Here is a 288,358-nt window from a genome sequence, read left to right on the forward strand (position 1 = left end):
GTTGCACACACATTATGTGAATGAATCAGTCTCATTCACTAACAACAAAGTGGACACCCAATCACGTCCACTCAGCTTGCCTCTGATATTATCACCCTATTTAGACTTCAAGCAATAGGTGTGGGCTAATCTTGCACTGCAGTTTCTCTTCAAACATTTTCAAGCTTATCCACTTTCTGAAGCTCTCTTCAAAACTATGTTGTAAATCATTTAACAGTGCCCTGAGGTAAAAACATGGGGCTTTACAAACATAATTTATTACTTTCTGGTCACACATCATTTTGAGAATAATTGTAGGTTTCAGAAATCTATGCTAATGTCCTTTTTAATGTTATCATATGAATTAATTGTATTGAGTGGTTGACTGCAGAATGGAATGGAGATGTGAGACATGAATTTCTATCTTAGTTTTCAGCAGATTCCCAGAGGCAGCTCTTTGCTAGACTGTTAAGCTCTCTAAGGCCAGATTTGAGACTGCAGGTCATTAATGGAACCTCACACAGTGAGCAATTAACCATCCCAAGCGTGCTGTGGTGACGTTGTTCCAGCATAGCCATATCATTCGCCATGCAAGGAATATCCGAGCGAGGCTTTAACTTCCGATGGACATTAACACTGCGCAGAAAATCAGAGAGAAAAAAATAGAGGGAGTACTTGGACGTGGTGAGCCTTCTGACTAAAAGATGAAATGGCATGTTAAGTTGACGTTTGCTTTCTTGTGGAAGTTGCCAGCTTTGTTGAACTGATTTACATTTTGCCAGAGGAGCAGTTTCTTTGTAAGCTATTTAAACAATTAAGAACACCAAACTCTCAAGCTGGCAACAAACTAAAGTGGCATATATGTACATCTTTGTGTGCACGTGTGTGCATCTGTGTATGCATCTGCATGCATGACTCAGTGTGTGCTTTTGTGCATGAATCTATGCATATATTTATATGTGTATGTGCATGAGCATATGTTTGTATGTGCACCTGTGCATATAAAATGGAGTGGAACAAGTCATCCTTGATCCCAAGGAATTGCATAAGGAGTGTGTGTGTGTGTGTGTGTGTGTGTGTGCGCTCGCGCACATGCGCGAGGCGTGTACGCGCGTGTATGAGCATATTGACACAAAATATTGCATTTCATAGAATATAAAACAGTGCAGCACAGGAACAGGCCCTTTGGCCCACAATATCTGCGCCAAACACAATGCCAAATTAAACAAAATATCTTCTTTCTGCACATGTCCCTCCATTTCCTGCATATTCATGTGTCTGTCTATAAGCCTCGTAAATGCCACTATAGAGTCTGCTTCCACACGTCCCCTGGCAGCCCCTTCCAGGTACCTACCACTCTCTGTGTAAAAAACTTTCCCAGCTCATCTCCTTTAAACTTTTCCTCTCTAACTTTAAATGTATGTCCTCTGACATTTGACATTTTTATCCTGGGGGAAAAAAAACCTGTCTTTCCTATCTATGCCTCTCATAATTTTATAAACTTCTATCAGGTCTCCCCTCAGCCTCTGACACTCCAGAGAAAACAACCCAAGTTTGTCCACCTGTCATAGTTCCTACCCTCCAGGCAGCATCCTGGTAAAATTCTTCTGCGCCCTTTCCAAAGCCTTTCACATCCTTGCTGTAATTGTGTAATGTACAAAATACTCCAAGTGCAGTCTAACCTAAGTTTCAGTAGGAAATAGATATGTATAAAAAAAATGGGTAAAGAGAGATTGTGGGTACATGTGCATAAATGAGTGAGAATAGTGGATTAAAGTCAAAATCAATACTGAGTTTATTGCCACATGCACAAGTACATGTATACACAGGTGCAATGGAAAACTTATTTGCAGCAACATCACAGACACATAGCATTAGAGACACAACATTCACAAGAAAAACAAGTTAAATATAAGTTATACAAAATTGTACAAGAAAGAACACAATTAGAACAAAAAAAATCAAAGTCCATTTTAGTGCAAAGTGATCAAAATTGTTATAGTGTTGTTAAACTGCAGTGATTAGGGTTGTGCCGGTTGGTTCAAAAACTGAATGGTTGAAGGGAAGTAACTGTTCTTGAACCTGGTGGTGTGGGACTTCAGGCTTCTGTACCTCCTGCCCGATGGTAGCTGTGAGAAGATGGCACGGCCCGGATGGTGGGGATCTTTGATGATGGATGTTACCTTTTCAAGGCAGTGCCTCATGTAGGTACTACTGATGATGGGAAGGGATGTGCCTGTGATGTATTAGGCAGAGTCCACTACTCTCTGCAGCTTCTTACATTCCGGATCAGGCTGAGAAAGAGGTTGGAATGAGTTAGTTGGAATCTTACATTCGGATCCCAGGCTTTAGAGACATGGAGTTGAGAGCAATGCAGTCATGGTGAACCTTTATATAACATTGGTTCAACTATAATTATAGTTCTGTGTCCATTTCTGGCAACGTACTTTAGGAAGGCTTTAGAGAATGCACAAGAGACTTACTCAGTTTGGTCTACATGTGACTGCAGGTCTACCCATGGGGTTGATCCTTATCTGCCTTGTCAGTTCATGGATAGGTGGATAGGGTAGTTAAGAAAGCTTATGGGATGTTAGCTTTCATAAGTCAAGGGATTGAGTTTAAGAGCCACGAGTTAATGATGCACCTCTACAAAACTCTGGTTAGACCACACTTGGAGTACTGTGTCCAGTTCTAGTCGCCTCATTATAGGAAGGATGTGGAAGCGTTGGAAAGGGTGCAGGGGAGATTTACCAGGATGCTGCCTGGTTTAGAGAGTATGCATTATGAGGAGAGACTAAGAGAGCTAGGACTTTACACTTTGGAGAGAAGGAGGATGAGAGGAGACATGATAGAGGTGTACAAAATATTAAGAGGAATAGATAGAGTGGACAGCCAGCTGCATAGTAATGTAGCAGTTAACGTAATGCTTTACAACGCCAGCGACCCAGGTTCAATTCCAGCTGCTGTCTGTGTGTTATTATGTGCTATTATATAGTTATAATAAAGAACTACAGTTCCCAGTAGGCAATGTAAGGAGTCACATGGGAAACAGGAAGTGGCTAGAAAGAGCGGAAAAAGCCAGCCAGCCTGGTGTTGTAAGTCTGTGAAGTCTGTTGTTGTTTTGTTGTTTTTCAATAAATGTTCAGATGCTAAACCCATGCAGTTTGTCTCGTGATGAGGAACAAACATAACAGTCTGTGAGGAGTCTGTACGTTCTCCCTGCGTCTGCGTGGGGTTCCTCTGGGTGCTCCGGTTTCCTCCCACATTCCAAAGACGTACAGGTTAGGAAGTTGTGGGTGTGCTATGTTGGTGCCGGAAGTGTGGCGACACTTGCGGGCTGCCCCCAGAACACTCTACGCAAAAGATGCATTTCACTGTGTGTTTCGATGTACATGTGACTAATAAAGATATCTTATCTTATCTTATCTTCCCCAGGGCACCAATGTTCAATACAAGAGGGAATGGCTTTAAGGTAATGGGTGGGAAGTTCAAGGGAGATATCAGAGGGAGGTTTTTTACCCAGAGAGTAGTTGGTGCGTGGAATGTGCTGCCTGGGGTGGTGGTGGAGGCAGGTACATTGGTCAAATTCAAGAGATTACTAGATAAGCATATGGAGGAATTTAAAACAGAGGGGTATGCGGGAGGAAGGGTTTAGATAGTCTTAGGCAAGGTTTAAAGGTCGGCACAACATTGTGGGCCGAAGGGCCTGTATTGTGCTGTACTGTTCTATGTTCTATAATTAGGGATGGATAATAAATGGCAGCAGTGCCAGTGACATCCACCTCCCATGAACTAATAAACAAAAACATAATTGCAGGGTTGAGGAACTTTGGTTGCATGGAGAGGCTGGAGATGTTAGGGTTATTCTCCCTGGAGCAGAGGAAAAGGTGTGGACAGAGTAGATAGAGAGGAACTGTTGGTATTGGAGGAGCGGACAAGAACTCAGGAATGCACAATGAAGGTGATTGGCAAAAATACCAAAGTGTTGTGAAAAAAAACCTTTTAGTATGATCAAAGTGGAGAATTCAGTGCCAGGGGTAATGGTGGATGGAGGTTCAATGGTAGAGTTCAGCTGCAAGCTGGCTAATTATCTGAAAGAATTTTAAAAAATCAGCAGGACATTGAGGGACGAGGAAGTGAAACTAACTGGAATGTTTTTGCGTACAGCTGATCAGTCTCGATCTACAGAATGGCCTCCTTCCCTTGAGTAACCTTTCTGTTATTTTGTGTGCTATGTGTTTGTAGCCATGTACAGTAAAACTCCAAAACCCTGCTGTCTGATTATCCGGAAATCCCAATGACTCTGACTCACCAGATGATGTTTCCCATGCTCCATTTAAACTGACCAGTGCCCAAATTCCTGTAATCTCTTTAGATTAACCAGGGTCCCAGTCGCTGTGATCCTTCTAAATTGATCAGAAATTTTACTGGGTATGTTCATACTTACAAAATCTTATGATAGGAGGTATTAAAAGCAGCCCAATTGTTCCAAACAATCTGGGGGCAACAGGGAGGGAGGAACTTCCAAACAATCTCCAGTGCTCCGGTTTCCTCCCACATCCCAGAGATTTGGGGTTGATAGATTAACTAGCCGCTGTAACTTGTTCCCAGTGTGTAGATGAGTGGTAGAATCTGGGTGGAGTTGATGAGAATGTGAGGAGAATGGGTGGTTGATGGTCAGCACAGACTCAGTGGGCTGTAGGGCCTGTGTCTGTGCTGTATGACTCGATGAAAGGTTGATTGGGTTAGTCAAATTATTGAAATTAAGAACAATGAACCATGATCCTATTGAAACATAAAGTAAAATCTTGATTATCCAGATGACAAGCTACGGTAAATCATTTGTGCTAGCTAAGCAAGTGGCCAACAACTCCCTTGGTGCTGCCTCATTGTTAACCCCCCCTCAGCCCTTCCCTCTGAAATCCTGGTTAGTGAAACGTATCACTTTGTAAAGGGCCGGATAACCAAGCTTTCGTTGTACTAAATTCTGACTGGCTTGACTGGGTAGTTACCCTTGGGTGTGGGAGGTGAGTAATCTAGAGCCAGGGGCAATAGTTTCACAATAAAGGGACACCTATTTAAGAACCACTTACAGTCGTCATTAAACTGGAAAGAGCACAATGAAGAGTTAAACGTTGCCAGGACTCGAGGGCCTGAGTTATAGGGAGAGGCTGTGCAGGCTAGAACTTTATTCCTTGCAGCACAGGAGACTGAGTGGTGACCTTAAAGAGGTGTATAAAATCATGAGGGACATAGATACGGTGAATGCGCACAGTCTTTCTCCGAGGGTTGGGGAATCAAGAACAAGAGGGCATAGGTATAATGTGAGAGGGCAGAGGTTGAACAGGAAACTGAGGGGCAACTTCTTCATGCAGAGGGTGGTGAGTATATGGAACGAGCTGCCAGAGGAAGTGGTTGAGGCAGGTATAATAACATTTAAAAGATATTTGGAAAAGTACAGGGATAGGAAATGTTTAGAGGGGTATGGGCCAAATATGGGGAATGGGACTAGCTTAGGTGGGCATCTTGGTCAGAATGAACAATTTACCAAAGCCAATTAACCTACTAAGCTCCACCTCTTTGGGAAGTGGGAGGAAACCAGAGCACCCAGGGAAAACCCATGCAGTCACAGGGATAACGTGCAAACTCCACACAGACAGCAAAGGGCCTGTTTCCGTACTGTATCACTCTATGACTGTTTGTTGATCCCCCGGTACAATTCTGAAGATAAATAATTGAAGTTACCCTGCGTATCTGTCCAACATTTATTCCTCAATCTCACCCCACAGGAAGGTTTATGAATTGATCTCATTGTTTATTGTTGAATCTTCCTGTGCACAAATTGACCGTTGTGTTTCCCATACTACAACAGTGGTGATACATCAATGGTATAATGCACCTTCGCTCTTCCAGTGTTCCTGACCATTGGGATTGATAGGTGATTTCTTTTTCTCTGTAAAACACAGGGATAATTTACCCTGACCTGTGCAGTCAGACACTCTGTCTGATTGGAGTCAGATTAATATTAGCCAGGATATAAAATGAGCACATATCCTTAATCCAACCCTTTTACTCATTGGGCCGGCGAGGTTAAAATTTCCCACATTCCCACATAAATCTTGGCACAATAAGGGTAATGGACCATTGGTGAAGGAAACTGAAGTTGTTTTCACCATGGTGAAGAAGGCAGGGTCCAAAATAGGCATGGTAAACCTTTGGTAGAAACATAGAGTGCACCAAGCTGGGAACAAGCTGCAAAGACAACAAAAGAAGAGGGTTGCTCATCTTGTCAGCTGCACTGTAACTTCAAGTTGCACTGACAGAGACAGGCCAGTGAGTTGTGCTCTGTGCACATATTTAACCAGGCCTGTAACACAACTCTCATCCTTCTTCACAACAGTACAACTGTTAAACCCTAAAGTTAAACTCTTCAGCACCACAAGCTATTGCATGGAACATACAAATGTATAAGCTAGGAACAGGAGTAGTCCCTCAAGCCTGCTCCGTCATTTAATAACGTTGTGGCTGATCTGGTTATAACTTCAGCTCTGCATTCCCATTTAACCAGTAAACTTCAACCCCTTGTTTATCAGGAATCTCCCTCTGCTGTCAAAATTTTCAAGGACTTTGCTTCCACCACCCTTTGAGGAAGAGGGTCCCAACACTCATCACCCTCTGAGAGAAAACTCAGATGCACCTTGTAAACTTCCTTGTAAGAATGTCAACACCATGGAGGTGATTCAAAGCAGATCCATAAGCATGAGATTTTTGTAAGAAAGCAGGTTACAGGGATGAGAGAGGCACTTTACTAGACCAGAGAAGGGTGGGGGAGATTTAATGGAGGCACTCAAAGTGACAAGGAACATTGGTAGAGGAAATAAAGGAAACTATTGAAGCTGACAGAGGGGTTACTGACCAGAAAGAAGCAGAGGTCTTAAAAGGGACTAATGTAGGATTAATGCAAATGGGTGCAGACTTGATGGGCAGAAGGGCCTGTATCTGTGCTGTAATTGGTAATTGGTTTATTATTATCACATGTACTGAGATACAGTGAAAAGCTTTGTTTTGCGTGCCATCAAGACAGATCATTCCAAACATAAGTACATTGAGGTAGTACAAAAGGAAAAACAATAACAGAATGTAGAATATAGTGTTACAGTTACAGAGAAAGTGCAGTGCATATGGATAAATAAGGTGCAAGGGCCTTTACTAGGTAGATCAAGAGTTCGTCTTTATCAGATAAGAGGTCTGTTCAAGAGTCTTATAACAGCGGGATAGAAGCTGTCCTTGAGCCTGGTGGGATATGTTCTCAAACCTTTGTATCTTCTGCCCGATAGAAGGGAGGAGAAGAGAGAATGACCAGGGTGGGAGGGGTCCTTGATTATGTTGGCTGCTTCTCTGTCTTACAAGGGTAACCTGTCATTTTTAAATGGTGACCCCCTGACTCTAGATTTTTCCATGTGGAAACATCACCTCCACATCCACACTGTGAAGACCCCTAAGGATCTTATATATTTAATGAAGCCCCCTCTCACTCCTACAGATATAAACTGAGCCTGTCCAACCTTTCCTCATAAGGCAGCTAGCTCATTCCTGACATTAGTCCAGCAAACCTTCGATAATCTACTTCCAATATGCTTACAATCCTTCCATAAATAAGGAGATCAATACTGTGCACAGTCCACGAGATGTGGTCTCATCAGTAACTTATATAACCAAGGCATAACCTCCCTACTTTTGTATTCAATTCTCCCAGCAATAAGAAATAACTTTTTGTGAGCCTTCCTAATTATTTGTTGTACTTGCATACCAGCCTTTTGAGAGCCCTGCACTAGGGCAGTCAAAGTCCTCAGTCCAAAAATCGATTGGTCCCTAACTTGAAAATACTCAATGGCTGTTCACCTACATGATAGAGAATTCTGAAGATTTATCGCACTCTAAAGAAATTTCACCTCTCCTCAGTCATAACTCTTTATACTGAATTTATGTCCCCTATTGCTAAACACTCCAGCCCAAAGGAGCAACCTCCGCATCTACCCAATATCTTGCATCTTTCAGGGAAATCCCTCATTATTCTTCTAGGCTCCGGAGATTAACTTTGTTTATTGGTTATTTAAAAAAAAATCAGAGATGGATACAGAAAAGGCTATTGGTCTTTCAATACATCCACCTTGCTTATCCTGGCTCACAGAGGGAGCAGAGAGCTGTGACAGGGGTGTCGGGGAACCAATGGCAGAAGCTCGGGGGTAATTCCACTTCCCGGAACTGTCCAAAACTCAAATGGCTTTTTCCTGCCAAGTTCTGAGAATTCCTGACCTCAGCATATAGTCCCGGGAAACTTCTCCACTTGGAAACCAAATCTCGCAATAATAATGGGGCAGTACAGTGATCCAACAGGAAGACGCACCACCTCACAGATCCAGAGACCCAGGTTCAATCCTGACTTCGGGTTCTGTCTGTGTGGAGCTTGCACTTTCTCCCTGTGGCTGCGCGGGTTTCTTCCAGGTGCTCCGGTTTCCTCCCACATCCCAAAGGTGTGCGGCTTGGTCGGCTAATTGGCTACTGTGAGCTGCTCACAGTGCAGGTGAGTGGTAGAATCGAGGGGAGAGTGGATGGTAATGTGGGGAGAATAAGATGGGATTGGTGTAAAAGTGTAAAAGGCTGCCTGAGGGTTGACACAGACTCAATGGATTAAAGGGCCTTTTCATGTGCTGTATGACTCTACGACACTATAACTCTTGTTAACCTTCCCATAATTACAATGATGATATGTTACTCACCAATTTAACTTCACAAACAATTTAACTTAACTTCTTAAACAGACTTAATTTGTTGATTTTAAATGGCACTTCTGTTTACATTTGAGATGCACTGTAAATACTACCTTGGAAAACAATGAGATGATTTACCTGCACTACAGGGGTGGTAGTGTAACGGTTAACACAATGATTTACAGCACCAGCGACCGGGGTCCAATTCCAGCCGCTGTCTGTAAGGAATTTGTACGTTCTCCCCGTGTCTGCGTGGGTTTCCTCCAGGTGCTCCGTTTCCTCCCACACTCCAAAGATGTACGGGTTAGGAAGTTGTGGGCATGCTATGTTGGCGCCGGAAGTGTGGCGACACTTGCAGGCTGCCCCCAGAATATTCCACGCAAAAAAGATGCATCTCACTGTGTGTGTTTCGATGTACATGTGACTAATAAAGACATCCTATCTTATCTAAAGTAATTGGAATATAAATCTCAGCAGTGAGGTTACGAAGTACAATTAGAGGAATGTGAGGACTTGTCTGTCAAATAGCAACTCCATTGCCATGACAGTGGTCTTGGGTTTGCTGCTAGACTGTATAAATAAAAACATAAACTTAAAAAATGGTTGTAATAATTAGTGTTCATTCTCACTGCTTTACATCTGAAGATATTGTTAAAGAGATTGTGGTCCAGGGAACATTGCAAAATGTTCCTTGAGCTCTTCCTGTGGTTGATTGGGGATTGGGAATGCAGGTTATTAAAGCCCTGTGCTGGGATCAAACTGTGCAATTGGCAGAAAGAAAGCGTCACCTATGAAACTATCCACCCACTGTCTCCATCAGCTGTAGAAGACTACATTCCCCATATTCGCCTCATTAGTCATTTCAGAAGCCACAGACTGGAATGGGAGTAAATTGCCGTCAAACACGCCTGACTGCCTGAGTGAAAGAATTTAGGGGTCTGCGGAAAATTTGTGGGTGGTTGCACTGGCTAAGAAGACAGTGGGGGCAGAGACACTCACAACAGTCAAAAAGGTACCAAGATGAGAACTTGACTCTCCAAGGCATAGAAGAACATGGACCAAATGTTGGTCAATGAGATTAGTATAGAGGGGTACCTGATGGTCAGCATGGACATGGTGAGCCGAAGGGCCTGTTTCTGTGCTGTATGCTGCTGTCTGCTAGACACATGAATGATAGAGAAATGGAGGGCTATGTGGGAGGGAAAGGTTAGATAGATTTTAGAGCAGGATAAAATGTCGGTACAACATTGTGGGCTGAAGGGCCTGTACAGTGCTGTAATGTTCTATGTTCTATGTTCTATGTTCTATGACTGAATAACAATCATATCCAGGCTACCCCAGTTGACAGATTATCCCAACATTGACAAAGGAAGGGTTCCGGACCCACCATGTGGTTGACTCCCAGCTGCTCCCCAGTCCAGGGATAATTAGGGATGGACAATAAATGCAGGCATTTCCAGCAGTGACACATCCCATGAAATAATGAATATAATGAAAATGGGTCACACAAGCAGCCTGACATTTTGGCTAGAATGCACGGTTAACCAGAGATTGGTGAACAAGCACTGGCAGTCAGTTTCGGTGGGTATGACAGGTCAATAAGACCTTGGATCTACCATTGACTGCTTCTATAATGTGCTGGGCTACGGGAATGGATGGACTTCATATCCGGCCCCTCAGCTCTACAGAAGAAGGGAGCTGACCGTCATAAAAAAGTCAGAGGATGCGTTTTATATTTAACTATTTAATATTTATGCCCTCAATTAAGTTGAATGCAGTCACATTAATTAATTGATTTTAATTTCCAGTTCCATAGAACAACCAAGGCAGTGAAGCTGAGAATCACCAGCCAATCTGATCACAGGCATCCCCTGAGGAGAGAGTATGTTGTGTGGGTCAGTCACAGAGTCATACAGCATGGAAATAAGATTTCCACAATACCTATCTGTATTAATCCCATCTCCCAGCACTTGGCCTGCAGGCTTCTGTGCCTAAGTGATGTAAGTGCTCATCTAGACACTTCTTAAATGCTGTCAGTGACTCTGCTTCCACCACTCTCTCAGGCCGTGTGTTCCAGGTACTCACGACTTTCTGTGTGAAAAAGGTCCCCCTCAGATCCCCTCTCAATCTCTTCCCCCTTCTCCTAAATCTATGCCCTCCAGTTTTATTCACCTCCGACTGGGACCAGCCCTAATATTGTCATCGCCTTCCACCACTTTCCCTTACTTGGCTGAAACTCTATGTCCTCCAAGTGCTGTAGTTTCCTCCCACAGCCCAAAGACATGCTGGTTACTGGTTAATTTGTGACTGTAAGTTGCCTCTGGTGTTGGTTCATGGTAGGAGACTGAGGGAGCATGTGAGAGAGAATAGTTACAGAGAAATACATGGGGGAGTGGGATTGTCGTGGGACTTGGCATGGACTTTCTAGCCCCTTCCAGCTCAAGTGAGGGGTCTCGACCCAGAACATTGACTGTTCACTTCCCTCCATAGATGCTGCCTGACCCACTGAGCTCCTCCAGATTCCAGCTTCTGCAGTCTCTTGTATCTCCAACCCCTTTCTGTGTTGTATGAAAATCTGTTCGGTACAGAAGCACACTGCTGCTGTACTCTGTTCCTGAAAATCTTCACCAAAGTAGTTCTTCTTCTCTCTCCTTATTATTGATTCTCCCTTTTTGAATCCATTCCAAAACCGACAACAAAGTAAGCACATCCCGTTTATTTTGTTTCCTCCTCCTAGTTGGCAAGCCAATAGATGGTGCTACATGGTAAGATTTCCAACACAAGACTCCAGCTTTTACCACCGCTCGCATCCCCCATCTTCAGGGAGCCCTGGGCTGAATCCAAATCTCCAAGTTCAAAATGTTCACTTTGAAGGAAATTAGTTTTCATTAATTGTTTTCAGGAAACGAGCAATGTTGGAAAGGTTGGAACTCATTCTCTGTCCCCGATTGCTGTGAGAGAGAGATCTTATCCTTTATTCTGAAAGATTTTTTTTTGTGGTTCTACTTCATTATTTGTCAGACTTAATAAATTTAATATCCCAATTAGCTTTGCTGAGGCTTGAATTCACAACCTTTCAGATTTTAATTTCAGCTACAGCTCTATTGTGCCCAAATATGGGTAGCTTCTATGATTTAAAAGCACCTTAGGTGCAGTACTGAGAGAAGCAGACTAAAATCACAGGCAGTATGCAACAAAGAAGGAGATCACTTGGTCCCTTGTGTCCATGCTGATTGTAAACAATCTCCTCAGTCTAATCTCTCCTTCCAATACTGATCTGCAGACCTACGAGTCATGTTTTCACATGCTACAAGACCTGGACATCATTCAGGCATGAGCTGATCAGTGACAGGTAACATTCCCACATAAAAGTACCAAGCAGTGATGAACCAGAGATAGTATCCTTGACATTCAATGACATTTCCGTCATCGAGCTCTGCCCCATCAACTTTCTAGAGGTCACCAATGACAGAAGCTCAACTGGACAACTGCGTAAATAGCATGGCTACAACAGTAGGTCAGCGAACAGGTACCCTGTGACGAATGACTCACCTCCTGACACTCTGTACTGTTTCTACCATCTACAAGCATAGTGGAACACACAGTCCACTTGCCCGGTCAAGTGGGGACACAAGAGATTGCAGAGAATGGAATCTGGAGCAAAACAGCTGGAGGAACTCAGAGCCAAAACAAACAGCTGGAGGAACTTGGAGCCAAAACCATCTGGATGAGCACGCTGCCAACAATCTTTGAGCAGCACAACATCATCCAGGGCAAAAACTTCCTTGATTGGCATCCAACTCACCACACTAAGCATTCATTCCCTCTACTAAGAGCTGCAGTGTATATCATCTACAAATATACTGCCTCAATCACCAGGAAGAACAAGAGCAGCAGGTCCATGAGAAGACCACCCCCTGAACATTTCCCTCCGACTCCTACACCATCCTGACTTGGTAACAGATTGCCTGCCCTACATTGTCACCGGGTCTAATTCCTGGAACTCCCGCCCCAATAGGATCATGGGAATACCTCCCCCAGAAGGACTGCAGCAGTTCAAAAAGGTGACTCACCATTACGTTCTTGAGCAACTAGAGATCAATAGCAAATGCTTGCCTTGTTGGCACCTCCAGGTCCCAAGATTGAAAACAAAACAAGTACTGCTTACACTTCTTGTCTGACTGACTCACCATCCCAGGAACCAGTCTGGTGAATCTTTGGTATTGGTATTGGTTTATTATTGTCACTTGTACTGAGGTACAGTGAAAAACTTGTCTTGCATACTGATCGTACAGATCAATTCATTATACAGTGCAATTTCATTGAGTTAGTACAGAGTGCATTGAGGTTGTACAGGTAAAAACAATAACAGTACAAAATATGTCACAGCTACAGAGAAAGTGCAGTGCAGGTAGACAATAAGGTGCAAGGCCACAAGGTGGACATTGAGGTCAGAGTCCATCTCACTGTATAAGGGAATCGTTCAATAGTCCTATCACAGTGGGATAGAAGCTGTCCTTGAGCCTGGTGGTACGTGCCCTCAGGCTCCTGTATCTTCTGCCTGATGGGAGAGGAGAGAGAATGACCTGGGTGGCTGCACTCCCCCTGCAGTAGGTCTATCTTTATGGAGACACAAGAGACTGCAGGTGCTGGAATCTGGAGCAACAAACAATCTGCTGGAGGAACTCAGCGGGTCGAGCAGCATCTGTGGGGGGGAAAGGAATTGTCGACATTTTGGGTTGAAACTCTGCATCAGGACTGAGAGTGGAGAGGCGAGATGGCTGGTAAAAAGAGAAGGGGAGTGGCGAGAAGGGATTCCTACGTAATTGGTGCACTGAGGAGGGGTGTGAGGTGACGGCCAGGTGGTGCTAGATAGGGGACGGGAGGGGATGGAGTTGGGAGACAGTGCCAGGTGGATGATAGATGCAGGCAGACAAAGAGAGAGAGGAAAGAGGGAAAAGAAAACCAATGAAGTGGGGTAGGGAGAGGGGTGGTGTGAAGATAGGACACAGCTGCTGGAGGGAGATAAGCAGGAACACAAGGGCTCCCAGTGCTGGACTCTGATGAGTAAAGGAGGTGAGAACGGGAACCATTAGGGGAAATCATTTTGCTGAGACCAAAACTGTCCACAGTACACTAGGTGGTGTCTCCAAGGCCCTATCTAAATGCAGTAGGATATCTTTATTCTTGAACACAAACGCTCTAACGGTAATGACCAATGTACTGCTTGCCTTTATAATTACCTGCTGCATCTGCATGTTGTGTACAAGGACTCTCAGGTCCCTTTGAACATCCACATTTCCCAATTCCTCACCATTTAAAAAATATTCAATGTATCTGGGTTTTTTTCTACGGAAGTGGGCAACCTCACAGTTTTCCAAATTGCTCTCCATCTGTTATGTTGGTACCTGCTCACATTGTCGACTCCGTTTTGCTAAACAGAAACATGGAAATGTTGGTAACCTTATGAGGCCAATCCACTGATCCCTGTCTTACTTATTTATTCTTACTCATTGTCTATCCCGCTGTTATAAGACTATTGAACAGTTCCTTAGTACGATAAGATGGACTCTTGACCTCACAATCTACCTCTTTGACCTTGCACCTTATTGCCTGCCTGCACTGCACTTTCTCTGTAACTGTAACATTTCATTCTGCATTCTGTTATTGTATTAACTTGTACTACCTCGATGCACTGTGTAATGAATTGATCTGTACGAATGGTATGCAAGACAATTCTTTCACTGTATCTCGGTACATGTGACAATAATAAACCAATTCCATAAACCAATTTATTGATTTCTGATTGTTAACCAACTCTGAATCCATGCCAGTATATTGCCCCCAATTCCATGTACTTTAACCTTGTTCAACCTCCTACATGGGGCCTTATCGAAAGCCTTTCCAAATACACCATATCCGCTGGCTCTCCCTCACCTATTTGATGAGGTACATCTTCAAAGGAATCCAACAGATCAGTCAAACATTTTGGACTCGTAGATTCACATAACATGGAACCAGGCCCTTGGTACAAGTGACAATAATAAATCAATTCCAATTCCAGTTCATCCCATTGAATCCACACCCACCATCACCCCTAGCCCCATTATCTCCCCATATCCTATCAACTCCCCCTAGATTCCACCACTCACCTACACAAGAGGGGCAATTTACAGAGGCCATTTAACTGTCCAACCTGCACATCTTTGGGATGTGGGAGGAAACTGGATCACCCGGAGGAAATCCACATTGTCACAGAGAGAAGGTGCAAACTCCACACAGACAGCTCCAAAAGACAGGATTGAGCCAGGGTCACTGGAGCCGTGAGTTAGCAGCTCAGTTACCTAGCCGCTGAGCCGCACTTAAATTCCGACACCACCCAAGTAGTCCTGATGTTACATCCTTTATTCTAAAATCCAGCCATTTCCCAACCACCGATGTGACATGTTTTCTTTCTCACCACCCTTTTTCAAGTAGTAGACTCATTCTTATTCACTTCATCTTGGCTCTTCAAAATGTTAGGAATCCACATCCAAAGAAAATAACCACTTCTTGTCAAAAGTTTCATCGCAGTTGCAATTCTCCAGCCCTGACAACATTCCAGTGAACTGTTATCTTCCATCCATGCTCTCTGCTTGGTTTCATTTTCCCAACTGAAATTGCTCCCCCATCTGCAGGATTGCCTTCAGCTATGAAGGACCTAAGATCAGGAGTTCCCTGCCCATAGCTCACCACCTCTCCACCTCTCCTCCCTCTCATTATATTGGGCGAGCAGAGACCTTAATGTTAAGCCTCAAACAAATACACCTTCAGTCATGCCCTGACACACTGCTAACCTCTTGCCTGGGACTTGAAGCCACAATCTCTGATTCAGAAGCAAGAATGCAATCCCCTGAAGTAATACTCCAGCACACTGTTATTGATGTAGGGTCAAGATCCTGGGACTCTGCGTCACAGCATATTGGTAGTACTTACACTATACAGTCAGAGATAAATTGGTAAATTGGTTTATTATTGTCACATGTAACAAGGTACAGCGAAAAACTTTGTTTTGCATGCCATCCATACAGACCATTTCACTACAACAGTGCATTATGGTAGAAGATAAGATACAATCTTTATCAGTCACATGTACATCGAAACACACAGTGAATTGCATCTTTTACTTAGAGTGTTCTGGGGGCAGCCCACAAGTGTCGCCACATTTCCGGCGCCAACATAGCATGCCCACAATTTCCTAACCCATACCATAGAACCATAGGAAAATACAGCACAATACAGGACCTTCAGCCCACAATGTTGTGCCGACATTTAAACCATGCCTAAGACTATCTCACCCCTTCTTCCCACATATCCCCCTATTTTAAATTCCTCCATATGCTTATCTAACAATCTCTTGAACTTGACCATCGTATCTACCTCCACCACTACCCCAGGCAGCGCATTCCATGCAGCAACCACTCTCTGGGTGAAAAACCTCCCTCTGATTTCTCCTTTGAACTTTCCACCCATTACTTTAAAGCCACGCCCTTTTGTATTTAGCATTCGTGCCCTGGGAAAGAGGCGCTGGCTGTCCACTCTATCTATTCCTCTTAATATTTTGTACACCTCTATCACATCTCCCCTCATCCTCCTTCTCTCCAAAGAGTAAAGCCCTAGCTCCCTGAGTCTCTCCTCATAATCCATACTCTCCAATCCAAGCAGCATCCTGGCAAATCTCCTCTGCACCCTTTCCAACGCTTCCACATCCTTCCTATAATACGTCTTTGGAATGTGGGAGGAAACCGGAGCACCCGGAGGAAACCCACGCAGACAGGGGGAGAATGTACAAACTCCTTACAGACAGCGACTGGGAATTGAGCCCGGGTCACTGGTGCTGTAAAGCATTATGCTAACCGCTATGCTACCATGCCTGCCCCAGAACAAGGGACAACAATAACAGAACACAGAATAAAGTGTTACAGTTACAGAGAAAAGTACAGTGCCAGCAGATAATAAGTTGCAAGGCCATAACGAGGTAGATTGTGAAGTCAAGAGTCCATCTGTTATACAATGTCCATTCAATAGTCTTATAACTGGCATAGAAGCTGTCCTTGAGCCTGGTGGTACGTGCTTTCAGGCTTTTGTATCTTATGCTTGATGAGAGAGGGGAGAAGAGAGAATGTCCGAGGTGGGTGAGGTCTTTGATTACGCTGGCTGCTTGACCAAGGCAGCGAGAAGTGTAGACAAAGTCCATGGAGGGGAGAGTGAATTTCGTGATGTGCTGAGCTGTGTCCACAGAGCTCAAGAGTCATACAGCATGGATTCTTCAGCCATTGAATGCATGTCAATCATCAAGCACCCAAGAACACTAATCCTGCATTAATCCCATTTTTATTCTCCCCATATTCCCATCAGTTTCCCATGGGTTCCACAACCCATCTGCACACTATGGGCAATTTACAGTGGCCAATTAACTACCAAGCCGTATGTCTTTGGGATGCGGGAGAAAACTGGAGTGCCCAAGGGAAACCCACACTGCCACAGGGAGAACCATGGATCGAGAAACAGTTAACATTTCAGGTCTGAGACAGATGCTGTCCGACCTGCTGAATATTTCCAGCATCTTCTGTTTTTCTTTCAGGTTTCCAATCTCTTTTTTTTCTTGAACTGCAGTCATGGAAGAACGTGCAAACTTCAACAGACAACACCAGAGGTTAGGGTCCAACCGAGGTTGTTGGAGCTGTGAGGCAGCAGCTCTGCCATCTGCACCACTGAGCCACCCAGACTGCAGATCTTCCTTAAAAGGTTCGTGTAAATACTACCTCTCTGACTAACCTCTTGGTCACCGTTCTCCTGTTTTTCCGGTGGGGCCCAGTATCAAATTTCATTTGGTAACGTTTCAGTGTTTTGCTGTGTTACAAGGACTGAATCAGAAAATATCAGAAGAGATGCCATAATTAATCCCAAGATTAATGGGCATGGTGTAACAGTTCTGATATAACTTTTCTTTTGTATCTTCTGCCTGACGGGAGAGGGGAGAAGAGAGAATGACTGAGGTGAGAGGGGTCCTTGACTATGTTGGCTGCTTTCCCGAGGCAGTGGGAAGTGTAGACGGAGTCAATGGAGGGGAGGCTGGTTACCATGATTGTCTGGGCTGTGTTCACAACTGTCTGCAATTTCTTGTGGTCTTGGGCAGAGCAGTTGCCATACCAAGTTGTAATACATCTAGGTAGGTTGCTTTCTGTGATGCATGTATAGAACGAGGTAAGGCTCATGAGGAACATGTCAAATTTGCTTCGATGGTGAAAGCAGTGGTTGAAAGTGAACAGCAAGGTTCACCACTGACAAATTTACCATGTTTTTTTTATCTATTTTTCTTTGCTACCCAACCTTTCCAGTTTACTGTAGAATATCTCCAGGCTGAGAACAGTGTCAGGGACAATATTAACCATTGTGATCTGACAGAAAATCTGTTGCCTGACATTCCTAATTCTACCTCAACCCCAGTTTAAATGAGATACTTATTTAAGCATTTTTTTTCAAAAAGAAATAAGTGACAGGAAGTACATGAAATTAAAACAAAATGCTGGAAATGTTCAACAGGTCAGGCAGCATCTGAAGAGAAAGGAACAGGGTTAATGATTCTGGCTGAAGACCCTTCAGGCCATTGAATGTCGTACAAGCTCACAAGCAGCAATTTCGCACCCACCTTGATGAACCAGAATTAATATGGAACATAGAACATAGAACTTAGAACAGTACAACACAGGAACAGGCCCTTCAGCCCATAAGGCTGTGCTAAACTAATTAAGCTTGTGCCACCCAATTAAACTAATCCCTTCTGCCTGCACATGGTCCATATTCCTCCAGGAACGCAAGGTATGGTAGTGTAGTGGTTGGTGTAACGCTATTACAGCGCCAGCAACCTGGGTTCAATTCCAGCCGCTGTCTGTAAGGAGTTTGTACGTTCTCCCCGTGTCTGCGTGGGTTTCCTCCGGGTGCGCCGGTTTCCTCCCACATTCCAAACACGTACTGGTTAGGAAGCTGTGAGCATGCTACGTTGGTGCCGGAAGCGCGGCGACACTTGTGGGCTGCCCCCAGAACACTCTACGCAAAAGGTGCATTTCACTCTGTGTTTCGATATACATGTGACCAATAAAGATATATCATCATATCATATCATATACAGAATCATCATTCCATTGTGAACTAAAACAAGATAACCTTAACCAATTTGCACTTCAGTTTGCACTGTAGGCTGGGTGGAACATCAGCTTCATACTGTGCCCAATGTACATCTCACTGACATTCATGATAACAGAAAGACTTGGGCATCTCTGGTGCTATCTATGTCCTTACCACCCATTCTGTATTTTCCAATTGTAGTCACCATTGCAGTGTATGACAAGCAACAACCCACTGGTACAAACCGAGCTCCCGCAAAGAGAGCTAAATAATGTTCAGGAGTGTGACATCAAGCAGGAGTGCACCTGGTCCTGTCCACTTCCATATGGCCAAATTTGGTTAAAATTGCAAATGTTGGAAAGCCATTCTAATTTAAGGGGCCTCATCATCATCATAACCAACTCAAAACCTGAATTGGCCTTTCATAGAAGGTTATAGACCAAGTACTGGCAAATGGGATTGGTCGAGATATTAGGTTATCATGCATGTGATGGGCTGAAAGACCTATTTCTTCACTGCATGAGTCTACGACTGACCTAACGGGCAAGTTCAGAACCAAGGGCCACAGCCAAAGGATTCAGGATAGACCATTCAGGACTGAGATGAGGAGAAATTTCTTTGCCCAGATGATGGTGAAGCTGTGGAATTCTCTGCATCAGTAGTTGAGATGAAGTCATTTGGTATCTTCAAGGAGGGTTCATATGTGGTTCTGAAGGCAAGAGAGATCAAATGATATGTGAAGAAAGCAGAAACAGAGTACTTTACCGCCAAAATCATGGACAGCTTCTATCCCGCTGTTATCAGACTCTTAAGTGGACTTCTCATACGCTAAAAGATGAACTCTTGAACTCTGATCTCTCGATCTACCTTGTCAAGGCCCTTGCACTTTATTTGTCTCCCTGCACTGCACTTTCTCTGTAACTGCACCTCTATATCCTGCATTTTGTTCTTCTTTTTCCTACCTCGATGTACTAATAGATGGAATGATCTGTATGGATGGCATGCAAAACAAACACTTTTGACTGTACCTTGGTACAAGCGACAATAATAAACAAATACCAATACCAATGAATTTTGATGATGAGTCATGATTACATTAAATGGTGGGGCTGGCTTGAAGAAGCTACTCCTGCTCCTATATTCTTCATTTCCATGTTTCTACTTCACACAACCTGGAGTCACCGGAGGAGCTGTTAACTATTCTCTTTGTCTAATCCGGACTGGAGGAGGACAGCGGTAAAAGCACACTGCTAATTGAGCAAAATTGATTGAAGCTCCTTGGTTCAGCTCTGCCCATTAAAGGGTCACTGTTACATCTCAGCATGATGTCCATCCACTTCCAGATCCATGCCTTCTCATTACTCCCGCAGAGCCAATCGTGCCTGCAGGACATACTTTAAACTGTATTGACTCATGTCTGTTTGGAGATGAATCTGCATTTGTAAACCATGTAGGAACACTTTTAAACCGGCTGCTGAATGAAGATTTGCTCATGAAGCAGCATGCCCTCTCTGATAGATTTCGGATGACTGTTGATTGTCTCTGAGTATTCCATACAAATCAGCTCACTCACCTCTTCTCCATCTCTCCATCTGCCACCACACTCAGGAGGCTAAAGGAATTTGGCATGTCCACTTTAATCCTCACCAATTTTTATCAATACACTATAGCAAGTATCTTATCCTTTGTATCACAGCTTGGTATGGCATCTACTCAGCCTGAGACTGCGAGAAATTGCAGAGAGTTGTGGACACAGCTCAGCACATCATGGAAACCAGCCTCCCCTCCATGGACTCTGTCCACACTTCTTGCTGCCTTGGGAAAGCAGCCAACATAATCAAAGACCCCACCCACCCCAGACATTCTCTCTTCTCCCCCCTCCCATTGGGATGAAGATACAAAAGCCTGAAAGCATGTACCACCAGGCTCAAGGACAGCTTCTATCCCGTTGTTATAAGACAGGTTCCCAAGTACGATAAGGTGGACTCTTGACCTCACCATCTACCTCATTATGACCTTGCACCTTTTTGTCTGCCTGCACTTTCTCTGTAGCTGTTACACTTTATTCTACATTCTGTTATTGTTTTACTTTGTACTACTTCGATGCATGGATAAGAATCTTTCTATGGTGCATTTATAAAAATTGGTGAGGGTCAAAATGGAGATGATAAATTTCTTTATCCTCCTCAGGAAGTTGCGGTGTCGGAGCACTTTCTCGGCTGTGGCATCTGTGTGGTTGGACCAGAACAAGCTATTGGTGATGTTCACTGCTAGGAACTCGAATCTCTCTATCTTCTCAACCTCAGCACTGTTGATGTAAACAGGAGCATGTGCACCGCCCCCTTCCTGAAACTAATTTTCAGGAGTTGAAGCTCTTTCATTTTGATGACATTGAGGGAAAGGTTGAGGAGGGGAGGAGAGTGGGAAGATTTAATGCAAATTGGCATCTTACACCTTGTTGACAGTTTATCTTCGTTGTGTTACTTTCAATAATTTACATAAAGTGGTACCAATTTCTCAGATAATTATGACTGGAATCTGGTGGACAAGTCATTTAACAAGCAGAACACCGAAGAATCCATCAAAACAACAGAAGCCTGTCCTGTTTACATTTCCTTCTTCTTCTGATTGCCCAACAGGAACACAAATGAATCTTTTGATGGACCTGGCTCCAAATTCACAGCTTAATTTGCAAAATAATGTGTAGATTTTGTTTGTAAGCAGATGGTTGAGAGAGTTGACTAAAACCTCAAACGATGTGATTGCAACTGTCAGCAGTGGAATTGGATTCGCTAAGTTGTCAGTGAGCCTAATTCACAAAGTTTTAAATCACAAATCTATTTTTTTCTCTCTTTCAGAAGGTTATTTTACATCTTCAGAAAGGCAAGAAAAGGAGAAGCTCATCTTACTCCAACACCAGCCAGTTTACCCTGTAGTGGCTAGCTATACACCACAAAATGAAGACACAGAGTCGCTGGTTTTGAAATCAGAGGTCGAATGCCAACCCGGGGCGCCTTTAATAGCCGACAACTTCCCGCACTACAGTTCCCGAGCTGACGTCACGCGCGGGTCACCTGACCTTCCCGCGTATGGGCTTTCCAAGCCCAACGCTGGGGAAGAAGGAGGGCCCCACGCCATCTTGGATTGGGGCCTCCGACGACGTTGCGATGTCGGGAGCCGGTTCGATGCCAGTGTGGTGAGTCGCTACAACCCCACCTTTAGATTAGATCACAGCTGATTGCTACCTCGCTCCATCTACCTACCTTGTTCCATTGCCTTTAACTTCAGTGGTGAGAATAACTTATTAATTTCAGTTTTCAATGCTTTGGTTAGGCCACACTTGGCTTATTGTGTGCAATTCGAGTTGCCCCATTACAGGGAAGACGTGGAGCCTTTGGAAAAGGTGCAGAAGAGGTTTACCAGGATGCCGCCTGGATTAGGTCTGAGCTATAAGGAGAGGTTGGACAAACTTGGGTTGTTTTCTCTGGAGCGTCAGAGGTGGAGGGGAGACCTGATAGTAGTTTATAAACTCATGAGTGGCATAAATAGGGTAAGCAGTCAGAATATCTTTCCCAGAGTCAAGTTCTAGAGGACATGCAGTTAAAGTGAGAGGAGAGAAAGTTTAACGGAGATGTATGGGGGAGGTTGCTTGCACAGAGGATGGTAGGTGCCTGGAACAGGCTGCCAGGGGTACTGGTGGAAGCAGATGCAATAGTGGCATTTAAGAGTCTTTTAGACAGACAGATGAATATGCAGAGAATGGAGGGATACGGATCATGTGCAGGCAGAGGAGATTTAGTTTAATTCAGCATCATGTTTGGTGCAGACATCGTGCACTGAAGGGCCTGCTCCTGTGGTGCACTGTTCTATGTTCCATGTTGCATATTCAATTGACCTTCCAATATTGTCAAGTTTTTTGAGTGGAAGTTAGAGTTTGAGATTTGTTCGGGGTTTAATTTTACGTCCCATTGCTCCAGTCTCCATCACCAGGAGAACTAGTTTGTCTTATTTATTGATTTGTCAGGATCTGACCATGATCAAGGCCAACATGTATTACTTATCCATAATTGCCTTTCAGTTGCATGTTTCGTTAGGCTATTTCAGAGGGCATTTGACAGTCAACCACACTGGTGAGGTTGGAGTTACTCATTGGCCAGGCTGGACTAGCACAGCAGAGCTGCTCCCCGAAGTGCATCATTGAACCAGGTGTGTTTTGTTATTATCACAACTAATTTGTTTTTAAATCCAGATTTTGAACTGAATTCAAGGTCCACACCTGCCACAGAGGGATTTGAACTTTGGACTTTGAATTGTTTGCCCAGTTCTCTGAAGTTAGCAGCAAAATACAAGCTGTTGGAGGAACTCACAAAATGCTGGAGGAACTCAGCAGGTTGAGAAGCGTCTGTGGGAGGGGAAAGGAATTGTTGACATTTGGGGTCAAACCCCTGCATCAGGACTGAGAATGGAGAGGGGAGACAGCCGGTATAAAGAGGAGAGGGGGAGTGGTGATACAGGAGACCGAGGTGATTGGTGGACTGAGGGAGGGTGTAAGTTGATGGCAGGTAGGGGAAGGGAGGGGGGTGGATTTGGGAGACAGTGGCAAGTGGATGATAGATAGAAGCAGACAAAAAGAAAGAAGAAAAAGGGGAAAAAAAACAGACAGAGCAGGGTGGAGGGAGGGGAGGGTGAAGGTTGGAGATGGCTGCTGGAGGGAGATAAGCAGGAACATGAAGGCCTGTCTGTGCTGGACTCTGATAAGTAAACGAGGTGAGAATGGGAACTGTCTGATTTGTTTGTTGCTCCAGATTACAACATATGTGGTCTCCTGTGTCTCTGCTGGAGGAACTCAATGGGTTAGATATCATCTGTGGAGGTAAATGGACAGTTGACGTTTCAGATTGATGCCCTTCATCGGCACAGGTCTCAGTCCAGCTGAAGAGTGTTGCCCTGAAATGTTGACTGCCCATTTATAGAACCATAGAACCATAGAACAATACAGCACACTACAGGACCTTCGGCCCACCATGTTGTGCCAACCTTTAAACCTCGTTTAAAACTATCTAATCTCTTCCTCCCACATATCCCCCTATGTTAAATTCCTCCATATGCTTATCTAACAGTCTCTTGAACTTGACCAATGTACCTACCTCCACCATTACCCCAGGCAGCGCATTCCATGCCCCAACCACTCTCTAGGTGAAAAACCTCCCTCTGATATCGGGATATCAGATACCCTCTTATCTGATACCTGATACCCTCTTATCTCCACAGATACTGCCTGACCCACTGAGTTCCTCCAACAATTTATTTTTTGCTGATTCCAGTGTCTTCAGTCTTTTCTGTCCCCTCTGAAGTTACCAGTTCATTAGCCATTGCATCCTGTCTACCCTATCAACAGCTTTAATTATCTTACACAATTAAGTCATCCCTTCAATGCTTGAGGGAATGAAAGATCAGCCAATCCAACCCAGCTTCATGATTTAACTCTTATTTGCAAGAATCTATGCAGCACCTTCGCCAAGGCCAATATATCCTCCCTTGGGGTGATGTACCCAAAACTGAACACATTTACACTTGATGCAGATCTAACCAGACCTCACATAACACAGTTATTTGTGCTTCAACGTAATTGAATTGGAAGCCAATATTGCACTTCATTTATTTTGTGTAACTCTCTGGCTTTCTGGTGATTTATGCTCTTGCTCCAAAATCTCTCTATTCCCCACAATTTCTATTTTATTTTCTAAACTTTAAACCTTATTTATACAACATGGTAATAGGCCCTTCCGGACCAACAAGCCTGCACCTCCCAATTACACCCATGTCAACCTACTAACCTGTATGTCTTTGGAACGTGGGAGGAAACCGGAGCACCTTAGAGGAAATCCATTCCATCACTGGGAGAATGAACAAATTCCTTACAGACAGCAGCGGGAATCAAACCCTGATTGCTGGCACTGTAATAGTGTTACACTTACCGCTATGCTATCGTACTGCCCATTCAGAAAACACTCCAATCTATCTTTCTAAAGCAGATGACCTTGCGCTTCATTGAATTCTACGTGCCATAGTTGTGCCCACAAACAGCACAGTAGTATAGCGGTTTGTGTAACGTTATTATAACGCCGGCGACCCAGGTTCAATTCCACCACTGTCTGCAAGGAGTTTGTACGTTCTCCCTGTGTCTGCGTGGGTTTCCTCCGAGTGCTCCGGTTTCCTCCCACATTCCAAAGACGTACAGGTTAGTTGCTATGGGCATGCTATGTTGGCGCTGGAAGAGTGGAAGAGCACTTGCGAGCTGCCCCCAGCAAATTCTTAATGCAAAAAGATGCATTTAACTGCATGTTTCGATGTACATGTGACTAATAAAGAAACCTTATTTTATCAATGTCCCCCCTTAACCCCTTAAGCCAATAGGACAAATTCTACAAAACAATGGGGCAGATTAAGAGGAACAGATAGAGTAGACAGCCAGCGCCTCTTTCCCAGGGCACCAATGCTCAATACAAGGGGGCATGGCTTTAAATAATGGGTGGGAAGTTCAAGGGATATATCAGAGGAAGATTTTTACCCAGAGAGTGGTTGGGGCATGGAATGCGCTGCCTGGGGTGGTGGTGGAGGCAGGTACATTGGTCAAATTCAAGAGATTGCTAGGTAAGCATATGGAGGAATTTAAAACAGATGGATATGTGGGAGGAAGGGGTTGGATAGTCTTAGGCGAGGTTTAAAGGTTGGCACAACATTGTGGACCAATTGTGCTGCATTGTTCTATGTTATTACCCTTAAATAATGGAGTGGATTCCTCTGAAGCAATGGGTGGGATATCCTCAAGTCAAGTCGAGTTTATTGTCATGTGCACAAGTACAGTGTGGTACACATACAATGAGAAACTTGCTTGCAGCAGCATCACTGGCATGGTACAGACAATGCACAGAATATAAATTATACATAAAATTATCCCATACAGTGAAATAAAAGGACTGTGCAAAAGCAAGACCTTTGCGCAAAAAATAGGCACAATCACAGACAAGTCCAGGGCAGTGCAAGGGGTGGTCTTTAGTTTTCCATTGCTGAGGTGGGGTTAGGGTTGTGCAGGTCGGTTCAAGAACCTGATGGTTGTAGGAAAGTAGCTGTTCCTGAACCTGGCGGTGTGGGACTTCAGACACCTCAGGCAACAAAACAATGGGTCAGGTTCCCCACATAAAGGGGCTTAGATTTTCACAAACTGTAAAATAGATGTAGCTCTAAACGGTGGAATTGATTTGCAGTTTAAAGCTAAAATCTCACAGTGTAGAAGGTCACGTATTGGCATTGATGGATGATTAGCTGGGTAACAGGAAACAGAGAGTAGACATAAATGTTTACTCTCTGGTTGGCAAGCTGTGAATGGTGGTGTGCCACATGGATTGGTGCTGGGTTCTCAAGTTTTTACAAATTATATAAAGGACTTGAGTGAGGCCACAGAAGCTGTGATTGCTAAATTTTCTGAACAGCAAAGATTAGGAGGAAAGTAAAATAATAACAGCAAACGCTAGAAACACTCAGCAGGTCAGGCTGCATCAGTGGGAAGAGAAACACGGTCAGCGTTTCAGATTGAAGACCGTTCATCACAATGAGGAGAATGGGAAGCTCGTTAAGCTGCAGGGAGGGTGGAGGAAGGGGAGAATGTCTCTGACGGGATAAGACCAGGAGGTAACAATGGGGATAGGCTGTAAACAAGGTTATCTGGTCAATGAGGGAATGGAAGCAGTTAGAGAGTGAGAACACAGACAATAAAATGTGAGAGCTACTAAAGACAAGAGAATGTAGGAGCAGAAAAGTAACTTGTGAAGAAGCTATAAGGAGGTTACAAGGAATATAGAACTTACAACATTCTACACCAACACTCCTAAGAGTCCAGCCATTTACTGTATCAGAACCGGCCATTTCTGTCTGTCATCATTTTGGTTCAGTTCTTCTCTTTCTATCAGTATAGTCTGACTTGCTGGACATGTCCCTCATCCTTGCTATTAGCAACACACAACAAATACAAGGAAGCATTACGTGCTTCTAGCTGCCACATTAAGTCACTTGGTAAATGAAAAACACTATGATGCCGAGGAACTCACAGATATGGTAGTGTAGCAGTTAGCACAACGCTATTACAGCACCAGCGACCCAGGTTCAATTCCGGCCGCTGTCTGTAAGGAGTTTGTACGTTCTCCCCGTGACTGCTTGGGTTTCCTCTGGGTGCTCCAGTTTCCTCCCACATTCCAAAGATGTACAGGTTAGGAAGCTGTGGGCATGCTACATTGGTGCCGGAAGCGTGGCGACACTTGCGGGCTGCCCCCAGAACATTCTACGCAAAAGATGCATTTCACTGTGTGTTTCGATGTACATGTGACTAGTAAAGAAATCTTACCTTTTTCATCTAGATTCCAGCATCTGCAGTCCTTTGTTTCTCTACGTCACTTGGTAAATTGCTTTATTATTGTCACATGTATCGAGGTACAGTGAAAATCTTTATTTTGCATGCCATTCATACAGATCATTTCATCACATCAGTACATTGAGGTAGTACAAGGGAAAACAATAACAGAGTGCAGAATAAAGTGTTACAGTTACAGAGAAAGTGCAGTGCAGGCAGACAATAAGATGCAAGGGTATAACAAGGTAGATTGTGACATCAACAGTCCACCTTATCGTAGTAGGGGACCGTTCAATAATCTTATGACTGCGGAATAGAACCTTGAGCCTGGTGGTACATGCTTTCAGGCTTTTGTATCTTCTGCCCAATAGGAGGTGGGAGAAGAGAGAATGTCCGGGATATATTCCCTTTGTTCTACTCATTCCTCCCCACCTTCTTTGCTACTAAATATGTTAAGATCTTTATTAGTCACATGTACATCGAAACACACAGTGAAATACATCTTTTTGCATAGTGTTCTGGGGGCAGCCACAAGTGTCACCACGCTTCCGGCGCCAACATAGCATGCCCACAACTTCCTACTCTGTACATCTTTGGAATGTGGGAGGAAACCGGAGCACCCGGAGGAAACCCACGCATTCATGGGGAGAAGGTACAAACTCCTTACAGACAGTGAACGGATTTGAACACGGGTCGCTGGCACTGTAAAGCGTTACGCTAACCGCTACACTACCATGCCTGCCCACTTGTCTCTCTCTTTCCCTGTTCTGAAGAAGGGTCTCAGACTTGTTTCTCTCTCCACAGATGCTGCCTGACCTGCTGAGTGTTTCCAACATTCCCTGTCTTTGTTTCGGATTTCTGTTGATCCTTTTTCGTCCACTGTCTGGTCGAATATGTCCTACTGGTTAGTAAGGGGTTAAGAGGAGAATTCAGTTTTACCCTGTCAATTGAAGAGGGTTAATTGGAAGAATTAGCTTTTAAAGATCTTTGAATTCTGTGCCACAAGTGGCGGTTGAGGTGGAAATATTAACATAATTTCTAAGGGATCTGAGTAAGTACTTGCAAAGAACAGTTATGAAAATAGAGGCAAAGGTAGGAAACTGAGATTAGGCTGGTCACTGAAAAAGTTATTCTCCCCACAGCTGTAAGAAGCCAAGCAGCCTTCATTGTCCTGTAATTTCTATGATTCGAACTGGTGAATTCCGCAGAGCTATATCAATCTCAAATAAGCCAATATTTCCCCTTTGTGGACTTTTTGATTTGAGTCCTGGTCTGACTTCTAATACTTCAAATCATAGCAGGATTCTGCAATTCTCTGCACTGCTGTTTAATTTTATCTTCTTGCTTCTTATTTCTGTTGAATAATTTTCAGGCTTCTTTGGACTCATTGCTTGACTCCTTGAGGCAAAAGCTGACATAAGGCTGGTTTTCAATAGTGGTAGAATTGCTTTTAACGTGACCTTTCTGTGAGTTTAAGCAAAGCAGATATACTTGTATGATGAGAGAAAAAATGCTCTCTCAAGCGTCATTCAATGAAAGGCAGAAGAGATGTCCCTGATGTCCTATTTTTATTCAAAGCTAGGAACCAGGGTGACATTGGTAAAGCCAATGTTTAACTGTCCATCCCTAATTTCTCTTCAAAAGGCAGTGGTGAGCTGTCATCTTGAGTCCTTCTAGTGAAGGTGCCCACACGGTGCTGTTGGGAATGGATATTCTGCGGCAAGTGGCTCTCCTCCTGACAGCCTTTCTACCTTTCTACAAGGCACAAATTGGAATGTGGAGAATTTCCAAGATTTAGATTCAGTGATGCTGAAGGACTGGTGATTTCTGTTCAAGTTCAGGTGATGTGTGATGGTGTTCTAATGCACACCAGTTCCTCTACTTCCTCAGAAGGCCAAGGAAGGTTGGTATGTTGGGCAGGCACAGTAGCGTAGCGGTTAACGTAACGCTATTACAGCACCAGCGACCCAGGTTCAATTCTGGCTGCTGTCTGTAAGGAGTTTGTACGTTCTCCCTGTGTCTGCGTGGGTTTCCTCCGGGTGCTCCGGTTTCCTCCCACATTCCAAAGACGTACGGGTTAGGAAGTTGTGGGCATGCTGTGTTGGCGCCGGAAGCGTGGTGACACTTGCGGGCTGCCCCCCAGAACACTCTATGCAAAAGATGCATTTCACTGTGTGTTTCGATGTACATGTGACTAATAAAGATATCTTATCTTATCTTATATGTTGTCAATGACCCTCACCGATTTTTACAGATGCACCATATGAAGCATCCTATCCGGATGCATCACGGCTTGGTATGGCAACTGCTCTGCCCAAGACCTCAAAAGATTGCAGACAGTTGTGAACACAGCTCAATCATCACAAAAACCAGCCTCCCCTCCATTGACTCTGCCTATACTTCCCGCTGCCCCGAGAAAGCAGCCGACATAATCAAGGACCCCTCCCACCCCGGTCATTCTCTCTTCTGCACCCTTCAATCGGGCAGAAGATACAAAAGTTTGAGAACACGTACCACCAGGCTTGAGGACAGCTTCTAACCCACTACTATAAGAGTCTTGAACGGACCTCGTGTACGATAAAGGTAAATTCTTGATCTCTCAATCCACCTCATCATGACTCTTGCACATTTCTTTTCTACCTGCACTGCACTTTCTTTGTAACTGTAACAGTATATTCTGCATTCTGCTGTTGTTTTCCTTTTATACCAACTCAATGTACTTATGCACGGAATGACCTGTCTGGATGACATGCTAACAAAAGCTTTCACTGTATCTCAGTACATGTAACAATAGTAAATCAATTACCGGTTACCACTTGCTGCCCTTGGTTTTAGAGATTGTGGGTTTGGAAAGTGCTGTTGGAATAGCCAAGGAGAGCAAATGTAATGCATTTAGTCAGTGATACACAGAGCAGTCCTGGTGCACCAATGGAATGGCACATAAATGTATGGGGTGGTGGATGGGGGTCATTCAAGCTTTTCCCTGGATGACGTTGAGTGTTATTGGCACTGCAATCATCCACGCAAGTTGAGGCTATTCCATCATATTCCTGACTTGCTGATGATGGAAAGGCCTTGGGGAGGCAGGAGGTGAGTCACTCGATGCACCATACCTTGCTTCCGTCTTGCATTTGCAACTGCAGTATTTCTACGGATGTCCAGTGGAGTTTCTGGTCAAAAGTGGCTTCCAGGGTGCAGATGGTGGGAGATTCAGTGATGACAATGTCATTGATGTCAAGGGTAAGGGCTTGGACTCTCTCTTGCTGGAAGTGCTCATTGATGGCAAATTTTGAGCAAGGCAATGTCAAATACTGGAGGACATGGCTTTAAGGTGAGAGGGGGTAAGTTTAAAGGATACTTACTTGGCAAGATTTATACACAGAGAGTGCTGGGTGCTTGGAACAGGCTGCTTGGAGAACAATATTTAGGAGGTATTTATACATGAACAAGCAGAGAATTGAGGGATAGAGACCATGTACAGTCAGAGGTGCAGTTTAAATTGGTATCATTGTCGACGCAGACATTGTGGGCCAGAGGGCTTGTTCCTGTTCTGTGCTGTTCTCTGTCCTATTTAATGTTTTAATGTTGTCCGGGTCTTGCCACATGCAGGCATGAGATGCTTCAGTTGCTGAGGAGTTGTGAACGTAACTGCATATTGTGCAATTATCAGCGAACATCCTCAGTACTGGATGTATGATGAAAGGAAGGTGATTGGTGAAGCAGCTGAAGATGGTTGGGCCTAGATCACTGCCTTGAGAGACTCCTGAAGTAATGTCTGGAGTGGGGAAGATTGACCTCCAACACCCCCGCTGATGATCCTGCCCGATACTTACCCCTTCACCCAATTTTCACATTGCTAATTATAGAGGAGGATGGTACTTGAATTAGTCGCCAAATATTCAATCTTACAGCAGTATTCTGAACTATTTCACTAACCATAATGAAGTTTGTGATAGCCTACAGACTTGAAGGGTGTTTCTTTAGGTTTACATAGGATCTATGATCTAGTTAAACATCACACTGTGATTCAAAGGAGAGAAGCCATGCAATAAAATATTGATATCATGACAAGTGAAGGGACATTACGATGGGTAACCGGAAGTTCAGGCAAAGAAATGTCTGGATCTTCCTGGATCTTGCGTTTTACAAATTTCTGTAGATGTACGGTGTAGAGTATTTTGACTGGTTCCATCACAGCCTGGTATGGAGGCTCCAATGCACAGGATTACAAGAGGTTGCGGAGGTTTGTGGACTCAGCCAGCTCCATCATGGGCACAACCCTCCACACTATCGAGGACATCTTCAAGAGGCGGTGCCTCAAGAAGGTGGCATCCATCACTAAGGACCATCACCACCCAGGACATGCTATTACCATCGGGAAGGAGGTACAAAAGCCTGAAGACCCACACTCAATAATTTAGGAACAGCTTCTTCCCCCCCACCATCAGATTTCTGAATAGTCCATGAACCCATGAGTACCACCTTGTTATTCCTTTTTTTGTTGCAATATTTATTTATTTTTGTAATTTATAGAAATGTTTACGTCTTTGCACTGTACTGCTGCAAAACAACAAATCTCACGTCATATAAGTCAGCGATGATAAACCTGATTCTGATTCTGATTCTGAAACCCTGTCTTGTCGCTCGTGTTTTTTCCCAGATACATTAAGCTGTTACACATCCAGAATGTGAGGTCTAGTCACAGCTCCCAGTTCAGTCCACCCTCCAGACCAGCAACGTGGAGTGAGCTGGGATCTGCGACTGTACCTGACATAGCGGAACTTGAGGTCTTGCCTCCTGTATGCTCTGATGGCCTTCTGACAAGCTCACTGTTTACAGACGCCTTTGAACAATTTTGAAATGATAATTAGAGACTTTTAAAAATTGCATAAATATTAACAAAAAACTATTAAAAATGTGTGAGTAGTATTCAAGTATGAGAAATTTATTAACAATGTTCAGACTGATAAAATAAAGTGAAAATTGAAAAGTCTACTTGAGCTCACCTTCTCATTCAGGATTAGTTACACCTCTTATGTCAATTCTTATGTGATAATGCTGAGGTGTTGGGCATGAAATGTATCTGATTCTTTAGTCTATGAAGTTCATACTCCACCCTAGACTCTGGATACTGGAAAAGCAGGAACTCAAATGCACCAGGACCTGACTCCCAGCTTGTGTCTGATTTCCCCGCTTCAAAACACAAGCGTAGAAATTGGAGCCAAGCTGTACAGGGAGTGGAGGATGGCTGGGAAATTTGTATGGAGTTTTGGCCAAAGGAAGGTATGAACTGTGCCAATGGGTCTTGAAGGATGGCAGGAAAACAAGAAAAGCACAGCAGCAATGTTCAGTACACTGGATAATTCTGGACACAGCCCAGTGCATCACGGAAACCAGCCTCCCCTCCATGGACTCTGTCTATACCTCTCGCTGTCTTTGTGAAGCAGCCAGCATAATCAAAGACCCCACCCACCTGGGTCATTCTCTCTTCTCTCCTCTTCCATCAGGCAGAAGATACAGGAGCCTGAGGGCACGTACCACCAGGCTCAAGGACAGCTTCTATCCCACTGTTATAAGACTATTGAAAGGTTCCCTTAGACGATGAGACGGTCTCTTGACCTCACAATCTACCTTGTAATGACCTTGCACCTTATTGTCTACCTGCAATGCACTCCCCTCTAGCTGTGACACTTTACTTTGTATTCTGTTATTGTTTTTATCCTCTACTACCTCAATGCACTCTGTACTAACTCAATGTATCTTCACTGTGTAATGAATTGATCTGTACAAATGGTATGCAAGACAAGTTTTTCACTGTACCTTGGAACAAGTGACAGTAAAAAAAACAATACCAATACCAATCCCAGTTCCTTTGACAGTGGGTCCCAGACTTGGAGGTCTGCCTACCAAGTGAGAACGATTTAGATAACATGCAATGTCTGCCATTTACAGCAACTGGTCCAGCACAATGCCAGAATCAGTGCAGAGAGCTCTCACCCACTGCACAGTTGGAAATTCATTCCAGATGCTAACATCTCTCTGGAAAGAGAGTTGTCTCTTTGAAGAAGAGAATGCTTGATAGAGCAATCCCAATGGAAATATTTTCCAGGTGCCATCATTTGAAGAAAAGGGTAATATTTTGAGCTTAGTGATGGGGCAGAGGTGAGGTTGAAACTACATGCTATGACATTGCATTAATCAAGACCAGACATTCTGAAAAACTCTATAGTGAATTCAATGTGCCTAATTCCCTCTGGGGAAGATCTCCTTGGGACCAAGCAGTGTTCCGATTACAAATGGTTGTCACACTATAGGAAGGACATGATTAAGCTAGGGAGGGTGCAGAAAAGATTCAGGAATATTGCCAGGACAGGAGGACTGAGTTGTAAGGAGAGAATCGATAGGCTGGGACTGTTTTCTCTGGAGAGAAGGAGGCTGAGGAGTGACCTTAAAGGGGTTTATAAAATCTCTATAAGGTGAATGATCACACTCTTTTTCCAGATGTATAAAACTAGACGGCATAGATTTAAGATGAGAGGGAAAAAGTTTGAAGGGGACATGAGGGTCAAGTTTTTCACACAGGTAGATTGTGAGATCAAGAGTCCATCTCATTGTATAAGGGAACAGTTCAATAGTCTTATAACAGTGGGATAGAAGCTGTCCTTGAGCCTGGTGGTATGTGCCCTCAGGTTCCTGTATCTTCTGCCTGATGGGAGAGGAGAGAATGTCTGGGGTGGGTGGGGTCTTTGATTATGTTGGCTGCTTCACCAAGGCAGCGCGAGGTATAGACAGAGTCCATAGAGGGGAGGCTGGTTTCTGTGACGCGCTGGGCTGCGTCCACAACTCTCTGCAGTTTCTTGCGGTCCTGGACAGAGCAGTTGCCATACCAAGCCGTGATGCATCCAAATAGGATGCTTTCTATGGTCATCGATAAAGTTGGTGAGTGTCAAAGGGGACATGCCAAGTTTCTTTAACCTCCTGAGGAAGTAGAGGTGCAGGTGGGCTTTCTTGGCCATCGCATCTACGTGGTTGAACCAGGACACGCTATTGGTGATGTTCACTCCTAGGAACTTGAAGCTCTCAACCCTCGCAACCTCAGCACCATTGATGTAAACAGGTGCATGTACACCACCCCCTCTCCTGAAGTCGATGACCAGCTCTTTTGTTTTGCTGACATTGAGGGAAAGGTTGTTGTCATGACACCATGTCACTGAGCTCTCTGTCTCCTTCCTGTACTCCGACTCATCGTTATTTGAGATATGACTTACTACATGGTATCATCTGCAAACTTGTAGATGGAGTTAGAGCGGAATCTGGCCACACAGTCGTGAGTATATAGGGAGTAGAGTAGAGTGCTGAGGATGCAGCCTTGTGGGGCACCAGTGTTGAGAATAATTTTGGTGGAGGTATTGCTGCCTGTCCTCACTGATTGCGATCTGTTGGTCAGAAAGTCAAGGATCCAGTCACAGAGGGAGGTGTTGAGTCTTAGGACTCGGAGTTTGGTGATGAGTTTGCTTGGAATTATAGTATTGAAGGCAGAGCTGTAGTCAATAAACAATAGTCTCACGTAGGTGTCTTTACTCTCCAGATGCTCCAGAGCTGAGTGTAGGGCCAGGGAGATGGCGTCCACTGTAGACCTGTTATGGCATTTTCATGTATTTTGTGTTTTACAAGTAAAGAAAATTATATAAAACCATTTATGGCAAATATGTTTTATTTTATTCGTTGACATTTATCAATATTTCTTGATGGATTGCTTATGCCAGATGTTTATGGATCATTAATATTTGGATTGGGGTCCTCCTGCTGTAAAATACAATTCTCCTCTTTGATGTATGGATTTTGCAAATGTTGTTTAAAGAGCTGAGCATTTATATAGCACCTTTCACACTCCCATTATGTCCCAATGTGTTTTGCAGCTAAAGAAATCGAGCGAATGAAGGAAATGCTACAGTCAATGTGTGGCAGCCCAGTGAGTTCCCACAAACAACAGTGTAATACCCCTGGATAATCTGTTTTAGTGAACAGATTCAGGCTGAGAGGGAGAATTCAGAATCAGATTTATTATCACTGACATATGAGGTGAAATTTGTGGCAGCAGTACAGTGCTAACAGAAAATGACTAAATTATAAATTAAATCAAAAGTGCAAAGAAAGGACTAATGAGGTAGTGTTCATGGGTTCATGGACAACCCTGGTCCAATCCTGACCTAGAGTGCTGTTTGTGTGGAGTTTGTATGTTTTCTCTGTGACCTCTGGGTGATCCAAGTTTCCTCCCACATCCCAAAGACGTGCAGAGTTGGTGGATTAATTGGCCACTGTAAATTACTCCTAGACATAGAGTCGTACAGCACGGAAACAGGCCCTTCAGGGCAACTGGTCCGTGCTGACCAGGATGCCCCATTTGCCGGCGTTGGCCAAACCTTTCCTATCCATGTGCCTGCCCAAGTGTCTTTTAAATATTGTGACTGTACCTGCCTCAGCCACTTCCTCTGGCAGCTCGTTCCATGTACTGACTACTCTCTGGGTGAAAAAGTTGCCCCTCGGGTTCCTACTAAATCTCTCCGCTCTCAGCTTAGTGAGTAAGTGGTAGAATCCGAAGGAAGTTGATGGGGATGAGAGGAGAATAAAATGGGATTAGCATACATTGGTGCTTGATGGTCAGCATGGAGTTGGTGGATTGAATGGCCTGTCTCCCTGCTGTATGACTCTACAACATTTAAATTGTACCCGGTAAGCAACGAAACAGCTGTAGCCTTAAAAATTTGGGCCAAGATCTGGGAACTGAAATTAGCCTAAACAGCTTAGTTTTACCTTAAAGAGCTTCATTTTTGGCCCACTCATGGACATGATGTCCCATGAAATTTTATTGACTCAATATGCTGATTTCCTTCTCCACAGGACATCCCAAGCTCTTTGCTGTCAATACATATGTAGAGGACAAGCAAAACGAACATAGAACATAGAACAGTACAGCACAGAACAGGTCCTTCGGTCCACAATGTCTGTGCCAAGCACAATGCCAAATTAAACTAAGTCTCCCCTGCCTGTACATGAACCAGATCCCTCCATTCCCTATGTATTCATGTGTCTATCTGAAAGCCTCTTAAAAGCCACCATTGTATCAGCTGCCACCATTACTTCTGGCAGCCTGTTCCAGGCACCCACCACTCTCTGTGTAAGAAACCTCCCCCACACGTCTCCTTCAAACTTTCCCCCTCTCACCTAAACGCACGTACTATAGCATTTGACATTTCTACCCTGGGAAAACGATTCTGACTGTCTTACCCTATCTCTGCCTCTGATAATTTTATAGACTTCTGTCAGGTCTTCCCTCAGCCTCCGATGCTCCAGAGGAAACAACCAAATTATGTTCAACCTCTCCTTATAGCCAATACTCTCTAATCCAGGCAGCATCCTGGTGAAACTCTTCTAGACCCTCTCCAAAGCTTCCACATCCTTCAAGTAATGGGGTGACCAGAATTACACACTATACACTGTGTTGCTTAACCAAAGTTTTAGTTGCCACCAACAGCCACATCTTCTCCTCCCTATGCCTTTCCACCTTCCACAGGAACTACTCCCTCCGTGGCACCACTCATCCCTCCTCACCCACCCCTTCCTGACCCCTGGCACTTTCCCCTGCAATCGCAAGAGATGTAACACTTGTCCTTACACCTCCTCCCTTCCCATCATCCAAGAATCTAAACAGTCCTTCCAAGTGAAGCAAAGATTCACTGTAACCATGGTTGCAGCAAGAACACGGTTAACTCAAAATAAACCCAAATTTAAAGGATCAGGGAGCTGCAGTATAAATGCAGCTTTGTGACCATCATGCATAACATTGACAATGTTCCTTATCTCTGCATGTTGAGAGGAACCATTACGACCTTAAGTGAACTCTTAAAGCAAAATGTGAGATGAAAGAGGAAGACTTACAGAAAAAAAAGACACCATTGATTAGTCTTATGAATACATCGACCAAGGAAGTGGTTTAGATAATGTAAGTGTAGTTCAATCTAACTGACCTGTCCATCGAACCTCTGTGGACAGCTTGTTTATTGGATTTATATTTTTAACATGATAGATAGCAACTGTGTTTTCAATGATTCTAGGTGTTATCATTAGAGCCTATGAAAGTGTTATTGTCAGTGTTGTCACTGGAGTAAAACCATGCTAAAAGCTTTCAAAATGCTGATAAATGTGGAATTTTTCTCAATCCAAACATTTTTTTTCCTGATGATCAAACAGAAAGAGTTTCTTGAAATGATCGTGGACAAATTCAGCAATATCAATCAACTTATGAAGATGTAACAACAGGCAGAATTAAGATGGTGCAATCAAAAGTGAGTGTGGTGAGGCTTGTCAGTCAGTTGCCATGGATTATGAAAAGTATGCTTTTGTGGGTAAATCTCAGCAGTTTGCAGGGTAGCCAAGGACAAATTGAATCAGAATCAGAATTAGATTTATTATCACTGATTTAGATGATGTGGACTTTGTTGTTTTGCGGCAGCAGTGCAGTGCAAAGACATAAAATTACTATAAATTACAAAAATAAATAAATAGTGCAAAAAAAAGGAATAATGAGGGAGTGTTCATGGGTTCATGGACCATTCAGAAATCTGATGGTAGAGGGGAAGAAGCTGTTCCTGAATTATTGAGTGTGGGTCTTCAGGCTCCTGTTCCTCCACGTGAAGAGGGATGTCCCAGATGGTGAGGGTCCTTAGTGATGGATGCCGCTTCATGAGGCACCACCTCTTGAAGATGTCCTCGATGGTGAGGAGGGTTGTGCCCATGATGGAGCTGACTGATTCTCCAACCCTCTGCAGCCTCTTGCGATCCTTTGCATTGGAGCCTCCATACCAGTGGGTGATCCAACCAGTCAAAATGCTCTACACCGTACATCTATAGAAATTTGTAAGAGGCAAGATCCAGGAAGATCCAGACATTTCTTTGCCTGAACTTCCAGTTACCCATCGTAATATCCCCTCACTTGTCATGGTATCAATATTTTATTGCATACATTCTCTCCTTTGAATCACAGTGTGATGTTTAACTAGATCATAGATCCTATGTAAACATAAAGAAACACCCTTCAAGTCTGTAAGCTATCACAAACTTCATTATGGTTAGTGAAATAGTTCAGAATACTGCTGTAAGATTGAATATTTGGCAACTGATTCAAGAACCATCCTCCTCTATAATTAGCAATGTGAAAATTGGGTGAAGGGGTAAGTATCGGGCAGGATCATCAGCGGGGGTGTTGGAGGTCAATCTTCCCCACTCCAGACATCACTGCAGGAGTCTCTCAAGGCAGTGATCTAGGCCCAACCATCTTCAGCTGCTTCACCAATCACCTTCCTTTCATCATACATCCAGTACTGAGGATGTTCACTGATAATTGCACAATATGCAGTTACGTTCACAACTCCTCAGCAACTGAAGCATCTCATGCCTGCATGTGGCAAGACCCGGACAACATTAAAACATTAAATAGGACAGAGAACAGCACAGAACAGGAACAAGCCCTTTGGCCCACAATGTCTGCGTCGACAATGATACCAATTTAAACTGCACCTCTGACTGTACATGGTCTCTATCCCTCAATTCTCTGCTTGTTCATGTATAAATACCTCCTAAATATTGTTCTCCAAGCAGCCTGTTCCAAGCACCCAGCACTCTCTGTGTATAAATCTTGCCAAGTAAATATCCTTTAAACTTACCCCCTCTCACCTTAAAGCCATGTCCTCCAGTATTTGACATTTCCTTGCTCAAAATTTGCCATCAATGAGCACTTCCAGCAAGAGAGAGTCCAAGCCCTTACCCTTGACATTCAACGATGTTGTCATCACTGAATCTCCCACCATCTGCACCCTGGAAGCCACTTTTGACCAGAAACTCCACTGGACATCCGTAGAAATACTGCAGTTGCAAATGCAAGACGGAAGCAAGGTATGGTGCATCGAGTGACTCACCTCCTGCCTCCCCAAGGCCTTTCCATCATCAGCAAGTCAGGAATATGATGGAATAGCCTCAACTTGCGTGGATGATTGCAGTGCCAATAACACTCAACGTCATCCAGGGAGTGGACAGCCAGCGCTTTATGTCGAGACCCTTCCATCTAGAGGGGAGACCCTTCATCTATCCCAGTCCAGGTGAAAGGTCTCAACCCAAAACATCAACTGTCCATTTCCCTCCATAGATGCTGCCTGACACGTTGAGTTCCTCCAGCAGTTTATTCTTCTTTTGCTGCAGATTCCAGCATCTCCAGTCTCTTGTGTCTCTGTTTTGGTTGACTTTGTCTGTAAGTCGGAACATATAACAAAAAAAAATCACTCGATGTGTTAACCTCAGCTCCACGGTGTTGTAATGAATGACACCAGAAGCACGTAAGACTGATAAGAAAGAACAATGTCTAAAAATGTGTGTGTGTGTGTGTGTGTGTGTGTGTGTGTGTGTGTGGGGTGGGGGGAGGATGGAATAGAGAGAGAGGGGGGGGGGAACTAGTTCTGCCATTCTTTGGAATGAATGTATCACGTATGTTAGATTCTTAAACTTAATAATTTTATGTGAGCTCATTTGTATGTAGGGGTGACTGTAAGCCAGGTGTTTGTAACCCAGAGACAACCTGTGATTCAATGGTAGGGCAAGAGAAGAAGTGAGGTCACCTCTTTTCAGCCTCAGCTCTCGCCCTTCTTGGGACTCTGCTTCTCTCTCTTCCCTTCCGTGTCAGTTGACATTTATCTTGCCACCCCAATTGTCTTTCCCTTCATTGTACATGCTGTTATCTCTCAAAACGGGCAGTGGACCAGAGACAAACGGAGACAAGGGGTGGAAGAGGGATGGGTATTGGTGTTCACCATGTTCATTCCCAGGGGAGCTGAAGCAGAAGACAGGAGGTTCTGCCTCAGTCGTGCAGAGTCTTGTTCAGGTCCCACAGATGCTGCTCAACCCACTGAGTTCCTCCAGCAGATCGTCCAGACCTCATCCGGGTTCTGTGCTCAGTTGTGTCAATGACTCATAGGAAGCATACACTGGCCTTGTGTTTGGGAAGTGGAGGAGGGTGGTGATGAGTTAGCAGGGGTGTGGAATGCAAAACAGGTTCACTACTCAGGCCTAAGTAACCAATCTCTGAGAACAAGTTGTACAAACCTAACACTTTCCCTTGTGTGAAGTTTGAGCAGCAAACCGATCAAAGTGCCTAAAACGTGCAAAGTATCAGGTAAACATGGTTGCTGGGAAACCAATGGTGAAATCAAGGGGACATTATCTCAAAACCCTGTCAACACCCCTCGAGATCTTTTTGCTTCAATTAAGACCCCTCACACTCTTCACGACTCCAGCAGACATCAGCCTGGCTTGTCCACAAAAGACAAACTAATCATTCCAGGCTCTAGTCTGGTAAACCTTATCTGAACTGCTTCCAGAGAAACAAAGGACTGCAGATGCTGGAACTTAGATGAAAAACTCTATGATGCTGGAGGAACTCAGCAGTGAACTGCTTCCAACACATTTAAAAAGGAGACCAATATTATGCCAGATGTGGTCTCACCCGTACCCTATACAATAGAAACATAATCTCCTTACTTATGTATTCTATTCCCCTAGTAATAAATGATAATACCTTCTGTACTAATTCATATATATATTCACCGTTGTGGTTGGATGAATCACAGGTGGTGATGAGTCAGCAAGCAGGAGCGAGATAGGACATCTGGTTAAGTGGTGCTGCAACAACAACCTTTCGCTCAGTTTCAGTGAAACTAAAGAGCTGATTGTTGACCTCAGGAAGGGGAAGGAGGGCGAACATGCGCCGGTCTACATTGGGGGATCGGCGGTGGAGAGAGTCAGAAGCTTTAAATTCCTGGGTGTTAACATATCGGATGACCTGTCCTGGGCTCAGCACATAGATGCAATCACAAGGAAGGTGTCTTTACTTTCTTGGAAGGTTAAGGAGGTTTAGCTTGTCACCGGACACTCTAACAAACTTCTACAGATCTACTGTTGAAAGTATCCTGACTGGTTGCATTACGGTCAGGTACAGGAATTCGAATGAGCAGGAACATAAGAAGCTGCAGAGAGTAGTGGATTCAGCCCAATACATCATGGGCACATCCCTCCCCACCATCGGTAGCATCTACATGAGACACTGCCTCTAGAAAACAGCATCTATCATCAAAGATCCCCACTGTCCGGGCCGTGCCATCTTCTTGCAGCTACCATCGGGCAAGAGGTTCAGAAGCCTGAAGTCCCACACCACCAGGTTCAAGAACAGCTACTTCCCTTCAACCATTCAGTTCTTGAACCAACCGGCACAACCTTAATCACTGCCCACTTTGACCACTTTGCACTACAATGGATTTTGTGTTTTTTTGATCTAATTATTTTCTTTCTTGTATAATTTTGTATAATTTAAGTTTACTTCATATTTTTCCTGTGAATGCTGCTTATCTGATGCTATGTGCCTGAGATGCTGCTGCAAGTAAGTTTTTCATTGCACCTGTGCACACATGTACTTGTGCATGTGGCAATAAACTTGACTTTGACAAAGAACTGTACATCTGAAATTCCGCCCTTCCAAGTAGTCTTGGTTTCTGGGACCAATTGGACCAAGCGACCAAACATAGGAATAAAGAGCAGGAGTAGTCCATGAGTCTGCCTTATTAAGGTGATTGTAACCTCAATTCTGCATTCCCTTTAGCCTCAGTAACATTTCACCCTCTTATTTATCAAAAATGTATCAAGCTCTGCCATAAAAATATTCAAAGACTCTCCTCCCATCACATTTTGAAGAGAATTCCAAAAACTCGCAACATCATGAGAGATAAAAGCAATTACCTCATTTATGTCTCAAATAGGTGACACTTAATTTTTGAAAAGTGACCCTTAGTTCTAGATTCTTCCTCAAGAAAAAATATAACCATAGAACCATAGAACCATAGACTATACAGCACAATACAGGCCCTTTGGCCCACCATGTTGTGCCAACCTTTAAACCACGCCTGACTATCTAACCCCTTCCTCCCACATATCCCTCTATTTTAAATTCCTCCATATGCTTATCTAACAATCTCTTGAACTTGACCAACGTATCTGCCTCCACCACTACCCCAGGCAGCGCATTCCATGCACCAACCACTCTCTGGGTGAAAAACCTCCCTCTGATATCTCCCTTGAACTTCCTACCCATTACTTTAAAGACATGCCCTCTTGTATTGAGCATTGGTGCTCTGGGAAAGAGGTGCTGGCTGTCTACTCAAACTATTCCTCTTAATATTTTGTATACCTCTATCATGTCTCCCCTCATCCTCCTTCTCTCCAATGAGTAAAGCCCTAGCTCCTTTAGTCTCTCCTCATAATCCATTCTCTCTAATCCAGGCAGCATCCTGGTAAATCTCCTCTGCACTTTCTCCAATGCCTCCACATCCTTCCTATAATGAGGCGACCAGAACTGGACACAGTACTCTAAGTGTGGCCTAACTAGAGTTTTGTAAAGCTGCATCATTACTTCGTGGCTCATAAACTCAATCCCATGATTTATGAAAGCTAACACCACATAAGCCTTCTTAACTACCCTATCCATCTGTGAGGCAACTTTCAGTGATCTGTGGATATGAACCCCCAGATCCCTCTGCTCCTCCACACTGCCTAGAATCCTGCCATTTACATAGTATTCCGCCTTGGAGTTTGTCCTTCCAAAGTGTACCACCTCACACTTCTCCGGATTGAACTCCATCTGCCACTTGTCAGCCCAGCTCTGCATCCTATCAATATCACTCTGCAAGCTTTGACAGCCCTCCACACTATCCACAACACCACCGACCTTTGTGTCATCTGCAAACTTGCTAACCCACCCTTCCACCCCCTCATCCAAGTCATTAATAAATATCACGAAAAGTAGAGGTCCCAGAATCGATCCCTGTGGGACACCACTAGTCACAGCCCTCCAATCTGAATGCACCCCCTCCACCACAACCCTCTGCTTTCTACAGGCAAGGCAATTCTGAATCCACACGACCAAGCCTCCCTGGATCCCATGCCCTCTGACCTTCTGAAGAAGCCTACCATGTGGAACCTTGTCAAACGCCTTACTAAAATCCATGTAGACCACATCTACTGCACTGCACTCATCAATCTTCCTGGTCACCTCCTCAAAGAACCCTGTCAGGCTTGTGAGACATGATCTTCCCTTCACAAAGCCATGCTGGCTGTCCCTAATCAGTCCATGATTCTCTAAATGCTCATAGATCCTATCTCTTAGAATCCTTTCCAACAGCTTGTCCTCACATCCATCCTGTCATCTCAGGATCTTTTAAGTTTCAAATAGGTCTCCTTTCGCTTTTCTTAAATCCAGTGTTAACCTGTCCAACCTTCCTTATAAGATAACCTGTCCATTCCAGGTATCAGTCAAGTAAACTTTCCTTGAGTGGTTTCCTTAAACTAGGAGTTCAATACAGTGCACCGTGTTCCAGATACAGTCTCACTAACATCCTGTATAATAGAACCAAAAATTGCCTACTTTTGTATTCAATTGCCCTAGCTATTAACAATAACATTCTGTCAGTTTTCCTGACTACCTGCGGTTCCCACAGACAAACCTCTTGTGAATCATGCACTAAGACTTCCAGATCCCTCTGCATCTCAGATCCCTTCAAATTTTCACTGATACGCTTCCTTTTTATTTTTCTGGCCAAAATGGACAATTTCACACCTTCTCATATTGTGCTCCGTTCAGCAGATCTTTGCTCATCACTTATCCTCTCCACATCTGTAAAGACTGACATCGATCTTTCAGTTCTAACAGTAGGTCTTCACCCAGAAACGTCAAGTATCTTACTCTCTACATAGATGCTACTTTATTTTGCTGTTTTTGATCCATATTTTCACTCTCTATAGAATTTTGCCTTTATCCAATAAATTTAAGTATCAAGGGACACAGAGCAATTTGAATTCAAGGTAAGCCAACTTGAGTTTTTTTTGTAGTGCACTAGTACGGTGAGGTACAGGAACAATGAAAAACTTGCTTCCAACAGCATCACAGGCACGTAGGTACAGATAACATACAGAATATAAATTATACATAAATTATACAAGACAATGAAGAGAAAAAAAGACTGTGCAAAACAAGACATTAGTGCAAAAAAACACAATCAGAGATAAGTCCATGGGAGTGCAAGAGGTGGTCCATAGTGTCCCATTGCTGAGGTAGGGTTAGGGTTGTGCAGGTCGGTTCAAGAACCTGATGGTTGTAGGAAAGTAGCTGTTTCTGAACCTGGTGGTGTGGGACTTCAGGCTTCTGTACCTCCTGCCCGATGTTAGCAGCGAGAAGAAGGCAAGGCCTGGATGGTGGGAATCCTTGATGATAAATTTGAGGTAAAGACCAGAGTTTAAGGAGGATGTCTTCTATACCTGTGCATTTACCTTGCAGCCAAATCTCACTTCAGGTCAATTTAGATAAAACAACAATTACGTTAGGATGTGATAAGCAACGCTGTGAGAATTTCAGCAGAACTCTAAGCCATGTCTTACAATGCACAATCTGTGCTGAAGTGAAATTTGTGTTTGAAGCTTGCCTCACTGCCCATCATTCTCACACAATGAAGAAAGTTTGCTTGGCTGAAATCCCAGACTCATTTACAAAGGAGTAAAATAAAAAGCTCTCAGACTTCAGGCCAGATATTCAAAGAAAATTTTGATCCCATTCAAGTGAAATTAATTCAATTACTGTGGGGAGACCACTACAGCTTTTTAGATTGATAGGATTGCAAAGTGGAATTAAAGAGTGAAAAAAAATAAAAGAAAGGCACATTCCTTTTTTGGTTTCTCGTGGTCCCAAAACATAATGAAGTCCGGGCCCTTTCAATCAGAGACATGGAGTCATCCAGCAGAAAGACATGCCCTTCAGCTCTCTAAATCCATGCTGACCATTAGCACCCAATTACACCAACCCCACCCTAACCCATTTTATTGTCTCCACATTCAAGAAGGTGGCATCCTCACATCCTAAGGACCCTCACTATCTGGGACACGGCCTCTTCTTGTTACTACCATCGGGGAGGAGGGACAGGAGCCTGAAGACCCACACTCAATGATTCAGGAACAGCTTCTTCCCCTCTGCCATCAGATTGCTGAACAGTCCATGAACCCATGAACACTACCTCGTTATTCCCTTTTTTTGGACTATTTATTTATTTTGTAATTTAAAGTAATTTTTATGACTTTGCACTGTACTGCTGCCACAAAACAACAAATCTCACATCATATATGTCAGTGATAATAAATCTGATTCTGATTCCCATCAATTCTCCCACTACCCCAGATTCCAAAATTCATCTATGCTGGGGGCAATTTACAATTAATTCCTACTCACACATCTCTGAGATGTGACAGAAAACTAGAGCATCTGGAGGAAACCTACGTGGTCACAGGGAGAATGTGAAAACTCCACACAGACAGCACAAGAGGTCAGGATTGAACCCAAACCTCTGTGAACTGTTGAGGCTCCAGCTCTATTAGCTACACCACTGTGCTGTCCTTGGCAAACATTTAGAATGTGCTCAAAAGGCCCAAAACATTAGTGGCTGCATCATCTGTTTAGGTGACGGTAATCAGAACTAAATATTGGCTTGGACACTCGGGAGATCTCACTGGCTCTTCATCAGGGAGAGTTTCATGGGCTATTTACAGTCAGTTAAGAGGCAAATGGAAACGTCTGTTTAATGTTGCATTTGAAAGATGTTATCTACAACAGAGCTGGGCTCCTTCAGTGTTAGCCCAGATAAGGAGTTCTTTTAATTCATCCACCAGATGTGAATGCTACTTGGCTATCTCTAACTGGCTTTGAACTGAGTGGTTTGCTCAGCCATTTCAGTGAGTGATTAAGAGTCAATCTCATTGTATTGAGGCCAGAATATGTAATAAGTGACCAAATAGGATGTGGGGTCTTCAAGCTGAGACATTAGCTAGTGCACCTTTTCCGTTGAGTGCTCTGGGGCAGCCCGCAAGTGTTGCCCCGCTTCCGGCGCCAACATAGCATGCCCACAACTTCCTAACCTGTATGTCTTTGGAATTTGGGAGGAAACCAGAGCAGCATGCTATGGAGGGAAAGGAATTGTCTATGTTTTGGTTCGAAAACCTACATCATAATTCCTTTCACCACACAGATGCTGCTCGACCCATTGAGTTCCTCCAGCTGATTGTTGGTTGCTCTAGACTCCAGCATCTGCAGTTTCCTGTGTCTCTCCTTCCACAAGCATTGCCTGAATTGTTGAGTGTTTCCAGCATTTTCTGTTTTTATTCAGGATGTGCTGAAGTTTCATAACCACAATTACCGATGCTATCTTTTTATTCCCAGTGCAGGCACAGTAGTGTAGTGGTTAGCATCGTCGTCATGGTGGCTATCCCTCGAGGTCAAGGATGATGGTCTTCATTCCATTGATCTATTTAAGTAGCCCACAGAGCAAAGACGCCTGTGCGTGTATTTGTTTAACATGTACTTGATGTTGCACTACAAAAAGCACACGATACTTCACAAATCAACCAACTGATTCCAATGGCATGGAAACCATGACGATTGGAGCTGATGGATTTGTTGCAGCCTTCATCCGCCTTCACAGCCGTTGAGTTTGAAGTAATTTCGTCCGGCTGTTCCACCGTTGAGGTCTTGGTTGGATTGTTCTTTGTCAGGGACCTCACCATCGACCTTACCACCATGGGTGACCCTGCCAGGAGCATGGCTCCAGACGGCATCAGTCTCGGGATATCAGGACCAAACAAGCTTCTCCACCACGACAAGGAGACAATCCACGGAGCGGTTAGCATAACACTATTACAGCACAAGTGACCCGGGTTCAATTCCGGCTGCTGTCTTTAAGGAGTTTGTATGTTCTCCCTGTGTTTGCGTGGGTTTCCTCCGGGTGCTCTGGTTTCCTCCCACATTCCAAAGGTGTATGGGTTAGGAAGTTGTGGGCATGTTATGTTGGCGCTGGAAGCGTGGCGACACTTGTGGGCTGCCCCCAGAACACTCTACGCAAAAGATACATGTAAAGATATCTTATCTTATCTTATCTTATCTTATCTTATCTTATCTTATCTTATCTTATCTTATCTTATCTTATCTTATCTTATCTATGTGTTCCCATTTCCCAATTGACTGAATTTAAATTTCTCCATTATCTTAATGGGATTTGAACTCATGTCTCCAGATGATTTAATATCTGAATTATAAATTTCATCATGTTTCCTTCTGAACTTCCTTGAAATAGTGGCTTTGGTATTTGCAAACCCCAGGTCTCTCTGTAAGATTCACAAATAATCATAAGTCTGACAATGCAGCACCCATTCATCACTGCTCTGCAATCAGTCTAACTTCTTAATTTTGGAGTGGGACTGTATCCCATAAACTTCTGTCCCAGAGATAAGAGCTCTTGCTAAAAGTTTCCTGCAGTCTACCCTATCTATATCCCTCACAATTTTATGTACCTCAGTCATGTCCCCTTTTAACCTTTACTGCCTAGGGAAAACAGACCCAGCCTATGCAGCCCACTGCAGGATCGTCACTTCCTTCCATCCAGTCCACCTTCATTGTGCGTTGCTATAGGAAGGCGAACAGTATCGTCCAGGATGCCTGCCACCCTGGCCATTCCCTTTTTTCTCTTCTACCTTCTGGGAGAAGATACAGGAGCTTGAAAGCCCGGACATCCAGACTCAAGAACAGCTTCTTCCCCACTGCTGTCAGACCCTTGAACCAACCACCTCTTTCACATCCCCTTCCTGATGGTACGTTCTCTGACTCGTAATTCTACTCCTCTCGGTTATTCCATTATTGTCACTTCAGCATTTCTTTTTGCACTACTTCAGAATGCACTGCAATCTTTGCACCATTCTGCTGTTTTGCGCATGTCGCTGTATCTATTGTTGTATTTATTATTACCATGTATACTACTCACTCTATTGTGAGCTTCATGCAAACAAGGAATTTCAGTGCACCTTGGTGTGCAACAAACTAATTTAATCTGATCAGTTTCTCCCATAACTGAAATGCGCCATCCGAGGCAACATCCAGGTAAGCCTTCTCTGTGCCCTCTCCGGCACTATCACATCTTTTATGTGGTATTTAGATAGAGGATTAACTGCGATCCTTTCAAATGGTTGAGCAGGATCAAGTAGTTGAATGGCCTGCTCTTGTTTCCAACCTTTCTGAGGTCCTTAACCAATAAGTGTGAGGTGATGCATTTTGGAGGGTCGAATGAGGCTGGAATGCGGCATGCCACTAGAGAGTATTGAAGAACAAAGAGACTTTGGTTCACAAGTCCAAAGATCCCTGAAGGTGACACCACAGGTAGATAGCATGGCGAAGAAGGTACATGGAATGCTGGCCTTCATTACCAGGGCATAGAATATAAAAACAGGAAAATTACTGTATATTCTTAGAAAACTTTAGATTGGGTGGCAGTTGGAATTGTGAGTGCATTTCTGATTGCCACACTATAGGAAGGAAGTGATTACACTGGGTGCTCAGAAGATTCACCAGGATGTTGCCTGGGATGGAACGTTTCAGTTATGAGGAGAGACGGGAGAGGCTGGGTCTGTTTTCCTTGGAGTGGAAGAGGCAGATGGGAGACCTGACAGGTGTACAAAATTATGAGAGGCATAGATAAGGTAGATGGTAATAAATATCTCCCCATGGCAGAGGTATCTAAGACCAGAGGGTTAAGGTGAGGAGTAAGAGGTCTGGAGAGGTTCTGAGAAAAAACTACTTTACCCAGAGGATGGTTATGATCTGGAACACGCTGCATGAGAATGTGGTGAAGGCAGAGACGCTCACAACATTTAAGAAGCATCTGGACAACCACTGTACAAGGCATATCTGGACAACCAAGGCACAGTAGGCTATTGGCCAAGTGCTGGTAAATGGGATTAGTGTAGGTGGTTCATCACGGACACATCCTTCCCCACCATTGGTGGTATCTACAGGAGGTGCTGCCTCAAGAAAGCAACATCCATCATCAAAGATCCCCACCATCCAGGTCATGCCATCTTCTCGCAGCTACCATCAGGCAGGAGGTGCAGAAGCCTAAAGTCCCACACCACCAGGTTCAGGAACAACAACTACCATTTGGTTCTTGAAACAACCGGCACAACCCTCATCACTGTCTCAGTATAGCAACACTATTACCACTGGTCACTTTGCACTAAAATGGACCTTGTTTATTTTTTGTTCTAATTGTGTTCTTTCTTGTAAATATTGTGTGTAATTTATGCTTGATTTATGTTTATCTCATGAATGCTGCTTATCTGATGCTATGTGCCTGTGATGCCGCTGCAAGTAAAGTTTTCATTGCACCTGTGCATACGTTAGACCACACTTGGAGTATTGTGTTCAGTTCTGGTCGCCTCATTACAGGAAGGATGTGGAAGCTTTAGAGATGGTGCAAAGGAGATTTACCAAGATGTTGCCTGGATTGGAGACCATGTCTTATGAGGATAGGTTGAGTGAGCTAGGGCTTTTCTCTTTGGAGAGGAGGATGAGATGTGACTTGATAGAGGTGTACAAGATGATAAGAGACATAGATCGAGTGGACATTCAGACACTTTTTCCCAGGATGACAATGGCTACCATGAGGGGGCACCATTTTAAGGTGATTGGAGGAAGGTGTAAGGGAGATGTCAGAGGTTAGTTTTTTACACAGAGAGTGGTGGGTGCATGGAACACACTGCCTGCAGAGGTTGTGGGGGCAGATACATTAAGAACATTTAAGGGACTCTTAGATAGCCACATGAATGATAGAGAAATGAAGGGCAGTGTGGGAGGGAAGGATTAGATAGATCTTAGAGCAGGATAAAATGTCGGCACAACATTGTGGGCTGAAGGACCTGTACTGTACTGTAAAGTTCTCCGTTCTATGTCCCATGTACTTGTACATATGACAATAAACTCCACTTGGTTGGAATAGATATGGTGGGGCGGAGCACCTGTTTCTATGCTGTCTGACTTTCTGACTCTGTCACACAAGCTCGTGTCATACACACCAACAACCATGTAAGAACACTGTCTCTGTAATCAGCTTTCAACATTGTTCAGTTGAGTTAAATTTCAGAAGTGAAGTACAACCTACTGACAAGCCTGCCCCATGTTCAGTACTGCCAATCCAAGGTCAAATTTCTCTGCTTTACTACATTTGTTAAGGAAGCTACAATTCAAGAGGTTTAAAATAGCAAAATTAACCTGACAGTGCAAGAAGAGAGACGCAATCTGTCAGCGTGTACAAGTGATTGATCCTGATATGTCTTGTGGTAATGTGTAAGTACTTCAGTTCTGCTCTGATAATATTCAAATATTCCCCTTATAATGATTAAGTCAATCAGAATATTAAGGGAAATTAAGTTCAATTCTCTTCTGTACAACCATAGACTTCGACATTTCTTCAAGCATTGCTCATTCCTATAGTATCCTTGTTTTCCATGTTCTGATCCTTTCACCACACAATAACCACACCAGGCAGTATATCCTCTGAGACAGGACTACAAAGGAAGCTACATAAAGGGCTGACCATTATTTGTTTGAATCTAAAGGGCTCCCGGAAAAGGTTGTGAGACAAACATTACCACACAAAACCAAACTTAATTGTTTAATCACAAGGACACAGCAAACTATACAGTGTATCACAATCAGAGAGAGATGTCCTGGGCAATTTTTTTTACCTCATTAGCAAAGGGCAAAGGTATTTTAAAGGTCCATTACACTCTGTAAAACTACAGGTCCTCCCCCTGTTACAGCAGGGTTCCGTTCCTGAGAAATGTTCGTAACCCAAGCAGTTAATAAGAACTGTGCATACAGTAAGTCAGGCATTAGTAATCTGGTGACGACCTGTATTACTAAGTTTTGGTCCTTCAAATTGACTTTGCGTCTGTGATTAAATTCACATATAAATTGTCATCGATGACGATGTTGGGAATGATTGGTATTGGTATTGATATTGGATTATTATTGTCACTTGTACCGAGGTACAGTGAAAAACTAGTCTGACGTACCGATCGTACAGATCAATTCATTACACAGTGCATTGAGGTAGTACAGGGTAAAAACAATAACAGAATATACAGTAAAGTGTCACAGCTACAGGGAAGTGCATTACAGGCAGACAATAAGGTGCAAGGTCAAACAAGGTAGATCGTGAGGTCAAGAGTCCATCTCATCGTATAAGGGAACCGTTCAATAGTCTTATCACTGTGGGGTAGAAGCTGTCCTTGAGCCTGGTGGTACATGCCCTTAGGCTCCTGTATCTGCTGCCTGATCGAGAGGAGAGAAGAGAGAATGACCTGGGTGGGTGGGGTCTTTGATTATGCTGGCTGCTTCACCAAGGCAGCGAGAGTTATAGACAGAGTCTATGGAGGGGAGGCTGGTTTCCATGACGTGCTGCGCTGTGTCCAAAATTTTGAGCAATTTCTGAGTTGCTCAAAGGTAACCGTAAAATGTAGATTCCTCTGGTAGGCAGTGAGTTACCACAGGATATAGAATTGAGATAAATGGCAAAGATAACGAAGATTGGAGACGGGGGGACTTACACAACCTGTTCTTCTGATTGCAAATCATGGTTCATTAGGTGGAGGGAGAGATTTGATAGTATATCCCAAAAGGAAACTGGATAAAATTATATATTGAGCAACTTGCTGGGAAAAATCAGAAGAATGGAACTAATTGGATCACACTTTCAAAGCTGCTGCAGTTGGAACAATTAGCCAAAAGTTTACTTCAGTTGATAAGAAATAGAAGCAAGAGGCGGCCACAGGTCCCTCAAACTTACTCAGCCATTCAATAGGATCATGACACATCTGATCTTGGCCACAGTTCCACCAGCCTTCAATCCAAATGTTTAGCTGTCTCTTCCGTAAATATATTCATTAAATCCACCTCTACATCTCCCTGAGGTAGAGAATTCCATCACAAGAGAATCTTTGGAATTCTCCCCTGTAAACATCATCAGTAGTTTGTCCTGGTCCAACCACATAGACGCCACAGCCAAGAAAGCTCACCAGCACCTCTACTTCCTCAGGAGGCTAAAGAAATTCCGCACGTCCCCTTTGACCATCACCAGTTTTTATTGATGCACCATAGAAAGCATCCTATCTGGATGCATCACGGCTTGGTACGGCAACTGCTCTGCCCGGGGCTGCAAGAAACTACAGAGAGGCGGTGAATATGTGTAGGTCAGCAGAAACCACATGAGCACAAGCTAAGGAGCTGTACGGAGCAGACACAACAGTACATGCTGTGAAAACAGAGAAGCAGCTCCCAAAGCGTTTCCAAAAGCAACAGCAAATCAAAGAGGAAGGCTCAAACAGCAAATGCAGCAGATGTGGAGATAAACACCTTCCAAAGATGTGCCCTGCTTATGGGAAGTCCTGCAATAGCTGTGGGAAGAAGAATCACTTTACAAGGTGCTGCAAAGCTGGGGTTAACAAGAGAAAGGTGCACACAGTTGATGAGAAAATGGAGGAATTCTTTGTGGATTCTGTACAGACTGTGGCTGCTGGTAAAACAGAATGGATTGTTCCAGTAACTGTGAATGAGACAGTAATTCCATTTAAGCTTGACACCAGAGCTCAGGTGAATCTTATCCATGGATGATTATAAGACTCTCACGGTAAAGAGTAAGATTTACCCTGTGAAGTTAAAAGTGACAGGCTACACTGGAGAGAAAGTTCCAGTAAAAGGGGGCTGTATGGTGACCTTTAAGCACAAAGGGCAGCATTTAAAATCACAGCTACTGATTGTAGAAAAGAGAATACAGCCAATATTAAGTCTGAGTGCATGTGAAGAGCTCAACCTAGTGCAAAGAGTTTTCATAGTAGCTTCACATACCAAAGATGACCACACACACTCATGGAAGAGTATGCAGATGTCTTTGAGGGGCTCAAATGCTTACCTGGCATACACAAAATTCACATAGATGAGGCAGTGGCTCCTGTTGTCCATGCATGCAGGAAAGTTCCATTTCAACTTAGAGATAAACTTAAACAAGAACTAGCACGCATGGAACGAATGAACATCATACAGAAAATTGAAGAACCAACAGATTGGGTGAGTTCACTGGTCATTGTGCAAAAGAAAAATGGAGCATTGCAGATATGTCTAGACCCAAGAGATCTCAATAAAGCCATCAAGAGAGAGCATTTTAAATTGCCAACACAGGAGGAGATCATATCCCGGTTTTCAGGTGCCAAATGGTTTAGCAGACTCAACGCATCATCTGGGTTTTGGCAGATGAAGCTTGATGAGGCAAGTTCGAGACTGCACTTTTAACACACCACGTGGAAGATATCGCTAACTTCGGCTGACATATGGGATCCTGTCCGCACCAGAATCCTACCATAAAACCATCCACATGATTTTCGAGGGCACACCTGGTGCCGAAACCATGATGGATGACATCATCGTCTGGGGGTCCACCAAGGAGGAACACGATACTCAACTGAGACAAGTGCTTGACGTGACAGGGAATGTCAATCTGAAATTAAATAAAGAGAAATGTGAGTTTGGTGTGAAGACACTGACCTTCATAGGAGGTGTCATATCTGAAGAGGGAGTGAAGCCTGACCTAAGACAGATATCAGCTATTAAAAACATGGAGAGGCCTCAAAACAAAGAGGAGGTGAGACTTTTCTTAGGGATGGTGACTTACCTGGCCAAGTTCATCCCTCGACTGTCAACAGTGTCAGCACCACTTAGGTCACTCCTTGAGCAACAAAATGAATGGATGTGGTCTCATGAGCAAGAAGAGTGTTTCCAGATGTTGAAAAGGGTCCTAACTGAAGAGCTCGTGCTGAAGTTTTATGATCCGGAAAGGTGTATCAGGATATCAGCTGATGTGTCCCAGCACAGCCTTGGATCAGTACTACTGCAGCAGCATGATGGCAAATGGCAACTTGTGGCCTATGCATCAAGGGCTTTAACAAGTACGGAAGCCAACTATGCACAAATAGAGAAAGAGCTTCTCGCCATTACATATGCATGTGAAAGGTTCCATCAGTACATCCATGGGCAAGCTATTGAAGTGGAGACAGACCATAAACCATTGGTCTCAATTATGTCCATACCACTGAATGACTGTCCCATGAGGATACAGCGCATGCTGATAAGGCTGCAGAAATACGATGTGAAGATGATCTACACACCAGGAGAATATACGTTTGCTGCTGATGCTCTGTCTCGAGCAGTCGACAAGACAGAAAAAAGTGACCAACAGGTTAATGCAGATATATGGGCCTATGTTGACATGATAGTCACCTCTCTTCCAGTATCTCCGGATAGAACAGAACAGATTAGGAAAGCAGCAGAGGCAGATGAGACAATGAAAGTACTCAAGGATACAATATGGAAAGGATGGCCAGAAGCAAAGGATGGCTGTCCAATGTGTATTCAGGATTATTGGGCATGCAGAGCTGAACTGTCAGTAGTGAACCATATGGTTTTCAAAGGGAACAGGTTTGTGATTCCAGTGTCACTACGCAAGGAGATGCTCCAGAAGATACACGAAGGGCATCTTGGGGAGGAAAAATGTCAACGTAGAGCACGTGAAGTGATGTACCGGCCAAGAATGAACCAGGACATCAGCCGGACTACTGCTTCATGTGAAATATGCCTTACTTACAGACCAAAGCAGCAAGCAGAACCACTTACACCATACCCTGTAGCAGACAGGCCGTATTTGGATGAACTAGATTTGTTTGACTGTAATGGGAAGAGCCATACTGTTGTAACAGACTACTTTTCCAATTAACCAGAGGTTGCGACACTGCAATCAACGCCCAACAAAGCAGTTATCACGTTTCTGAAAGCTGTGTTTGCGAGGCATGGGGTTCCATGTGAAGTAGTACCAGACAATGGTCCACAATTTTCGAGCAGTGAATTTGAATCCTTTGTCAATGTTTGGGGGTTTCAACAAATAACCTCAAGCCCACATCACCTAAAATCTAATGGCCTAGCAGAGAGTTCAGTTAAGGTGGTGAAGGGCCTCATGAAGAAAGCACAAGATGGACGAGAGGATTTCCATAGAAGTCTAATGATTTACAGAAGTGCGCCACTGCAGAATGGCCTTTCACCCGCCCAAATGCTGATGGGTTGACGCATACGCACTAACCTTCCAATACATGAAAACCTGTTGACACCTGAAGGAGCACACAAGGTCAAACAGGCTAAAGAGGAAGGGAAAGAAAAACAGAAACGGAATCACGACAAGACAGTGAAAAGCCGACCAGTCCTGAAGCCTGGGGATCAAGTGCGAATCCGAGATCATGATTCTGGCACATGGTCCATGCAGGGAGTTGTGCAAGAGGAAGTAAATCCACATTCATACCAGATCCAGACAGACCGAGGGACACCTCTGAGGAGGAACTGCGTGGATCTACGACCAGAAGCTCCAACCCATGGCTGTGACCCGTCTCCTGTCAGTACACCAAAGGGGCCAGCATATGGAGAAAATAAACATGTGGGCCAGAGTTCCCAGGAAAACACCAATGCAGCAAACGAAAGCAACACACCTGCGGAAACAAGTACCAGACCAAAAAGGACCATAAAACCACCTCAGAGACTGAATGAAAGCTGCTGAGTGGACAAGGATTCTTGGCAGGTTTATAAGGACAAAGTATTGTGTTCGTTTTTTCTTTAAAGGGGAAAGATGTGTTATTATGTGTTGTTATGTAGTTATAATAAAGAACTACAGTTTCCAGCAGCCAATGCAAGAGGTCACATGGGGGAAACAATAAGTGGCTGGAAAGAGCGGGAAAAGCCAGCCAGCCTGGTGTTGTAAGTCTGTGCAGTCTGTTGTTCTGTTGTTTTTAATAAATGTTCCGATGTTGAACCCACGCCAAGTTTGTCTCGTGATGATGAACAAACATAATATCCTCCATGGACTCTGTCTACACTTCCAGCTGCCTCAGGAAAGCAGCCAACATAATCAAAACCCCTCTCGCCCCAGTCATTCTCTCTTCTGCTCCCTCCCATCGGGAAAAAGATACAAGAGCTTGAAAACATGCACCACCAGTCTCAAGGACAGCTTCCACCTCATTTTTATAAGACTCTTGAATGGACTTCTCATACACAAAAGGATGAACTCTTGATCTTCCAATCTACCTCGTTGTGGCCCTTGCACCTTATTGTCTGCCTGCACTGCACTTGCTCTGTAACTGCAACAAAATATTCTGCATTCTGTTTTCCTTTTACTACCTCAATGTATGGAATGATCTGTCTGGATGGCATGCAAGCAAACCTTTTTCACTGTATCTTGGTACATGTGACAATAATAAACCAATTACTAATTACCAATTCCTCCCCAGTGCCATCTTATTTGGGTGACTTCTGAAACAATCCTCACTAGTTCTAGTCTGCAGGAGGAGGAACATCCTCCCTGGATCAAGCATCTCAGAATCTTGAAAGTTTTGATAAGATCACAGATCATTCTTCTAAACACTGGTGAGTGTTGCAGAAAACAAACTCCTGGAGGAACACAGCAGGTCAGGCAGCATCTGTGGACGGAAATGAATTGTCCATGTTTTGGGTCAACACCCTGCACTAGTCCTGTCATCAGTCAGTGTTGGCCTATTTTACTCATGAGACGATGCCTAGATCCCACATCTTAATTTGGTGAATTTTCTCTGCACTGTTTCCAAAGCAAATATATTATTTGACCACTTTATGAACCATCTCAGCAGAAAACAGGTTTTGATGTCAGACTTCCCTGGTTTGTGAAACAGCTGGTATACGTCCTCAATAAGCAATCTCATTAGATATTGTTTCTGGAGTCTAGTTCCCTATCATTCTTCCTGAACTCCCTGTTCTCCTTTATGCCATAACCATGGCTGATTCTCCTTTCTGTCATGATATGAATTATTTGTTTTCTATTGACCATCTGTGACTTATCTATCAGTTTGAACAAGTATCTATTTTTGGAATAGAATCTATTTCGTCTCTTAAAATGTATCAGACCATTTTGCGTATACAATGGGAAAGTGCCTCTGGTTGCATAACACCAAAAGGCTCTAAAAAGAGACATTTATAGATTTATCACTGTCAGCTTTCCGTTGTAATACTGTTCCAAACATTTCAACATCTGTTTTTTGGCAGGTTAGCAGCAGATGTTGTTGTACATATTAACCCCGCTGTTTTCATCCAGCATGTTTCAAGGAGGGAATTCCATGTCCCCATAAACTAAACATCTGAAAGCTGCTTTTCCCAAGTCCTGGATGAGATGGAAAATCGTAGAGTCATTGAGTAATACAGCACAGAATAAGCTCTTCGGCCCAACTCATCCAAGCTGACCGAGGTGCCCACCCACGCTGGTCCCATTTGCCTGCATTTGGCTTGTATCTCTCAACCAGTCCAACCACAAAACTACTGTGGCTACTGTGTACAGTTCTGGTCACCCTTATACAGGGAAGATGTGGAGACTTTGGAGAGACTGTCTGGCACTTGTATGGTGTGATGGTCCCTTTCTACATCAGCCCATGTCTAAGAGTTGACTAAGTCTTGTGAAATACACTGCTTCACTTGCCAAGGCATTGCAAATGGAATCAAACATTGTGCAATCATCAGTGAACATCTTTACTTCTCACTTTACAATGGAAGGAAGCTCACACGAGGTCAAAATAGGCAAAGTGAGTTTAGAAGGAAGGGAGAGAGAATGTCACTTAAACATACAATATTATTATGGGGAACTCAGCAGGTCAGGCAGCATCTGTGGAGGGACAGTCGACGTTTCAGGTTGAGACCTTTCATCGGGACTGGAAGAATAGAGTGGAGATAGCCAGTATAAAGAGGCGAGGGGGAAGGTTGGGGCAAGAGCAAGCATGCAAAAGATGGATCCAAGCGAGAAGGGGTTGACGTATTATTTGACATTATTTTCTGTACCTGCATGTTAACTTTCTGTGTTTCTTGTACAAGGACAAGGATGAGGGCATTCAGTTATAAGGAAAGTTGGCAAAATAAGAGCTATTCATCTTGGAGCAGAGGAGGGTAAGAGTTGATCAAATTGAAGTCTAAAAGCTGATGAGAGTTCTAATATTGGTATTGGTATTGGTTTATTATTGTCACTTGTACTGAGGTACAGTGAAAAGCTTGTCTTGCATGCTGATTGTACAGGTCAATTCATTACACAGTGCAGATACATTGAGTTAGCACAGAGTGCATAGATGTAGTACAGGTAAAAACAATAACAGTACAGAGTAAAGTGTCACAGCTACAGAGGAAGTGCAGTGCAGGTAGACAATAAGATGCAAGGTCATAACAAGGTAGATTGTGAGGTCAGGAGTCCATGGAGAGATCAAAATAATTCCCTCTGGCAAGAGGAGCAATAGTCAAATATTTCAAATCTTTGGCAACAGTTTTACAGGGGAGTCCCTCATCCTGACACCCCAAAGTCTTTCCATATTTACAAGACACAACTCATGAGGGTGATGAAACACTCTCAGTTGCCTGGGTGGAGTTAGTCCATGTACTCAATATCTGCCACATTACCTTTCCACCATCTACAAGGCGCAAGTCAAGAGTGTGACGGAACACTCTCCACTTGCCTGCATGAGGGAAGTTCTAACAACACAAGTACCTGCAGGTCTCTTCCAAATTACACACCATCCTGATATGGAAATGTATCAACATTTGTTCATTGTAGCTGAAGGGACCGGTACAATAGCACAGCTGGTAGAGCCATTGTCTCACAACACCAGAGACCTCAGTTCAATCTTGACCCACAGTGCTGTCTATGTAGAGCTTCCCTGTGCTCTCTTTGACTGCATGGGTTTCCTTTGTGTTTTCCAGTATCCTCCTACAACCTAATGATGTGTGGACACTGTAAATTTCCTCTGGTGTGTAGGTGAGTAATATTGATATTGGTTTTGGTTTATTATTGTCACATGAACCGAGACACAGTAAAAAGCATTTGTTTGCATATCATCCAGACAGATCATTCCATATATAAGTACATCAAGGTATTAAAAAGAAAACAGAATAGAAAACTTTAAAAACTTTAACATTTTATTTATACAGCACGATAACAGGCCCTTCCGGCCCAACGAGCCCACGCTGCCCAATTACACCCATGTTAACCTACTAATCCCTATGTCTTTGGAATGTGGGAGGAAACCGGAGCACCTGGAGGAAACCCACGCAGTCACGGGGAGAACGTACAAACTCCTTACAGACAGCTGCGGGAATTGAACCCCGATCACTGGCGCTGTAATAGTGTTACGACAACCACTACACTACTGTGCCACCCGTGTGACAGTTTATATAGAGTGTGACAGTTCCAGAGAAAGTGCAGTGCAGGTAGATAAATAAAGTGCAAGGGCCACAACGAGGTAGATATGAAGATCAAGAGTTCATCTTTTAGTGTATGAGAGGGCCGCTTAAGAGTCTGATAACAGTGGGGTAGAAGCAGTCCTTGAATCTGCTGGTTCATGCTCTCAAACTTTTGTATCTTCTGCCCAACAGGAGAGAGAAGAGAGAATGACTGGGGTGGGAGGGGTCCTTGATTGTGTTGGCTGCTTTCCAGAGGCAGCAGAAACTGGGGAAAGTTGATGAGAATGTGGGGAGAATGAAATAAATGTGATTATTGTGCAGAGGAGATTTACCAGGATGCTGCCTGGATTGGAGAGCATGTCTTATGAGGATAGGTTGAGTGAGCTCGAGCTTTTCTCTTTGGAGAGAAGGAGGATGAGAGGTGACTTGATAGAGGGGTACAAGATGATAAGAGGCATAGATCGAGCGGACAGTCAGAGACTTTCTCGCAGGCCAAAAATGGCTAACACGAGGGGACATAATTTTGTGATTGGTGGAAGGTATAAGGGGATGTCAGGGGTAAGTTTTTACACAGAGAGTGGTGGGTGCGTGGAACGCACTGCCGGCAGAGGTTGTGAGGGCAGATACATTGGGGACATTTAAGAGACTCTTAGATAGACACATGAATGATAGAGAAATGGAGGGCTATGTGGGAGGGAAGGGTTAGATAGATCTTAGAGCAGGATAAAATGTTGGCACAACATTGTGGGCTGAAGGGCCTGTACTGTGCTGTAATGTTCTATGTTCTATGTAATGTTGGATTAGTGATGGTCCGTGTGGACTCGGTGATGACGCAGTGACTCTACACCCTGGAGCTCCCTAACTTACGGCACTATGGGAACACTTTCACTAGAAGTCCTGCTGCAGTTCAAGAAGGCAGCTCCCCACCACATTCTCGCGGACAATTAGAGATAGTCACTAAATGCTGCACTTACCAGTGCTGTCCTCATAACAAAAAAAAAGAATATTTTCTCTAAACTTACCGAGAGCAGTTATAGACCCTGTAGTCAGTGAGATATTTTAACATGGATTTCTATGTGTCTCACTCTCTGCACAACTCACAAGGATTACAAAGCCTAGTTTACTCTCAACTTTACTGTCAGTGTGAGAACAGAGAATGTGAGAAACAGGATTGTTAACCTAAATTTAATTTGTCACGACTGTTTAAAACAATCACCTTATTTGTCATTTCTCTAAATCAGCACTAACATTAGCACACTCTCCAAAAGGAAACAGTAAATAATTCATCAGCTGCATTGAAAGCCCAATGAGGACCCTTCTACGGAACAAACATGACATCTTTCACATTTACCTATGAGTGCTCTGTCTTGCCTCCCCTCCACTCCCCTCCGCTCACCTCCCCTTCCCACTCAAGATAAACATACAGCTTGACTGTGGTTGAGTCAAATGCAAACCAATTACTGTGTCAAGATGAAAATCTATTAGTTTTGCTGCTGTTTGATTTTTAATGCAAGTCGTGAAACTTCCTTCTGCTTGCAGGAGTTTTTGACAAGGTAGTCAAAGCGAAGATGAAGTTGTTCTAAATTTGCTGTCATAGGACGGGACACGTGAATATTAAACGTGGAGCTTCTCTGGTTCCTCACAGCAGACAAGACGCAGCTAACTTCACATAAGTGATGGTCTCCCTTCTACTCACTTCACCTCTGCATTTATATTCATTTTGGTATTGGTATTGGTTTATTATTGTCACTTGTACTGAGGGACAGTGAAAAATTTGTCTTGCAGACCATTCATATAGATCAATCCATTACACAGTGCATTGAGTTAGTATAGAGTGCATTGAGTTAGTACAGGGTAAAAACAATAACAGTACAGAGTAAAGTGTCATAGCTACAGAGAAAGTGCAGTGCAATAAGGTGCAAGGTCACAACAAGGTAGATCGTGAGGTCAGAGTCCATCTCATCGTAAAAGGGATTCATTCAATAGTCTTATCACAGTGGGGTAGAAGCTGTCCTTAAGTCTGGTGGTATGTGCCCTCAGGTTCCTGTATCTTCTACCCGATGGAAGAGGAGAGAAGAGAGAATGACCCAGGTGGGTGGGGTCTTTGATTATGCTGGCTGCTTCACCAAGACAGCAAGAGGTAAAGAGAGAGTCCAAGGAGGGGAGGCTGGTGTCATGGGCTGTGTCCATAACTCTCTGCAGTTTCTTGCGGTCCTGGGCAGAGCAGTTGCCGTACCAAGCCGTGATACATCCAGATAGGATGCTTTCTATGGTGCATCGGTAAAGGTTGGTGAGAGTCAAAGGGGATAAACCAAATTTCTTTAGCCTCCTGAGGAAGTAGAGGTACTGGTGAGCTTTCTTGGCCGTGGCATCTATGTGATTTCTCAGGATCTGGGCATTTATCTAGGCGACCATAATAGCACACAATACTCCAGGTGCAGTCTCACCAATGTCTTGTACAGCTGTAATTCGACTACCCAAATCATTTCCTCTTGCCTGATCAACGCCTTTTCCCAAACCGCTCCGAAGCTGCAGTTTTGGTCTATGGAATCTGCTCCTTATGTAATTCACAAGGCTGAAGTCAAGATTCATCATGTCTTAACTGAGTCATTGCCAGGACCTTCACTTGCCGAGCACTTTTCCCTCCTTCACTCTTCTTGCTCCTATAAAATTAGAAGCAGCACATTTCACTTATAAGCAGCCTTAAAGCCGCAAAGTCTCCTTCAGTGCATCACTGGATTGTATTTAGATCAAAAAATTGTTAGATAGTCGAAACCTTTCCTCAAAGTGGAGGTGTCCAGCTCATGAGGTCTTAGGTTTAAGTTATAGGGTTTAGAGGGGATCTGAGGAAGAACTTTTTCACCCAGAGGGTCCCAGCAATCTGGGGACACAAGATACCTCCCTCCACTGTCCCCATCTGCCCTCCCCACCTCTCTTATTTGGTTCCATGCTCCACCTTCCTCTCCTATCAGATCCCACCATCTGCAGCCCTCTGTCGCCTCCACCCATCACCTCCCAGCCTCTGTCGCTATTTCTGCTCACCCTTCCTTCATCTGCCCATCACCCCTCCTCACCTGGATCCACCTATCACCCGCCAGCTCTTGCTCCAACCCTTCCCCTCACCTCTTTATACTAGCTATCTCCCCTCTATCTTTCAGTCCAGATGAAGGGTCTCGACCTGAAACATGGGCTGTCCATTTCACTCCACGGATCTTTCCTGACCTGTTGAGTACCTCTAGCTTCTCGTTTGTTGCTCCAGATTCCAGCATCGACAGCCTCTTGTGTCTCCACTTGGATTACCAAGGCATAGAAGGCTGCAGACCAAGTGCTGGTAAATAAGATTAGAATGGTCAGCATGGACAGGGTGGGCTGAAGGGCCTGTTTTCTGTGCTGTGTGACTCTGTGACTCCATGAAAATTTAACCTAGAAGGAGATATGAGGACAACTGACAGACTCTTAGTTAAACAGATGGGTTTTAAAACTCAAAGAAATAGAGAGTTCTTAACTAGTAATTGGTAGTTGTTTTTTTATTTAAACATGTGACTAATAAAGATATCTTAGACTGAGTGAGGTTTTGACTCCGTCTATAAGATAAGATAGGATAAGATATCTTTATTAGTCACATGTACATTGAAACACACAGTGAAATGCATCTTTTGCGTAGAGTGTTCTGGGGGCAGCCCGCAGGTGTCGCCATGCTTCCGGCGCCAACATAGCATGCCCACAACTTCCTAACCCGTACGTCTTTGGAATGTGGGAGGAAACCAGAGCACCCAGAGGAAACCCAAGCAGACACAGGGAGAACGTACAAACTCCTTACAGACAGCGGCCGGAATTGAACCCGGGTCACTGACGCTGTAATAACGTCACACTAACTGTTACACTACCGTGCCTGCCCATTTCAGTCCTTTCAGTCTTTTCCGAGCCCTTTCAGTCACCTAATTGTTGTTTCTTAATTTATTTAATTGCTTTGCTTCCCCCAGTTTTATTTGGGTTATTGGAATTTTACAAGATTCTGAGTTCTTTATTACATTGCATCACAATGGTATCAAACCAGAAACATAAAAACTAATTCTCTCTCTGCAGATGATGCTTGACCTGCTGAGTGTTTCCAGCATTGTGTGTTTTTGGTCAAATTCTTGGTGGATCTCTGAACCCTAGACAGTGAAAGGTCATGGATGAGATAGATCGAGAGATCAAGGGTTCATCTTTATCATCTAAAGTGTCTTAGAACAGCGGGATAGAAAGAGTCCTTGAGCCTGGTAGTACGTACTTTCAAGCTTTTGCATCTTCTGCCCAGTGGGAAGGGGGAGAAGAGAGAATGACCGGGGTAGGAGAGTCTTTGATTACGTTGGCTGCTTTCCCGAGGTAGTGGGAAGTGTAGATAGAGTCCATGAAGGGGAGGTTAGCTTTCGTGATGCACTGAGCTGTGTCCACAACTCTCTGCAATTTCTTACAATATTTGCAGAGGATCCTGAGAACGTAACCTGATCTCCCGCTCTCCAGTGACACTGCCTCTTCTTCTGTTTGTTCCCTGCATGCTTCTGTTTTTATTTCAGATCTGAAGTACATTGCTTTTATCTTACGGAGCAGTGTATGACCTTCATGCCTGAGGGAGTTGTGAATTGGTTCATGCAGAGCGAAAGGCTTGACTGGGATCACAAATACAAGAGGACTTGAATAGAAAAGTCATCGACAGCACTTCCTAAGCACGGGTCTCCTAAACACATGGTCTCCTGAACACACGGTCTCATATAAGCACGGTTTGCGAATCAGTCTCTTAAACACACAGTCTCCTAAATACAGAGTCTCATATGAATACGGTCATCATCAAAGGACCCCACCATCCAGGCCATGCCATTGTCTCTCAGCTACCATCGGGCAGGAGGTACAGAAGCCTGAAGTCCCACACCACCAGGCTCAAGAACAGCTACTTCCCTTCAGCCATTCGGTTCTTGAACCAACCTGCGCAACCCTGATCACTACCTCAGTATAGCAACGCTATGGCCAATTTGACACTTTGCACTTCAATGGATTTCATTTTTTTTGTTCTAATTGTGTTCTTACTTGTATAATTTTGTATAATTTATGTTTGTTATGATTTTCTTGTGAATGTTGTACCTCTAATGTTATGTGCCTGTGATGCTGCTGCATGTAGGTTTTTCATTGCACCTGTGCATGGGACAATAAACTCGATTTTGACTTTCCTAAACACACAGTCTCCCAAACACATGGCTTCTGAAACACAGTGTCCTCAACACACATCCTTCTAAGCATACAGACTCTCATCTGTCATCATCTCTCAGATTAATATTGCAATATGTAGCTTTGCTTCCTTTTTAAGCAGCTAACAGATATCTGTGTGATAAATTTCCTTTCACTGGAGGGTGTTGTCATTGGGGAATGGGCAGGTTGTTGGTGTATTCCCAATGATCCATTGGCAAGGCCATGTGTAGAGATATCTTGGGGCTGTGGGGAGAGGATTGGAGTGCGGAGTTACAATCCATGATTGTGGAAGTATTCATCCTAATTTTGTCTGCTTTCAATGAGAGGAAAACAGGCCAGGAGGACTTAAGCCAATAACTCACACATTGTCAGCTCTCTGCCTTCCTGCCAACTACTGGTTGTCACCTGCTTTATTTGAACAAGCAAGCGGGACATCTCTCGGGAAGAAGTGGGGTCCTAATTTAAATCTGGTCCTTCAGTCGCACCTCCCAAACTCAGGAGCCTCCCCAGTTGGAGGGGCAAGTACAGCAGACACATGGACTATTCACCCACTCCACATTCCCTTCCGTGGGACTCACACTCCTGAGTGGGTTACACATCGTCATGGCAATGTCAAAATGGGAGGACTTCAAGAGATAGGGCTGTGGTGATTCCAGAATGAAGTCTAGTGCCAACTTCCCCAGGGGCAACTAACTACCAGTCACTGGACACCGTTTAGCTGAGAAACCTACATCCTGTGAGGGAATAAATTAAACTAAAAGCAATGGATGTTGTGCAGGCACGGTAGTGTAGTGGTTAGCATAACACTATTACAGCGCCAGCGACCCGGGTTCAATTCCGGCTGCTGTCTGTAAGGAGTTTGTACGTTCTACCAGTGTCTGCTGGGTTTCCTCCCAGTGCTCTGGTTTCCTCCCACATTCCAAAGATGTATGGGTTAGGAAGTTGTGGGCGTGCTATGTTGGCGCCGGAAGCGTGGCGACACTTGTGGGCTGCCCCCAGAGCACTCTATGCAAAGATGCATTTCACTGTCTGTTTCGATGTACATGCGACTAATAAAGATCATTAATGTTTAATTTATGTTTTTCTTAATAATGCAGCTTATCTGATGCTATGTGCCTGTGATGCTGCTGCAGGTAAGTTTTTCATTGCACCTGTGCACACATGGACTTGTGCATATGACAATAGACTCGACTTTGACTTTGACTCATGGCTTTAAGTTTGAATCGAAGACCTGAGGACAGGGTAAATATCAGTTTCCCCGTCTGGCAAAACCTGCTGGGAGTTGGAGAGTGGGCCAGAAAAGACACCTTCCTTGAGGTTCACACTCTGACAGATATATAGCTCATCTGACCATGAGTTGGCTGGGCCCAGCTGAGATCTATGCTGTTAAGGACAATTGGACAATGCTGAGGTCATCCCAGGAACACCCATACATTCTTGACAATCAATAGTCTTGTCACCTTTGTCTACAGAAGGAGACCCATCATATCTAAAAAAAAAGGAACTCTCTCTTCCTTCTTTCAGGTGGCACAGTAGCACAGCTGGTAGACCTGCTGCTTCACAGTGCCAGAGACCCAGGTTCAATCCTGACCTTGGTTCCTGTCTGTGTGGAGTTCGTACACTCTCCCTGTGATGCCTCTGTTTCCCCCAGATGCTCTATCTACCCACATCCCAAAGACAGGCTGATCGGTAAATTAATTGGCCACTGTAAATTGCTCCTTGTGTGCAGGTGGTTGGTAGAATCTGGGGGGAGTCGAGAATGTGGGGAGAATAAAAAAAACATGAACTTAATGTCGGATTAGTGTGAAATGAGTGGTTGGATGTCAGCATGTACCTGGTTGGCTGAAGGGCCTGTTTCTACATCTGAGTCCCTGTGACACCGATCTTTCCTATAGTCAGAAAAGTTCCGCAGGAATCTTTGGGCTGAAAACATGTAATTTTCCAATGCACTGTCTTATAGGTGAGGAGATCAATTCTGGCAGGATTGTGGTGGAGAGTGGAGCCACAAGTAACTTCAACAACCCTTCATCAAAATTGGGAAAACTCATTAACATGAAACCTTAACTCTGTTTCTTTCTCCACAGATGCTGCCCAACCTGTTGAGTATCTCCAGCATTTTTGGACAACTGGTCGGCTGCAAAAAGATTTGGGATGTCCTCACAATAGAAAGGACGTGACAAAAATGAAAATCTTTTGTTTTCGTTTGTTCCTGTCTTGGAAGAATTGAATGCTGGCAGCTGATAGGGGAAGTGCTTCTCCCACTGACCTGTAACAAGGAACAAAAGGCATGATCCATCTCTTCACTGAAGGAGATCTGTACTTCGATGGCAAGCAGTGAGAAGTTTGCTGAACTGCGGGAAGACCTCATGGATAATTCAGCACCTTGCACAGAACATGTAATTAGAAGTAATTATTTACATTCTTTGTATAAATAATGCTGTGTGCTAATTAATCTTTCATTATACAGTAATTTTCTCATAAGAAAGAACTCAGCAGGAATACCATTGCAAATATCCCAACAGCAGGAACAAGTCATGATTAATTTTGCATGAAATTTAACTTCTATTACTACTGTAGGTCTCAACATTTCACAACTATTACAGCTTTTATCGTGTTATTCCTTTTTATCCCCCATTTCTTCTTCATTTTTGGTTGATTGTATTTTCAACGTTGTATGGGCATGAGAGAGTAGGGGATGGTGAGGGTGAAGTGGGGGTAAGAAATTGGACAGGGAAGGGCTTTAATAAGATTATCATCTGTCCAGGTGAATTTTAGTCTTCAGATATGTAAGTTGGTTAAAAACCCATGAATGCGTCCAGGAACTTTCAACAGTAGGGATCTCTTGTGGTCTATCTCTCAAGTTTGCTCTCCAACCTGAACCTGGATTTCCTCAGTTTAATGGTCCCCTTGGGTATAAAATTAAAACCCAACGAACCCGATCCAACAATGGTCAGTCCAGAACCTACCCAACCGTGTCCAATCTAATGCTGATCCAACCTGAGATCAACTCAACCTCAACCGGTCTGACCTGAGCACAACCAATCTGAAACTGGTCTGGCCTCAGTTTGACCCAACTACCGATAATCTGAGCTCAAACTGACCATGGGTAAACCCAACCCAACTATAGCCAATCCCAAATTGACTCAACCAAGGCAAATTCAAACCTAACCTAACCATGGTCAACCCCAATCCAATCTGACCATAGCTACTCCTAAACTGATTTGACCATGGCCAATCCCAAAATGATCCAATCCCAACCTGGCCAGCTTTATGTCTGGGCTAAATATACAAACCCAACACATAGAGTTGTGTCCCTTGGGGCTGGAGTTGTGTTATCAGACTCTAATAATTTGGATATCTTCCAATATAGGTTGAGTATGTTCCAATATCTCTACAATGTGGCTACAAGGGAAGGACAGAGGCCAGGAATCCTGTGGCAAGTAACTCGCCTCCTCACTCCCCAAAGCCTGTCCACCATCTACAAGGCTCAAGTCAGGAGTGATTTGAAATAATCTCCATTTACCAAGTGAAGCTTCAACAACACGGTAGCGTAGCAGTTAGCACGACGCTATTACAGCGCCAGCGATCGGGGTTCAATTCCCGTCGCTGTCTGTAAGGAGTTTGTACGTTCTCCCGTGTCTGCGTGGGTTTCCTCTGGGTGCTCCGGTTTCCTCCCACATTGCAAAGGTGTACGAGTAGGTTAATTTGGGTTTAAAATGGGCGGCGCGGACTCGTTGGGCCGGAAGGGCCTGTTACCACGCTGTAAATAAAATTTAAAAAATTAAAATTAAAAATTAATTAAATTAACACTCAAGATGCTTGATGCCATGTAGGACATAGCAGCTCACTTGATAGACACCCCATCCACAACCATTAACTCACTGCACCACTGACACACAGTAGCAGCAGTTTGTACCATCTACAGGATGCACTGCAGCAACTTACCAAGACTCCTTAGACACCACCTTCTAAACCCACCACGTCTATCAGCTAGGACAAGGGCAGCAAAAGCATGGGGAACACTACCCTCTGGAAGTTGCCCTCCAAACCACACACCTTACTGACTCGAAAATATATCGCCGTTCCTTCACCATCGTTGGGTCAAAATCCTGGAACTCCCTCCCTCACAGTATCGTGGGAACACCCACACCTCAAGGGTTCAAGAAGGCAGCTCACCACCACCTTCTCAAGGGCAACTGAGGATGGGCAATTAAAGGCTGGGTCAGCCTGCGAAGCCCACATCTCTTGAATGAATACAAAGGAAACAAAGGCATTAAGGCAAAGCTTGTGAAAAAAGATAAAGATTTATCTCTGACATGTTGAGTGTTTGTGTTGTTGGTCAGAACTGGAGTGACCAGACTGTCTGTGACAATGTCACATTGTTAAGGAACAGCCACCCCACATGAATCTCCTGTCCAATAGGATTAAAACACCAAATCCCACATGGATACAGAGAGTACTGCATATCTGTGCATAAAAATAAAAGCTTCAAGATACATGACAACAGTCTGCAAAATGTGATGTAAATAAATTTACTGTAGACATATTCCCAGGACAAAACAATACAGAGAATAACTTGCACATAAATATGACCAATGAGTCATGCAGCATGGAGATAGGCACTACAATGTGCATCCATCTACATTAATCCTACACTAGTCCCATTTTATTCTCCCCACATTCCCATCAACTCGCCACAGGTTCTACCCCTCACCTACACACTAGGGGCAATTTACAGGGGCCAATTAACCCACCAACCCACAAGGTCTTTGGGATGAAGGAAGAAACCGGAGCACCCCTAGAAAACCCACATAGTCACAGAAAGAACGTGCAAACTCTACACAGACAGCACCCGAAGTCAGGATTGAACCTGGGTCTCTGGAGCTGTGAGGCAGCGGTTCTACAAGCTGCTCCACTGTGCCACCATAAAGACATATTTCAAAGCATTCTTCAAACAGTTAACGCCAGAGAAGGAAAGGAGGGAGCAGAAAGGTAGGCCTGAACAAAAGAAAGAACGAGAAAAAAATATATCATTGTTGTTCAGAATCAGGGAACTGGTACCGCACAGAAAGATCCATTTCAGCCCAGCTGGTCCAGTTTTCTGAGAGAACAAATTGAGTTTGCCCCTATCCCTGGCTCTTTTCCTGTAAGTGTGCAAGTGTCCTGGGCCTAGCAGATAGATGCAATTATAAGGAAAGCATACCAGCGTCTTTACTTTCTTAGGAGGTTGAGGAGGTTTCGCTTGTCACCGGACACTCTAACAAACTTCTACAGCGGTTCTGTTGAAAGTATCCTGATTGGTTTCATCATGGTCTGGTACGGCAGTTCAAATGTGCAGGAACGTAAGAACCTGCAGAGAGTAGTGGACTCAGCTCAATATATCACAGGCAGAAACTCCCCAGCATCGGTAGTCTCTACAGGAGGTGCTGCCTCAAGAAGGCAACATCTATTATCAAGGATTCCCACCATCTGGGCCATGCCATCTTCTCACAGCTACCATCGGGCAGGAGGTACAGAAGCCTGAAATCCCACACCACCAGGTTCAGGAACAGCTAGTTCCCTTCAACCATTTGGTTCTTGAACCAACCGGCGCAACCCTAATCATTACCTCAGTATAGCAACACTATGACCACTTCAATCACTTTGCACTAAAATGGACTGTTTCTTTTGTTCTAATTGTGTTCTTTCTTGTAAAAATTGTGTATAATTTACGTGCCTCTTGTGCATGCTGTTTATCTGATGCTGTGTGCCTGTGATGCTGCTGCAGGTAAGTTTTTCATTGCACTGTGCACACATGGATTTGCGCATCTGACAATAAACTCCACTTTGACTTTTTGAAAACTTTAAGTTATTTGAGTGGATTAACAGCAGGAGAAGTGGACTGGAAAGGAATTCAGAAGGAGTGGTCAGATTAAATGGAGACTGCGGTCTGGGACTTGGACAAAGGTGGAGTAAGAAAGGGGGGTGGGAAGATAAAGAATGGAGGAGAAAGAAGAAGTAAAAGAAAGGAAGTAAAGAGAAAGGCCAAGAAAGAAAGGAAAAGAAGCAGAAAAGCAAGAAAGAGGGTCTCGGATGGGGAAGAGGTGACACAGTTAATCTTTTCATTAACTTCCCTTGTCTTGCCTGATGGTATAAATCTAGGTGGTGGTATGGGCATTTATAGGATCCAAAGAGAGTTCAGGAAGATATAGGCAGGCTAAGTGAAGGATGAATACATTGCAGATGGAATATAATGTGAAAAACGTGAAGTGTTAAAAAAAATGAAAAACAGTATTTTTTAAATAGAGATTGAAAGACGTCAGTGTTCAGATGGGGCTGGATATTCTTGTATGTAAATCATCAGAAGTTAACGTGTAGGTACAGTGACCAACAAAGAGGACAAATGGTACGTCAGCCTTCATTGCAGGAGGATTTAAATACAAGAGTAGAGTTTTACAGCTCCAGTTATAAAGAGGCCTGGATTATTGCGTGCAGGTCTGGTCTCCTTAGTTAAGGATGGATATACTCTAGATAGAGGGAATGTAGCAAAGGTTCACAGATTGAATCCTGGTATGGATGGATTCGTCCTCTGATGAGATATTCAACAGACTGGTCTTACTCTCACTGGGATTTAGAAGAGTGGGGGTCAATCTCCTTGAAACATCCATACAGGCCTTGATAAGGTATAAAAAATAGGAGCAAGAGTAGCCATTCAGCACCTTAAGCCTGCCCCTCCATTCAACAATATCATGGATGATCTTATACCACAAACGTCCACCATTTCCTGCCACTTCCATGTTCCTTCTTCCCCTGAATGAGGTTTTAAGAACCAGGAGTTACAGTCTCAAAGTAAATCTTGGCTTTTCTCCACGAATGCTTCCTGTCCTGCTGAGTTCCTCCAGCAGCATCGTGTTTTTCTTCCAGATTCCAGCATCTGCAGTCCTTTGTTTCTCTTGGCCATTCAAGATTAGGATGAGCAGGGATATCTTCACCCAGAAGGTAGTGAATGATTAGAATTTTCTACCAAAAAGGGCTGTGGTGACTGAGAATATTCAGGACAGAGATATAGCAGAACGTGCTAATTACAACACAGTAGGTCTTCAAACCATTGTCTCCAATAAAGCAATCCTATCAACTCATTCCCCCTTGTTCTTACTCCCCTGTAGTCCTGGAACTTCTTCTCTCTCACATGCCCATCAACATTTTTTTTCCTTTATTGATCCTTTTGTCACTTATTTCCACTAAGGGACAATTTGCAGTGGCCAATTAACCTACCAGCGAAGCCTTTGGTATGTGGGAGGATGTGCTGCACAGACAGCACCGGGGGTCAGGGTTGAACTTGGGTCCTTGGAGGCGTGAGGCAGCGGTGCTTATTGAATGGCAGTGTCAGCGAGAGTAGCCGAGTGCCCTACTCCTGCTCACTTTTCATGGCTCCACAATATGGTGAGTTCAGGGAAACCACGTTTTTGGTCCTCCTAGAAACATAGAAACGTAGAAAAACCTACAACACAATTCAGGCCCTTAGGCCCACAAAGCTGTGCCGAACATGTCCCTACCTTAGAAATTACTAGGCTTACACATAGCTCTCTATTTTTCTCATTTCCTTATACCTATCCAACAGTCTCTTAAAAGACCCTATTGTATCTGCCTCCACCATCGTTGTCGGCAGCCCATTCCACGCACTCACCACTCCCTGAGTAAAAAACTTACCCCTGACATCTCCTCTACACCTACTCCCCAGCACCTTAAACCTATATCCTCTTGTGGTAACCATTTCAGCCCTGGGAAAAAGCCTCTGACTATCCACACGATTATTGCCTCTCATCATCTTATACACCTCTATCAGGCCACCTCTCATCCTCCGTCGCTCCAAGGAGAAATAACTTAAACCACATTGAGAGTGATTGCCAGTGTTCAGAGGAACATCAGCCCCAGTTGGGTGAATTGGATGCTGACTGCTTGCAGGGACTATCTAAAGTGTGCGTGATGCAGCCAGTGTTGGTTTGAGCAGGTTTCTCAAGTTCATGTTTATTGTTGTCAAAGGCATACATACACAGGGTATCAGTGCCATGGAAGTTAGTCTTTCACGGCAGCAGCACAGTACATTACAAAACGAGGGCAAACTTGTTAACAATAACTTAGATTAACATAAACTGTACATAACTTACAAATGTGCAAAATAAAAAACAAAATAAACCTAACGACACTAGTGCAGGATTGAGAGGGAAAGAAATATAGTCTGTGGTAGTATTAAGGTTTTTCAGGTCGGTTCAAGAACCTGGTGTCAGTGGGGAAGAAGCTGTTGTTGAACCTTGAGGTGTGGGTCTCAGGCTCCTGTACCTCCTGCCTGATGGCAGCTTCTGGAAGAGGGCATGGTCCGGATGGTGGGGGTCCCTGATGATGGATGTTGCCTTCCTGAGACATTGCTTCCTGTTGATGGTGTGGAGATCTGTACCCGTGATGGAACTGGCTGAGTCTCATCACTCTCTGCAGCCTTTTGTGTTCCTGTGTATTGGAGTTTCCATACCAGGCCATGATGCAACCAGTCAGGATGCTTTTCACTGTACGTCTGTAGAAGTTTGTCAGAGTCTTCGATGACATGCCGAATATCCTTAAACTTCTAACAAAGTAGAGACGCTGGCACACCATCTTTGTGGTTACATCAATGTGTTGGGCCTGCAATAGGTCCTCTGAGATGTTGACATCCAGGAACTCGAAGCTGCTCACTCTTTCCACTGCTGACTCCTCAATGACCCTTCTGGAAATCTACCTCACAGCCCTAACCACTAGGACCTTTAAGCTCTGATACCAGATCATTGACCTAAAATGTAAACTCGCTCCACATACAACCTGATCTGCCGACTATTTCCAAGAGTGTAATGCTATTTTAACAAGGACCATGAAACCCTTCTTCACTTAAAGAAATCTTACACCAATTGAAAATGAAGAGAGAGGCAGAGAGAACAAATAACAGATGTTTGCATATTAACGATGAGTCACGTTAGCTGATATCACATAATGATCTGATATAAATGGTACTTGGCTAAAGTGAATTTGGAAGAATAATGAGGGCAACCATCAATAAAAAGTAGGTAATTTAAACAGTGGTTTTAAATATTACATTTTTGCCATTCATTAAAATAATTGGAGGCTTTGAACTTTCTCATCATTTGGTATGAATTAACATTTAATACACAATGCATGCTTTTACTTATTGCTTTTGATCCCAAACATTAGGCTTTTATGAAACATAATTGTTTCTAACATGATTTAGATTATTTTCATGCTGCATCTGACATACAGTTTGTCTTTGTAAGTATTCCAAGAGCTGTGCTTCGCCACACAGTCATGAGTGTAGAGAAAGTAGAGTGGTGGGCTAAGCACGCATCCTCGAGGTACTCCTGTGTTGATTGTCAACGAGGAGGAGATGTTATTACCGATCCGCACTGACTGTGTTTTCCCGATAAGGAAGTTGAGGATCCGGCTGCAGAGGGAGGTACAGAGGCTCAGGTTTTGTAGCTTGTTCATTAAGACTGAGGGGATGATGGTGTTGAGCACCGGGCTGTAATTGATAAACAGCAGCCTGACATATGTTTTGCTGTTATCTAGGTGCTCCAAAGCAGAGTGGAGAGCCAGTAAGATTGCGTCCTCTGTAGACCTGTCGTGGAGGTAGACACATTCCTTTCCTATCCATGTACCTATCCAAGTGTCTTTTTAATGTCACTATTATACCTAACTCAACACTTCATCTGGCAGCTCGTTCCATACACTCACCACCTTCTGCATGAAGAAGTTGCCCCTCAGTTCCCTTTTAAATCTTTCCGCTTTAGTTTTTGATTCTCTTTCCCATTTACACCATCTATATGCCTCATGATTTTATATGCCTCTATATAGTCTCCTACATTCCAGTGAATAAAGTCCTAGCCTATCCAAGCTCTTCCTATAACTCAGGCCTTCGAGTTCTGGCAACATGCTTATATATGTTGGTGAGGCCACATTTAGAATAATGTAGAGAAACAAAGGACTGCAGATGCTGGAATCTAGATGAAAAACACAATGATGCTGGAGGAACTCAGCAGGCCAGGCAGCATCCGTGGGGAAAAGCAGGTGGTCAACGTTTTGGGTCAGGACCCTTCTTCAGGACTGAAGATATGAGAAGGGGAAGCCCAATATATGGGTGGGAAAAGCAGAGCAGTGATAGGTGGACAAAAGAGGGGAGGCGGGGTGGGCACAAGGTGGTGATAGGTAGATGCAGGTAAGAGATAGTGATAGGCAGGTGCGGGGGAGGAGGGGAGGGCAGGTCCACTGGGGGATAGGTCAAAGGTAAGGCGAGAAAAGGAATAAAACAGAGAGTGATAGGCTAGGAAAGGGAAGAAGAGAAGAAGCACGGTGAAAGGACACCTATCACTGCTCTGCTTTTCCCTCCTATATATTGGGCTTCCCCTTTTCCTATTTTCAGTCCTGAAGAAGAGTCCTGACCCGAAACGTTGACCACCTGCTTTTCTCCATGGATGCTACCTGGCCTGCTGAGTTCCTCCAGCATCATACTGTTTATCATCTGGAATATTGTGTTCAGTTTTGGTCACCCTGCTACAGGAAAGATGCCATTAAGCTGGAAAGAGTGCAGAGGAGATTTACGAGGATGTTGCTGGACCTGAGGGACTAAGTTATGGAGAGAGGTCGAGCAGGTTGGGACTTTTTTCATTGGAGTGTAGGAGAATGAGGGGTGATCTTTTGAGGCATATAAAATTATGAGAGGTTAGTGCGCACTGTCTGTTTCCCAGGGTTAGGGAGTCAAGAACTAGAGGGCATAGCTTTAAGGTGAGAGGTGAGATATTTAATAAGAACCTGAGGGGCAACTTTTATGTATGGATATGAGTCAAACAGAGGCAAATGGGACCAGCTTAGATGGGAATCTTGGTCAGCATAGACCAGTTGGGCCGAAAGGCCTGTTTCCATGCTGTATGACTCTGTGACTCTTTGCACTCTTTCCAGTTTAATGAAATCTTTCCTAAAATAGGATAACTAAGACCTTACACAATATTCCATGTGTGGCCTCGCCAACGTCTTGTACAACTGCATTCTTGATCTTTTTTTGCCTTGTCTTTTGTACCTAGAATCTCATTCATTGTTGGACAGAGCTAAAGCTGATGATCAAAATAAACCTTGTTTTGTGTCGATATTCCTTAGACATCCCCAGGAGTGTGCTAGTTTTTGCAAAGGATCCCCAGAACTGAGAAAATATTTGCAAAGGATTCCCAACAGTGTGTCAGTATTTTTAAAGGGACCCTGGAAAATGTCATTTTCTCAGAAGGTCCCAGGGGATGTTGTGGAACATTCAGGGAGGTGACCGATATTTGCTCAAGATTCCTTGGAGTATATCAGCACTTCTGGAGAGTTCTGGGAATATGTCCATACTTGTAAAACCTCCCAGGGAGGTTATAAATATTTCTGGAACATTCCAATAGAGTGTGAGTATTCACAGAGAATCTCAGGAAGGCGTCAATATTTGCAGAGAGTTGTGGGAATGTATCAATATTGGTATCGGTTTATTGTTGTCACATGTACCGGGATACAGTGAAAAACTTTGTTTTGCATGCCATCCATACAGATCATTTCAAAATATAAATACTTTGAGGCAGTACAAGGGATACAAGCAATAACAGAATGCAGAATATAGTGTTACAGTTACAGAAAAAGTGCAGTGTAGGTAAACAGTAGGATGCTAGGGTCATGATGAGGTAGATTGTAAGGTCAAGAGTTTGCTTTTATTGTACAAGTGGTCCACTCAAGAGTCTTATAACAGCGGGATAGAAGCTGTCCTTGAGCCTGGTGGTATGTGCTTTTAGGCTTTTGTATCTTCTGCCCGATGGGAAGGGGGAGAAGAGAGAATGATCGGGGTGGGAGGGGTCTTTGATTATGTTGGCTGCTTTCCTGAGGCAGAGGGAAGTGTAGACAGAGTCCATGAAGGGGAGGCTGGTTTTCTTGATGGACTGAGCTGTGTCCACAACTCTCTGCAGAGGACCCCGGGAATGTCTCAATACTGACAGTTTGGATATTAAACCAAAAGTTTCTATTGCCACAGACATGACAGTAATCTGTGGAGCATCTTTCTGAATTCATGTCCGCAGGGGAGCATGAGGTGGGGGTGGGGGGGAGAGTGAAAAATAAAACCAACCTTAAATTATCTTCTGGCACAGCTGTAGCCAATGTATGAAAAACGTAATATTAATTCTGGTTCTTCTCTCAAAGAAGGAAATAATGATAAATGACATGGAAACAATACTACATCAAATCAATTTACAGCAAAGCAGCTATCTGTAAAAAGTTAAATGTTCACTATTTAAAACCTAGGAAGCTCATTAAACTAAAATCTTGATCATGAACCTGAAAATCCCTATTGACATTAAGATATTTTAAAATACTCACACATCAATACTAATGAATATATTTCCAAGTGCTCATCTAGTATTAATTATTTCCGATCTTTAAACTAACTTTGAAGATTCAAGACACATAAAATAATTTACAATTCAGCATGCAGAAGGCTTTTGTCTACATTAACTGATGAGAATGCCCCTTAAATATAAACTAGGCAGTTTTCTTGTAATTTAGTAAGCTGACAATTTTCTTTGTAAAGTTCACCACGTGAACTTTCACTATCCAGTTTCATCTCAGGTTAAGGGATTCCTTTGAATGCACACCTCATCTTACTCATGGTGAGTTCTGAGGGGTCTGTTGTAACAGAAGGATTAATGGCAAGCATTTTTAGATCACATGATCCTGCAAAATATTCACCAGACGATTGACGATATGACACAAATTTCTGGTGAAGTTGATTTGAAAAGTTGTTTAACACAGTAAAGAGAAAAAAAGATGTGGAAAAAAGATCTTTAACTTTTGGTTATCTCAAAGAATGTTACAGCTAATGGAGTATTGTAAAAGCTGGCATATAATTCAATTTTGTGGGTGGGATGAACAAGTTTTATATGCTACTGTGACTGGTAAGTTTGTCTAATAAAATTAGGCTTGGTTGAATTTAACATTTATTTTACAAGACTTTACCTGTTGCCATCACAGATAAGATAGAGGCAGGAAGGTTGTTTCCACTGGTAGGTGAGACTAGAACTAGGAGCATGGCCTAATGATTCAGGAGAATCAATTTTGGTTGGAGATGAGGAGAAACGGCTTTTCTCAGAGAGTAGCGAATCTGTGGAATTCTCTGCCCAGGGAATCAGTGGAGGCTACCTCATTAAATATGTTTAAAACACAGTTAGATAGATTTTTGCATAGCAGGGGAATTAAGGGTTATGGGGAAAAGGCAGGTAGGTGGATCTGAGTCCACAGCCAGATCAGCCATGATCTTATTGAGTGGTGGAACAGGCTCGACGGGCCAGATGGCCTCCTCCTGCTCCTATTTCTTATGTCCTTATCTGTACTTGATGTTTATACTTTAACAGACTTTACTTGAAGCAATGGAATTGTAAAACACAACACAATACATTATTACTGAGCTGGATCAGGCTGCCAACTCCATAAAGAGCCAACGGCAAGGTTTGTTTGTGCTCCCTGATCTCCGTGCCTGCGATCGGTCGAACCAGACTTGAATTCAGGACCTCAGTTCACCAAATGTGCCAGGTCTGACCCTTGAACTTCCTGCTTTCTTCAATGAACCTGATAAATTTGTATAATTCCCTTGCAACCCAATCTGCTGCAACTTTGTGATTCGACTTTCTGAAAGCCTGATTATTAATTTGGACTTGCTGTGATTTTTCAAATAGCGCAAGTATGTATTTTAACTAGATCAGCTTGATTAGTTTTTTTGAAGATTATATAAAATTAAAATAGTCAGTGAATGCTGCAATTAAATTATTCAGAGCGCTCATTTGTTAGTCATATTTTGCTTTTATACTCTACTTATGGCACAAATCAGTAATCATCAAAAGATAAATTTATTTTATTGCAATCAATTAATTCAGAGCATAAAAGTTAAAGCAACGTTGCCTTTAATCATCAGTGATTTAGACAGTGTTGAAGCCATTGCAATTATTACAAACACTTTTGGCAGTCCAATGAGTGCATAAAATTATTCATACAACCTGACCATGACAACAATCCATTGTGTGATATTGCATTTATTAAATTAACCTCCTTCCTCATCCTTTGAAGGAACTTGGGGGGGGGTGGTGGGAAAACATAACTTTAGCGATATGCAATCACCTTGGACAGTGCACAATCCAAGTACTGTCGGAATAAGTTCGCAAGAGACTGAGGTAGGTTATCCTTAATCTACGAACATTTGATTTGTGAATTTTTGTCAGAACTCCATTGATTCTTTGGGGTACATGTCCTGAGGCCACACCCAATTATACCCTGGCGATCAAGAAAGTTAGTTGCTGTCAAAGCTTTCTAACATAGTCATAGAGATATAGCATGAAAACAGGCCCTTCGGCCCACTGAGTCCATGCCGACCATCAACCACCCTACATACCAACCCTACATTAATGTATACCAATGTATACCAATCCTACATTCATTCCATTTTTACCTATTCTTCCCCATACCCCCCTGAACTCCCCCCCACCACTGGATTCTACCCTTCACCCACACACTAGGTGCAGATTACTGCGGCCAATTAACCCACCGACCTGCATGTCTTTGGGATGTGGGAGGAAACCGGAACACCCGGGGGAAACCCATGGGGTCACTGGGAGAACGTGCAAACTCCACACGGGCAGCACGTGACGTCGGGATCAAACCTGGTTCTCTGGTGCTATGAGGCAGCGGCTCCACCAGCTGTGTCACTGTGCTGCCCAATTTTCAATTTTCAAATTTCTCTGATAGCTGGAGACTTAGGGCAGCACGGTGGCCCAGCTGGTAGAGCTGCTGCCTCAAAGTTCTGCTATCCTGGTTCAATCCTGACCTTGGGTGCTGTCTGTGTGGAGTTTGCACGTTCTCCCTGGGACCTTGTGGGTTTCCATTGGGTGCTCCAGTTTCTTCCTGCATCCCAAAGACGTGCGGGTTGGTGGGTTAATTGGCTACCATAAATTGCCCCCAGTGTGTAGATGATGTTGGATTAGGATCTACATTGTTATTTAAATTGTCATTTTCTTGTAGTTTAACTTCCTTAATGCTTGCTTAGGTGTTTGTATAATCAGTTGTTTGTAAATTTTTAGTATATTTTTGTTTCTTTGTCCATAAGCCTGCGATGTCATGGCAGGCTAAATCAAGATAAGATAAGATATCAGTCACATGTACATCAAAACACACAGTGAACTGCATCTTTTGTGTAGAGTGTTCTGGGTGTAGGTGGGAAGGGTCTGGAAAAGGGGAAATAGAGGCAAAATGAGAAGGGATGAAGGAACCTCCAAATGGAAGTCGATACTTTTTTCCATGATGAAGGTAGTTAAAACTAGAGGGCATAGGTTTAAGGTGACAGGTAGGAGGTTTGGCGGGATCAGGAGATTTTGGGGTTTAGAGTGAGAATTTTTTCAAGAGAGTAACTAGAATTTGGTATGCACTGCTTAAAGAGGTGGTGGAGATGGATACTCTCACCACATTTAAGAAGCACTTGAGTAACCAACTGATAAATAAAATGAGTGTAGATAGGTACAATGGGCAGCATGGACAAAATGGGCCAAAGGGCCAGTTTCTAAACTGTACGACTCATTGACTCAATGATGAGAATCATACAGTCATAGAGCATGGAAACAGACCCCTCGGCCCAATTCCTCCATGCCAACTGTGTTACGAGCTGGTCCCATCTGCCCGCGTTTGGCCCATAGCCCTCTAAACTTCTCCTATCCATGGACTTATCTAAATGATTTTAAACATTGCTAATGTGCCCACCTCATCCACCACTTATGGCAGCTCATTCCAAATACGCACCACCCTTTGCGTGAAGAAGCTGCCCCTGATGTCCCTTTTAAATCTCTCACTTCTGATCTTAAACCTATGCCCTCTTGTTTTTAGCACCCCCTCCCTGGGAAAAAGACTATGCGTCTTCACCGTGTCTATGCCCCTCATGATCTTATATGTCTCCATCAGGTAGAGAAGCAAGTTCCAAAGTTGTAGAGGGAAGGAACAGGGAGTGGAATTTAATTAGTCAGTCCTCTCAAAAAACTGATTGGCCAAATGCCTTCCTACTCCACTGTAAGATTCTTTGATAAGATTTAATAAGATGTCTTTATTAGTCACATGTACATCGAAACACACAGTGAAATACACCTTTTGCCTAGAGTGTTCTGGGGGCAGCCCACAAGTGTCACCACACTTCCAGCGCCAATGTAGCATGCACACAACTGCCTAACCCATACGTCTTTGGAATGTGGGAGGAATTTTGGACAGTCAGAGACTTTTTCCCAGGGTGAAAAGGGCTCACGTGAGGGGGCATAATTTTAAGGTGATTGGAGGAAGATATAAGGGGGATGTCAGAGGTAAGTTTTTTACACAGAGGGTGGTGGGTGCGTGGAACGCACTGCCGGCAGAGGTTGTGGGGGCAGAAACATTAGGGACATTTAAGACACTCTTAGATAGACACATGAACAATAGAAAAGTGGAGGGCTATGTGGGAGGCAAGGGTTAGATAGATCTTAGAGCAGGATAAAATGTCGGGATAACATTGTGGGCTGAAGGGCCTGTACTGTGCTGTAGTGTTCTACGTTCTATGAAACCGGAGCACCCGGAGGAAACCCACACAGACACAGGGAGAATGTACAAACTCCTTACAAACAGTAGCCGGAATTGAACCTGGGTCACTGGTGCTGTAATAGTGTTACGCTAACCACTACACTACCGGGCGTGAGTTTACCCTTTCTTTAATTTGTGGCTGGATTTCTTCAGAAAGGCAGTGCAGTAGCTGATTCTGTAAGGCATTCCCTTGCCTTCGCTTGGATATACCAACACAAGACAGACATCTTTGCCTGGAAGCACTGCACGTTAGTAGAAAATCACTCGCCTTCCATTAGAAGCATTTGAAAGTGAAGCAATTGGATTCTGAATAATGAGGTGAATGCAAAACCAGTCTGAGGTCTGATATAACCAGGTTTATATCTTGTTTAGCATTTGATGAAATTGTCTATATTTCAATTTCATTTGCCTGTTGCCTATCACAGTAAATCATTTAAAGTGGGACAGTTTTGATTTATGTTGATTTATTGTGAAGGAAACCAGCCTTTCTATTTTCTGTTGTGCTGACATTGTGCATGGAAGTTACAAGTGAAAGGAGGCTGAGGACAGCACAGTGGGGCAGCTAACAGAGCCCCTGCCTCACAGCGTCAGAGACCCAGGTTCAATCCTGACCTCGGGGGCTGCCTGTGTGGTGTTTGCAGGTTCTCCCTGCGGCCGCGAGGGTTTCCTCCTCATGTTCCAGTTCCTTCCCACATCACAAAGTCATGTGGGTAGGTTGGTTGATTGGCCACTGTAAATTGTTCCCTCTGTGTGTGTGTGTGTGTGTGTGTGTGTGTGTGTGTGTGTGTGGTAGAGTTGATGAGAATGTGGAGATGATCAAAGGAGGGAGATTAATGTAGGATTGGTGTAACTGGATGCTTGATGGTTGGCACAGACTCAGTGGGCCGAAGGGCCTGTTTCTCCATAACCCTGACTCTGAGACTGCATTCTCCAAAGTACCTGATTCACTTGCCTCTCCTCTCGCTATTTCTGTAACTTCCTCTCACTTCACTCCCTCCCCAATATCTCCCAATTCCCTTAAACATTCTGACCTTTTTTTATTCATCTTGGCTTCATCAGCAGAGCCAGCATTTAATTGCCTGTCGCTAGTTGCCCTTGAGAAGGTGGCGGTGAGCTGCCTTCTTGAACCACTGCAGTCCTTGATGTGTGGGTGTACCCACAGTGCCGTTAGGGAGGGAGTTCCAGGACTTTGTCCCAGTGACGGTGAAGGAGCAACGATGTATTTCCAAGTCAGGATGGTATGTGGCTTGGAGGGCAACTTCCAGGGGGTGATGTTCCCCAGGCTTTTGTCACCCTTGCCCTTCTAGCTGGTAGAGGTGGTGGATTTGGAAGGTGCTGTCTGAGGAGTCTCGGTGAGTTGCTGCAGTGCCTCCTGTAGATGGTACAAACTGTTGCTACTGTGTGTCTGTGGTGGAGTGAGTGAGTGGGTGTGGATGGGGTTCCTATCAAGCAGGCTGCTGTGTTCTGTATGGTGTCGAGCTTCTTGAGTGCTGTTGAAGCTGCACTCACCCAGGTCAGTGGAGAGTCTTCCATCACAATCCTGACTTGAGCCTTGTAGATGGGGGACAGGTTTTGGGAAGTTAGTAGGTGAGTTACCCAATGCAGGATTCCCAGCCTCATTGTGTTTAAGGCTACACTATAGAAACATAGAAACATAGAAAACCTACAGCACAATTCGGGCCCTTCGGCCCACAAAGCTGAGCCGAACCCGTCCCTACCTTAGAAATTACCAGGCTTACCCATAGCCCTCTATTTTTCTCAGCTCCATGTACCTATCCAAAAGTCTCTTAAAAGACCCCATCATATCCACCTCCACCACCGCTGCCGGCAGCCCATTCCACACACTCACCACTCTGAGTAAAGAACTTGGCCCTGACATCTCCTCTGTACCACCTACCCAGCACCTTAAACCTGTGTCCTCTTGTGGCAACCATTTCAGCCCTGGGAAAAAGCCTCTGACTATCTACGCGATCAATGCCTCTCATCATCTTATATACCAGTTCAGTTTCAGGTCAATGGTAACCCCCAGGATATTGATAGTGGGGGATTCAGTGATGGTGATGCCATTGAATGTCAGGGGGTGATGGCTGGATCTTCTCTTGCTAGATAACATCATTGTCTGGCACTTACGCAGTGCAAATAAGATATAAGATTTCTTTATTAGTCACATGTACATCAAAACACACAGGGAAATGCATCTTTGCATAAAGTGTTCTGGGGGCAGCCCGCAAGTGTCGCCACGCTTCCAGCGCCAACATAGCACGCCCACAACTTCTTAACCCGTAAGTCTTTGGAATGTGGGAGGAAACCGGAGCACTCGGAGGAAACCTGTGCAGGCACACGGGGAGAACGTACAAACTCCTTACAGATGTCATAAGGTCAGAAGTATGGATGTGTGCTGACATTGCACAGTGTTCAGCACCATTCGCGACTCCTCAGATAATGAAGCTGTCCACATTCAAGTGCAGCAAGAGGTCCATAAGATGATGAGAGGCATAGATAGAATAGACAGCCAGTATTTTTTTCCCGGGGTTGAAATGTCTAATACCAGAGAGCATGCATTCAAGGTGAGATGGGGAAAGTTCAAAGGAGATGTGTGGGGCAAGTTTTTTACACAGAGAGTGGTGGGTGCCTGGAATGTGCTGCCAGGGGTGGTAGTGGAGGCAGGTATGATAGAGGCGTTTAAGAGACTCTTAGACAGGCACATGGATGTGCAGGGAATGGAGGGATATGGACAGTTTGTAGGCAGAAGGGATTGTTTAGTTAGGCGTTTAGTTACTAGTTGAATTAGTTTGGAACAACATTGTGGACTGAAGGGTCTGTTCCTGTGCTGTACTGTTCTATGTTCTATGTTAGAGTGGAGAATTCCAGAGATTCAATACCCTTGATGAGAAGAGATTCCTAAAGACCTCAGTTTTAAATGACCGCCCACTAATTTTGTAACTATGATACTTTGTGTTTCTTCCACCAATGAAGCATCTCAACATCTAGACTGTCATGGCCCATCAGGATCTTATATCTTATATAGGGAGTAAAAGATCCCTTGGTATGGTTTAAAGATAATGCATTCTTCTTGGTCAAACACACCCAAAATGCTGGAGGAACTCAGCAGAATCTGTTGCTCCAGATGCCAGCATCTGCAGAATCTCCTGTGTCTGCATTCTTCTTGGTGCTCTGGTCAAGCTCACATTCAAGTTTATTGTTGTCAAGGGCATACATACACAAGGTATAAATGCCATGAAAATGAGCTTTTTGCAGCAGCAACACAGTGCAATACAAAGGCAAATGTAAATTTACATAAACTTAAATTAGAATAAATTATACATAACTTACACATGTCTGTGATGCTGCTGCAAGTGAGTTTTTCATTGCAGCTGGGCACACATGGACTAGTGGTGCTTATTTAAAACTGAGGTTTGCAGGAATCTCTTCTCATAGAGGGTGTTGAATCTCTGGAATTCTTTACTTGTGCCTGTGACAATAAACTCAACTTGACTAAGCAACAAAATAAACATAAGGACACTAGTGCAAGATACTCCGGTCCATAACTATCTAGTGGAAAACATCTCAGGAGCACTGTGGGGTAGGTGATGTTGTTGGAGCAGGATAAACTGTTTCTCTCCTGACAGCTGCTGCCTGACCTGCTAAGTATTTCCTATTTTTATTTCGGATTTCCAGCATGTGCCAGAGTTTATGGTTGCTTTTAGGTTGCTCTTTGTAGGAGCTTAACACACATTGCCTGCTGTATGCATCCCATGGCCACACTTCAAATGCCCTTCATGGGCATTAAAGCACTTAAAAGTATCCTAAGATTGCAAGATGCGCTATGGAAATGTAGAGGGAGTTGCCAAATTATATAGTTCATCCTAAATTTATGGTAAATTTAAAACCATGCAGCTGCTTTAAAAAATAAATTACTGCATAACTGTTAACAGTATGGTATTTAACTTTATACCATCTGTTTCAAAAGCATAAACATTTTACACATTTTTTCCAGGAACGTTCTGAGTATGGGGTTTTGACGAACAGCTTAATTTCTGAAATATTGCTTATAATCTTCTGCTGAGGATGATCACAAAAGTCATTTGCTTTTATATTATGCATTTAATGCAGTGAAATGTCCTAACCAGCTTCACAAGATTGTGAGCAAACACAGAATCACTGAAGGAGGAATTAGAATGGAAGTTAATCAAGGAGGTGAAAACCAGGATGTCCTGGAAATACTCAGCCAATTCGGCTTTATCTTGGTGTCCCACCTTAGATACAGGAAATTCAAATTAACAAGAGCAAATCTCACATCAGTGGAGAAGATCCTGTTAGATTAGGATCCAGATTGTTGTTTCTCTTGTGTTTTATTTGTAGTTTTAGCTTTCTTTATGCTTGCTTATACTGTATGTTTGTGTATAAGCACCTGTTTGTCTGTAAACTATATTCGGCTCTGTACTTTTGTCGTTTTTTCATCTGTAAAACTGAAGTGTATCTCAGACCGTACCTTTTCTCAGGCTGTAATCAGAAAATTCCCTTATCTAACTGGTTTAGACCTGTTTGCAGTATAAAGGGTGAGCATTAGGACAAGTTCTTTGTCACTTCGTTTTACTTGCCTTGCTTGCTGGCACTGGTTGACCAATACTTTGATGAACATATAATAAAGTGGCTGTAGCCATAAGATTTGCTCCTCAGTCTTGACTTCCAAAAAACCTTCTGGAAAACAGCATCTCCAGATCTAACAATTCTTAGAGCCATAGAGTTATACTGCATGGAAATATGCCCTTCAGCTCATTTTGTCCATGCACTTATCTATACTAATCCCATTCACCAGCACTTAATCAGTAGCCTTCTATGCCTTGGCAATTCAAGTACTCGTCTTGATGTGATTTACCTCCAGACAGCCAAACATGTTCTGACCAGTTCTGCACCAAAGCATTTGCACAAACAACTTGTTTAGTATTTTGTTAACTTTGTGTCTTTCTCCACAGATGCAGCCTGCTCTGCTGAGTATTTCCTGTTTTATTTCAGACTTCCAGGGTCTGCAGTATTTTAGTTTTCCCTTGGTCAGAGAAGTAATTTTTAGGAAGGCTCTTATAGGGGAAAAATATGTTGGACAGGTGGAGGAGGGACTGAAGACATGGCTACCGATGATAGAACAACATAAAGATAGCAAAGGCTATGGGCCTGACAGTATTCGTCAAAGTAAAAGTCAAGTTTATTGTCATCTGCACAAGTACAGGTGTGTACAGGTGAAATGAAAAACTTACTTGCAGCAGCATCACAGGCTCATAGCATTCACAAGAAAAACATAAATTAAATAAAAATTAAACACAATTTTTACAAGAAAGAACACAATGAGAACAAAAAAAATGTCCATTTTAGTGCAAAGTGATCCAAGTGGTCATAGTGTTGCTAAATGGAGTGATTAGGGTTGTGCCAGTAGGTTCAAGAAACACATGGTTGAAGGGAAGTAACTGTTCCTGAACCTGGTGGTGTGGGACTTCAGACTTCTGTACCTCCTGCCCAGTGGTAGCTGTGAAAAGATGGCATGGCTCTGATGGTGGGGATCTTTGACGAAGGATGTTGCCTTCTTGAGGCAGCGCCTCCTGTAGACACTACCGATGGTGGAGGGGTTTCTGCCTGTGATGTATTGGGCTGAGTCCACTACTTTCTGTAACTTCTTACATTCGTGTGGCAGTACAATAGTGTAGCGGTAACCGTACCGCTATTACAGCACCAGCGACCCAGTTCAATTCCCTCCGCTGTCTGTATGGAGTTTGTACGTTCTTCCCGTGTCTGCGTGGCTTTCCTCCGTGTTCTCCTGTTTCCTCCCAAACTGGGTTAGGAAGTTGTGGGCATGATATGTTGGCACCGGAAGGGTGGCGACACTTGCGGGCTGCCCACCGAACATTCTTAGTAACGCAAAAAGACGCATTTCACTGTGTGTTTCGATGTACTTGTGACTAATAAATAAATATCTCATCTTATCTTATATCTTGTCTTATCTGAATTGCCGTACCAGACCATGATGAAACCAGTCAGGATACTTTCAACAGTAAATCTGTGGAAGTTTGTTAGAGTGTTTGGTGACAAACTGAACCTCCGTACCTCCTAAGAAAGTAAAGATGTTGGCGCACTTTCCTTGTGATTGCATCTGTGTGCTTGTCCAGGACAGGTGATCTGACATGTTAAATCCCAGGAATTTAAAGCTGCTGACTCTCTCTGCCTCCAATCCCCCAATGTAGACTGGTGCATGTTTGCCCTCCTTCCCCTTCCTGAAGTATTACTGGCAATACTGTTGAAGACTTATGCTCCAGAACTTGCTGCTCCCTTGGCTACATCTACAACAGCTACAACACTGGCATCTACCCAGCAGTGTGGAAAATTGCCCAGGTGTGTCCTGTTCATAAGAAGCAGGACAAATCCAACCCAGCCAATTACTGCCTCATTAGTGTGCTCTCTGTCAGTGTAAGGGAAGAGATAATCAATACTGCAATCAAATGGCAGTTGCTCAGCAACAACCTGCTCGAAGCAGCTCAGTCTGGGTTCCACTGAAGTCACTCAGCTCCTGACCTCAGTCCAGACATGGACAAATGAGCTGAACTCCGGAGGTGAAGAGAGAAACTGCCCTCGACATTAAGGCAGCATTTGATCAAGTATGGCATCAAGGAGCCCTGGCTAAAGTGCAGTCAATAAGTATCAGGGGGGTTGGTGGGAAACATTCCCCTGGTTGGAATCATACCTAACACAGAGGAAGATGGTTGTGGGCATTGGAAGTCAATCAGCTCAGCCATGGGACATCTCTTCAGGGGTTCCTCAGGGAAGTGCCCTCAGCCCAGCCATCTTCAGCTGCTTCATTATTGACCTTCCTTCAAGACAAGACAAGGTATCCAGAGAGTTGTGGAGGGTAGGTCATTGAGTTATACAGCACAAAAACTGGTTCTTCAGTTCATCATGTCCATACCGATCGTCTGCATCCATCCACATTTTCCATTCCCTCAGGAACACAACCAAGATAATCAAGGACCTGTCCCATCCTGGTCATCCCCTCTTCTCCCCTCTCCCATCAGGCAAAAGCTTGAGAACACGTACCACCAGACTCAAGGACAGCTTCTATCCTGGTGTTATCAGATTCTTGAACAGACCTCTATTACAGCACCAGAGACCCGGGTTCAATTCTGGCCACTGTCTGTAAGGGGTTTGTACATTCTCCCTGTGTCTGCGTGGGTTTCCTCCGGGTGCTCTGGTTTTCTCCCACATTCCAAAGACGTACGGGTTAAGAAATTGTGGGCATGCTATGTTGGCACCAGGAGCGTGGTGACACTTGCGGGCTGCCCCCAGCACATTCACAGTAACGCAAAAAGAGGCATTTCACTGTGTGTTTCAATGTACATGTGACAAAATAAATATATCTTATAAAGATGAACACTTGATCTCTTGATCTACCTCGTCGTGGACCTTGCACCTTATTGTCTACCTGCAATGCACTTTCTCAGTAACTGTAACATTATATTCTGCATTCTGTTTTTATTTATTCTGTACCACCTTGATGTACTTATGTATGGAATGATCTGTCTGAATGGTGCGCAAACAAAAGCTTTTTACTGTATCTTGATACCTGTGACAATGATAACCCAATTACCAATTACCACTTGTTCCGGGGCCTTCTGAAGTGCAAATAGATAGACATTAAAATATTGGGGAATTGAGGGCTCTGGGGAACTGACAAAGAGGAAGAGATGAGTCCTGGGACAGATATGATCAGATTAGGTAACAGAGCAGGTCTGGGGAGGAGAGATAAACTACTCTTGCTCGAGACCTGATAGAGGTATACAAGATATTGAGAGGAATATATAGAGTGGACAGCCGGCGCCTCTTTCCCAGGGCGCCATCGCTCAAAACAGGAGGACATGGCTTTAAGGTAATGGGTGGGATGTTTTTCATCCAGAGAGTGGTTGGTGCATGGAATGCGCTGCCTGGGGTGGTGGTGGAGGCTGATACATTGGACAAGTTCAAGACTTTGTTAGATAAGCATATGGAGGAATTTAAGTTAGAGGGATATGTGGGAGGAAGGGGTTAGATAGACATAGGTGTGGTTTGAAGGTCGGCACAACATGGTGGACTGAAGGGCCTGTATTGTGCTGTATTGTTTTATGGTTCTATGGTATTTTCTTGTGTTCTTACTCCCACTACACAGGGCAGATAAATGTTTGATGTGAAAGGCAACTTAGCTGAAGAAACCAAACAACTGACCACTCTACATTTATATAGCCATTTCCATAACCTCACCTCCTCCAAGAAAATTATTGACACAACAAACAATCTGCTGGAGGGACACAACGGGTCGAGCAGCATCTGTGGGAGGAATGGAATTGTCAACGTTTCGGGTTGAAACACCTTCATCAGGACTCAGTGAGCCTGCACCAGTCCTGATGCAAGGTTTTGGCCCGAAACATCAACAATTCCTTTCCCCCCCGAGAGATGCTGCTCGACCCTTTGAGTCCCTCCAGCAGATTGTTTGTTACTCTACATCCCAGCATCTGCAGTCTCGTGTATCACCAAGAAAAGTACTGCCTGTTGTAACAAGTTTAGTTATGTTCACGCTGATTGAGCCCAGGTTAACGCAGCACCACACACAGCATTACAAAGATGGTTACTTAAAAATGAATCAAATTGCCCAATGCATTGTACAAGATTAAAAAACAAGATGCTGGAGAATCTCAGCAGGTCAGGCAGCATCTGTGGAGGGAAATGGACAGTCGACATTTCGGGTCACGATCCCTGATAGAGGGGAGATAGCCAGTGTGAAGAGGTAAGAGGAAGGGGTGGAGCAAGAGCTGGCTGGTGATAGGTGGATCCAGGTTTGAAGGGGGTGATAGGCAGATGGAGGAAGGGAGAGTGACAGAGGCTGGAAGGTGATAGGTGGAGAAGGGGTCCCGCTGAAGGGTCCATTTCCCTCCGCAGATGCTGCCTGACCCACTGAGTTCCTCCTTCCAGCAGTTTGTTTTCTACTCCGTATTCCAACATCTGCAGTCTCTTGTGTCTCTATTGCACAAGATTAAAGTTTAACCAGGTCTTTGAAACATGGAAACATCATCTAGGAGCAGGAGTGGACCATTTGACCCTTGCAATCTGTGCTGCCATTCAATATGACCACGGCTAAGCACTCAGATTCAGTCCCCTATTCCCTGCTTTCTCCTCATATCCCTTAGTCTCTTCAGACACTAGTGCTGTATTTAACTCCTTCTTGAATAGATTTAATGATTTGACCTGCACTGCCTTCTGTAGTTGAGAATTCCATGGGTTAACCACAGTCTGTCATCGAAAGATATGGAATTAAAAGCGGCCCTTGGCCCATTGAGTTCATGCCAACCATCAACCACCCATTTACACTAATCCTACATTAAACCCATAGTTTGTTCTTCCCTCCTCCATCTGCCTATCACCTCTCCTCACCTGAATCCACCCATCACCTGCCAGCTCTTAAACATAGAGTATAGAACAGTACAGCACAATACAGGCCCTTTGGCCCGCTATGTTGGGCCGACCATAAATCCTCGCCTAAGACTATCTAACCCCTTCCTCCCACATATCCCTCTATTTTAAATTCCTCCATATGCTTATCTAACAATCTCTTGAATTTGACCAATGTACCTGCCTCCACCACTACCCCAGACAGTGCATTTCATGCTTCAACCACTCTCTGGGTAAAAACACCTTCCTCTGATATCTCCCTTGAACTTCCCACCCATTACTTTAAAGCCATTCCCTCTTGTATTAAGCATCGGTGCCCTGGGAAAGAGGCGCTGGCTGCCCACTCTATCTATTTCTCTTAATATTTTGTACACCTCTATCATGTCTCCTCATCCTCCTTCTCTCCAAAGAGTAAAGCCCTAGCTCCCTTAGTCTCTCCTCATAATCCATACTTTCTAAACCGGGCAATATCCTGGTTAATCTCCTCTGCACCCTTTCCAACGCTTCCACATCCTTCCTATAATGAGGCGACTGGAACTGGACACAGTACTCAAAGTGTGCTCTAATCAAAGTTTTATAGAGCTGCATCATTACCTCACGGCTCTTAAACTCGATCCCTCGACTTATGAAAGCTAACACCCTATAAGCTTTCTTAACTACCCTATCCACCTGTGAGGCAACTTTCAGGGATCTGTGGATGTGGACCCCCAGATCCCTCTGCTCCTCCACACTACCCAGAATCCTGCCATTAACTTTGTACTCTGCCTTGGAGTTTGTCCTTCCAAATTGTACCACCTCACATTTCTCCGGATTGAACTCCATCCGCCACTTGTCAGCCCAGCTCTGCATCCTATCAATATCCCTCTGCAACCTTCGACAATCCTCCACACTATCCACAATACCACTGACCTTTGTGTCTGCAAACTTGCCAACCCACCCTTCTACCCCTTCATCCAAGTCATTAATAAAAATCACAAGATCTTGCTCCAACCCTTCCCTCCACCAGTTTTACCCTGGCAGTCTCCCCTGCACTCTTCTGGGTTTTCAACTCTCCCCAGATTCTACCACTCACCTACACACCTTACAGTGGCCAACTAACCTATCCACCCGCACATCTTTGGGGTGTGGGAGGAAACTGGAGCACCCAGAGGAAACCCACGCTGTCACAGAGAGAACATGCAAACTCCATACAGACAGAACCCGAGGTCAGGGTTGAATTCAGGTCTCTGGCGCTGTGAGGCACCGGCTCTACTGGCTGCACCACTGTATCACCCAAGGGTGAAGAGGTTTCTCCTCATCTACTAAATAGCCAATGCCGTATCTTTAGTTGTTACCCCTGGGTAACTTTTCCCACCATTGGGAACATCTTCGCTGCATCTATCCTGTCCGGTCCCATCAGGGGTGCCTCAGTGGTGCAGCTAGGAGAGCTGCTATCTCTCAGTCCAGTGACCCAGGTTCAATCCCAACCTCAGGTGCTGTCTCAGAGGAGCTTGCACGTTCTCCCTGTGAGCATGCGAGTTTCCTCTGGGTGCTCCAGTTTCGTCCCATGTTCCAATAACATGCAGGTTATTAAGTTAATTGGCTCCTGTAAATTGCCCCTAGTATGTAGGTGAGTGGTAGAATTTGGTGTAGTTGATGGGGATTTGGGGAATATAAAATGGGATCAGTGTAGAATTAGTGTAACTGGTTCTGATTTCATACCATGTGATTCAATGGGTTTATAAGTTGCATTGATATCCCAAGTGCAAGTTCAAGTTTATTGTCACAGGCATACATACACAGGGTACAGAACATATAACACTACAGCACCGTGCAGGCCCTTAGGCCCACAATGTTGTGCTGACATCTTATCCTGCTCTAAGATCTATCTAACCCTTCTCTCCCACATAGCCTCCCATTTCTCTATCATTCATGTGGCTACCTAAGAGTCTCTTAAATGTCCCTAATGTATCTGCCCCCACAACCTCTGCCGGCATTACGTTTCACGCACCCACCACTCTGTGTGTAAAAAACTTACCCGTGACATCCCCCTTATACCTTCCTTCAATCACCTTAAAATTATGTCCCCTCGTGTTAGCCATTGTCGTCCTGGGAAAAAGTCTCTGACTGTCCACTCAATCTATGCCTCTTATCATCTTGTACACCTCTATCAAGTCACCTCTCATCCTCCTTCTCTCTAAAGAGGAAAGCCCTAGCTCGCTCCACCTATCCTCATAAGACATGCTCTCCAATCCAGGGAACATCCTGGTAAATCTCCTCTGCACCCTCTCTAAAGCTTCCACACCTTTTCTATAATGAGGCAACCAGAACTGAACACAATACTCCAAGTGTGGTCTGACCAGAGTTCTATAGAGCTGCAACATCACCTTGCAGCTCTTGAACTCAATACCCCAACTAATGACCAACACTCCATAGGCCTTCTTAATAATCCTATCGACCTGTGTGGCAACCTTGAGGGATCTATGGACGTGGACCCCAAGATCCCTCTGTTCCTCCACACTGCTAAGAGTCTTGTCATTAACCTTGTATTCTGCCTTCAAATTTGATCTCCTGAAGTGTATCGCTACACACTTATCCAGGTTGAACTCCATCTGCCACTTCTCAGCCCAGCTCTGCATTCTATCAATATCCTGTTGTAATCTACAGCAATCTTCTGCACTATCCACAACACCACCAACCTTTGTATCATCAGCAAACTTACTAACCCACCTTTCCACATCCTCATCCAAGTCATTTATAAAAATCACAAAAAGCAGGGGTCGCAGAACAGATCCCTGTAGAACACCACTGGTCACCGACCTCCAGGCAGAATACACTCCATTTACCACCACCCTCTGTCTTCTATGGGTGAGCCAATTCTGAATCCACAATAAATGCCATGGAAACTAGCTTTTTCCAGCAGCAGCACAGTACATTACAAACATGTTAATAAAACTTAAATTAACATAAATTATACATCACTTGCACGACAAAAGTAACACAATGACACGAGTGCAAGTTGAAAGAGAGAAAAAGAAATATAAACCCCTCTTATTCTCCTAAACTCGAAAGGATATTGGCATAATTATTCCAATTTCTCTTTATATGTCAGTCCCGCCACACAAGAATTTTACAGATACGTGACTAACAACAGTTTTTTAAATAAACAAAGAGGCTGAAAAAAGAAATGGTGAGAAAGCACTGATGAGATATGCTGTCAGTTTGACTGAAGTCAGGTTCTGAGAAATGTCAATTTCTCTGGTCTCAGCAATGTACTTTGCTTACACTGAAATCAATGCCAAAGTTATGGTAACTATTTTTAAATTGCTTTGGGGATGTGGTCAACAAGGAAAGAATCGGTTTTAAACCTTTCCTCCCTTTAGTGGAGGTTTGCATTCTGGGAAAATCTTTCATGAAGTGAAATATTGTTAAGCAGAAAGCCTGGCTCAAAGGCATTATGGCTATTTCAGTACAGTGTGTTCCCATGTGCAGAGAGTTTGGCTCAGTTTGTTATAAATTGAAGACTCACACAAGAGCACAAGAGAAAAGGAGCAGGAGGAGGTCACCTGGCCCCTCAAGCCTGCCCCGTCATTCAGTATCATCTGTTCTGGCTTCAAGTCCTCTTCCATGCCAGTTCCCCATAACCCACAACTCCTTCAAATGTTTATCTACCTCCACCTTAAGTACATCCATAATCATAGACCCCACCCACCCGGGTCATTCTCTCTTCTCTCCTCTTCCATCAGGCAGAAGATACAGGATCCTGAGGGCACGTACCACCAGGCTCAAGGACAGCTTCTATCCCATGGTGATAAGAATATTGAATAGTTCCCTTATATGATGAGATGGACTCCGACCTCATGATCTACCTTGTGACCTTGCACCTTATTGTCTACCTGCACTGCACTTTCTCTGTAGCTGTGACACTCTACTCTGTACTGTTATTGTTTTTACCTGTACTACCTCAATGTATTCTGTACTAACACAACGTAACTGCACTGTGTAATGAATTGACCTGTACGATCAGTATGCAAGAAAAGTTTTTCACTCTACCTCGGTACAAGTGACAATAATAAACCAATACCAATGATCTGGTCTCCACCATCCTCAGAGGCAGAGTGTTCCAGAGATTCACTACCTTCTGAGAGAAAAAGAATTCTATGCACCTCAGTGACTGACCCCTCACTTTACAGCTATGTCCCCTAGTTTGTCACTGTTCCATTAATGAAAACATCCCAACATCTCCCCTGTCAAGCCCCCTTAGTATCTTATATACCTCACTCATACCCCAAAAGAGTCAATGGCATCACAGTGAAAATATGTAAGTGAAGGAATACTTCAATATAGCATTCAGAAATCTCAGAGTATATCATAAATAATTAATTGCTTTTGAATTGTTATGAAGAAAAGCTGATGTTCCAGAAGAGACCCTGGGGAAAAATAAAACACTCTTTAACATAGAACATTACAGCACAGTACAATACAGGCCCTTCGGCCCACGATGTTGTGCCAACATTTTACCCTGCTCTAAGATCTACCTAACCTTTCCCTCCCACATAGCCCTCCATTTAGGTGAGGTTTAAATGAGATTTTAGGTGTGGATGAGGTTTGGAGATGTGAATGCGCTGCATGGATGAGAAGCTACTGTGGGCACATACATAAAGCATAGTGAAATATGGAGATGCTATCTGAATGTGTGTTCTATGTCAGGCCACACGTGGAGTACAGTGTACAGTTTAGGTCATCATAGTACAGGACAGATGTGAAGGATTTAGAGACAGTGCAGAAGCAGTTTACCAGGATGTTACCTGGAACGGAGGGCATTACTTTTAAGGAGAGGTTGCATGGTCTGTGCTTATTCTCACTGAAACATAGGAGGCTGAAGGAAGAGGTTTATGAGAGACATAGATCAGGTAGATAGAGCCTTTTTGCTCAGGTGGGAGAGTGTAAAACTAGAGAGCACAGGCTTATGATGAGAGGGGAGACATTTAAAGGAAATCTGAGGGAGAAGTTTTTCATACAGAAGGTGGTGGTTATCTGGAATGAGCTGCCAGGGGAAAAGGTAGAGGCAGGTATAATTATAGCATTTAATTTGGTTTATTATTATTATTGTCACTTGTACGGAGGTACAGTGAAAAACCTGTCTTGCGTATTATTCATACAGATCAATTCATTACACAGTGCATTGAGGTAGTACAAGAGAAAACAATAACAGAATGCAGAATAAAGTTACAGAGAAAGTGCAGTACAGGTAGACAATAAGGTGCAAGGACACGATGAGGTAGATTGAGGTCAAGAGTCCATCTTATCATACTAGGGGACTGTTCAATAGTCTTATAACAGCAGGATAGAAGCTGTCCTTGAGCCTTGTGGTACATGCTTTCAGGATTTTGTATCTTCTGCCCGATGGGAGGGGGTAGAAGAGAGAATGTCCAGAGTGGGTGGGGTCTTTGATTATGTTTGGTGCTTTACCGAGGCAGCAAGAAGTGTAGACAGAGTCCATGGAGGGGAGGCTGGTTTCCATGATGTGCTGAGCTGTGTCCACAACTCTCCGCAGTTTCTGGCGGTTACAGGCAGAACAGTTGCTGTACCAAGCCGTAATGCATTTGGGCCCCATGTCTAAGGAAGGATGTGCCGGCATTGAAGACAGTCCAGAGCAGGTTTATAAGAATGATCATGGGAACAAAAGGGCTAATGTATGAGGAGCATTTGATGGCTCTGGGCCTGTACTCACTGGAGTTTAGAAGGATGAGGGGGGATCTCATTGAAACATACTGAACACTGAAAGGCCTGGATAGAGTGGACATGAACAGGATGTTTCCAGTAGTGGGAGAGCCTGGGACCAGAAGGCACAGCCTCAGAATGGAAGGACGTCCCTTTAGAACAGCGATAAGGAGGAATTTCTTTAGGTAGAGGGTGGTGAATCCGTGGAATTCATTGCTACAGATGGCTGTACAGGGCAAGTCATTGGGTATACTTAAAACAGAGGTTGATAGGTTCTTGATTAATAAGGGCGTCAAAGGTTACGGGGAAAAGGCAGGAGGATGGAGTTGAGAGGGGAAAATAAATCAACCACGATTGAGTGGCAGAGCAGAGTCGATGGGCCGAATGGCCTAATTCTGCTCCTATGTCTTATGGTCTTAAAAGGTGTTTGTACAGATACATGGATAGGAAAGGAATAGAGGAATCCTGGCCAAATGCAAACAAATGGGATTACCGTCGATAGACATCAAAGTCAGCATGGACAAGTTGGGCCAAAGGGCCCATATCTGTGCTGCACAACTCCCTGACTCTGTGACTATGATGACTGGCTGTCACCTTGGTCCTTATTTCATTAGTGGGTCAAAGGCACAGAGGACTTGTCATGTAAGTAATATACAATCCATGATCTTTAATAATGCTTTCTTTTCAGTTTGTGGTTTACGCAGCACACAAAGGCAAAGTCGTGATCCTGCATATTTCTGCCTTCAAGTCTGATGCTGACAGAGGGAGCAGCACAATCACATGAAGTTGAAGGGGACAGACTTTCCCACGCACACCAGTCTGACATTTCCAGCTGACAATCACCTTTCTGCTCCGGTAAAAACATTTACAGAATAAAATATACTTTTCCCCCATAGTCACTGTTGTGGTGGATGAAGCACAACAAGTGTGATCAGACAATAGTGAAACACCAAGCAAAAGACCATGGGTGCTGGAAATCCAAAGTAAAAATAACAGGAAACGTTGGAAGTATTCAGGAGGTTGGAGAGCACTGCAGTGAGAGAGGTGGAGATAATGGGCTGGATTGTGTTCTGCTTTGGTTGGCCAGTCCACAGAAAACCTCTGGCTAGTTGCAGTTCAGTTGTCTGCAGTTTCCAGACTTCCAGGACTGTGTACTGCAAAATAGAGATGTGAAAAATGGTCAAATGCCTGGTCTCACACTCCATGCTGCCCCCCCCCCCCCCCACCAGCATGTTTCCTACATGGATGTATCACGGCTTGGTATGGCATCTGCTGGACTCAGGGAGGTGTCATGACACAGCGAGATAGAAGGCCACTTACACTTCACATCCGGCCCCTCAACTTCACACCAGACACAGATGGTGCATTGAGACAGTCCCATTCATTTCATTTATATATGCTGGCTTTATTAAGAAGGTAAGTTTTTTGTTATTCAGTGCTAAATCTTACAGTTAATTTAAATATTGATAGCAGTTAATTTTTTTAATTATTTAATTTTAAAATATTTAAACAGTTAAAATTTTAAAATAAATATATTAGAGTCATGGAGTTATACAGCACGGAAGCAGGCCCTTCGGCCCAACTTGTCCGTGCCGACCAAAATGCCCCTCTAAGCTAATTCCATTTGCCTGTGTTTGGCCCATATCCCTCCAAACCTTTCCTATCCATGTACCTATGCAAATGTCTTTTAAGTGTTGTTATTGTGCCTGCCTCAACCAGTTCCTCTAGCAGTTTGTTCCATACACGCACCACCCTCTGCGTTAGGAAGTTGCCCCGGTTCCCTTTTAAATCTTTCCCTTCTCACTTTAAACATCTGCCCTCTAGTTTTTGATTCCCTTTCTGTGGGCATAGATAGGGTGTGCATTCTCCCTATCTTTATCCCTCCTGATTTTATACGCCTCTATAATGTCAATAATATTTATTTATTAATATTTTAATCATTTAAATATTGATTCTAAATATTCCTGATTATCAGAGGCATTTAAGAGCTGTGGGAGTAGGAGCTCTCAGAAGGCCATCAGAGCAGTCTGGGCCAGGACTTTAGTTTCTTCTTCTTGTGTTCTTGCTGCCATTTGCAATTGCAGGCCCAACGAGACCAATCCCAGGTCAATAACCTCCCATCAGACACAATGATCATATTGATTGTGTAACAATTGTTGTCTCAGGCACTTTTTCTCATCATTGAATTGGTACCTAGAGCGTAAAGATTCAATCCTGGTCAGTACCATACCTTCATGTAGTGGTTGCACATGTTAATCTGCCTTTGAATTTACACTCTCTTTGGAACCAGATTTGGAAGTCAGGGTAGACGAAGATGTTGCAATTACCAAAAAGGTGCTGGAGGAACTCAATGGGTCAGGTAGCATCTGAGGAGGGAAATGGATAGTTGGTGTTTTGGGTCAAGATCCCTACAGGTCCCAGGGATGAGGGAGGTTAGCTCCAAGGTTAAAGAGGAGAGGAAAAGGCTGTTGTCCTTAGAGCAAGGATGGTTGAGAGAGGAGATTTAACAGAGGTGTATGTGACATTGCTGGTTTGCATAGGCCAGATAGACATTTTTTTTCCCATTGTATTCAGTTTTGGTCACCCTGTTGTAGGAAGGATATGATTAAACTGGAAAAAGTGCAAAAAAGATTTACAAGGATGTTGTTAGGACTCGAGGGACTGAGTTATAGGGAGAGGTTAGACAAGCTAGGTCTTTACTCCTTGGAACATAAGAGACAGACATGTGATCTCATAGAGGTATATAAAATCATGAGGGGCACAGAAAGGGTGAGTGGTCTTTTTTCCAGGGTTGGGGAATCGAAAACTAGAGGACGTAGTTTTAAGATTAGAGGTGAAAGCTTCAATAAGAACCTGAGAGGAAACTTTTTTACACAGCAGATTGTAGATATATAGAATGAGCTGCCAGAGGAAATGGTTGAGGCAGTTACATCAGATACATTGAAGAAGTATGTGGACAGGTATATGGATGACAAGAGTTTAGAGGGATATGGACCAAGTGCTAGGAGATGGGATTGACTTAAATATACATCTTGGCCGGCATGGACACTTATGTGCTGAAGCGCCTTTTTCTGAATTGGACAATTCTAGGACTTTGTTAGCAATTGTTTGAAGGACCAGGGGACACATGCCTAAAATTTTGGAAGAAAGAAACTGGGGAGATGTGAGGGAAAAATGGAACTGGAATCCACCACAAGGAGAGTGGTGGAAAAACAGAAACAAGCTGGGTATATAATGGAGAATGAGGCAGGCACTTGAGAGAAAGCAATTTACTGGGATATTCTAAGATCAGACATTTAAGGAAACAACCCCAGCTTGTCTCATGGAAGCAGGTTGGGCAATGCTTTACATCCCAGAGTGCTTCAGTGGAGTGTTACCTGATGAAAACTGACACATGGAGGTAAAAATTAACCAAAGGTTGGTCAGTTCTACCAAGAGCCTGAAGGTCGAGAGACAGAGAGGTTTAGAAAATGCAGAATTGGAACTCCTTTTTCCTCCCTAGCATGAAACTAATTATCAAAAAATGATTAAAATTGTGCTCCAAGAAAGCTGACTATCAGCTTTAGAAAGAACAGAATATATTGACCTTGAGTCCATTAGTACTCGAGCTGTGTTATCAGCACATCATGGAGAAGGTTTGCATTTCTATTTTTCATTTTGAACATGTCTGAATAACACGAAGTAGATCTGTCTCTGACTGTCCATTTCTCTTCCTTTGAATGTCACTCATCACACTAGCCATCAATTTTACACTTCACTTCCCATCACTGCAGCTTTCCTGTACCACCTCTTGGGCTTCACTTGCACAGATGTCAACTAAATTACATGGCTGCTTTCCAGAGAGCCTTTAACTTGTTGGGTTTTTAATCACTGCTCCAAGTAAAAATCACAGAGTTTATCCTGATCAATGATACTTCAGTTATTTCTGTATAGTACAGAAATGCATGTAAATGTATAATGTGCAGGCACAATGTCTGTGTGGTGTCATTGAATTAACGTGATGCATGAGCTGCCCCTTCCCTTCATGTGTTCCCATATTCCTCGATACTGCCTTTATTTAGAACAAAGCATGCACACACTTTACAAAGTAGTGACGAGGATGGGAAGCAAGAAAGACTTTGTGAAAAACGAGAAGACAAAATGGACACTGAACGAAGCAAGAGACCAATTTGACAAGCACCTGTGCTCTGTCCTCAAAGGCCATCTTGAGCTCCCAGTTGCATGGTATTTCAATTCCCACACTGACCTGTCACTCCTCAGCCTTCTCCACTGCTATCGTGAGGGCAGACATAAGCTAAAAGAACAGGACTCATATTCCACTGAGATAGTATACAATCCAACGGCATGAGCATTGAATTTTAGAACTTCGGGTAACCCACACCCCTGTGTCCTTTCTCTCTTCTTCTGATCCACAGATTCTCTCACCTTCTACACCACCCCCCCCTCACCAACATCTTTCCGACATGGATGCATCACGACTTGGTATGTCATCTGCTCTGCCCATGACCACAAGAAACTGCAGAGAGTTGTGGACACAGCTCAGCACATCACGGAAAATAGCCTCCCCTCCATGGACTCTGTCTGCACTTCTTACTGCCTTGGTAAAGCAGCCAACATAATCAAAGACCCCACCCACCCCGGACATTCTCTCTTCTCCCCCCTCCCATCAGGCAGAAGATACAAAAACCTGAAAGCACGTACCACCAGGCTCAAGAACAGCTTCTATCCCACTGTTATAAAATGACTGAACGGTTCCCTCATACGAGAAGATGGACTCTTGACCTCACAATCTACCTCGTTATAACCTTGCACCTTATTATCTGGCTGCACTGCACTTTCTCTGCAGCTGTGACAATTGTTTATTGTTTAATCTTGTACTAGGGCAGGGGCAGGCATGGTAGTGTAGCGATTAGCGTAACGATTTAGAATGCCACCGACCTGGGTTCAATTCCGGCCGCTCTCTGTAAGGAGTTTGTACGTTTTCTCTGTGTCTGTGTGAGTTTCCTCTGGGTGCTCCAGTTTCTTCCCACATTCCAAAGACATACGGGTTAGGAAGTTGTGGGCATGCTATGTTGGTGCCGGAAACGTGGTGATACTTGGGGGCTGCCCCCAGAACATTCTACGCAAAAGATGCATTTCATTGTGTGTTTCGATGCACATGTGACTAATAAAGATATCTTATCTTAAGTGTGAACTGTTGCACTTTGGGGGGTCAAATGTAAGGGGAAAGTATACAGTTAATGGCAGGACCCTTAATAGCACTGATGTACAAGGTATCTTGGGGTCCAAGTCCATAGCCTTGTGAAAGTGGCCACGCAAGTCAATAGGGTGGTAAAGCAGGCGTACGGCATGCTTGCCTTCATTGGTTGGGTAACTGAGTATAAGAGTCAGGAAGTCATGTTGCACTATATGAAACTTTGGTTCAGCTGTACTTGGAGTACTGTGTGCAGTTCTGGTCACCCCATTATAGGAAGGATGTAAAGGCTTTGGAGGAGGTGCAGAAGAGGTTTACCAGGATGCTCTGGATTAGAAAGTACGAGCTATAAGGAGAGGCTGGACAGACTTGGGTCATTTTCTCTGGAGCTGAGGAGAGACCTGGTAGAAGGTTATAAAGTTATGAGAGGCATAGATAGGGTACACAGTCAGAATCTTTTTCCCAGGGTAGAAATGTCAAGTACTAGAAGACATGGATTTAAGTTGAGAAGGGGAAAGTTTAAAGGGGATGCGGGGTGAAAATATTTGACAGAGAGAGTGATATGTACCTGAAACAGGTTGCCAGGGATAGTGGTGGAAGCAGATACCATAGTGGTGTTGAAGAAGCTTTTAGATAGACACATGAATATGCAGGGAAAGGTGGGATATAGGTCATATTTAGGCAGAAGAGATTAGGTTTAACTTGGCATTGTGTTTGGCACAGGCCTTGTGGGCTGAAGGGCCTGTTCCTGTGCTGTACTGTTCTATCTTCTATGTTCTGTGCTCCATTACAAGGTGACAATGAAGTAGAATGTAGAGAGGAGTAATAACCATTACCAACCTCACAGGATCTATATGCAGAACTAAGAGATCCAACGCTTTCACAAACAAGATCTGTCAAATGCATATATTCAATTGATTATAGACAGGGAAGGTTAGTAACATTTGACAATTAATATGCGGGAGTCTTTATTTCGACATAAAACTACTTTATTGCATGGAATAGTCTCCAAAGATTTTTCAGTCTACAGTGGATGGACACTATAAGATTGAGATCACTGTCAAGATTATGGATTACCATGTTCAGAACAAGAGAATCTTCAAATATTGGAAGTCTTCAGGAGGCTAAACAAATGCAATATAAAGCTTAAAATGTCTGCATTTTTACAGAAAGGAGGAGTTTAACTTGGGCTGGAAGTAGATGCAAGCAGATTGTACTTGTCAAAGAATAAGTGGAAGTAATTCTGAAGGAAAGAAATCTTGAAAACTTGCAGAACTTGGATCATTACCAGGTATGGAATAGTACTATGCTAGATTTTTGCAACAGTATAGATGTCATTATATCAGTTACTGGAGAGAGACACAAAGTGGAATTGAGGCAAAGAATATCAAATAGAAAACAACATATATGAAGAAGAGTCTGGGAATAAGTCATTGTTAGTTCATTATGACACAACACATGCATTAAGACTTGCATTCAAAACTTTGAATTATGGATTTGGAGCTCTGATTGGTCACGTTATGGAAAGAAGAAATAATTGTGATTGTATCACATACATTGGCAAAGTGAGAGAAACTATGCCCAAGATAAGACAGAGGCATTAGGAGATACGTTCGTCCCCTTTAATTAAGGAAGGATTTAAATGTGATGCAAGCTCTTCAGAGAAAATTTACCTGGCTGTTGCTTGGAATGGACTAGTTATCTTATAAGAAAAGTTGGAGCAGACTAAGCTTGTATCCACCAGAGTTTAGAACACTGAGGGAGGACTTGATTGAAATGTGTAAGATCACGACAGACCTTGACAGGGTGGATGAGGAGAGGATGTTTTTGTCGGACAATCCAAAATCAGGGATCATTGTTTAAAAAATAAGGGATCTCTCATTTAAGACAAATATGAGGTGATTTCTTTTCTCTCAAGGGTGTTGAGTCTTTGAAACTCTTCCTCAGGGCCAATGAACATTTTTAAGGCACGGGTAGATAGATTTTTGAAAGGTAACCATGCTAAGCGGGAGTGTAGAATTAAGGTTACAATCAGATCAACTATGATGTTATTGAATAGCAAGTGTTACTGAGGTGCCAAGTGACCTTTTTAATTCATATGTTTTCATATGTTCATAAAGTCATAGAGTCATACCAACTGGTCCATGCCAACCAAGATTCCCATCTAAGCTCGTCCCATTTGCTTGTGTTTGCCCCATATCCCTCTAAACCTTTCCTATCCGCATACTGTACTTCTCCAAGTGTCTTTTAAATGTTGTTAATGTACTTGCCTCAAGCACTTCCTCTGGCAGCTCATTTCATGTACTGGCCACTTTCTGGGTGAACAAGTTGCCCCTCAGGTTCCTGTTAGATCTCTCCCCTCTCACCCTAAACCTAGGTCCTCTAGTTCTTGATTCCCCAACCCTGGGGATAATACTGTGTGCATTCACCCTATCTATGCCCCTCATGATTTTATTCACCTTTGTAAGATCACCTCTCATTCTTCTACCCTCCAATGAATAGAGTCCCAACCTGCTCAACCTCTCTCCATAACTCTGTCCCTCAAGTCCTGGCAACATCCTCGTAAATCTCCTCTGCACTCTTTTCAGCTTAATGGCATCTTTCCTATAGCAGGGCGACCAAAACTGAACACAATGTTCTAAATGCAGCCTCACCAATGTCTTGTACAACACGTTGTTCATATTTGTAAAATATGAGACCCCACAACAATTCAGGATGTCGGGTGGATGACTGAAGAAGATGGTGTAAATGGGGACACAGTTATTATGCCAAATGCACTGGGACAACAAGTTTTTTAATAAGAACTTCTCACATTGTGAGCATGAAAGCAGTAGCCAAAGGTTTTGGTTATTGGCCGGGATTAGATAACGATCATGAAGAGTGAGTACAGAGCATGCTATCTGATGAGACAAGCCAGCAAAGGCACTTTTAAGGATTGAGGAATGGCTTATGAGATCTTTCCAAAGAGTACGCGTTAATTATTGTGAGGAGGGAATTGATACCTTTTTAGTGTTCGGAGATAGTCACTTGAAATGAATCAAGGTGAAGCATGTTGGATCCTGTAGAACAACAAAGAATACTATTGGAGAATCAAAACCCATTTTCTCATGTCATGTCTCACATTTTGTTCCCTTCGACTTGAGTGTTTTATTAAACAGAATGGTATTAAGAACACACTTATTTCAGCATATCATCCAATGTCAGATGGTGTGGCTGAAAGAACAGTGAGAACTGTCAAGGAAGCATTGAAGAAACAAGCACTACACGGGTGCTGGATTTAACAACGAGACATCGATTAGCAAATTTTTTGCTAAGCCGTAGAATGAAGCTACATTCTACCATAGGTTATACACCTGCTGAGTTATTACTGCATCGAAGACTCAGAACACAGATGATGTTAATTTAGCCAGATCCTGACAGGTGAGGGGAAGAGAAACACTTGAGACAGAACTGCAATTATGACTCAGGTTATGAAGAGAAACAATAGAGGCACTGATCAAATCTGACACTTGGAAATATTGGAATGGGGGTTGGACCAGGCAGGATAAAGAGACATCTTTTACATAGAGAAGATGAAATTGGAAGTCTGCTTGTAAATCACTTAATTCTCTTGCATTTCTTGTAGAAGATAATCAAGAAAGTATTGAAAAGGTTATGCGATTATAAATGTATTCCAGAACTGATAACACTCAGGAAGAAACAGCAGAAGATCCTCATGGTTGTGGAGTTATAATGACAGAAACAGGCCCTTCAGCCCATAATATCTATACCAACCAAGGAGCCTTGCTGAGCTGATCCCATTTACCTACATTGGGCACAGATCCCTCGAAACATTTCCTATCCGTGTACCTGTTTAAATGTCTTTTACCAGTTGCATGGCAGCTTCTCTTACCTGATTTCACTTATCACCTTCCTTACCTATCAGAGTCCAGCATTTGACATGCTTGTGCTTCCACATCATCCTCTTGCCTCCATCTCGACCTTCACCTTCCCTCCACCACCTGGCTCCTCCTGCCCTTCTTTTCCCCTTCCTTGTCTGTTTCTACCTATCACCCCTGGCCTCCATCTCCCAGCTTCCCCCCCGCCCCCAACCCCCGCCTCCCCCTCCCCCATTTGGCTCCAACTGCCCATCATCCGTCACCTCACCTGCCAGCCCCTGCCTCACCCCTCCCCTCTCCCCTCTCCCCTCTGCCCTCTGCCCTTAAACTAGCTATCCTCCCTCTACACTCTCAGTCCTGATGCAGAGCCTTGATCCCAAACGTTAACTATCCCTCTGCCTCCACAGATGCTGCCTGACCCACTGAGTTCCTCCAGCTGTTTGCTTTCGTCGCTACAGATTCCAGCATCTACAGTGTCCTGTGTCTCCACAGAGTAGTTGGACAAGTGAATGAACAAAGGGTGTATATTCTATCATGTGCCTTTGTCCGTACGTTAGAACTAGCTAAGTTAGAACAAGGAATATGTACATAAATACGGATACTACAGGTGTCAGTCATGGCTCATTGGAAGACTATCTTATATATAGAACATAGAACAATTACAGCACAATTCAGGCCCTTCGGCCCACAAAGCTGTGCCGAACATGTCCTTACCCTAGAGATTACTAGGCTTACCCATAGCCCTCTATTTTACTCAGCTCCATATACCGATCCAACAGTCTCTTGAAAGACCCTATCGTATCAGGCTCCACCACCATTTCCGGCAGCCCATTCTGCGCCTCGTATTCAGGATGTTTGTGGGGTCCAATTCGATTTTATTGTCATATGTACACGTACGTGTGTGCACAGGTGCAATGAAAAGCTTACTTGCAACAGTATCACAGGCACATAGCATCATATAGGCAGCATTCACAAGAAAAACATAAATTAAACATAAATTATACACAATTTTTACAAGAAAGCACAATAAAAAAAAAACAAAGTCCATTTTAGTGCAAAGTGGTCATACCATTGTGATACTGTCGTGATTAGGGTTTTACTGGTTGGTTCAGGAATTGAAACTTCTATAAAAAAATCTACATCAAAAATCCCAGGAGTGTTGAACTGTCAGAGATGCCTTCCTTTGTTAAACCAGGAACAGCCCACACATGGCAAAATGTGGTCTGACTTTCATTATTACTGGGTTCGAATCCTAGAATTCCCTCTGCAAAAGTATTGCAGGAGCACAATCGCTACACTGTCTGCAGTGATTCAAGAAGGTCGCTCGCCACCACCAGGGCAATTAGGGATGGGCAATAATTACTAGTGTTTCCAGTGACATCCCATGAAAATCTGTGAAATGGGATTTAAATACTGAGTCAGGGGAGGCTTAGAGTATTATTCAAGAGGGATCAATGATTGAAAACTTGCAATATATTTTAAGATCATCATTTTGTAACTAGTGCTTTCTGCTACCAATGACAACATTTACATAGCAGCTTTAATAAACAAAACAGTTTGAAAGCATTTCTCAAGGGCTTTATCAAACAAAATATGACAACAAGCCACACATAATTCAAACAAGAATTTCCAAAAGGGAGTGTTTCAAAGAAAGAAAAAGTTCAGTGTTTGCGATGTCAGGGAGAAGGGTCGAAGGCACGGCATTGGTATTGGTATTGGTATTTAGTTTATTATTGTCATTTGTACCGAGGTACAGTGAAAAACTTATCTTGCATACCGATCACACAGGTCAATTCATTACGCAGCAATTAATTCTCAGGATCAAAATAACAAAATGTGGGAGATCTGTTTCTTTTTGCACAGATGCAGCCTGACCTGCTTGAGGATAAGGAGAGGTTGGACAAACTTGGGTTGTTTTCTCTGGAGCATCAGGGACTGAGGGGAGACTTGATAGAAGTTTATAAAATTATGAGAGGCACAGGTAGGGTAGACAGTCAGAATCTTTTTTTCCCAGGGTAGAAATGACAAATAAGAGAGGAGTGCATTTAAGGTGAAAGGAGGAAAGTTTACAGGAGATGTGTGGGGTAAGATTTTTACCCAGAGAGAGGTAATTGCCTGGAACGGTAGTGGTAGAAGCAGATACGATAGTGATGTTTTAAAGGTTTTTAGATAGACACATGAACAGGCAGGGAATGGAAGGATATGGATCATATGCAGGCAGAAGAGAATTAGTTTAATTTGGCATTGTGTTTGGCACAGACATGGTGGGCTGAAGGGCCTGTTCCTGTGCTGTACTATTCTATGTTTTACATTCTATTTTCTATGTCCTATGTTTTATTTCCAGCATTTTCAGTCTTTTTAATTATTCTGAGAACGATCAGGTTTGGAGGAGTGCAGAGATCTCAGAGGAGCTTAGATAGGTAGGGAGGGAGATGATCACGGAAGAAATTGAACACAAGGATGATAATTTTGAAATATGATTGTTCATTGCAGTTAATAAAACATGCAACATGACTTCTTACCACAACCCATTTCGATGTAAGTGCATCCCTCTAGAAAATATGTACGTGACTGTAGTTAATGGTATATATCTGGCAAACTTTGATAAGGATTCACTCGGGAGTAGGGATGTGACTAAGTCTCAGCTATGTTGTCAGATTTTGATCCTCTCCATAAATATTTTGATGCAAGCTACAAGAAATGAGTGAACAGTTATGTGATTCATTTGTGTCCTTTATTTGTAGATTTGGAATTTCAGAGATGGAGATATCTTGAGGGAATAACCTGAGGGGAAAACAAAGAAAAAGCTCACATTTATGTATCTTTCTCGGACTCGGTCATTCTGAATTGCTTTGCAACCATTGTGATGTTTCAGAAGTGTAGTTTCTGTGCCATACAGGGTGGTATGACAGACATTTGACATCAAAAGATATAACTGGCTAAGTTAATTAATCTCTGTGACTCCGTAAGTGCAGAGTATGTGTTGGTCACAACACATCTGGTGACTGAACACGCTGGCCAACTGAACTGTGTTCAGCTTTGGTCACCCTCCTATAGGAAAGATACCATTACACTGGAAAGAGTGCAGAGGAGATTTACAAGGATGTTGCCAGGACTCAAAGGACTGAGTTATGGAGAGAGGTTGAGCAGGTTGGGACTTTATTCACTGGAGCGTAGGAGAATGAGGGGTGATCTTATAGAGGTGTATAACATCATGAAGGGCATAGATTGGGTGAATGTGCACAGTCTTCTTCCCAGGGTTGAGGAATCAAGAACTAGAGAACATAGATTTAGGGTGAGAGGGGAGAGATTTAATAAGAACTTGAAGGGTAACTTTTTCACCCAGAGGGTGGTCAGTATATGGAATAAGCTGCCAGAAGAAGTGGTTGAGGCAAGTACATTAACAACATTTAACAGGCACTTGGACAGGTACATGGAGAGGAAAGGTTGAGAGGGATATGGACTAAACATGTGCAAATGGAACAAACTTAGATGAGTCTCTTGGTCAGTATGGATGAATTGGGCCAAACGGCCTGTTTCTGTCCCAGATGACTCTATGACTCTTTGACTTTGGAATAAATGGAAGAAGTAGGTCACATGAGCATCTGGTATTCGGTGGATGGTACAGAGTACAGCTAGTAGAGCCACAGTCCCATAGCACCAGTGAGTCAGGTTTAACCCTTGGGTGCTGTCTATGTGGCGTTTGCACGTTCTACCTGAGACTGCAGGGATTTCCCCCAGATGCTCCAGTTTCCTTTCACATCCCAAAGACATGCTGACTGGCAGGAAAATTCACCATTGTAATTTGTCAGTGGAGTTAATGGAAATAAGGAGGGACAACTAACGGGAGATGGGATTGCTTTGTGAGCCAACATGAGCTAGAAAGGTCTCTGTTGTAAGGAATTATGGAACTATTATCTTACTGCAGAATAGCTGAAGTCATAATGGGGTGTTCAATTCAATTCTCTCTTCTCTCCTCTTCCACTTGGTAGAAGATGCAGGATCCTGAGGGCACGTACCGCCAGGCTTAAGGACAGCTTCTACCCCACTGTGATAAGACTATTGAACGGTTCCCTTATATGATGAGATGGACTCTGACCTGACGATCTACCTTGTTGTGACCTTGCACCTTATTGCACTGCACTTTCTCTGTTGCTGTGACACTTTATTCTGTACTGTTTTTGTTGTTACCTGTACTACCTCAATGCACTCTGTACTAACCCAATGTAACTGCACTGTGTAATGTATTGACCTGTATGAACGGTATGCAAGACAAGTTTTTCACTGTACCTCGGTCCAAGTGACAATAATAAACCAATATCAATGCCAAATACCAATACCAAGAATAGAGCGACAAGTTTTGTGTCATTGTGACCAAGGGAGATTAATGCTGCAGACGGCATTGATGACATGGGAGACAATGAATGTTTCTCGAGTAAAGGGATGTAGAATCTCCCAGGAAGTCAAACAGTGTGATGCATCGTGCTGGATCTAACTTGGTATACACGAACGCCACTCATCACTCCCCCCCACCCCGCAGCCATACTAACCTTTGATGGCGGCATGGCTTCCAATGACTCTGAGGACTTGCTTCTGTGACTGCATTGTGGCCATCAAATGTGACCAGGCCTCCAGACCACAGCCTCAGCACCTGATCCTCAGCACCTACCCCTGGCACACACTGTCGGCCCTTGGCCTAGAAACATGCCTTGCTTGTTGGGTCATGCACGCTTCTCCTGTTGTTCAACTCAGGAATGTAAGAAGCTGTAGAGACTATTGGACAGCCCAATACATCACGGGCACATCCCTCCCCACCATTGTTAGTATCTAGAGGAGGAACTGCCTCAAGAAGGCAACATCCATCATCAGAGATCCCCACCATCCAGGCCATGCCATCTTCTCACAGGTACCATCGGGGAGGAGGTACAGAAGCCTGAAGTCCCACACCACCAGGTTCAAGAACAGCTACTTCCCTTCAACCATTCGGTTCTTGAACCAACCTGTACAACCCTTGTCACTACCTCAGTACAGCAACACTATGACCACCTTGACTACTTTGTGCTACAATGGACTTTGTCTTTTATGTTCTAATTGTGTTCTTTCTTGTATAATTCTGTATAATTTATGTTTAATTTATGTTTCTCTTGTGAATGCTGCTTCTCTGACGCTATGTGCCTGTGATGCTGCTGCAAGTAAGTTTTTCATTGCATCTGTGCACACATGGACTTGTGCAGATGACAATAAACTCGACTTTGACTGTAAATGTGTTCTTAACTCGATCGGATTAGAACTGCCTGCACAGAACATGCTCTGAGCTCACTGCCTGTTCAGGTGGAATGCAGGAGTGAAGACCTTTACCCTTCCTTTTGAGACTTGGACCACCCTAGTTCCAGATATCTCAGCCAGAGAGAGAGACATCAATATTGCACCTGTATATGACCCACATTACTCTCCAGCCACTCTATTCTCTCTATTTCATAGAGTCATACAGGCCTTTCAGCTCAAACAACCACCTGCATAATCTTGCACTATCCCATTTTATTCTCCCCACATTCCCATCAACTACCCCCAGATTCTACTCTCTCAATAGACACTAATTTACAGCAGCCCATTAACACACGTGTGAGATAAGGCATAGAACATTACAGTACAGTACAGGCCCTTCAGCCCATGATGTTGTGCCGACATTTTATCCTGCTCTAAGATCTATCTAACCCTTCCCTCCCACATAGCCCTCCATTTCTCTATCATTCATGTGTCTATCTAAGAGTCTCTTAAATGTCCCTAACGTATCTGCCCCCACAACCTCTGCTGGCAGTGCGTTCCGCGCACCCACCGCTCTCTATGTAAAAAACTTACCTGTGACATCCCCCTTATACCTTCCTCCAACCACAATGGATGTGGGAGGAAGCCAGAGCACCTGGAAGAAACCCCGCACAGTCACAATGTGCAAACTCCACACAGACAGTGTCCGAGGTGGGGTTTGAACCCTGGTCTCTGGAGCTGTGAAGCAGTGGCTCTACCAGCTGTCCCAACGTGCCGCCCACATTTCCCTCCACGTACTCTGGATGAACAGCTGCTCAGCGGCTCCACTCTCCTCACCTCAATCTTTTCTTTAAGCCTGAAGGAAGCAACAGGATTCCATTGTTATTATCCTGTCAGACTATTTGTCAGTACCAAAGATTGAATTAATTTATTCTGGGTGCGCGCCCTCTGCAAGAACAGAGTAAAGCCAAATGTGACACACACAACCTGATTTCCTTAATTAATGCCCTAGGCTGAAGCCAATTATAATTTAAAGAAAACACTGGCTGATGTGAACATCCTAATTATGTTAACGTTGATTGAGCCCATGTCAAAACAATACCTTGTGTAACGCAATAAAAATAGTTACTTAAAAAAAAAGCATGTTTAATGAAATTAAATTGCAGAATGAATTGTGTAAGGTCAAAGTTTAATGAGATCTTACAATTGCATGGCTAACAACTGGTATTTAAGTAAACAAACAGACTTAAAAAACTGCAGAAATATATTGAAGAGAAATGTTGATGATTTGACTATAGTTAGCTTGTGAGAGATGTCGATCTTAAATGTCTACACTGCTCAGCAGGGGAATGTGATAGGGAAAGGGTGCAGAAGAGGCTTTACAAGTTTATAGGAATCGAAACCGATAGTCACAAGACAGCATTTTCTTTGGAACATCGAGGGTTACGGGAGCTATTCGAAGGGTGTCCAAATATGAGGGAGCTGAGCAGGATAAAAAGCAATGATTTCTTTCTCTTAGCAGAGACGTCATTGATGGAGTCGGGCGAGGTTGGAGGGAGGCATAGATCTAAGTTCATTGGTAGAGTGATGAGAAAGAAAGTTGAGGAAAAAAACCTACTTCATCCAACCAGCAGTGAGGGTCTGGAACTCACTGCCTGATAGGGTGGTGGAGACAAAAACCCTCACAAGTTTAACAAGGATAAATGATCGATCTGCTGAGCTCCAAAATAAGAGCTGGTGGATGTCCAGCTTTCTCCTGCATGGACTTGATGCACTGGATTTTTTTCAATGTATATCATTCAAGGGATGGGGGCTTTGCAGGCTGAGCCAGCATTTAATTACCCATCCCTAGTTGCCCCTTGAGAAGGTGGCGGTGAACTGCCTTCTTGAACCACTGCAGTCCTTGAGGTGCGGGTGTACCCACAGTGCCGTTAGGGAGGGAGATCCAGGATGTTGACCCAGCGACGGTGAAGGAGCAGCGATATATTTCCAAGTCAGGATGGTGTGTGGCTTGGAGGGCAACTTCCAGGGGGTGGTGTTTCCCAGGCTTTTGCTGCCCTTCTAGCTGGTAGAGATGGTGGGTTTGGAAGGTGCTGTCTAAATGAGAAACTTGGTGAGTTTCTGCAGTGCACCCTGTAGGTGGTACTAACTGCTGCTGCTGTGTGTCAACGGTGGAGTGAATAAATGGTTGTGGATGGGGTGCCTATCAAACAGGCTGCTATGTCCTGTATGGTGTTGAGCTGATTGAGGTCTCATTCTAGGCCATTCTTGTTGCTTACTTGTTGACCATATCTGATCTCAATGGTTGTTTAATTTAGCTTGCTCGATGGAAACAGAAAATAAAGTGCTTGTGTTCATTTTTAGTTTGTGTTGTGGATGTAAGATAAGATCAGATAAAATAAGATATCTTTATTAGTCACATGTACATCGAAAAACAGTGAGATACATCTTTTGCGTAGAGTGTTCTGGGGGCAGCCCGCAAGTGTCGCCACGCTTCCGGCACCAACATAGCACGCCCACAACTCCCTAACCTGTACGTCTTTGGAATGTGGGAGGAAACCAGAGCACCCAGAGGAAACCCACGCAGTCACGGGGAGAACGTACAAATTCCTTACAGACAGTGGTCAGAATTGAACCTGGGTCGCTGGCGCTGTAAAGTGTTATGCTAACTGCTACACTACCGTGCCTGCCCATAATAATGACAAGAAAGATCAAACTTGCATTTATGTAGCACTGATCTAGACCACAGGCTCGGTTAAAGTGTTTCACAGCTAACTTCGAACAGATAGGGTAAAAAACAAAGGCTCAGGATACAGATTCCTGAGTGACATGATGCATCTCACTAAACAAAATGTTTTTCTGTTTTTGCTATTCCCTATATTCTACATCCTAACAATCATAAGGGCTCCAAGAATCTTCTCCTGGCGTCCTCTGCATATTGCCCTGGGATGTTTTACATTGAATCTAACAGAATGATCCTCAGTTTAATGATTCATCCAAAGAATGATTCCTCGAACTGTTGGCGTTCCCTTGGTACCACAGTGGTATGCAAGCCTGGATTGTGTGCTCAGGTCTCTTGATCGGGATCTGAAGACAAAATCTTCTCAGACCAAACAGTGCTGCTCATAGAGTTGTGCTCAATGCCCATCACTAATTCCCATGAAAGCATTAAAAGCAAAACAGAAAGAGAATGGCTGGAGTCTCAAAATAAGGCACCAATCAGGGTTCAGGTGAGAACTTCTGAAGTGGCATAATGCAGCTGTAGGTGGTGCAGTTGTCTCACACTCACAGAGTTACATGGAGTGAGAGGTCGGGTAATGCTGATTTTCAAAGGGACCTGGTTGGACCTTCAACCCATCACGTCCATGCCGACCTTTATGCCATTCTACACTAATACCATTTGCTAGAATTGGGTTGGCATCTTTCTATGTTTTGCCTATTCATGTGCCTGCCTAAATGTCTCTTTAACATAGAGATCGTATCTGACTCCACAACCTCCTCTGGCTGCTTGTTCTAAATATCAACGATTCCAGTGACTCTGGCTTGATTCTTCCAGACATTCTCTCTTCTCCCCCCTCCCATCGGGCAGAAGATACAAAAGCCTGAAAGCACATACCACCAGGCTAAAGGACAGCTTCTATCCCGCTGTTATAAGACTATTGAATTGTCCCCAAGTACGATCAGATGGATTCTTGACCTCACAATCTACCTCAGAGAGTCAGAGAGTCATGCAGCACAGAAACAGGCCCTTCAGCCCAATTGGTCCATGCTGACCAAGATTCCCATCTAAGCTAGTCCCATTCGCCCACCTTCCTTCTCAACCTTTCTTATCCATGTACCTGTCCAAGTACTTTTCAAATGTTGTTATTGTACCTGCCTCAACCACTTCCTCTGGCAGCTCGTTCCACATACTGACCACCCTCTGGGTGAAAAAGTTGCCCCTCAGGTTCCTATTAAATCTCTCCCCTCTCACCTTAAACCTATGTCCTCTGGTCCTTGATTCCCCAACTCTGGGAAAAAGACAGTGTGCATTCACCCTCTCTATGCCCCTCATGATTTTATACACCTCTATAAAGTCACCCCTCATTCTCCTACATTCCAATGAAAACATCTCAACCTGCTCAATCTTTCTCCATAACTCAGTCCCTCGAGTCCCGGCAATATCCTAAATCTCCTCTGCACCTCTTTCTGGAGATGTTATCTGCACGGACTTTAGAATTCTCACCAAGATACTGTACAATTGCAATAAAACTGTTTTGTGCTGTATGGTTCTATGGTTCTATGGTTCTATGGTTCATTACTCCTGTAATTAAACACTTTCATGATAAAAGTGAACATACAATTTTCCCTCTTAATTACTTATTGGCCTTCAGTGACTTATGTACAAGTACATCAACACTACCCAACCTCTTAGCACTTAACAAATATTCTTATTTTTTGTTCTGTGCACCAAAGTGGATGACCTCGCATCTTTCCACTCTATTTCATCTGCTGCATTCTCATCCACTCATTCAGCTTTTTCCTGTGCTCTTTACATCCTCCTCTGTGCTCACGGACCCACCTGGTTTGGTTCAGTATCATCAGCATCTTGATTAACATTGAGAGCTGTTGTGATAGTCCATTGGTGGTAGCAAAAATTATTGCACCTTTTAAAAGTCAGGCATTGGTGAGAAAGATAAAGTTTGTATCGCCAATCTCTGATACTGAATGATGAACCAGTATAGCAAAAGTATAAACTGCAAATAGAGTTAAATTAAAATCTTTACAATGCAGCATGGTACTTTTAATATTGCAAGTTATGAAAAGCAGAATTAAACTGAAACTGTCTCATAAAATGGCTTTAATATTACCATTGACAGTTTGTTGTTTACAAACTAAAATGTAGTCATTGTGCAAGGTGGTGCATTTTGAGAAGTCAAACCAAGGTAGGACTTTCATAGTGAACAGTGGGGCCCTGGAGAGTGTTGTGGAACCGAGGGACCTTGGAGTACAAGTACATAGTTCCCTGAAAGTGGCATCAGAGGTAGACAGGGTGGTGAACTCGACTTCTGGCACACTGGCCTTCATCAGTCACAGCAGTGAGTACAGAAGTTGGGATGTTATGTTGCAGTTGTACAGGGTGTTGGTGAAGCCACACTTTGAGTATTGTGTTTAGTTTTGCTCACCGTACTGTTGGAAAGATCCCATTAGCTGGAAAAAGTGCAGAGGAGATTTATGAGGATGTTGCCTAGACGCAAGAGATTGGGTTATAGAACATAGAATATAGAACAGTACAGCACAGAACAGGCCCTTCAGCCCACAATGTTGTGCCAACATAGCTAATCCCCTCTACCTACAGAATGCCCATAGCCCTCCATTTTCTTCTCATTCATGTGCCCATCCAACCCCCTTTTAAAAGCCCCCAACGAATTTGCCTCCACCACCATATCAGGCAATGCATTCCAGGCATCCACCACTCTCTGAGTAAAAAACATACCCCTCACTTCTGAGCCTACCCCCTCTCACTTTTAATGCATGCCCTCTGGTACTGGATCGGGAGAGGTTGGGCAGGCTAGGACTTTATTCCCTGGAACATAGGAGGGCTAATAGAGGTGTATAAAATCATGAGGGGCATGAATAGGGTGAATGCATTCAATCTTTTTCCCAGGGTTGGGGAATCAAGAACTAGAGGGGATGCATTTAAGTTGAGAGGGGAAAAGTTTGATAGAAACCTGAGGGACAAATTTTTCACATAGTGGATGAACGAGTTGCCAGAGGAAGTGGTTGAGACAGGTGCAATAACAACATTTAAAAGGCACTTGAACAGGTACATGGATAGGAAGAGTTTGCAGGGATATGGGCCAAACATGGGCATCTTGGTCGGGATGGACGAGTTGGGCCGGAGGGCCTGTTTCCAGGCCGTATTACTCTATGACTCTATGATTCTGTAACTGAAATAAATTTTGCTTTATTCAGTTAAGTTGTATATCCATAGCAGATTTCGCCAGACCATAGCTAACACAAGGGGACATAATTTTAAGGTGATTGGAGGAAGGTATGAGGGGGATGTCAGAGGTAAGTTTTTTACACAGAGAGTGGTGGGTGCGTGGAACGCACTGCTGGCAGAGGTTGTGGGGGCAGATACATTAGGGACATTTAAGAGACTCTTAGATAGACACATGAATGATAGAAAAATAGGGAGCTATGTGGGAGGGAAGAGTTAGAAAGATTTTAGAGCAGGATAAAATGTTGGCACAACATTGTGGGCTGAAAGGCATGTACTGTGCTGTGGTGTTCTATCTTCTGTATACTATGTTATATGTAGAATCATAATACAGTGGAGGGTCTTTTGGCCCATCTTGCCTGTGCTGGCCCTTTCTGTGGATCTGTTTGACCAGTCCCACCCTCTGCTTTTCCCTGAAGACTAGTGCAGATTTTGCTTCAAATATTTACCCATTTCCTTTTTGGAATGTACCGTTGAATTTGCTTCACCACCCTTTCAAACATTGCGTTCCTGATGTCTGAAAGTCTTTCCTTATGTTGTCTCGGGGGGTTCTGCCAATTAGCTTAAGTCTGTGTCCTCTGGTTTAGATCCTCTGCAGCTTTGGCAGAAGATCAACAGAGATGATGGAGAAACAAACATTGCAAATGACATATTCAGGCCAATCTCCTGTTGTGATCATACTAAAGCTACCCAACCTTGTAGGATGCTTAGATTGGTAGCCTGCTACAGTAGGTACAAACAGTAGTTAAATTGGGACTAAGCTCTTTTGCAAATGTAATTGTTCACTCGTATTTGCTGAAATAACTAAATGTAAATGGTAAGGACCAGGTTTATTCTCAGTGTTTGCTTCTGTTTACTTCCCTGTCTTCTGACTGATAGTGACTTTTAAGGTGAGACGGGAAAGATTTAAACAGGATCTGAGGGACAACTTCTTCACACAACAGGGTGGTGGGTATATGGAACAAGCTGCCAGAGGAAGTAGTTGAGGCAGTTTCAATAATAACATTGAATAGACACTTGGACAGTTAGATGGATAGGAAAGATTTAAAGGGATATGGGTAAATGGGACTAGCTTAAGGGGGCATCTTGGTCGGCATGGATGAGTTGGGCCGAACGTCCTGTTTCCATGCTGTATGACTCTATGACTCAAGGTCAAAGTTGAGTTTATGGTCATATGCACAAGTATATGTGTGCACAGGTACAATGAAAAACTTACTTGCAGCAGCATCACAGGCACACAGCATCAGCTAAGCAGCATTCACAAGAAAAACATAAATTAAACATAAATTATACACAATATTTACAAAAAAACACAATTAGAACTAAAAAAAGGTCCATTTTAGTGCAAAGTAGTTAAGAAATCATAGTGTTGCTATATTGAGGTAGTGATTAGGGTTGTGCCGGTTGGTTCAAGAATCGAATGGTTGAAGGGAAGTAGCTGTTCTTGAACTTGGTGGTGTGGGACTTCAGGCTTCTGTATCTCCTGCCCGATGGTAGCTTGTGAGAAGATGGCATGGCCCGGATGGTGGGGATCTTTGATGGTTGGAACTCTATGACTCTGGAATCTAACACTACATTGTGCTCCAGTATCCCACCCAAGTAACCAATCATTCTGCCTGAACCCAAGTAAAGGGAGTGACAAAACACCATTCAACTACGAAAGGAAGTGTGAGCTAAGCCTTCTACATGATGCATGCAGGATGAGAGTGAGTCAGGAATCTTAGCTGATCTCTCCTCTTCACAGCCTCTTGGGATCAATAGTTACTAATAAAAACAGAAAATGCCAGAAACACTCAGCAAGTCAGGCAGCATCTGTGGTGAGAGAAAATGAGTGAACGTTTCAGGTTGATGACATCTCATCAGAATTGGAAAACATTCACAACGTAACAAGTTTTAATCTGTTGTTGACTCTTATGTTCATAGGCATTCTCATGTATCAAGTGGGCGGCATGGTAGTGTAGCGGTTAACGTAATGCTATTACAGCGCCAGCGACCCCGGTTCAATTCCCGCCGCTGTCTGTAAGGAGTTTGTATGTTCTCCCCGTGTCTGCGTGGGTTTCCTCCGGGTGCTCCGGTTTCCTCCCATATTCCAAAGACATACGGGTTAGGAACTTGTGGGCATGCTATGTTGGCGCCTGAAGCGTAACATTTGTGGGCTGCCCCCAGAACACTCTACACAAAAGATTCATTTCATTGTGTGTTTAGGTGTACATGTGACTAATAAAGAAATCTTATCTTATCTTGAAATAGTCTCTTACCATGCAGGTGGCCATTTAGGTCATTGGCTGTGCCACCTCTCAGAGCAATACCATCAATTCCATTCCCTCACATGTCCTTCCTGTTCTGATAGTAAACATTACACAGCATTGTCTCCATTATATCCTCAGCCAAGGATTCTGCTCCGCTATAGCTGGCAGTGCCCTTGACTGTGTCTCTTCCTTTTCGAATGCTCTTGTTTCTGCAATCCCTGCTGGGAAGTACAGCAGAATTCCCCTTGTCCACACCCTTAACCCTACTAGATTCAATGGATCCACCTCTAGCCTGAGGGAACTACCAATGACATATTCCCCTCCCCTTTCAGCATTCCAAAGGGTCTCTTCCCTTCAGGACACTGGTTCTCTCCTCCCTCACTGCCAACAGACTTCTCTCGTTGTGCAATCACAGGAGATGTAACACATGCTCTTTTGTCTTCTCCCCCAGGACTGTCCAGCACCCCAGATACTTAATTATGTTTTCAGTTACTATGTTGCATTCACAGCTACTAATGTGGTCTTGTCTACATTAGGAAGACCAAACGTGTGTTGGACAGCAATCACCCTAAGCTTCCAGTCATTTGTCACTTCAAGCCCATATCACATTCTCCTGCTCTCCCCTCTGCCCTCAATTCCTTTACCCTGCTCCAACAAAGCTCAACACAAGCTTGTGAAACAACTCGTCTTTCACTGAAGTACATTGCATAACAGTGACACCAACGACATCAGACCATGACCATCACTTCCATTCTTTCAACTGTGCCTCTTGGCCCATAGGCAAAGATTCAACTCTCCTTGACTCACCTTTTATTCCATACCTGCATACTCCTTGTATTTGCCTTCCCCTTGTTTCAACTCCCCTTCCCATCACAGAACTTTTCTTTCGTTATTTTGTCAACCCTGTCCTCATCCACCTCAAGTCTTATCTTTAACTTTATTCACTTCCGTAGGTCATTGAACCGGAATGTTAACTGTCTTTCTGTGACCGCAGAGGTTGCCTGACCTGCTGAACCACTGAATACACAAGCACATAAGAAAGTAGGAGCAGGAATAGGCCACTCGGCCCCTCAATCCTGCCCCTCCGTTCAATATGATCCAGGCTTCCTCTGTGCCAGATCCCCACAGCCCGCAATGCCCCAATCTTTCAAAAAAAAAATATATACCTCCATTTTAAATACTACCAGTGATCCATCTTCCACAACTCCAGAATTCCAGAGATCCACCACTTCCTGTGAGAAGAATTTTCTATGTCCCTCAAGTTTAAATAACTGGCCCTTTTGCTACCCCCTCATTTTAGATTCTCCCACTTGAGAAAACATCTCGATAACTACTTTGTCATGCTCCCTTAGATGTTACAGTAAGATCACGCCTCATTCTTTTGAACTCCAAAGAAAATAGATCCAATTTCTTTTGCTGCTTATGATGGGATTCAGAGCTGAGATTCCTGGATTACAGCCAGGGGTGTTATTTTAGAATAAAGGATTGCCTATTTACGATGAGGGTTAGGATTTCTCCTTTCAGAAGTTTGTAAATCTTTGGAATTCTGTACAGCAGAGAGTTGCAGAGGCCAAATCATTGGATATAAGGTTGAGAAAGATAGATTTTTGGACAGTGGGGATCAAGGCTTATGGGAACAGGGAGTAAAGTAGAGAGGAGGTCACAATCAGATTAGTCATGATCTTGCTGTAAACCATCCTTCTGTGATGTTAGCTCAGTTTTGTCCCTCTCCTTTAGCCCATACAATCTGTTATTTGCAATATGTTACACTTTCTCCCCTCCGTGGACTCTGTCTATACTTCTCACTGTCTAAGTAAAGCAGCCAACATAATCAAAGACCCCACCCACCTCGGACATTCTCTCTTCTCCCCTCTCCCATCGGGCAGAAGATACATAAGCCCAAAAGCATGTACCACCAGGCTCAAGGACAGTTTCTACCCCACTGTTGTAAGAGTATTGAATGGTTCCCTAGTACGATAAAATGGACTCTTCACCTCATAATCCACCTCGTTATGACCTTGCACCCTATTGTCTACTTGCACTGCACTTTCTCTGAAACTGTAGCACTTTTTTCTGCACTATGTTATTGTTTTCTCTTGTACTACCTCAATGCACTGGGTAATGAATTGATCTGTATGAATGGTGTACAAAACAAGTCTTTTACTGTAGCTTGGTACATGTGACAATAATAAACCAAATCCAATTCCAATTCCAACTTTCTGTCACACCCCCCCCCCCAGATCTCCCATTGACAACAACTCCCCATGTCGTCCTCACCCCAACCTATCAGCTTTATCATATCCATTCCTTCCCCCGCCTTCTCTGCAACTTGATTCTATTGTTTTCCCTCTTTTGCAGCTCTCACAAATGCTCTTCAGCCTGAAACATTAACTGTTTCTCTCTCCACAGATGCTGCCTGACCTGCTGAGTGTTTTGTTTCGACCATGATCTTATCAAACAGCACAGCATAACCAACCCCATTACAGGAAGGGTGTGGAGGTTTTGGAAAGGGTTTACCAGGATGCTGTCTGGATTAGAAAGTATGAGCTGGGGAGTCTCTGCTGGCAGTTGGTTGAGTAACAGCTATTTGCTGCTGCTCTCACTGTATCTAACCTTTTCAACCCGACTTGAAATCCTTCCTTTTCACCCTTGGTAGTAAATTTAAACGTGATTTTATTTTACCATGAATACAAAGGGTGCTAAGGCTGTGAAAACCACTAAGGAAGATGTTCCTCCTGTAACTTTAGAAGCTATTTTCGAGCAGCTTCAACAAATTAATGCCAAACTTGATTCTTTTCAAAGAAGACTGGAAGATCATGAAGGACGAATTGAAGTGAACGAAGCCCCTCTTTCGGTTTTGGATGGGAAAATCGATGATTTACTGAACCTTTATAAAAACAAGCCAAAGAAAACGAAAGATTAAAGCTGAAGATTATTGACTTAGAAAACAGGAGCAGAAGATCCAATCTTCATATTCTAGGATTACCAGAGAAGACTGATGGTAATCAACCTATGGAATTCTTTGCAAAGTTTTTGGCTCAATTATTCCCTGGTATTCTAGAATCTTTGCCTAAGATTGATTGAGAAAGTATGAGCTATAAAGAGAGTTTGGACAGACTTGGATTGTTTTCTCCAGAGCTGCAGAGGCTGAGGGGAAATTGGATAAAAGTTTATAAAATTATGGAAGTATAAAAATATAAAAATTATAATTTTTATAAAATTAAAAAAAATAGGGTAGATAGTCAGAGTCCCTTTCCTAAGGTAGAAGTGTCAAATACTAGAAGGCATAACTTTAAGGTGAGAGGGGGAAAGTTTAAAGGAGATGCTCGGGGTAATTTTTTTTACACAGAGTGTGGTAGGTGCCTGGAATGCACTGTTGGGGTGGTGGTGGAAGCAGATAAAGGATACGATAGTTGCATTTAAGAGGTATTTAGACAGACATGTGAATATTAAGGGATACAGATCATGTGCAGGAAGATGGAATTAGTTTCATTTGACATTATGGTTGGCACAGACATCGTGGGCCGAAGGGCCTGTTCCTGTGCTGTACTGTTCTATGTTCTATGTTAACTCCTGGAAACACAAGAGACTGCAGAAGCTGAGATCTGGAGCAATAAAAAACTACTGGAGGAACAAGAGGACAGGCAGCATCTGTGGTGACAAAGGGATCATCTATGTTTTGGATCCAGACCCTGACCAACTCCTGCTTCTGTTTCTTCTGCTCTTTTATGAGTTTATTGAATTCTCAGCAGCATATCTTATACTTAATTATTCTATTGATTTCTTGCCGTCCAGACATAATATTGCATCTTTAAAAAGCCTACTCAATATAAGTCATCTCCCTCTTTACAACTCTTTGCAGTCCTCCAGTTCAGGACTCCAGGAATCTACACATGTTTCAATCATCCAGTGTCTAATTTCAGGATTTCCCTCCTTAAACCTGACCAGTCTCTCTTTTCTCCTTTAAGATGCTCATTCCAACATTCCTCTGGTAAAGTTTATGCTCATCTCTTCCTGATAGCTCCTCACATGCTTCAACCCAATTGTTTGTCTCTCTGATGACATTCCCATGAAACAGCTTGAGACATTTCACTGCTCTAACGCAAGGTGTTGCCGAATTCAAAACTGTCAGTTTTCCACAGCAGGAGTTTAAGGATTTTTTTCAGAAGGTTTGATTGGTGGTGAGGATCATCCCTTTGCATGTAAATTTTAGCACTGTGTGATTGTGCTGGAGAGATTGTCCGGCGATTATATTTTTTCTCAGTCGACAGAGAAGCTCATTATCCTGCACTTTCTGACACTGCAGAACTGAAAGTGTCGCCAACAGTGGCAGATTGCAGGAGAAACCGCCACCGTCAGCGATCTGCAGATCAATACGTACAGCTTCCCTGTCTCACCAGCCACGGCACATACAGGTATCAGAGAGTGATAATGGCTCAATCTGTCACTCTGATGAGAAGCTGCATTGACTCCTGTTGATGAGAGCTGACAGACTAAGACAAATGAGACTGGTTGGTGAGACTTCAAAGACTTACTAGTTCAGCATTACAGTTCATTTGTAAGTCATCATGGTGAAAATGTTGAAGCAAGATTTATTAGATTTAAAAAAATTGGAAAGAAGTACCTCTCATTTTTTCAGGCCCCTTCTCCAATTTAGTACTTGAAAACCTACTGTTTGACATTCATAACAAATGCACACACATGGTAGCTTAAGAGTTATAGAGTCATACAGCTCAGAAGCAGGCCCTTTGGCCCAACTGGTCCATGTCGACCAAGATGTCCCATCCAAACTAGTTTAATTTGCCCACATTTGGCCCATATCCCTTTAAACTTTTCCTATCCATGTACCCATCCAACTGTCTTTTAAATGTTATTATTGTACCTGCTGCAACCACTTCCTCATTGGGTTGAACCTCCGAGGGAAGGTTCGCAGGAATGATCCCAGGAACATATGAAGAGCGTTTGATGTCTCTGAGCCTGTGCTGAATGGAGTTCAGAAGGATGAGGGGGGTTCTCATTGAAACCTACCGGATACTAAGAGGCCTGGATAGAGTGGACGTGAAGAGGATATTTCCATTAGTAGGAGAGTCTAGGATCCAAGGGCACAACCTCAGAATAAGGGGATGCCCCTTTAAAACTGAGATGAGGAAGAATTTCTTCAGCCAGAGGGTGGTGAATCTGTAGAATTCATTGCCACAGAGGGCTGTGGAGGCCAAGTTATTGGGTGTATTTAAGGCAGAGATTGATTGGTAAGGTATTTAAGGGTTGCAGTTAGAAAGTGGGAGAATGAGGTTGAAAAAAATCAGCCATGATTGCTGATTCGATGGGCCGAATGGCCTAATTTGGCTCCTATATCTTATGGTCTTATGGATTTGACTGGTATTCCAAAGAAGAACCAACCAATTATAGATCAGTTTTGAAATTCTTACAAGCAGAGATTGCCAGATAGTTAGAATTCTCTTCAATGTGGCAATTAGTAGTTTTAATTCTGAGATTATTAGTCATAGGTAAGCAGGTAAGTGAGCCAAAAGGTGACTATATAGAGTTACGGATCACTCATAACACTGGATGGTATAACTTGCTTGGGAACTGAACGTCCTCCCCCTGGTCCCAGGATCCTGCATTTGTAGTTTGGTTGAGATGGGGTAGCTTCAACATTAATGAAGCTCCACTACCATCCAAGCTGAAAGAGCCAGCTAACTGGTATCCCCCCTCTTGATCTCACAATCTACCTTGCAGCTTATTGTCTGCCTGCACTGCACTTTCTCTGTAACTGTAACACTTTATTCTGCTTTCTGTTCTTTTTTTTCCCCTTTTGTACTTCCTCAGTGTACTTATGTATGGAATGATCTGTCTGGATGGCAGACAGCAAAAGCTTTTCACTGTATCTTGGTACATGAGACAATAATAAACCAATTATCAATTACCACTGCTCTAAACATTAATTCCCTCCACCGCTGGTAGCCGTGACTGCAGTGTGCACCATCTACAAAATGTACTCCAACTGCACCTCTCAAACCTTTCAACCTCCATCCCTAAGGCAGCAGGTTCTTGGGAACACAACTGCTTGCCTGTGGGTGGGCAGTTTACGAGGTGGTGCACACCCTTCACTGCTTACTCAGGTCTTCTGTGTGTCCCCAGTGCGCTTCTCTGTGCCATTCTGAATTACTCTTCTCCACTTTTACTGATCACGGTCCAAGGATTCGCAAGAGTCCCGTTGGCTTGTTCCAATGATATCATTCCGGCTATTGGTAGAGTGGAAGAGAAATTGGATTCCCCATTAACTTCATCCAATACAGACTGACAACTCATTCTCCAGTCACAAGTTTTGGGTCAGAGATGTAGAATGCATAATGGTGAGGATACACCTCTTTTCTTGTTGAGATTGTAGTTACCGGGCTTCCTAAAATACTACCACTGTACTACCACTTCCAAAAAATAATTGGTTCACTGCAAGAGACTTTAGGACATTTAAGTCATTTTATAACTACAAGTTTCCTTATTTCAGGGCAGGAGAAGTATTATTCCCAACCTAAATCCGACCACTAACAAATGATTGACACCAAAGTAAAGAGGAGGTTGTCTGACCAGCTGGAGACTTTCAGTCACAAAGACAACTGGGAAATGGAGCATAAACTTTCTGACACCGAGAGGCAAGGTGAAGCTGCTAGCATCCTGAGATTAATCCGAAAACAAGCTCTCTGTCAAAGTCAACGGGAAGCATCCGCAGCCTCTTGATGGAGCACTGAGGCATTGAGAACCTGACACCATGAACTGATTGACCACATGGGACCATTTGGAAAGAAGCTGAAAAAAAACATTCTGTTTTTTTGTTAAATCTCCAGGATATGCCTGTCCATTTCCTGACACGTGTCAAAGGAACAAGTAAAATGATTTGGTAGGTGTGTCTAAAAAGTAAATGCCAAGAAATGGCATTTCACCCTTTAAGAAAAAGTGAAATTGGCCCAAGAAACACTTGAAACAAGACTAAAACAGTAAGGTTGCACTGGGTTCCCTACAGGACTTGACCTAATTAGGCACTGTTGCCAATACATTGTTGAATACCAATGTGTGCGTCAGTGGCACAGCTAGTAGAGATACTGCCTCACATTGCCAGAGACCCTGGTTCGATCCTGACCTTGGGTGCTGTTCTGTGTGGAGTTTGCACGTTCTCCTTGTGACTGCATGGGTTTCCTCCTGATGCTCCAGTTTCCTCCCACATTCCAAAGACGTGCAGCTTGGTAAGATAATTGACAACTGTAAGTTGCCCCTAGTGTGTAGTTGAATGGTGGAACCTGGGAGGAATTGATGGCAACGTGAGGAGAATAAAATTGGATAAGTGTAATTGAGCGAAAAAACAACAAGATGCTGGAGGAGACACAAGAGATTCTGCAGATGCTGGAATCTGGACCAACACACAAAATGCGCTGGAGGAACTCAGCAGGTCAGGCAGCATCCATGGAGGGAAATAAACAGTCGATGTTTTGAGCCGACACCCTTCATCAGGACTGGAAAGGAAGAGGGCAGAAACCAGAATAAGAAGGTGGGGAGAGGGAGAGGAGCTCACACAGGCAGGTGATAGGTGAGTTCAGGTGATCGGCGAGTCCAGGTGTGAGAGGGAAGGTTGGTGGGTGGGGGAGGAGGGGAAGATGTAATAAGCTGAGAGGCGATAGGTAGAAGAAGCAAAGGGCTGAAGAAGGAGGAATCTTGTAGGAGGGGGCAGTGGACAATGGAATAAAGGATGGGGGATGGGAGGAAAGGAAATGGGCAGGTCATCAAGGAGGGGGAAGGGAACCACAGGAATAAGGTTGCGAGTTGGGGGGAAGAGAAAGAAGGGGAGGGGTTACTGGAAGTTAGAGAAATCGATGTTGAGGCCATCAGGTTGGAGACTTCCAATACAGAATATGAGGTGTTGTTCCTCCAACCTCCATCTGGCCTCAACGTGGCAGTAGAGGAGGCCGTGGATAGACGTGTCAGTGTGGGAGTGGGATGTGGAATTGAAGTGGGTGGCCACCGGGAGGTCCTGGCTGTTGCGGCGGACGAAGCGAAGGTGCTCGACCCTTCTTCAGGACCTGACCCGAAACGTTGACTGTCTGCTTTTCTCCACGGATGCTGCCTGGACTGCTGAGTTCCTCCAGCATCTCGTTGTTTCTTCATCTAGATTCCAGCATCTGCAGTCCTTTGTTTCTCTACCTTTTCTTACGTGTGACTGAGTGCTTGACGGTCAGCACAGACTCGGGGTGCGAATGGACTGTTCCCGTGCCGAATGACTGTGACTCATAAAGGATGGATTATGGCACCAATTCCAAAGGACCAGATAAACATACGATAAGGAGAAGGGAAAGGAAATGGAAACCAACAGCTGTCTGTGAAAGATGAACACAAGCCTCAACAAATCTGGCTTGTGGTATGTATTGGGTGTCTATCACTGGTCGTGTTCTGTAAGTATTGGCTGAGAGTCCTATTGATGGGAGTCACAAGGAACATGACTCATCTCCTTGCTATTGCTGAGTTTTCCACAAGCACGGACACCTCATTCTACGACAGCTGAAGTGCCTCTGTACAGACCCAAATCGGAATCTCACCTGTGAGCTCTTCATTGACCTATGGTCTGGACAAAATTTCTCCCCACTTAACACCATTAAGAAGCATTTGATTGTCCAATAGTTAACTCATTTCCGTGGTAGACCTTGTGTGAAAGGTAACTGCCCCGTTTTGTATATTACAATAGAGACTACACTTGAAAGCATAACTTCATTGGAATTAAAGCATGATTTAGACATCTGGAGGTCTTGAAAGGTGCCCAAGGATTCAAGTTTAACGTTTAATGGATAAGTGAAAGGCCTGATAGAATGGACATGGAGAGGATGTTTCCATCAGTAGGAGAGTCCAGGATCCGAGGGCACAGCCTCAGAATAAAGGAATGTCCCTTTAGAACTGAGATGAGGAGGAATTTCTTCAGCCAGAGGGTGGTGAATCTGTGGAGTTTGTTACCACAGAGGGCAACAGAGGCCAAGCCATTAGGTGTAGTTAAGACAGAGATTGATAGGTTCTTGATTGGTAAAGAGAGTTAAGAGGAGGTTTACTAGGATGCTGCCTGGATTAGAGGCCATGTGCTATCAGGAGAGGCTGGACAAATTTGGGCTCTTTCCTCTGGAGCAGCGGAGGCTGAGGGGTGATCTGTTGGAAGTGTATATAATTATAAGGGGCATAGATAGGGTGGACAAGCAATATCTTTTTCCCATTATTGAGTGATCCAATACCAGAGAGCATGCATTTAAGGTGAGAGGAGGTAGGTTCAGAACAGACATCGGGGGCACGTTTTTTACTGAGAGAGTGGTGGATGCCTGGAATGCGTTACCTGATAGGGTGGTGGAGGCAAATTCATTGGGGGCTTTTAAGAGGGGCTTGGATGGGCACATGAATGAGAGGAAAATGGAGGGCTATGGGCATTCTGTAGGTAGGAGGGATTATCTATGCAGGCACAACATTGTGGGCCGAAGGGCCTGTTCTGTGCTGTACTGTTCTATGTTCTATGTTTTATGTTAAGGGTTACAGGGAGAAGATAGGAGAATGGGGTTGCTAAAAATAATCATCTATGTTTGAATGGCAATGGGCTGAATGGTGTAAGTCTGCTCCAATATCCTATTGTCTCATGGTCTTAAATCATACTGAGTTATGAGGCAATACAGGAACATAAGAAATAGAAATATTAGGCCATTTGGCCCCTCATACCTGTTCTGGCATTCAACCAGATAATGGATGTTGAGGTGTATTCACTGGTGGGAGAGACACAAATGAGGGAACACAGTCACAAGATAAAGGGGCAGTCATTTAAAACTGAGGTGCAGAGGAATTTCTTCTCGGAGAAGGTAGTGAACCTCTGGATTTCTCTGCCCCAGAGTATTCTCTGCCCAGAGTATAACATTGGAGTATTTAAAGAGGAGGGAGATAAATTTCAGAAAGATCAGGGAATTAAGAGCTATGGGGAACTGGTACAGAAGAAGAATTGAGGCCTGGGATAGTTTAGCCATGACTGTACTGAATGGTGGGGCAAGCTTGTGGGGCCATGGCCTACTCCTGCTATGTTCTTGTGTCCTTGTGTCCTTCTTGAGTTCCTTCTTAATTAACCCCTTGTTTTTCTATATGTAGTTGTATTCTTCCCAGTTAATGGTTTCAGTAATGTTCCCATCGCTGATGTTTTATTGATTGACTGGAAATTTCCTCTTTCTTAAATGATGATGCCACGCAAGTAACTCAGTCCTTAGCCCGGTAGGATTGGAAGATGCTGACCAAAGGCTTGCTTTGCTTCTAACAACAACACAAGAGGCGTTCCACTCATCCAGAGGACATCCAGTGTTCAGAATGCTAAGCTGTTAAGGAACCTTGTTCTGTACAACACAGAAATGGGCCCTTCAGCACACTGCACCCATGCCAACCTTTTTGCCCAGTTATTCTAATCCCATTTGCCCACATTAAGACCATATCCTTCGAAGTGCCTGATATGGAGGATTCAATGTGCAGGATCAAAAGAGGCTGCAGAGGGTTGTAGACTCAGCCAGCTCCATCACGGGCACAATCCTCCCCGCTATCAAGGACACGAAAGTGGCATCCATCACTAAGGTCCCTCACCACCGAGGACATACCTTCTTCTCGTTACTAGTTCAGAGAGGAGGTACAGGAGCCTGAAGACCCATACTCAACGATTCATATAACATAGAATACTACAGCATAGTACAGGCCCTTCAGCCCACAATGTTGTGCCGACATTTTATCCTGCTCTAAGATCAATCTAACCCTTTTCTCCCTCATAACGCCCTATCTTTCTATCATTTATGTGTCTATCTGAGAGTCTCTTAAATGTCCCTAATGTATCTGCCCCCACAACCTCTGCTGGCAGTGCGTTCCATGCACCCACCACTCTTTGTGTAAAAAAACTTACCTCTGACTTGCCCCTTATACCTTCCTCCAATCACCTTAAAATTATGTCCCCTCGTGTTAGCCATTGTCACCCTGGGAAAAAGTCTCTGACCGTCCACTCGATCTATGCCTCTTATCATCTTGTGCACCTTTATCAAGTTCCCTCTCATCCTCCTTCTCTCCAAAGAGAAAAGCCCTAGCTCACTCAACCTATCCTCATAAGACATGTCCTCATAAGTCATAAGACAGATTCAGGAACAGCTTCTTCCCCTCTGCCATCAGATTTCTGAACGGTCCATGAACCCATGAACACGACCTCAATATTCCTCTTTTGCACTATTTATTTATTTTTGTAACTTACAGTAATTTTATGTCTTGCACTGTACTGTTGCCACAAAACAACAAATTTCTTGACATATGTCAGTGATAATAAACATGATTCTGATTTTGATTTGGATTTTGCCTATTTAAGTGTCTGTCTGAATGCCTCTTAAATGTTACTGTCACTACTTTTCTTTCTCATCATCTCTTCCTTTGTGAATAGAGGCACAAAATAATTAATACTTCAGCCACGTCCTCTGGCTGTGGTTTCAACAGAGTCTGTGGACCAGTATTCTTTAGAGGTGACAGGACACCAGAAGCCAATTAAACAATACTCCAATGTGGAGAAGAGGCATTAAGTGACAGTCGGAACAGAAGACCGGTGTGGACATGGGCAGGGAGAAGAAGAGCGTTCAGAAAGAGAAACAGTTTTACACTGCTTTACTTTGTGTTGTTGTCTCTGTCTGTCACAGATGGAGCAATTAGGAATGAGGTACAGAATTGATGAAGGTCGCCCCTCCCCCAACTAAGACATAAATCCCTGACATTTGCTGCCATTTGGTGAAACATTCTGAGATCTTTTCCCATGATGCGTCGAAGCCCCTTTCGATAATTCTGCAATCAATTTGCAATTTGAGCCTAAGACTTTTAAATCTATACAAGCTCATTCTGAGGCAGCCAGTCAGCTTCCAGATGACTTAGTGTTCAACATGAACAATGATCCTGATGGTGCCATTATATTAGATTATCTTTTTATTAAATATGAGCTAATTGTAAAGGGTTTCTACAACATTGACAAAGGGACTTTAATCAGCGATCACTCAGACATGTAATTGAATCAATAAAGCAGGAGTGACAGGAAGATTATAAACCACCAAAAGAAAATCTTAGAAGTATTTTTATTTATTTATTCATCATGTCAAAGACACTGTCAATGCAATAAAAATCAGCAGACTACCTCAACTCAAAATTGTAAGCGCACTGAAGGTCAAAATGATTGTTCCTTTATTTCTACCGTGGATTTGTGAAGAAACAATTAACTCTTTTCTGTATTCGAATGCTGTGCTGAGGGAGTGCTACACTGTTGGACGTCTGGTTATTGGATCAGATGTTAAACCTAGACCTGCCCTACTGTGAATGGAGAGTAAAGAGAGAAGGGGTGACAACCCCCTGACCAGTAGGGAACCCTTGCTCTCTGTCCGCAATGGTCGCATGACATTTTAACTCTCCTTCCCAATCCCACACTGGACCTGTCCGTCCTCGACCTTCTCCATTGCTACGGAGGGGTCAGGCACAAATTGGAAGCACAACATTTTATACTCTGCTTGGGCACCTTACAACCCAATGGTATAGACGTTGAATTATCCATGTTTCAGATAACCCGCACCCCCAGTCTCTCCTCCCACACACACTCACCTGCACACCTAGTTTTCTTCTTCCTTTGTTCATCCCTCCCATCCCCTTTCCCCACCTGGTTCCACATGTCCATCATACCCTCTGCATCTGGCTCTACCTATCACCTATCAGCCTCTGTCCCACCCACCCCTCCTCCACCTGGTTCCATCTACCAATCATCCCTTCCCCATCTGGTTCCACCTATCACCTTCCAGGTTCCATCCCAAGTCCCCTCCCATACGTGGTTCCATCTACCAATCATCCCTTCCCCACCTGGTTCCACCTATCACCTTCCAGGTTCCATCCCAAGTCCCCTCCCATACGTGGTTCCATCTACCAATCATCCCTTCCCCACCTGGTTCCACCTATCACCTTCCAGGTTCCATCCCAAGTCCCCTCCCATACGTGGTTCCATCTACCAATCATCCCTTCCCCACCTGGTTCCACCTATCACCTTCCAGGTTCCATCCCAAGTCCCCTCCCATACGTGGTTCCATCTACCAATCATCCCTTCCCCATTTGGTTCCACCTATTAACTACCAGCTTCTGTTCCAACTCCTCCCCCTCCTCCACCTTGTTCCAGTTGCCCATCATCTTCTCCCCGTCTGGCTCCACCTATCACCTTCTAGCCACTGTCCCAAATCCCCTCCCCTACCTGGTTCTATTCACCAATCACCCCCTCCCCATCTAGTTCCACCTATCATCTACCAGCATCTGTCCCACCCCCCTACCTCCTGCTATATACAGGCAAGCTTTTCTTTCCCTCTCTGTACTGATGCAAGGTCTTGGCCCAAAATGTTGACTTGCATCCTTTGCCTCCCCAGTTGCTGCTTGACCCACTGACTATCACCTGCCTGTGCTCCTCACCCTCCCCCCCACCTTCTTATTCTGGCTTCTGCCCTCTTCCTTTCCAGTCCTGATGAAGGGTCTCGGCCCGAAACATCGACTGTTTATTTCCCTCCATGGATGCTGCCTGACCTGCTGTGCTTCTCCAGCACTTTTTGTACATTGCTCCAGATTCCAGCATCTGCAGAATTTCTTGTGTCTGAGTTCTTTCAGTGTTCCGTTTCTGTAGTATGTAACCCTCAACCAACATCACAGAAGCAGGCTGTCTGGTTGATGCCACTTTGCGGTTTGAGGGATCTTGCTGTGCACTAATTTAACTCCTGTACTTTCTACATTATTACAGTGATGACACTTCAAAAGTCATCTGAAAGGTGAAGCTAAAGACAAGAGGGCATAGGTTTAAGATCAGAGGCGAGAGATTTAAAAGGGACATCAGGGGCAGCTACTTCACGCAAAGGGTGGTGTGTATTTGGAATCAGCTGCCAGAAATAGTGTTGAGGTGGGCACATTAGCAACATTTAAAAGCCATCTAGATAAGTACGTGGATAGGAGCGGTTTAGAGGGCTATGGGCCAAACATGGGCAGATGGGACTAGCTTACTGGGCGACACAGTCGGCATGGAAGAGTTGGGCCGAAGGGCCTGTTTCCGTGCTGTAAGACTCTTGTGATTCTATGACCTGCCAATATCGGAAGTCTGACATAAAACAAAAAGTGCTGGAGAAACAAAGGACTGCAGATGCTGGAATCTAGATGAAAAACTCTATAATGTTGGAGGAACTCAGCAGGCCAGGCAGCATCCGTGGAGAAAAGCAGGCGGTCAACATTTTGGGTCAGGACCCTTCTTCAGGGCTGAAGATAGGAAAAGGGGAAGCCCAATATATAGGAGGGAAAAGCAGAGCAGTGATAGGTGGACAAAAGAGGGGAGGGGGGGTGGGCACAGGTGGTGATAGGTAGGTGCAGGTAAGAGATCGTGTTGGGTAGGTGCAGGGGAGGAGGGCAGAGCAGATCCACTGGGGGATGGGTCAAAGATAAGGAGAGAAGGGAAAAAAAAGAGATAGGCCAGGAAAGGGAAGGCGAGAAGAAGCATGGTGGAGTGGGGGTTATGGGGAAGGAGGGTGGGGAACAAGGGCTGGACACACATTGCACGTCAGGCAGCTTCTGTGTAGGGAATTTGTCAGCTATGAGACAGTTTCTGAAAGATGCCATTGAAATTCATTTTTTTTTTTCTTTCCTCAAGCTCCTCTTTATTTAACAGCTTTCTCTTCTCCTTTCCCACACTGTTGTCTGTTACTGAAAGACAGCCCTACAGATTCTGTTGCTCCTGTGATATATCTCAGTTCTTGAAATAAATTGATGGAATCCCAGAAATGTGAAGCATCATGTGAAGAACTGAGATTGAGCAGGGTATCTTCAGCATCAGAATCAGAACTAGGTTTATTATCACTGACTCATATGATGTGAAATTTGTTATTTTGCAGCAGCGGTACAGAGCAAGACATAAGGATATAAAATTACTATAAATTATAAATTACAAAAATAAATAAATAGTGCAAACAAAGGAATAACGTGGTGGTGTTCATGGGTTTATGGACCAATCAGAAATCTGATGGTGGAGGGGAAGAAGCTGTGATGCAACCAGTCAGAATGTTCTCCACCGTACATCTGTAGAAACTTGTAAGAGTCTTTGGTGATATACCGAATCTCCTCAAACTCCTAATGAAGTTAAGTGGGTCTTCAGGCTCCTGTACCTCCTCCTTGATGGTAGTAACATGAAAAGAGCATGTCCTGGATGGTGAGGGTCCTTAGTGATGGATGCTGCTTTTTTGAGGCACCGCCTCTTGAAGATGTCCTCGATGGTAGGGAGGGTTGTGCCCGTGATGGAACTGGCTGAATCTACAACTCTCTGCAGCCTCTTGCAATCCTGCGCATTGGAACGTCCATACCAGGCTGTGATGCAACCAGTCAGAATGCTCTCCACTGTACATCTATAGAAATTTGTAAGAGTCTTTGGTGATATACCGAATCTCCTCAAACTTCTAATGAAGTAGAGCCACTGGCTTGCCTTCTTTGTGATTGTATCAATGTGTTGAGCCCAGGATAGATCCACCAAGATCAGAGCAGTGTTGCATGTAGATTAACATCACAACCTTACAAATCTTCATGGGTATCATTAACAGTATGAAAGCCAGTGTGATTAACACCACAAATGTGTGTGTTCATACAGTGGACACTGTATTAAAACCAATATGACGCTCCACAGTACCCGACACACTTATAACATTGATCTGAATTTTTACCCCTCCTGAGTTACATTCTGAATACTCAACAAAGAATATTTTTCACTTACTTTTGCTTCTTTAGTGTCTCCAGATGATCCAATTCATTTTCAACCACTTCCTTCAGGAAGAGAACACAGATCGAGGCTTATGGAAACAGGGAATGGTTTCTGCCTGCACATGGATCTTCATTTCACAATTCCTTATCTCCCCATAGCCTTCTTTGAAGAAATCCATCCAACACTTCCCACAGTGCAAGTTGGGGAACACTTGCTTTGCTCTGTAAGCTGAGGATCTTTGCCGGCTCAATTTGAACTTTTCCAGTCAGTAGTGCAAGCTGGTTCCTCTGCACTTGGAAAGCTTCAGACTTCAAGAGGATGCAGAGAGGCCAATCAATTGGGCAGAAATATTGCAAATGGAATTTAATCCAGAGAAGTGCAAGGTAATGCATTTAGAGTGGTGAAACAAGGCAAAAGAATTTGCAATGAATGTAATATTCACTGGTGCAGAGGAACAAAATGACCTTGAAGTGCATGTACATCGATCTTTCTTCTTGTCTTAGGCAGTCCTTTAGGGCTGAGGAATACTTACTTCCACTGCATTTCTGTGGATTCTGAGGTGACTGTGGAACCCACAGATGGAGTAGGTGTCTCTGATGGGGTAGCTGGGTTGTTTGAAGGCAATGCATCCTTCTGCTCTGCAGACTGTCTATTGGTGTGCTCCTGGCACGCAGCCTTGATGTTCTCAGTGCCATTCTGGATGGCCTTTGGTCCACTTTGAGTGGTCGTGGGCCAGAGATTCCCAGGAATTCAGAGGGATCATTGTACTTCTTCAAGGATCCCTGTACCTTTTCCTCTGTCTGTCTAGTAACCTCCTCCTGTGACAGAGCTCAGACTAGAATATCTGCTTCGAGAGTTTGGTGTTGGGCATACAGACAATGTAGCCTACCCACTGAAGATGACTGAATGTAATAATGGCCTCAGTATCAGGGATATTGGCTTGGGGAGTGTACACAGATGTTGTTTTGTTTAATTCGTCAGTGGATTTGGAGGATTATGCGGAGAGAGTACTGATGGTTTCTCTCCAGTGCTTTGAAGGACTTGGACAACAGATCCTTAAAGATGGCAGGACAGGGAGCTAAGGGAGTTAAAAGGTCTTTTAGAGAAAGCTTTCCTTTATTAGCTGATGTAAAGAATATGAGAGCATGGAAGTGAGGTTAGAATCATAGAATCACAAAGTAACACAACACAGAAACAGGCCCTTCAGCCCAACCGGTCCATGCCGACCAAGGTGCCCTCGTTTTGTCCGCGTTTGGCCCACATCCCTGTAAAGGTTTCCTATCGATATACTTATCCAAATGTCTTTTAAATATCATAATTGTACTCGCCTCAACTATCTCTAGCAGCTCATTTCATGTACGCACTATCCTCTGTATGAAAGTCATGTACAATACTTGCTAGACCAGAAATCAAGTACTGCATTCAATTCTGGACACCACATTACAGGAACGATGTGATTGAACTGAAGAGGGTGCAGATGATATCCATGACGATTTGCCAGGACTGGAAAATTATCATTATGAGGCAAGATTGGATAAGTTGTTGTTGTTTGCAAGAACAGAAAAGGCTGAGGGAAGACTCAGCTGAGGTGCGTAGAGAGAGTAAATCGGAAAGAACTCCTTTCCTCAACAGAGGGATCAAAAACTAAAGGAGTTAATTCAAAGTAACTGGTAAAGGCAGCGGAGGAGAGATGACGATTTTCTTTTCCACCCCGACGGTGTTGGTGATCGGCATGGAAACAGGTCCTTCGGCCCAACTGGTTCATGTCAACCAAGGTACCCATCAGAGCTAGTTCCATTGGCCCACGTTTGGCCCATATACCTTCAAACCTTTCGTATCCATGTACCTATCCAAGTGCCATTTAAATGTTGTTAACGTACCTGTCTCAACCACTTCCTCAAGAGGCTAAAGAAATTTGGCATGTCCCCATCGAACTTCACCCATTTTAATCAATGCACTATAGAAAGCATCCTATCTGGATACATCACGGCTTGGTATGGCAAATGATCTGCCCATGACCGCAAGAAACTGCAGAGACTTGTGGACACAGCTCAGCACATCACGGAAAACAGCCTCCCCTCCATGGACTCTGTCTACACTTCTTGCTGCCTCAGTAAAGCAGCCGACAAAATCAAAGTCCCCACCCACCCCAGACATTCTCTTTTCTCACCTCCCCCCATTGAGCAGAAGATACAAAAGCCTGAAAGCACGTACCACCAGGCTCAAGGACAGCTTCCATCCTGTGTTTTAAGACTATTGAATGGTTCCCTAGTACGATTAGATGGACTCTTAACCTCACGATCTACCTTGTTATGACTTTGCATCTTACTGTCTGCCTGCACTGCACTTTCTCTGTAGCTGTTACACTTTATTCTGCATTCTGTTGCCGTTTCCCCTTGTACTACCTCAATGCACTGTGTAATGAATTGATCTGTATGAATGATATGCAAGACAGGTTTTTCACTGTATCTCGGTACATGTGGCAATAATAAACCAATTCCAATTCCAATTCCTCTGGCAGGTCATTCTATATACAGACCACACTCTGGGTGAAAAAGGTGCATCTCAAGTTCTTATTAATTTTTCCCCTCTCACCCTAACCCTATACCCTCTAGTTCTTGATTTCCCAACTCTGGGGAAAAGACTGAGTGCATTCATCTTATCTATGCCCCTCATGATTTTATATATCTCTATAAGATCACCCCTCATTCTCTTATGCTCCATTGAATAAAGTCCCAAACTCCTCAACCTCTCTCCATAATTCAGTCTCTCGAGTCCTGGCAACATCCTCGTAAATCTCCTCTGCACTCTTTTCAGCTTAATGTCAGGACGTCGGGGTAAGTTTTTTACACAGAGAGTGGTGGGTGCATGGAACTCACTGCCAGCAGAGGTTGTGGGGGACGATACATTAGGGACATTTAAGAGACTCTTAGATAGACACATGCATGATAGAGAAATGGGGAGCTATGTGGGAGGGAAGAGTTAGAAAGATCTTAGAGCAGGATAAAATGTTGACACAACATTGTGGGCCAAAGGGCCTGTACTGTACTGTAGTGTTCTATGTTCTTTAATGACATCTTTTCTATAGCAGGGAGCCACTAAGGTGGAAAGAGTGATCTGGAATCCACTGCCAGAAGGTGTGGTGGAGGCAGAAACCCTCACCACATTTGAAGAGTTCTTGCTGTGTTGCTGAAGTGCTGTGACCTGCAGGTCTACAAACCCAGTGTTGGAAGGTGGGATTCGTTGAATAGCTCGTTTTTAACCTGCAGACACACAGTGGGCAGAATAACCCTCTGCACTATAAGTCAGAATCAGAATTATTATCACTGACACGTGGTGAAATTTGTTGTTTTGCAGCAGCAGTACAGTACAAGACATAAAGGCATAAAAATTACTATAAGTTAAAAAAATAACTAGTGCAAAAGAGGAATAACGAGGTGCTCATGGTTTCATGGACTGTTCAGAAATCTGAGGGCGAAGGGGAAGAAGCTGTTCCTGAAATGTTGAGTGTGGGTCTTCAGGCTCCTGCACCTCCTCCCTGATGATAGTAATGAGATGAAGGCATGTCCTGGATGGTGAGGGTCCTTAGTGATGAATGCTACCTTCTTGAGGCACTGCATCTTGAAGATGTCCTTGATGGTGGGGAGGGTTGTGCCTGCAATGGAGCTGGCTGAGTCTACAACTCTCTGCAGCCTCTTTTGATCCTGTGCATTGGAGCCTCCATACCAGACGATGATGCAACCAGTCAGAATGCTCTCCGCTATACATCTGTAGAAATTTACAAGAGTCTTTGGTGACATACCGAATCTCCTCAAACTCCTAATGAAGTAGAGCCACTAGCATGCCTTCTTCATGATTGCATCAATTTGTTGGGCCCAGAATTGAGATGTTGATGGCCAGGAACTTAAAGCTGCTCACCCTTTCCACCGCTGATCTCTCAATGAAGACTGGTGCGTATTCTCCTGACTTCCCCTTCCTGAAGTCCACAATCAATTCCTTGGTCTTGCTGACGTTGAGTGCGAAGTTGTTGTTGCGACACCACTCAACCAGTCGATCTATCTCACTCCTGTACACCTCCTCATCGCCATCTGAGACTTCATTATCTCCAGTTCTAATTTACAGCACTGTGGGAGGTCTGCAGCGGTTAACGTGACAGCTTGCCAGCACCTGCTCAAGCATTTCCTAGGGATGGGAAATGAATGGTGGCTTTGCCAGCAACATAAATCTCAAGAATCAATTCATAAAAGTTGTAAAGACAGTGTCCGCAGAGCAAAGGAAAGTGGTTATACTGTCACCACTGGTAATAACGTCATACAACACAGAAAGAGGCTCTTCAGCTGACTCAGCCATGCAGACCAAGGTGCCCACTGACACTAATCCCATTTTCCTGCATTTGGCCTATGTCACTTCGTTCCTTTTCTATCCATGCTCCTGTCCAAATGTGTTTTAAATGTTGTGATTTTATCTGCCTCTACCACCTCTTCCGGCAACTTGTTCCATGTGCCCACCACTCTCTGTGTGAAAAACTTACCCCTCAGATCTCCTTTAAATATTTCCCCTCTCACTTCGAACCTATGTTGTCTAGTTTTGGAGTCTTCTACCCTGTGACTATCTACTCTATCTATGCCCCTCATAATTTTATACAGATCTATAAGGTCACCCCTCAGTGAGAACAATCCCAGTCTATCCAATCTCTCCTTTGTAACTATACCCCTCAATTCCAGGCAACATCCTTGTGAATTTCTCCCGGACTCTTTCCAGCACTACCTCTTCCAATGCTAACACATCCACTCTAGAACTGTACATATTATTCAAAGTGTGGCCTAACCAATGTCTTGTACTGCTGTAACATGATGTCCCAATTCTTATACTTAGTACCCCTGCCTATGAAAGCAACCAAGCTAAGAGCCTTCTTCATTACCCTATCCACCTATCTCACCATTTTCAGGGAGCTGGGACTGAAGGTTTTGGATTTATAGAGTGGTAGCGACATGCACCACAGAATGTCTACAATGTCCTTTCTGACCATCAAGTACCAATCTGTACTAAACCCATTTACAAGCATTTTTTCCATAGTCTTCCTTGCCTTGGTGATTCAAATGCTTGTCTAAATGCTTCTTAAATGTTGTGAGACCATCTGCCTCCACCACCTTCTCAGGCAATTGTGTTCCAGGCCTCAAACAACACTTCAACCAAAAATTATTTCTCAGATGTCCCCTGAACCCTTTACTCCTCACATTAAACCTCTGTCCTGTCACTTTACTCACCTCTTCCATCGGGAAATGTTTCTTTCTCTACTTATCTGTGTCTGATTTGAGTTTGAGTACCATTCAATCAGGTTAGGCCAACACTGGGACTGAGCTGGCAATGCATTACTGCAATTGCCATCTTCTGCTGGGATATTAAATTGAGTCCCCCGCCTACCCCCCCCCCCCCCACCCCAACTGCCTTCACAGATGGACCTAAAATATTTTGGGGCATTAATTTAAGAATTGGTGAGTTCTCCTTGTTGCACTGGCCATCAATCAATATCACTGGAAATCAGGTAATATGTTTGGAATTGGTTTATTATTGTCACTTGTATCCAGGTACAGTGAAAAACTTGTCTTGCATACTATTCATACAGATCAATTCATTACACAGTGCATTGAGGTAGCACAAGGTAAAACAATAACAGAATGCAAAGTGTCACAGCTACAGGGAAAGTGTAGTGCAGGTAGACAATGAAGATCCAAGGTCATAATGAGGTAGACTGTGAGGTCAAGACTCTATCTTATTGCAGTAGGGAATCATTCAATAGTCTTAAAACAGCAGAATAGAAGCTGTCCCGTGACCCTGGCGGTACGTGCTTTCAGGCTTTTGTATCTTCTGCCCAATGGGAGAGGGGAGAAGAGAGAATGTCTGGGGTGGGTGAGGTCTTTGATTATGCTGGCTGCTTTACTGAGTCAGTGAGAATTGACTACATTGCTGTTTGTTGGATCTGACTGTGCAGGAATTGGCTGCAGCTTTGTCTAGATTACAAGTGACTGCACTAAATCTACTTTAAGTGGAGATAAAGCACATTGGGAAATCTCAATGTTAGAGTCATAGAGTTGTACAACAGGCCCTTCGGCCCAACTTGTCCATACCGACCAAGTTGCCTAACACAATTAGTCCCATTTGCCTGCATTTGGCCCATATCCCTCTGAACCTTCCCTATCCATCGCCCTCTCCAAATGTCTTTTAAACATTCCAATTTTACCTGCCTCTAACACTTCCTCTGCACCTTGTTCCATATACCCACCACCCTATGTTTGAAAAACTTGCCCCTCAGGTCCCTTTTAAATCTTTCCTCTCTCACCTTAAATATATCTCCTCTAGTGTTAGACTCCCTACCCTGAGAATAAAACTGTGACCAGCCACCTTATCTATGTCCTTCATGATTTTATTTATATCTGTAAGGTCATCCCTCAGCCTCCTTCACTCCAGAAAAGAGATATCTTTGTTAGTCACATGTACATCGAAGCACACAGTGAAATACACCTTTTCCATAGAGGGTTCTGGGGGCAGCCCGCAAGTGTCGCCACGCTTCCGGCGCCACCATAGCTTGCTCACAACTTCCTAACCCGTATGTCTTTGGAACGTAGGAGGAAACCGGAGCACCCGGAGGAAACCCACACAGACACGGGGAGAATGTACAAACTCTTTACAGACAGTGGCCAGAATTGAACCCGGGTCACTGGCACTGTAATAACGTTAGGCTAACCGCTACCCCACCGTGCCTGCCCACGGTAGCTACAGTAAAGGCGGCACAGTGATGCAGTTAGAGCCCCTGCCTCACAGTGCCAGAGACCTGGGTTCAATCTTGACCTCAGGTGCTGTCCGTGTGGAGTTTGCACCTTCTCACTGTCATTGTATGGGTTTACTGCAGGTGCTCCAATTTCCTCTCACATCTCAAAGACATGCAGGTAGGGAGGTTAATTGGCCACTTTAAATTGCTCCTAGTATGTCGGAGAGTGGCAGAGTTTGGGGGAAAGTTGATAAGAATGTGCGGGGGAGAAAAAAATGGGATTAGTGTAAATGGGTGGTCAATGCTCAGTATGGACTCAATGGGCTGAAGGGCCCATTTCTGTTTGTCTCTGTATGATTATGACTGTTTGAGAAACGCACATCCTTTTTTACTGCTGCAAGGATGCAGTGTTGTAAGTAGAACAAGAAATTGCAGCATTACAGTGGGGACAAAACAAAGTGGAATCTTGCTGTGCAAACACTCTAAAGATCATGAAATGCTAGATGCATGTTGCTGAAGATTATCCTAATAAATACCAGATTGAAATGGAGTCATTATCATTGGGGAAATCAAAATTGGGTGGCAACTTGTAATTATGGTGAGCCATTTATCATCAGCAAGCATCGTGTGTGTGACTTGTGACTTGTCAGTGTTAATTACTGAAACAATAAATTTGAGCATTAATAACATCTTCGACAAAAGCCAACTGATTTCCGTGGATGAAGAATGATGACAGCTTCGCGCATTGAACGAGACACTCAGAACACGGCGCAGATTGAATTTAAGATCTCCAGCACGGATAATAAATTGTTATTCCACCAAAAAGAAAATGATTGATTTGTTTGCTCAGCCTTGGCACATCACTTGGGAATTCCTTCAGCTTTCATCCTTATTGTTGAGGACAGCGGTGAAATTTCTGCCCCGACTCTGTGACAAATGTAACTTTCTCATAGTGTGACATCTGTTTGGCAAAGGGGAAATGGTTGCCTCGCTGTGCTGGGAGCTGGGCTCACTGATTTGCGGAGCCTTGTGTATTTTTTATTTTTAAGGCAAAGTCCGATGCTCTGTCGGTGCTGCAGAAAATTCCCTGAGCACCTGTAGAGCCCTGAGAGAGAATTTGAAGGTGTGACATGTGACAATAGCAGCCAAATCTGCGCTCGGACAAATCTGTCACCTTGAAAACTTGCCCCCCTTTTCTTTAAATTAATGCTGAAAGCTCGTCTGCTCCTCAGATTCACATTGTATATACATACATACATATATATTTTTAAATTTATTTTTCCACTGGATTGATCCTTCCTTAACATGACAAGAGTGAGCCCAGGAGAACATTCCTCCTTCTCAAGACCCCAGCACCAGAGTCAAGACTTGAATTAAATATCAAGATCTGGAACTAAAATACAAAACGCATGAAGGAGTAACAAGAAGATTTTGAACAAAAGAATGAAATTAAAATTCTGAAACAGTATGCAAAATATAAACAGAAGAAAAACAGATTCTGCAATCAAAACCCAATTTGGTCTCTTTCATTCTGTGATTTTGAGAAGTGACCCTGGTTTAGAACTCTTTTATCCAGCTAAAGATTGGTTGTTAGTCTATCCCAAGCTAAAAGTGGGATTGCATTTGATGCACAATTACTGGAAGTCAAGGAGAGCAGAATTTCCACATGGACTGTACTTTTCAAATTTACATTTAATTCAGGAAACAGATTGCTAGCTTGTGAATATTAAATTATGCCCATTTTGCCTGCAATAGAATGGATAGGTTTCTCATTCCATTAGCTGCCTCCATTGGAAAACAACAAAGATTTAACATCAGTTTATAAAGTTGAAGGTGGTGAGGGTGACTCCACTACTGGAGGGGGCAAAGAATCTCAGAATTACAGCACAGGAGATAAGTTTGGCCTGAAGAAGGGTCCTGACCTGAAATGTTTCTCCATGGATTTTGCCTGGCTTGCTGCGTTCCTCCAACATTGTAGTGTTTTCATTCAGATCATTTGGCCCATTCAATCTTTGTTGGTTCCCTAATGGCTGATGGCTAACATGAGGGGACGTAATTTTAAGGTGATTGGAGGAAGGTATAAGGGGGATGTCAGAGGTAAGTTTTTCACACAGAGAGTGGTGGGTGCACGGAACACACTTCCGGCAGAGGTTGTGGGGGCAGATACATTAGGGACATTTAAGAGACTCTTAGATAGCCACATGAATGATGGAGAAATGGAGGGCTATGTGGGAGGGAAGGGTTAGATAGATCTTAGAGCAGGATAAAATGTCGACTCAACATCATGGGCTGAAGGGCCTGTACTGTGCTGTAATGTTCTGTGCTCCATGTTCCCTGCAGAACAATCCATTCAATTCCATTTCTCCCACTCTTTCCCTGAAGACCTGTAAATTATTGCCCCTCATTTTTAACCTACTGAATATTGAAAGGCCTGGATAGAGTGGACGTGGAGAGGACGTTTCCAATAGTGGGAGAGTCTAGAACCAGAGGGCACAGCCTCAGACTAAAAGGACATCACTTTTGAACTGGGATGAGAAGAAATTTCTTTAGCCAGAGGGTAGTGAATCTGTGGAATTCATTGCCACAGACGGCTGCGGAGGCCAAGTCATTGGGTATATTTAAAGCGGAGGTTGACAGGTTCTTGATTAGCAAGGGTGTCAAAGGTTACGGGGAGAAGGCAGGAGAATGGGGTTGAGGGGGAAAAATAAATCAGCCACGATCAAATGGCGGAGCAGACTCGATGGGCTGAATGGCCTAATTCTGCTCTTCTGTCTTCCTGTTAAAAGCCCTGATTGACTCTGTTTCCACCACCCCTGAAGGCAGTGAATTTCAATTGCTCGTCACTCACTGTATGGGAAAAAGAAGTTTTTCTTCATAGCACCCTCTGTGTTTTGTAACTCAACACTTTACTTCCTCTAGTCCTTGAACTTTCCACCAGTGGGAACGTCTTCCCTCTATTTACCTTCTCTGGTTTTGTCCATTTCTACAAAATCTCCTTTCTACCTCCTTTATCCCAACAAGAACAACCTCAGCTTCTTCAGTCGAAGCAGATACCTGACATTCCTCACCCCTGGAAACATCTGACCCCTCCTTAAGTGCAGTGCCAAGAACTGGGAGCAATACTCTAGTTATGGCCTCTCCAAGCACTGTGGAGAGTTTTAACAAAACCTTTTCAAAACGTAAATGTCAAATACTAGAGGACATGCATTTAAGGTGAGAGTAGGAAAGTTGAAGGGAGATGGGAGGGACAAGTTTTTCACACAGAGAGCGGTGGGTGCCTGGATTGCGCTGCCAGAGGTGGGGGTGGAAGCAGATACCAAAGTGGCATTTAAGAGGCTGTTAGATAGATACATGCATATGCAGGGAATGGAGGGATATGAATCATGTACAGGCAGAAGAGATTTAGTTTTATATTCAGTGCAGACATTGTGGGCCGAAGGGCCTGTTACTGTGCTGTACTCTTCTATGTTTAATATGTTCTATGTAACCTCTTTGTCTCTATTCTATACCACTTTTCTGAATGTCAGGATCCCATTGGCTTTACTAACTGTGTTGTCAATACACCCAGCAACTTTCAACAATTTGGACACATGCAAACACAGATCCCTCTATCCTTCAGAATCCTTCAGAACTCTGTCATTTAGCCTGTGTTGACTCTCCTCTCCTCCCTGGAAAAAGAAGTAAAGTAGGAAAGAAGGACTTGGAAGCCATGAGAAGGTGCAGAGGAGATTTACAAGGATGTTGCCTGGACTGGGGAGCATGCCTTATGAGAACAGGTTGAGTGAACTTGGCCTTTTCTCTTTGGAGCAACGGAGGATGAGAGGTGACCTGATAGAGGTGTATAAGATGATGAGAGGCATTGATCGTGTGGATAGTCAGAGGCTTTTTCCCAGGGCTGAAATGGTTGCCACAAGAGGACACAGGTTTAAGGTGCTGGGGAGTAGGCACAGAGGAGATGTCAGGGGTAAGTTTTTTACTCAGAGAGTGGTGAGTGCGTGGAATGGGCTGCCGGCAACGGTGGTGGAGGCAGATACGATAGGGTCTTTTAAGAAACTTTTGGATAGGTACATGGAGCTTAGAAAAATAGAGGGCTATGGGTAAGCCGAATAATTTCTAAGGTAGGGACATGCTCCGCACAGCTTTGTGGGCCGAAGGGCCTGAATTGTGCTGTAGGTTTTCTATGTTTCTATGTTCCAGTTTGGGAACTGTCCAAGGTGAGAAGGTCATTCCGGAATCTGGAGGCTTCTGAAAGATTAGATGGAATGCGTCCACTCCTTCCCAACCATCACCAAGAGGACTATCAGGTCAGAAGCACTTGTTCATTTCTCCAGAACTGATTCTTCACTATTTGCATTTCCTTTTACTTTCCTCATTCTGACTTAGTTACCGATTATTTCTGGGATGAAACCTTTCACCATGAAGACAAACACAGAGTACATGTTTCATGTGTCTGGTGCTTTCTGTTAACCGTTGTAATTGTTCCTGTCTCTGCTTATAAGGGAATTAAGTTTTTTTTTTGCTAATCCTATTATATAAACATTTAGAAGTTTTAAAATCTGTTTTTGTAACTCCTGTCTGGTTGCTCTGATGTTTCATTTTCTTTCTGTCAATTCCATGAACATCCTTTGCTGAAACTTGGTATTCTTCCAATAATCTGCCTGTCTGGTCTTTGTGGCATCATTTATAACATTTCCTTTATTTCAATGTGATATTTAAGTTTTCTTTAAAACCACTTTTGGACTAATTACGGTGTGGAGACTTTATTTCTTAAGGGAATTACATTTTGTTTGTGATTTTTCAAAATGTTTTTCACTGTTTATTTACCATCATAACTTTTAATTTAATTTCCCAATACATTTTATTCAACTCATTCCATTTACCCACAAAGTTTACTCTGTTGAAACTTATGACTTAACTTTTGAGCTGAACTAAATGACTCTATTGATCACATTCTTTCCTTAAGGCTCCTTGATAACAAGGTTATACATTCACCCTGTTATTGCTCTAGATTTAAACTCATCAGATTCCTCAGTGTTCTGATCTAGAAAATTACCTTGAGTGTTCACCATAAATCTGCCCTCCACAGTATTATTGCATATTTGTTTTTGATTATTAAAGTCTCTGATGCATACTGCATTAATCTTGATACCTGCTTCTCTATTTTCTAGATCTATTGATGATTTACAGTATTAGTACTTTTAGGGAACTTGCAAGTTACCCCTATTGGTACTTTTGTTCCCTTGCTCTTTCCTACCTGTACCCAAATTAATTCTGCATCCTGAATTTGATGAGCTGAGATCCTTTTTCTGTACAGTTCTAATCCAACTTTTTAATATCTTGGTTAACGACCACTCCAGCTTCCCCTATGGCCCCACACAAACACATGGCAGACACAAACACACACATGCAGACACACACTCGCGCAGACACACACACACACACACACACTCACACTCACACACACACACACACACACACAGAGTCTTTTTTTCACTTTGCCTCTCTTACAAACAAGCAGCCTGGAACATTCAGTTCCCAACTTTGGTCACTCTGTGAAGGCTGTTAGAAAAAGCCCATTCATTTCTATCTGTTCAATTAATTCCATTATTGGTTGGAAATGCTTCACATGATAATGCCTCTAGCTTTAACTTCTTTTCCATTTTTCCCTAATACCCAATTTCTTTTGTTGAGCTCTCTCCTCCTTCCTGACCCACTCAAATAGGCCATTTTATTCATTGTGTTTTTGATTGAATTATCCAATAATTCAACTCCCTTGATTTTTTCCCTTTAAGGGATAACTTTCCTTCTCAAACATACGTCTAATTCCCTTTGTTCTTGAATCTGCCTTAAACACAACATAAGACCATTTACTACAGCTCCCTGCATATACCTTGCATTATGTCACATCTGATTTCTCTCATCCATTCTAACAAAACTCTTCCTAACATATATGATTTCTCTGAAGTCTCACTTCAAGTTTCTCATTCACAAGGAGAATGATAGTAGTCCATGCAATCTTTTCCTCAGTAAATGAAAATCAAAAAAAAATCTGTGGATGCTGGAAAAGTGAAATAAAAGTAATATATGTTGGTTCTGCTCAGCAGCAGCTGTGGAAAGAGTTAAGGTTTCAGGTCCTCAGTAGAAAAAGTTGGGGAGGGCTTGTTTCTGTCCTGTCCATTGTCCTCACCCACTTTTCCCCAAGCACCAACAACAAATCCAAAAAGGGCAACTTCATCAACCCAACAGCACTCCATAATAAGCTCCTGGGGATGAGTATACTTCTGAGACTTGAGTCTAAATGAGCCTGACCCAACAACCCACCAATATTTTTGGACTATAGAGCAACATAAACAACCACAGCGATGTTCTCCTTCTTGAAGATGGTATCCAGAATCCAACACCTGCTACCTTCACAAACTAAACAGGGTTCTGTAAACACCAGCCATCCATAATAGGTGACCTTGGAGCACTGTGAACCTGGAAACTACGAGGCAGCAATACTAACTACTGTGCCACAACGCTGCCCTAACTGGGACAGACAAGATTTTGAGATGAAGGTGATGAGAGATTGCTTCCTTAAGCTAGAGAGGATTGTTTTTTAAGACAGAGGTGAGGAACAAACCTTTTTGCTCAGCGAACTGTAAGTCTTTAGAATTCTTGACTCTAAAGAGTCACAGAGTACTAGCACAAATAGCATCAGTAGGGTATTTGAACAGTATTGCAGGCATCACGCAAAAAGCTGGAGGTACTCTGCAGGTCAGGCAGCATCTATAGAGGAAATAGACAGTTGACGTTTTGGGTCAAGGCCCTTGTCCAGATGAAGGGCCTCAACCCAAAATGTTGACTGTCCATTTCCCTCCATAGATGCTGCCTGACCTGCTGAGTTTCTCCAGGTTTTTGTGTGTTGCTCCAGATTCCAGCATCTGCACTCTCTTTGGTCTCAAATATCGAAGGCATGATGGGCCAAACAGCATATTTGAGCTTCAGTTTGTTACATTCTTTTAATTCAGTGATTAACATGCCCCTTCTCTCTTACAGTGAGATTTTAGCAGAGAGAATACTTAAAACTAATAAAAAGTGACAAAGCATGCCAACAAAATCATCTATTGCTGAAAATTAAATATGATCAATTTATCACATTCAGATTCATTTTAGGTTTGCAATTTATCTGAAATCCATTGCTATAAACATAGGATTATTATAAATATGGAATGAATAAACTGCAGAGCACATACTGAATAATGCAGGTTAGCAAGTAATTGCAAGACTGTTATGTTTTCAACATCATTAAGAGTTACTCAAGCAAACCTTGGAAGCTTTATAGGTATCAATGGTGCTGCAAAATTTGCCAACAGCTTGACAGTTAAGTTACGAGGTGTAAAAATGGAATTGAGACCCAGGAAGACACAAGAGGGGAAAGATTCAATAGAAACCTGAGGGGCAGCTTTTTACAAAGAGGAAGGTACATATATGGAATGAGCTGGCAGAGGAAGTGGTGGAGGCGGGTACAATAACAACATTTAAAAGACATTTGGACAGGTACTGTACATGGATAGGGAAAGGTTTAGAGGGCTTTGGGCCAAACGTGGGCAAATGGGACTAGTTTAGATGAACATTTGGTCAGCATGGACAGGCATTTGGTCAGCATGGATGAGTTGAGTCAAAGGGCCTGTTTCCATGCTGTTTGAGCTGAGTGTATGAATGCTGTATGTGCTGAATCTCTAAGAGACTGCAGTTGCTCAAATCTGGAGCAAAAAATCTGTTGGAAGAACTCATTGGGTCAGGCAGCATCTGTGGAGGCAAAGGGATGGTCAACATTTTAGGTCAAGACCTTGCATCAGGACTGAGAGTGTAGAGGGAAGATAGCCGGTATATAGAAGTGAGAGGGAGGGGTGAGGCAGGGGCTGGGGAGAGAACGTTGTCAAAGAGCAGAAGGCCAGTTGAAATAACAAAGGAAGAACAGTGACTGACTGACTCCCAGAACTCCCAGACTAACAGTAAAGAGACGATTGTTTTCTTTGGGAAAATCGGGATCATAAAAATGATTTAATTGAGGGCAGATCTAAAAAATGTTGGAAAACATTTGATAGATCGAATGCAACACACATAAAGTCCTGGAGAAACACAGCAAATCAGGCAGCATCTATGGAGGGAAATAAAGAATCGACGTTTCGGGTCGAGAACCTTCAACAGGCCGAAACATCGACTGTTTACTTCCCTCTGTAGATGCTGCCTGACCTGCTGAGTTCCTCCAGGACCTTGTGTGTGTTGATTCAGATTCCAGCATCTGCAGAATCTCCTGTGTCTCTGTGATGGATCGAATGGCCTCTTTCTGTGCTGAATCATGCTAAGATGTTATGATTTTCATTGCATAAATATCAAAGTTGGATTAGTGACTAATTGCAAGGATTTTTATGGATATTATTCATCACCTATATATCACCTGGCAGATGTGTCTATAATCAGAGGGCATAGGTTTAAGATAAGTGTCAGAAACAGGCCTTTCAGCCCAACTGGTCCATGCCAAACAAGATTCCATCTAAGCTAGTTCCATTTGGCCCATTTCCCTATAAACCTTTCCTATCCATGTGCCTGTCCAAGTACCTTTTAAATGTTGTTAATGTACCTGCCTCAACCACTTCCTCTAGCAGCTCGTTCCATATACTGACCATTCTCTGGGTGAAAAAGTGGCCCTTCAGGTTCATATTAAATCTCTCTCCTCTCACCTTAAACCTATGCCCTCTAGTTCTTGATTCCCCAACCCTGGGAAAAAGACCCTATCTATACCCCTCGTGATTTTATATACTTCTATAAGATCAAAGCTATCTTAGCTAAACTTGAATGTTGGTGATTCAAGTTTAGTGACTGACAGGAGGCTAAAAGGCCAGATATGAATTACATCCAGTTCTTCACCTCATAATGTTACAGACCTGTCTCCAGTTCAGAGATGAGTCCAGAGCAGGGAGAAGGGTAAGTTGCACATGAATCAAATGTTCAGTGTGTTCTATGCTTCCACACTGCAGTGCATTGTGCAGTATTCCAGAGTATGCCACATGTGCACCACAGACGGCCAACAATTATCTACCGAGCCATCAGCTCACCACTTCAGAGCAAACTGGCCCATTTTATTTATATGTCCTGGGATGTGAGCATTCATACCCCATTCCGAATTAACCCAGACCTTGGGCCCAGCACATAGATATATTCACGAAGGAGGCATACCAGTGCCTTGAATTCCTTAGAAACTTAAGGAAATTTGGCACGTCACTAAATACTTTAAAAAACATCTACCAATGCACTGTAGAAAGTATCCTGACTGGTTGCATCACGGCCTGGTACGGCAATCCCAACACATAGGAACGCAAGAGGTTGCAGAGAGTAGTGGACGCAGCTGGGTCCATCACGGGCACAGCACTCCCCACCATTGGCAGCATCTACAGCAGACTCTGCCTCAAGAAGGTGGCATCTATAATCAATGACCCCACCATCCGGGTCATGTCCTCTGCTCAATGCTACCATCGAGCAGGAGGTACAGAAACCAAGTTTCACACCTCCAGGTTTCAGGAACAGCTCCTTTCCTAAACCTGGTTCAGGTTTTAAATCAGGTTGATCAGGATTTAAATTAGGCCTGGTTCTAAATCAGGTTCTTGAACTGACCTGCATAACCCTAATCCTACCTCAGCAACAGAACACTATGGACTACCATGGACATGTCTCTGGTTGAATTGTTTTTGTACTGATGTCTTGTTTTGCACAGTCTTTCTTCTCTTCACTGTCTTGTATAATTTATGTCCTGTGTGTTGTCTGAACCTACATGCGTGTGATGTTGCTGCAAGCAAGTTTTTCATTGCACCTGTACCTCACCGCACCTGTGCACATGACAATAACCTCAACTTGACGACTTGGCCCTAGACGAGGTGATGGTGAGATGGCTTCTTGACCCATTTGTGATGGGATTTCCATTCTGCTGTTAAATTAGGAGATTTTCTTCATATTTCTGACAGTATAGAAAGACCTCACCTGGCACATCATCTATGCTGGCTCTCAGTCCCAATTCCACCCATTTATTTTCCAATTCCCTCTCACAGACTAACCATCTTTTACCTGATTCTCCTGCCACACACCTACACTGCGGGCACTTTGCAGAGACCAATTAACCTTCCAATCAGCACATCTTTGGGATGTGGGAGGAATCTGGAGCACCTGGGAGAAACCCAAGTGGTCACAGGGAGAATGGGCAAGCTCTACACCAGAAGTCAAGATGGAACCTGGGTCTCTCGAGCTGTGAGGCAGCAGCTCTACTAGCTGTGCCACTCTGCTGTTGTACCACTGTGAAATATCTCCAATGAAGCTGATGTATTTCCAAACCAGGAAACTGCGTGGACTTTGAGGGAAGCTTGGAGATGATGGACCTTCCCCCTTTGCCCTTCTAAGTAGCAGAGATTGGGAGTTTGGTTGGTGTTAACACAGAATTCTTGGTAAGTTGTAGGTCATCCTGTGGATGGGCCAGTGGTAGATGGATTAAAAGTATTGCGTGGTGGACGGTGTACCAATCAAACCGGCTATTTTACCCTGGATGGTCATTGACTCACAGAGTCACAGCAACATAGAGCATGGACACAGGCCCTTCAGCTCACCAAGTCCTCACTGACCACAAAACACTCACTTACACAAATCCTACATTAATCCCATTTTTTAAAATTTCTCCCCACATTTGCATTATTTTCTGCTCAGGTTCCTGCCCAGGCATGATAGGGTAGCAGTTAGTGTAATACTTTACAGCGCCAGCGACCCGGGTTCAATTCCGGCCACTGTCTGTAAGGAGTTTGTATGTTCTCCCCATGTGTCTGCGTGGGTTTCCTCCGGGTGCTCCAGTTTCCTCCCGCTTTCCAAAGACATACGGGTTAGGAAGTTGTGGGCATGCTATGTTGGCTCCGGAAGCATGGCAACAGTTGCGGGCTGCCCCCAGAACACTCTACGCAAAAATATGCATTTCACTGTGTGTTTCAATGTACATGTGACTAATAAAGATATCTTATCTTATCTTAGGTTCCGCCATTCACCAACACTTTATGGGCAATTTACAGCACCCAATTATCCTACCAACCTATACATCCTTTGGATGCAGGAGGAGACCGGAGCCCCCGGGAAAATTTATGCGGTCACAGGGAGAACGTGCAAGCTCCACATCAGAGGTCAGGATTGAACCCAGGTCTCTGGAGTTGTGAAGTAGTGGCTCTACCAGCTGTATCCACTGTCCCACCTGCCAACACAAGGGGCAATTGACAGTATTGAGCTTCTCAAGGTTGGTTGGAACTGTGTTCATTTGAAAGCTGTTCCATCACTCTCCTAACTTGTAGACGGTGGAAAGTTCTCGGACAGACAGGACTTGAGCAACTCATCATCTGATGGTCTTGGTGCAATGGCTTAGACTATGGAACAGGACCTTGAGGAATATCAATTTGATGGCTATAGAATTCAAATATTAGATCATTTTTAATGAAGAACTGCATTAGATTTCAGCGTCATGTATATATTATAAGATGGTAATGTGCAAAATATTAGACTTTTGACGTGTGCTTGCGTCCTTAGGCAAAAATTAGCTCGGATTGAGAATATTCTGAGTGCTGAACTGAGGAAGCATGAATAACTGAAGATATATTTTATAGCGGGATCAGAATAATGTATTTAAGTATTGTGCCTGAATCAGATATTCTAAGGAGTGGAAACAAATGAAGAGTGATTACTTGGATTTTTATTTTCCAGGATGTTCCTCTTCTCTCAAGCGAACATGATGGAGGGAAGAGGGGAGGAAATTGTGTTTGGTCGTTGATATTAAGTGCAAGCAAACGTGTTGGCTATTAGTTGGACTCAGTTCCCCACATCCAGTTTGGTCAATGTCAATGGAACCATATGTACAGAAGCAAGTAAGTGTTTGAGGTTAGAAGTACCTTTCCTCCCAAGTTCTCATGTTGGATCATGGCTCCAAGCAGAACTTCAGCTCCTGATCCCTGCAGCAATCTTCACGTGCAACCATATGCAATGGTTTATTCTTGTCCCATGTACCGAGATACAGTGAAAAGCTTTGTTTTGCGTGCCATCCATGCAGACCATTCCAAACAGAAGTACATCGAGGTTGTACAAAAGGAAAAACATTAACAGAATGCAGATTATAGCATTACGGTTACAGGGAAAGTGCAGTATAGGCAGACAATAAGGTGCAAGGGCCAGGACGATTGTGAGATCAAGAGTTCACCTTTGTTGTGCAAGAGGTCTGTTCAAGAGACTTACAACAGCAGGATAGAAGCTGCCCTTGAGTGTGGTGGTATGTGTTTTCAGGCTTTTGTACCTTCTGCCTGATTTTCTCTGGACTTCCATCTGCTCCCACTGTAGAAACTCAATTCCTTCCCGGAAGTTCCTTCCCTACTTTGATCAGCTACAAGCCAAGGATATCCAGCAACCTGTGAGGATCTTACTTTCTTTCAAGGAGACCTCAAAGAATCCTTGAAGCAATTTCCTGTTATTTTTTTCTGCTGGGAATCTTTTGCTGAGATGAAGGGCACAGAAGGATGTGGAGTTAATGCAGGCAAGTGGAAAGTGTATGGATGGGTATGATGGTCGGCATGGATGTGGTGGCAGAAGGGTCTGTTTCTGGATCTCTCGGTTGCCAGCCATTTTAATTCTCCCTCCCATTCCCACACCAACATGTCTGTCCTTGACCTCCTCTACTGCTAAGTTAAGGCTAAACGCAAACTAGAGGAACAACACCTCACATTCGGCCTGGGTAGTCTACAACCTGGTGGTATGAACACTGAATCCTCCAACTTCTGGTAACTGCTCCCCCTCTGTCCCTTTCCTCCCTCCTCCCGATCTACCTAACCCCCATCACCATGTCTCTTTCCCCTCCCCCACCCACTCCCCATCACCCACACACTCCTCCCACTGGGTCCCCTCCCCCATTACTCCCCCTCTGCCCTCCCCACCTCCCTCTCTTTATTCCATGCTCCACCTCCCTCTCCTGGTAGATTGCATCAGCTTCAGCTCTTCTACCTACCACTTCCCAGTCTCTGTCGCCATTCCCACTCTCCCCTCCCTCACCTGCCTATCACACCCCCTCACCTGGATCCACCTATCACCTGCCAACTCTTGCTCCACCCTTTCCCCCCACCTCTTTGTACTGGCTACCTCCCCTCTATCTTTCAGTCCAGACGAAGGGTCTCAATCCGAAACATCGACTGTCCGTTTCCCTCCACAGATGCTGCTTGACCCGCTGAGTTCCTCCAGCGTTTTGTGTGTTGCTCCAGATTCCAGCATCTGCGGTCTCCAGTATAGAAGGCATGATGGGCCAAATGGCCTATTTGAGCTTAATGCTGTCATCAGCAATTTCTGCCCTCGCTGAGGGGTGGCTCCTGAGGTAAGGAAAGTGGTTCATGTTTTCTGAGGATTATTTGTGGATCTTGATTGTCATAATTAGTGCTGTACAGCAGTGGTGGCTTGGCATCAGATCTTTGTCTTCCAGATGTTTAGAATAAAGCCTAGACACTGCAGTTTACCTAGAATAACACCTAGAATACTAGAACTAGAATCATACCTCGACACTGGAGAGGATGAGTCAGTAATGGCTTGGAGTTTGGCCTCTGAATGAGTACAAATGAACATATCATCTCTGTACTGTAAATTGATGACTGAGGTTAAGGTGATCTCACATCGAGTCATAGAGACATACAGCACACTTTTTTCTGGTGCTAACCTTATCCTAACCCATTTTATTCTTCCCAACACTCCCATTAACAAGCCACTAAATGTTACACCTCACTCACATACTAAGGGCAATTTACAGCGGCTAATTAACCCACCAACCCGAATGTCTTTGGGAGGTAGGAGGAAACAAGAGCACCCGGAGAAAACCTATGTGGTCACAGGGAGAACATGTAATCTTGATACGGACAGCACTGGAGGTCAGGATTGAAGCCGGGGCACTGGAGCTAAGGAGGCAGTGACTCTACTGTCTTGATTCTGGGGTAGAGACAACATAGGCTTCCTTGTCATTCTGTGGGGTAGCTCTATTTCAACAGGGAGGTGAGGGACAGTAATACAACAAGAGAGATTAAGAAGAGGGTTGGTGCGGCAGTAGAACCTTGATGACCAGGTTCTGCACTGGGTCTGGGTCTATGGGATTGGTATGTTGCTTATGGTAACAGCTTGCATGGCATCTTGCAGTTGTCATCGAATGGTAATGAATTTCTGAGGGCTTTCAATGTTTGGAATTCTGCGGTTGATGAAACTAAGATTTCTGTGAGGCCGTAAAGGTCACAGACAGTGTGGCTGCTCTCTCCAGCTTTCCCGCACTTGTCGCAAAGTGAAGATCATATCCACTGTGCCTCTTTGTGGATGAAATCCACATTTCTAGTCTGGCAGTTCCTTGACCCCTGGGAAGAAGTGGTTGAGAAGGATCTTTGCAACGACTTTCCCTGTCACAGGCAGCAGGGAAACCCCAGTGCAATTGCTGTAGTCGGACTTGTCTCCTTTCCAGATGATGGTCACGATTAGAGTGGGACTGAAATCCCCAAGCATATCCTCCTCTTCCCATAAATAATCAAAAGTTAATAGACAGGTTTGAATGAAAAGTTGTTCTCAAGAAAAACTCCTGGGAAACTCTTTTGCATAGTGCAGCTTATACAAAGTAAAACAGTTAGAGCCTCTGAAATCCATTACCATTTTTATTGCACGACTATTTTTATGCAATTGACTTTGATGTACCACTGACCTTGCCAAATGAAAATATGCATCCTTTTATTTTTCATATGCAAATTCCCTTTAATATTACTTTACCAACTTGTGATGCTGAAATTTGATTATGGCTTGAGGTTTTCATGAACAGACTTTTTTTTTGTGTTTAGTGTGAGCATATGAATGCATAGTTACACAGTGGCGCTGATTCATATGCCCTCTGCCTTGCCCACAGCGACCATGTAAGGTTTTACCTTCTCAACCAATAATGACATTGAATTACAGAGCAAAAACAAAACAAATTAGAGAGGGGCATTCAGCTCACTTGGAAAGTGCAATCCAATCTGGTCCATTTTCCCTCATCCCCTCAAAGATTACTCAGACACAGAAGGAGACCATTCAGACCCATTTGTCTCCCAACAAGCTTAATTCATAAGATAATGAGAGGCATAGATAGAGTAGACAGCCGGTATCTTTTTCCTCCAGGATCAAAATGTCTAATGATAGAAGGCATTCACTTAAGGTGAGAGGGGGTAAGCTCAAAGGAGATGTACAGGGCAAGTGTTTTACACAGTGAATGGTGGGTGCCTGGAATGCGTTGCCAGGGGTGGGGGTGGAGGCAGATATAATAGAGGCATTCAAGAGGCTCTTAGATAGGCACATGAATGTGCAGAGAATGGAGGGATATGGACATTGTAGGCAGAAGGGATTAGTTTAGTTAGGCATTTAATTAGTAGTTCAGCACAACATCATGGGCTGAAGGGCCTGTTCCTGTGCTGTACTGTTCTATGTTCTACATTAACATATCAATCCCATCAGTTATAAAACACAGAACAGCTCTGTAGAATCAGTAGAAGCAGTAGAAACAGTTTCTTTGTCCATTGAAAACTCTTCATCATTTTGAACATTAAATGCCACCCTTAACTTCCCAGGTCTTTAGAGAACATTCCCATCTTCTCCAGTCTATCTCTGCAGTTAGAAAAACACAACACAGTCGATTATCTCCTGCACTGGGTACTGAGGCTATTTACAAAGCCTTAATCCGAACCTTGGTGGAGATTGAACACTCCAGCAATGAGATCCACCATATGTGTCTCAGTTTCTCACTGGATGACTTCCCTATAAACTGAGTCCTCAGGAGAGCAAATTAAAGAGAATACTTCTTTCCTTACTTGTCCTGTCTAACCCAGTTTGCATTTCTGGATTCTGGTTCTCCATAAGCTTCGATCATACATCTCCTCTTCTCCCAACTCTTTCTCTCTCACGTACTTCTCCGTTGTATCATCCCAATTCTCCCTAATATTGATAACTTTCTCCTCCCATGTTTCCTTCTGTTTTTCAGCAGCCAATGTCCATGTCACGCCAGTGTTCTCTGTTGTACTGTGTTGGATATCTCCACCGCCTTCTCTGGCCTTTGTGTTGGTCACTTCTGTCACTCCCCTGTTCCATCCCTGACACCCTCCATCTCCTTTTTTGGAGTTTTGTTCAGTAGGAAAGAATATGCATTAAAATATACTGTTCACCTTTCACCATCAAAACGAAATTGGAATTGGAAAACCACCTCCCACCTTGTCCCTTTTCATTTATTTATTTGTTCATGATTGGTGGGTATTTTCGGCTATGCCAGCATCTATTGTCCATCTGTAATAACCACTCAACTGAATGGCTTGCCAAGCCAAGTTTTAGACCCAAGACCCTTCATCTGGACTGAAGATGTGGAGCTGCATCTTTTTTCCTCAGGAAATGTCTCTGGCTCCAACTCATCCTGCATGGATTCCTATTGAAATTCTGCCTTTCACAATTTGGAGCCAAGCAGGATCACAGGTATGTGCAAATGCCTCTTTATGCATTGTTCTCTTCACGTCCTGAGATCCACACAGTGCCATGCACCAACGCATGCATGTTATTGACCTCTTGCTACAAAAACACTGGCTCACTCTTTCTCAAAACTGTTAAGCTGGAAAGAATGCAAAGGACTTTTACGAGGATGTTGCCGGGACTCGAGGGACTGAGTTATGGAAAGAGATTGAGCAGCTTGGGACTTTTTTCACTGGAGCGTAGGAGAATGAGGTGTATAAAATTATGAGGGGCATAGATAGGGTGAATGCACACAGTTTTTTTCCCAGGGTTGGGGAACAAAGAATTAGAGGGCATAGGTTTAAGGTGAGGGAGGGGAAAAATTTAATAGGAACTTGAGGGGCAACTCTTACACCCAGAGGGTGGTCCGTATATGGAATGAGCTGCCCAAAGAAGTGGTTGAGGCAGGTACAGTGACAACATTTAAAAGACACTTGGACAGGTACATGGATAGTAAGGGTTTAGAGGGATATTGGCCAAACGTGGGAAAATGGAACTAGCTTAAATGGGAATCTTGGGTGGCATGGACCAGTTGGGCCGAAGGGCCTGTTTTCATGCTGTATGACTCTTTGGCTCAATGTTGTAGCTGACAATTCCAGTTTATGCTTCATTACATTCGGTGCTGCAATAGCCAGGAATGCCTAACCTTACAAAAAGTTTGTGTCTTTTGCTCTTTTTTAATTAATATGAGTACTTTTAATTCATTCACATGGAGTAAAAGTATCTTTACATACATTTAATATAATTTTTAATATTGAAATAATTTCTGTACCTTTTAACTATTAAAAATTATTTTAACAATCTCTGAATGTCTCTGATCATCAAAGGCTTTGCGAGGCCAGGGGAAAGAGGTTGGTAATGTTAACCAAGAGAAGGTCTCATCCTGAGGTCTACTCCCAGCTGGTGGATCTCTCCATGGGTTAGCCACAGCAGTGACCCCTGGATAATGCTGGAGAGCCACATGGCTGTATAAAGTGCGGCCCAAGTTAATCATGATCTGGTCCAGGTTTTCATTCACAAACTCTGTTGCCTCTATACTGGATCTAGTCCTTACCCAGACCGTTCATAACTTTGTTGTCATGCTTGATCTCAAGTTGGGCAGACCACCCTGTATGCCTACCAGTAAGACTGTTTCATTATGGGTCCTGATGCAGGGTTTCAAACTGAAGAGTCAACAATTCCTTTCTTCCCACAGATTCTCCTTGATCTACTGAATTCCTCCAGCAGTTTGTATGTTGCTCCAGATTCCAGCATCTACAGTCTCTTGTGTCTCCGCTGATTCACAATGGGCCATTCTCTTTATTATATCATATAGCACGGATACAGGCCCTTCTGCCCAATGAGTCCATGCCAACCACGGTGCCCACCCAGCTAGTCCCAATTTCCTGTGTCTGGCCCATATCCCTCCAAGCCCCGCCCCTCCATGTACCTATCCAAGTGCTTCTTAAATGATACCATTGTACCAGCCTCAACCGCTTCCTCTGGCAGCTCGTTCCATGCACTCACCACCCTCTGTGTGAAAAAGTTGCCCCTTAGGTACCTTTTAAATCTTTCCCCTCTCATCCTAAACCTATGCCCCTGAGTTTTGGACTCCCCTACCCTGGGGAAAAAGATTGTTACCATCCACCTTATCTATGCCTCTCATAATTTTAAACACTTCTATCTAAGGTTACCCCTCATTGTCTTATGTTCCAAGGAATAAAGACCCAGCCTGGCCAACATCGTTGTAAATCTTCTAGTCCTGGCAACATCGTTGTAAATCTTCTCTGCACTCTTTCCAGTTTAAACACGTCTTTCCCATAACAGGGTGACCAAAACTGTACATGGTACTCCAGGTACGGCCTCACCAATGTCTTAAACAACTGCAACATAATGTCCCAAGTCCTAAACTCAATGCCCTGACTATGTCTTCACCTCTGTAATCTCCTTCAATCCTCCAATGCCTCTGAACTTCTCAAATTCAGGCCTTCTGATCATTCCTGATCTTAGCTACTCCGCCACTAGAATCCCTTGGACCTAAGATCCTCCCAAAAAATCTCCTTAAAATCTCCTTAAAACCTCCATCTTTGACTCAGCTCTTGGTCATCCCTGCTTCTGCATCCTTATGGATCTTGTTTTGATTGTTATTTGATAACTCCCCTGTGAAGCATCTTGTGGTTCTTGGTTGCATAAAAGGTGCTGTATAAATATAGCCTCTGTCATTGCTGCAATATTATTGAGAGGTATGAAAGAAGGCAGAAAGTAAATCACTGTGCTGCCTGGTTTTATACTGTATTCTGATCCATACTTCTGAATCCCAGAGGTGTAATCTGACAAGTACATTTCTAACTGTGATAATATACTCTGTAATAGTGGATAATTCAATGCTGTAATTCAGCAGTATTTAAATTAAAAAAAACACCATAAAAACACATACACACAGCAGCAACAATGGCCTAGAATTATGATGACTCATGACAAACCTCTTTGGTTGTTTACTGCTGTACAAGCACAATAAATGGTATGTAAGCAGAGAGGAACACGGCAACATGAGAAAATTTAATTTTAGTATTGTTATTTTCTCATGAAATATGTCCACACTTTGAGTTGACATTTGACACAGGGAGAGGGGGATAATGCCGCCAATGGAGAGGTAAGAAGGAGCTTTGGAAATCTTTGGCATGGGGAAAAGCAAAAGAAGATTAAAGTGTGGCAAAGCTTCACAGAGAGTTGAGGACATAATCCAGGCTGATTCTGCCAGGAGAACAGAAGGGCAAGCTATGGGCATAGAAGGGGCAGTGAGGGACATAGATAGGGTCAATGCACACAGTCTTTTTCCCAGGGTTGGAGAATCAAGAACTAGAGGGAATAGGTTTAAGGTGAGAGGGGAGGGACTTAGTAGGAACCTGAGGGGCAACTTTTTCACCCCGTATATGGAATATGAACTGCCAGAGGATGTGGTTGAGGCAGGTACATTAAAAACATTTAAAAGGCACTTGGACAGGTACATGGATAGGAAAGGTTTAGAGGGATATGAGCCAAATGATAGCAAATGGGACGAGCTTAGATGGGAACTTTTTCGGCATGGACTGATTGGGCAGAAAGTCTGTGCTGTATGACTGCGACTCTAAGTGAAAGCTGCTCTGTTGGATATGTTGACTTTCAGAGTCAAAGAGTCATACTTCACAGAAACAGGCCCTTCAGCCCATCATGTCCATGCTGATCTTTGTGCCCATCCACAACAATCCCATTTGCCCACATTAGGACCATATCCCGCTACACCTTGCCTATTTGAGTGTCTGTCTAAATGCCTCTTCTGGTGAAACATGAAAATCTCTCAGCTCTCCCCTGTGAATGTAAATATTTCAGAACCCTGTCTTTCAGAGAATATTCCACATCTTGACCAATATTTATTAGATATTAGATATTTCTTTATTAGTCACATGTACATCAAAACACACAGTGAAATGCGTCTTTTTGTGTTACTGAGAATGTTCTAAGGGCAGCCCACAAGTGTCGCCACTCTTCCAGCACCAACATAGCATGTCCACAGCTCCTAACCTGTACATCTTTTTGGAATGTGGGAGGAAACTGGAGCACCCGGAGGAAACCCACGCAGACACAGGGAGAACGTACAAACTCCTTACAGACAGTGGCGGGAATTGAACCCAGGTCGCTAGCACTGTAATAGCGTTGTGCTAACTGTTACACTACCGTGCCACCATTCAATGTCTCCAGGAATATATTCTGCTCATTATCTTCTTTGGGTAATAGTGAATAAACCAAATGCTGTGTTTGCTGTGTGCTGTGTGCCGTGTAGAACCCTCCCACTTTGGACATTCTCTCTTCTCCCCCCTCCCAACGGGCAGAAGATACAAAAGCCTGAAAGTACGTACCACCAGGCTCAAAGACAGCTTCTATCCCACTGCTATAATACTGTTGAATGGACCTCTTGTACAATAAGATAGACTCTTGACCTCACAATCTACCTTGTCATAACCTTGCACCTTATTGTCTGCCCGCACTGCACTTTCTCTGTAGCTGTAACACTTTATTCTGCATTCTGTTATTGTTTTCCCTTGTACTACCTCGGTGTACTGATGTGGTGAAATGATCCGTATGGATACAAAATTGGCTTGGCCATAGAAGACAGAGGGTAGTGGTGGCGGGGTATTTTTCTAACTGGAGGTCTGTGACCAGTGGTGTTCCACAAGGATCACGCAGTGGATTCCAGGAGCCTACCACTGTCAGTGTAAAAAACATACCACCCCCCCCAACCTTTAAACTTCCCCCTCTCACCTTAAAGCCGTGTCCTCTAAGATTTGACATTTCCACCCTGAGAGAAAGACCCTGACTATCTACCCGAGCTACTGTATCTACAACCCGATTTATAAAATTCTATTAATTTTATATACTTCTCACAGGTCGCCCTCAGCCTCTGACACTCCAGAGAAAAGAATCCAAGTTTGTCCAACTTCTCCTTTTAGCACATAGCCTCCAATCCAGGCAGGATCCTGGTAAACCTCTTCTGTACCCTCTTCAAAGCCTCCACATCCTTCCTGTAATGGAGCGAGCAGAACTGCACACAAAACTCCAAGTGCGGCCTAACCAAATTATTGGTATTGGTATAGGTTTATTATTGTCACTTGTACTGAGGTGCAGTGAAGAACTTGTCTTGCATACCGATCGTACAAGTCAATTCATTACACAGTGCATTGAGGTAGTTTTATACAGCTTTATAGAGCTGCAAAATGACTTACTGACTCTTATACTCAATGCATGACCAATGAAGCAAGCATGCTGTACGTCTTCTTTACCACCCTATCTACTTGTGTTACCACTTTCAGGGAGCTATGGACTTGGATTCCAAGATCCCTCTGTACTGGTATTGGTATTGATATTGGTTTATTATTGTCACTTTTACTGAAGTACAGTGAAAAACTTGTCTTGCATACCAATCGTACAGGTCAATTCATTACACAGTGCAGTTAAATTGAGTCAGTACAGAGTGCATTGATGTAGTACAGGTAAAAACAATAACAGTACAGAGTAAAGTGTCACAGCTACAGAGAAAGTGCAGTGCAAGGTCACAACAAGGTAGATCGTGAGGTCATAGTCCATCTCATTGTATAAAGGAACTGTTCAATAGCCTTATCACAGTGGGGTAGAAGTTGTCCTTAAGTCTGGTAGTATGTGCCCTCAGGCTCCTGTATCCTTTACCTGATGGAAGAGGAGAGAAGAGACAATGACCCGGCTGAGTGGGGTCTTTGATTATGCTGGCTGCTTCAGCAAGACAACGAGAGGTAAAGACAGAGTCCAAGGAGGGGAGGCTGGTGTCCGTGATGCTCTGGGCTGTGTCCACAACTCTCTGCAGTTTCTTGCGGTCCTGGGCAGAGCAGTTGCAGTACCAAGCCGTGATACATCCTGATAGGATGCTTTCTATGGTGCACCGGTAAAAGTTGGTGAGTGTCAAAGGGGACAAACCAAATTTCTTTAGCCTCCTGAGGAAGTAGAGGTGCTGGTGAGCTTTCTTGGCCGTGGCATCTACGTGATCTACATCAATGTTCTTAAGGGTCCTGCCATTTACTGTACACCTTCCCCCTAGATTTGACCTCCCAAAGTGCAACAGCTCACACTTGTCCAGATGAAACAAAAACTGGAAGTGCTGAGAACTCAGCAGATCTGACAGCATGCATAGGAAGAGAAACACTTCTACAGGTGTACGGTGGAGAACATTCTGACTGGTTGCATCACAGCCTGGTACGGAGGCTCCATTGCACAAAACCGCAAGAGGTTGCAGAGGGTTGTAGACTCAACCAGCTCCATCATGGGCACAACCCTTCCTGCCATCGAGGACATCTTCAAGAGGTGGTGCCTCAAGGAGGCGGCATCCATCATTAAGGACCCTCACCTTTTACTCACCTGTTATTGCTTTTACCTGTACTGCCTCAGTGCATTCTGTGCTAACTCAATGTGTCTGCACTGTGTAATGAATTGATCTGTACGAACAGTATGCAAGACAAGTTTTTCACAGTACCTTGGTACAAGTGACAATAATAAACCAATACCAATACCATCTCTGACATGCCCTCCTCTTGTTACTACCATCGGGGATGAGGTACAGGAGCCTGAAGACCCACACTCAATGATTCAGGGACAGCTTCTTCCCCACCACCATCAAATTTCAGAACAGTCTATGAACCCATGAACACTACCTCGTTTTTCCTTTCTTTTGCACTATTTATTCATTTTTTTAACTTATAGTAATTTTATGTCTTTGCACTGCACTGCCGCCGCAAAACAACAGGTTTCACGTCATCTCAGTCAGTGATAATAAATCTGATTCTGTTAACATTTCAGGTCTGGGACCCTTTGTCCAAACTGAGAAAGAGAAATAAGTTGGTCGTGGTGGCAGAGAAGGTGGGGAGGTCATTGAATGTAACAGAGGGAACTTCTTTGAAAGGGTGCAACATAGTAAAAGACACATGCACATATGTAAGGCTGTATAACATTAACAGCCTCTGTAGCTGCCCCCTTGGCCAAACAAAGAGGTGATTAGGCTAATTACAGCTTCGTACCCAGATGACAAGAATAATTAATGAATAAATTGAAGCTCCATTGTGTTTTAATGAGTCAGGATCCATTTTGGATTTTTGTAAAATCAAACACTGACAAATCCCGCAATGTTAAAACAAATAAAACTGCACATGCCTGTGATTATTTCAGCTAGTTTAATATTGCATAATGTTAATACACTGCATTAGAATTATAGATGCTGAGCTCACGGTGATTTATTTTGGAGATATTAAAAATGCTTTATTCATTTACCCACACCATGATTTAAACAGGAGTCAAATTCACAGTAGATGGAGGTTACCTATTATTTAATATTCAATCCAATATATCCTATTGAATAATGAATATGGTACTTTGTAAATCAGTTATCATAAATTAGCTGTTTCAAAAAAAGGAATATTATTTTCAAGTTGAAAAGGATCACGCTGTTAGAAAAAACTGTCATGTCAGTGGAAAAGTTTCTTTCTGATGTCATAGCTTCTTTGAAACTAACTAGTGTGAGATTCAACTTTCAGGGAATTTCATAGAGTCATAAAGTCATACGATATGGAAGCAGGCCCTTCAGCCCATCTCAGCCATGCTGACCAAGATTCCCATTTAAGCTCGCGTCTGGTCCAGATCCCTCTAAATCTCTCCCGTCAATGTCCCTGTCCAAGTACCTTTTAAATGTTGTGAATGTCCTTGCCTCAACAACTTCCTCTGGCAGCTCATTCAAGATATTGACCACTCTCAGGGTGAAAAAGTTGCCCCTCAAATTCTTATTAAATCTCTCCCCTCTTACATTAAACCTATGCTCTCTAGTCCTCGATTCCCCAACCCTTAGAAAAAGACTGTGCACGCTCACCCTATTTATGCCCCTCTTGATTTTATACACTTCTATAAGATCACCTCTCAATCTCCCAGACTTCAATGAAAAAAGTCCCAACCTGCTCAACCTCTCTCCATAACTCAGTCCCTCAAGTCCCGGCAACATCCTTGTAAATCTCCTCTGCGCTCTTTCCAACTTCATGGCATCTTTCCTACAGCAGGGGAGGTGGTGGAAGCAGATACAATATCAGGACCAGCACTTATTGCCCATTTCTAATTACCTTTGAGAAGTTGGCAGCGGGTCACATTCTTCAGCTGCAGCAGTTGAAAGCAACGATCTGATGTAAGAACTCAGCAGGTCGACAGGAATTGTCAACAGTTTGGGTTGAAACCCTACATCAGGACTGAGATTGGAGGGGGGAAATGGCTGGTGTAAAGAGGAGAGGTGGAGAGGTGAGACAGGAGTCTGAGGTGATTGGTGGACTGAGGAGGGGTGAAAGATGACGGATTGGTTGTGCCTGCAATCCCTGGTGACTCCATGCTTCTGGTGAAGGTGCTACCACAGTGCTGCTGGGGAAGAAGTTCTAGGACTTGGACAAAATGACGATGAAGGAGTGATGATACAAGAGACTGCAGACGCTGAAATCTGGAGCAACAATCTGCTGGAGAAACTCGGCGGTCGAACAGCACCTGTTGGGAGAGAGAAACCCTGTATCAGATGTGGTTGGTCAATCAGCCAACCCAGTTCTGATCCAGGATTTCAACCCAGAACGTTGATAATTCCTTTCCCTCCTCGATGTTGCCTGACCGGCTGAGTTCCTCCAACAGATTGTTTGTTGTTCAGTGAAGCAGAGACGATTTCTAGATCAGCAATAATGAGTGACTTGGAAGAGAATTTGGAAATATCACTGTTTCCACGCACCTGCTGCCCTTGAATATTTGAGAAACAAAGGACTGCAGAAGCTGGAATCTAGATGAAAATACAACAAGATGCTGGAGGAACTCAGCAGGCCAGGCAGCATCCGTGGAGAAAAGCAGACGGTCAACATTTCGGGTCAGGACCCTCCTCAGGACTGAAGATGGGCAAAGGGGAAGGCCAATATATAGGAGGGAAAAGCAGAGCAGTGATAGGTGGACAAAAGAGGGGAGATGGGGTGAGCACAAGGTGATAGGTAGATGCAGGTAAGAGACAGTGATAGGCAGGTGTGGGGGAGGAGGGGAGAGCAGATCCACCGGGGGATGAGTCAAAGTTATGAAGGCAGGTGGCATGGCAGAGGGGAGGAGAGAAAAAGGAGGGAGAGAAAAACATGGTGAGGAAAAAAAGGTGAGAAAGGCTAAGAAAGGGAAGAAAAGAAGAGGCAAGGTTGGGGGGGAGCGTGTTGGTTTACTTAAAGTGGGAGAATTCGATGTTCATCCCTTTAGGCTGTAAGGTCCCAAGACGGAAAATAAGGCACTGTTCCTCCAGTTTGCACTTGTATTTCTCCCGGCAGTGGAGGAGGCCGAGGACTGACGTATCAGTGATAGTGTGGGAGGGGGAGTTGAAGTGACTGGCAACGGACAGATGCAGATCGTGGTTATGGACGGAGCGCAGGATTTCTGCGAAACGGCAGAATATTTCCTTGAATATTTCCGTTGTATGCATGCCTACAGCTTTCATGATGTGATGTGAAAATGCCACAAACAATATATGTTGTATCCACCTTGTGAATACTCTGCACTCCATGGTTAGACCATGGTGAGTACATGCCTGACAGTTCATAAGATAAGATATCCTTATTCATCACATGTATATCGAAACACACAATGAATTACATCTTTTATGTAGAGTGTTCTGGGGGCAGCCTGCAAGTGTCACCATGCTTCTGGCGCCAACATAGCGCGCCCACAACTTCCTAACCCATACGTCTTTGGAACGTGGGAGGAAACCGGAGCACCTGGAGGAAACCCACGCAGACACGGGGAGAACGTACAAACTCCTCACAGACAGTGGCCGGATTTGAACCCAGGTCGCTGGCGCTGTAAAGCATTACGTTAACCGTTACACTACGTGACTCACAGAGAGAAGAAGTGGTGAGAGAACAGAACATCACAGGACGGAAACAGGTCCTTCAGCCCACCAAGTCTGCACCAACCACTGACCACACATTTACACTCATCCTACATTAATCCCAATTTTTATTCACTGCATGTTCTGATCAATGACCCCAGATTCTACCACTCACCACACACTGAAGGCAACTTACAGAGGCTAACTAACCTACCAACCCGCATGTCTTTAGAATGTAGGAGGAAACCGGAGCACCAGAAAGAAAGCCATGTGGTCACAGGGAGAACATGCAAATCCACACAGGAGGTCAGGATCGAACCCGGGTCTCTGGCACTGTGAGGCAGCAGCTCTACCAGCTACATCACTGCATTGCCCTTTTATGTGTGTAAGTAGCCTGTTTTCCACAATAGTTATTGTTCAGTTTCATACTGAATAATCCAGTACGTCAAAGCAGGTAAGAAGATTGCAACATTGACTGTGATGCATACATCACAGTTTAGATGGGAAGTTATGAGTTAGCAGGGAAGGGAGGGGAGGGGTGGGGATGATGGAAGGACTATCAAAGCATCCTGCAGTGCATTTTCCAGAGAGCACACTTGGATGTGATGGTGAAAAAACTTGCCACACACAAAACTCTTGCAGGGTGTCACAGTGTAGATGCAGAGATATTCCCCTGCCTGGGGTTGACCAGAACCAGTGGTCCCGGTCTTAACATCAAGTCAACATCACACATACAGTGAGGCGCAGGTACAATGAAAATGTTCCTTGCAGCAGCATCACAGGCACGTAGATTCAGAGAGCACATAGAACATAAAATAGGCATAAATTAAGCAAGACAGTGAAGAAAAATGTCTGTGCAAAACATCAGTGCAAAAAGACACAATCAGAGACAAGTCCATGGTAGTGCAAGAGGTGATCCGTACTATTCCGTTGCTGAGGTAGGGTTAGGATTGTGCAGGTTGGTTCAAGAACTTGATGGTTGTAGGAAAGTAGCTGTTCCTGAACCTGGTGGTGTGGGACTTCAGGCTTCTTTCTATACCTCCTGCCCGATGGTAGCAACGAAAAGAGGGCATGGCCCGGATGGTGGGGAATGATGATAGTTGCTGCCTTCTTGAGAGGTCCATTATTCAGGATAGAGATGAGAAGAAAGAGATGAGGAGAGGCTGGACAAACTTGTGTTGTTTTCTCTGGAGTGGCAGAGGCTGAGGGGCGATCTGATAGAAATTTAAAAGATTATGAGAGGAATAGATGGACCATCTTTTTCCCTGGGTTAAAATGTCTAATACCAGAGGGCATGCATGTAAGGTGAGAGGGGGTAAGTTCAAAGGAGATGTGTGGGGCAAGTTTTTTACACAGAGAGTGATGGGTCCCTGGAATGTGCTGCCTGGGATGGTGGTGGGGGGAAATACGATAGATGCATTAAAGGGGCTGTTAGATAGGCACATGAATGTGCAGGAAATGGAGGGATGTGAACATTGTGTAGGCAGAAGGGATTAGTTTAGTCCAGCATTTAATTACTAGTTTAATTAATTCGGCGCAACATTGCAGGCCAAAGGACCTGTTCCTATGCTGTACTGTTCTATGTTCTAAGAATAATCACTCAGAGGGTAGTGTTTTGGAATTCTCTGTCCAAGAGAGCTGCGGAGGTGCAGACACTGAGTATATTCGAGGCGGAGCTCGATAGCTTTTTAGATATTAAGACTTAATACAGCTCAAGTGTGAATGATGGAACAGACACAAGGGACTGAATGGTTTACTCCTGCTTCTGTGTCATGTTCTGAGCAATTCTAGTCGAGCATTCAACAGAACACTTGCTATCAGTCGATGTGAAGGGAAGTGAATATCTCCTGGCATATAGAAATAACCGTTCCTATTGAAAGGCTTTGGTCAAAGGAAGAACGGTCTCAGACCTCGCTGTCTGCTAATCAGTGTGCGAATCCTTCCACTGTCTCACATCTCCCTCAAGGGAAGAAGGCAAAGGAATGAAAGTAATTACAACCTTTCCTTCACATCCCATAACCTCTCAAAATCAAACATATGTTTTATGTGGTAATCGCAAAAAATATCTCCTCAGATCATGCTGAGAGTGGTTACAGCTTCAAAGTTTCTATCTGTAGAAATGATTCATGCAAGGGCAGTTTTGGAAAACCCTTAATGACTACATCTAAGAAACAGGAGTGAGATCAAACAGGGGTACACAAAGCCTGCAGTGAACACCTTCCAATATTCATGAGGTGACAATTCCACAGTACTGCCGTGTGAGGATTCAGCTGCACTACCTCACACTGCAGAAGTAAGGAGGATTGAAACACTTTCACGCACAACTTCATGCACAACACAAAGCAATACAATGCAAAGCTTTTGTGTTCCTTTGTGCTGGGGTGGGGCCATGTGCCAAAAAGTGAGTCCCGTCCTCTGTTACTTGCAGTGTATGCTCACTTGGAGACTTTTGGATTTAGCACAATGATCTCAAATAACTGAATGTAAAATTTATTTGCACCATTTGTAGGTCTCTGCGCACAAAACTTCATGAAAGTCTCGAAAATTAGTTAATTCCACCACAGATACAGACACACACCACACATACACACATACAACTCAGACACACACACACACACACACACACACACACACACACACACACACACACACCACACCACAGCTCAGACACACCACACAGATCACACCACACATCACACACGCAACTCTCTCACATGCACACACACCCCACAGACACACACACCACACTACACAAACACAAAACTTAGACACACATACACACCTTGTTATTCCACTTTTGCACTTATTTTTGTGACATTGTAATTTCTGTTTTTATGTCTTTGCACTGTACTGCTGCCACAAAACAACACATTTCACGACATATGTCAGTGATAATAAACCTGATTCTGATACATACACACACACACACACACACACACACACACACACACACACACACACACACACACACACACATATATATATATTAAAACAATTAAAGCACTTAAATTAACTACATAAGTCAAATAAAAAACTTTCTTTACTTTTCTCCCACCAGCTGATTTCTCCGGTTATTTTCATTGCTGTGATGACCCTAGGTTGATCTGTTGGTTTAGTGGGCAGATCTCTCAGGCTGGAAGTTAGGAAACTTTTGAAAGTTGACAGAATCCAGGATGAGCCCCACCCCTGCTAGTGCAGAGGAGCCAAGCTCACCGCTCTGCTGACTGGTAGGCTGCACTGCTGCCTCAGTTTGGGATTTGCTGGATTTATGGGCTTTATCCAATCCATCAAGGATCTCAGATAAGGCTTTGCCCCAACACTGTGGCATTGACCATGAGAGAATGTCGTGGCTGGGGAGCGTGCACTCACATACAACTGGCACAAAACCCTGTGAGAAGTCACACTTAACCTTGGCAGGGATGGAAGGATTTCTAGGCAAGACCTCTGGGAGCATTTAACCTTGGACCAGTTTACAGGGGTATAAGGAACACATCTCAGACCCTCTGCTTAGTACCTGTGAACAACACAAACTAATTATGCCCAATGCAGGGCACTGTATAGCATAATGTATAGTACTGTATACATAACTGTATAGGGCAGGCACGGTAGTGTAGCGGTTAGCGTAACCTTTTACAGCGCCAGCGACCCAGGTTCAATTCCGGCCGCTGTCTATAAGGAGTTTGTACGTTTTCCCCGTGTCTGCGTGGGTTTCCTCCGGGTGCTCCGGTTTCCTCCCACATTCCAAAGATGTACAGGTCAGGAAGTTGTGGGCATGCTATGTTGGCGCCGGAAGCGTGATCATTAGGGGCATTTAAGGAGGAGATAGATAGGTATCTAATTAGTCAAGGTATCAAGGGATATGGGGATAAGGCCAGAAATTGGGGCTAGAAAGGAATAGTTTTTTTTCTCCTTTAACTCATGGAGGAGACTTTTTTCCCCGATTTCTCATTCTTTTTCTTTTTCCCTTTCTTTCCTCTGGAGAAGACTCGATGGGCCGAATGGCCTACTTCTCCCTTGTCTTGTGATCTTGTGATCTTATGGTGACACTTGCGGGCTGCCCCCAGAACACTCTATGCAAAAGATGCACTTCACTGTGTGTTTCAATGTACATGGGACTAATAAAGATCTTATCTTATAATGAAGAAGGCATCTGTAAGAGGTTCAATGGCAAAAGCAATAATGGCACACATTTATATACAATCATAGGACATTACAGTGTGAAAGGAGGTTATTCATCCAATTGTGCCTGTGCCAGCTCGCTGAAAAACACATCCAATTTATCCTGTTCCCCTCAATGACCAGAGCAATTATATTTTGCCTTCTTAAGTACTCATCCAAACCCTTCTGCAAGCTCAAGTTCAAGATTATTGTCACAGGTGTACATCCACAGGGTATAAATGCCATGAAAATTAGCTTTTGCAGCAACAACACAGTACGTTGCAAACATGACAAACATAATGTAACATAAACTTAAATTAACATATTATACATAACTTACACATGCGCAAAAATAAGCAATAGAATAAACATAATCACACCAGTGCAAGTTGAGAGAGAGAAAAAGAAACACAGTCCAAGGTAGTGTTAAGGTTTTCAGGTGGGTTCAAGAACCTGACGGCAGTGGGGAAGAAGCTGTTGTTGAACCTTGAGGTGTGGATCTTCAGGCTCCTGTACCTCCTGTCTGATGGCAGCATCAAGAAGAGGGCACGGCCTGGATGGCGGGGGTCCCTGATGATGGATGTTGCCTTCCTCAGATGTTGCCTCTTGTAGATGTCCTCGATGGTGGGGAGAACTGTACCCGTGATGGAACTGGCTGAGTCCAGCACTCTCTGTAGCCTCTTGCATTCCTGTGCATTGGAGTTCCCATATCAGGCTGTGATTCAACCAGAATACTTTCCACTGGACATCTGTAGAAGTTTGTTAGAGTCTTCGATGACATGCCCCGAATCTCCTTAAACTTCTAAAAAAGTAGAGACGCTGTGTCATCTTCTTTTTGGTTGCATCTATGTGTTGGGTCCAGGATAGATCCTCTGAGATGTTGACACCCAGGAACTTGAAGCTGCTCATCCTTCCCCCTACAAACCCTTCCGTGAGGACTGGTGTGTGTTCTCCCGACTTCCCCTTCCTAAAGTCCACAATCAGTTCCTTGGTCTTGTGGACGTTGAGTGCGAGGTTGTTGTTACAACACCACTCAACCAGCTGACCTATCTAACTCCTGTAGGTATCCTCGTCACCATCCATCAATTAAAATGAATTAAAATGGTTCTATTCATTAAATTGATAAGGAACAACTCCAAGGGAGAGAGATATGCTTCAGGCTATTCATCTTTGATTATTTCAATTAATTAGTTTAAATTCACAAACCATTTTAAATTATGTTATCTTTAAATGCAAAACCTTTGATGATATTTACACATTTTGATGCCATGATTAACTTTTAACAGTTTTTCAATGCTTGTTAATATCAGAAGCATGCAGATGTCAATCTAATCATCACCAATAGCCTGTCCTGGTTCAACCAGGTGGATACATGGCCAAGCTCACCAGCGCATCTACTTCCTCAGGAGGCTAAGGAAATTTGGACGTCCCTGTTAACCCTCACCAATTTTTATAGATGCATCATAGAAAGAATCCTTTCCAGATGCATCATGACTTGGTATGGAAACTGCTCTGCTCAAGGCCGCAAGAAACTGCAGAGAGTTATGGACACAGCTCTGCACATCTTGGACTCCATGGTCTACACTTCTCGCTGCCTTGGTAAAGCAGCCAACATAATCAAAGACCCCATCCACCCTGGACATTGTCTCTTTCCTCTCCTTCCAAGAGGCAGAAGATATAATAACGTTAAAACATGTAGCACCAGGCTCAAGGACAGCTTCTATCCCGCTGTTATAACACGGTCCCCTAGTACGATAAGATGGACTCTTGAGCTCACAATCTACATTGTCATGGCCTTGCACCTTATTGTCTGCCTGCACTACACTTTCTCTGAAACTGTAACACTATATCATTTGTTCCTTGTATTACCTCGATGCACTGATGTGGTGAAATGATCTGTATGGATGGCATGAAAAATAAAGTTTTTCATTGTACCTCGGTACATGTGACAATAATAAACCAATTACGAATCTATTTGACAGCTTTGTGAGTCTATTCAGTTACAAGTGAATCAGTTTGTACTGCCATTTTAGATAGTGCCTTCCAAACTACCAGACCCTGAATCTTCCTGGAAAGAGCAGCAATTCCATGCTGACCTGATGACATTTACCTTCCGAATCTCCACACAGCTGCTCATGAAGGCAGCGGCAATGAATTACCAGTTGGTCGATTGCAGTTGACAGGACCACTGCTCTCTGATTCTTCTCTCCAGCTGCAAATAATGAACTGTCACAGCTTCCTCTGCACACATGCTCAGAATTCTGCCCTAAAATGGATCTGCTCCTGTGTCAGTTAGATGTACGTTCAATGGCTCCTTTTATTAAAGTGGTGAGGAAAGGCTGCAAGGGAGAGAGGTATGTTTCAGGTTATTTAGAACCATAGAACCATAGAAAACTACAGGACAGAAAACAGGCCATTCGGCCCTTCTAGTCTGTGCCAAATCACTATTCCGCTAGTCCCATTTACCTGCCTCCAGCCCATACCCCTCCAGACCTCCCTCATCTATGTATCTATCCAATTTACTCTTAAAAGTTAAGAGCGAGCCCACATTTACCACATCAGATTTACATTTGATTATTTAAATTAATTAGTTTAAATTTACATGACCATTTTTAATTATTTTATCTTTAAATGGAAAACTTAAACATTTTTGATGTCATGATTAACATTTAACATGGAGACAAAATAGACTGCAGATACTGGAATCTGGAGTAAAAAAAGATAAACTGCGGAAGAATTCAAAGGGTCAGGCAGCATCTGTGGAGGCAAATGCACAGTTGACGTTTCTGGTCCAGATGAAGGGTCTCGACCTGAAAGATCAACTGCCCATTTCCCTCCACAGATGCTGCTTAACCCGTTGAGTTCTTCCAGCAGTTTGTTTTTTGATCCATTAACTGTCAGCAGCTCTTGTTAATATCAAATACATACACAAACACTGAATCTATTTGACAGTGTGAGAGTCTGTTTAGACTGGGACCATGACTTAGCTGTCCACGAAAGGACTTCTGGCTGCACGGGAGGGGAGAGAGAGATGGAGAGAGGGAGCCCTTACCAGAGTTGATTGGCAGAACCACACCTGGTGCTGCCAATCACCATTGGTAAGGACTTCCCGGCAGGAGATCTGCTTTCGGTGAAAGCAGCTTCAGCAGGCAGACAATCATGAGTGTAAACAGATCCATGGAAGATTCGGACAACAAGTCATTCTCTTTTTTATGCTCTTATTACGAGTTACTTCAAGTCTAGTGAAAATAATTTCTCTTGATATGCTCAAACTCACAGATGGAGAGTCCTAAAACTATAAGATATAGGAACAGAATTAAGCCATTCAGCCCATCGAGTCTGCTCTGTCATTCAACCATGACTGATTATTTTTTCAACCTCAGTCTCCCGTCATCTCTCAGTAACCCTTAACCCCCTTACCAATCAGGAACCTATCAATCTCTGCATTAAATACACCCAATGACTTGGCCTCCACAGGCGCCTGTGGCAACAAATTCCACAAATTCACCATCCTGTGGTTGAAGAAATTCCTTCTCAACTCAGTTTTAAAGAGACATCCCTTTATCCTGAGGCTGTGCCCTCAAATCCTAGACTCTCCTGCTAATGGAAACATCCTCTCCACGTCCACTTTATCCAGGCCTTTCAGTGTCCGGTAAGATTCAATGAGATCCCCCCCCCCCATCCTTCTGAACTCCATCGAGACATCAAATGCTCCTCGTACATTAACCCTTTCATTCCCGGGATAATTCTTGTGAACTTCCTCTGGACCCTCTCCAGGACCAGCACATCTTTCCTTAGATACGGGGCCCAAAATTGCTCACAATATTCCAAATGTTGTCTGATCAATGCCTTACAAACCCTCAGCAGTACATCCTTGCTTTTATGTTCTAGTCCTCTCATAATGAATGGATTTGTATAGCTGGCTGCATTTTCACCCTTTATTGCTCCGATTTACAGTAAAGGTCTAACAATCTGCTTTCCAATCATTCAGAAGTCCTGATGTTCACCATCTAGTTCTGGTCAAGGACAGTGATGAGGCAAATGGACACCTGCGCAAACTGATGTTTCACGCACTCCCTTTCCCCTCGTACATCCTGCACAGTCACCATGGTCCCAGTTTCCATTGACTCCACGTCAGAAAATTATTGGCGTTATCAAGAAGCAGAGAAATTGCAGAGGGTTGTGAACGCAGCCCAGTCCATCACACAAACCAGCCTCCCCTGCATTGACTCCGTCTTCTCGTCCCGCTCTCTCAGGAAAGCAGTCAACGTAATCAAGGACCCCTCCCACCCATCCCTCCCACCCGTTGGGTAGAAGATAGAAAAGCTTGAAAATACATAGCATCAGACTCAAGGACAACTTCTATCCCACTGTTATCAGACACTTGAATGGACCTCTCATATGTTATAGATGAACTCCACATCTCTCAATCTACCTCGTCATGGCCCTTGAATGTAATTTTTCCACCTGCACTGCACTTTCTCTAACTGTAAACTATAGACTGCATTCTTTTTTCTTCTTTTTACTACCTCGATGTACTTATGTGTGGAATGATCTGCCTGGATGGCGTACAAAACAAAGTTTTTCTACAGCATCTCGGTACAGGTGACAATAATAAACTAATTCCAATTCCAAGTTCCTTTCCTGCTCATTAGGGCCCCAGTTCCTGTGTTCTCTTCTACTCACTGGGGCCTCGTCTCCTGTCGTCTCTGTATACTGGCCTGATTCTGTGCTCCCTTGAAACCTTCCTACTTCTGTTTCCCATGTTCCCTTTGAAGTAACCGGGGGCTTTGTTACCCGCACTGCCTTTAAGCTAAAGATTCACGGGAAAATTTATTCTTACAATGTGTAAAATTTAAGGAAAAAATAAACAAAATATGTGATGGAGGTTTGATAGGACAACATCCAATAGCTGGGAAAGTCTGGCAACTATCGATCCCGATGGAGCTGAATTAAACAGGTGTTGTCCTAAATATAGAAATCCAAGTTAAATATTAGACTAACACAACAGAGGAGACACAAGAGACTGTAGACGCTGGAATCTGGAGCAACAGTCTGCTGGAGGAACTCGTGGGTTGAGCAGCATCTGTGGGAGGAAAGGAATCGTCGACATTTCGGTTCGAAGCCCTGCACCAGAACTGAGACTGGAGAGGGGAGATGGACAATGTGAAGAGGAGAGGGGGTGTGGTGAGACAGGAGCCCGAGGTGACTGGTGGACTGAGGAGGGGTGTAAGATGACGGGCAGGTTGCTCGGGGGAGGTGGGGGGGGGGAGATGGTGGAGAGGGGGGAGCGGAGTTGGTAGGCAATGGCAGGTAGATGCGAGATGGAGACAGACTAAAATTAGAGGAAGATGGAGGCAGATGTGAGGGGAGGGTAGAGGTTGGAGACAGCTCCTGGAGGGAAATAAGAAGGAACACAAAGGGCTGCCAGTGTTGGACTCTGATAAAGGGAGACAATTCAATGCACTGTGAATTACACCTTGAAAAGCCCAAGCCTCCCTTCTTCCCTCAGTATCTATCCAAGTTCCTGACAAAATTTAAATTTCTCTCATCACCCTTTGAGAGAGCAGCTCCAGACTACAACTCATTCATTACATAGAGCAGAGAACATCGAACAGTACAGCACAGGAACAGGCCCTTCGGCCCATGATGTCTGTGCCAACCATGATGCCAAATTAAGCTTAATCTCCTCTCCTTGCACATGATCCATATCCTTCCATTCCCTGCTATCTAAGAGCCTCTTAAACATTATCGCATCCGCTTCCACCACCATCCCTGGCAGCCCATTGCAGGCACCCACCACCCTCTGTGCGAGAAACCTCCCCCAAACATCTCCTTTAAACTTTCCCCCTCTCACTTTAAATGCACGTCCTCTGGTATTTGACATTTCTACCCTGGGGAAAAGATTCTGACTGTCTACTCTATCTGTTCCTCTCATAATTTCATAAATCCCTATCAGAAGCTTACTACCTATGTTTATTCCTTGAAAACAAATCTCCCCATGTCTCCTCTGACTCCACACTAAATTATCTTAAATCTGTATCCAAAAACTATCAGAAAGAAGTCATTTATTGTTAGAAGTTATTTCTTTCCATTTCTCAGTCATAATGTCTGACAATAGAGTGCTAAATCTCCACCCATCTTGACCCTCAACAACAGCTGCATTTTTTTTAACCTTGACATTGTTACTGAGAACACCATTGAGTTTACTGTGTTCCCAATGTGGGACATCACTTTCTTTCCTGCAAGTTTAATAATATCATTGATATGTTTCATTACAATCCATCCAGTGGAGTCATCCCTATACTGAGAAAAATCTATTTGTGTAACAGCAGGTAGACAAGAAGCAAAGCCTTCTTCCTTCAGATCTTGTCCGCCCATTTAGTTTCTGAGAGAATTGTTCAAGTCTACAGGAGAGAAATTGGCCAAGGGTTTATTGTTGCACTTATACTTCATATTGACTTTCTCTTGACCTCCTTCAGATAATCCTATCAGCAAATCATTCTATTCATTTTTCACAAGTGTTCATCTAACTTTCTGTTGCATATATCAATGACACTTGTCTTAACTTCTGTGGCTGTTTGTGAGTTCCACATTTTCAACACTGTTTGAGTAAAGAAATTTCACCTGATTTCCCTGAGGGGTTTATTCATGACTATGTTATACTTATACACCTTATTTGTGGTATTCTTAGAAATAATTTGGTTGTTCAAAGAAAATATAATTGAGGTCCCTTCCAACCTTAGCCTTGAACCTTCAACTGAGATTCTGCCTCAGGAAAGCAGCCGACATAATCAAGGACCCCTGGGACCCCGGTCATTGTCTCTTATCTCCCATCGGGCAGAAGCTGCAAAAGCTTGAGAGCATGTTCCGCCAGACTCAAGGACAGTTCCCGCCATTATATGCTAAAAGATGAACTCTTGATCTCCCAATCTACCTTGTCGGGGCCCATTGCTCTTTATTTTTCCGCCTGCATTGCACTTTCTCTGTAACTATAACACTATATTCTGCATTCTGTTTTTCCTCTCGGCTACCTCGATGCACATGCATGAAATGATCTGTCTGGATGGCAATCAAACAAAAGCTTTTCATTGAACCTAGGTACAGGTGACAATAATAAACCTGTTCCAATTCCAATTGCAAAATAAAAGAAACATATTCTGGAGAAAGTACAGAAGGCATGGGCTTAAGGTGAACAGTAAAAGGGTTAGAGAAGATCTGAGGAAGATCTTTTTATCCCAGAGGGTAACTGGAATCTGGAACACACTGAGAAAATGGTGCAGTCAAAAACTCTTATGTTTATGAGCACTTGAGTCACCGAGGCATAGATGGCAATGGACCAGATGCTGGTAAATAGGATCAGTATAGATAGGAACAATGGTCACATGGATGTGGTGAGCCAAAGGTCCTGTTTCTATGCAGTATGACTGTATGACTAGGATTATGAAAGGATGATTCTCCTTGTTGTGTAAATCTAGAATGAGGGGGCAATTGTAGAATGAGGAGTCACCCTTTAAAGATGGAGATAAGGAGGAATTTCCTTTACCAGGGGATTTGGAGCTCTCCACCTTGGAGAGCTGTGGAAGCTGACTCACTGAAAATGCCAAGGCAGATTTCTAGTCTGTAGGCGAGTCAAGATCTATGGGGAACAGACAGGGTAGTGGAGCTGACACCAAGACCTTGTTGAACACTGGAGCTAGTGTGAGCTCACAGGTGGTCTATGCCAGCTCGTCTTTCCAATGCACCAAAACCATTTCCAAAAGAAAGCAAACAATCTGCAGGTCTGAAATAAAAGGCAGAAAATTCTTTGACTTTTCAACAAACAGGGAGCAGCCTAGAAGAGAAAGCATTCACTCTGTTTCTCCCTTCAATGTTAACTGAACTTTTACTTTTTGTTGAGAATTTTGGTTGCCTTCTTATGAATCCCTATTCATTATTCTATTATTGGCATCCATGCTTTTAGTCACCGAGGCTTCCTGAAGAATTCTTCCTCGAACCTTTCCATCTTTTTCTCTTCCTTTAACTGGCTCCTTAGAACGATTTCCTCTAACAAGATTTTGGTCACCTATCCAATACGTCCTTGACAACGCTATATTCTTTGTTTTGTCCTGCAGTGCTAATGTTAGCAGTCTTGCATCAAGGTGTATTGTCGCTGAGACCTTTAACCTGAACAGGGGCAGTAAAGCCAGTGATGCTACATGTTAAAAGTTTACAAGTTACTATCCTAAGACCTAAACTTGAAATCTGGCTAACCAATTCTAATCACTGTTTTAATAACCCCATTGATAGGTGATAAGTTAATTAGTCATTGTAAATTTTCCCTGGGGAGTACTGGAACCTGGCGGCAGTTGAGCAGAGTGTTGAGAAAATAAAATGGAACTAAGTGCAGGATTTAGTATAAAGTAGGTGCTTGAGGGTTGTCATAGACTTTGATGGGCCGAAGGGTCTGTGTCTGTGCTTTATTATTCAATGACACAATGACTCTATTGGCTGATTTTGGGGACTTCAGTGTTTGGAATTGGCCACAGTTTTCGGGTCCTCATTGGTAAATTTCTCAATCACAAAATCAACAAAAACATTAACATGGTGCCTGTTAAGGTTATAAAACATCCTAAGTAATCGGGCAGAAGGTACACAATCTTAAAGGAACGTACCACCAGACTTAAGGACAGCTTCTATCCCACTGTTATCAGACTCGTGAACCAACCTCTCATATGCTAAAGATGAACTTTTGATCTCACAATCTACCTCATCGTGGCCCTTGCACTTTACTTGTCTACCTCCACTGCACTTTCTCTGTAGCTGCTACACTATGTTCTGCATTCTGTTTTCTTTTTACTACCCCAAAGTACTTAGGTATGGAATGATATGTCTGGATGGCACACAAACAAAAGCTTTTCCCTGTGTTTTGGTACACATGAAAAGAATAAACCAATGATAACCAATATTACAATGTAGGAAGAATAGATTATTGGGAAAAGGTGGCTTCCCTGACACATATGTTTCGGACATGTCCTCTTTTGGAAAAATACTGGAAAGACATTTTTAACATTATTTCAACTGTATTGAGTATTGATTTACAACCTCACCCAATCATTGCAATTTTTGGGCTACCAGTGATGGAATCTGGCCACTTGTCTGCTGCTGCTTGTTGTATGATTGCCTTTGTTACATTAATGGCCAAGCGATCCATTTTGTTTAAATGGAAGGATCCAATACCCCCCACCACTTTTCAATGGTTTTCTCAAACTATATCATGTTTAAACTTAGAAAAAATTAGGAGTGGCACTGTTGATCCTTTGCTTAAATTTGAAGGAGTTTGGAGTCCATTCATTCAATATTTTCATAAGATATCGATCCCTTTTCAATAATCTTTGAACTTAGAGGAGCGGAGTTGACGACATAATAACGCTCTTTGTTCCTCGAGAAATATCGGTCCAGTTTTTTTTTTCTTTTGAATTTTTTTTAGTTTGTTTCGTTTTATTAATAATTTTTTTGGATTTGGGTTTTTTTTATATAATAAATCTTTCTCTTTTTGATTTTTTTTGTAATATATTCATTTACTAAGAAACCGTGGGGCCTAGAATATATTTTTTATTCTTTATGACTATATATCTCTGTATTATGTGTATAATTACCAAATTTATATATATTAATCTGCATTAATTTGAAAATTAATAAAAAGATTGAAAAAGAAAGACTATTGGGAAAAAATAGTTCTTTTAAAAAAGGGTTATAACATATTCACAATATTTACATCATTCTCCATTCAGTATTTACAAAATGTACATTAAATTGAAACATTGCTATCCAGCCCCTACAGTGCCCAACTTCTCGAAAAGCCTCCAGAGAGCCAGTGCACACCGCATGCTCCCTCTCCAGGGACACCCAAGCACAGACATACCCATGGGAGAAGGGCAGGCAGTCGGCTTGAGCAGAACCCTCAATAGTCCACTGCCTGGACCTGCAAATGGCCACCCTGGCCATGCATAGAAGCAGACCGACAAGGGGTCTACTAACTGACCCCCTCCGCACTGGTGCCCAAAGATCAGGGGAATGGGGCTGAAGTGCAACCAGAGAAACAAAGGACTGCAGATGCTGGAATCTAGATGAAAAACACTATGATGATGGAGGAACTCAGCATACATGGAGAAAAGCAGGCGGTCAACATTACGGGTCAGGACCCTTCTTCAGGACTGGCGGTCAACGTTTTGGGGTCCTGACTTCTTCAAGAGCCCTGACTTGAAACGTTAACTGCCTGCTTTTCTCCATGGATGCTGCCTGGCCTGCTGAGTCCCTCTAGCATCATCGTGATGTACAACCAGAACTTGAGGAACAGCCCCTTTAAATACTCATAGAGGGGCTGCAACTTCTGAACTCTGAACATACATGGAACATGGGCTCCTCCAGGCTGCAGAAATGGCAGATCGCCCTGGTGTCCATGAACCTGGGATTGCTCTGTGACAAGGCACTGACTTGGTGAGCTGAATCATAGAGTCACAGAGTCGTTCAGCACAGAAACAGGTCCTTCAGCCCACAACCTCCACACCGAACGTTTTGCCCAGCAACACTAATCCCATTTGCCTGCATTAGGTCCACATCCTTCTATGCCTTGCCTATTTGTGTCTTACACATAGTGATTGCATCCATTTCCACTACCTCTTTACTTTCTCTGGCAACACATTCCAGATATCAATCACACTCTGTGTTAAAAAGGAACCTGAAAAATCCCTTTGAAACCTCCTTCCTCTCACCTTAAACCTCTGCCCTCTTGTCCTTGATACCCCTACCCTTGAAAAAAAGATTTTGACTATCTTGAATACCTCTCTCAGGTCACCCTTCGGCATCCTACACTCCAAGGAAAACAAGCCCAACGTGTCCAATCTCTCCCCGTAACAAGGTGAGGGGGGTAGGTTCAGAACAAACATGAGGGGTACATTTTTTACTCAGAGAGTGGTGGATGCCTGGAATGTGTTGCCTGATAGGGTGGTGGAGGCAAATTCATTGGGGGCTTTTAAGAGGGGCTTGGATGGGCACATGAATGAGAGGAAAATGGAGGGCTATGGGCATTCTGTAGGTAGGAGGGATTAGCTATGTCGGCACAACATTGTGGGCCGAAGGGCTTGTCCTGTGCTGTACCGTTCTATGTTCTAAGTTCTATAACTAGTATCTTCCAATCCAGGCAACATACTGGTTAATCCTCTGTGCATTCCTTCCAAAAGGGCAGGCACGGTAGTGTAGCAGTTAGCGTAACACTATTACAGTGCCAGTGACTCGGGTTCAGTTCTGGCCCCTTTCTGCAAGGAGTTTGTATGTTCTCCCCATGTCTGCATGGGTTTCCTCCAGGTGCTCCGGTTTTCTCCCACATTGCAAAGACGTACGGGTTAAGAAGTTGTGGGCGTGCTATGTTGGCACCGGAAGCGTGGTGACACTTGCGGGCTGCCCCCAGAACACTCTACACAAAAGATGCATTTCACTGTGTGTTTCGATGTACATGTGACTAATAAAGATATCTCATCTTATCTTATCCTCTCTCCTTATCATGACTGTGTGGCTAAGCACAACTCAAACGCCATCTATAAATTCACCAATGACACCACTGGCAGAATCTCAGATGCCGGTGAGGATGCATACATGAGCGAGATACATTGGCTGGTTGAGTGGTGTCATAACAACAACCTCACACTCAATGTCAGCAAGACCAAGGAATTGATTGTGGACTTCAGCAAGGGGAAGTCAGGAGAATAAACACCAGTCCTCATTAAGGGGTCAGCGGTGGAAAGGGTGAGCAGCTTCAAGCTCCTGGGCATCAACATCTCGGAGAATCTATCCTGGGCCCAACACATTGATGCCATCATGAAGAAGGCACACCAGCGGCTCTCCTTTGTTAGGAGTTTGAGGAGATTTGGTATGTAACCAAAGACTCTTGCAAATGTCTACAGGTGTAGAGTGGAGTACATTCTGACTGGTTGCGTCACAGCTTGGTATGAAGGCTCCAATGCACAGGATCACAAGAGGCTGCAGAGGGTTGTAGACTGAGCCAGCTCCATCACAGGCACAACCCTCCCCGCCATCAAGGACATCTTCAAGAGGCGGTGCCTCAAGAAGGCGGCATCCATCACTGAGGACACTCACCATCCGGGACATGCCCTCTTCTCCATCGGGGAGGAAGTACAGGAGCCTGAAGACCCACACTCAACAATTTAGGAACAGATTCTTCCCCTCCGCCATCAGATTTCTGAACAGTCCATGAACCCATAAACATTACCTCGCTATTCTTTTTTTTGCACTATTTATTTATTTTATAATTTATAGTAAATTTTATGTATTTGCACTGTACTGCTGCCGCAGAACTTTACGACATATGTCAGTGATAATAAACCTGATTCTGATTCTGATTCTGATTCTGACATACAATGGACTGAAAGGCCTCAGTCTCTGTTGTATGTCTCCAGGATTCATTAATTCTACATGAAGCACATTTTTCCTGAATTCAGAATGCCTCAATAAAAAGTTACAAAGGTAGTCAAAAGGAAACACATGTGTCTCAGCAAAACAGGGAAAATACAAACAGCCCCATTGAAATAAGTCATTTCTATCAGTAAAATGACTCAGCTGTACTCACCCGCACAATGTTCATTCATCTCGTTCTTTCAAAAATAAATCTTCATTAGGTGATGCTGAAGATACGTATCTTTAAGCCTTAACGTGTTAGAATCAGACTTTAAAGAACTAAATGTGGGCTTCGGAGCTTACAAGACTCAATGTGAGCACTGACTTCTAAAGCCATGAATGGATAATCATAAAATATTGAGGGCCTCTCGTCACACATAGGTTGACCTAGTTGCAGATGAGTTATTTGCCAAGGACAATAAATTAGACTATAATGAGATACAAGGTTCTGGATTCTGGAGCAAGAAACAAACTGCTGGAGGAACTCAGCGAGTCAGGCAACATCTGTGGAGGGAAACGGACAGTCGACGTTTTGGGTCGAGATCCTTCATCTGGACTCATTAGACATCTGGACAAATTGGACAGTAGTACGAGTTCAGCTTACAAATTTATAAGAGAGGTGAGGTTGGGTGGCAAGGTGTTGCAGTGGGTGGTACAACTACTTCATGGTCCAGTGACACCGGTCTGATCCTGAACCAGGCCAGTGTGTGTGGAGTTCGCACGACCATGTGGGTTCTGCAGGGTGCTCCTGTTTCCTCCTACATCCCAAAGGTTCAGTGACTGCTGTAAATTACCTCTTAGTGTGGGTTAAGGGTAACAGAATCAAAGGGGAATAGATGGGCATGTTAGAACAGAAGACCATAAGACACAGGAGCAGAATTAGGCCATTCGGCCCATCGAGTCTGTTCCCCCATTCAATCATGGCTGATTATTTTTCAACCTCATTCTCCTGCCTTCTCCCTGTGACCCTTAACCTACTGACCAATCAAGAATCTACCAATCTCTGCCTTAAATACACCCAATGACTTGGCCTCCACAGCCACCTGTGGCAATGAATTCCACAGATTCACCACCCTCTGGCTGAAGAAATTCCTCCTCATTTCAGTGTTAAAGTGTTGCCCCTTTATTCTGAGGCTGATCCTAGACTCTCCCACTAATGGAAACATTCTCTCCACGTCCACTCTATCCAGGCTTTTCAGTATTTGGTAGGTTTCAATCAGATCCCCCTTCATCCTTCTGAACTCCATAGACTACAGGCCCAGAGACATCAAACACTCCTCATAGGTTAAGCCTTTCATTCTTGGGATCATTCTGAACCACCTCTGGACCCTCTCTAGGACCAGCACATCTTTCGTTAGATACCAGGCCCAAAATTGCTCACAATATTCTAAGTTAGACACAGAATAAGTTGCAGGGTTACAGGGAGCGAGCTAGGGGATGAGTGTTGCACCTGCCCGCACACCTCCTCCGTCACTAACTTTCAGGCCTTAAACAGGTGAGGCAGTCCTTCACATATGAATCCATCGGTGTTATTTATTTGATTCTGGTGCTCCCGGTGTGGCTTCCTTTACATCAGTGAGACCTGACACAGATTGGGGGATCGCTTCGTTGAGCACCTTCGCTCCGTCTGCCACACCGGTCGGGATCTCTCGGTGGCCAGCCATTTTAATTCCATTTCCCACTCCCACACTGACATGTCTGTCCACTGAGTTCCTCCAGCTGTCTATGTGTTGCTCCAGATTTCCAGCATCTGCAGTCTCTCTTGTGTCTCCAGGGGGATGAAGGAATTGTTCTACTTGGAGCCAGCATTGACCTAATGGCCTCCTTCTTTGTCATAATAAACTTATCTCCCTTCCAGGCTTACATTATCTTCTCCAGATATCAGAGCCTGAAGAATATTCAGAATATTCATGTGGATCCACAAACAATCAAAGTTGGAAGAAAAATGTGAGTCATGATAACCAATTGAACATAACAGTGAGATAAAAATAACACCTCAAAAGCATTACAATGATTCACGTTCAGGGTCAATAAACTTATCAGTCTAAATCTGTCATACCTCAGATGCATAAAGAATGGAGAGGGATCTTGGGGTCCACATCCATAGATTCCTCAAGGTTGCCGCACAGGTCGATAGGGTTGTTAAGAAGGCGTACGGTGTGTTGGCCTTCATTAGTTGAGATATTGAGCTCAAGAGCCACACCATAATGTTGTAACTCTATAAACCTCTGGTTGGACCACACTTGGGGTATTGTGTTCAGTTCTGTTGCTTCATTATAGAAAGGATGTGGAAGCTTTAGAGAGGGTGCAGAGAAGATTTACCAGGATGCTGCCTGGATTGGAGAGCTTGTCTTATGAGGATAGGTTGAGCGAGCTCGGGCTTTTCTCTTTGGAGAGAAGGAGGATGAGAGGTGACTTGATAGAGGTGTACAAGATGATAAGAGGCATAGATCGAGTGGACAGTCAGATACTTTTCCCAGGGCGAAAATGGCTAACACGAGGGGACATAATTTTAAGGTAATTGGAGGAAGGTATAAGGGGGGGTGTCAGGGATAAGTTTTTTACACAGAGAGTGGTGGGTGCATGGAACGCACTGCCGGCAGAGGTGGTGGGGGCAGATACACTAAGGACATTTAAGAGACTCTTAGATAGACACATAAATGATACAAAAATGGAGTGCTATGTGGGAGGGAAGGGTTAGATTAATCTTAGAGCAGGATAAAATGTTGGCACAACATCGTGGGCCGAAGGGCCTGTACTGTGCTGTAATATTCTATGTTCTATGAGTTACAGAATTGGGGAATAGACAAATGAGAACTTTTGTCTTTGAGTGATGAGGGTATTGGAGCAAACTGTGTCAACATCAGTTTACCCACTGCTGCTCATGTGTACAAACTTAATTTAAGGGCAGCATATTCTGATCTTATATTAAATTTACTTACCCTAGGTTCTTCCTGATATCAGTATAGCAAATGATCTTGATTAATGGTGTCACAGGAGAAAAGATGAGTATAGTTTTGTTTAAGTTATATTTGATTTATGTTAGAACCATAGAACCATAGAAAACTACAGCACAGAAAACAGGCCATTTGGACCTTCTAATCTGTGCTGAAACATTATTCTGCTAGTCCCATTTACCTGCCCCCAGCCCACACCCCTCCAGACCTCTCTCGTCCATGTATCTATCCAATTTATTCTTAAAAGTTAAGAGCGAGCCCGCATTTACCACATCAGATGGCAGCCCATTCCACACTCCCACCACTCTTTGAGTGAAGAAGTTCGCTCTAATTTTCCCCCTAAACCTTTCCCCTTTCACCCTAAAGCCATGTCCTCTCGTTCTTCTTGTGGATATTGTGTTTCTAATGCTTTGTGCCCGTGATGCTGCTGCAAGTAAGTTTTTCATTGCACTTTGAGCACACATGGACTTGTGCATATGGCAATAAACTCAACTTGACTTGACTTGACTTGACGAGTTTGTTGTCATGTGCACGAGTACAGTGAGGCACAATGAAAAACCTGCTTGTGACAGCATCACAGGCACATTGACTTAGACAACACACAAACATAAGTTATACATGAATTATGCATAAATTATGCAAGACAGTGAAAAAAAGGCTGTGCAAATCAAGACATTAGTGCACAAATAACACAATCAGAGTTAAGTCCCTGATAGTGCAAGAGGTGGTTGTAGTGTTCTGTTGCTGAGGTAGGGTTTGGGTTGGAAAGGTCAATTCAAGAACCTGATGGTTGTAGGAAAGTAACTGTTCCTGATCCTGGTGGTGTGGGACTTCAGGCTTCTGGACTTCCTGCCTGATAGTAGCAGCGAGAAGAGGGCATGGCCTGGATGGTGGGGATCCTTGATGATAGATTCAGCTTCTCTTGTAGATGCTGACAACGGTGGGGAGGACTGTGCTCGTGATGGACGGGGCTGCGTCCACTGCTCTCTGCAGCCCCTTGCGTTCCTGTGCATTGGAGTTGCATCAGGCAGAAGATACAGGAGCCTGAGGGCATGTACCACCAGGCTTAAGGACAGCTTCTATCCCACTGTGATAGGACTATTGAACAGTTCCCTTATATGATGAGATGGACTCTGGCCTCACGATCTATCTTGTGACCTTGCACCTTATTGTCTACCTGCACTACACTTTTTCTGTAGCTGTGACACTTTACTCTGTACAGTTATTGTTTTTACCTGTACTACATCAATGCACTCTGTACTAACTCAACGTAACTGCACTGTGTAATGAACTGATCTATACGATCAGTATACAAGACAACTTTTTCACTGTACCTTGGTACAAGTGACAATAATAAATCAATACCAATACCAAAGAGGTAGTAATGAGCAAACTAGTGGGCCTAAAGGTAGACAAGTCCCCTGGTCCTGAAAGGATGTATCCCAGGGTACTGAAAAAATGGCAAAAGTTATGGTAGAGGCGTTGTGATACTTTACCAAAATTCCCTGGACTTTGGGCAGGTCCCGGTGGATTGGAAGACAGTGAATGTCACGCCACAGTTTAAAAAAGGATGTAGGCAAAAGGCAGGTAACTATAGATCAGTCAGCTTAACGTCTGCAGTTGGGAAAATGCTTGAAGTTATCATTAAGGAAGAAATAGTGAGACATCTGGATAGAAGTGGTTCCATCAGGCAGACACAACATGGATTCAGGAAGGGAAGGTCCTGTTTGACAAACTTAATGGAGTTCTTTGAGGATATAATGAGCACAGTGGATAGAGGGGAACAGGTGGATGTTGTATACTTGGATTTCCAGAAGGCATTCGATAAGGTGTCGCATAAAAGACTTATCTAAGATAAGGATACATGGAGTTGAAGGTAATGTACTAACATGGATAGAGGATTGGTTAATCAATAGAAGGCAGCGAGTTGGGATAAATGAGTGTTTCTCTGGTTTGCAATCAGTGGTGAGTGGGGTGCTGCAGGGGTCAGTGCTGGGCCCACAATTGTTCACGATATACGTTAACAATTTGGAAGAGGGGCTGAGTGTAGCATATCTAAGTTTGCTGATGACACTAAATTGAGTGGAAAACAATTGTGCAGAGGATGCGGCGAGTGTGCAGAAAGATATTGATAGGTTAAGTAGGAGGGCAAGGGTCTGGCAGATGGAGTACAACACTGGTAAATGCAAGGTCATTCACTTTGGAAGGGAAAATAGAAGATCAGATTATTATTTAAATGGTGAGAGATTGCAGCATGCTGTTGTGCAGAGGGACTTGAGAGTGCTTATGCATAAATTGCAAAAGGTTGGTTTTCAGGTGTAACAGGTTATCAATAAGGCAAATGGAATGTTGGCCTTCATTGCTGGAGGGATTGAATTTAAGAGCAGGGAGGTTATGCTGCTGCTATACAGGATACTGGTGAGGTCGCACCTGGAGTGCTGCGTGCAGTTCTGGTCTCCTTACTTGAGGAAGGATATACTGGCTTTGGAGGTGGTAAGAGGAGGTTCACCAGGTTGATTCCAGAGATGAGGGGGTTAGCCTATGAAGAGAGATTGAGTCGCCTGGGACTATACTCGCTGGAATTCAGAAGAATGAGAGGGGATCTTATTGAAACATATAAAATTATGAAAGGGATAGATAAGATAGAGGCAGAAAGGTTGTTTCCACTGATTGGTGAGACTGGAACCAAGGGACATAGCCTCAAGATTCGGGGGATGAGATTCAGGACAGAGATGAGGAGAAACTGCTTTTCCCAGAGAGTAGTGAATCTATCGAATTCTCTGCCCAGAGAAGCAGTAGAGGTAACCTCATTAAATAAATTTAAGACACAGTTTGATAGATTTTTCCATAGTAGGGGAATTAAGGGTTATGGGAAAAAGGCAGGTAGGTGGATCTGAGTCCATTGCCAGATCAGCCATGACCTTATTAAATGGTGGAGCAGGTTCAATGGGCTGGATGGCCTCCTCCTGATCCTACTTCTTGTGTTCTTGTGGGAGGGTGCAGAAGAGGTTTACCAGGATACTGTCTGGATTTGAGGGCATGTGCTATAAGGAGAGGTTGAATAAACTTGAGTTATTTTCTCTGGAGCAGCAGAGGCTGAGGGCAGACCTGATTATGAGAGGCACAGATAGAGTTGACAGCCAGTATCTTTTCCCCATGGTGGATATGTCTAATACTAGAGAGCCTTCACTTAAGGTGAGAAGAGGAGAGTTCAAAGGAGATGTGTGGAGCAAGTTTTTTACACAGAGAGTGGTGGGTGCCTGGGTGGTGGCGGAGGCAGATATGATAGAGGATTTTAAGAGGCTCTTAGATGGACACGTTAATGTACAAAGAATCGAGGGATATGGACATTGTGCAGGCAGAAGGGATTAGTTTAGCTGAGTGTTTAATTACTAGTTTAATTAGTTCACCACAACATTACAGCACAGAAACAGGCCCTTCAACCCAAATGGTCCATGCTGACTAAGTTGCCTACCCGAGCCAGTCCCATTTGCCTGTGTTTGGCCCATATCCCTCGAAACCTTTTTTATCCACGTACCTGTCCAAATGTCTTTTAAGCAGAGTAAATGAAATGGTGAAATGGTGTAACAGAAAACAATAGTTCCTTTGGTTTGGTGACCAGAACTGCACACAATACTCCAATTGCAATCTCACCAATGTCTTTTACAGCTGTTATAAGATGTTCCAACATTCGTACTTAATGCCCCAAAGGAGAGCAGAGTTGTTCTCCCTTGGTGCCCTGACAATTATTTATTATTCTTTCATTATTGCTCCACTATTTCTGGGAGTTTGCACTGCACAAAGTGGTTGCTGCGTTTTTATAATTACGTAAGAATCTGCATCTGAAAGCACGTCATTGACTGTAAAGCAGGTTGAGACGTGATATAGCACGGAAACAGGCCATTCGACCCTCTGTGTCCATACTGACCAGTGGGCACCCATACATATTAATCCCATCTTCCAGTACTTGGCCCACATCCTTCTATGCCCAGATGATTCGAGTAATGGTTAGTGTAACGTTATTACAGCGCCAGCAATCAGGGTTCAATTCTGACCGCTGTCTGTGAGGAGTTTATACATTCTCCCCGTGTCTGCGTGGGTTTCCTCTGGGTGCTCCAGTTTCCTCTCACCTTCCAAAGATGTACGGGTTAGGAAGTTGTGGGAGTGCTATGTTGGCACTGGAAGCGTGGTGACACTTGCGGGCTGCCCCCAGAACACTCTACACAAAGATGTATTTCACTGTGTTTTGATTTACATGTGACTAATGAAGAAATCTTATCTTATCTAGACACTTCTTAAATGCTGTTAGTGACTCCTTCCACCGCTCTCTCAGGCAGTGTGTTCCAGGTACTGACTGCTCTCTGAGTGAAAAAGGTCCCCCTCAGATCCCCTCTAAACCTCTTCCCCCTTGGCAGGCACGGTAGTGTAGCGGTTAGGGTAACGCTATTACAGTGCCAATGACCCAGGTTCATTTCCTGCCACTGTCTGTAAGGAGCTTGTATGTTCTCCCCGTGACTGCAAAGGTTTCCTCCGGGTGCTCCGGTTTCCTCTCACATTCCAAAGACATACAGGTTAGGAAGTTGTGGGCATGCTATGTTGGCGCCAGAAGTGTGGCGACACTTGCGGGCTGCCCCCAGAACACTCTACGCAAAGATGCATTTCACTGTATGTTTTGATGTACATGTGACTAATAATCTAATGTACATGTGACTAATAATCTCTTCCCCCTAATCCTGACTATGTCCTCTAATTTAATCTACTCCTGATGTGGGGAAAAGCTTCTTGCAGTCTACATGTTGGTGCTGTGGCATGTTCTCCTTAGTGGAACTTTTAAATTTTATAGCACAAAAAGAGAGGCCATTCAGCCCATCATCTCCATGCTCAATGATGACAACTGTTCAGGCCCTTCCCACTTCTCAGCTCGTGGTCCAGAACCTTGTGGGCTCCGTCACTTCAAGTACCGCCCTGGGCATCTTTTCAACATGTGAGGATTCGTAACACCATCGATCACCTCCCATGTCCCACGCTATTGGTAGGTTAATTGGCCTCTGTGAATTGACCCTAGTGTGTGGGTGAGGGGTGGAATCTGGGGGGAGTTGATGAGAATGTGGGGAGAATAAAAAATGAGAATAATGTAGGATTAGTGTAAGTGGGCGGACAATGGTCAACATGGACTCAGAGGGCTGGAGGGCCTGTTTCCGTGCTGAATCTCTCTATGACTCCTTCTGTTGAACTATTCTGATGATCTGAGACCTACAAACAATCTGCTGGAGGACCTCACTGAGTCGAGCAGCAGCTATGGAAGGATAGGAATTGCCGGCATTTTGGGCCTATGACAATGACTTTTAGATTTTAAAAAGTCTTCAGAGTCCTCTGATATTCTTCTTAACTTTACCTTGTTTGATAGGGTGGAATGTGCTGCATCTTTTGGACATCCATAGGCACATGGATAGGACGGGTTTGGATGGATGGGACTAGGCAGAAGGTCGGGTCAGCATGGACCAGATGGGCCAAAGGGGCTGTTTCTGTGCTGTAGTACTCTACGGCTCCATCTCATAACTTGGTTCTCCATTAAATCTCAACCTTATTTGTTCCTAACAGCTCCGACCTGGCCAATTTCTCCTCATTAACCAAAGCTCACCACCCACAACATCTTCGTAAATCTCTGCTGTAGCCTCTCTACTGTGGTCACACCACTGGGAATTTAGGGTGATGCGGCCCCCACTGAGATCGAGGTCCTTGCCTCACCCAACTTCCACGTGACTTCCCACTACATCTGTCCAAAAAGCTTGTTCCAAGAATTTTGCTCGATCCCTTAAGGTGCATATTCCTTTTAAAAAGAAAATAATCCTTATTGGTTTTGGATTCCCATGTGCACTCTTACATCACTCTGTACTCTTCTCGTGTTTAATATTGTTCCTGCAGAAAGCTTAATTAAAAATTAAAAACAAATATAAAAAGCAATTATGGGCGAGATTGATTAAAAGGATAAAATATTTACACGGAAAAATATCAGTTTACTCAGGGTGAATCAATAATATTAACAGAGCTCCAAGTGGAAGACTTGCCAGTGTACATCAATTACTCTTTTTTATCTATTCCTCTGTGAGATTTAAAGGGAAACTATACACTGTTGCATGGATTTGAAAGTTACAAAGTAAAACAGGAATAGTCTCAAGGGTGATTATATGCATTTTTTGCCCAGTTTTGAGCTGTCTACATGGAGATTATGAGACAGGGTGTGGTTCCAGAGGTAAAGTGTGGGGAATTACCCTACGCTGAAGACATGAAGCAAGTTAAAAACAGGGTGAATCATTCACCAAAGGATCCCTAGATTCTGGGTGTAATGAGGGCATTGACGGGGATCGACAAACTGTGAGTGGAATGAGGATGGGCAATGTTACAGGGCAAGAAATCTATTCCTGAGCTTTTCCAGAGTGGGAACTAGGGTAGGGCAATGAACAGATGGATGAGGGGTGAACAGAACTTGTGGACATTAGGAAATGGGCGATGGGGTGTTAGATGAGTTCAGGTGAGCTGCTTTTAATTAATTAGGAGATGTTGGTGGCCCAACATTTAATCATAGCATCATAGAGAGATACAGGAAAGTCCACACTGGTCATCAATGACCCATTTACTCTAATCCTACATTAATCCTATTCTCCCCACATTCTGTGAACTCCCCCCAGACTCTACCACTCACGTACACATGAAGAACAATTTACAGTGGACAATTTACCGATCAACCAGCACATCTTTGGGATGTAGAAGGAAACCGGAGCATCCAGGAGAAACCCACACAGTCACAAGGAGAACGTACAAACTCCATGCTGACAGCACCCGATGTTAGGCTTGAACCCTGGTGTCTGGAGTGGCTCTACCTTTAACGTCCATTCCTGAGCAGGCGCTGTCCATGTGGTGGTGGTGAACCCAGAGTGCTGGAGAGTCGGGAGATCCAAGATTTAGACCCAGTGATGTGAAGGGAATGGCGATATATTTCTAAGTACGGACTATGTGTCACTTTAAGGACTGCTGTCCTCGCGTTTCTATGTGGTAGATGTCACGGGTTTTGAGATTACTGCTGAACGCACCTTGTTGAGTTGCCACAGTCTATTTTGGGGATGGAAGAAACTACTGTCAAGTTGTGCTGATGGTGGAGTGAATGGATGTTTAGGGAGCTGGATCAAACAGTTATGTTGCGGTTGATGTTGTCAAACTTCTTGAGAATTGCTGTAAGGACATTAAAGCAGTCAAGTAGTAAGCATTCTTTGTCTTCCCCTGACTGAGACATGCAAATGAACGGAATTCCTGGAAGTGAGTCACTCACCAAAGGATGCCTAGATTCTGACCTGATCTTGGAGCCACTCTTGGATTCAATTGTTTTAAGTAGTTTTTTTTTAACATGTATAGTGTTTAATACACCTCAAGTGGCTGCACAAGGAATGGCCACTTCTTAGCTTATTGGTTCATCCATCAGGTGAATACGTGTTTTCTCATTGGTTGATTTTGCCACAGGTATCTAATAGGTTTTCTGATTGGACTATTTTTATCTAAGGAGTACCTCTTATCTCAGATAAAAGGAGTCATTTTTTGTTAATCACTCTCTTGCTTATCTCACTCTCTCATCTCTATCTCTCTCTTCCCCCTCCCACTAGCTCATTTTAGTTCCTCTTACCTCGGCTCATCTCCTTGTAGTAAAGCTAGTACCACGTGCTCTGTAACTGTTTCTTTGTTTTAAACTTTTCTAATAAAACTTTGTGAAGCACCAAGTTGTTTTCAACTTATTCCTGGACTCCTGAAAGAACCTGCGGATTCGAAAATAACCGGATGCCGACACCGCAGTGTAAAGTTGACGTACATTTCTGGACAATATTGACCTCCAGGGAGCTGGTAACTGGAGATTCGTTGAAGGAAATGCAGCACATATTAATTTCTGGCTAGATTTGTCCTGTTTTTTTTTGCTGTCAGGAGACTACAGATAGAACATGGTAGAACAGAGGAATGAGCACTGAGGTTTGGAAGCAACAAGATCGTTGTTGGAGGCTGACAAACTGTCGGTGGAAAGGAGATGGGGGAAGAAGATGATGAGATAAGATAACATACTAGAGCATGAGATTAGGGTTAAGACCATAAGATAAAGGAGCAGAAGTCGGCCATTCAGCCCATCGAGTCTGCTCCGCCATTCTATCATGAGCTGATCCATTCTCCCAGTTAGCCCCACTCCCCCGCCTTCTCACCATAACATTTGATGCCCTGGCTACTCAAATACCTATCAATCTCTGCATTAAATACACCCAATGACTTTGCCTCCACAGCCGCCCGTGGCAACAAATTCCACAGATTCGCCACTCTCTGGCTAAAGGAATTTCTCTGCAAGGTCACAAAAGCTTGAGTTCAGCTTTTTACTGGCTAAGAAAATGGATGGTGCAATAACAATGGGATAAGGTTTGTGATAAAATTAATGAAGTAATGGAGTCATAAGGTTATACAGCACGGAACTAGGCTCTTTGACCCAACTCATCTGTGCCAACCAAAGTGCATTCCTGAGCTTGTCCCATTTGCCTGCATTTGGACCATATCCCTCTAAACCTCTCCTCTCCACACACCTGTCCAAATGTCTTTTAAACATTGTAATTGTACCTGCCTAGGAATCTTCTCCAATAATTTCTCACCCACTGATGTAAGGCTCACTGGCTGATAATTTCCTGGTTTGTCCCTGTTGCCCTTCTTAAAGAAACAACACTGGCTATTCTCCAGTCTTCTGGGACCTCGCCTGTGGCTAAATAGGGTATCCAGATCTCTGGCAAAGCCCCAGCAATCTCTTCCCTTGAACCCCTCAGTACCCCGGGATAGGTCCCATCAGGCCCTTAACGATTTTTTAAGGCACCCAATACCTCCTCCTTCTTAATATTGACAACACTTCGAAGAACAGCATAATACTTTCTGCTCTCACCAACATCCGTGAATTGATCTGTACGATCGGTATGCAAGATAAGTTTTTCACTGTACCTTGGTACAAGTGACAGTAATAAACCAATACCAATACCAATACCAATGTCCTTCTCCTTGGTGAATGCCAACACAAAGTACTCATTAACTACCTCACCCACTTCCTCTGGCTCCATGCATAAATTTCCTCCTTTGTCCTTGAGTGGACCCACCCTTCCCCTGGTGATCCTCTTGCTCCTAACAAATGCCTTGGGAATCTCCTTAATCCTACGTCAAGGACATTTCATGGCTCCTTTCAGCCCCCCCAATTATTTGTTTGAGTTCTTTCCTGCTTTCTTTATATCCCTTAAGGACTTTGGTTATGATTTCACCTTCCTCCACCTTCATTTTTCTTTTCGACTAAACTTTCAATATTTCATGTCATTCCTGAACCCTGCCATCTTTATTTTTCATCCTCACAGGAACATACTGGTCCTGAACTCCACTCAACTGGCTTTTAAATGACTCCCACATGTCAGGTGTGGATTTACCCTCAGCCATTCCCAATCTACTTTCTCCCGTCCCTACCTAATATTATAGTTATTAGGCTTCCTACAAGTTAGCCCTTTCACCCGAGGACCAATCTTAAGACCAACAGAATTAGGTTCACTGTTCTTAAAATGCACCCCCCTCCCCCTACTGAAAATTCAATCACCTGACCAGACTCATTCCCCAATATCAGGTCTAATATGGCCCCATCCCCAAGTGGACCATTTGTATATTGTTCGAAGAAACCCTCCTGTTTGCATCTAACAAATTCTACCCCATCTCAGCCCCTGGCACTAAGGGAGTACCACTCAATATTATGGAAGTTAAAATCACAACAATAATTGCGATTTGTGAAATCCCAACAATAATGGTGAGAGGGGGTAGGTTCAGAAGAGACATGAGGAGTACGTTTTTACTCAGAGAGTGCATTGGATGCATTGTCTGATAGGGTGGTGGAGACAAATTGATTGGGAGCTTTTAAGAGGGGCTTGGATGGGCACATGAATGAGAGGAAAATGGAGGGCTATGGGCATTCTGTAGGTAGGAGGGATTAGCTATGTTGGCACAATATTGTGGGCTGAAGGGCCTGTTCTGTGCTGTACTGTTCTATGTTCTATATTAATAAGTCCAGGTGAAGGGTCCCAACCCGAAATGTTGACAGTCCATTTCCCTCCAGAGATGCTGCCTGGTCCTCTGAGTTCCTCCATCTCCTTTGTGCATTACCACAATAACCCTGTCGTTTTTACGTCATTCCATGATCTGCCTAATTAAAATATGTGAGGAGTGTTGTTAATACAAAGAAAGACCAAAATGAATGGTAAATCTCAGACTATAGACAGTTGGTTGAGCCATACAAAGAACCTGTTCCTTTAGCTCCGGCAGACTATTGGGAGGTCAATAGTATAATCCCATAATAGTGACAGGACCTTTCTGATTCCTGAATTGACCAGTGGTCCTCATCATTCCACCACTCACAAAGTCCCACTTGCCCATTGCCCTGTACCTGCTGCCTAGCATCAACTCTTCAATCAGGCAATGCCTTGGTTTTAAAATGTTCACTCTTGACTACAAAACCCTTCATGTCCTTCCCCATTTTCTCTACCACCGCTGCCAGCTCTCTAACACATTGCAATCTTAGCACTGCTCCAGTTATGACCTCCTGCACATTCCCAATGTTAATTATTCAAGCATTGGTGGCTGTGGCTTCAGTTGCCTTGAACTCTGGAATTTCCTTTCGAAACCTGTCTCTCTTTCTCTACATACCCTTCTAGCTTTTGTTCATGTCTTAAGATCTTTCAACACTTCTTAAGACCTTTTTCTTTGACCATGCCTAAAATTACCTCACTTAAAGCCTTTCTATGTTGCTCAGATTAATTTCAAAGTCAAAAAAGTTAAAAGTCAAGTCAAAGTCAAGTTTATCGTCATCTGCACAAGTACATCTATGCACAGGTGCAATGAGAAACTTATTTGCAGCAGCATCACAGGCACATAGCATCAATATGCACAAGAGAAACCTAAATTAAACATAAATTATACATGATTTTTACAAGAAAGAACACAATTAGGACAAATAAAAACAAAATCCATTGCTGTGCATAGTGCTCAAAGTGGTCACAGAGCTGCTGTACTGAGGTAGTGATTTGGGTTGTGCAGGTTGGTTCAAGAACAGAATGGTTCTTTCTGGTGGTGCTTTTCCTGTGCTTGCACTGCTGTTACTGCATTAGGTGCAGTATATAGGTGAGTGTCATATTGTTACTGTTCCTTCTTCTCAGTGACCGCAATTTCAGAGAGTTATACAAGCCCACACAAATACTGTGTTTCCTTCAAAGTTATTGTGATGATGCATTAGCAAAAACTGAGGTAATTTTATTCAGCAGTTTAAAGGACAGGACAAAGGCAGGCAATGCAAAACAAAAGGTTGGAGAATTTCATCAACAGTGCATTTCCATAAAATCCTACCTCCTGTACCCAAGAGCTAATTCAAAGTAAATATCTCTTTCAGGATTAGGTTGGATTACTGTAAACTGTTATTAAGTTCCAAATCATTTAACTGAGTTTTATTCAGATTTTTTTACACAGTTTATGACTTGTAAATGAAGTATGAATCAGAAAGCTCTGTTGTACCACTCTTTCATAGCTCACTGTCACGGTCTATTTTGCAGTTATATCACTCCTGCTGTTGTCTCACGTCTTCTTGTTCAGACCATCTCACTGGGCTTCCCTTCGCTAACATGTCTTGAATGAAAGCAAGATATCTGTTATACTATCAATCTTCATTATCAGGTCCCTGGTTATATTATGCCCTCTGTTACTTTGCATCCTTATTACCAAAGTATTTTACATAGCCTTATCTCATTATTAAGCTCTAATTTATAACACTGGTGACTAGGAACTCATCCCCAATCAGTAGCACTGACTGTGCTGTGTAATAATATCAGTGCATTGTATTCCATCTGCAAAATCCCTTCCAGGGAATTAATGGAAGTGAAAGTTGAGACAGGATTTCGGGCTCTTATACCACTATTGCCCGTTTGGCTATACTGAATGAGGACGAATTTATAGGAATGACTCCTTATACAGTTCCAGCAACCTGGATTCAATCCTGATCTCTGGTGCTGTCTGTGTGGAGTTTGCACGTTATCCCTTTGACCATGTGGGTTTCCTCCGGATGCTCCGGTTTCCTCCCACAGCCCAAAGACGTGCTGGTTCCTACAAACCAATTACACTATACCCTAGTGTAATTGGGTGGTAGGATAGATGGGAATGTAGGGAGAATAGATTACAGGGAAAATTAGTGGGAGAATGGGATTGGTCTGCAGGCTGGAATAGGCCTGATAGGCAGAATAGCCTCCTGTGTGGCTTCAAGCAGTATAAAATATGTAAAAGTATACAGCAAAAATTAATTATACTTTGTTAGATTCGTTTTCTTTGAACTGAGAGGATTTATTTAAAGTGTACACACAGAAATATGAATCTCCTAGAAAACTCTGTTGCCAAACCTATAGCAACTGCACATTTAGGTAAACCATCAGAGCCATAGAGTCATACAGCATGGAAACAGGCCCTTTGGCCCAACTGGTCCATACTAACCAAGATTCCCACTTAAGCCAGTCCCATTTGCCCACATTTGGCCCATATCCCTCTAAACCTTTCCTATCCATGTACCTGTCCAACTACCTTTTCAGTGTTGTTAATGTAGCTGCCTCAACCACTTCCTCTGGCAGCTCATTCCACATACTAACCACCCTCTGGGTGAAAAAGTTGCCCCTCAGTTTCCTATTAAATCTCTTCCCTCTCACCTTAAACCTATGCCCTCCAGTTCTTGATTCCCCAACCCTGGGAAAAAGACAGTGTGCATTCATTCTACCTCTGTCCTTCATAATTTTATACACTTCTATAAGATCACCCCTCATTTTCTTACATTCCAAAGTCCCAATTTGCTCAATCTCTTTCCATAATTCAGTCCCTAGAGTCCCAGCAACATCCTTGTAAATCTTCCCTACACTCCTTCCAGTTTAACAACATCTTTCCTATAACAGGGTGAGCAAAACTGAACACAGTATTCCAAATCTGGCCTTACCAACATCCTGTACAACTGCAACACAACCACCCAACTTCTATACTGAATGCCCTAACTGATGAAGGTCAGCTTGCCAAAAACCTTCTTCGCCTGGCTCATCTTTAAATGTGTCAGATACCTGTGCTGTAAAGGTCTACATACTTAAATACAGATCATCAATACTCCTGCCTGCCTTGAGAAACCAAAGGGCTCCAGAATGTACCTCTGAAAATGGTCTTTGAGAATGGAGCTGAAAAGTACCAAACTTAGACCTGCTAAATCAGGACTCACCTAAAAAGCCTCTAGAAATGTTAATGCCTGGATTGCTGCTGGAGTGAAAGCTACTCATTACTTTTACAAAATGCTGATAAAACCGGATCTTCTCCCATCAAAACACCCATTGCATGTTAATAGTCACTCCCTCAACAGGATGATATTTCCTGAGTAATCATGGAATCATTAAATTGTACCAATAAAAGCAAGATAAGATCTTTATTAGTCACATGTACATCGAAACACACAGTGAAATGCATCCTTTGCGTAGAGTGTTCTGGGGGCAGCCCGCAAGTGTCGCCACGCTTCTGGCCCCAACATAGCAAGCCCACAACTTCCTAACCCATACATCTTTGGGATGTGGGAAGAAACCGGAGCACCCGGAGAAAGATGTGGTGTCAGCCGTTACATCAATTGACTGTAATATCTCAACACAACTAAAAGTAGATGACCACTGAGCAGGAAATTCTGGCTTGCAGTTCTTTATTAGATCTTGTATAGCCAGCAGTATATCACTCCCTTTCTACTGCAGCATAGATAGGTTTAGGGGAGATATGTGTTCAACAAAAGGAAGGGCCAATTTTCTTCAGTAGAGATATCAGTAACAATGGGCAAGGAATAGAAGGAAATTGAACTAAAATACTTGATTTTCCATGGTCGTGGTCTGAACCTCGTTGTCTGTAAGTAAGTTGTCGGCAGGAAGCATCACCACATCTTGAAGAGCTGTAACCTACAGGGATATGACCAAGGGCTGGGAGCATAATTAACATCAAGTTTATTTTTTGGCTAGCATGGACATGACGACCAAAATGGACGTGATGGCATTGTCCTGTAACATGAATTTCTCTGGTACATTGATTCACAACTTGACATCATTTCAAGTCCTCTGTTATAACACAAAATGGTGATGTGTGATAGAGAATACTGTAACGAAATGAGTCACGTCACAAAGTCTGTATGACCAAGGCTTGGTTCTTGGAATATAGGAGGAAAACATGCAAGTGCAGTAAGAAATTAGGAAGTTGCACAAAATATTGGTTAGACTGCACTTGGACAACCATAGTAGCTCAGAGCCCATTCTTTTAAGTTCCAAACTCTGCTGACCATTGACAGCTGTATTCTCAACCTCCGCTGTACAGTACTGGTCACCATGCTATTGGTAGGATGTGCAGTAAAGATTCTCGAGGATGTTGCCAGGACTGGAGGTCTTGAGTGCAAGGAGAGATTGATTAGGCTGGGACTTTTTACCTGGAGTGAAGGAGGCTGAGAGGTGACCTTGAAGAAATTTGTAAAATTATGAGGGGGATTGGGTAGATAATCCTTTTCCCAGGGTAAGGGAGCCTAAAATTAAGGTACCTAGGTTTAAAGTGAGAGGGGAAAGATTTAAAGGGGATCTGAAGAGCAAGTTTTTCACACAGGAGATGGTGATTACTCCATGAATCTATAAATATGTGCAGGCAAGTGGTATCACAGGGGATCAGAGTACAGACTCTGGAGTGTCCTTGGCAGATTTGGTTTCATTACCTAAGGAAGGGTATGCTTTCCTTGAAGCCCATGGTGTATGGTACAATGTGCAGACGTGCAATGGCATGGTACAATATGTCAGTCCTCGGCCTACTCCACTACCAGGAGAATTCCAAGTGCAAACTGGAGGAACAGCACCTCATTTTCCGTCTTGCAACCTTGCAGGCTAAAGGCATGAACATTGAATTCTCCCACTTTAAGTAATCCCCCCCCTTCTCCACACCCCCCCCCCCCCCCCCGGCACTATGCTTCTTCTCTTCTTCCTTCCTAGCCTATCTCTCTTTTTTCTACCCCTTTTTTCCCCTCTGTCTCCTTACCTTTGACCCATTCCCCGGTGGATCTGCTCTCCCTTCCTCCCCCGCACCTGCCTATCACTATCTCTTACCTGCATCTACCTATCACCACCCTGTGCCCACCCCACCTCCCCTCTTTTGTCCACCCATCACTGCTCTGCTTTTCCCTCCTATATATCGGGCTTCCCCTTTTCTTATCTTCAGTCCTGAAGAAGGGTCCTGACCCGAAACATTGACCGCCTGCTTTTCTGCATGGATGGTGCCTGGCCTGTTGAGTTCCTCCAGCATCATTGTGTTTTTCATCCAGATTTCAGCATCTGCAGTCCTTTGTTTCTCATGTGCAGACATTATTGTCCAGTGTGTTTGGTATCACTGATCAGCATGGTATTTCTTCTGGAGTGGAGGATAAGAGAGGGATCTTTTAAACATAATCATTCATAGTGTCTAGTTGTTGCTGGCAATGCCAGAATTGATTGTCCATCCCCCATTGACTCCAGATTATGAAAGTACTTAAGTCAACTACATCGGTGGGACGAGAGTCGTGTACAGGTTGGACCAGAAAAAGAGTTTTGTTCCATTTCGGGAAGTCTGTCAATAACCCAGATGGGACTTCACAACAAGCTGGTAGTTTCATGATCACTGTCACTTTTTTTTTAAATTCCAGATGGAAGGAGGTCATTAAACTGGAAAAGGTGCAAAAAAGATTTACAAGGATGTTACCGGGACTGGAGGGTTTGAATTATAAGGAGAGACTGGACAGGCCGGGACATTTTTCCCTTCAGCATAGGGGTTTGGGGAGATAGGTGGGGGGTGACCTTATCGAGGTTTATGAGGGGCCACAGTCCTTTTCCCTGGGGTAGGGGAGTCTATAACTAGAGGGTATAGGTTCAGGGTGAAAGGGGAAGGGACTTGGAGGAGCACCTTTTTCACCCAGAGAGTGGTGCATAAATGGAATGAGTTACCGGAGGGAACGGTGGAGGTGGGTTCAATTACAATGTTTAAAAGACATTTGGACAGTTACATAGACGGGAAAAGTTTAGAGGAATATAGGCCAAACACAGGTAAATGGAACTAGCTTAGTTAGGCAACTTGATCAGCATGGATGAGTTGGGCTGAAGGGCCTGTTTCCATGCTGTATAACTCTACGACTCTATGTTATTTAATTACTTGAAATTAAACTTCATAGCTATAATGGTGGGACTAGAATCCCTGTCTCCATGTCCACAGTCGAGCCTCTGAATACCAACCATTCCTGAGGGGGAAGGGGAAAGGAAGACCGTCATAACTGAGGCGGTGGGAGATGAGGTGAGGAGGGGGAGAGCAGGGAGGAATTAAAAATAACTGATGTGAGGATGAGGCGGAGAGTACCAGAGACAGGGTCATAACCAAAGCGGTTGGGTTGCAATGAGCAGACATTTGCAGAGATGTAGGAATAAATGAGATGGGTTGGCAGAGAATAACAGAGGCAGAGCTATCAGCAGAGTGTAATTGTGAATGCAGGAGATAATAGAATGAAAAGTAAGGCATTTCTTTTCAAGGAGAGAGTGTTTGAATAAAATCCACCAGCTTGTAACGTTTTAATGAAGGTGGATGTGAGGACCTGTGGTGGATTTCGGTGGAGTTTGTGGAGGAATTTTTTTCATTGCCTCTCTGTTTTCAAAAACTGGAATAAACATTAATGACAAGTGAATGAGAAGCCCTTCATGTTGCTGAGGAGGTCATGTTGCATTTTGCTACTGCACATCTAAATTGAAAAGTGGGCAATTAACTTGAAGGAAAATTGATATTCCCGAGTTTCATCGGCATAAAGATTTTGAACCGTTTTCACCTGATAGGATGCAATCTGCATAACATTATCACTACGTGTGTACACAGTTAGATCGCCAGGCATGAACAACGTACATCAGCCTATGAACAAAGTACGTTGAATGAATAAGTCCTCAAGTTCGGAAGTATAATAGACCATGCAGCCCATCGAACCAGCTTCTGTGTGCTGATAATAGATAGACCAGAATATTCTCCTTTCCACCCTGCCCACTGATCCATGGGCTCAGGTGTAGCTGAGAGGCTAACATTTCCACCATGGACTAAGTTATTGTGAAAAAAAAACATGCAGATGGCAGAGACCCAAAATAAAAACAGAAACTGTTGGCAATACTTAGCAGGTCAGGCTGCGCCTATCAGAAGAGAAACAGAGCCAAAGTTTCAGGTTGAAGATCCTCCTTCTTACCTGGGAAGGAGGCAAAAGAAGTTTGTTAAGGTGCTGGGTAGAGTAGGGGGATGTCTCTGATAAGAAAAGATAAGATATCTTTATTAGTCACATGTACATCGAAACACACAGTGAAATGCATCTTTTGTGTAGAGTGTTCTGGGGGCAGCGCACAAGTGTTTATTGGTTTATTATTGGCTTATTGTTTACTATTGTCACTTGTACCAAGGTACAGTGAAAAGCTTATCTTACAAACCGATCGTACAGGTCAATTCATTACCAGTGCAGTTACATTGAGTTAGTACAGAGTGCATTGATGTAGTACAGGTAAAAACAATAACAGTACAGAGTAAAGTGTCACAGCTACAGAGAAAGTGCAGTGCAATAAGGTGCAAGTTCACAACAAGATAGATCGTGAGGTCATAGTCCATCTCATTGTATAAGGAAACCATTCAATAGTCTTATCACAGTGGGGTAGAAGCTGTCCTTAAGTCTGGTGGTATGTGCCCTCAGGCTCCTGTATCTTCTACCCGATGGAAGAGGAGAGAAGAGAGAATGTCCTGGGTGGGTGGGGTCTTCGATTATGCTGGCTGCTTCACTAAGGCAGCGAGAGGTAAAGACAGAGTCCAGGGAGGGGAGGCTGGTGTCTGTGATGCGCTGGGCTGTGTCCACAACTCTCTGCAGCTTCTTGCGGTCCTGGGAAGAGCAGTTGCTGTACCAAGCCATGATACCTCCAGATAGGATGCTTTCTATGGTGCATCGGTAAAAGCTGGTGAGAGTCAAAGGGGACAAACCAAATTTCTTTAGCCTCCTGAGGAAGTAGAGGCGCTGGTGAGCTTTCTTGGCCGTGGCATCAACGGGATTTGACCAGGACAGGAGCTTGGAACGTGTCGCCACGTTTCTGGCGCCAACATAACATGCCCACAACTTCCTAACCCGTACGTCTTTTGGAATGTGGGAGGAAACCGGAGCACCCAGAGGAAACCCACGCAGACACGGGGAGAACGTACAAACTCCTTACAGACAGTGGCCGGATTGAACCCGGATCACTGGCGCTGTAATAACGTTACGCTAACCACTATACTACCATGCCTGGGGATAGGCTGTAAACAAGTTTATCTGGTCAAAGAGTGAATGGGAACAGTTAGTGAGTGAGAACGAAGATAGAAGAATGTCAGAGTGCCTACCGTGTCTGGACTCAGTATTGAATTCTACAACTTCAAATGATCTGGTTTCTGTCTGTGTCACTCATCCATCTGTGTTCAAAAAACAAGCTGCTGGAGGAACTCAACGGGTCAGGCAGCACCTGTGGAGGAAAGTGAACAGTCAATGCTTCGGGTTGAGACCCTTCATCTGGAGTGAAGGAGGCTGAGGGGTGAACTTGTGGAGTTTTATAAAATTATCAGAGGCATAAATAAGGGAGATGATCACAGTCCTTTTTTTCCCAGGTCAGAGGAGTCTAAAACTGGGTTTAAGGTGCGAGGGGAGAGATTTAAAAGAGACCTGAAGGGCAGGTTTTTCACAAGGAGGGTCCAGACGTAGGGACTCGATCTGAAGTGTTGACCATCCATTTCCCTCCACAGATGCTGTCTGACCCACTGAGTTCCTCCAGCAGCTCGTTTTTTCTCCAGATTCCAGCATCTTCAGTCTCTTGTGTTTCCACCTGTGACATTGGCTCAGCTGGTTTTAGTTTATCCTTTATTTCATCTCTCTGGGAGTGAGGGACATGGTCAGCCTGACCTGCCGGGCAAGTCTTCCTGCTCTGAATTTTGCACTCCTACATTCTTCTGTCTACATTCTCACTCTCTAACTGCTCCCATTTACTCCCTGACCAGATAACCTTGTTTACACCTTATCCCCATGGTCACCTCAGTTTCACCCTATCAGAGACATTCCCCCATCCCCCACCCCTCCTGCAGCCGAACTTCTTTTGCCTCCTTCCCAGTTCTGATCACGGGTCTTCAATGTGAAACATTGACTCTGTTTCTCTTCTCACAGATGCAGCCTGACCTGCTGATTATTTACAGCATTTCAAACTACTGTGAATTCAATTGTCCATTCACAAAGTTCAGTTCTCAACTCTCATTTTAATGGGGCTATAATGAGGGTCTGCTTCAGAGTTAGGGTGGTATAATTCAGAAGAGGTGCTGCTGGAGGAACTCAGCAGGTCAAGAAGCGTCTGTGGGAGGAAAGGAATTGTCAACGTTTTGGGTTGAAATGTCCCAATGTAGGGTTTTGACCCAAAACGTCAATAATTCCTTGCCTCCCGTAACTGCGTTTGACCTACTGAGTTTCTCCAGCAGATTGTGTGTTGCTCCAGATTCCAGCATCTGCGGTCTCTTGTGTCTCTTTATATGAAGTGTTGAACTGAGTCTTGCCTATATTATTCTATCTTATTCCATATTTCCTTATAACATGGAAGGAGCCCATTCAGTCCATCAACACTATGCTGGCTCATTGAGTAACCTAATTTCACCACCAACTATTCTATACCAGGGGCAATTACAGCAGCCGATTAACCAATCAACCTGCATGTCTTTGGGATGTGGAAGGAAACCAGAGGACCTGGAGGAAACCCACACTGTCACAGTGAGAACATGTAAATTCCACTCAGACAGCATCAGAGGTCAGGATTGAATCCAGGTCAGTGGGACTGTGAGGCAGGAGCTCAACTGGCTGCAGTACTGTGCTGCCCAAGATGTACCACTGTACCATCTACTCTCTCAGGTGTTTGGGCTCAGCAGTCTCTCTCCCTAGACTACTGGCTGACCATTAACGCAATCAGTACCATTTAAATACCATTTAAAGAAAGTCAAAATAAGGTGTTACATTTTGCTTGTTTTCCAGCACTTGTACCATAGCCCTTCAACAGAGACCCTACTTGGATAGGATTTCTTTATTAGTCGCATGTACATCGAAACACACAGTGAAACGCATCTTTTGCGTAGAGTGTTCTGGGGGGCAGCCCGCAAGTGCCGCCACGCTTCCAGCACCAACATAGCATGCCCACAACTTCCTAACCCGTACGTCTTTGGAATGTGGGAGGAAACCGGAGCACCCAGAGGAAACCCACGCAGTCACGAGGAGAACTTACAGACAGCAGCCAGAATTGAACCTGGGTCACTGGCGCTGTAATAGCGTTACGCTAACTCCTACACTACCGTGCCTGCCCCCTATGCTATTGTGCCTTCCTACATCACACTCAGTTTGAAGGATGTGGTTGAACTGGAGCGTGTAGAGAAGATTCACCAGGATGTTGTCTGGACTGGAGGACTATAGTTATGGGGAAAGATTGGACAAGTTGGCAAAGGAAGCTGAGGTCACCTGATAGAGATACAGAAGGTGATGAAAGGCCGAGATGGGGTCGATAGTCAAAATCTTTTTCCTATGATAGGGGTATCAAAAACAAGAAGGCATAGGTTAAGGTGAGAAGAAGGAGTTTTAAAGGGGATCTAAGGTGTTTTTTTACACAGAGAGTGGTTAATATCTGCAACACACTGTCAGAAGATGTGGTAGATAGAATTACTATGTTTAAGAAGCATTTTGACAGACATTTTAAGTAGACAAGACATAGAAGGATATGTTCCTAATGTGGGCAAATGGGTTTAATGTAGACAGGCAAAAAGGTTGCCATGGATATGGTGGGCCAAAGGGCCTGTTTTGGTGCTGTGTGACTCTATGACTCTTATAGTGACTAAACTTCAGAAGTATTTCATTGGCTGTAAAGCACTTTGGGACATCCTGAAAAAAGATGCAAAAGAAAACATCTAAACACAGCTCTATTGTATTCCTCTTTAGTCTGTTTCCTGGCCATATCTCAAGGGCTAGAATCAAATATTCTTCATCCCCCTGTTATGCCATGCCTGTTTGTTAATACTATAACATGTAGCTTTGAATTTTGCTTTCCCACTGGGAAGGAACATAGCTCAAATACTTGACTTAAAATCCTTTCATTTGCATTTAATAAGGGCAGTTCATCTCACTGTGGTGAGCTGGAATTTCAAGGTTGAAATGGAGAGAGAGCACAGTGCTCCAACAGTGCTAATTCCTCCCGGATCATAGCTTCTTGATTCTCTCCGTGGATTGTGTTGCAGACAGAGCGGACCAATTAAACTGCAGTGCGAACGATTCTCACACAGGGCAGTCAGTTTTAAAGGTAGTTAGATCTTACAGAGGACAGAGTAGATGATTTGCAGAGGGAGAAACACACACAAAATGCTGGAGGAACTCAGCAGGTCAGGCAGCATCTAGGGAGGGAAATAAACAGTCGATGTTTCGGGTCCTGATGAAGGGTCTCATAAGGAAATAAACTGTCGACCCAAAACATTGACTGTTTATTTCCCTCCATAGATGCTGTCTGACCTGCTGAGTTCCTCCAGCACTTTGTGTGTGTTGCTCCAGATTCCAGTATCTGCAGAATCTCTTGTATCTCTGATTTACAGAGGGATTTTCTTCCCCTTCCCCTGGCATGATCTGACTGCATAGCAAGCATACAAAGTTTTTCACAAATTATCTTGGTACACATGATAATAATAAACCAATCCAACCAATCCAATTGAATCCAAATGTTTTAAATCTTTTAAATGTCATAATTGTACCCACCTCAACCACTTACTCTGGCAGTTCATTCCGTGGAGACTGGTGAGTATATGGAACAATACAAATTTGGGCATGATTGATACCCTAGTGTGTTAATGCATAGAGTAACAGGAAGACAATATTGATTGCAGACAGATTGTATCCAGGTAGCAATGGAGACAGGAGAGATTAAACTCAGAATAAGTGTGAAGAAGTTGCCCCTCAGTCTCTTTTAAATCTTTCCCCTCTCAGCATTACACTGAAGAATCCACCGTCCGTCATCCCACGCCACCGAGATCAATGGAATTGGAATCATTGTTACTTAGGACTGGAATTCCTAATCTAAAGATCTGGATGAAAAATATGTGTGTTTTTTAAAAAATATTTTAATCATTTAAAATGATTTGTATTGTTTATTTTTACTTTTAATATCACATTTAATAACTTTAATTTCTTTGGTTATATGTAGAACATGAATAATTAAATGTCTGTGAATATCGGAGATTAAAAACCCTTCCTTCCATGATGCTTCAGTTATCTTCTGTCAGCTCAAAGTTTATTTCTGTCATTCAGAGACAGAATTCAGTGCTAAAGTAAACAGTATTGTCAGGTACAATATCTGTCTCAATTACCTCAGATAGATAATAGCATGATTGGGGAATCCTTTGGCATGATTAATGGGCATAGGTGATTTACCCACTGCTCAGATTCACCCCCATGACCTCTGTCCACCTGGAACTAACGCTCAGCTTTGGCAGGAGGCGAGGTTCTATCTACAATCTTGCCTCCTCCTGCGCCTTAAAGGGGTAAGGCCAAAGCAGTATGTTACCTGAGGCCTCGTCACCACTGAGCCCTTGTTATACTTGACCACCCACCTCCCAGTGATTCAACCCACTCCCTCCTCCACACCAAGCCCAGGTTTGTAGAGTCAGATGGGAGCTCATGAGTATGGGCAGCTGGCCAGATCCAGCTCATTTTGGTCCATTATTCATGCTGAAGAATTTCCTATTCACATTTCCATCTATTTGGATTCAGTGTGACATTTAAATGAATGGAAAAAAAAACTGTGGCAAACCTTAAGGCCTTTCTAGAATGAGAGACAAACCTTATTATTCATTAAACATTGCTTGTACTCTGTAGAGGCAGCTTGAGATGTATAGTGATGAATAAAAATGGCTGCTCCCAGCCACTTATTGGTACTCTTTGGGATTAATAAGTCATTTAAGTTCTGGCGCACTTTGAAGCTCTCCTGCTTTTATTAACAGTGCATCTTCTCATCATTTCAGAGAAGTAGGGTAGATTTCACACTCAACAAAGATGTGACAGCTCTTGCCAATTAAAGCAGGCACTGGGCTTGTTTCTATTAGGCTCCACGGATTGTGCCTGACCTTGCTGAGTCCATATTACACTCAAATTCAGATATTATGACATGCTAAACTAAGAAGCAGCTGATCATTCATACAACTTTATCAACCCTTACTGTCTTGATGCATTTCCTTATTTTCCTTCAATGTTATATGCTGTTTAGAATATTTCTCTGTTGAACTCCAGACAGGAACTTGGTTTATTTCTGAGCTTTATTAAATGAACGGCCTAATTTATATTTCTACTGCATTCTTACAACAATCGATAGAAACACCAAATCCTTTCACCAGATCACTCCAACTTAATTCTTCAGCAGACAAGTTTCTCACACACATTGAATTACCCTACCTTGGTTAATGGGGTAGTACAGGGACATCCAAAATAATGGATACCCAGGAGTGACTGAATAGAAAATAATGCACTGCCACAAATACCTACGTACAAGCTAATAGACGCACAGGATTGATTAGTTATAGTTACACAAGAGTCATGAAACGGAGAATAATAAATTTCTTTCAATAATTATTTGGCATGATTGATACCCAAGGGTGTTAATGCAGAGAGTAACAGGAAGTCAATATTGATTGCAGACACTACACAGTGTATCCAGGTGGCAATGGAGACAAGAATGATTAAACTTAGAATAACAGATAACCTGTAAGTAATCATTGTTTGTGAAGAAGAATGCTTAACCAGGAGAAATTATTGACAGGTTGATTGTTACGTGAGCAATTATACATTTCACTTTCCCCTTAATTCAAAGTTACTTCATTCAACATACTTTGAAATTCAATTCTTCTCAGCACTAAATTCTCCTTTTGATATGTCAAGTGACTATTAGCTTATGGAAAGTTAAAAGCACAGACTGTGCTATATGCTAGTGGCTCCAGAGGTATCATAATGGAAAAATGGCCATCCTCCAGAATTTGATTGTACAACTAATGATCCATGCCCCCCAACTTCTCGGCAAAGGAAGCCCAAAAATCCCACTTGGATCATCTGCAGCCCTTTGTTGCCTCCACCTATTCACCTCCCAATCTCCGTCACTATTCACACTCTTCCCTCATCCATCTGCCTATCACCTCTCCTTCATCTGGGTCCCCACATCGCTTGCCAGCTCTTACTCCACCCTTCCCCTCACCTCTTTATACCGGCTATCTCCCCTCTACTCTTTCAGTTCAGCAGAAGGGTCTCAACCCAAAATGTCAACTGTCCATTTCCCTCCACAGATACTGCCCCCATGTTTGTTTTTTTTTGCTCCAGATTCCAGCATCTGCAGTCGCTTGTGTCTTCAGTGCCAAGATTTAAGATTTAAGATATCTTTATTAGTCACATGTACATCGAAACACACAGTGAAATTATCTTTTGCGTAGAGTGTTCTACGCAAACCGTTACACTACCGTGCCTGCTGTACGTAGATGCTGTACATGAACCATGGGATCAATGTCTGAGCTGTAGTTTGTAAAGAGTTCTCTTTCAACTGAATTAAGTAATTCTGCATTATTCAGAATCAGAATCAAATTTATTATCACTGACTTAGATGACGTGAAATTTGTTGTTTTGCAGCAGCAGTACAGTGCAAAGACATAAAATTACTATAAATTACAAAATAAATAAATAGTGCAAAAAAAGAAATAACAAGGTAGTGTTCATGGGTTCATGGACCTTTCAGAAGTCTGATGGTGGAGGGGAAGAAGCTGTTCCTGAATCGTTGAGTGGGGGTCTTCAGGCTCCTGTACCTCCTCCCTGATGGTAGTAACGAGGGCATGACCCGGATGGTGAGGGTCCTTAGTGACGATGCCGCCTTCTTGAGGCACCGCCTCTTGAAGATGTCCTCGATGGTGGGGAGGGTTGTGCCAGGAATGGAACTGGCTGAGTCTACAACACTCTTCAGCCTCTTGCCATCCTCTGCATTGGCTCCAAATGCACGTTTATAAATGAGCTGCAAAATGTATAGAAACCACTGGAGTTATACAGTGGAATCATGGGTTCCTGTCGTCCTTGGATGAACAAGCTTAGATTCTCTAGCTTTGAACTACAAGTTGTCCTGAGACCTGTTGTCCCAAAGTCCTCTAATTTTAGAGAATCCCTGAGAAATTCTAAAACCTTTTCCTTTGATGTCAGCATATCGTGTGATGGAATGGGATTCCTCCTGATCAAGTCCCCAAGCAGTGAGGCAATGGTATCTCCATAAGTTCATAAGGAACAGGAGCTATTGTGGTCCATCTCAGGCAGTCTGGGTGCTTATCACAGACAAGTGATGGAGCAAAAAACAAGCTGCTGGAGGAACTCAGCAGGTTGAGCAGCATCTGTGGGAGGAAAGGAATTGTCGATGTTTCAGGTCAAAACCTTGCATCAGGACTGAGAGTGGAGAGGAGAGATGGCTGGTATAAAGAGGAGGTGAAAGGTGGCAGGAAGATTATGCCAGGTAGGGAAGAGGGATGGAGTTATCTTTCTCCCCTCCTTAGCCCACCAATCACCTCGGACTCCTGTCTTACCACTTCCCCTTTATACTGTTATCTCACCTCTCCACTTAGTGTAGATGGGTGGTTGACGGTTGGTGCGGACTCAGTGAGCTGCTGGACCTGTTTCCATGCTGAATAACTCTGTGATTTTGTGTATTGATTGTCCCAACCAAACTCCACACTTTCATTCTGACTACATCTCAATATGTGAATGTTTAATGGGCAATTTGGAATAAAGCTTGAGCATTTTGGTTGAGAAATATTTTCAACGTGGATTCTGACACAACTTTCATGAATGAAAGGCTAGCATTTATATAGCACCATTCTAATTTCTTTCAGAATATTACAGGGCCCTTTGCAGTGTGATCTCTGCTTTGAGATAAGGAACAGGGCACAACATGCTCCCAAACTTTGGTAATGATCCACTGATCTGTTTGATTGTGAAATCAATTGTAGCAATGCTGATTAAGAAATAAGTAAAGAAGTAAGTAAGCAGGGGCTTAAATGAGGAGTGGTTGGACAGACTTGAACTGTTTTCTCTAGAGTGGTGGAGGCTGAGGAATGACCTGCTAGAAGTTTATAAAATATTGGCAAGTATAGATAGAGTAGATAGTCCGAGTCCTTTTTCCCAGGGTGGAAATGTCAAATACTGAAGGACATAGGTTTAAAGTGATAAGGGGAAGTTTAAAGGGATTTACAAGGCAACTTTTTTTATACAGAGAGTGGTGGATGCCTGGAACGTGCTGCACGAGGATGTCATGGAGGCAGATACGATAGCAATGTTTAAGATGCATTTAGACAGGCACATGAACAGGCAGGGAATGGAGGGACGCCGACCATGTTCAGGCAGATGAGATTAGATTAGGTTAGCATCATGGTCAGCACAGACATGGTGGGCCAAAGGGCCTGTTCCTGTTCTGTATTGTTCTACATCTGCGTTTCTTGGCTGAAATATCAAGGATAAATACCTTGATCTACTATGAAATTGTGCTTAGGACCTGAGAGAGCAGATAGACTTTGGAGTAACATCCAGCTGAAAGATATCAATCACCTTCATGCAAGCATCTCTCCCTTACCACTGCAACTAGAATATTAGCCTGCTTACTGAACTGGAAATTGATCCCATTACTTTCAGTTCAAAGACAGGAGAGCTACCCATTAAGGCACACTTGGGGCTAATGATGGTATGGTGCTTGTGCTGTGGAATTTGCATTCAGTTAACAATCTGGAATTAAAACAAAGTAAGAGCAAGTCATCCATAATCATAGAAATCACAGAGTCATACAGCATGGAGACAGGCCCTCAGCTTGACAGAATCATCGAACTTGGAACATAGAACACTACAGCACAGTACAGGTCCTTCGGCCCACAATATTGTGCCAACATCTTATCCTGCTCTAAGATCCATCTAACCCTTCCCTCCTGCATAGCCCTCCATTTCTATATCATTCATGTGTCTATCTAAGAGTCTCTTAAATGTCCCTAATGTATCTGCCCCTACAACCTCTGCCGGCAGTGCGTTCCATGCACCTACCACTCTCTGTGTAAAAAACTTACCCCTGATATCCCCCTTATACCTTTCTCCAATCACCTTAAAATTATGTTAGCCGTTGTCACACTGGGAAAAAGTCTCTGACTGTCCACTCGATCTATGCTTCTTATCATCTTGTACACCTCTATCAAGTCACCTCTCATCCTTCTTCTCTCCAAAGAGAAAAGCCCTAGTTCGCTCAACCTATCCTTAAAAGACATGCTCTCCAATCCAGGCAACATCCTGGGAAATCTCCTCTGCACCTTCTCTAAAGCTTCCACATCCATCCTTTAATGAGGCGACCAGAACTGAACACAATACTCCAAGTGTGGTCTGACCAGAGTTCTATAGAGCAGCAACATCACCTCGCGGCTCTTGAAATCTATACCCCGACTAATGAAGGCCAACACTCCATACACCTTCTTAACAACCCTATCGACCTGCGTGTCAACCTTGAGGGATCTATGTACATGGACCCCAAGATCCCTCTGTTCCTCCACACTGCTAAGAGTCCTGCCATTAACCTTGTATTTTGCCTTCAAATTCGATCTCTCGAAGTGTATCACTTCACACTTATCTGGGTTGAACTCCATCTGCCACTTCTCAGCCCAGTCCTGCAATCTATCAATATCCTGTTGTAATCTACAGCAACCTGCACTACACTATCTACACCATCCACAACACCACTAATCTTTCTATCATCAGCAAACTTACTAACCCACCCTTCCACATCCTCATCCAAGTCATTTATAAGTCTGTGCCGACTATTAAGCACCCACTTACATTCATCACATTTTATTCTCCCCACATTCCCCACCAACTCCCCCCAGATTCTACCCCTCACCTACATGAGGGGCAATTTACACCAGCCAATTAACTGACCAACCTGCACATATTTGGGATGTGGGAGGTAACCAGAGCACCCGACGGAAACCCACATGGTCACAGGGAGAACTTGCAAACTCCACATAATCAGCATCAGAGGTCAGGATCAAACCCGGGTCACTGGTGCTGTGAAGTGTTTTGCAATGACCACGTAAGTGTTTTGCAATGACCACATAACTGTAAGATTGCCAGGATCATTAATGTCCTACAGGGAAGAAAATCTGGCATCCTTATCTGATCTGGTCTACGTGTGACTAATATGGTTGCCACTCAAAATGGCCTGGCAAACTGACACAAGAAGAGATGGGCAATAAATGCATATATCCTGAAAAATAAATAACAGAGAAAAGTGACTGAACATTTAAATTATTGTCCAATGTCTAAATTATTCCAAGTCTCTGAGTTCCCTGGTGTTAGCAACAGATGTAAAAGTTGTCAGAAGGAAAAGAAGAAAATATATATTTGCCAGTCCTTCTGTCATGTAAGCTTTGAAGATTCATCCTTAAGGAGTAGCTGAGCTTTTTATGTCTGAAGTGGAAGGCAATTTGATTGTCAGCCACTCATTGACCTCTCTAGTAACTCCTTGCCCTTTAGGCAAATGTCCCAAACAATGAGTCAAATTCTGTTGGCTGCCATCCAACTATTTGAACTCAAGTCTCAGTCTTGAGTGTGGCACTTACTGACGATTTCTGGGGGCCACTGAGGTATCTCCACTCAAGGTCTGGTCAGGCCTGGACAGGATTCAGTTTCAATGAGGTTTATATGGCAAAGCTTGACAAGGCAAAGGAGGAGGTTGTGTTCTATTAATTATTATACCTTAGTGTAATCTGTCACATATTTAGATCACGACCACTCTCTGCATAAACATGTTTTGCTTTGCATTCATCTTTCTGTCCATCACAAGGAAGGTGTGCCAGAGCCTTTACTTTCTTAGAAGGTTAAGGAGGTTCGGCTTGTCACTGAACACTCTAACAAACTTCTACAGATGTACTGTTGAAAGTATCCTGACTGGTTGCATAAAGGTCTGATATGGTAATTCGAAGGCAAGAAGCTGCAAAGAGTAGTGGACTCAGCCCAATACATCACGGGCACATCCCTCCCTGCCATCGAAAGTATCTACATGAGGCGCTGCCTCAAGAAGGCAATGTCTATCATCAAAGATCGCCACCATCCAGGCCATGCCATCTTCTCAAAGCTGCCATTGGGCAGGAGGGGCAGAAGCCTGAAGTCCCACTCCACCACGTTCAGAAACAGCTACTTCCCTCCAACCATTCGGTTCTTGAACCAACCTGCGCAACCCTGATCACTACCTCAGTATAGCAACATTATGACCACTTTGATCATTTTGCACTTCAATGGATTTTGATTCTTTTTGTTTTAATTGTGTTCTTTCTTTTATCATTTTGTATAATTTATGTTTAATTTATGTTTTTCTTGTGAAGGTTGAATATCTGATACTATGTGCCTGTGATGCTGCTGTAAGTAAATTTCTTCATTACGTCTGTGCACTCATGGACTTGTGCACATAGCAATAAATGTGACTTTGACTTTGACTTTAACTTTGATGGTTGGTGCAGACTCAGTAGGCCAAAGGGTGTGCTTCCATGCTGTACGTCTCTGTGACTTTAAAAGTACATCCACAGTCCTTGAACCATACAGTAATAGAAACAGCTTCTTTCTCCATCTAGACTCTCCATGATAGAAACAGAGAAAAACATAGAAAAACCTACAGCACAATTCAGGCCCTTCGGCCCACAAAGCTGTGCCGAACATGTCCCTGCCCTAGAAATTACTAAGCTTACCCATAGCCCTCTTTATATATTATATAAAAGATATTTATATCTTTCTCACTGAGCTGTTGTGATCTAGAATGAATTGTGTAAAAATATGATGAAAACATAATCAACATTATTTTTTAAAGGGATTTAGATATATTGATGTATAGGATAATGGAGAAAGAAAGGGTGTGTATAAAATCATGAGGGGCATAGTTAGGATGAATGCACACAGTTTTTTCTCCCCAGGGTTGGGGAATCATGAACTAGACGGCATTGGTGAGAGGGGAGAGATTTAATAGGAACCTGAGGGACAACCTTTTCACCCACAGGGTGGTCAGTATAGGGAATGAGCTGCCAGAGGAAATGGTTGAGGCAGGGACATTAACAACATTTAAGGTGCACTTGCACAGGTATATCTATAGGAAAAGATTAGAGGGATATGGGCCAAATGTAGGCAAAAGGTTAGATGGGAATCTTGTTTAGCATGGACCAGTTGGGCTGAAGGGCCGGTTTCTGTGCTGCTTGACTCTGTGACTCTGTGACTAAGGGGACAGTGGACGCAGTGGGATAGCTCTATCACGTTAACATGATGGCCTCATTTCTTACTGTATGATTCTCAGATTTTAAGGAAAAGGCTGACTTGAGGAGCCAGAATTTGGGGATTTTTGTTTTTACTGCACTTCTATGTTTAGCAGACTGCCAGATGCTGTGTATCAGGTTGGAGAGTTGGGGAGGCACTAACATTAGAGAGGCATTATGAAGGGACCTATCAGATCTCCTGGGTGAATATAAAAGAATCCCACAACACTCATTTGAAGAAGAATTTCTCCTTAGTGCCCTGGCCAATGCTGATTCCTCACTCTCACTAAAGGTCATCTGGTCATTGTCAAACTGATGATGGGACCAGCTAAATCAATATTCAGGATAGTGTGTGATCTCAAAAAGAATGTGTAGCAGAATTTTGGCAGTTGCAAGATAATTTGTCAAGAGTGTAAGGACCTTTGGTTTAAAGCGCCATGCCCTTATAACAAATGCTTCATTCATGGCACGAGCTGAGGTTCTGCCCTTCCTTGTTATCAGACTCTTGAATGGACCTCTCATATGCTAAAAGATGAACTCTTGATCTCCCAATTTACCTCTTCATGGCCCTTGCACTTTATTTGTCTACCTGTGCTGCACTTTCTCTGTAACTGCAACACAATATTCTGCATTCTGTTTCCTTTTTACTACCTCAATGTAATTATGTATGGAATGATCTGCCTGGATGGCGCGCAAACAAAAGCTTTTCATTGTATCTCGATACATGTGACAATAATAAACCAATACAACAATCTTATTAGTTGAGAACAGAGAATTTCTTTTTCAGAGATAAACTATCGCACTCTTGCATTATTTTTACATTTAAACTTCTGAGAAAACATTCTGACAAAATGTTTTCTTTCATGTCCGTTTTCAACCTTCTGCAAATTATTTGAAATCTCTTCCCTTGGTTTTTGACAGCTTTGTTAAAGGAAATAAATCCTTCCTATTCATTGTCTCTAGGTCCCTCATGATATTATACAAATTGTTTAAGTCTCTCCTCAGCCACCTCTGTTTTAAAAAAGAACAACCTTAGACTATCCAATCTTCCCTTATAACTACAATTTTCTACTCCTGGCAATTTCTTTGTTAATCTCCTCTGTAGCCTCTCCAGTGACATGATACATTCCCTGCAATGTGGTGACTAGATTTGTACACAATATTCAAGTCACACTGGAACTATTCTTGTTTAAACTAGTTCTAGCATGATCTCCTTATTCCTATGTCCTATAAGAGCCATGAAATGGGTCAAAATCCTGGAACCTCCTCCCTAACAGCATTGGGGGTATATCCACAACTCAAGGACTGCAGTGGTTCAAGAAGGCAGCTCTCCACCACCTTCTCAAGGGCAACTAGGGATGGGTAATTAAATGCTGGCTCAGCCTGTGAAGCCCACGTCCCTTGAATTAATATTTTAAAAAATGTCTCAACTCGTAAAGGAAAGCAACCGATTAACTTTTTTTAATCACCTGATCTGTCTCTCATGCTACCTTTAAGAACTTGTGGACATACAATCCACATTTCCCAATATCCTCCCATTTGGTGTATGTTCTCTTGCCTTATTACACCTCCCCAAAGTATTACCTCATACTTTTCTGGATTAAAATCAATTTGCCAATTTTCTGCCTAATTAACAGAACCGTCAATATCTTTCTGGAGCTTTCTTCCTCACCGTCAGCTACGTAGCTGATTTGGTATCATCTGCAAACTTCTTCGCCATGTCCCATTCATATTTCTGAGGGAACATGTCTATCCTAAACCTCTTAAATCTCCTTCTTCTCATTGCTTTGATGCTTATTTATAATCAAGTTGTTTTTTTCCCATCCCACTTTTGATAAATCACTTCTTAATTTAGTAAAATTGATCTTACCCCGATTTAGAACTTTTATTCCCATTTTATCTTGGTCCTTTTCCATAACCGTGCTACATCTAACTGAGGTAAGATCGCTGCCACAACATGCTCCCCCATTGATTCTCCTTCCAGCTGAACAGCTAATTGTTTAAAGCTAAATCCAGAATTGGCTAAAAATTTTCTTCTGGGTCTAATTTAGAAATTCTGTGATCCCTGTATATTTTCCACTGACCTAACCCCAGTTAATCTTAAAGTAATTAAAATCTTCCCCTGTTAATATGATAGCAGTTTTGCACATGTCAGAAATTTGCCTGCAAATTCTCCTGCAACTTTGGTCTTCTGTTACCATTGGGATAGCGGGAAGTAACTGCGCAGGTGCGTGATGTCAGTCGGAAGCGCAAGCGCAGTTTTAAAAGAAGACTGCCATAACCAGAGCGGGCAGCAGAGTGAGTGGGAGCAGAGTGTTTTGGGCTTGGAGAGTAGCTGGTAAGTAAAGGTAAGGTTTTACCTGTTACAAATTTTTAAGTAGGAAAAAAACTAGGTAGGGGAAAAAAAGAATTAGTTCAGATGGAGGACATGGTGGTGTGCTGCAGCTGCTTGATGTGGGAGCTTGTGGACCTTGCTGTGGTCCACGATGCCCACGTCTGCAGTAAGTGCTTGAGGCTGGAGGAACTTCGGCTCAAAGTTGATGAGCTGGAGTTGCAGCTTCAAACACTGCAGAGCATCAGGGAGGGAGAGAGTTATGTAGATGCTGTACATCAGGTGACAGTCACCCCCCCCCCCCCTTAGAGCAGGTACATCTGGGGTCCAGGAAGTCGATAGAAGGGTGACTGTCAGGGGAGAGAAAAGGAAAAAGAAAACGAACAAGCAGATAGTGCAGACGACCCCGGAGGCTGTTCCCCTCAAAAACAGATTCCCCGCTTTGGAAGCTGTTGAGGGGGATGACTTGCAGGGATCAAGCAGCAGTAGCCAGTTCTCTAACACTGGGACCGGTCCTGCTGCTCAGAAGGGAAGGGAGGAGAAGAGGAAGGCAGTAGTGATAGTCAGAGAAACAGATAGGAGGTTCTGTGGCAGTGAGCATGAATCACGGATGGTATGTTACCTCCCAGGTGCCAGGATCCAGGATGTCACTGATCGGGTCCACAGCATTCTTGAGCGGGAGGCAGAACAGCCAGAAGTCGTAGTTCATGTTGGTACTGACGACATAGGTAGGAAGAGGGATGAGGTCCTGAAAAGTGAGTTTAGGGAGCTAGGCAGAAGGCTGAAGAACAGGACTTCAAGGGTAGCAAACTCGGGATTGCTGCCAGTGCCACGTGATAGTGAAGATAGGAATAGGAGGAGATGGCAAATAAATGCGTGGCTGAGAAGTTGGTGCAGGAGGGAAGGTTTTAGATTTTTGGATCATTGGGATCTCTTCTGGGGAAGGTGGGACCTGTACAGAGAGGATGGGTTACACCCGAACCTGAGGGGGGCCAATATCCTTGCAGTCAGGTTTGCTAGGGTGGTTCGGGATGGTTTAAACTAGTTTGCGAGGGGGATGGGAACAGGAGAAGTAGGTCAGAGGAAGAAGGGGATGGGGAAAAGTCAGATCCAACAGGTAGAGAGGCTTTGAGGAAGGAGAAGCAGAGTATAGGCCATGAAAGTAGTAAGGTGGATGGGCTAATGTGCATTAACTTAAATGCGAGAAGCATCAGGAATAAGGGAGATGAACTGAGAGCTTGGAAAAGTACATGGGACTATCGATATTGTGGCTATTACAGAGACATGGCTGACACCAGGGCAGGAATGGATATTGAATATTCCTGGTTTTCAGTGTTTTATAAGGAATGGGGGGGGTGCATAAGAGGAGGAGCGGTGGTGATCCTGGTCAGGGACACGATTACAGCTGCAGAAAGGGTGGATAATGTAGAAGGATCCTCTCTAGGATCAATAAGGGTGGAAGTTAGGAACAAGAAAGGAGCAGTTACTCTACTGGGAGTATTCTATAGGCCCCCCGGTAGCAGGAAAGATACTGAGGAGCAGATTGGGAGGCAGATTTTGGAAAGATGCAAAAATAACAGGGTTATTATCGTGGGAGACTTCAACTTCCCAAATATCGATTGGCACCTGCTTAGTGCCAAAGGTTTAGATGGGGCGGAGTTTGTTAAGTGTGTCCAGGACGGATTCCAGTCACAGTATGTTGACAGGCCGACTAGAGAGGATGCCATATTAGATCTAGTATTAGGTAATGAACCGGGTCAGGTGACAGATCTATCGGTGGGTAAGCATTTGGGGGACAGTAACCATTGCTCCATAACCTTTAGCATTGTCATGGACAGGGATAGGAGCAAAGAGGACGGGAAGATATTTAATTGGGGAAAGGCGAATTATGAGGTTATAAGGTGAGAACTTGAGAGTGTAAATTTGGATGACATTTTTGAAGGGAAATGAACTGTGGAGATGTGGTCGATGTTCAGGGATCTCTTGCAGGATGTTAAGGATAAATTTGTCCCGGTGAGGCAGAGAAGGAATGGCAGGGTGAAGAAACCATGGGTAACAAGAGAGGTGGAACAACTAGTTAGGAAGAAGAAGGCAGCATACATGAGGTGTAAGCAGCAAGGATCAGATAGGGCTTGTGAGGAATATAGAGTAGCAAGGAAGGAACTTAAGAAGGGGCTGAGGAGAGCGAGAAGAGAACATGAAAAGGCTTTGTCGAGTAGGGTTAAGGAGAATCCCAAGGCTTTTTTCTCATATGTGAAGAGCAGAAGGATGGCTAGGGTAAAGGTAGGTCCGATTAAAGACAAAGGTGGGAAGATGTGCCTGGAAGCTGTGCAAGTGGGTGAGGTTCTCAATGAATACTTCTCTTCAGTATTCACCAAGGAGAGTGGTCTTGATGAAGCTGAGGACAGTGTTGGTAAGGGTAATGTTCTAGAGTATGTAGATATCAAGAGAGAGGATGTGTTGAAGCTCTTAGAAAATATTAGGACAGATTAAGTCCCCGGGGCCTGATGGAATATTCCCCAGGCTGCTTCGTGAGGCGAGGGAAGAGATTGCTGAACTGTTGGTTAGGATCTTTGAGTCCTCATTGTCCACGGGGATGGCACCGGAGGATTGGAGGGTGGCGAATGTTGTCCCCTTATTCAAAAAAGGTGGTAGGGATAATCCAGGGAATTAAAGACCAGTGAGCCTTACGTCTGTGGTGGGTAAGCTGTTAGAAAGGATTCTAAGAGATAGGATCTATGAGCATTTGGAGAATCATGGACTGATTAGGGACAGCCAGCATGGATTTGTGAAGGGAAGATCTTGCCTCACAAGACTGATAAGGTTCTTTGAGGAGGTGACCAGGAAGACTGATGAGGGTAGTGCAGTAGATGTGGTCTACATGGATTTCAGTAAGGCGTTTGACAAGGTTCCGCTGGTAGGCTTCTTCAGAAGGTCAGAGTCCAAGGGATCCAGGGAGGCTTGGCCGTGTGGATTCAGAATTGGCTTGCCTGTAGAAAGCAGAGGGTTATGATGGAGGGAGTGCATTTGGATTGGAGGGCTGTGACTAGTGGTGTCCCACAGGGATCGGTTCTGGGACCTCTACTTTTTGCGATATTTATTAATGACTTGGATGAGGGGGTGGAAGAGTGAGTTAGCAAGTTTGCAGATGACACAAAGGTCAGTGGTGTTGTGGATAGTGTGGAGGGCTGTCAAAGCTTACAGAGGGATATTGATAGGATGCAGAGCTGGGCTGACAAGTGGCAGATGGAGTTCAATCCGGAGAAGTGTGAGGTGGTACACTTTGGAAGGACAAACTCCAAGGCGGAATACTATGTAAATGGCAGGATTCTAGGCAGTGTGGAGGAGCAGAGGGATCTGGGGGTTCATATCCACAGATCACTGAAAGTTGCCTCACAGATGGATAGGGTAGTTAAGAAGGCTTATGTGGTGTTAGCTTTCATAAATCATGGGATTGAGTTTATGAGCCACGAAGTAATGATGCAGCTTTACAAAACTCTAGTTAGGCCACACTTAGAGTACTGTGTCCAGTTCTGGTCGCCTCATTATAGGAAGGATGTGGAGGCATTGGAGAAGGTGCAGAGGAGATTTACCAGGATGCTGCCTGGATTAGAGAGAATGGATTATGAGGAGAGACTAAAGGAGCTAGGGCTTTACTCATTGGAGAGAAGGAGGATGAGGGGAGATATGATAGAGGTATACAAAATATTGAGAGGAATAGATTGAGTAGACAGCCAGCGCCTCTTATCCAGGGTACCAATGCTCAATACAAGAGGGTATGGCTTTAAGGCAATGGGTGGGAAGTTCAAGGGAGATGTCAGAGGGAGGTTTTTCACCCAGAGAGTAGTTGGTGCATGGAATGCGCTGCCTGGGGTGGTGGTGGAGGCTGATACGTTGCTCAAATTCAAGAGATTGTTAGATAAGCATATGGAGGAATTTAAGGTAGAGGGATATGTGGGAGGAAGGGTTTAGATAGTCTTAGGTGTGGTTTGAAGGTCGGCACAACATGGTGGGCCGAAGGGCCTGTATTGTGCTGTATTGTTCTATGGTTCTATGTTTCTATGGACTGGTTGTAGGCCTACAATGCACTCCAAGTAATTCAACCCATACAACTTCATTTGATGATCCTTCTAATGTATCATTACTTCTCATGGTAATTATTGTTTCTTTAAACAATATTATCCATCCCCCTTCTTTTTAATCTCCAATATCTCTTGTCTAAAACCCCCGTATCTAGGAATGCTAAGCTATCAACCATTCCCTCTGTGGCAGCAATAAAAACAAGGTGATTAAACAATTGAAATTATCCCTTCCCAGGATTTGATTTGGCTCAGGAAGGTCTAGTTTGCTGTTTAACCTTCAGTGGAGGTTTATAGAACATAGAACAATGAACAGTACAGCAGAGAACAGGCCCTTCGGCCCACAATGTTGTGCCAACATAGCTATTCCACACAGAATGCTGGAGGAACCCAATGGGTCAGGCAGCAGCTATGGAAGGAAATGGATAGTTACAGAATTCTTTGTCACATTTTTTACACCAAAGCAACTCAGGCAGTCTTGAGGAGGAAAGTGGGATATTTGGACAGATGATAAGTGAATTTTCTCCTGCTGTCTTATGTCTTGTGTTGTGGGGATGTTACTCACCAAATCACAGCCATCATAAAATTAGCAAGGACAATGTGTCTAACAATCTTCAGCCTTCCTTAACAAGTCACAGGGTGATTTGGAATCAAAAGCTCAGAGGGAGCTACTGATCTATTTGAAGGAATAAATAGATTATAAGGAAAAATTTTCTGCTTATACACGATGGTCATATCATGGAAGATTGGTTCCATTCCCTAGAAATGCTGCCTGTTCCAACCACACCCACACCTGCCTCAGCTGATTGCAGATGGCTGGTTTCATTGGCCCTTTGTCACCTTGAGTAAGATCTGAACAGACTCTGTCTCAGCTGGTGTCATGTTGAGGTTCCACTCTGGAATTCTGAAGCTGGCAAATCTGGGGCTTGAACTTTGCCAGCTGTGAAACCTATGGCAACTGCTCTGCACAGGACTGCAAGAAACTGCAGAGAGTTGTGGACACAGCCCAGTGCATCACAGAAACCAGCCTCCCCTCCTTGGCTCTTGTCTTTACCTCTCACTGCCTTGGTGAAGCAGCCAGCATAATCAAAGACCCCACCCACCCAGGTCATTCTCTCTTCTCTCCTCTCCCATCAGGGAGAAGATACAGGAACCTGAGAGCACGTACCACCAGGCTTAAGGACAGCTTCTACCCCACTGTGATAAGACTATTGAACGGTTCCCTTATACGATGAGATGGACTCTGACCTCACAATCTACCTTGTTGTGACCTTGCACCTTATTGCACTGCACTTCCTCTGTAGCTGTGACACTTTACTCTGTACTGTTATTGTTTTTACCTGTACTACCTACTAACTCAATGTAACTGCACTGTGTAATGAATTGACCTGTACGATCAGTATGCAAGACAAGTTTTTCACTGTACCTCGGTACAAGTAACAATAATAAACCAATACCAATACCCTTAGGCTTTTAATTTTTTTTAAATGTATCTGACATTTAGAGATCTTACAGAGGAGTATAATGATCCTATAGTTGTGTATAAAATCATAAGGGACATAGATAGGGTGAATGTACAGTCTTTTTCCCAGGGAAAGGCAATCAAAAACTAGGGGGCGTAGGTTTGAGGTGAGAAGGGAAAGATTTACAAGGGACCTGACAGGCAACTTCTTCCCATAGAGGGTGGTGTCACGAACCAGCAACAAAAGAAACACACTGAGCATGATTTAGTGTTAAAAACTATTTTATTAATCACTACTTATGATAATACGTAAAATAAAAGTAAAAATGTTAGTATGTTAGAATTCAAGAATGTTAAACCTCGAATGTTAACCCCAAAACTAAACTCTTCGTGTGTGTGTGTGTGTGACAAAGTCCAAAACTCCCAGTTCCGGAATGGTTCTTAAAGTTCAGTTCCGCAAGCCATAAGGTGAAACATGAGCAAGGGCTTCTTCAACAACCACCGTTGTCTGAAGATAAGATGTAGATGTAGAAAAACATAGAGAGAGTACATACGAAATCCAAATGTTCCATGATGGAACCCAAACGACACTTCAGTGTTTACTCGGTAGTGACTTCCTCACCCCGAAAAGCATCCGAACCGTGGTCGTCCACACACAAATACCTGTTTCCTTCTACAGGTCAGCAACAAAGTGAACTCCACCGGATTACTTCCGACTTCCATACATGGATTTCAGTGGCAAACACAGTTATTGTTTCTCATCCATCGATAGAGAAAACAAGCAGGCTGGTGTCTCTCTCCCTTCTCTCTCTCTCTCTCCTTCTTCTTCTTCTAACTTCTTCAACAACGTCATTACGTCCTTTATCTTCTATTGACGTAAGCACGCCCCACACACACATACACACACACTCTCTATCTTAAAGGGACTTTCACTGAGTCCGTAACAGTGGTGTGTATGTGGAACATGCTGCCAGAAGAAGTGGTTGCGGCAGGTAAAATAATAACGTTTAAAAGTCACTTGGACATGTAGATGGATAGGAAAGGTTCAGAGGTCAAACACGTGCAGACAGGACGAGCTTAGATGTGCCCCTTGGTCAGCATGGACCAGTTGGACAGAAGGGCCTGTTTCCATGCTGTATTACTCTATGACTGTAAGAGTTGGTAAACTCTTAAAAAAACATTTTTTTCTGAAAATATTGATGAAAAACACCTGCATTTAACTAAAAGTATTAAACTAACCCAGAATTATTTTAAGATATTCCATGGACATACAATTACCATTGAAATCAATAGTACCTTACTTTAACATCTCATTGTGAAAGGTGGACCACTGACAATGCAGCAACCCCTCTGTACTGAGCTGGAATTAAACACACACATTACTGATGTGGGATTTGAACCCAGAACCTTTCAGCTAAACCTATCCACTGTCAACATTTGTCCCTACTCTAAAGTACTTCTACCAAGGCAAAGTACCAGATCAAATAATCAAAAATCAACAACACTGCTTTATTCATTTCAGGGAGGTGAGTGTCACAGTTAAGGACAGAATTTATTGCCAACTCCTAAATGCTACTGAACTCAGTGATTTTCTGGGCTACTCCAAATTCCAGACTTTTCTTCTTAAAACTCTTTGCCTTCCTCTCCTCTCCTTTTAAGACCTTCCTTTCAACTTATCTCGTTGACCAAGCTTCTCGTCATCTGAGCTTTAATCTTCATATATGACCTGGTAACAAATGTGTTCACCGTATAACACACCAGTGGAACACTTTGATATATTTCACCGCCACTAACAAATAGATCTCAATGCTGTTTTCTTATAAATCTAATAACTTAACCGGCTCCCTTTTACCAACAGGCACTCATCTCAACCAATTCCCTCATTAACTGTGCTCAAAATGCAAAACCTATAGGAAAAAAATGTCTCTGCATTAAGTTCCTGGCGTGCTTGTGGTTATTATCTCTGTAGAAATATCCCACAGGAGAGAAAGGAGATAATTGGGTGTGCTAGATGTCCATTTGTTTCTTCTTGCTTGAAATACGTATCTCACTATTCAAAAATAAATTGCAAAGAAATCTAATGATAAAAACTTGCAACAGTTTGATTTTTTTAAGTGAGGCATTGCTGATGGCACTCTTTAATATTTAAAATTGAAAATATAATTTATCATGTTTATTACTGGCACCAGGGTGCTCGTTAAAGCATTATCGGGAGTGGAACCAGTACATAAATCAGTCAAAGAAAGGTCCTTAATCTAGAGGAATATTGCAGGTCTTCATTTCCTCAGGAATCATGGTTGCTTACAACAGCAACTATGCCATGTTGACCAGCCCAAAGAGACCGCATAATGATAAATTGAGCACATCATATCAAGCAGGAAGTCAGATCCAACCTGTGGAGATTAACTTGGAAGTGATGGGCTGTGGGGAATCTGCAACATCTTCTGCAGAAATAAGAGGTTTAGGTGAAAACAAGTGTTTCATCGAATATTTCAGACTTCACACCGGGCTCTCATTTCCTGCACGCCCTTTCTTATCTGGCTCTGTTTGCTGCATTCCCTTGTTTCCAATCCACGCTTTGAACTAATCCAGTTGAACACCTTGATATATTTCACGATACCAGAAGTAACGCAGAAATATATCTCAATTTTGTTTTCTTATAAATCTAATAACTGAAAATAAATCTAATACTATACTACTGTGCGATATAAGTGCATTAAAAATGTGTTGGGGTATCAATAATAAAAACATCCAACAGTCCAGAAAATCTGCCAGTGCAGCACCTTCAAAGCTCTGAGTGTAACGTAATAAGAGGAATGTAAGAAGCTGCAGAGAGTAGTGGCCTCAGCCCAATACGTCACGGGCACATCCCTCTCCACCATCGGTGGTATCTACAGGAGGCGCTGCCTCAAGAAGGCAACATCCATCATCAAAGATCCCCACCATCCGGGCCATACATCTCGCAGCTACCATCGGGCAGGAGGTACAGAAGCCTGAAGTCACACACCACCAGGTTCAGGAACAGCTACTTCCCTTCAACCATTCAGTTCTTGATTCAACCAGCACAACCCTAATTACTACAGTTTAGCAACACCATGACCACTTTAGTCACTTTGCACGAAAATGGACCTTTTTTCTTCTAAAAATTATGTATTATTTATGCCTAATTTTGTTTTTCTTGTGAATGCTGCTTATCTGACGCTATGTGCCTGTAATGCTGCAGCAAGTAAGTTTTTCATTGCACCTGTGCACACATGTACTTATGCATATGACAATAAACTCAACTTTGACTTTGAGTGTGGCAGATTAATGGAGTTTGGCTGCAAATCGCTTACTGGTGCTGTAGTGTAAGGGGTAGTTATAGGGTAGGATGCCAAGGATATCTCCCCTTTTCTTTGTAAAAGTGACGTGGAATCTATTGCATCCACCCTGAGAGAGAAGACAAGACCTCAGTCCATGTGAAAGAAGGATGAATTAATTATACATCACCTGCAGAAAGCATTGTTCGGTGAACTTGCCTCAGTAGACTGCTGAGTAACAGTGAGGCAACCCTTAGCTAAAAGACCAGGAACATTTGCTCACTTGAGCAAAATTAAATATAAACCTGAATTATAAACCTTAAACGTTTAAATGAAAGGCCAAAATTTTTAGTGGAAATCAATGATTTTACCCGATAAAAGTTGTTAAAATCGACAATGGGTCAATTTGATGTCTTTAAAGCAAGACAGCCAAGATAATTACTTATTCATTAGTGACATGTACGGTACATCGAAACACACAGTGAAATGTGTCTTTTTGTGTTACTGAGAATATGCCGGGGGCAGCCCGCAAGTGTCACCAAGCTTCCGGTGCCAACATAGCATGCCCACAGCTCCTAATCTGTACATCTTTGGAATGTGGGAGGAAACCAGACCATCCAGAGGAAACCCAAGCAGACACGGGGAGAACGTACAAACTCCTTACAGACAGTGGCCGGAATTGAACCTGGGTCACTGGCGCTGTAAAGCGTTATGCTAACTGCTACACTGGGATGTGAAGGTGGGTGGCTGGAGCTGTAAGCCAGCAAAAATGACAGAGGCTAATAGGGCAGAACCGTGGTGCAGTAAGAGAGTCACTGCCTCAGAGGTCCAGTGACCCCGGTTCAATCCTGACCTCGGGCATTGTCTGTGCGGAGTTTGCACATTCTCCCTGTGACTGTGTGGGCTTCCCCCGAGGTTTCCTGTCTCCTCCCACAGCCCAAAGGTTGCTAGGTTAACCGGCCGCTGTAAATTGCCCCAAGTGTGTAGATGTGTGGAAGAACCTGGGGGGAGTCCTTGAGAATGTGGGGAGAAATTTGACTTACAAGCAAGATCACAACATTCAAAATCTTCAGTTTTTCACGGAATATGTGGTGGGTGGATGGAGCAAACTGCCAGAGGCAGCTGAAGAGGAGGGTACAATTAAAATGTTTAAAAAGACATTTCGACAGGTACGTGGATAGAAAAGGTTTCGAAAGATATGGGCCAAACACAGGCAAATGGAACGAGCTCAGATAGACATGGACAAGTTGGGCTGAAGGGTCTGTTTTTGTGTGCTTTATAACTCTTTGCCTCTAATATAATGAGTTGCACTAGGAGCAGTGTAACTGGGTGCTTGAAACTCAGAGCAGACTCGATGGGCTGAAGGGCCTGTTTCTCTGCTGTATGACCCTATGATTTTGATACTTTCCTCCTCTGTCCTTCAAAACTCTTAGGTGAATTTTTCCAGAGTTTGGGTGAATTATTGAACATCGGCATTTGGACGAAGCTAATTAAAGTGGAAATAGTTGGAGCTGATAGGAGGTATAACTTTCAAGAAATTGCATCATTCTCTGTACACTGCAAGGCATGGTGGGTGTCAGGTATTCAATAATAAGTTACGTACTTAATCTCTCATTTTAATTTGCAATCCAAACATCCAATAAATTAATTCATGGAAATGTATATAAAGAAGGGATCTTTAGACCTTTGATTCCAGGTTAGCTAGTGTAGTGGTTAGCGTAATGCTACTACAGCGCCAGCGACCCGGTTTCAATTCCGGCCGCTGTCTGTAAGGAGTTTGTACGTTCTCCCTGTGTCTGTGTGGGTTTCCTCCGGGTGCTCCGGTTTCCTCCCACATTCCAAAGACCTACGGGTTAGGAAGTTGTGGGCATGCTATGTTGGCGCCGGAAGCGTGGCGACACTTGCGGGCTGCCCCCAGGACACCCAACGCAAAAGATGCATTTCACTGTGTGTTTTGATGTACATGTAACTAATAATCTTATCTTATCTTAAGATGCGGATATCTTGCCGGGTTACAATGTTCGGGGACCTTACAGAAATAGGCAGAGATGAGACTAATGATCTGTAATCTTCCAAGCTCCCTTGCATTTTACCAACTTAAATGTTTTGTCTCTTGTTCAGGGCAAAGTGTAACAACCTTCAATGACCTCAGTAACATCACACATAAGGCAGCACAGTGTTGCAGCAGTTCATGGAGATGCAAGAGACTGCAGATTCTGCAATCTGGAGCAACAAACAATCTGCTGGGGGAACTCAGCAGGTCGAGCAGCATCTATGGGGGCAAGACAGCAGCTGTCTCAACCCTTCACATCCCCCCTGTCCCACTTTGCTCTATCTGCCTCTCATTTTCCCCTCTCTGTCTGCCTCCATCTCTCATCCACCTGCCACTGTCTCCAAACTCCACCTCGCCCCTCCCCTTCCTGGTACAACCTGTCCATCATCTTTCACCCCTCCTCAGTCTACCAATCACATCGAACTCCAGTCTCAACCCTCCCCCTCTCCTCTTTATACCGGCCATCTCCCCTCTCCACTGTCAGTCCTGATGCAGGGTTTTGAGCCGAAATGTCGGCAATTCCTTTCCCCCCGCAGATGCTGTTCGACCCACTGAGTTCCTCCAGCAGATTGTTTGTTGCAGCAGTTAGTGTAGCGTCCTCACAGGTTGGATCTGTTCTCTGTGTGAAGTTTGCTCATTCTCCCTGTAACTGTGTGGGGTATCCACAGATGTTTAGTAAATTAGTAAATTGGTTTATTATTGTCACATGTACAGAGCTAGAGTGCAAACTTTGTTTTTCATGCCATCCATACATTTCATTACAACACTGCATTGAGGTCGTACAAGGGAAAACGGAATGCAGAATAAAGTTGCAGAGAAATTGCACTGCAGACAGACAATAAGGTGCAAGGCCATCACGAGGTAGATTGTGAGGTTAAGAATCCATCTTATCATATTAGGGGACCATTCAATTGTCTTATACCAGCGGGATAGAAGCTGTCCTTGAGCCTGATGGTACCTGCTTTCAGGCTTTTGCATCTTCTGCCCGATGGGAGGGGGGAAGAAGAGAGAATGTGGGAGGGGTCTTTGATTATGTTGGCTGCTTTCCCGAGGTGGTGAGGAGTGCAGACAGAGTCCATGGAGTGGAGGCTGGTTTCCGTGATGTGCTGAGCTGTGTCCACAACTCTCTGCAGTCTGTTTCAGTTTCTATACATCCCAAAGGTCCCAAAGATGTGATGGTAGGTGACTGTAACTTTACTGGTTACTGTAAGTTACCCCTCAGTGTAGGTGAGGGACAAAAGATTCAAAGGGGGAGGTTGGTGGACACTTGAAAGAAACTAATTTGCAGGGTTACAGGGAAATAAGCAGAGGGGAAAGGGGATTGACGGGATTGTTCTATTGGGAGCCAGCTGTGTGATGCAGTGACCAAATAACAACGGCATGAAATCAGTCCTGCACTCCATCATCATTCGAGCTGCATGTAGAATTTGCAGGAATAGTATTCTTTGCTTTGTATCTGACCCAGCGAACCATCGATCTTCCCAATGGTGGGGAGAACAGTACTGTTTTCTCAGTGAGGGTAGATGGCAGGATCAGCTACCAGAACAACTACCAGAGCCACAGATGGGAGTTCCTACCAAAGAGCTGATAATGTGCTGATCTACCAGGTCACCATTAGTTCTTCAGCTGAAGCAAGGAATTGCAGCTGCTGGAAAATCGGAAGTAAAATTCCTGGAAATACTCAGGTTATCCCAGCAGCACATGGTGTAGCGACAAGAGCCACTGACTTATCACGGAAGAGACTCGGCTTCGATCCTGACTTCCGGCGTTGTCTGTGTGAAGTTTGCACGTTCTCTCTCTGACTGTGTGGGTTTCCTCCAGGTACTCTGGTTTCCTCGCACATCCCACAGAGATGTGCAGTCTGGCAGGTTTATTTGCGGCTGTAAGTTGCCCCTGGTGTGTAGGTGAGGGGTGGAATCGGGGGAAAAGTTGATGAGGATGTGGGGAGAGTTAAAAAAAATTAATGGAAATGGGTGGTTGACGGGTCAGTATGGACTCAAAGGGCTCTATGTCTCTATGACTCAGGTCAGACAGCTTCTGCTTGGGGGAGAGAAAGGGTCAAAGTTTTAGGTCACTGATCCTTCATCCAAACTGGCTTTTCCGAGGAAGCATTATTAACTGGAAACACCCCTGCTTCTCTCTCCTCAGATGCTGCCTGACCTGTTGAGTATTTCATCATTTCCTGTTCCTGACCTGCCACTTCTCAACGTAGAACCCAATGTTCTGGTAGAACGTGTGCTATTCCTTTAACAATTAATATGCAGTAGGTGTAGTAGACATGAAAAATATCCCCACAGTTATCTGTTTGGTAAACACTTGAAGATCATAGAAAACTAATCAATGGAACAATTAATGCCACGCTGACTTCAAGTGAAAGATGGTCTTCAAATCGACACTGTAGCCCGGAATGACACTTGCACCAACTCCTTCTCCAAGCTATTTAGGCAATTCATCAAAGTCCTTGCAGGCAGCAGCAAGCCCGGGAGGCATACGCATCTCTGACTCCTACTGGGCCAATCTTTCGTGTGACGCCACTTAATTTCCACCTTCTTTACACTTGATTGGCAGGTGTGAGATTGCTTGCGTGACTCCGAGTGGCACTGGACTCTCTGCTGAGTCCCCCTTTGAAAGCAGAAACAATAAGTGTCGATTTCACACCCCATCTGTATTCCTGCGCTAGGATGATTGCATGTTCAGTGGTTAATCAGGAATCCATCTGCGCTACTTGCATCGTTGTGAATGTGAGTTAGATTGAAAGACCCCAGAGCCAAAAAAAAAGATTATGAAAACTGAATGTAAAGTAAAATTAAACTGTGCAAAACTTTTTACTTAGAAAAAAAACATGTCCAGTGAGGTGAAGGATGTGAGGCAAAAGAATGGGATATGTGCATGCCACAGATGAAGATGAAAGTTTCCTTTGGAGCAACATTTGGACACTCAGAACAAGAATCAGAATCAGAGTTTGTTAGCACTGACTTAGATGGCATGAAATTTGGTGTTTTGTGGCAGCAGTACAGTGCAAAGACATGAAGATGTCTATAAATTACAAAAATAAATAAATAGTCCAACAAAAAAAGGAATAACAAGGTGGTACTCATGGGTTCATGGACAATTCAGAAATCTGATGGCAGAGGGGAAGAAGCTGTTCCTGAATCGTTGAGTTTCAGTCTTCAGGCTGCTGTACGTCCTCCCCGATGGGAGTAATGAGAAGGGGGCATGACTGGATGGTGAGTGTTCTTAGAGATGGATGCTGCCATCTTGAGGCACCATCTCTTGAAGATGTCCTTGATGGCAGGGAGTGTTGGGCCCGTGATGGAGCTGGCTGAGCCTACAACCCTCTGCAGCCTCTTGCAATTCTGTACATTGGAGCCTCCGTACCAGGCGGTGATGCAACCAGTCAGAATACTCTCCATCGTACATCTGTAGAAATCTGCAGGAGTCTTTGGTGACATAGCGAATCTCCTCAAACTCCTAACGAAGTAGATCCACTAGCGTGCCTTCTTTGTGATTGCATCGATGTGTTGGGCCCAGGATAGATCCTCTGAGATGTTGACACCCAGGAATTTAAAGCTGCTCACTCTTTCCACTGCTGACCCCTCAATGAGGACTGGTGTGTGTTCTCCCGACTTCTCCTTCCTGAAGTCCACAATCAGTTCCTTGGTCTTGTGACATTGAGTGCGAGGTTGTTGTTGTGACACCACTCAACCAGCCGACATATCTCACTCCTGTACACCTCCTCATCGTCATGTGAGATTTTACCAACAACAGTGGTGTCATCGGCAAATTTATAGATGGTGTTTGAGCTGTGCTTAGCCACACAGTCACGAGTGTAGAGAGAATAGAGCAGTGGGCTAAGCAGGCATCCTTGAGGTGCGTCTGTGTTGATTGTCAGTGAGGGGGACATGTTACTACCGATCCACATTGACTGTGGTCTCCCAGTAAGGAAGTCAAGGATCCAGTTGCAGAGGGAGGTACAGAGGCCCAGGTTTTGAAGGTTGTTGATTAGTACTGAGGGGATGATGGTGTTGAACGTCAAGCTATAATCAGTAAACAGGAAAAGTTTCTTGCAGTCTACCCTAACTATACCCCTCATAACTTTATATACCTCAATCATGTCCCCTCTTAACTTCCTCCACTGCAGAGTAAACAGATCCAACTCTCCAGTCTCTCCTCATAACTGAAATGCTCCATCCCTGGTTAATCACCTCTGCACCCTCTGCAGTGTTACACATCCTTCTGATAGTGTGGTGACCAGAACTGCAGGCAGTGTTTCTGTATTTACACTGGGCTTCTGTCGCTTACAATGTGTGGACTCAAGGTTCTCAACACCATCCCTAATGCTCCTTCTCCACCTTAAGTCATCATTGGTCACAGATTCCCAGTGGTCAGTGTACATGTGACCTGTTTATGTAGTTATCCAATTACAAAACACTGCAGATACCAGAAATATGAAATAAAATAGAAAATGCTGGAAATAAGATGATAAGATAGCTTTATTTGTCACATGTACATCGAAACACACAGTGAAATGCATCGTTTTGCATCATGTGTTCTGGGGATAGCCCACAAGTGTCACCACGCTTCCAGCGCCAACATAGCATGCCCACAACTTCCTCACCGATACATCTTTGGAATGTGGGAGGAAACCAGAGCACCCAGAGGAAACCCACGCAGACACGGGGAGAACGTACAAACTCCTTACAGACAGTGGCTGAAATTGAACCCAGGTCACTGGTACTGTAATAGCATTATGTTAACCACTACACTACCATGCCTGTTTTGTAATGTTGACTTAGGAATAAATATTGGCCACTACAGTTGGACAGAACGCCTCCAGTCTTTGTAATTGCTGATTTGAAATCTCAAATCTAGGTGTGAACATGAACGATAGCCTGTCCTGGTCCAACCACGATAATATCATAGCCAAGAAAGCTCAATGGTGTTTCTACTTCCTCAGGAGGCTAAAGAAAGTTGGCCTTTGACACTTACAAATTTTTAATGATGCACCACAGAAAACATCCTATCCGGATGCGTCCCAGCTTGGTATGGCAAATGCTCTGCCCATGACCGCAAGAAACTGCAGAGAGTTGTGGACACAGCCCAGCACATCATGGAAATCAGCCTCCCCTCCATGGACTCTGTCTACACTTCATGTTGCCTCTGGAAAGCAGCCAACATAATCAAAAACCCCACCCACTCCGGCCATTCTCTCTTCTCCCCCTTCCCATCAGCCAGAAGATGTAAAAGCTTGAAAGCACGTACCACCAGGCTCAAGGACAGCTTCTGTCCTGGTGTTATAAAACTATTGAACGGTTGCTTAGAACAATAAGATGGATTCTTGACCTCACAATCTACCTCGTTATGGCCTTGCACCTTATTGTCTGCCTGCACTGCACTTTCTCTGTAACTGTAACACTTTATTCTGCATTCTGTTATTGTTTTCCCTTGTACTACCTCAATGCACTGTGTAATGAAATCATCTGTATGGATGGCATGCAAAACAAAGTTTTTCACTGTACCTCTATAATAATAAATGAATTTATCAATTTACCAGTTTAAAATTTGAAATCTTTTACATTTAGGGTATTCAAAATGACCCATAAGAAGTTATGGTTGTGGGAAGCCAGACTGTAAACAGGAAGAATTATCATGGTCATTATTTATTGGAATTTAATTCTAAACATTTCAAAGCTTCACTGCATCTCAGGACTTTTCCTTTGGAAATAACTTATTCCTTAATCCTTTTTGCCTCATTAACGTATTGTTACAGATGATGAAGCTCTGTGTGGTTTTGTATTCCATAGCTAAAGAGGGATATGCCTGCCTTGCAGGAAGTGCAGATTAGATTCACTTGATTAGTTCTTAGAACCAGGAGCTTGCTCGATGAAAAGAAAATCAGGAAGGTTGGAGCTTTTAAAGAATTTAAAATTTAAAAATTTAAAAGAAGAGGTGATCTAATTGAGACATACAAGATTCTGAAGGGGATTGACAGGGTGGGTACAGAAATGCTGCTTCCCTGGTCCGGAGAGTCCAGGATAAGGGCTCAGCCACATCGGACTGAGATGAAGAGAAACTTCTTTACTGCTGATTCTCCATGCCACACTAATGGGAGATTTCCCTGTCAATCCCAGTACCATTGATTCCAAAAAAATCCGATTATCTATCAGTCTCAGCCTCAAAGCAGGACAGGCACGGTAGTGTAGGGGGCAGGCACGGTAGTGTAGCAGTTCGCATAACGCCAGAGACCCAGGTTCAATTCTGACCACTATCTGTAAGGAGTTTGTACGTTTTCCCTGTGTCTGCATGGGTTTCCTCCGGGTGCTCAGGTTTCCTCCCACATTCCAAAGACGTCCGGGTTAGGAAGTTGCGGGCACGCTATGTTGGCACCAGAAGCGTGGCAACACTTGCGGGCTGCCCCCAGAACACTCTCTACGCAAAAGATGCATTTCACTGTGTGTTTCGATGTACAGGTGAGTAATAAAGGTATCTTACCTTATCTTATAAATACACAGTAAAATCTCAGTCCAGAACATTAGAGTTGACAGGTGGCAGTTAATCAATTATGTCCAGATGTTCCCTTAACACCATCCTAAAGATGGCCTGAGAACGTCTTTGTCACTGTCGCAATGTTGGCTCAAAGTTCCTTCAGTGATGTCCCAGGGTTAGCCCAAGGGCTCCCTCAGCACCGTCCTAGAATTAGTCTGGGTGATCTCTTATGGTGGCCGATCTAGAGGCTGCCTCTGGTGTGACAATTACTAGACTGTGCTGGCTGGTGAAGTGTTGGCTAGCCAAGCTCTTAATATGTCATTACCAAACAACCACAGCCCTCTGAGGCAGAGAATTCTAGTCCTCCTCAAACACCTCTTGGAAGGACAACCCTCAGATCCCAGGAATCATTCCCATGAATCTATGTTGTATGGCCTATACTTCCTTAGACACAGAGAGGCGGTGCCTCAAGAAGGCGCATCCGTCACTAAAGATTCTCACCATCTGGGACATGCTCTCTTCTCATTACTACCGTCGGGGAGGAGGTACAGGAGCCTGAAGACCCACACTCAATGACTCAACAGCAGCTTCTTCCCCTCCGCCATCAGATTTCTGAACGGTCCTTGAACCCAGGGACACTAGCTCGTTATTCCTTTCTTTTTGCACTATTTATTTATTTTGTAATCTATAGTAACTTTGTGTCTTTGCACTGTACTGCTACCACAAAACAACAAATTTCACATTATACAAGTCAGTGATAATAAACCTGATTCAGATTCTGAAAACTGGACCTTGCGTAAGACCGGTACATTGTGTTGGCTTTGATGGTATACAGCATGGAAACAGGCCCTTTGACATGGCAATTATCAAGCATCAACTATGTTGAAGAGCAGACCAGACTTGAGCATCAACATTGCTTACTCTACTTCTACCTTTGTCTGACCGTGTGAATGGTGGAATAACCTAATGAAAGAATCACGAAGAAGGCATGCCAGTGGCTCTATTCCATTAGGAGTCTGAGGAGCTTTAGTATGTCACCAAAGACTCTTGCAAATTTCTACAGATGTACCATGGAGAACATTCTGACTGGTTGCATCACTGCCTGGTCCGGAGGCTCCAATGCCCAGGATCGCAAGAGGCCGCAGAGGGTTGCAGACTCAGCCAGCTCCATCACGGGCACAGCCCTCCCTGAGGTTGTCACTGGATGACTGGCAAGAAAAGATATAAATATTAGAAGGCAGTAAGGGTGGGGAGGAGTTACAGAGACGAAGACATTGAGTCCTCTCCTCAGCCTCGACCGGAGAAGGATCTCTTCCCAGAACCTTCTTTCAAACAAACGATATGTTTGTTTGCAACTCATTGTTATGTTTTCTTGTTTGTAAGAATTGTACTTATATTTGGGAATCCTTTGTAGAATTATGCACCTGTGCATCTGTCTACATGAATGGTGCTGAGGTCGAGAGGGTTGAGAGCTTCAAGTTCCTGGGAGTGAACATCACCAATAGCCTGTCCTGGTCAAATCAGGTAGATGCCACGGCCAAGAAAGCTCACCAGCACCTCTAGTTCCTCAGGAGGCTAAAGAAATTTGGTTTGTCCCCTTTGACACTCACTAACTTTTATCAATGCACCATAGAAAGCATCCTATCTGGATGCATCACGGCTTGGTATGGCAACTGTTCTGCCCAGGACTGCAAGAAACTGCAGAGAGTTGTGGACACAGCCCGGCGCGTCACGGAAATCAGCCTCCCCTCCATGGACTGTGTCTGTACCTCTCACTGCCTTGGTGAAGCAGCCAGCATAATCAAAGACCCCACCCACCCAGGTCATTCTCTCTTCTCTCCTCTCCCATCAGGCAGAAGATACAGTAACCTGAGGGCACGTACCACCAGGCTCAAGGACAGCTTCTATCCCACCGTGATAAGACTATCGAACGGTTCCCTTGTACGATGAGATGGATTCTCAACCTCATAATCTACCTTGTTATGACCTTGCACCTTATTGTCTACCTGCAATGCAGTTCCTTGTAGCTGTGACACTTTACTCTGTACTTTGTCATTGTTTTTACCTGTACTACCTCAATGCACTCTGTACTAACTCAATGTAACTGCACTGTGTAATGAATTGATCTGTATGATCGGTATGCAAGACAAGTTTTTCACTGTACCTCGGTACAAGTGACAATAATAAACCAATACCAATAATCTCTGTTAGAATTCAATCCTTGAATAAATGTACTCCATTTAAAATAAAATAACTGTGTTTAATCTGCTTCATTAGCTGGAAGTATCTCCTCCTTGGTTGGGAGGGGGGACCCACCGTTCAAAATAGTGATTATGGACAGCTAGGTTATGCCCTTCAGCAAAGAGACTAAAGTAGTGAAATGAATTAATCTTTGAACTAGAGGTTGGTACAGTATTACTAGAGAAACAAAGAACTGCAGATGCTGGAATCTAGGTGATCATATAGAACATAGAACCTTGGTTGACACGAGATATATAACACTATGATGATGGAGGAACTCAGCAGGCCAGGCAACATCTGTGGAGAAAACAGAATCTGCAGTTGATACAGTATGATAGAGTTCCTCCAGTATTTTGTGTGTGTTGATACAGTATAATCTCCCTAAAATGAGGGTACTGACAGACACCTATAACTATAAGACTAGGGACAGGTAAACTCCACACAAGAACCTGATGGCAGTGGGGAAGAAGCTGTTATTGAACCTTGAGGTGTGTTTTCTTGGGCACCAGCCCAGACAATGGGTGCCAGTGGCCTCTTTAACTCTGGAAAATCACATCTGATGCCCACCATCCTTTACTCAGATCTTTCTTCTCACCAGCCTGTACTGATCCAAGCAGCTGCCTTATCGTAAAAAAAACTCAATTAGCACCTTACTGTAAACACCTCAAGAATTAACAGCCATGTAGTAATAACAACCACTCTATATTGCACCTCCAACAAAGCAGGATAGGTTGTCAAAGAATATTTGACAGCAGGGATTTTAGGGCAGACGGCCAAAAGCTTGGTCGAAGAATTAAAGGAATTAAAAGAAAGCTTGCATTTAAGAAAAGTCAGAAAAGAAAGGTGAATTTTAAGGAACCACATAAAGGAAGAGAGAGATAATGAGACAAAGTGGGGTTTCAGGAAGAATTCCCAGAGACAGAGCCAAACTTTGAAAGTGAAGCCCTGTAAAAATATTGAAACAACTGGTCCATTTCAATGCAAGTTACCTGACGCGTTATTATATTTGGTTTTTTTTTTGCAATTATGTTGCCAACAACACATTGCACTTGTTCTTTTTACTACCACAATCAGATTTATTATCACTGATTTATGTGACGTGAAATTTGTTGTTTTGCAGCAGCAGTACAGTGCAAAGAAATGGAATTACTATAAATTACAAAAATAAACAAATAGTGCAAAAAAAAGGAATAATGAGGTCGTGCTTATGGGTTCCTGGACTGTTCAGAAATTTGATGGTGAAGAGGCTGATCCTGAATCGTTGAATGTGGGTCTTCAGGCTCCTGTACCTCCTCCCTGATGGTAGTAGCGAGAAGTGGGCATGTCTTGTGTGGTGAGGGTCTTTAGTGATGGATGCCACCCTCTTGAGGCACCGCCTCTTGACGCTGTCCTTGATGGTGGGGAGGGTTGTACCTGTGATGGAGCTGGCTGAGTCTACAACCCTCTGCAGATTCTTGCAATCCTGGGCATTGGAGCCTCCATACCAGGTGGTGATGCAACCAGTCAGAATGCTCTCCACCGTACATCTATAGAAATTTGTAAGAGGCTTTGGTGACATATCAAATCTCCTCAAACTCCTAATAAAGTAGAGCCACTGGTGTGCCTTCTTCATGATTGCATCAATGTGTTGGGCTCAGGATAGATCCTCCGAGATGTTGATGCCCAGGAACTTGAAGCTGCTCACTCTTCAGTAAGCTTGAATAAAGGAAACAAATGATTACACATGGAGCAGTACTTCATTGACTGTGGAGTGGTTTGGGATGGCTTCAGAGGTTAGAGGCACCATGGCATTGCAAAGTCTTTCTTTCTTTCCACTCTGACAGTATCTTTGACATGGTGTCTTGATGTTGAAAGGAAGGTAGTGAGTTGCTAACTTGCTTTCTGATGTACCTGCCTTAGATTTCCATAAATTTCAATCAAGAGAAATATAAAAAAGCTGGAAATTTGACAGCACCTATCTCACTCAAAGTAACAATTGCCTCTGGTGTGATAGTTCAATCCCCTCTTTGTTTTCAAGGACTGAATAATAGATTTGTGAAAATATTCAGCACTGAAGGAAGACACTTGGTCGATCATTTCAAGGTGAGCCAAGACAGAACTGGTTGAGATAATCCAACCCCTATTTAACTTCCCAAAATACATCACCTCACACATGTCAGGATTAAATTCCATCTGCCAGTGCTCTACCCAACTTTGCATCTGATCTATATCCTGCTACAGACTTAGACAGCCTTCCTCACTGTTCACACCCCCAATTTTTGTTTCATCTGCAAACTTACTAATCATACCTCCTACATTCAATGAGAAATATGGACCTGGATCCTCTTTAAGGCTTTTTGATCAATTAATGGTTCACAGGAAATTACAGATCATTTGGATGAGCAAAAAGACAAGAATTGGAAGGAGAAAGAAATTGGCTGTGATGGTGACTTGATTTGTTAATTAATTGTACAAGGAGTGAGGAAGGACTGTGATTCAATGCTCCAAGGGAGATGTGAAACAGTGCTGTTGGCTCAGGTGAGATTAGTGACTTGTACCACATTCCGAAGCTAAATTATCATGAGGGCTTCAAAGAAGAACCATAAGGACATAAGAAGCGGGAACAGGAGTAACCCATTCCGTTCCTTCAAGCCTGCCCTTCCGTTCAACAAGGCTATGTCTGATCTTTTACCTCGACACCATTTTCCTGCCCTCTACCTGTATCCCTTGATTCCTTTTATACCCAGAAATCTATTGATCTCTGCATTGATTGTAATCAGTGACTGAGCTTCCACAGAAGAAGCTACTAGAGGAACCAATCGAGGAACAACTAAAGCTTTTCACAAGAAGAACAACACATATTCAGTTTGTTTTTTTATTATTATTGTCACATGTACTGAGGTACAGTGAAAAACCTGTCTTGCATACTATTCATACAGATCAATTCATTACACAGTGCATTGAGGGAAAACAATACAGTATGCAGAGTAAAGTGTCACAGCTACAGAGAAAGTGCAGTGCAGGCAGACAGTAAGGTGCAAGGTCATATCGAGGTAGATTGTGAGGTCAACAGCCATGTTATCGTACTAGGGGACTGTTCAATATTCTTATAACAGTGGGATAGAAGCTGTCCTTGAGTCTGGTGGTACGTGCTTTCTGGCTTTCGTATCTTCTGCCCAATGGGAGAGGGGAAAAGAGGGAATGTCCCAGGTGCTGGGGTCTTTGATTATGTTGGCTGCTTTACTGGCAGCGAGAAGTGGAGACAGAGTTCACAAAGGGGAGGCTGGTTTCCGTGACGTGCTGGGCTGTGTCCACATCTCTTTGCAGTTTCCTGCGGTCACGGGAAGAGCAGTTGTCATACCAAGCTGTGACGCATCTGGATAGGCTGCTTTCTATGGTGCATCGATGAAAATTGGTGAGATTCAAAGGGAACATGCCAAATTTCTTTAACCTCCTGAGGAAGTAGAGGCCCTGGTGAGCTTTCTTGGCCATGGCATCCATGTGGTTGGACCAGGACAGGCTAATGGTGATGTTCACTCTGAGGAACTTGAAGCTTTCAATCTTCTCGACCTCAGCACCATTGATGTAGACAGGTGCATCTGCACCACCCCCCTTGCTGAAGTCAATGACCAGCTCTTTTGTATTCTGTCTGGGTAGTTTACAACCCAATGGTGTGAACTTAGGGTTTTCCAATTTTAGGTAACACTCCCGTCTGGTGGATTTTTACCCCCTTTCCTCGCTCTCTGTTCCTCTGGTCCTCCCATTTGGGGACGTAGTGGACATCGAGGAAGGCTATCAAAGTTTGCAGTGTGATTTTGACCAGCTGGGAAAATGGGCTGAAAAATAACAGATGGAATTTAGTTCAGACAAGTGTGAGGTGTTGCACTTTAGGAGGACAAACCAGGGTACAACTTACACAGTGAATGGTAGGGCACTGAGGTGTACGGTAGAACAAAGGGACCTGAGAATACAGATCCATAATTCCTTGAAAGTGGTATCACAGGTAGATAGGGTTATAAAGAGAGCTTTTGGCATATTGGCCTTCATAAATCAGGGCATTGAGTACAAGAGTTGGGAAGTAATGTTAAAGTTGTATAAGATGTTGATGAGGCCAAACTTAGACTATTGTGTGCAGTTCTGGTCACCTACCTGCAGGAAAGATATCAATAAATTGAAAGAGTGCAGAGAAAATTTACGCGGATGTTGCCAGGACTTGAGGACCTGATTTTTAGGGAAAGGTTGAATAGGTTAGGATTTTATTCCCTGGAATGCAGGAGAATGAGGGGAAATCTTCTAGAAGTATATAAAATTATGACGGATATAGATAAGGTGAATGCATATTGGCTTTTTCCCCTCAGGTTGGGTGAGACTAGAACTAGAGGTCATAGGTTTAGGGTGAAAGGTGAAATATTTAAGGGGAACCTGAGGGGAAACTTCTTCACTCAGAGGGTGGTGCGAGTGTGGAACGAGCTGCCAGCGGAAGTGGTAGATGCCGGTTCAATTGTAACTTTTAAGAGAAGTTTGGATAGGTGCATGGATGAGAGAGGGATGGAGGGCTATGGTCCGGGTGCAGGTAGATGGGACTAGGCAGAAAACCTGGATGGGCCAAAGGGCCTATTTCTGTGCTGTGGTTTTCTATGACTCTATGACTCTATTTGTGTCCCCTCAAACCTCCCCTCCAGAACCCATCACCCATTCTTGTCAACATGCCCCTGCTGGTTCCATCCACTCACTACCCACACATCTCACCCACAGGCTCCCTGCCTCCCCCATCTGGTTCTGGTTCCATCTGCCATACACCTCTCCCCTGATGGTTCCCACTCTCACCTCCTTTACTTCTCAGAGTCCAGCACTGGCAGCCCTTTGTGTTCCTGCTTATCTCCCTTCAGCAGCCGTCTCCAACCCTCACCCTCCCCTCCCCCCACCTCGATCCATCTGCCTCTTCATATTTTTTCTTCTCTCTCTTTGTCTTGCTCCATCTATCATCCACCTGCTACTCTCACCCAACTCCGCTCGCCCACTCTCCTCCCCTATCTGCCTGTTATCTTACATCCCTCCTCAGTCCTTCAATCACCTGTCTCACCACTCGCCCTCTCCTCTTTTTACCGGCCACTCCCCTCTCCCCTCTCAGTCCTGATGCAGGGTTTCGACCTGAAACGTTGACAATTCCTTTCCCCCCGCAGATGCTGCTCGATCCGCTGAGGTCCTCCGGCAGATTGTTGCTCCAGATTCCAGCACCTGCAGTCTCTTGGGTCTCTAGAGATCAATAGGTTAGAAATTTCTGAAAATTCGTCACCCTCTCTGTGAAGAGATTTCATTTCTATAAACATCTGACTTTTATTCTGAGTCCATGACCCCTGGTTCTAGGTTCCTCAGCGAGGGGAAATATCCTATTTGTGTCCACCTTGTTGACCCCTGTAAGAATTTTGAATGGTTTGAAATAAGAACATTTTATTTTGTTATAGAGTCGTATCATACACAAAAACAAGGTGCTGTAGGAACTCAGTTGATCAGGCCGCATCTGTGGAGGGAAATGGACAGTCAACTTTTCAGATCAAGACCCTTCATCTGGACTGTCACCTCCAGTTCAGATGAAGGGTCTCGACCCAAAGCGTTTGCCTCTCCATTTCCTCCACAGATGCTTGCATGACCAACTGGGTTCCTACAGCACCTTGTTTGTTGCTCCAGATTCCAGCATCCATTGTGTGTCTCCAGTGATACAGCACAGAGGCAGGTCCTTCGGCCCACAGAATCCATGCCAACCATTGAGCACCCACCTAGACTGACCCCGTTTTATTCTCCCCACATTCCTAACAAACCCAACTCGAAATTCCCCCCTCCCCAAAATTCTATCACTCACTTGCACATGATTTACAGCAGTCAAATACCCAGAAGAAACACATGTGGGCACGGGGAGGACATGCAAACTCCACATAGACAGCAGCAAAGGACAGGATCGAACCAGCTGTGCCACTCAGCATCAATTGTGGAATTTTTATGTAATAGCTTAATTCTGTCTCTTGATGTACAAGATGATAAGAGGCATGGATCGAATGGACAGTCAGAGACATTTTCCCAGGGCGACAATGACTAACACAAGGGGGCATAAATTTAAGGTGATTGGAGGAAGGTATAAGGGGGATGTCAGGGGGAAGTTTTTTACACAGAGAGTGGTGGGTGCATGGAACGCACTGCCGGCAGAGGTTGTGGGGCAGATGCATTGGAGACATTTAAGAGACTCTTGGACAGACACATGAATGATAGAGAAATGGAGGGCTATGTGGGGGGGAAGAGTCAGGTAAATATTAGAGCAGGATAAAATAATGGCATAACAGCGTGGGCCAAAGGGCCTGTAATGTTCTATGTTCTTGGAGAAGTGCCCTGGACATAACTCAGCTGCAGCTCAGTATTCTGACTGAAGTCAGGAACTCACTCTGTGAGAAGTAGCAGGTGCAGTTCTGTCTCTTATCTCTTTGTGGTTGTTTGCCATGAAACAACAATGATTTAGAGTCGAGCCCTGTCAAGTTTATTGTCATGTGCACAAGTACGGTGAGGCGCAGGTACAATGAAAAACTTGCTTGCAGCAGCACCACAGGCATTTAGATACAGACAACACACAGAACGTAAATTATACAGGACATTGAAGAGAAATAAAGATTCTGCAAACAAGACAGTAATGCAAAAAAGAAACACAGAGACAAATCCACGATGGGGCAAGAGGTGGTCCATAGTGTTCCAATGCTGAGGTAGGATTAGGATTGTGCAGGTTAGTACAAGAACATGTTAATTGTTGGAAAGTAGCTGTTCCTGAACCTATGGTGTGGGATTTTGGGCTTCTGTACCTCCTGCCTGATGGTAGCAGTGAGAAGATGACATGGCCTGGATGGTGGGGATCCCTGATGATAGATGCCACCTTCTTGAAGCAGCACCTCCTGTAGATGCTGTCAATGGTGGTGAGGGCTGTGCCCATGATAGGCTGAGCTGTGTCCACTACTCTCTGCAGTCTCTTGCATTGGAATTGCTGTACCAGGCTGTGGTGTAACCAGTCAGCATACTTTAAACAGTGCATCAGTGGAAGTTTGTTTGAGTATTCAGTGACATGCATTTATAAGGAGGCCTTATGTCCCATAACACCCCAGAGCATGCCACAGGAGCATTATCAGACAAAATATGACACCTAATAGCAAGATTATTTCTGCAAGACTTAAAGCAAGGCCAAAGAGATTGGTTTCAGGATCATGTTAAATGGGAGGAGAGGTGTGGGGAGGTCCAGGAAGAAAACACTTGAGGTGACAGCCAGTGGTGGAGCAAAGAGGAAATGGTGCTACATACACAGAATGTGTGAACAGTACCTATGTATGGAACTGATATCACTGTGACTGTATAGACTGAACCACACTACCAATGTAAACAGAGTCATCTGTGTTTTTTGTACTGAGATTGAGTCATACAGCATGGAAACAGGCCCTTCGGCCCAACTGGTCCATGCCGAACAAGATGCCCCATCCAGGCTAGTCCCATTTGCCAGAATTTGGCCCATAACTTTCTAAGATATCTTTATTAGTCACATGTACATTGAGACACACAGTGAAATACGTCTTTTGCGTAGAGCGTTCTGGGGGCAGCCCACAAGTGTCGCCACGCTTCCGGCACCAATGGAGCATGTCCACAACTTCCTCACCTGTACTTCTTTGGAATGTGGGAGGAAACCGGAGCACCCGGAGGAAACCCACGCGGACATGGGGAGAACGTACAAACTCCTTACAGATAGCGGCCGGAATTGAACCTGGGTTGATGGATCTGTAATAGCGTTACGCTAACCGCTATATCCAATCCATATACTGATCCAACTGTCTTTTAAAAGTTGCTGTTGTAGCTGCCTCAACCACTTCCTCTGGCAGCTGCTTCCACATACATACACCCCTTTGTGTAAAAATGTTGCCCCTCAAGTTCTTCTCAAATCTCTCCCCTCTCACCTTAAACCTATGCCCACTCGTTCTTGATTCCCAACTCTGGGAGAAAGACTGAGTGCAGTCACACTTGTATGTATTTTTTATGAATAAAATTAAATTTGTGATTTCAAATACTGGCACTGTCTGTCGTCAATCTAAAGGTTAGTGAATGCCAATAGGTTACCTTTAATGACTCAACTCAAGAACAAATAATATGCTTTGCATTTGAAATTCTGCTTTCACTGCTCAGACTTTACAGTTCAGACGAAGAGATTAAGATTCTGCTGGTGCTTTTTCTCCTGACAGTTGGACGGATAAAGATTCATCTGTCGAGTGGCAACGATAACAACTCTTGATGCTGATCTAAACCCTGAAGATCTGGCTTAAGTGTCAATAACTCGGCTGGTCCTGTTGCAGATGGAATCTTGAGACTGTCAGGTAAGTTTGTTGGAAGAGTGTAGGAACATATTTTCCCAGAAATTTGTTTTGGGTTTGTAGCATTAAATGTGTTCGACAGCATACCTCTGTACATTACATTTCATCTCCAAAATTCATTCCACACAAAGTTATTCCTGACAAAAGAATGAATTTCACAGGCAGAGTACAATGTGTTGTCAGGACTACACAACATGTTCTGCAAAACTCATCGAGGATGAATTTAATACGGTAGGAACCTATTCTCCCCTTTTACTGAATTCAATCCACACAATTAAATCACGGCTGATTTTAACTCCTTTATCTGATGTGGCTACATATCTGTCATTACTGTAGCTAACAAAAACCTATCAGTTTCAATTTTATCATTTTCCATTGTTCCCTGAATTCAACAAAACTTTTGAAGGAATAAAATGAAAAAATGCTATGAATACTCAGCAGGTCAGGCATCATTCTGTGGTGAAAGAAACACTTCAGGGCAATGATTGTTCCTCAATTTTCTGAGAGTCAAACAGCACAGAAACAGGTCCTTCAGTCCCCACATCCATGGTAACTATCAACCACCTATCTATACTCACCCCATTTTCCCTCTTGTATATGCGGAATCAGAATCAGATTTATTACCACTGACATATGACGTGAGATTTGTTGTTTTGTGGCAACAGTACAGTGCAAAGACATAAAATCTATAAATTACAAAAATAATTAAATAGTGCAAAAAAAAAGGAACAATGAGGTAGTGTTCGTGGGTTCATGGACCATTCAGAAACCTGATGGTGGAGGGGAAGAAACTGTTCCTGAATCATTGAGTTTGGGTCTTCAGGCTCCTGTACCTCCTCTCCGATGGTAGTAATGAGAAGAAGGTGTGTCCTGGGTGGTGAGGGTCCTTAGTGATGGACGCCGCCTTCTTGAGGCACCACCTCCTGTAGATCTCCTCGATGGTGGGGAGGGTTGTGCCCATGATGGAGCTGGCTGAGTCTACAACCCTCTGCAACCTCTTGTGATCCTGCACATTGGAGCCTCTATACCAGGCAGTGATGCAACCAGTCAGGATGCTCTCCACTGTACATCTATAGAAATTTGCAAGAGTCTTTAGTGATATACCCAATCTCCTCAAACTCCTAATGAAGTAGAGCTGCTAACATGCCTTCTTCGTGATTGCATCAATGTGTTAGGCCCAGGATAGATCCTCTGAGATGTTGATGCCCAGGAACTTGAAGCTACTCACCCTTTCCACCCTTTCCATTCAACTCTACTCCACCTCAGTTCTCCGTCACTCACTTACACCAGGGGAAACTTACACTAGATAACTAAACTACCAACCTGCACAGCTTTGGGATTTGGAGGAAATCCACACAGGTCACAGGGAGAACGTGTAAACTCCACACAGAAGGCACCCAAGGTCAGGATCAAACCAGGGTCTCTGGAGTAGTGTGGCAGTAACATTAATTCTGAAAATAGAAATAAAAACTGCAGGTGTTGGAAATCTGAAATAAAAGCAAAAAAAGGTGCTGTAAGCACTCAGACAGCATTTGTGGAAAAAGAAACGATTAATGTTTCAGATCTGGGACCCTTTGTCAGAACACTAATTCTGACCTGTAATGTTAACTCTGTTTCTCCCTCTATAGATGCTGCCTGACCTGCCGAGCATTTCCAGCATCTTCTGTTTTTATTTCAGATTTCCAGCATTTACAGTTGTTTCGACCCGAAATGTCAAGTATTCCTTTCCCTCTGCAGATACTGCTCGACCCGCTCGGCCGGCAGATTGTTTGTTGCTCCAGATTCCAGCATCTGCAGTCTCTTGTGTCTGCTTTTCACCCCCTTGCTTATCAAGATTCTACCTACCTCTGCCTTAAAAATATTCAAAGACTGTTTCCACTGCCCTTGGAGGGAGAGAGTTCCAAAGACTCCAAGGCTTGTAAGTTTGTAGATGACTCTAAAATAGGTAGAGTCACTTACAGTGAAGATGGGTATCAGGATTTACAGAGGGATTTTGATCAGCTGGGTAAGTGGGCCGAGGAATGGCAAATGGAATCTCGTTTGGATAAGTGCGAGGTGTCTCACTTTGGGAAGACAAATGTGGGTCAGATTTTCACAGTGAATGGTAGGGCCCTGGGGAGTGTTGTAGAACAGAGGGACCAAGGAGTACAAGTACATAGTTCCCTGAAAGTGGCGATGTAGGTCGACAAGGTGATGAAGAAGGCTTTTGGCACGCTGGCCTTCATTAGTCAGAGCATTGTGTACAGAAGTTGGGATGTTATGCCGCAGTTGTACAAGACCGTACCTGGAATATTGTGTTCAGTTTTAGTCGTCCTGCTATAGGAAAGATGCCATGAAGCTGGAAAGAGTGCAGAGGAAATTTACAAGGATGTTGCCAGGACTTGAGGGACTGAGTTATGGAGAGAGGTTGAGTAGGTTAGGACTTTTTTCATTAGCGCGTTATATTATCGCAGTGTATAAAATTATGATGGGCATTGATAGAGTGAATGTGCACAGTCTTTTTCCCAGGGTTGGGGAATCAAGAATGAGAGGGCATAGGTTTAAGGTGAGAGGAGAGAGATTTAATAGAAACCTGAGGGGTCACTTTTTCACCCAGAGGGTGGTCAGTAAATGGAACGAGCTGCCAGAGGAAGTGGTTGAGGCAGGTACATTGACAACATTTAAAAGGTACTTGGACAGGTACATGGACAGGAAACATTTAGTGGGATATGGACCAAACGCGGGCAAGACGGGCTAGTTTAAATGGGAAGCTTGGTCAGCATGGACCAAATGGGCCAAATGGCCTGTTTCCATACTGTCTGGCTCTATGACTGTATGACTCATGACCTTCTGAGAGAGAAAAAAAATCAACTCATCTGTCTTAAAGGGTGCCTGCTCATTTTTGAACCGTGACCTCTAGCTTTAGAATTGACTCAGAGCTGCAGATATATCCAACTTAAACAGCTTTACCATATCTTTTTCCACCCTCCTCATTCTGAAGCACTGTTGGGATAAAATAAGTAATTCCATTAGCTTTTATCTTTTTTTTCCCTTGGCCTATTCGTTAGTTTTGGCCATTGCTTTTCACAAACTGTAATCCTCTGCTCTAACATCTCACTATTCACCAAAGAGTCACCGTTCCTACTGCCAAATATACATTTCCCTGCATTGAAATCCATCTGCTGTAGTTCTACCGATCCCCAAATCTATCAATATATCGGGTCACCTTTTTGTTTCTTGTATACATGACACTCAGCTCCACTTAGTCTCATCTCCAAGTTTGGATATAAGACTTTATATTGGTAAAAGTAGTAAAAAGCTGAGGCCTCAGTGCAGATACACAGATTATGTCCTGCCATTTGGAGTACATCATTCTTCGCTTGAAAACTTCTATCTCATTCAACGTCAAAGAGTCAGAGAGTATGGAAGCTGAATCCACACCCATTTACACTAATCCTACACTCACTCCATTTTACTCTCCCCACATTCCTATCAACTGTCCCCAGATACTTCCACTGCCCTACACACGAGGTGCAAGTTACAGTGGTCAATTAAGCTGCCAGTCTGCATGTCTTTGGGATGTGGGAGCAAGCTGGAGCACTTGGAGGAAACCCACATGTCACAGGGAGTCCTGGTGTTATGCAACACGGAAACAGGCCCTTCGGCCCAACTTGTACATGCCGACCAAGGTGCCACCTGAGCTAGTCTCATTTGCCTGCATTTTCCCCACATCCCTCTAAGCTTTTCCTCTCCATGTGCCTGTCAAAATGGCTTTTAAACATTGTAATTGTACCCACCTCTACCACTTCCTCTGGCAGCTCGTTCCATATATCCACCACGCTCTGTGTGAAAAACTTGCCCCTCAGATCCCCTTAAATCTTTCCCCTCTCTAGTTTTACCTGTGCCCTCTAGTTTTAGACTCCCCTACTGTGGAAGAAATGACTGTGACCATCCACTTTATCTGTGGCCCTCATAATTTTATAAACCTCCATTAGGGTACCCCTCAGCCTCCTTCACTCCAAAGAAAACAGTTCCAGGCTCTCCCTACAACTCAGGGCCTCCAGTCCAGGTAATATTCTTGAATTTTTGCTGCACCCTCTCAAGCTTAATCACGTCCTTTCTATCGCATGGAAGTCAGAGCTTCACACAATACTCCAGGTGGGCTCTCCCTAGTGTCTTTGGCAGCTCTAACATGACATCCTGACTTTTGCACTCAGTGTCACAACCGATGAAGGTCAGTGTTGCCAGATGCCTTCTTCACCATCGTGTCTACATGTGTCGCTATTTTCAGGGAGCACACAAACTCCACAGAGACAGCACTGGAGGTCAGGTTTGAGCCCGGGTCACAGGAGCTGTGGGGCAGCAATTCTACCATGGACTCTTTGTCTGCACTTCTCGCTGCCTCAGTAAAGCAGTCAGCATAATCAAGGACCCCACCCACCCTGGGTGTTTGCTCTTCTCCCGTTTTCCATCGGGCAGAAGATACAAAAGCCTGAAAGTACATACCACCAGGCTCAAGGACAGCTTCTATCCCGCTGTTATAAGACTATTGAACAGTTTCCTATATGATAAGATGGACTGTTGACCTTACAATCTACCTCGTTATGACCTTGCACTTTATTGTCTGCTTGCACTGCACTTTCTTTGTAATTGTAACACTTTATTTGGCATTCTGTTATTGTTTTCCCTTGTATTATTTCAATGCACTGTGTAATGAATTGACCTGTACGAACGGTGTGCAAGACAAGTTTTTCACTGTACCTCGGTACAAATGACAATAATAAACCAATACCAATTCCAATTCCAGCTGTGTCACTATGCTGCCCAATGTCTTACCTATGGCAACAGATCACCTCCAATTCTGTATACTTTCAGCTTGCCGATGTGGGAATTATTTGTTCCTTTTACCTTTCCCAGAATGAATGCTGAATAAGGTGCCACATCAACTGATTCTTTCTTGATAGAAGCACACAGATAAACATTTTCTGATCCAGGCTCTTGACCTAAAACATTGATCATCCCTTTGCCTCCACAGATGCTGCTCGACCTGCTGAGTTCCTCCAGCAGTTTGTTTCTTGTTCCACAGATCTCTTTATGAATCATTCACTTTGAGGCCACCTTCACCACCAGCATTCCCTGAAGAAGCTTGGAAGAAGAGAACAGTAAGGAATTGGGAAATAAAAACAGAAAAATGCTGGAAATACTCAGCAGGTCAGGATGCATCTGTGGGAAGAGAAACACAGTCGATGTTTCAGGTTGAAGATCCTTCATCAGAACTTGAAAGGAAAGAAAATGAACATCCTCAGTTCTTTTGATTTTTCAGTTACTTGTACAGAAATAGGGCTACATTTTATCCATAAAATTTGACCAGCAATCTGTAAACTGAAGAGTCAAAACCGTATTAGACCGTTTATAAAACTGAATTAGATCAGTCAAGTAATTTGTGAGGTCATTTGAGGATAAGGTTAGTGTGAGTACACTTACATTGAACCTCTTAACATTACAGATACCCAACCTCATTCCTCATAATCCAGGATAATACTTCAGGCAAAGCTACATCGCTAAAGCTGCAGTCTTTGGATAATCGAGGAACTGTCTACTGCTCCAGTGAATGTCAAGTATGCCATTACACTTCTCAAGCAGGAAAATTCTCCTGCTGTGTTTGCCAATTTTTATTCATCTTTCACCACTGTAATAACAAATTAATTGCTGATTTATCTTATTAAGGCTTTCTGCTATCTGCTAATATTCTCCACCTTATAACAGTCACTGTATTTCTTGGCCATAAGATGATACAGTATTTTCTTATCATCCAGTGATTTGCAGTCAGATAATTACTTCTTGAGAGGTGCGGTCACTTCCCTAAGCATGACTGAGATCACGATGATACCATCCTTCCCTCGGAGACTGGTGCATTTGGATTCATTTCCACACGTGGCTTTACTGGGAGTGATTTGAAGTTCTGATGGATTGTTGGAATTTCTGTTTTCCCTCTAAGAGGTCAACAGCAGAGTGTTCTTGTCTCTCTGATCACTCAGTTTAACACACCATTACTCAATATGTAAGGAGATTTCTGGTTGGCTTCATCTTCCACCCATTACCAACGAAGAAAAGTCCCACCAATCAGCCTTTACCGGAAGGACTGCAGTTGTTCAATAAGGAAACTCAACATGACCTTCTCAAAGGCAATTAGAGATGAGCAAAAAGTGCTGGTCTTACCAGCAAGACCCCGATCCTGAAAATAAATATAGATGACCATACTTGTCTTGCGACTAAATTGGTAAATTGGTTTATTGTTGTCACGTGTACTGAGGTACAGTGAAAAACACGCATCCATACAGATCAATTCATTAAAACAGTGCATTGAGGTAGTACAAGGGAAAACAATAACAGAATGCAGAATAAAGTGTCACAGCTACAGAGAAAATGCAGTACAGGCAGACAGTAAGGTGCAAGGTCACAACAAGGTAGATTGTGAGGTCAAGAGTCCATTTTATCATTCTAGGGGACAGTTCAATAATCTTATAACAGCGGGATAGAAGCCACTTTTTGGATCTGACTTGTGTTTCAACCCATCCAAGACCTCACCCTCCCTATCTCTGTATCCCCTGCAGAGAAACAAAGGACTGCAGATGCTGGAATCCAGATGATGCTGATGCTGGAGGAACTCAGCAGGCCAGGCAGCATCCGTGGAGAAAAGCAGGCGGTCAACGTTTCGGGTCAGGACCCTTCTTCAGTTCTGAAGAATGGTGTTGTTCATCTGCATCCCCTCCACCTTTGTCACCTTCGGCAGACTCTATTCATATAATCCCGTTCTTCTGGACAACCTTCACTCCCTTTGTGCCAACAACGATGGCCATATTTTCAACTCTATATGTCCTAAGCTACAGAATTCCCTCATTGTTCCTGAATGTCTCTCTAGACGTTCCATGAAGCCTACATCTTTTTTCTTTTTCTGATATCTTCTTATGTGACTCAGTATCAATTTCTGTCTGATTACCATCCTCTGGACCTTCAAAAAAGATTTTACCATGTTCATTGCAGGGCTAGTGTTGACTTCGTAACAATGGTCACAGAACAAAATAACTAATTGTGAAGCACTTATGGGGATATTTCAAAGTCTAAGTGAGTCATAGACTCAGAGAGAAACAGCACAGAAATAGGCTCTTCAGTCCACCAAGTATGAGCCAAACATCAACCACCTATTTACACTAATCTTACATTAATCTTTATTTTTTTATTCTCCCCACATTCCCATCAACTCCTCCCAGATTCTACCACTCACCTAAACACCAGGGACAATTTACAGCAGGCAATTAACCTACCAACAAGCGAGTCCTTGAGATGTGGAAACAAACTGGAGCATCCCAAAGAAACCCCACAGTCACAGGGAGAATATGCAAATTCCAATAAGATGGATTCTTGACCTCACAAACTACCTCGTTATGACCTTGCACCTTATTGTCTACCTGCACTGCACTTTCTCTGTAGCTGTGACACTTTGTTCCCCATTCTATTATTGTTTTACCTTGTACTTCCTCGATGCACTGTGTAATGAAATGATCTGTATGAATGGTATGCAGGACAAGTTTTTCACTGTACCTCGGTACATGTGACAGTAATAAACCAGTTTACCAATTTACCAGATCCAATTCCTGCTCCTATTTTGTGTTTCTATTTTTCTTTGCTGATATCCTAAGAAATGAATAAACCTTTAATATAGAGGGCGGAGGGAAGGGTGATGCTTTGTTATCTCCACTTATCACCTCCAAGCCTCTGAAACTATTTCCACCCTTCCCTAATAAACTGATTTACCAATTTACCAAACTCCACACAGACAGCACGGGAGGCCAGGGCTGAACTTGGGTCTCTGGTGCTCTGATAAGAACCCACAAAAAACTGTACATTTTAGAACTGAGAAACAGTAAATAAAGTGACAATAAGATACATTCTGCAAAGCAATTGCTTGTCTTTTGTTCCTGAACCATCACTGACTGGTGTTGTAAATACTCTGACCAAGGTAAGGTAAGATAAGATAAGATAAGATAAGATAAGATAAGATAAGATAAGATAAGATAAGATAAGATAAGATAAGATAAGATAAGATCTTTATTAGTCACATGTACATCGAAACACACGGTGAAATGCATTCTTTGCGTAACGTTCTAAGGGGCAGCCCACAAGTGTCGCCACGCTTCCGGCGCCAACATAGCATGCCCACAACTTCCTAATCCATACGTCTTTGGAATGTGGGAGGAAACCCATGCAGACATGGGAAGAATGTACAAACTCCTTACAGACAGCAGCGGGAATTGAACCCTGTGTCAGGTTTGATGTGTAAAGTATTCCAGTGTGGTCCTGGGGAACTATGGTACTGTTGGAGCAGACACCTTTCCAATGCAATGATAAAGTGAGCTCCCTTTGGATAGATGTAATAGATCCAGTGATACTTTTTCAAAGATAATCAGGGCAGCCCACTGTGGTATCCTGGCCCAATATTTGTCTCAAATCTAACGCCACTGGGCACACATTTGTTTTTGGAAACTTGCTGTGTACCAATGGGGCTTTTGATTTTCATTGTAAATTTGAAGTACTTCAATAGCTTTGTAGAACTTTGGAATATCTTGAGTTTGTCAAATATAAGAACGCTCTTGCTTAATAGATAAAAACTCATAATAGATAAAATGAATTAGTATACAGTGACAACAAAATGGCTCCAGAAAGAGCGATAAAGTCTATAAGATTTGACCTGCCCTTTATTTTAAATGTTATTTATTAATATATAATGTTATTGTTAAATTATACACAATTTAGCAAAGCTGTAATTTTGCAACAACATGGTTCAATGGGCAAGAGCACTTTTCAGACTTAACTGCAGGGCTCTGAGCACTTGCCTCTTGATGAAACAATTTAAAGATTAGTTTCTGGCTGAACATTCCCCCCATTATTTCTGATGTTCTTTCCGCCAGAGTATGTCTGGTTCAGGATAATCACTTATTACAGGGAAGCTGTCCAAAATTCATCAGGAGATGCTAGCAACCGGTTACCATTGGAAACGAATCTGGCCAGAGAGATAAAAAGAGTGTTCATGAGAATTATTGTTCTTAAAGTAAAAATCACAGTCAGGATGAGAACACTCATTCAGTGTTCCTGCTTGTGCTGTAGGAGCAAAAAACTGCAGATGCAAGAAATCTGAAACAAAAACAGAAAATGTAGGAAGCCCAAATTATTCAGCAGGTCAGGCAGCATCTGTGGAGAGAGAAATAAAATGAAAGTTAAAGTCGAGTTTATTGCCATATGCACGAGTACACATACGCACAGGCGCAATGAAAAATTTACTTGCAGCAACATCACAGGCACATAGCATCAGATAAGCAGCATTCACAAGAAAAAAACACAAATTAAACATAATTTATACACAATTCTTAAAAGAACACAATTAGAACAAATAAAAGGTCCATTCTGGTGCAAAGTGATCAAAGTGGTCAGTGTTGCTATACTGAGGTAGTGATTAGGATTGTGCAGGTTGGTTCAAGAGCCGAATGATTGAAGGGAAGTAGTTCTTGAACCTGGTGGTGCTGATTTAATGTTTCAGGTCAATGGTTCGTTGTCAGTCAATGGACTTTAACCAAAGATATCCAGGGGAAAAGGCAGGAATGAGGTCACAGATTAATCAGGATCTCATTCAATGATTGAATAGACTTACTACCTTCTCATGATATAGGACAGAAAGGCAGAAACAGAAAATAACAGATCAACAAACTTTCATTCTGATGGAAGATCATTAACCTGAAACCTTGACTCTGTTTCCCTCTCCACAGATGCTGCCTGACCTGCTGAGTAAATGAATGCTTCCTCATTTTCTATTTTAGACTGCCACTCTTGATTGTTTTCTTGTTGTCTGCCAGCATTTTCAACTGGATATGATAGGACAACAGTCCATGTATTAGTAACAGAACCGTTGCCTAGAAGCTATATAGAGTAATTAAGTCATACAACACGGAAACAGGTCCTTCAGCCTAATTTGTCCACCCTGACTATCGTGCTCACCTGAGCTAGTTCCACTTGCTCATGTTTGGTCCACATCCCTCTATAATTTTCTGATCTATATATTTATCCAAATGTCCTTTAAATGTCCTTATTGTACCTGCCTCAATTACTTCTTCTGGCAGCTCGCTCCATATATGCACCATCCTCTTGTGTGAAGAAGTTGCCCCTCAGGTCCCTTTTAAATCCTTTTCCCTTCTCACCTATGCTCTCCAGCTTTTAGTTCCCTTCCCCTGGGAAAAAGACCGCGTGCATTCAAAATTTTTAGCAATATTGATTTAGGAAGCGTTCGTTTAGAATGGCCAATAAATTCTGGCCTTGCCAATATTGATGAACGTATTTCAGAAGGAGATACATCCATTTCTAGACACAAAAAGTGTCAAGGGTATGGGGAGAGAGCAGGAATTGAGACAGAAGATTAGCCATAATTGTATTGATTGGTGGAGCAGTCTTGAACTGCTAAATGATAAACCTTTTTTGATAAAATGGACTCTTGATCTCATAATCGACCTTATCATGGCCTTACACCTTATTGTCTGCCTGCACTGCACTTTCTCTGTAACCGTAACACTAGATTCTGCATTCTGTTATTGCTTTTCCCTTGTACTACCTCAATGTACTGATGTAATGAAATGATCTGTTTGGACGGCATGCAAAACATTTTTCACTGCACCTCGGTACATGTGACAATAATAAACCAATTTACCAATTTACCAGATGGTCAACTCCTGCTCCTATTTTTCTGTGTTTCTATTTTTCTTTGCCAATATCCTACGAAATGAATAAACCTTTAGTATAGGCGGGGGAGGGAAGATTGATGCTTTGTTATCTCCACCTATCACCTTCCACCCGCTGTCGTTACTTCCACTCTCTCTTCCCCACCTGAATCCATCTGCCAATCATTCCCTCCTCACTTGGATCCACCAAGGGCTTGCTATGTCTTTCCTCACTTATCCCCTTCACCCCTCTACATTCTCTATCTCTCCTCTATCTTTCAGTCCAGATGGAGGGTCCCGACACAAGACGCCAACTGTCCATTTCCCTCCACAGATGCTGCCTGACCCGTTGAGTTCCTCCAGCAGTTTTGTCTTTGCTTCCATATTTCATATTTCTTCCATTTTTCACAATGTAGAAGGAGAACATTTGGCCCATCAGGTCCATGCCAGCTCTCAGAGCAATTCCATCAATCCGACCCTTCCGCAGATTTGCCTGTCACCTATTCTCTTTCAAATACGGATCAAATCACCCCGACTCTCCTATCATCCACCTACACTCAGACTAACTTACAGTAGCCAAATGACCTACCAACCATCGCACCTTCTGGATGTCAGAGGAAACTGGTCCCGAATGCCAGCTCCACAATTCAGTAAGATTATAAGCAACAAACAATCTACTGGAGGAACTCAGCAGGTCAGGCAGCATCTGTGGAGGGAAATGGACAGTCGACATTTCAGATCAAAACCCTGCATCAGGACCTTTCTCCCCACAGATGCTGCTCGACCCTCTGAGTTCTTCCAGCAGATTGTCTGTTGCTCCGGATTCCATTATCTGCAGTCTCTTGTGTCCCAGTTAAAGCATGGCTTCTATCCCACCTCAGCTCTGTTCATCTGCGTTAACTGATTCCCTTAATATCCAACAATCCATCGATCTCTGCCATGGTTTTCTCCAACATCCTGGCCAATGTTTATCCCTCACAAGCTTTAGTAAAACACAAATTATGCTATCATTATTACATGTCATTTTTGAGAGTCTGATTTTTACAAGTTGACTGAAAGGCATCTGAAAACTATTATAAAAAGCAAGCCTTTCTTTTTTGAGCATCAACTTGTGAATTGATGGGATTGCATGCTACAATCATCAGAATGAGGAATGAAGCTACACAATGTGGCAATAAATTCAAGTGACAATATTAATGGTGCTGAGATCAAGTGGGAAACTGGATAAGATTTCTCCTCCCTGACAATATTTATCACTGTGATATTAAAGCAATGCAGATTCACTGAGAGCCAGCTCTAAGCTGAATGGAATGCGGCAGTGTTTTGTCATGCTTCTGTCATTGAACTGAGGCTACAGATGCTGGAATCTGGAGCCAAAGACTAACTGCTGGAGGAACTCAGCGGGTTAGACAGCATCTGTAGAGGGAAATGGACAGTTGACGTTTCAGGTCGAGAACCTTCTCTGGACTTGCCGGAGGAACTCAGTGGGTCAGGCAGCATCTGTGGGGGTAGACAGTTGGAATCTTTATTTTCATAGGGTTGAAAAGTCAAACACTAGAGGGCATAGCTTTAAGATGAGAGGGGGAAAGTTTCAAGAGATGTACAGGGTAAGTCTTTTACACAGAGAGTAGTGGGTGCCTGGAATGCGCTGCAGGGGGGCTGTTGGAAGCAGATACTATAGAAGTGTTTCAGAAGGTTCTAGACAGGCATCTGAGTCTGCATGGAATGAAGGGATATGGATCATTTGCATTCAGAAAGGATTTGTTTAATTTGATATCATGTTCGGCACTGACATCATAGGCCGAAGGGCCTGTTCCTGTGCTGTACTGTTCTATGTTCTATGTTCTATCTGTGGAGGCAAAGGGATGGTCGACATTTCAGGTCCTGATGCAGAGTCTTGACCTGAAAATATCCCTCTGCCTGCGCTGACACTGTTCGACCCGCTGAGTTCCTCCAGCAGTTTGCTTTTTTTTTGCTTCAGATTCTGGCATCTGCAGTCTCTTGTGTCTTCAGAAACCTGGAATACACTTCACTCCAAAAATCTCTTCAGAATCAGAATCAGGTTTATTATCACTTGACATATGTAGTGAAATTTGCTGTTTTTTTTCAGCAGGAGTACCGTGCAAGACATAAAATTACCAAGACGTAAATAAAAGAGTGCAAACGAGGAATAACGAGGTCACGTTCATGGGTTCATGGATCATTCAGAAATCTGACGGCAGAGGGGAAAAGCTGTTCCTGAAATGTTGAGTGTGGGTCTTCAGGCTCCTGTATCTCCTTCCTGATGGCAGTAATGAGCAGAGGGCATGTCCTGAACAGTGAGGGTCCTTAGTGTTGGATGCCGCCTTCTTGAGGCACCGCCTCTTGAAGATGTCCTCAGTGGTGGAGATGGTTGTGCCCGTGATGGAGCTGGCTGAGTCTACAACCCTCTGTAGCCTCTTTATATCTTACACATTGGAGACCCCATACCAGGAGGTGATGCAACCAGTCAGGATGCTCTCCACCGTACATCTGCAGAAATTTGCAAGAGTCTTTGGTGACGTACCAAATCTCCTCAAACCCCTAATGAAGTAGACCTGCTGGTGTGCCTTCTTCATGATTGCATCAATGTGTTGGGTCCAGGATAGATCCTCTGCAATGTTGATGCCCAGGAACTTAAAGCTGCTCACCCTTTCCACCGCTGACCCCTCAATGAGGCCTGGTGTGTGTTCTCCCGACTTCCCCTTCCTGCAGTCCACAATCAATTCCTTGGTCTTGCTAATGTTGAGTGCAAGGTTAGTGTTGAAATTGGGGTTGAGGAGAGATCATGATGGGGAACCAAATAATTTTCAAAATTGAAATTGATAGATTTTTTGATGGGAAAGAGTCATTTTTCAGAAAATGCATTGGAATATGGGAGAAAGCCATTCAACACCTCACACCTGATTCATTATTCAGTTAGACCACGATTAATTTGTATCTTCTAACTCTTTTGATTCAGAAAAGATTTCAAGGGTGTTGCCTGGACTCAAGGGCCTCCATCATGGGCACATCCCTCCCTACCATCGAGGACATCTTCAAGAGGCGGTGCCTCAAGAAGGTGGCATCCATCACCATGGACCCTCACCATCTTCTTGTTACTACCATTGGGGAGGAGGTACAGGAGCCTGAAGATTCAAGTTTGAATCATTTTGAATCAAGTCATCTGGGGAATTTGAATCCAGGTAATTAAATAACTCTAGATTTTTTTAAAAGCCAGCCATTAAAAGATTCCATGAAACTGTTGTCAAAGATTGTCATAAACATGTATTTGATCCGCATATGTTCTTCAAGAGAGGAAATCTGTCATCCTTACCTGGTCTGGTCTACATGTGACTACAGATCCACCATTGTGATTGACTCGTAGCCATCTCTTCAACTCAGGGACAGTCAGGGACGGCCACACTCACATTCCATGAACAAACAAATAAAAAAGAAAATCCCAATGACCTCTATTTGCTTCACCTGGAGGAAAGACTTAACCCGTGATTCTTACAGACATTCCTTGTACCAAGAGATTGACTGATCCTATGACCAATGAAAGAGGCTTCTACATCTGTTTTTTTGCAAAATAAACACAAGAAGTACATACATGGCTTTCCTTTCATTCATAGCGTTGTTCACTCTGTACATTCATAGTGTTAATGGTTCGATACATAGGTGGTGTTAGCACATTCTGTATACAGAGTACCATTACCGTTTATGTAGGCTCCTGGGCAATACAAACTTTGAGAGGCTTCAATACAGAGATTAGCCCTTCAATGTCCAGAGGCAGAAGGACCTACATATTTGCATCCAGGTTCTCCCCAGGTAACGAATACCTGACTTATGTACAGCTCATACGTACAACGAGTATTTGGGAGACCAGTGGGATGGATTTGCCGGCTGCTGCAGGGCTGCAGGCATCTTCTGTTGTGTGGGAACTTGGTTCATGGCAATACCATTGCATCTTGCAGAGAAAACTGAATGGTTGACTTAAATGCTCTGGTTTAACTGCACATTGGTTGGCCTATGGAGGACCTGTACAGGATGCCTAGCAAGGCAAAGCAATAGAAGAATAGATTGGAGACAAAACAGTATTTCTATTCTGGTGCACATTAAATACTTGGTTATCATAAACTTTGACATGTGAAACCTCCCAGCAGAAGCAGAAGAAAATCTATCTCAATTTATGACCTGAAATTCTTTTCTTCCTCGTGTGTCATAGAGTCATACAGCACGGAAACAGGCCCTTCAGCCCAACTCGTCCAACTAGGTTGCCCGGCGAGCTGGTCCCATCTGGCCACATTTGGTCCATAACCCTCTAAACCTCTCCTATCCATGTACTTATCTAGATGGCTTTTAAATGTTGCTAATGTGCCCGCCTCAACCACTATATCTGGCAGCTCATTCCAAATACGCACCACCTTTTGTGTGAAGAAGCTGCCCTGATGTCCCTTTTAAATCTCTCACTTCTGATCTTAAACCTATGCCCTCTTGTTTTTAGCACCCCCTCCCTGGGAAAGAAGACTATGTGCTTTCACCTTGTTTATGCCTGTGATTTTCTCGCTTCTGCTTAAATCTATCCAGTATATTCACCTCATCCACCCCATTCATTTGTGAATTCCACCTTCTTTCCATTCATTGTTAAAAAAAAATCTCCTGACTTCTTTAATGGACTTATTAATGACTATCTTATAACTGTGCTGTGTTAGTGGAAACATCTTTCCCCATCTGTTCTATCAAAGCACTTCAACGTTTTTAAAGGAACTCTGTCTGATTGCACCTCAATCTGTGTTTTTCGAGACGGAAGAGGCCCAATCTGTTTTTTTTTGTTTTTGACTGATATCTCCTCCCAGTTCTGGTATCATACTTGTATGCCTTTCAGATTCAGATTCAGATTGGTTTATTGTCATACACACTAGGGTGCAATGAAATTCCTTGCTCGCGTGAAGCTCACAGAGTAAACAGTGTACATGGTAATATTAAATACAACAATAAATACAGCAAGGAGCATGAAACAATGGAATGGTGCAAAGTATAGTTGTGCAAACTGTGGTAGTGCAAAAAGAAATACTAAACAAAAACAGAAGAGGTTGAATTAAGAGTCTGAGAAGGTGGCAGCACCACTGGGAAGGGGATGTGAAAGAGGGGATTGGTTCCAAAGTCTGATAGCAGTGGGGAAGAAGCTGTTCTTGAGTCTGGTCATCTGGGCTTTCAAGCTCCTGTATATTCTCCCAGAAGGTAGAAGAGAGAAAACAGAATAGCCAGGGTGGCAAGCATCCTTGATGATAATGTTAGCTGCGTCTTCCTTGTAATACAGAGACTTCACATTAATGCTAAATTAAATAAAACGCTGGACATGCTCAGCAGGTCAGGCAGCTGCTGTGAAGAGTAACACGGAGTCAACTTTTCAAGTTAATAATCTTTGTTTTCAGAATTTATTAATCTAAAACAATAATCTCAGTTCGGTCGAACAAAGGTTCTTTCAAAGTTTAACTTCTCTCACAACACATAAGCATGCAAAACACCAGGTTGCTACTGGGAAATGAATGACATTCAGCAACCTGTACACATTTTTTAACAACCCTCTCGCTGATTCTGATACCCTTCATTCTCTCTTCTGTATGTAGGAAACATTCGCCACAGATTTAATTCTAACTTTGCAAAGCTTTAATTACTTATTCCTTTGTCACATTTCAGATATTTTTTGCATTAGGAAGTCACGACTACAGAGGCACAAAATTAAAACCTTTAGCTTTCACATCATTGTGCTTAAACTCGTCACATCAAGGCCACTGAACTCTTTCTCTGAACTGAATATGAACATGGATTTAAGGTACTGAAATGACAATCTGTTTGAAGTGTTCTGTTCCAGTCTGCAACCCTGAGGTGCTATGAGGAATGCAAATCTTTAAGCTTAGATAAAGGCTTACTCGAGTGAATATATTCATCACTTTGCTACAAGATCAAACTCATCTGTTCACTTCTCACTCTTTCCTTAAACCTGCATAAAAGTGTCATCTGTGAGTTGAGTCTAAAGGCTTTGGGACCAATGGATGAGACAATAAATTCAGGCTCTGTCTGTTCTTTGTAAAAGATCTAATGCAACAATAGAGTTATCTTTGTCCCTTGTGGGGCAATATTTAATTTGCACTCTGTTTTCCTTTGGGGGATCTTGCTATGTGCAGATGGTTTGCCACATAATACAGCAGACACCATATGCAATATTACCCCATTTGCCTGGCTTTAGATTTCCTGGAAAGGATGTGTACAGCACAATATAAATGCAAGTCTATCTTTCTTACTTTATTACATCGACCACTGTCTCAATATGTCACTTAACCTTATCGAACATTCCCCAACCATTGTAGAAACTGTTTCATGAATGCCCAACAAGTTCTTTGCTAAAAATATTTCTGTTGGACTTTTAACTTCATTTCAGTCCCTTTTTCCTGATGGGACATACTCCATTTTCCTGAATATTTCCGTACGATGTAGTCCGTGTGTGCACTGCAGAAGCACTCTCAGCCAGAAATGGTATGCCTGTGGTATCGTGTGGCTGACCTGTGTTGGGAGTAAAGAGGAACGAGCCCCACATCCTGAACTTTGGACACGCTGCATGGAGGTGGGGATGAGTCGGTTGGGAGACCTCCTTGTCGGTTTGCTCGTGGGTCTGGCTAGGGTGGCCATTCATGTGTCCAGGCAACAGACCATCGAAAGATCTGTCCAAGCCAACTAACTGCCCCTCTTCCGATGATACATCTGTGCCCTGGTGTCCATGGAAAAGGAGCATGGAGTGCATCCTGGATGGTGAGGATCACATTTTAATCTGAGATTGTTGTGAACATTGTAAATAAGTAAATAAAGTTATTATTTAAAAAAAGTAGGGGGTCCATGGGAAATTACATACTAATTAATTAAAATATGTATTAAAATCCCATGAACTATTTACTTTAAGTTTGTTAATGGATGAAATGCCAATGTTAAATAATGGAATAACATTATTTACTATGAAAATGTTGATTTGAATATTCTGTACTTAAATGTTTTAGAACTTTTTTATGAATAAAGTATTAAAAAAAAGACATTCCACTACAATGTTTCAATCTACGTTGTTCAAATCTCACTCCAATGATATAAACAGACATCTTACACTGACCCTCCAATACAAAACTGAGGGAGGTGCCAAAAAATATTGAAAAAAAAAGAGGCTATTTAAGTCTGTTCTGCCACTCGATAGCATCATGACTAACCAATTTCCATTTTTCTATCTTTTACCCATTTCCCCTAACAAACCTGGTGGAGCTAACTAATCTCAGACTGTGGAAGAGAGTTCCAAATTTCTAACACCCTCTATGTGTGTGATCTTCTTCTATCAAGATGGGGCCCTAATTTTTAGACTCTACAACCAATACTGACATCCTCGACCAAAGGCAAAAGTTTCTCCCCATCAGTTCCCATTAATATGTTGAACCATGACTCTCTAAATTCAAGATTAACCCCTAATTTGTGCAATCTTGCAGAACAATTGTGCAAACTCTGTCTACACTTCTCACTGCTTTGGTAAAGCAGCCAACATAATCAAAGACCCCACCCACCCCGGACATTCTCTCTTCTCCCCTCTCCCATCTGGCAGAATATACAAAACCCTGAAAGCACATACTACCAGGCTCAAGGACAGTTTCTATCCCGCTGTTATAAGGCAATTGAATGGACCTCTTGTCCTTTAAGATGGACTCTTGACCTCACAATCTACCTCATTATGGCCCTTGCACCTTATTGTCTACCTGCAATGCACTTTCTCTGTAGCTGCAACACTTTATTCTGCATTCTGTTATTGTTTTTCCTTGTACTACCTCAATGCACTGATGTGATGAAATGATCTGTATGGATGGCATGCAGAACAAAGTTTTTCACTGTACCTCGGTGCATGGGACAACAATAAACCAATTAACTAATTTACAATCTATCCTTGTAATTAAACCCTTGAAGAGTAGTAAAGCTGCCACCTTGTGAATCAAAGAGTAAACCAAGATCTTATTGATGTTCTTAAATAAATAATCCCAAAACACTACATTGAAGAAGAGCAGATAAGGTCTCCTCCATTGTCCTGGCCAATATTTCCCCCTCAACAAATCACAAGCATAATATTTGGTCATTTCTTTGTAGCTGTTTTTTGGAAGTTTGCTGTGCTCAAATAGGCTGCTGTATTTCTGATGAGCGATAATACTTCATTGGTACATAAGAGACACAAGAGACTGCAGCTGTTGGAATATGGAGCAACACACAAGAAGTTAGAGGAACTCAGCAGGTCAAGCAGCATCCGTGGAGAGAAATGGACAGTCGGCGCTTCAGGTTGAGACCCTTCATTTGGACTCAGATCAGTCCCTTCATCAGTCTAGTTTTCTTCTCTGAATCATTGATAAGCCGCAGCTTCAGATTTGCAATGAAAGACTAGCACTGATCTAAAATTAAATCAATTCAAACTGTGACTACAGATGCGGTGAAAATGCAGCCGTAAATGGTGCATCATCCAAGCAGCTTATCTCAAACCCTTTGTAACCAGTACAGGCAATCCCCCTCCATGTTACAGCAGTTTGGAAATTCGTCCTTATGGCACAAATCACCATCAAGAAATCTGAGAAACAGAATCAAAACTCGTTCTCATGGAATTTATGTGTCAATTTTTATTTTATTTTTAGCTTGCATTTCTTGGTGGATGATGTGGCCTCACATTACGCAAAACCAATATGCAGACTGCTTTCTGGGAACGCAACCCCCCCCCCCCACCCCCCCCAATCCACATAACACAGGGGTCACCTGTAATATTCTTCTCGGGTACATTTTAAACTGTCTTAGCAATGTCATTGAAATACTGCACAGAGGGAAGTCCCATTTGGTGAGAGCACAGAACCTCTTGTTACATGCAGTTGTTGAGAACAGTACAAAGATGCACAAGAGGACACTGGATATATGCATATCTCCTTATGACATATTGGTGTATTATTGGAACATGTACTGAGATACAGTGAAAAGTGTTTGTTTGCGTGCCATCCAGACAGATCATTCCATATGTAAATACATTGAGGTGGTGAAAAGAACAAAATGCAGCATATAGCATTCCACCTACAGAGAAGGTGCAGTGAAGGTAGATAAATAAAATGCAAGGGTCACAACGAGGTAGACTGGGAGATCAAGAGTTCATCTTTACCATATGATAGGTCTGTTCAAGACTCTGATAACAGTGGACATAAGCTGTCCATGACCCTGGTCATACGTGTCTTCAGGCTTTTGTATCTTCTGCCTGATGGGACAGGGGAGAAGAGAGAATGACTGGGGTGGGTGGGCTCCTTGATTATGTTGGCTGCTTTCCCTGGGCAAGGAGAAATGTAGGTGGAGTCAATGAAGGGGAGTCTGTTCAGCCCATCGAATCGATGCCAGTTCACTGAGCAATCACATTCACCAATTATTTTTCCCTGTAACCTGTTCTTCCCACATTCCCATCAATGCCCTTGGATTCTACCACTCATCTATATACTGACCTATAGTGGTCAATTAACCTACCAACCCATACGTCTCTGGGATGCAGGAACACCCAGAGGAAACCCACCTGATCAAATACAACAGAACCTCACATAATCAAAGACCTCACCCACCCCGGACATTCTCTCTTCTCCCCTTTCCCTTTGGGCAGAAGATACAAAAGCCTGAAAGCACGTACGACCAGGCTCAAGGACAGCTTCTATCCCACTGTTATAAGAGTATTAAACGATTCCCTAGTATGATAAGATGGAATCTTGACCTCATAATTCACTTCATTATGATCTTGCACCCTATTGTCTACCTGCACTGGACTTTCTCTGTAGCTGTAACACTTTACTCTGCTTTCCGTATTGTGTTATCTTGTACTATCTCAATGTATTTTGTAATGAATTGATCTGTATGAATGGTATGCAGACAAGTTTTTCACTGTACCTCAGTACAAGTGACAATAATAAACCAATTCCAATTCCAATTCCAACGGTCAGCAAGAGAACGTGTAAACTCCTCACAGATAGCACTCAAGGTCAAGATTGAACCCAGGTCACTGGAGCTGTGAGGCAGCAGCTCTACTGGCTGCAACACTGTGCTGGACTGGAATAGATCATAGAGATGGGAGAAGGTGAGGCAGTGGATACATTTGCAAACAAGGATGAGCAGATCATAAATGGAGGTACTCTCAGGTACTGTCAAGTGAGGAGCCAATACAAGTAGGAGGTAATATTGAACAGCCTTTGGTGCATTGTTAAATACAGCAAGCAAAAAGTTTTGGATCAGACTCCAGTCCATTTGGGGTATGGGACTAGTCGGGGGAGCACTGGACAACATAAGTGGATTTCACTTTTCCTTGAATTACTGCTCTTTCTTTCTGTTCAATGCTCACTTCCAAGAAATTTCAACTAGGCAGTACCATGGAGTTGACAGACACACACAACAAACTGTCTTGATGTGACAGCAGCCTCATTAGTGAATCGCAGCGTGCAATCCCAAAATACCAAAATGTGTTAGGATGGATTGAAACATTTACTTCCGCAAGAGTGTTAATGTGAAATCCTGAACAATATAGTGAAGGAATTACATAAAGATGCAGAAAAACACCCCTTATTGTAGCTTTGAGCCTTGGACAATACATTTTTTTGAATAGATTGTACGCTGTTTGAGAGTGCATGTACTTAATCCATCACCAACTGACTAGCTTCTCCAGGGCAAAAATATTAGCTCCAACTGCAAACGTTTTTCCCTTTTATTTCACGTGCTGGAGCTCACTGCCTGAGAGGGACCCCAAGGCAGATACCCGGATTACAGTTAAAATCACCTGAAATGCCATGAACCACAGGGCCCTGTGTCCACCTGATCCACAGAAGAAAAATGCTCAACGGTAGAGTTTCCAGTTTTCTTTATATTCATTCAAGGGACATGGGCTTCATGGACTGAACCAGCATTTAATTGCCTGTCCCTTGCTGCCCCTGAGAAAGTGGTAGTGAGCTGCCTTCTTGGACCACTGCGGTCCTTGAGGTGTGGGTGTACCCACGGTGCTGTTAGGGAGGAAGTTCCAGGATTTTAACCCAGCGACGGTGAAGGAATGTTTCCAAGTCAGGATGGTGTGTGGCTTGGAGGGCAACTTCCAGGCGGTGGTGCCCATGCTTTTGCAGCCCTTGTCCTTCTAGCTGTGGGTGGTGGGTTTGGAAGGTGCGGTTTTAGGGCAATTTTAATAACTGGCCACAATCTAGAGAAGCTGGGACCGGGGGTGGAGTGGGGGTGGGGGGTGGGTACAGGGTCTAAAAAATTGTTTGAAAAGCCATCAGATAGAATCATGGAATCATAGAGTCATACAGCATCCACGGCCAAGAAAGCTCACCAGTGTCTCTACTTCCTCAGGAGGCTAAAGAAATTTGGTTTGTCCCCTTTGACACTCACCAACTTTTATCAATGCACCATAGAAAGCATCCTATCTGGATGTATCATGGCTTGGTATGGCAACTGCTCTGCCCAGGACTGCAAGAAACTGCAGAGAGTTGTGGACACAGCCCAATGCATCACAGGACACCAGCCTCCCCTCCTTGGACTCTGTCTTTACCTCTTGCTGCCTTGGTGAAGCAGCCAGCATAATCAAAGACCCTACCCACCTGGGTCATTCTCTCTTCTCTCCTCTTCCATCAAGTAGAAGATACAGGAGCCTGAAGGCACATGCTACCAGACTTAAGGACAGCTTCTACCCCACCGTGATAAGACTATTGAACGGTTCCTTTATACGATGAGATGGACTCTCACCTCACGATCTACCTTGTTGTGACCTTGCACCTTATTGCACTGCACTTTCTCTGTAGCCGTGACACTTTACTCTGTACTGTTATTGTTTTTACCTGTACTACATCAATGCACTCTGTACTAACTCAATGTAACTGCACTGTGTAATGAATTGACCTGTACGATCGGTTTGAAAGACAAGTTTTTCACTGTACCTCGGTACAAGTGACAATAATAAACCAATACCAATACTTAACAGGCCTTTTGGCCCAACTGGTCCATGACGACTGTGTTGCTCAGCGAGCTAGTCCCAGCTGCCCGCGTGGACGGAGGCACAAGAGACTGCGGATGCTGGAATCTGGAGCAAGAAAGCAAGGATCTGCTTTAGGAACTCAAAGGGTCGAGCAGCATCTGTGAGCGGAAAGGAATTGTCAACATTTCAGGTTGAAACTCTGCTGAGAGAGGAGAGGGGAGATGGCTGGTATAAAGAGGAGGTGAGACAAGAGCCCAAGGTGATTGGAAGAGTGGACCAAAGGAGGGGTGAAAGATGACGGGTAGGCTGAGCCAGGTTGAGGAGGGGAGGGGTGGAATTGGGAAACAGGGGCAGGTGGGTGATGGATGGAGGTAGGGGAAATAAAGGAGAGGTGGATGAGGAATGTGGGAGGAGGGGAGGGTGAAGCTGGAGATAACTGCCAGAGGGAGATAAGCAGGAACACAGAGGGCTGCCAGTGCTGGCCTCTGATAAGTAAAGGAGGTGAGATTGGGAACCATTAGGGGAGAGGTGTATGGCAGATGGAACCAGAACCAGATAGGGGGCAGTGGGGGTGAAGCCTGTGGGTGAACTGTGTGTGTAGGAGGGGGAGGGGGATGAAGATGGGTGATGGAGAGGGCTGGAAGGGGTGGGAAAGGGAACAGAAAGGGAAGGATTAGAGGGGGATTGGAAAGAGAAAGATAAGGTATCTTTATTAGTCACATGTACATCGAAACACACAGTGAAAAGCATCTTTTGCGTAGTGTGTTCTGAGGTCAGCCCGCAAGTGTCACCACACGTCCAGCGCCAACATAGCACGCCCGCAACTTCCTAACCCGTACGTCTTTGGAATGTGGGAGGAGACCGGAGCACCCGGAGGAAACCCACGCAGACACGGGGAGGACGTACAAACTCCTTACAGACAGCGGCCGGAATTGAAATCGGGTCGCTGCCACTGTAAAGCGTAACGCTAACTGCTACACTGTCGTTCCTGCCGACAGAGGGAGGGGAAGGGGGAAAGGCAGAAATGTTAACTCTATTTCTTTCCCTGCAGAAAATTCCTGACCCGCTGAGTGTTTTTGGCATCTTCCGTCTCTACTTAAAAAAAATAGAACCAGTTTGAGCAGCAAGGGTAGGAAACAAATCTGCATGCAAGGAGTGGGAGAAATTTGGAGCTCACTTGTGTGAATGTTAATTGCTGACTGAAGTATTGTTAATTTCAAAACTGAATTTAATAGATTATTTTTTAAAACAAGGATATTACAGGATTTGGGCCAGGAACATAAGAGTTGGAGTAGAGTCATAGAGCAATACAGCAGGGATACAGGCCTTTCGGCCCCATGAGTCCATGCCAACCACAGTGCACACCTAGCTAGTCCCAATTTCCTGCGTTCGGCCCATATCCCTCCAAGCCCCGCCCCTCCATGTACCTGTCCAAGTGCTTCTTAAATGATACTGTCGTGCCTGCCTCAACCACTTTCTCTGGCAGCTCGTTCCATACACTCACTACCCTCTGTGTGAAAAAGTTGCTCCTCATGTCTTTCCCCTCTCATGCTAAATCTATGGCCCTTTGTTTTAGACTCCCCTACCCTGGCAAAAAGACTGATACCGTCCACCTTATCAATGCTTCTCATAATTTTACACACTTCTTCTAGAAGATCACCCCTCATTCTCCTACATTCCAAGGAACAATGACCTAGCCTGGCCAACCTCTCCTTATAACTCAGGTCCTCTAGACCTCGCCACATCCTCGTAAATCTCTTCTGCACTCTTTCCAGTTTAACCACATCTTCCCTATAACAGGGTGACCAAACCTGTGTACGGTACTCCAAATGCGGCCTCACCAACGACATAGGCAGGTACTGATCAGTCAAAATCTCCTAAATGGTAGAACAGGCTCAAAGATCCTGTTCCCCTGGTTCTGATTTGCTCCAGGAATTTTGGTATTATCATAAAGCAAGATTGCAGTCCAAGCATCTCCCCAGAGTTATCTGCATCAATCATAATTACAAAGTCATTCATAAGCAGCACAATCAGGTAGAGAAATAGAATATAATCCATTGGTTTTGTTGGTGGGAAATCATGCTTCATGAATTTGACAGAGTTTTTTAAGACGTCACCATGAGGATTGATGAGGGTGTGGTGGTAGACGTTGTCTACATGGACTTTAACAAGGCCTTTGACAAGGTCCTGGTAGGCTGGTCTGGAAGGTAAGGACACATGGGATTTGGGGTGAGCTAGCCAGTTGCTTACCATAGAACCATAGAACCTTAGAACCATACAGCACAAAACAGGCCCTTCGGCCCACCATGTTGTGCCGTCCATCAGACCACCCTCACACTACCTAACCCCTTCCTCCCGCATATCCCTCTATCTCACATTCCTCCATATGCCTATCCAACAAGCTCTTGAACCTGTTCAATGTATCTGCCTCCACCACCACCCCAGGCAGTGCATTCCATGCACCAACCACTCTTTGGGTGAAAAACCTCCCTCTGACATCTCCCCTGAACCTCCCACCCATAACCTTAAAGTCATGACCTCTCGTCTTGAGCATTGGTGCCCTGGGAAGGAGGCGCTGACTGTCTACTCTATCTATTCCTCTCAATATTTTATATACCTCTATCATGTCTCCTCTCATCCTCCTCCTTTCCAGTGAATAAAGCCCTAGCACCTTAAGCCTCTCCTCATATTCAATACTCTATAATCCAGGCAGCATCCTGGTAAATCTCCTCTGCACCCTCTCCAACGCCTCCACATTCTTCCTATAATGAGGCGACCAGAACTGAACACAGTACTCTAAGTGTGGCCTAACTAGAGTTTTGTAAAGCTGCATCATCACCTCACGGCTCTTAAACTCAATCCCGCGATTTATGAAAGCCAACGTCCCATTGGCCTTCTTAACTGCTCTTTCCACCTGTGAGGCAACTTTCAATGAACTGTGAATGTGAACCCCCAGATCCCTCTGCTCCTCCACACTGCCAAGTACCTTGCCATTCACCCAGTACTCTGCCCTGGAGTTTGTCCTTCCAAAGTGTACCACCTCACACTTCTCCGGATTGAACTCCATCTGCCACTTGTCAGCCCAGCTCTGCATCCTATCAATATTCCTCTGCAAGCTCCGACAGCCCTCCACACTATCCACAATACCGCCTATCTTAGTGTCGTCTGCAAACTTACTAACCCAGCCCTCCACCCCCTCATCTAAGTCATCTATAAATATCACAAAAAGTAGAGGTCCCAGAACCGATCCCTGCGGGACACCACTAGTCACTGCCCTCCAATCCGAGGACACTCCTTCCACCACAACCCTCTGCTTTCTACATGCAAGCCAATTCCTAATCCACACAGCCAAGCTTCCTTGGGTCCCTTGGCCTCTGACCTTCTGAAGAAGCCTACCATGAGGAACCTTATCAAACGCCTTACTAAGATCCATGTAAACCACATCCACCGCACTGCCCTCATGAATCTTCCTGGTCACCTCCTCAAAGAACTCTATCAGGCTTGTGAGGCAAGATCTTCCCTTCACAAAGCCATGCTGGCTGTCCCTAATCAGTCCATGATTCTCAAGGTGTTCATAAATCCTATCCCTTAGAATCCTTTCTAACAGCTTACCCACCACAGATGTGAGACTCACCGGTCTATAATTCCCTGGCCTATCCCTATTACCTTTTTTGAACAAGGGGACCATATTCGCAACCCTCCAATCCTCCGGCACCACCCCCGTAGACAACGAGGACTCAAAGATCCTTACCAGCGGTTCAGCAATCTCCTCCCTAGCCTCTCGAAGCAGCCTGGGGAAAATCCCGTCAGGCCCCGGAGATTTATCTGTCTTAATATTATTTAACAACTTCAACACATCCTCCCTCTTGATATCAACAACCTCGAGAACATTACCCCTACCAGCACTCCCTTCCGCATCATCAAGACCCCTCTCCCTGGTGAATACCGAAGAGAAGTACTCATTGAGAACTTCTCCCACTTCCGCCGCCTCCAGGCAAATTCTCTCACCTTTGTCCTTAATCGGACCTACCTTCACCCTAGCCATCCTCCTACCCTTCACGTACTTGAAAAAGGCCTTGGGATTTTCCTTAACCCTACTAGCCAAAGCCTTTTCATGTCCCCTTCTAGCTCTCCTCAGCCCTTTCTTAAGTTCCTTCCTTGCTACCCTATATTCCTCACGGGCCCTGTCTGAACCTTGCTGCTTATACCTCACGTATGCTACCTTCTTCTCCCTAACAACATTGACCTGGTGGTAGGAAGCAAAGGATGGTAGTGTAGGGTTGTTTTTTTTAGATAGGAGGCCTGTGACCAATGGTGGGTGGAGGGGAGAGGGGTCGGTGCTGGGTCCCCTGTTCTTTGTCTGATATATTAATGATTTGGTTGAGAATAGGGGGCAGTGATGAAGATCATCTCCTTACAACAGGATCCAGATCAACTGGGAAAGTGGACAAAGAAACGGCAGATAGAATTTAGCTCAGACAAATGCAAGGTGATGCATTTTAGGAAGTTAAATCAGGCCAGGATATTGACTGTGAATGGTGGGGCCATGGTTTTGGCCCCAAGTATTGCTGAACAGAGAGACTGAGGTATATACCTAGGCATATAAGTACATGGCTCCCTGATAATGGCAACACAGATAGACAAGGTGGTGAAGAAGGCGCATGGCATGCTTGCCTTCATTGGTTGTGGCATTACAAGATTTGAGATGTCATGTTATAATTGGTGAGACTGCAGCTGGACTGTTGTGTGCATTTCTGGTCGTCACACTATAGGAAGGATGTGACTAAGCTGGAGAGAGTTCAGAAAAGATTCACAAGGCTGCTACCTGGACAAGAGGGGTGAGTTATAAGGAGAGATTGGATAGGTTGGGACTGTTTTCCCTTGAACGAAGGAAAAGCAGGGGTGAACTTAGAAAGGATGATAAAATTATGAGGGGCAAAGGTAAGGTGGATAATTGCTGTCTTTTTTCCAAGATGGGGGAGTCTAAAGCTAAAAGGCACAGGTTTAAGGTGAGAGGGGAAATATTTAAAGGGGAAGTTTGAAGGACTGCATAGAAAGTCCAGGGTATGTGAAGTGAACTGCCAGACAAAGTGCTAGAATTACAAGTTTTAAAACATTTACAACATTTGGACAGGTGCATGGATAGGAAATGTTTAGAGGGATTGGGCCGAATGCAAGCAAATGCAATTAACTTAGATAGGCACCTTGGTCAGCATGGAACAGTTGGGCCGAAGGGCCTGTTCAGGCACGGTAGTGTAGCAGTTAGCATAACGCCGTTACAGCGCCAGCGACCTGGGTTCGATTCCGGCCACTGTCTGTGAGGAATTTGTACATTCTCCCCGTGTCTGCGTGGGTTTCTTCCAAATGTTCCGGTTTCCTCCCACATTCCAACGACGTACGGGTTAGGAAGTTGTGGTCATGCTATGTTGGTGCCAGAAGCGTGGCGACACTTGCGAGCTGCCCCCAGAAGACTCTATGCAAAAGGATGCATTTCACTGTGTGTTTCGATGTACATGTGACTAATAAAGAAATCTTATAACTCTATGAATCTCTGAGTCTATCAAAGTAAGTGCTGTTATTTGCTGTTTTTAAACCTTGCACTGGCGTAGCTGATAATGGTCAGAACATGCTGACAAAACAAATGCAAATTGCTTGGATGTGGGTTTTCAAGAAAAAGATTACTGTTTTGTTCAGTGTTAAATGTGGAGTTCAAATGTGCCTTTAATTGAAGGAGTCCCCATCAGTCTATTCTGCTCACTTACATTGGATTCTAGTTTGCAATACTCTGATTTTAAAATTCTCATCCAAAGTTTCTAAATCCCCCCCGTGACAGGGCAGCACAATGCTGCAACTGGTAGAGCCTCTGCCTCACAGCTCTGATGACCTGGCTTCGATCCTGACCGCTGCTGCTGTCTGTGTGGAATTCCTACATTCTCCTCCAGGAGCTCCAGTTTGCTCCCACATCCCAAAGAAGTTGGTAGATTAATTAGCCCCACTAAATTGCTTCTAGTGTGCAGGTGGCTGGCTTGGGAAATTGAAGGGAACATGGGGAGTATAACATGGGAATAGTGTAGAATTTTTTTTTCCTTTTCCAAAGGAGGTTTATTCAGTGATTACAGCATCACATCATTAAAGTATTACAGTGCGCCATGATTCACATTATTTACAGTTTCAAGGTGTGGAGGAATAGAGGGATCTTGGGGTCCACGTCCTTAGATCCCTAAAGTCTACCACGTAGGTCGATAGGGTTGTTAAAGAAGGCGTATGGAGTGTTAGCTTTCATTAGTTGGGGTATTGAGTTCAAGAGCTGCGAGGTGATGTTGCAGCTCTATAGAATTCTGGTTGGACCACACTTGGAGTATTGTGTTCAGTTCTGGTCGTCTCATTATAGAAAGGATGTGGAAGCTTTAGAGAGGGTGCAGAGGAGATTTACCAGGATGCTGCCTGGATTGGAAAGCATGTCTTATGAGGATAGGTTGAGTGAGCTCGGGCTTTTCTCCTTGGAGAGAAGGAGGATGAGAGGTGACTTGATAGAGGTGTACAAGATGATGAGAGGCATTGATTGAGTGGACAGTCAGAGACTTTTTCCCAGGGAGACAATGGCTAACACGAGGGGACATAATTTTAAGGTGATTGGAGGAAGGTATAAGGGGGATGTCAGGTGTAAGTTTTTTGTGGATTGCACTGCCAGAAGAGGTTGTCGGGGCAGATACATTAGGGGCATTTAAGAGACTAGTAGATAGACACATGAATGATAGAGAAGTGGGGGGCTATGTGGGAGGGAAGGGTAGGATAGATCTTAGTGCAGGATGAAATGTCAACACAACATTGTGAGCCAAAGGGCCTGTACTGTGCTGTGGTGTTCTATGTTCTAGAAACACAGTCATCTCTGTCCAGAACACACTTCAGCCCTGTGGGGCCCACTGGACTCCATTATACCCGTGGATACTGTGTGCTCCTTCTCCAGGGACACATGGGCATGGAAGTAACCCTGGAAGAGGGGCAGGTAATCAGCCCTCATCTGCCCACCGCTTAGCCCCATGAATGGCCACCTTGGTCAATAGGGTAGGATTGGTGTGAATTGATGTCTAACAGTCAATGTGGACTCGGTGAGCCAAAGAACCTGTCTCAATGTATGAATCCATGACTCTGTGAACTCATCCTTTCCAATCTGTGTGATCCATCCATCCATTTAACCAAGAGTTGACTGGTGATGCCCAGCTCTGAAAAATTGAATGTTAAAAGATACAGGCTCCATAGCCCATTGATTCTGTGTCAACCATTAACCACCTATTTTTACACTAATCCTACCCTAATCTATTTTATTCCCACAACCATAGGATGTATTAAAAACCGAGAGAGATTTTGGGTCCTTTGGTGGGTCAAGGATTGGGGTGCAGGAAAGTGAAATTGAGACAAGGAGCAGATTGGCCACCATTTTATTGAATGGCAGAGCAGTCTCAAATGACCTACTTCTGCTCCTATTTTTTATGCTGTTATGTTCTTATGGTAATGTTCCTTACTTCAAACCAACAGAAGGCAAATTAAGCAAAGACTGAACTGAGCCAGTCCCTAGAATGTCAGTGCCACATTAGGCAGTCTGCTTCCCATCTGAGCCACCTGCAGAGTCCAAGAACACACCAATTTAATATAGTTTCATTTTTCTCTCTCTGCCTATTTCTTGACATATCCTAAGGGCGTACTTGTACAGGGGTTCAGTTAGAAGTTTGCATCCTAGCCAGAGTCATTGAGTCAGCATAAGAGTAGCGGTGGTGATAGGATGGAGGAGGTGGGAGGGAAAGAGGGAAAGATGATTGGCAGCGATACCCAACTTGTACCTTTGAGTCGAGGTAGTGTTACCAACATTTTTTTCAATTGCACACACATTCAGTAATGAATAATTAAAAAGGTGCTCGCACAGTCTGCTTGCTTTTCACTGGAGTTGAATAGTTGGAGAGGCTGACAAGTGGGGATGATGACTACAGACCCATTAAGCTACACTGTTTCAGACAGAGAGGAATTACAAGTGTCCTCATTTATACACAAGCGACAGACACAAGCCACCTTTTAGGAGCAAGCAAATATCTCGCAGCATTCTACCCCTCTGGTAAGTGGTAGATTTCCATACGTGCCTGTACATTTGCTCGATACATTGAGAAAGTCAAGCGTTATTCATTTTATAGTTACTCACTAACTAAGCTACTCTAGTGGGAGAGTGGGGGATGTGGGATGGAGGTAGTGTGGTAGGCAGTTTATTTATATTTGATGTGATTGATTCTGATCCAGGAGAGTGAGGGTTTCTTAAGAGATTAAACCTAATGTCAATTAGGCTATGCATGCTAATGAGATGTAAATTGCCATCAGCAGCCATAGAAACTCTGCAGCTGTTTAGTATAGCAAGATGGGAGGTCTGGGCACCTTGCAATAAACGGTAAACAAAATAAGAACTACAAATTCTGCTGTTGTCATTTCGAGCTCCATGTATGGGTGAACCTAATATATTGTCATCTCTTTAATAAGATATGAATGCTTTGAACTAGCTTTTTCTGTGATGCATGGTCTTTAGAAAGAGAGTTGTAAAGTCATGTGCAAAGGTATTGCCTAGATTCTGAGATCCATAGAGTGATAACATCATCTCATAGACCCAATTGTTGTTTTAAGTTAAAAACATTTTTCGTCTTGATTCAACCACTTGCCGTCTCTGAACAGAACCTGGTCTCTGAGCCAATTTCCACAATCTTCTCTTCTGAGGCAGTCTCTTGAGGTCGAACATGACTCGCTTCCACCCCAAAGATGTGAGCTCTGAAGTATCCTACTTAGGATATTCACAGACTTTGCCACAGATGGAACGGGTGGTGATTGACACCGTGGGTAGGTGGGACAATGTGTTTGGCCTCTGTGTGATCCCATCACTCAAAGCCCCTTCCTGGAAGTTCCTTTCCTAGGTTGAGCCAGGGATTCCCATGAGTCTATGAAGATGGTATGTTGGGGATGACTTTGAAACATTTTCTCTGTCTTCAGGAAGTGTCTGCTGGGAAGCAGCTTGGGGTAGACTACCTGTTTCAGGAGCATGCAAACAAGGTAGCTACTGGAGTAATTGAGCAAAATCAAGTGTTGAGAAAGTTGGCCTGAGAGAGACACTAATGCAAATTCACTTATTTTGTCAATGGACTGGAGGAACTGTGGTACTGTACAGTACGTTGTGCTGTCTCTCCAAAGAGGGCACTGCTTCTCGCTGAAAGCACCGGAGGAACTAGGCGGATCAGGCAGCATCTATGGAGGGAAATGGCCTGTCGATGTTTTGGGTTGGGACACTAGCCCAGATAAAGGGTCTCAAACTGAAGCATCGACTGTCCATTTCCCTCCACAGATGCTGCCTGACCTGCTGAGTTCCCCGGGAATCTTGTGTGTTGCTCCAGATTCCAGCATCTGCAGTCTCTTGTGTCTCCATTTTGCTACTCCACTGCAAAGCTTCTTCAAGGTGTGCTGGCTTTGAAGAAGTTTTCCTCCTCAGTTAAGATGAAGGGTCCCTACCCGAAACATCAACTGTTCATTTCCCTCCATAGATGTTGGCTGACCTGCTGAGTTCCTCCAGCTGTATGTGTGTTGATCCATTTTCCAGCATCAGCAATCTTTTGTGTCTCTAATAGACACTGAGTCTGGTGACAAACTTGACACCTTGGTCTTCGACCAGTCTTTTCATCAGGTGCCTTAACGTGTTGGGGCACCAAGGGTGATGATGACTTTTATTGCTGATGTCCACCTTCACTAAGGCACGGTACTGTATGTAGCGGTTAGCATAATGCTATTACGGTGCCAGCGACTCGGGTTCAATTCCGGCCGCTGTCTGTAAGGAGTTTTTACGTTCCCCCCGTGTCTGTGTGGGTTTCCTCCGGGTGCTCCAGTTTCCTCCCACATTCCAATGATGTACGGGTTAGGAAGTTGTGGTCATGCTGTGTTGGTGCCAGAAGCATGGTGACACTTGAGGGCTGCCCCAGAACACTCTACGCAAAGGGATGCATTCCAGTGTGTGTTTCGATGTACATGTGACTAATAAAGATATCTTATCTTATCTAAGAGGTGGCTCCCAAGATATAGTAGGTATTGTGCATTCTCCAGGGACACCATGGATCTTAATTACTGGGGGAGGAGTGGGAACAATGAAGTCCTTGTGACCAACAAGCACCATGACCTCACTTGGCTGGTGGTGAGAGGTGCCCTCCCAGTCAAAGCTTTCCTCTGCAGACGCCATATCACCCCCAACACACACCACCCTTGGGACGGCTGCACTGGGGAAGAGATGTTCACCCACCTCTTTGCAGACTGTGGATTTGTTAAGAGGGTGTGGAGATGGATCATTCCATACATAAGTACATCAAACTAGTAAAAAGGAAACCAGAATGCAGAATATAGTGTTACAGTTACAGAGAAAGTGTAGTGCAGGTAGACAAATAAAGTAGAAAGGCTACTACGAGGTAGATCGGGAGATCAAGAGTTCAGCTTTAATGTACGAGAGGCCCATTCAAGAGTCTTCTCTAACTTAACATAAGAAACATAAGAATTAGGACCTATACAGTCGTTCGAATCTTCTCCAATATTCGTCAGGATCATGGCTGACCTGCTTCAACCCCATACTCTCTCTCTCTAACTGCTTCCAATGACTGGATGGCCTTACTTACAGCTAACACCCACAGCAACTCTGTCCTATGGAAGGTATTCCCCTTTTCCTATATATCCTTCCCCCATCCCCTTTGCAACTTGTTTTCCATTTCCCACTTCAGATGAAGTGTCTTTGACCTGAAGATTTAACTTGGAGTATCATGTTCAGTTTTGGTCACCCTGCTAAAGGAAAGCTGTTATTAAACTAGAAAGGGTGCAGAAAAGATTTACAAGGCTGCTGCCAGGACTCAAGGGATTGAGTAATAGGGAGAGGTTAGACAGTCTAGGGCTATATTCCTTGGAGCAGAGGAGACTGAGAGGTGATTTTATAGAGGTGTATAAAATCATGAGGGGCATAGATAGGGTGAATGCACACAGTCTTTTTCCCAGGGTTGGGGAATCGAGAACTAGAGGGCATAGGTTTAAGGTGAGAGGGGAAAGATTTAATAGGAACTTGAGGGACAACGTTTTTACACAGAGGGTGGTGCGTATGTAGAATGAGCTGCCAGAGGAAGTGGTTGAGGCAGGTACAATAACAACATTTAAAAAACAGTTGGACAGGTACATGGGTTGGAAAGGTTGATAAGGTAATTGGCCAAATGCATCTCTTGGATATGCATCTTGGTCACATGATTTATACACCTTTATGTGATCACCTCTCAGTCTCCTACACTCCAAGAAATAAAGTCCTGGCCTGTCCAAACTCTCCCTCTAGCTCAGTCCCTCAGGTCCCGGCAACAACTTTTCTGCACTCTTCCCAGTTTAATAGCATCCTTCCTATAGCCGGGTGACCAAAACTGAACACAATACTCCAAGTGTGGCCTCACCAGTGTTCTGTACAACCACACCATGACCTCCCAACTTTTATGCTCAATGCCCTAATAAACCAACCGCAATTCCATTTTCATGTACTGAGTTCCAAGATTTAGGCCCAATCATAATGAAGGAAATGGCAACATCTTTCCCAATTGGATGGAGTGTCATATGCAGGGAACTTGCAGTGATGGTGTAGTCTTCTGCTCGCTGGCTTTGTCCTTCTTAAGGATGGACCTGACTGTATGGATTCCCCTGAGTGCTCTAGCTTCCTTTCACACCCGAAAGGTTCTCGTCTAAACACAACTTAATTATTTTCCTTTTCAATACCCTTCAATATTAGACTTTGCCCCTTTACCTGAATTTTTAAATGGGGGAAAAAATACATAGAAAATGAATCGTGATTGTACTTGTCACAACATTCAGTGAACCTCACTTTCTTTTCTTGTCTTAATTAACTTCATTTATACAGCATGGAAATAGGCCCTTCTGGCCTAATGAGCCTGCGCCGCCCGATTAGATGAGATAGATAAGATATTTATTAATGAGTCACATGTATATTGAAACACACAGCGAAATGCGTCTTTCTGTGTTACTGAGAATACGTTAGGCGGCAGCCCGCAAGTGTCACCACTCTTCTGCCACTCTCAGCTCCTAACCTGTACATCTTTTGGAATGTGGGAGGAAACCGGAGCACCCGGAGGAAACCCACGCAGTCACGGGCAGTACGGACAATCTCCTTACAGACAGTGGCGGGAATTGAACCCCGATCGCTGGTGCTGTAATAGCGTTATACTAACCACCACACAATGTCAGAGAAAGAAGTACAATTAAAAAGACTTTAATACCTTGTTTGCACAGTGGGACGATTTCGAGGAATTGGAATCACCTTGCCTCCTCGTATCTCTGGAATATTACCACACACAGAGCAAGGAAATAATTGGACTAAAGATGAGGAACTCACTCTTGAGGAAAATTGCCTGAAGCAGCATTTTCTTTAAAGTGCCTGCCAAATTTAATTGATCCTATCCCTGCTGGACTAATTTGTACCTTTCTAGTTGCACAAGCATTTCTCCATAGTATTGGGTGGGCTGTCTGTAGTCTGAAGACAGGACAGATTACAGAAGCTTTACTGAGTTAATGGATGGTTCTACATCCTCCCTACTGAGGACTGAGGTAAGGTGGACTTCTACGGCTGTTTCTGGTATCAATCATGTAGAAACCATGCACTTTTCAGTGATGTGTACTGAGCAAAGTGGAAGGCTTGTTTTAACGTGGCGCTGCTGATTACATACTATTGAATACAGGAAGTGCAGCTGCCAATTTACGGACAGAAAAACTCATTCAAAAAGCAGTGTAACCCTGATAATTTGTCCATTAATGGATATTTATTCCCTACAACATTGGAGAAAACTTCCCCAACTTTTCTTCTCTTTGTCTTCCATGGAATAATCGAGAAGACGGCATGTTTGACGAGTCAGCATTTGGGCGGCACAGTGGTGCATCTGGTAGACTGTCTGCCTCACAGTGCTTGAGACATAGATTCAGTCCTGACCTCAGGCGCTGTCTGTGTGGAGTTTTCACGTTCTCCCAGTGACCGTGGGGGTTACCTCCAGGTGCTCCAGTTTCCTCCCACATCCAAAAGGAGTGCGGGTTGGTAGATTAATTGGCCACTGTTAATTGACCCTAGTGTCCAGGTGACTGGTAGAATATGGGGGGAGTTGATGAGAATGTTGGGGGAATGAAATGGGATTAAAGCCGGGTTGGTGTAATGGGAGGTTGATAGTCCGCATGGAATTGGTGGGCCGAAGGGCCTGTTCCATGCGTATGTCTCTGTCACTCCCCCAGTGCACCACTACTGGGTCATGGATTATGTGCCCAACTCGCTAGAGTGACACTTAAACCCATGAAGTTCCGGCAGTTGAAAGAGTGCTAACCTCTGATTCATAGACAAGGCAATTAATTTATATACACAAGTGATATATAGGCTTGCTGCCATAGAGACGTTAAGCCAAGGGAATGAATCCATCAAGTGTCAGCACAGAATGACAACAGGATTACACTAAGTAGTGTTCCCCCAACAATCTGTCAGTATGGTGCTAAAATGACAGACACAACAGTGGTGCTCATTGATCCAGGGCAAACCCACAACTTGTTAACAGAGGGTTTGTCTTAATATCGAGCCTTGTGGTCACATTCATTTTCATTCCATGTGCCACTAACTTTGCTCTACATACACGTGTGGTCCTGTGCCAGCTTGTGTCTACCAACATGAGGAATGTGGGTGGGCAATTGGTCATTATTGGTAAATTGGTTTATTGTCACATGTACTGAGGTACAGTGAAAAGCCTTTGTTTTGCATGCCATCCATACAGATCATTTCACAACATCAGTACATCGAGGTAGTACAAGGAAAAGGCAGTAACAGAATGCAGAATAAAGTGTTACAGTTACAGAGAAAATGCAGTGCAGGCAGACAATAAGGTGCAAGGCCATAACGAGATCGATTGTGAGAGCAAGAGTCCATCCTATTGTACAAGAGGACCATTCAATAGTCTTATAACTGTAGGATAGAAGCTGTCCTTGAGCCTGGTGGTACGTGTTTTCAGGCTTTTGTATCTTCTGCCTGATGAGAGGAGGGAGAAGGGAGAATATCCGTGGTGGGAAGGGTCTTTGATTATGTTGGCTGTTTTTCCGAGGCAGCGAGAAGTGATGGAGATTGGGTGCACCTCTAATTTGCTCCACATATTATGTTGTAAGGCTCCTAGATTGTAAAAGGAAGGAGTACTGTCAGTTAACTTTCCACTTCTCTGCTCAGGGACAAATAAAAAAATTATCGTGTTCTTTCAAATTCAGTTCACACCCATGTTCAAAACTGGAAACCTTTCTAACGTATACATCTCCTGGTGCCTTCATCCACCGAGATCTCTCTCAAGGTTGTCTCTTTAGAAAGATGAGATACTCTTTGAGATGAATAACGGTCACCATTCTCACCATTTCTTCTGCCATCTGATGACGGGGCTATATCTGTTAACTTTTATCAGATTATTCACAGGGTGTGGCTACCTCTAAGAAGGCCAGAAGCTGTGACCCGTCCCTGACTACTCCAAGAAGGTGGAGCTGAGCTTCTCGAAACACTCAGCAGTTTGAATCAACTGTGTGACTTGCTGGGCCTATTCATGCTGAACCCAGTTACATAGAACATAGAACATTACAGCACAGTACAGGACCTTCGGCCCACAATGTTATCCTGACATTTTATCCTGCTCTAAGATCTATCTAACCCTTCCCTCCCACATAGTCCCCCATTTCTCTACCATTCATGTGGCTACCTAAGAGTCTCTTAAATGTCCCTAATGTATCTGCCCCCACAACCTCTGCTGGCAGTGCGTTCCACGCACCCACCACTCTGTGTGTAAAAAACTTACCTCTGACATCCCTCTTATATCTTCCTCCAATCACCTTAAAATTATGTCCTCTCGTGTTAGCCATTGTCTCCCTGGGAAAAAGTCTCTGACTGTCCACTCGATCTATGCCTCTTATCATCTTGTACACCTCTATCAAGTCACCTCTCATCCTCCTTCTCTCCGAAGAGAAAAGCCCTAGCTCGCTCAACCTGTCCTCATAAGACATGCTTTCCAATCCAGGCAGCATCCTGGTAAATCTCTTCTGCACCGTCTCTAAAGCTTCCACATCCTTCCTATAACGAGGTGACCAGAACTGAACACAATACTCCAAGTGTGGGCTAACCAAAGTTCTATAGAGCTGCAACATTACCTCGTGGCTCTTGAACACAATACCCCGACTAATGAAGGCCAACACACCATACACCTTCTTAACAACCCTATTGACCTGCGAGCAACATTGAGGGATCTATGGACGTGGACCCCAAGATCCCTCTGTTCCTCCACACTGCTAAGAGTCCTGCCATTAACCTTGTATTCTGCCTTCAGATTTGATCTCCCAAAGTGTATCACTTCATGCCTTTCCAGGTTGAACTCCATCTGCCAACTCTCAGCCCAGCTTTGCATCCTATTAATATCCTGTTGTAATCTACAGCAACCTTCTACAGTGGATCAGTAGTCATATATAAAGCAGACCGGGTAAGATCAGCCGACTTCCTTCCCTGAAAGAAATTAGTGCATCAGATGGGTTTCTTACAACAATCCAGACTTCCTTTGTCTCCATTATGATCCTTACTACATCATTTATCATTTCTGCAGAAAAGTATTTTCATTTCAGCTTTACTTAATTGAATTCAGTTGCCACTGTGTGCCTGCAGGTTGTGAGTCCAGGTGTCTAGGTTTTAAACCCGGTGTTCTAAGCCCAAAATCAAAAAGCTGCAGGTGCTGAAAATCTGAAATATAAAATGAAAATGCTGGAAACACTCATCAGGTTAGGCAGCATCTATGGAGAGAGATACAAAGTTAATGTTTCAGGAGTATGGCCTTTATCAGAACTGAGATTTATTTTTGTTCAATTTTGGGATGTGCACATTATTTGAAATTCCAGCATTTATCCCTAATTGCCCCTGTCTTAAGAAAGCAGTCAGAGTCATCTACTTCGGTGGGTCTGGGCTTGCAACTAGGTCATATTGTAGAGCACCTAGGCTCAGTACACTACACCCATCCCGAGCTCCCAGTTACATGTCATTTCAATTCCGCTTCCCATTCCCTCACTGACCTGTCCATCCCTGGCCTTCTCCACTGCCAGGGTGAAGCCCAACACACACCTCATGTGCCACCGGGGTAGTCTGCAACCCAATGGCATGGATATCGAGTTTTCCAATTTTAGGTAACCCTCCCCCCTGGTGGGTCTTTCCTCCATTTACCCCCCTCCCTCTCCTTCCAATCTTCCTCCAGTCCTCCCATTTTTGTCCTTCTCCTTCATATTCCCCCAGACCCCCTTCACCCACCTTCATCCTCCTCCCCCTCCTGGTTCTATCCACCCACAGACCCTGCGCCTCGCCCACCTCACCACCCTCTTCTCCCGTCCGGTTCTGGTTCCACCTGCCATACACCCCTCCCCTGACGGTTCCCATTCTCACCTTCTTATCAGAGTCCAGCACAGGCAGCCCTTTGTGTTCCTGCTTATCTCCCTCAAGCAGCCGTCTCCAACCTTCACCCTCCCCCCCAACCTCGCTCCCCCTACCTCTCATTTTTCCCCTCTTTCTCTCCGTCTGCCTCCATCCATCATTCACCTGCCACTGTCTCCCATCTCCACCCCAACCCTCCCCTCCCCTACTTTGTACTACCTGGCCATCATCCTTCACCCCCCCTTCAGTCCACCAATCAACTGGGATTCCTGTCTCACCACTCCCCTTCTCCTCTTTATACCGGCCATCACCCCTCTCTGCTCTCAATCCTGATGCAGGGTTTCGACCCAAAACATCGACAATTCCTTTGCTCCCACAGATGCTGCTTGACCCACTGACTTCCTCCAGCAGATTGTTTGTTGCCTGCAGATAGGTTAGGCTGGACAAGGGTTTAAATTCCCAGAAGGACATTAATGAACCTGATGGGTTTGAATGACAATTTGTTAGTTTCATTGTTAATCACTTAAATGTGCTTGCTTAAAAAAAAACTATTGATTTGTTTAATGACTCGAATTTAAAAGCCCCGGTTTGAGACTTTAAGGAAATACCAACAGAAAACAGGGAGTTCTACAGAGAATTAACGGGGAGTCTATGAGAAGATAAGATAAGATTTCTTTATTAGTCACATGTACATTGAAACACACAATGAAATGCATCTTTTGCGTAGAGTGTTCTGGGGGCAGCCCGCAAGTGTTGCCATGCTTCTGGCGCCAATATAGCATGCCCACAACTTCCTAACCTGTACATCTTTGGAATGTGGGAGGAAACTGGAGCACCCGG

Source organism: Pristis pectinata, chromosome 13 (assembly GCF_009764475.1).
Source record: "Pristis pectinata isolate sPriPec2 chromosome 13, sPriPec2.1.pri, whole genome shotgun sequence".
Taxonomy (NCBI): Eukaryota; Metazoa; Chordata; class Chondrichthyes; order Rhinopristiformes; family Pristidae; genus Pristis; species Pristis pectinata.